General features: G+C 35.5%; 1 long non-coding RNA gene across 1 annotated transcript; it reads left to right on the forward strand.

Moving 5' to 3' along the window:
- The first annotated feature begins 115,919 nt into the window (after positions 1-115,919).
- On the forward strand, positions 115,920-133,163 carry LOC119703117. The gene is made up of 3 exons (XR_005257558.1): positions 115,920-116,119; positions 119,330-119,416; positions 132,377-133,163. It is a non-coding gene; the product is annotated as an uncharacterized LOC119703117 (long non-coding RNA).
- Positions 133,164-288,358: the final 155,195 nt, after the last annotated feature.

Here is a 288,358-nt window from a genome sequence, read left to right on the forward strand (position 1 = left end):
TTGTATTATGTTTCAAGATTTAATAAAGATCAATCTCCTTAGAAATTTAAAGACAGCTGATGAAATTTGGTAGTTTTCTCTTTTCATGACTTCCCTCAAGTTGGTTGTTTGATTATATATATATATATATATATATATATATATATATCATATCTGCCAATAAATCTAGCTATCTTTAAAAAAAAAAAAAAAACTTCCAAATAACTCCTTAAAGTTATTCTTTCATGTCTTTGAGAATGTGTTCTTGTATCTCAACAAAAGTGTCTTCCTGAAGAGATGTAATCCTGTCATTTGTATGTCTTGTGCCATATCCTGGGATTAGAGAAGGACATAGACCCACAGAAGTTTGGAAATTATTATTTCCTACCAGATTCTTTGAAGTACACTTTATCAGAAATTTCTTCTTTTAACTGTCCATGTTTAAAAAAGTTAATTTACGATAAATTGTTTAGAAGTATATTAAAGACATTTCAATTCCACATTTTCCTACTAATATGTTGCCTTAAGGAATACCCTCTCCAGTGGACTGAATACTTTTTAGTCCCTGCACAGGACAACCCCAAAAATCAGACCTTGTGCCTGAGAGAATAAGTATAAAAAAACCTGCTGTGATACTGTTTGGTAGGATTTGTTTGTTTATTTGGGATTTTTTTTGGTTGTTTGGTTGCTTTCCTCCCAATTAAAGGAGTTGAGAGAAATGACTTATTTCTAGTCATACATAAGTGCAGGGAAAAATCTTTTATTAACTGGAGGTTCTTCCTGGGTGCGAGAAAAGCTGGCATGCAGACACTATTAAGGACATTTTGTTAGATATGGTCTTGCTATAGTATCCCCAAGATTTAAACTCCCAGTATGTTTTCTCACAAAGTCTATCAGATTATCATAAATTGGTGGAATCTGCTGATTTGAAAAGTTGTATTATATGGTTTAATATGTCTAATACTTTCATATGAAACCACTGAGACATGTCATTGCCTTTAGATGTCCTTGAGTTCTCTTAGTTTTCTTTAAAAAAACCAAAACAAACCAAACCAAAACCAAAAACAAACAAACAACAAAAAAAACCCCAAATTAACAATTTGTTTTGTACTGAAGTGAAGGAAATGTGAAACTGTGAAAGTTCTAACAGAGTCCTTTATTAAGAGTTCATGAGGAAGAATGGAAACAACACTGCTTTACTTTCAAATGTTTCATATTAAAACAGAGGCTAAGCAGCTGGGATCACACTTCAATGTAATCTTGCCTTATTTTAAGACTTGTTCTTTTAAAAATGTGTGGAAATTATTTCCATTCTTTTTTTACTCAGTCTTCAGTCTACCTGAGGATTTTGTTCTGTCTTAGATGTTGTTTTCCAGCCTGAATCTTACCCTGGAAATGTATATGTAGCTTCACTAACCTTTTCTTGATTCAGTCTTCCTTCTATATCATCCTCCCTCTCACAGATTAAAATTAATCTTGCCTAGATCAACTCACTCTAAAAGGTTATAGCTTCACATAAGGTCTGACATATGTGTCATGTTTTGCATGAGTTTTTTCTGACTTTATGATGCAGTATCAATCATATTTTAGTGGAGGAAGTTTGAAGTTAAAACAGACGCAAACACACCTTTGTCTTTAAATTTCTAATTTACTGAAATCACTTATAAGGTAAAAAAATGTACTTTGCATATTGTCAATTCTGTAATAAAGGAAATGAAAATTTGGCTTGGCTATTTGGTTTAGTAGTAGCAAAGCTGGTCAGGAATAACATTGATGACTGGAATAAAAATATAGGTTCTTGTTATCTTCTTTTTTATATATGGGATATATTACTCATCTCACCCCAAAATTCAGAGTTGGGAGTGCACGGACATAGATCTGTAGAGAAAGCTTGTGTTGATGCTTTGACTTCCTGTAGTTTAATAATTTTAAGATTATGTTTTGAAAATATTTCCTAATTTTTTAAATTTATTCTTTCCTTAAACACATATGCCATGGATTTTAATACTAATTAATTCAGCTTGGCTCCCTTTTGCTTGATCTCAGCAGTTGTCAAAGGAACTGAAATTATTCTGATGGTTCACTAAGAGCTAAGATCAAATGGTCGAAGTGATAGCCAAACAAACAAACAAACAAACAAAAAAGTTTAAAAAAAAAAAAAAGGAGTACCATAATTTAAATTGGACTGATGTGATTGCTTTGTAATTTCCAAAAAATATAGTTTTGGTTTTTTTTTTTGGTTTTGGTTTTTTTTTTTTTTTTTTGGTTTTTTTTTTTGTTTTGTTTTGTTTTGGTTTGTTTTTTTTTTTTTTTTTTTTTTTTTTGTTTAAATGCAATTTGTGCATCTTGCATTCAAAATGTGGCATTTTCTGGAAGTCATTCCTAAAAGAAGTACTAAAACGTGTAGAATGCATTCCGCACAGCTTACTCCACCTTAATGCTAGAAAATAAATACACGTGTAGATGAGCTTTTCAGACCCCATAATGTAGCTTGTTCAGACAGTGTGAGTGCCCAGAGTGGTTCATTTTTAAGTTAATGAACATACATATAGCTATAGAAAAAGCACTGGAGCTTTAAAATTCCACCTGCCTGAAAGTAAATGTTACTTTGCTTTGAGAAAACAGTGTTATTCAATAGAACTAATTTTCTCCATCAGGAAACTTTAACACTTCATTATTACATTTAGTGAAATCAGTGGTGTATTTACATATTAATGTCAATAGTATAACTAAATATTCCTAGCAAATGCTCAGCATTTAAAACACTTGTTTACTTTGCATTTGGCTCTTATTTTTTAACTCCTAGAGTTTGTGATGTCATTAAAATTGACATTTTCCTTATATTTAAAAAAGGACCTGAAAATTGCAACTTGGAAAGATCCTTAAACTGAATCCTAAAGTATGAAAGAAACATTTTGAATTATTAAAACAAAACAACAATTTTAGGAAGTAGCTTGTTTATAAACAGAAGGTGACAGGAGTATCTTATTTAAGTGTAGATTCAAAATGATGGACCTTAACTAGAGTTTTGGAAAGAACTGCAAGAAAAAATTATAGGATATAATTCAACAGAGTGGTGAAGCTTTTATTGTATGTCTTGGAACCAGCAAAGGGGTAATATTAGTCACTGCTCCCAAATGTGGCCTTGAAGTAAGCAGTGGAAAGCACCATAAACCTTGAATCAGAGTGTCTCCTTGAGGAATTTAAGCCAGAAGTGTGAGGAATATGCCAGAGTTATTGCTGAAAAACAGGGTGAAAAAGAATTTCTTTTTCACAAACTTCTTTTTTCAGTCATAAAATAGATAACAAACTTCATCAGCCACAGTAAGACCAGTAAGAATATATGAAAAGTAATGGGAATCTCCTTATAGAAATTCATATTTACAATTACCTAACTTTCATACTTATGGATAATTATTAAAATACTCATGAAATACTACAGAAAAATACTTAGAGACTGTAGTTCAGGCTTATAATTGACAGCCTGTGTTCTAATTTTTTCACCTCATGACTCATAACATTCAGCAGCCAAAGCAGTTGCATTAAGCCTGAAAATTGTGGTCCTTGCACTTGGATATCATGTAAATATCCAGGGATCAGTAGAGCACCCATGAGTGCACTGCACTGGCTCCTGCATGCTCATTGTGTAGAGCAAACTGGAATTGCTCCAGAAAAGTAGGAGAAACCAAACACAAATACTCACAAGTTTGGCCTGAGAGGAGGAGGATACCATGATTCAGAGTACTGATTGTATTTAAAGAAACTGAAGTCCATGCACTTGTACATGTCAGGGGATTATAAAAGCCAGCCACCCACTCAGGGATGGGGAACCAGAAACCACAACTGGGGCTCTCCATGTGGGGTGGCAGAGTAGGGTCTGACATCCAGGGCCCATCCACCACTCCAACCAGGAGAGGCACCAGGTCAGCCCCAAGGTGCATTGGGCACCTCCCCAGGGACAAGCCAAGGCTAGGTGGAGTTGTGGATCCATCCCAGCCAAGTCCACGGCCAGGCAGGGCAGTGGGGAGCCAGAGACCAGCCTTGCTGCAGCATCACTGCAGGGACTGATGAGTCATGGGGCTGACACTGGATCCTGGGTCATGGGCAGGGTGGGAAGGTTTGGTGGGGGGCAGAAATGAGGTCCTTAGCCATGGTCAGGTGGGGGAACCATAGGGGAGTGGACAGGGACAGTCAGGGCTAATGGTCTCCTCAAGGTCCTGACAATAAGCCTGCAAGTACTGCTGCATTTGATCCATAACAATCAAATCTCTACTCAAAGAAGATGGAACTGGTTTTTTATACATAAATTTGGGCAATTGGGCACTTGAAGCTTAACCTAACATTTAAGTGCTACTGTATTTTGAAATACAGTGTTATTGAGGGAAATGCATGTGGATTTTTTTCTACCAACTCACTCTTCAACAAGCAATCTGGAACTACTCAAGTCTCCCATTGCTGAATCCTACCATAAAGCAGCAGCAATGATGCATGCCAGAGCCAAGTAATTCTGCTACTTGTCTGAAGAGCTGTTTATAAAGCAGTTTGCCTCTCCAATATATCTGCTTGTAGACATGATATTTTTATACATGCTGTTATCAATCACTTAATCAAGAACAATATTTGTACTTGACAGAATTTCATATATATTGGGTAGTGTAAGGAGTAATACACATGAGTTAGATTCAAAGATCTTCTTTTTTTAACGGTACTCCATGGAGAGAGAGCACTCCAAAATATAGAAGAAAGCAAATATTGTAGGCCAGGGCTTTGGATGGAACAAACTGGCAGAGGGTAATTCTATACCCAGCTGTCTCTAGCCCTCATGGGCCACCTTGGCATCTGGGTGGAGCACTGAGATTCTCCTATTTTTCACTGCTAACCAGAGAAGATGAAGAAAGAAATGAAAGAAATTATTGGACTCTGGAAGCATTTTCTTTTTTTTGCAAATGTTCTATCAGATTTCATGAATATTTGGCTATAGGAGGCTTTCTTTCAGCTAATTTTGTTGGTTGTTGGGGGACTTTTGTGGTTTGGTTTATTTGTTTGTGAATGAGGGTTTTTTGTTTGGTTTTGGGGTTTTTTTGCCTTTTTTTGGTGGTTTTTGTTTGTTTGTTTGTTTAGGATTTGTGTGTGTGTGCATGTATTTTTTTTTAGTTTGGTAGAAAATCTAAAATATGCACACAATGTACTGAGACAAAAACTGCTATGTTGGTGTTGGGTCTTTTTCTGTGAAAGCTAAAAAGGACATGATCAGGACATGGTCAAAGGAAGTGACTAACTGAGAACCAGATGCTACTACTACAAATTTACTTTTAGAACTGTCTGGACAACATAATTTGTAAAAATAAAGCTGGTACGGGAAGAAACAGCAATTTAAAAGCAGGAGAAGAGTAACCAAATAGGATTATACACTGCAACTACTGAAATTCACTCCAAATGAACTGATTTGCTCTACACTGTCTTTCAGGGTGACTTTGGCTAGATAGGGAAAATGTGTTTGGGGACTAGAGAGCATTAATATCCTGCTTTGGGTTTTGTTATTGTACAAAATTAAATATGTGCTTTAACCCAAATTGATTCTCTGAGGGCTCTTTTCCAAAATATTTTCATAATCACTGTTGTGGGATTTTTTAAATCTTCGCTATACTTTATCCCCTATATAATACTTCTCAAGCAATGATTCCTTCATTAGCCCTATTTAACAAATCCTGAAGTATCAAACCCTTTGTACCACTTTGTATTGGCAACACTAATTCTTTAATAGGTGCTGCTCTGAGGATTCTAATGGAATAATATTCATTAGGTATTTTGTTATCCTAGAAGTTTCTTCCAAGTATTTATTTGTTGGTGCTTGTGTTGCTGTCTGTAAAATTCTGAAGTCAGTGAAGTTTTAAATAATCAGAGCAAGTTAATATTTTGATTTTTAATTTTAATGAGAAAAGGTAAAAAATATGAGAGGTCACTTGCTAAACATTCCTAAGTAGCTGTTTTTCAAAAAAGTATTCTGTTTTAATTTATATATTATCTTGCTGTGAGGTGAAGATGTTTGCATTGAACTTGGGCATCTTATTTTTTCTTTTTATTAAGTTAATTTATTTTCTACTTTTTTTGCAAAGTTTGCATTTAATTTTCTTAAAATTTAGACTAGATTAGTAAAATCACATTTTTTATATGACTTTCTGCTTTTTTTTTTTATCCCACTTTTCTCTCCATTTATGTCTTTTTTGTCACATGCATTTCCTTGAAAGGAAACCTCAATTTTTACACTGAAAAGTTATTTGTGAGTTGTCTATGATGATTACCTGTACACTAATATAATTTCTTGAAATTGAAACTTGAAAATTATATTGTGAGGCTGAAACAAAGAATATGGAATGAAAGATCAAAATATTTATTATTGTCCATAGAATCTGGATTTTCCTCCCTCCTCGTACATAAGCTCTAAGCTATTGAGAAGGTTATCAACAAAACCGCTTGTCTCATTCCCTGCAGCAGCTGTGACAGAACAAACCAAAGGAACTTTTTTTTTATACCTTTAAATAGGGATATGATCTCAAAAACAATGCTTGTCTTGCATCCAAGAACAAAAAAAAGCAAGAGAATTCCTAATTCAATACAAACAAGTCCATTTTGAAATACTTCTATGTGTCTTTCCTTGCCTTGGATTCTGACTGTTCATCTTCATGCAAACTCTTCAAGGAAGAGAAATTCTACTTCCCCATCTCTGCACATATAGGCCAGAAGACTTACATTCTCAAAGGAAATAAACAGTTTCTAAAAATAATGTAGTCCTCAGTAAAAGAGAGTGCCTTGGCTCCTCAGATGTTCAGTGTGTTATTAGAAACTGAGGTATTGCAGGGTTTTGTGGCTTCTTGCCTATTTTTTAACCCCAGAATCCTGGGCTTTTTTTCCTTTCAGTCAGGACACCAGGGTTACATCTCTGACTTAGCTGAGTATGGAGTAGGAAAATTGCTGAATTCCCTAATGAGAGATAAAGACTAAATTCTCCCTTAGAAATTCTTCAGTATATTTTCAATTCAATTACATTGGTTGTGCTCTATTGATGCATTAAGGTACTTCATCTATACTAAAATATCAAGGGGCAAGAGTTAAAAGTAATTAAAAATATCTAAGCAGGAAGATACAATGAGATTTTTCATGGGATTGTCAGATATGTCTTCTCAACTAACTTATTATCAATCAACAATAATTTTAAAAAACTCGGTGATGTTGGTTACTGAAGGACCCTGGCTAAGCTTTGCAATTTTCATTTAAGAAAATGCTGGAGTTGTCTTCTACCAAAGAATTGCATTTCTCCCAGTAGCAGGAGATGCAGAGGACACGAAGAGGATACTGTTTATTCATTTAGTCATCCCTTGAACCATTCCTTCATTTAACTTTAAAAGGTTCTTTTCACTAGTGTTAAAAATGTGCTGACAACGAGGGCAAATCTCAAAACAAAAAAAAAAACAAGAAGGAGGTTCTGTACCCAAAATTATCAGGTTGTATTAATTTTCTTGATATGTTAGTAGTGGCAAATTACAGTAAAAAAAAAAAAAACAAAACAACAAGACTTTCATTAAAAGACATAGAGGTTGAAAAAGGGAGTTTCTCAATGCGCAAAAGACTTTGAAGGGCCTTTAACATGAGTCAAACTTCTGAACGGCAGATAATCAAAATGATTACTCTTTAATGTCACTTTTACTACTTTGCTGTCAGAATGTCTAAATTTAAAAACAGCAAGAAATTTTCCTTTCTTTTCTTTGACTTCAAAACAATCAACAGTTCAAAAGGTTCTAAATCTCCTGTCAGATCTCTCTAACTGTGGGAAAAGTAATATTTATTTTCTCCAATGAAGAAGTAATAAAAATAAAAATCCAAACCTGATTTCCAGCTGAGCCTTTCAACAAATACTGTTTTTCCTCATTAACAGAGGCTAATAGAACTCCATTAACATTACCAGTATTATTCAGACATCAGTGCTCCACTGAGGTTTTGACAGACTGCTGTATTTCTTTATCATATTCCAAGGTATTTCTCAGTTGGAAAAAGATAATCTGAAATTTTCAGAAGTTTTCATTGGACTTGAAAGCTATAATTCATAGGAAGACTATTTTAATCATATAAATAATTTCATCATATGGACAATTTTAGGATATGAATCATATGAAGAATTCTGTAAGGGGGTGTGGTTTCAGTATGTGAGAACTTGTGATTGCTATGAAAAGACATAGCTGAGCACACACCTCTATCTCAAACATTGTGATAGAAACCAAAAAATAAAAATTATTAAGTACAAATCTAATGCCTCCAGAAAATCTATTTAAATTATCATGGAAGGTGATTCCGATGTGATAAAAAAGGCAAAATGTAGCATATGATAAGAAGCAAGAACCAAGCAAAAATTTCGATATTTTCTGGGGCTGTATAAATAATTCATGCTTTCTGACCAATTGGTTGGAGACTGTGATTTGCAAAATATCTATTTGTGCACCTTCAGCTTAAAAGCTTGGCTGATAACTAGGTGTGTGATACTAGTTTTCAATAAAACATAAAAATGGAAGAAGGATATTAGTATTTCAGGATTTTTGGGCCAAGCAGACAGCACAAAAGATAATTTTTGAAAGATTTGTTTCATCTTTATTGAAATCAGTTCCTTTTTAATTCCAATAGTTCATAAATTTGAATATTTTCTCTCAGAACTTTGCAGCATCCTGAGCAGCAGTGACAGCCCCAGAAGAAATACAAAATTTTTCTGACATCATCTTGTTTGTACTTACTGAGGGAGTTTGGGCTATATTCTTGACATCTATCCATATGTCATAAATGTCTATTTTTGTATTTTTGTTAACATTTTTAAACTTTCTGTATAGTCTCTGCCCCTAGTTATATCCAATTAAAAAAAATCAAAATTTGAAACTTACAATCAAAGTGAATGAAGTAAAAAAAAGATAATGGATATAAGTTAACCCATTTTAAATAGCTCATGAATGCAAGGATAGAGGTGTCTACGTTTGCAACTCTATTCTGAAGGAAGAAAGTAGGCTCCTTTCTTTTTCCTGGAGTAATGAATAAAAAATAGACAAACCCCAGCAAAAGACTTGTGACATTAACAAAAACAAAACCATGAAAACAGCTGAATGTGCTTGATGGATTGCTCCGTTCTCAAAGCAGGAACAGTAGCTGGGTTTACACAGTGTTTCATGGATGTTCTTTCAATTAAGTGCTTCCATTTACCATAAAACAGTTTGGTTCTAACACTGGATCTTCTCTATACTTAAGATGAGATTCTGTTTAGAATGATTGGTTTACTCATTCCTAATAAAAATTTAATTGATCTCCTTCGGAATCGTTTCACATGCATAAGTATGTTTTCTTGTAATTGAAATTACAATTTTCCAAGAGTTAAAATTGTGTTCTGCACAGTAAATAGGTTATAAAGATCTCATTTGTAATTTAGATGTTATCTCTAGGGTTACTAGACCTGCGTTGGGCAAGTAATTTTGCAGTTGAAAAGAGATCTCTAGGGAAGGCTAAAACTAAAAGAGGCTTAGCAAATCATTTTGCATTCCCTTGGAATTTTTTAGGATCTCAAATTGTCTTGTTCTTCAGGGTGAAATGATGAAAATGCACCCCCAAAAACTGTGTCTGAATGAAGATTGAGAAAGACTCAAAAGACAAGACAATCCCTCCTTGGAGAAGCCAGTCAGGCAGTCAGCAGGGCTGAGAAAGGGGTTTGAATTCTGCTACTGAATGCCTTGGTTTCCCCTTTTTGCAATTGCACACATGACTATGAGAATTCCCTAGTTAGATCCCTTTTCCTGGCTGAAAAGAAACTCTCATATTCCAAACTAGGCAGTTTTGGCATCAGATTTCCTCAAAAACTTCTTTCTTTACCAAATGTTGCAATATATTTTATGAAAATTTTCCTGACTAGAAGTTTAATTGAAATATGTATTTCTCCACAGAAAACAAACAAACAAAAAAAACCAAAAAAAACCAACAACAACAACAAAAAAAAGTAAATCTGCCACTCTAAGGGCAAGAAATAAAAGTCTGAACTGAGTTCCTACCAGTAACTATCATTAGATTCAAATTTCTAAACTTCTGTTAACAAATACCCTTTTGTAAAGGCTTATTCCAATTAATGCTTTGAATAACCATTTGCTTTACTGTGTCTTGGATAATCTCCAGACTATGCCGAAAAAAGAAAAAAGTTTTGATATTATTTATTTATTTGAAGTTATAGGCACATTTTGAAAACAGAATGGGATTGATTATCAATATTCTTCAAGAAGAAAAAAATCCACAGGGTAAAAAAAACCCAACATTGGTAGATGTGTGTGGGTTTTAAAATTTTTCTTCTTTTTCCTGCTCCATCCTTTCTGCGTGTCTGCCCAATGCTTAAAAAGACAAATTTAGTTTTGAAGACATGGGTCAGATATGGCCTTCAATAAAATGATTAAGTTATTCTAATTTTCAAATACATTAAATATGTTTATTTTAAAAACTCCTGTTAATCAAATTTACAATTTTCATTCACATTCCATCCATATGCAATTGTTGTTTTTCTTACATCTGGTAATATAAACAGTGGCAAAATAAAATAGAAATGCTACTTCTGATGACTGTATTACCCTTCCTCCATTTTAGGAAGTTTTTGTGTCATTAACTTCCATCGATTCTCAGGGCATTCTTCAAACTGAGCTTTGCATATAGAGCTCTAGGTTAGCAGAAAGATGCACTCATGTGGCTTTCAGCCTTTCTCTTCATAAAAAGCCACGGGCATTTCAAAAGACATAATTGGCTTGTGCTGAGTGGACTTCAAGTTCTTCTGGTTTCATAGAATCATAGAATGGTTTGAGTTGGAAGGGACCCTACAGATCATCTTGTTCCAATCCCCTGCTCCTACTTCCCCCTGAAATGAAATGGAAATATTAAAAAGATGAATTCTTCTATCTTCATGTTAAATCTATTTTAATCCCATTAGATAGGGGTTCTGCATACATCAAACTTACATTGCTGCTGTGTTCTAGTGCAAGAATGTGAAATTTGCAGAATTAAAGAAGCCTTGCTGCCACAATATGAAGAGTACACATACATCACCACAAGGAGATAGAAATGCTGTCCTAAATTAAGTGATTAAAGCTAAGTAAATTGGTTAAGGCGGACTTCCTGCATTTTTTCTTTAAAGAAAGCTCTTTCTGGGGAAAAGAAGCAAACAAAAGATCAGAAAATTAAGAAAATTTTTGGGGTTTTTTTTACCTTCTAAGTTGTACCTTTGTTTTCCCTCGAGAGTCTAGTAGGTCAGGAACCTGCCAATTTTCAGAGATAAAACGTAATGCTTGGCAGGGAAGTGGTTTGTCAAGGGATGCAAACAGGATACTTACCAATTTAAAGCTGTTAAAATATTACTCAAAAAATGTGCTTCTAACCTTCTGTCTCTTCTTGGCATCATTTCCCCCTGCATAATTGCACATACGCTAAAAGAACAATATGCTCATTTATCTTGGATCTTGTTAGTATTATTCCTGTGTGGTTTGATGTCTTTAAGCCAACCAGATGATTGCTCCATTTGGGTGGAACTTCTGTTGAATTCCTAATTTTCGTCTCAGACATACATGTACTCTATCAACAACAAGTAATTTTTTGAATCAGTATTCCCTTAATCTGTGTGTCTGTCACTTAACAGTGCTCCCATATTTCTGGTTTACTTAAAGATTATTGAATAACCTTATTAGAAAAGGGTAATTCTTTCCAGATATTTGTCTGCTACTCCTTTAAATCATACTGTCTTGTTACTTTCTTTAAACTTGTCCGTGGCAATTTTCTTATAAAATACCTCTACTCTTTTTTGCACAAGATCTCCCAAAGAATCTCATATAATTCCTTTACATACAAGGGCTTAAAATAACACAGTGTAGAGGCTTAAGCATTCAAAACAGACAATCTTTGGATTTAGAATATTGAAAATAATGTCACACTGAAAGGACTCAGTTCGTCTCACATCCTTGTGAATTACTTGGCTTCTTCTGCCAGCAAATGTGTGGTTTCGTGGTAGGAAAAGATGGAACGGTTACCATAGAAACTGTCATACAATCCAGTGTGGTGCTTATGTTACTGCACCTCTGAGACAATACAAAGCTGCCTTCTTAATCCCTTTAGTGCTGCGGGTTGAATGTTGTATGCCCAGTAAAGTGGCACTTGTAGATCCCTTGCCTGTACACTCTATTTTCCATCTTCCTCTCAGTAAAGTAATGGGCCTCCTACAAATGGTATGAAATAAAACCCCAAGCCCAACATTCAAAGGCAGAAACTTAGTGCTCTGCTTGAAAAACCCACAACTTCCCCCCAGACTGTAATGACTGGGATTTTATGAGGTTATTTTACATCCTCCTAAAATTCTTTAAACACTAACTGATGTCAATAGAGATATAATGAACTTTGTTCAAAGCATAGGAGATGCCTCAGTGCAATTTAATTTTTCCTGAGATAATTTTATGTATTTAGTTCATTGCTTACTAGAATCAGTGAATTTGGGGGACAAAGTAAGACAAACGACATAAAATTAAGGCTTAGTTGATTGTTTTGTTGTGGAGCTTGAAACATTTAACATCTGCTAAATTTCATTTAACACTGTGGAACAATTGAAAGTTGTGGCCCCAGTGGAGTGGACAACTTCAAATTAATACAGTATTTTGCAGCAGCTCTCTCATTAGATTTTTATGCCAATGCTATTTCATCAGTGTTTTGTATATAGCCATTAGAATTCCCTCTAGAGAGAAGACAGGCATCTATATTATAGGAAAATGCTCCAATAATTTAGGTGTAGGAAATCTGGGGAAAAGCTAAGTGACTTTTATTATTGCATATTGGTAACATACCCAAATATTCATTCATAAAAAAGGATAGATTAAAAATTAATTAAGCTTGGCAATTATGATCTTGCCTGAAATGTGGGGTAAGGGAATATTTGCACTGCTGAAAATTTCAGAAATTTTCATTTTCCTCTTGTGTCTGAATCATGACATGTATTCAAATCTCTCCACTACCTTTTATCTCAGGATTTTCCGTTTGCTTTGCTTCCATCTTAATTTGGGAAAGTACTGTAGCACAAACACAAATTCTCTCAAATGCTTTGAATTACAGCTCGATCCTGAAAAGTTTCATTTCCAGCAGTCTAAACTAAGAATTTTTGTTCTTTTGTCATTTTGTCCAACCCTTGCACCTATATTGATTGAATTGTTGTAGGTCACATGTAGGTAGTTATGAAAATGCTTCTGTGGGACGTAGGCTAATGCATCTCTGAGCAGAGGCACAAGTGAAATGATACTGGCAGTATTACAATGTTAGATTGTAAGTTATAAATAATCTTTACAATTCTAGGTCCTATAAAGTATAATGATTTAAAATGTTGAACTTTTCTATTTGCATACACAATGTGCATTTTAAAGGGAAAAAGTGGTACTTGTGCACCACCACCAACATCTCAAAAACAGGTCCAAAAAATGCTTGCTTTGTCCTTGTACATCTTTCAGCATCTATTTTTGTTTATGACTTTTGATCATTGCTTTGACTTATGGAGAATGTCCCCCCCTCATTTGAAGAAGTCAGTGAAATTCTAATAGAATCTACAAATATCTTTCAAAGTTAATGGGGAAAAAAACATTAAAATGGTAGATTTGATTTGTTTTGTTTTGTTCAATTCCATTGTTTTCATGACTACTATTTATAAGTTTATTCTGAAAATTTGGAGAAATGCCTTGCTCCAGACCAGAATCATGGTTCCACCAGAAAGCAGAGCAGTCTACAGGAAAACTGCTGTTCCTGGTCTGAAACATGTCCTGGGTCAAAGACAGAGTGGGGGGGGGTGGGGGGGGGGGGTGAGGTTTTGGTGTTGGGCAGGCAAAACAGCTGATTATTACCTTTAGGAAATTAATGCTTATGTCCATTTAGGTTGCAGATACAAAGAATATTGTTCATTACACGCTTCTCTTTTCTTTGGTATTTTACCACGGTTAGTTAATGATGTAAGCCTGACATTTTAAATAAGCAGCTTTGAGAGCTTTCATTATAAATTTGAGATGTTGTATTCACAGATACTTCATGGACACCAAAATGTAAGTTTTTATATGTCTTTAAATCTCTTTTTTAATACATTGTAAAGTTATAATAAATCACATATCTATGTCTGAGTCCTTGTAATACCTTAATTATAATTTTGACAATGTAAGTCCTGAGCAAAAGGTTTTATCAGAATATCTGAAGTGAATTTACTTTGAGGATACCTGCAATGTTTAGCAAAAATAATAGATGCTTTCAATGCGTAAGGATATCTTAGTTTTTATTAACGAGTGCAACCAGCTTGCAGGTATGCTTTTCCAATCAGGTAACACAACTAAAAACATATTATACATCCCACAACTTAGTTCCAAACTTTTGTTATCAAAGATGATCTGTTCATCTATCTGGGTTAATAAAAGTCAAGAAGGAATCTAGGGTGTTGCTTTATTTCTTACTTCCTCGGAGTTGGCTGACTGTAGAAGTGATGGATTTATCCATGCAGGGGCACAGGCATAGGGCAATTATTGTACTATATCATTGTAAAATGCTCTGTGTGCCACTGTACTATGAAATGATTGTAGCTTCTTCAGCTATGGCAAAGTTTTTGACATACCTAAGACTTTAAAAAGTAATATAAAAGGAGTAAGAGGAATTGTGTGCGAGCAAAAATCTGGAATTCTCCACTACCATAATACAGCGTCATTAAGATGACAAACATTCTGTGTGCTGTGTTAACAGCACACAGAACACTACAAAGGTCTTTTGGCCAGGAAGGTTATCTTCTTTTATAATCAGGAGATTTATAATGAATAATATGAAAGCAGAATGGATTTGCATTGAAAGAATTTTTTTTAATCACTTAAAAAAATTAAACTGTTATAGCAGTGAGATTTATATTTTAGGTGTCACCTGAAAGAGTTTATCTGCAGGAGTATGATGTCATTAACGTCATGTAGGTTTTCCTGAGCTCCAGCCCAGTAGAAAGAATTACAACTTTTTTATAACCATGCAATTTACTGCAACAGCTGGTATTTCTCTGGAAGTATTTCATATGGATGTGACCTGACCACCCACTATCAGCATTTCAGAAGGCCAATTATTATATTGTTAGACAAAATATGATGATTCACTTTCATTTAGTGCACTACTACTGAAATGTTATAACCCTGAAATAAAATGTGATTGAATTTGTATAGAGCTAATTGTGGAAACTATTAGTAACTTCACAGATGAATGATCTCAAATATTTCTATTTTATCCAAGAAAATGGATTTATTTGAACAGTTGTTGATAGAATTATCCTGATGACTACTTTGGTTTACATATAATATAGAATATTGGAAATGAAGTTATGGTAATGTAACTAATATTTTGCTAAAAATATTTTGCTAAAATATTTTTTGAAACAGCAGCAAATAATATGATATATATTGCTATTTTATCCCTCTTGTACCATGGCTTACATGAGAGTATCATGTTCTTTTAACTCTCTTTAGAGCTTTTATGCTTTTTCTTTCAGGGGGATATTTGTGCCCAATTGTCAAAATTTCCATTTTTGATAAATTGTATAAGAATGTCCAAATATATTTTTTCTGCATAATAAGGGGAAAATGAATGTTATCTAAACCTGGAGTTATTTCAAATGAGGTATCTGAAAATTTACTTTTCATATAAAATTATGTGCTCACCAATTATCTGTAAATTATTTAACTCAGTAGAAAAGAAAAGATTGGAAAATAAAAGTCTTTAAATATTGCAAATATTGAAAATAAATAAACTATTTGATTTTCAATGAGATTTGAAAGTTTTTAACAATTCTCAATTTCTTTGTCTTAAAAAGTGATTTTCATGGTGTAATGCCTTTCTAAAAGTTATTACATGTTAGTATTCTGATTGGAGTGTAGTTACTAATAATTCTTATACTTAACAGCTTTTGTTGATGATGTTACCCATAAATAATAGTATTATGGTAGTAAAATCTATAACAAACCATTAACAAGTGATTAGATAGTAAATTTATTAAAACTGATAAAGTTGCATTAATTTAGAAATTGTATGAAATTATAAAAAGTTTTCTTACCATGTCCTTAGTTGGTTCAGTTTGCAATATTCCGTAAAGCTGTTTGTTCTGATTGTGTTTTATTCTGTCTTCAAGCTGATGCAATTCTTAGGAAATGTCTTTATATCTCTCTTGATAAAAATTACATTTATAATAAATTAAAATTGTAATCATCATTTCTGTTGCAATAAAGGAAAGATGTAATCTTTCCGAAGCAGAGGTGAAAAAGATAGATTACCTTTTAAAAGGATGTCTTCTAAAGTAACATAATTATAAAACATATTCAATTTTTAAAATTTTTTTTATAAAATAAATTGAAAACATTAAAAGGCCATTATTTTGTTGGGTTTTTTTCACAATGAAACAAGCTGATATTTTGACTTTTTTGCCAACAATATTCTGTTATGAGATTCTATGTAAATTAGAAAAAACTATTCAGTCCTCCAGCACTTTTCTCAATAGTCACAGCTGTAACAAGAAGCAACCACTTTCCCTAATTCTTCTTAGTTAATAAGCTTAAAAAAATAAGTGAGTGCAGATTTGGAAAAAGAAAGCTACCTGTGCCTATTTTTCAAAATCTTCTGGGTTCAACACTCTCAAGTATTTATTTATCTAACAAGCAAAGGAGTGGTGTAGCAGGACAGCAAACGACAGGTCTCTAAACTTTTCAAAGAACCACTGGGATTATTTGTCAGCATTAGCAGCAGTTTGCAGCCAGAGCAGTTTGTAAACAGTCTTAGAGCTCTCCGAAGACAATGGCGACTTCTGAGAGAGGCTGCAAACAGAGCAGCCTTTATTTAACCTTAGTGTACATGGCTTAGAAGGAGAAATCAAACCCTCAGGCTAATTGCTGTGGGCAGCAGGATCCCAAACCCAAAGAAACCCAACAACTCAAATCTCTGCTCTCTTGGGAAGTTTCTTGTACAGTTAGTTAGATCAATTTGGAACACACTTGTCTTACTATTTACAGTCTTTTACAAATAATTAACCCCCAAGAGAACAAAGTGATTTTTTCCCAAGACAAGTAACAGTAAGAAAAATATTGCTAAAGAATAAAACATTATTTTCATTCCCAGTAGAATGTGGAAAGTTACCTTGTATTAGGAAAGAGAAGAAATGGGAAAATAATTCACACAGGAAAGATAAAACTATAAATAATCCATGTTGCCATGAAGAATTTGGGAAAAATAAAAGCTGTGAACCCCTGTATGGAAAATTACAGTCATGGAACTAACATCAATCAGACCAGTTCATCTCTACAGATGTATATTACAAGGAAAATTGCCTGCTAAAGAATCCCCAAAGTCCGTTTTCTCTTAAATTTGAAACTTGCATAATTTGAATTGGAAAATGCTAAAAAGATACTGCTTTCAAATAACGTGGTTTTTAAATATTAAAATGTGTTATTTGTTTTTACCCATATAATTATTTGCAGTGCGATGAAATGTTAACATATTCACCCCAGTTTTGGCTACCTGTGTTAAAGGCCAGCTCTGACACTGTGCAGCCATAAAACATTCTATCAAACTTCTGTACAAACAGTTAAATTGTAAGAGTTTGTTTTGTGCCCATCCTGCACCTTCAGCCAGTGCTTGGGCAGCCCTATTTATGCTCATGCTCAGCCTCAGGACCAGCCATGTCCATTCCCAGCCTGGTAGACCTGGCATCCTGGGCTCTCATTTAAATCCAGCCGTTTTTTTGTCATTTATCTTCATGGCAAAGGATGTAAATTATTAGTAAATGTAGTTCTTCAAAGACTTTTTTTTCAGTACCCTTGCATATCTATCTACTTAGAAAGGTCTCCCATCCTTCTGTGGACACAATCAATGTCTGTAATCAGCATCTCTGACTATTAGTCTGTTTGGAATATGAGGATCCCTGTAGGTGCTCCTACCTCTACTTTTTAAGATTTCAAAGAAGCAATCCCTGGGTTGCCCTTCAATTCCCATGGCTTAATAGAGCACTCATTTGTTCTATCCCTAGTATTTAGTAGAAACTAAAAACTTTCCCCTAGTTCAACGTCCCATGGCATTAAACCAACTTTCCAACTTAAGTTGAGAAGTGTAGTCTCCAATTTGTGAGAATCTGGCAAACCAAGGATCTTTTATACTGCTGGGCTTTGGGGAAAACACAGGTTGAAGTTACCGAGTAGTTTGATTGATATTCATGTAAATAGAAATATAATTCTACTAGGAACTTGGAGATCCATCTTGTCCATCAAAAAGAATTGAATCCATTTTTCAAACCCAAGATAAGTACAGGATTCAAACTCAGTATTTTCAAAGTACTTGTAAAATAGTTTTGATGGAACCATCACATCTCAATACATTTTTAATTATATACAGAGTAAACATTATTATAGCTGATTCTAATTTCTGCAAAAATATTTTAAACAGTGCACAGATGTAAACATTTAAAGACATATCTTCTAGGGTTTTATGTAAATAGTTTAGCACATATCTTTCATTTCTACCTTTTATGCAAGTAAATAATAAAATTCTTTCAGGAGACCACATTCATGTATTGAATTTAGTGTATGAAATTCTGTGTACAAAGTGTTATTTCACATGTGCATCATTATTTCATGGACATTACCAGAGAAGAGGGACAGCTTGATATTTACAATTAAAAGGCTATATGTTCTTAATCAAAATGTTTCAAACCATTTTATTTCCAATAATTTTAATAGATTAATTTTGTTCAGTAAACAGTAGCAGTAATGGTTATAGTCTCTCAGTAGAGCAACAGGCACCCTGTACATTCTCTGTTTGGCTATTTATTTTTTCTTACTTGCATAGAGGACAGCATTGTATATAGGCCTAAATTAGTAACAGCAATCCAGTGGCTGAGTACAAGAAACTTAATACCATCATCTGCCAGCTAATTTAAAGAATTCAGTATTTAGGCATTAAACAAATGAGGATAACCGTAATGGTTTTGTGTGGCTAAAACTTACCCTATTATCCTGTCTCCCATGAAGATGGATGAACATTGATGAATACTTGTATTAGAACATGACAAGCATACATAACAGACCTTCTTACATTCTTGAATTTTCCAGGTATTTTGAACTCTTTTAGGTCCTCTTGAGGTTTGTATGTTTCTAAAATCCTTGAATCTCTCTGCCAACAATTCATCAAAGTGGCCCATGAAAGCACATAAGATTTTTGTGCCAGAATAAGTCCTTTAGTGGTGACTCCTGTAGGAATACTTCCTGTTGAGATAATAGCCTTTTAAAAAAATTATTTTTGTTCTGAACATAGTATTTAGGTGCTTTGGCTGAGAGTTTGTTAAAAAATGTTCAGCTCCCCTTTAGCAAATACCTAATTGCTTCCATCATTTGGGTTTTAGGATTCAATTTTCTGTCACTGAAAACCAGGGACTTTATAGTAAAATGAGTAATAGTGGTATAGTAAATTGAGTAGATAAGCATCTGAGGTGTTACGATACAATTAAAGGAAAAGCTAAGTGTGATCTGAAATATATGCCAGTACAATTAGAGTTCCTATTGAACATTGTAATCATTTAGGTTGGAAAAGTGCCTTAAGATCATCAAATCCAGCTATTTACCCAGCACTGCCAAGTCCACCAGTAAACCATATCCCTAAAGGTTTGTTGGTTTGCTTGTTTCCTGAATTTGAACTAACCAAAAGGAAAAAAATGGTCTGTATAATCTGAAGACAAAATGATGTCTCAGTGTTTTCCTACTGAAAAAAGTTTCATTATCATTGATAAGCATAGCCTACTTCAATAGGAGATTTTTAACGGTAAAAAAAATAAAACTATTGCTGTCAGTTCTGTGTCAGTCCCAATGATTGGCTCAAAATACAGCTATTCAAAAAAATTGGTATCTAATAAATATGCATAGGGGTTTTCATCACCATTATTTTCTTCCTCAGTGATTAATGAATGAAAAGATGATACTATTTGCCTATTGCCCTTGAGTTAAGCTATAGAAATACAACTTAATTAAAAAGACTTTTGGCAGTAGGACTGATTTACATAAGGGTTAGATAGGTTGGAAAGTCAGAAATAACAGTTGTTAACTAAGAGAAAATGAGTTGGCTTATAAAGAAAATGGACTCCATTATAAAATATGCTCGTGTTACAGGGTGTGAGAGGAAAATTAAAATACCGGTCCATACACTGAACAGAGAAAATGTATTTCCTAAATAAGTAGGAGGGATGTTCAATGAAACAGGCATTAAAGACAGGAGCGAATGAGCAGATAAATGCCTCATACAACAATGACTCAAATTATTTTATTACCAGAAAATTATAGGAAAAATTAAAAGACAGCTGTATATTTATTCTTTTCACAACCAGCAATTTTAGAAACCATTGGAGGTTTTAAAAGTAATACTTTCTTTCTTACTTTCTTTTTTCCTGCTAAGTACAGGATAAAGATATTTGCTAAAATTATGATGAAAGCTGTCTGTGTCAAAATAAATTAACAGCAATTGTCCTGGTGATGCACATTTTCTTTCATGTTAGCAGAAGATAAAAACAGGAAAGTTTTAGAGACATCAAAAAACCTTACACTTTCTTAGTAACACTAAAGTGGCTAATACTGTCAAATAATCTAAACATATCAACAGCAGAGATATCAGTGAGCTTTATAAACAACTAAAAAATTAAGACAGTGTTTCCAGGCTATATTCCTACTCATTCCATAATCCTACAAGTTATTAGGTTTACAGGTATTTGTCTGATGTCTGAAAGCCTCTTGGATAACATATTTCGTTTATAAATCCTACCAGTACTCTTGCATAAGTCTCAGAATCAAAAAAAAAAAACCAACCCAGGAAATAAGTAATATTACTTCAATTTTGTCTCAAGGTATATGTTTAATAGTGTGTTCTCAAAGCTCTGTGAAACGTAAAGGAAGAAATGCTTAAAGGAAGAAATGTGGCCTGTATCGTGCTACTGTTGAATGACTTTGAGCTGCATACAGAGGATATAAAAATTTTCCGAGTATTTAGTGGTTGCTCTCTTAGACTTAAATGTGCAGTTTAGGAAGAATGAGGAAATCCTACCATAAATTTGTAAGGAACATTTTAAACATCAGTTTCTAAACTTGCCTGTCAGAACCCAGAGAGTACTGAATAGGTTCGTTAATTCCTAGTATCAGAGAATCATGGAATAGTTTGGGTTGGAAGGCACCATAAAGTTCCTCTAGTTACAACCTCCTTCCATGGGCAGGAACACTTTCCACTAGACCAGCTTCCTCAGAGATCCCTCCAACCTGGCGTTGAACATTTCCAGGGATGGGGCATCCACAGCTTCTCTGGGCAACCTGGGCTGCCAGCGCCTCACTACCCTCACAAGGAAGAATTTCTTCCTAATATCTAATCTAAACCTACTCTCTATCAGTTTGAAGCTATTCCCACTTGTCCAGGAGTATCACTACATGTCTCTGTCAAAAGCTGCTCTCCAGCTCTCATAGTCTCTTCAGGTACTGGAAGGCCTCTATAAGGTCTCTGCAGAGCCTCCTCTTCTCAAGGCTGGACAGCCCCAGTTCTCTCAGCCTTTCCTCAAAGGAGAGGTGTTCCTGCCCTCTGATCATTTATGCGGCTTTCCTCTGGACTCATTCCAGCAGGAACTCATATCAACTTATTTTTTGTGTTGGGAGATGCAGGACTGGATGAATCACTGCAAGGATGGTGTCACAATAGCAGAGTCACCTCCCTTGGCCTCCTGGTCATGCTCATTTTCATTCAGCTCAGGACACAGTTGGTCTTCTGGGCTGCAAGAGCACACTGATGATTCATACTGATCTTTTCCTCCAAAAACACCCCAAAGATCTTTCCTCCACAGCTGCCCTCAATCCCTTCTCTACCCAGCCTGCATTTGTGCTTGGCTTTGCCCCAACACACTTTGCACTTGGCCTTGTTGAACTTCATGAGGTTCACACAGACCCACATCTCCAGGCTGTCCAGGTCCCTCTGGATCCACCCCTTCCTTCTGGTGTGTGACCGCACCACACCATTTGGAGTTATTACCAAATTTTCTGAAGGTGCCTCATTTATACTGTTGACGTCACCAAAAAAATGTGAAAACTTGCTGGCCTCAATACCAAACTCTGAGCAACATCACTTGTCACTGGTCTCCACTTGGACATTCTAAAGATCCTAGACCAGAAGTGATAGTAAAAGACTTTTATTTCTCAGAAAATATACCCAAATCACAGAAAATTTATCATAGATAAAAGCCAAATGCATAAGCAAAAAAACCCACAAAACCTACACAATTAAAAAATTCAAGTGCATAAGTTTGAATAGAGTAAAAAAATAATGAAACAGCGAGTCAGCAGATGAGAGTCAGACAGAGAGAAATGCTAAAATGACTGTTTATTTGGAAGCAAATTGGCCGTACAGTGAGACAGAAGAGTCACAAACAGCAAAATGTACATGCACAGTTATAATTGGAAATTTTAATAAAGCCTTCTGAAATGGGAAAATGACCCCTCATTGTTGTAATTTTTAGATAGGACACCTCAATACTATCAAGTTCTTGAGCGTTTATTTACAGTGATTGCAAGCTTAAATCTCAAAGTCGGTCTGTTTTGCTACAGTGTTTGGAACTTCTTCCTTTCATAGAGGTTTTGATAAACGGAACACATAGCCTGAAAGAGACAATTAAAAATGTTTATCTTATTATAGAGATGAAAACCCACAGAAGTGATGTAAATAGCAAGAATGAATAATTGCTTTCATTCTTTTCATCTGAAGAGATTTCCAAGGCAACTTACAGCCAGAGCTGAATACTGTGCTGAAGTGGCTGAGTGATTCCCAAGTGAGTCTTGCAAAGCAAGCTCTGATATATCTGCAATTGTCTGCATGGAGATAGTGATAATAGAGACCTCTGACACTGTGTCTAGAAGGCTCATTATATCACACAAAAGCCTGAACAACTTCATTGCCATAGTGATGTATATGGATAGCACTAGACCCAGCAAAAACAACTATAAATATAATAAGCAACTTCTTATAAAAGTAGATGTGATTAAGGATCACACTTAAATCCCTTCCTTTTTAATAATTCTGATTATCAATAAAACTCAGAGTTTGAATAAAGAAGAACCTTGATTTTCCTGAAATGTTATATTGTGCTGCCAAGACAATCTGGAGTGAATTTTATAGCCAGAACTCCAATATGGAGGAGCACTGTCTCCTAATGTTGCCATTCACATAAAAACCATCTAGGAAGATAAACTAGTCCAGTGTAATTAATGACCTACATTTCTCCTTGCCTTTTCATCTTCATGGGTTCATGACTATTTCTGGCCCTTTTCCCCTTGGCAATTAGTTCTTCTTTAGCAGCTAATGCAAAGCACACATTAAAATGCAGCAGTCATGTCACGTACACAAACATTTTTTCCTATGGCTAAACATGTAAGATTTGAGATGGTAAATAGATTGCTATTGTTTTCTGTCACTGAGGTGCTGGGTAAATCTACTTATGATGCCCATAAAAACTGTATTTACAAAACCCTCAGAGTACTTGTTTGTTTAATACACTCTCTGCTATCTGTGTATCAGTAGTGATTACTGCCCACACAAAAGAAATCTAATACACATAGTGCCAAGACACAGTTTATGAAAATTTAATCAGAAAGTACTCATAATTATTTAAATGGATGTGAAATCCAGCAGCATACAGTAATCATAGAGATCTTGTCTTTCTACCCAGCAGAGACAGCAGTGATTGGTTATGTGTAGCATAACACAGGAAATGTCAATGAGATACAGAATTACTACTAGCATTAAAAAATTATCTAACCTACAGACAGCCTCAGTAAAATAAGTTTTAAGATATAGATGTGAATTTAAGCATTTTCTATGCAGAAGTGCATATGTGCAGTTAAGAGTGAGTTGTGAGATCAAGTACTGCGCATTTGCACAAGGATCTTCAGATGATAGGTGGCAATACAGTTTATCTCTCTGTTTCCAGGGTATTTTCTATCCCTGTGGTAGGTTTTCAATAAGTATTCTCCATGGCCTATACTAGTTAATGTATACAATATTTAGAAAAATAAAAATCTTTCCTGCAGCTATTCATAGTAATGTTGCAAAAAGAGTTGTTATGGAAGTGTGGTATTTTTTTAACACTTCCTCCTTGAAGACTATGAAGAGTGAAAATGAAATATTACAGAGAAAAATCAAAGAGTTCTGGAAATTTAAAAAGCTAATAAATAGTACACCAATGGCAGTCCACTTCTAGTTGACCTTTTGATGGACATGTCTCGTCTGCGTAATCAGTGTATCGTCAACACTTCAAACCTCTTGTGCTTTGTGTTACCTCATGACTTATTTTCTGTGACACAAATAATTAATAGTAGGTTAAAAGAGCTTGTAAACCAGAGAGGAAAGGACAAAGGAACTGATTTAAAAGCAAGCTCTGCTTTAGAAGCAATTCTTTAGAAGTTTTGATGAAAACATAGGCTCAGAATAGTTAGAACATTCTTGTATCATTATGAGTGAAAACAGAAGAACTTCTGTGCAATCATATGGGTTAAACCAACTTATTAAGTGGCCTTTGTGACTTCATATGGAACTGAATTTAAATTGCTTTAGAAAGTGACTCCAAAGTTGTCTCCAAAGTTGTGTGGGTTAGTTTTTTGTTTGTTTGTTTGTTTTTCTTTTCTTCTGTTTCAACCCCTGTTAATCAAAAGGCAATATTTCAGATTCAGAGTTGGGTAACCAAAGCACTGATATGAGCAAGAGTGGGAAAAGGTTAGAAAGAGCTGTAAAAGTATTTGAAATGAGGAAATTAGCAAAAAGTCCTGAGGTAAAAACTCATAGGTAATAATTTTTTTAAAATAATACTTTAAAAAATATTCAATCATGATTAGGCAGCTTAACCATACACCTCATACTGGTTCAAACATATTTTGTGGCTGTAGTTTAAGACAATTATGTTTGGAGATGTTTTCTTTTGATAATGGCTTTTTTTTTAGGTGTTATGAATCCCTATTTTATTCCAATGCTTTTTTAAAAATAATAAAAATAGTAAGAAGCTGAGAAAACAAGCATTTTGAAATGTGTTTTCCTTGTCATACTTTGTCTGAGAACTACCATCAAACTTTAATATTCCTGTAAAATATTAAAAGAAAAAAGTTGAAAAGTTCTGCCTGCATCTAAATATTGTTTTCTTTATATTAAAGTTTTTCAGGTTTTATTTGACTTGCACCAAACTTAAATAAAGCTAGACATCCAATTTTGGAGGGGTGAATCTGCTGCATGAAAATATCTGCTCTCATTATAGTTTGAATCTTGAGTTTCATTGCCTGCATTTATTGTCTTTTTAGACCATATATACTGTTTTGCTTCTCACATTTTAAAGAGAAGTACAGTGTGCTGAATAAATCTTCTCAAGTGCCTTTTAGGTATTCAAAGACAAAATTCCTTGGATTTCTGGAGTCATGGGGAAGGTTTAGAAACTGGTCAGACATTGCAAGATGTACAACTTTTCTTTGCATCATTCTTCAGACCTTGTCACCCCATGTGCCATTTTAGACAACTTACAGCCAGATAAAAAGAGAGACTAGATTGCATTTTGAGGCTCGCTTTCTTTTTATTTTTATTTTTCATTATTTTATTTTGTTTCAATGTCTGTAAGAATAGACTTTGAATGATCAGTAAGTTGTTCTATGCACACAAGTAAACACAATTTCCTTTGAATAAAGACTTTTCAACAAAGCCTTAAAATTCAGTAATGTAGCAACGGAGTGCTTGTGCTGTCTGGCTTTGTGCTTGATTCTCTAAACTAGTGATTTCTTACATGTATTATTTAGTGAGGATACACACTCACAAGCTGAATCTGCAATTAGAGAGACACATTGTGAATTATCCCTGAGGTTATATTCCACCTGCTGATGTAAATTCCTCTCCTTCACACTGAGATGTAGAGATGAGATGTCCCTGTGATTTTATTCTAGTGCAACTGCCCCATCCCAAGGCCACGTTAATGGAGCTTTGACCAACATGGCCAAGTGGAAGGTGTGTCCATGCCCGTGCCAGGGGGATTGGAACTAAATGATCTGTAAGGTCTTTTCCAACCCAACCATTCTGTGAATCTGTGAATATGAAGATCTTCTACATGACAAAAGCACACTAATGTTATTGGGCACTTTTGCACTTAATGACTACTTTGTATCATTAGCCCAAGTAAAAGGGAAGGAAATCACCCCTTAAAATGCTTCCTGTTTAAAAAATTAGAGGAAATTATTTTTAAAATAGCTTTGAGACTTCTGTTCTTCCATAATGTAAAAATTCCAAGTTTGTCATTTGACTAATCCTTGACTGACTTTAAAAGGAAAAGAGGAAGACGATATAAATATGGTTTAGCAGTAAGAACTGAGCTTCTGAAATGCTTTCTCTTTTCTTCACCATTGACCATAGAAATCCCACAGTGCTGACAAAATATTAGAAGGAACTTCTTTATCATGAGCAAATTCTATTGAGGTTGACTTCTTTTTCAAGCCTGCTGCACAAAATTGCCAAAAGGACAAAAGAAGTATCTGTGAAACCATTGTTTATGATTTGCAGATCACATTGCTAGCTTCGCTGGGTTTTTATTGGAAATTGAAGATGTCTGAGGACTTTGTTATGGTATCACCAAGTCTTTATAGGTAAGTTTGATTTTTTTTTAATGTTAAACACTATACTAAGTGAAGATCATGTCTTCATCTGACCTCACAACTCAATCCTTTTTTAGCATTTCATTGGGTCTTCTTCTAGGGATTATCTAACTTATGATAACTAGGGATATCATAAGAAAAAAAAGTTTTGGAGAAGTAATGATGTATTTGAATCTATCTGTCTGCCTGCTAATATGTCTCTCAGAGATTGTTGTGGTGGGATGCTTTAAAGACTGACAAGACAGAACAGTTTAAACTATAAAACTCAACTTTACTACTTACTTATTAAAGGCATTCTTCTTGCTAAGGCTTGATCCTTACATGTCATCATTACTACCTATACAAAGCTATTGGTATTTCATAACCATTTTCTCCATTACTTGTGAGTCTGCTGGCAATGATGCTGCACAGTCAGCACTGATGGCTCCTGTCCTTACTCACCAAGGTCAGGGTGATCTGCCTTGAGAGCTCTTCAATGAGACAAGCCAAGCAAAATGGGTTTGTCTTCCAATTTTCTGCAGTCATGTCTGACGATTCTATCCTTTTCCCCTGTTTCCACCCCCAAAAGAGGGATTTCTTCTGCTCTCCACACTGCTTATTTTGTTGTTGGGCTACAAAGATGATGAGGGGACTGGAGGATCCCATAAGGGAGCTGTGTTGGTTTCAGCCTCAAAAAGACATGGCTGAGAGGGGACCTCATTCCTGTCTGTCAGTGTCTGCAGGGAAGGGTCAGAGGATGGACCAGGCTCTGCTCGGTGGGGGCCAGCAATAGGACAACAGGCACAAATAGGTGCCCAGCAAGTTCAATGTGAACATGAGGAAGTACTTCTTGACTGTGCAGTGACCGAGCCCTGGAACAAATCCCCCAGAGAGGGTGTGCAGTCTCCCTCACTGAAGATATTCCAGAACCGTATGGATGCCACCCCAGGTCATGTGCTCTGGGATGAACCTGCTTGAGCAGGTTTCATCCTGACCCATTCTGTGCTTCTGTTTTCCTCCATCTTGCCAAACATCCTTGTAGTGCTTTTTAGCAGGATGTCCTGCCTATTTTCACCCTTTTCTCCTACGTGGTGACTTTGTTGCTCAGTTGCCTTGGAGGTGTAATTATCCCTCTCCCTCCTGTGCTTCTCACATTGCTCATACACTAATGTATACCTTTATGTGGCTATGCCATCCCAACACATTAAAATGCTCACATATTTCTGTTGGCTGCAACACTTCAGCATGCTTACTTTCAAGTTCAAGGCAAGTCGATATATTAATTCTAACCAAAATAGTACATTTATAATTGATATGCATCATTGACCTTTTCATTGGCTACAATGACAAGATCTGCCAATATTTATAGATTAAACCCATTGTTTGCATTTAGAGTGTCAATGTAAACTAACTTCTTGGCCAGGAGACAGTTCAGTTTGGAAAAGTTTATGGAGGCCTCCTATGTCAATATCCATGATGAGATATGAATTAGAATTAACTGTTGACTTTGGCAGCTGCTTGTCTTTCCTTCTTCCCTGATTGACGGACTAGTTCCTGGTATTTTCTGTTCGGGTAAATATTTCTCTCAAGAACAGCTGTTTCCTTTTCCTTCTGCCTTGGTGATGTAACTTGCTTTTGCCTCTTCAGTCTTTTGTTAGGACACTGACTTACTTTTCTTATGAATTCTAGCATTTCTTTCACTCTGTGCATAAATGCTAAGGTATTTCCAAGAGGAAATTCAGAATATTTTGCTAAATTCATTCTTCTGTCATTGATTTCCTAAACCTTCCGGCTGACTAGTCATCCATTTCCCTAGTCAGCAGCTTCTCTTGCAGAAAATTTCTCAAGGGAAGGATTTTATAACCTTTTACAACCTTCCACACAAAATTCCTTACATGAAAATTTTAAAGGACCTCCTACTACAACCCCTTATTTTTCAAAGTCCTCCAATTAGAAAATGAAAAAACAAATAGCACAAATAAAATAGAGAAGGACTCTTTTTAAAAGATAGTCATGGTATGAATCACATCTTTTTTAACCTTTGAAGAATTTATAAAGGGCCTTCCAGTTTCTAAGAAACTACCCAGTCTGTGCTCCAAGTAGGAAGATGTTAATGGAATGCCATTTCTTCTCCTAATACATTAATATTAATAAAAGGCAAGGAATTAAAAAACAAAATCATATTTTCTGAATGCTAAAATAAAAGTAACTTTTAATATAAATATGGTATGTTTTTTAACATAAATTACTAAAATTCTTTCAAAATAATTTTATGTGCCTATGGAAAAAATCTCTTTTGGATGCAGAAAATGGTCAGTAAACAGGCATAGGCAACACTGGTGATAATTAAAATAGATTTTAAAGTGCAATTTATTGAGACTAATTATTTGCAGAATGGCCAGTATGTAATCAATATTTCAATTTACAGGCTAGAAAAACTATAAAAAAGATTCAAATTCTATTAAGAACTTCACCGAATGTCAGACTCATGATATGCTTTATTCAGCCTCTATACAAGGATGACTCATGACTGAGCTTTATCCCTTACTAGCCAACACAAATCCTGGGGTAAAGCAGCAAGACTTCTAGCAAGTCAGGGGGGTAATCCTGCCCCTCTACTCACTACCCTATGAGGCTCATCTGGAGTGCTGTGTCCAGTCCTGGGCTCCTCAGGACAGGAGGGACATGGAGCTCTTGGAGCAGCTCCTGTGGAGGTTGCAAAGATGATGAAGGGATGAAGCATCTCTCTTGTGAGGGAAGGCTGGGGCTGGGGGGGAAGCTGGGGCTGTTCAGATGCACGAAGAGCCTGATAGGGGACCTCATCAGTGTCTGTCAGTGCCTGCAGGGAGGGGCCAGAGCAGGGACCAGGCTCTGCTCAGTGGTGCCCAGCAATGGGACAAGAGGCAATTGGCAGAAATGGATGCACAGGAAGTTTCACCTGAACATGACGAAGAACTTCTTCACTGTGCAGTGATCAAACACTGGAACACATCACCCAGAGAGGGTGTGGAGTCTTCCCCTCCGGAGATATTCCAAAACCATCTGGACACAAGCCTGTGCCATGTGCTCTGGGATGACCCCGCTTGAGCAGGAGGTGGGAACAGATGACTCATGGTAGTCCTTTCTTACCTGGCCCATTCTGGGATTATGTGATTCTCTGATGCAAACAGACTTGAAATTAGACCAGGAGTTTCTTTAGTCAAACTGAATTTTAGCCATTTTGCGACGCTGTTAAGAAGGTGTAAATTATTGGTGGTACTGGAGACAGGTTTTGTTAAGTTATTATATGAATTAATATTTGGTGATTCAGGAAGACAAGCAGTATGACTAGGTAGAGGCTAATGTGGCAAAAGGATGTTAAAATATTACTATACTGACCTTACTCTTTGTTCAAGTAAAGACGAATGCCGTCCTTGCAGTCCATATTCCCTTTAGCCCTAGTCTAGCACAGAAACAAACAGGTCTGACACTGAGTTTTACAGCATCCCATAAGTCATACTCAATTCTATTCTTATATTTCTTTCACCTTCCTATACCTGACCCACACAGCCAATTCTGGAAAGCAGCTGATGTGAGAATTTACTTGGGGAAGTGTGAAGCCTTGCCCAGGCTGCTACAGCAGGAATAATACATAAAACATACATAAATCTTTCTAAAAATAAATGCTTCTCTTGCTCAGAAAAGGACAAGAGATTTCTGACAGAATACAGCAAAGGAGGAATTGTTCCTTCTGAGGATCGACTTGCAAATTGTTCCCAGTTTTCTGCAAGTATAGATCTTCCACTCTATTCTGTTACTGTAAAAGAAGTGTCATTTGCTACAGGATCAAGGACAAGATTTGTGTTGCAGTTCTCAATATTTCTACAGTAAGAGTAATTTGGTATATTTCTTATGGTTTATATTCCAAAAGTTGATACTCAAGCAAATGCTGGGCTGTTTCAGATTTCAAGTAATTTACTTTCCTACAAGTAAAACAGCCCAATAAATAAAGTAGTTGAACCTCACATTAATTTAGTCAATGATTTTTGAAAGTACCATTTGTTGCCTGGGAAGAACTCTCCTGGCAATATGTCTCTTCATGAGCACTGGTAAGGAACTAGTATCTAAAAGAAATTTGTATTTCAGTGCATAGACATAGTTAATTCAGATTTATCAGACTTTATTATAGTGTCTGTGATTCATATGTAGCCATACTCAGTAACCAAATTTATTTCAGGCCCATCATTGTTTTTTTCTTTAGGTTTAGAGTTTTCTTCAGGAAAGAAACCCATATTAAATGAATCCTGAGCCTTTGAATTTAAATGTAGAACATTTCATTTGCTAGAGTATTTCACTTCAATAACCACTGTTAGTTTGTACTAAATAATAGTATATGAATATTTTTATACATTTGAATATTTTCTATCCACAGACTTCAGATGTTAAAGCAACAAGAGCAAAGGAGAAATACTCAGAAGCAAACACTCAATAAGAACTATTTTACAAAAGATATTTAGCCTCAGCATTCCAGCAGAAGGACAGCTTACTTCAAAATATTTCTGAAAGCTGAGGAACGGCATCACTAGCAATTTACTAGACAAACCTGCTTATTCTGAAGGTGAGTATTCAGGGGCTTTTTTCATGGACAGTGGGTGCTTTTAAATTGAAGTTTTCCCTCATCCTCTCCTTTTAAAAAGCTATCTGGCTTTCTTCTGGCTTAGACCAACAATGCCACTAATATTTGGTTTTCTTATGGGATTCACAGTTACAGATTTTGTTTTGCTTTAGATGTTCACATAATTCTATCTTTCAAAACTAATGTATATGGAACTGTTACTGGTTAAATGACCTCCTAAGAAAATTTACTGAAGTATGTTAAATTTTTTTAAAAGTTCTTAAAGTTCTTGAGCAATGTGGTGTCAAGATATGCTTAAAATCTTTTAGACCTGCAGACACAAGGTGGTAGTATCAGCCTTTAGTAATAATTGTATAGGATGACATTGCTTTTAGTTAATAGCCTTTGTTCCCTCTACTTTCTGAACAAGGGCTAGAGCAAATCTTTTGATTTTGGTCCTGCTAACATTCTGTCTATATCTCGAACTACTGATGCATCAATCCAGTACTAAGCTGGTAAATTACAGATATGCAAATGAAATCAAAGTAAGGATCTTCATCTCTCCCTGCAAGCTAGAGAAATTGTGTATTTTTCTGGTTTGTCACATTTCTTCATAAATTCTTAGAATATTGAAGAAAAGAGTGAAAAATAAGGCATTTCAGACAAACAGATTACCTTTAAAAGACTGTGTTTGCCATGAAATATGAATCCCCTATTTCTAGCATTCTGACAAATGATCAAGTCATGGATAATTTTTTAGGAAACTGCAGGCATTTTCTTCTGTAGAAATCTCACAAAGAACAAGAATCCCGATTAATATGTGGTTTTGACCCCCATCTTTTGCTGACCGTCTTCTTAAGGGAATAAAAAAATCATTCTTTATGAATTCAGTAAGAAAAATACTAAGTAAGAATCTACTACTTAGCACTTGTCCTTTTCTCAGGAAGCATGTTAGAATGCTTTTAAAATCATTCTCCGATATTCTATGCCATTATACCTTAATTTTAAGTAAGATTTAAGATCAAGGCATAGACTTGACATTTAACTTGTTGTTCTGAGGGATTGTCTGTAGTATGGTATTATATTCATACAGGCACACCAAACTGAAGCAGCTTATCTCAGGGATCACTTAATACTTTTTTACTACCTCTAAGAAACATCAAGATTGCAGAATAGTGATGGTTTCTTTTTTCCACTTGTTTGTTGTGGTGGCTGCCCTTTCAGCTCCAGTCACCAATATACCAAAATACCAATGTACTACAGAAAGTTCCATTAATTCCTTTTCAGTTGAAACCCAAAAAGGAGGAAATGGTCAAGTCTTTGTTAAAATAGTAGGATGGTAGAAAATTTAGCTGGATCACATTGTTTAGGACTGTATGAAGTCAGGTGTTGGGCATTTCTAAGAATGGACACTCCACAACTTCTGTGGGCAGAACTTGGTCCCATGTTTGACCACTTTTTCAGGGAAAAGAAAATTCCTTATTTTAAAAGATATTTCCAGTTTTTCAATTTTGTGCTCATTGCTTATTGTCCTGCCACCAGTGAAAGGAGTCTGACTCCCTTTTCTTTACTTACACCATCAGGTATTTATACACATGGATATGATTTCAGAAGATCTTTTCTGGTCCGTGCTGAAGAGTTCCAGCTCTTCCAGCCTCTCTTCATGAGACGGATAGTCCAAGCCTATAACCTGCTTGGTGCAGGCTTGGACTTCCCTGATTTGCTGCAGCGCAAGTCCCTTTCCTTTACTGGAGAACCCAGCATCCAGATGTGTTTCTTCAGGGCTAAGGAGAGGAAGATCACCTCACTTTGCCTGATGGTGGAATTCTGCCTAATGCAGCCCAAGATGCTGTCAGCTCTTTGCCACAAGGGCACATTGCTGGCTCATGGTGAGCCTTCTGGGAGTTGCGCAAGTACTTTCCTGCAAACCAGCCTTCCAGTCAGTCAAATCCCAGTCTGTATGGGTATCTGGGGTTGTTCTTCCCCAAATGCAAGTCTTTGCATTTTGAATTTCTGAAGGTACTTTTGCATCAGTTTCTCAAGTTCTGACAATGACTGTCTGATTGTCAGCACAACCATCTGATCTACTAAACACTCCTTTTCACCTTATACAGGGCTCCTCAGGGCTCCTGCTACCTTTTTTTTTTTTTTTTTTTTTTTTTTTTGATTTCCTGAGATCAGCCATTCTGGAGCTTAGAGAAAGTGATCTTTGAAAATCAAAGAGATATTTTTTTTTTTTTTCCCCCAGGGTCTTATCCCATGCATTTCTTCCAAGCAGCTTCCTAAACAGACCAGCTTTCCTAAACTCCAGAACTGAAGTACTCTTATTTGCCTCACTGACCCATATTCAGACATCAACACTGCAGCCAAAGCAGCTCCCAAACTCTGTATCTTCAGCCAGTTTTTCTTTGTTGATACAGTTTTTGCTTGTCACACTTGAAATACCAGGACTGGCAATAGAAATTAATCTTCCGTTATAGTGAAGACCTTTTATGCTAGATTTATCTTTCAGCATTAAAATGCTTCTAGTAATTTGACTTTATATGAAGGTACATAGTCTAATAAATAATATCCAAAAGAAGGTTGACTTGTTTGTATTTAAAATATTTTTCCATTATTTCTTTATGCATATAATGTTTAATCAGCCACTCCCCCTGTGCATGTGTGTGTGTGTGTAGCATGTGATACTATGGCATGATTGCTTTTCAGGAGTTTATGATTTCTTCATTACTCATATGGCACGGTATGTTGGTTTTGGCTGGGGTAGAGTTAATTTTCTTCCCAGTGGCTGGTTGGGGCTGTGCTTTGGATTTGTGCTCAGCACAGGGTTGACAGAGATGTTTTTGTTGTTGCTGAGCAAAGCTTACAGAGCCAAGGCCTTTTCTGCCTTTCATACTGTCAGGCTGGCAAGGAGATTGGGAGTGCTTGGGAGATTGAGAGAAGACACAGGTTACTGCAACTGACCAAAGGGATATTCTAGACTACATGGTATCAGACTCAGTATAGGAAAGTGGGAAAAGAAAGGAGAAGTGAGGGCTGTTCAGAGTGATTATATTTGTCTTCCCAAGTCACCATTACACATCATGTGCTCTCCTGGGGATGCTGAACACCTTTCTGCCTACAGGAAGCAGTTAATTAATTAATTTTTAGTTTGCTTTGACCCATGGCTTTTGCTTTTCCTGTTAAATTGCTTTTGTCTCTAACCATGAGCTTTCTAGCTTTTTTAACCTCCTGGTTTTATCCCCAATCACACTGATGGGGGAGTGGGATATGTGGTGCTTGGCTGTTGGCTGAGTTGAACAATGACAGAAGGCTAAAAATGAGAAGTGTCAGGTTCTCTTAAATGAATGTTATGAGTTTCAAGGATGGATTACCTGTGACAGGATGACTGAGGAATAGTCAGAGAATGGCTGAATAAGAATAGCTCCTGGAAAATCAGCCCATCAGTTTGATGACTGAGTTTTCATTGGGAATCATGAGTGTTTTCTCTAGAACTTTATTTGAACTATTTATAACTTGTATGAATTAATTCAATTAGGTGAGAATTAGGAAAAATTCTTATTTATCGCTAGGTTAATTTTGGTTTAATTAGAGATGAATGATGAGTATTGGAATGGTAAATATTATTAAATCTAGGTTGTCCTCTGACATAGGGTATGAAAAAGACTTGAATTTGAATGTTATAGTATTTCAGTAGTTATGGTGGAACCTCATTTCTTAAGCAGGGAAATTCTGCTATTGCGGAGGTTTTTTTGCATTCCCATTGCATAGGCTAAAACCAAATTCTCCCAAAAGCATACTGGAATCCTGATAAATGTGAGAGCTAGACATTCTAAAACAAGGGCTAGGAACTCTAGAACACTGTGGAGATTTGGAGATCTAGGTGTCCTTGAGTTCCACATCCAAGCCTTTTGATTTGAAATATTTGTGAGCAAAAATCAAAGCAAAGCTATAACAGCTCCAGCTTGCAGCACTAACACGGTGAGATGAAAGACATGCTAAGATTATACACAGACATTATTTCTCACCATTCAGACTTAAATGAATCAATACTTTGTTCTTAAATTGTATTTTCACTATAAGACAGACACTGCCAAATTTCATCAGTTGCATTAATACTAAGTGCTCCCAAATTTCAGAATGAAATAATTATGTTAGACTAATGTGTGATTGAAAATAGTTTCAGTTATATTGATTTATACTGTAGATCTGAGAATGGAATTTGCAAGCTTGGCAGGTTTGTAAAAGAGAACCTTTCAATAAATCTAAAAATATTAGTTATACTGTAAAGTTCAGCATTTAACTATTCCATATGGCATTTAGCTATTAAAGAAACAGGAGCACTGGCAGTTTAAAAATTATCTGATTTTATCAAGATACATTTTTCTAAATGCAGGAGTATATTTCTAGGATAAAATTAGAAACAGTGAAATGATTTACATTAAATCTGAATGTAGCAAGTATATAGAATGTGAAAAGAAAAACTAAATCGTGAATCCTGTAGTATGTGTGCCTGCATGAGTAGGTTGGATGGGGGCATAGTAGTGTGGGACCACATCTGGATTGCACTTTCCATTACCAATCATTATTATGTCATGTAAGAACATGCTTTTGACATAAAACACTTGGCCCAAAGAAGTGGTTTTTTCTTCACCTTTCCTAATCCTCTTCCTTTCTTACAGCATGGTATGAAAAGGCATATAGTCTGGAGTTTCAGGGGGTTTTGTAGTTGTGTTTTCGCTTTATTTCACACTAAAATTTACTGTGGATCTCAGGGTACAGTTGCTCCACTTCTGTTTCATTATTTGGCTATCCCATGCTCTGAGTAGCATAAATCTAAGATCAAGATTTTCCAGCATTGACATTTCAGATGTTTAGCAAGATAATGAATCTGTATTAAATTTAACCTATGCCTGTTGCATTATAAATTTATTATGCTCACCCATAAGAGGAATGGTGCACTTTAGTTCTTGTTCTCATAAATGCTATTTATTATTCAGTTTTACATATAACCATAGCTTCACATGTAACATCCTTTGTGCAGTCATTGAAAGGGAGATTTGCTTAAAGAAAGATTTCTCATGATAATGCCACAGGGCCTGGCCTGGTGGTTTCAGATTCAGCAGAGAGAGTGTTCTAAGACTGAGATTCAGAGATCAGAGAAGTAAATATATGAATTGTAAATGAACTGCATAGCTATTTAAGGACACTGTTGGGGTTTTAAGCACAAAAAAAACAGTATTTCTTTGTTCAAAATAAGTAACTTCATATAAGATATCATGCCATTTTTAAAGGGGAATAGTCAAATATATCTTTGCGATAGATATTTTATGATGTTACTGATTTTCCATACTTACTAAGCAAGAGGAACTGTAGAATATATATTTTTTTACTACTGTAGTACATGTACAATGGACAGATTATTTCTCTTACATTGATAAGGCAAGAAGGGTTCCAATCATCAAGAAATAGAGGCTAGTTATTTTAAAGAGATGAAATCTTGATTATGTACAACTTTTCTAAAACTCCAATCTTCTCTTCCTTACCACTACAGAAACGTAGCAAGAGGTTAGCTTCTGTTACGGTTTTATTCACAGATATATTGCATGTTCCTTCACTATAAAAAGTATAGTTCGATTGAAGTTTAAATGAAGGAATATTTCTGCATCTAATTTGCTATTGTCTCATTATTTCATAGAATCATAGAATGGCCTGAGTTGGAAGGGACCTAAAGATGGTCATCCCAAACTCCTTGCATGGGGAAGGACACCTTCCACTAGACTAGGTTCCTCAGAGCTCCATGCAACCTGGCCTAGAACACTTCCAGGGATGGAACATGCACAACCTCCCTCAGAAACAAGTTCCAGGGCCTCACCAGTCTCACCGCACAGAACTTCTTCCTAACATCTAACCTAAACCTACTCTCTTTCAGTTTGAAGCCACTCCCCCTTGTCCAGGAATGTCCCAGGCATCACTGTCGCTCCTGATCCTTCTAAATAGCTCCTCTGCATTCTTCCTGTGGGCTCCCTTCAGGTACTGGAAGGCCACAATTAGGCCACCCCAAAGGCTTTTCTTCTCCAAGCTGAACAATCCCAGTTCTCTCAGCCTTTCCTCACAGCAGAGCTGCTCCATCCCTCTGATCACTTTGGTGCCTCCTCTGGCCTGGATCCAGCAGGTTCTTGTCTGACACGGGTTGACCTCTTGGAGATGACAATGGTTAGCCCAATCTCCTGGCCCATGCCAAGAGCAGTTGCTTACCTGCCCCTTGGGCCAGTCTGGGTGGCAGCAGAGCAGGGCTGCCCTACTCTTAGAGGCAGCAGAGCTGCTCTGTGTGGCTGCTGTTAGAAATCCTGAGCTGAGGAATCCAGATTGAAGGAAAGAGAGGGATCACTTGTAGAGGTTCTCAATAGATCTTAATCTCTGAGAGGGTCCAGGCACAAGTGACAGCAAATACAGAGTTACAACAGCTTAAATACAGGGGAGGGAACATGGGGAGGATACAAACTTGGACCAATGACAAGAAACCTGGGGAGGAGCACAAGGCAGGGTACACATTATGGCAACCAATGGGGAGCAACAGGGGAGGAGAGTAGACTTAGCATACCAATGGGTGTTTGAAGGATACAAGATGGACACAGAAGTTTCTAGAGATAAAGATGAGGTTTCTAAAATGGACAAGGGGGGAGAGCAGGGTTTCCTTGAGTGGCAGGGAAGAATCTGGAATAAGGGGTAGATCTTTGAGTAGATAGACAGGGGAATGGGAAAGTACATCTCCGGGGCAAACCAATGTGCCTGGGGGACAACCGGAACAAGCCTCTTTTGAACTTATAACACCACAATTTCACTACCACACCTATCATTCCTGTTCTGGGACCCCAGAGCTGGATGCAACCCTGTAGGTGGGGTCTCAGCAGAGGGGGCAGAGGGGCAGAATCCCCTCCCTGCCCTGCTGCCCATGGGGCTTTGGATGAGCCGAGCACACATGGGGGGCTCTGGGCTCCCAGCGCACAGTGCAAGTTTTAAAATACTTCTAATAGTTATAGTAAATACTGAGAAATCAGAACTGTGTTGGATATATAACTAAATATATATCTGGGTTCCCTTTTGACAATAGACAAGTTGTTTGAAAAAAATGCCAGTCATATTCCTGATTTCCCATAATGCCAAGTCATAGTAGAGTACCTCCTTGAAATGCATAAGATAGAAAAGAAAATTAACTAAGCATCCCTCTTTAGCTGCCTTATATTAAAAATAGTGGGAAAGCACAAAAAAAATTAGATGGCTTTTCCATTTGTTTTTTTCTATTAATCTCTACTGTCTTGTAGCTAAGGAAAAATCAAATCCTGTGCATATCAACAGAGATGTTAAGAGGTTGGTATCATTCTGTCCAAGAGGTATGAACAGGAGGTAAATATGATCCATTACGTATGATTATTTTACACACAGACAAATACTGAACAACTTCACAATTTAGTCTTAATGTGGAAAAAAATTCCTATCTGGTAATGTAAGAATAGTATCTATTGTGCCGTCAAGTAGTACTTTAAGTATTAGAATAGTAAATGTGCAGACCTTGGAATAGTGCAGAACAGAAAAAATAGACAGCATGAATTTTTCTGGCAAAGTGAGACTTGAGTGGAGAGCTCCAGGATACCTGTGACCATATAAGCCTAATTCCTGTGCATCTTTTATAATAGCAGACTCAAGAAATTCTTACATGTATTTATTTCCCTACAGAGGCAACCTAAATACTAGTTCTCTGTCAAAAAATTGGCAGAATAGCAGTCTTTACTGCATGGTCTTTTTCATCCAAACAAGAAACTTTGAGTTCTAAAAATACCCTTGTAACCCTGTCAGCCCTGTTTAACCTCCATTAGAGACTTGAATTTGGCTGTCTGTCTTCTCTGAAGTCTAAAAGCTGTTGCTTGGCTGTCATAAACTGAGATGGCTGATGGTCATGGCTATTTCAGTGGATAAAGGCTGGAGCTGAGAGGTGAGGGGAATTAGAAAAACCATGCCATTTGCTCTTTGTGTGCTGTTCTCTACAGTGAAGATGGAGTCTGAGATTTTCCATATGTTGCCAATCTGTCAATTTTCATATGTATGTCCTCAAAACGATTAAGAAAGGATAATTGAAGAAAAAAATCAGTTGCAGTTCTTCAAAACATCAGGGTATTATTGAAAATATACAGTTATAATTCCCCTCTATTTTTTAGAATAGCATGTTCAAATTATCTACTGTTTTTGAAGGAAAAGAATGTCACGAAAACCAAATAGTAACTTACTGAAAAGTGCAACAGCAATAAAGAATTTAAGTGATTTTGGTGAATTCAGGTAAAAGGGTTCTATTTACATGCATTCTGTTTGAAATTTAAATGTGAAAAACCACAGGAAATTAGGGGTACATTTTGGGACGTATTTGGTACACTACAGAAGAGAGAATAAAGTCCTCTCTGAGGTAAATGATTGCTAAAATATTAACCAGAGAGAAAAGTATAAAGCTTTCAGGCAAATAAACCCTCCCTTTGACTACTCTTCCTCTTGAGATCTTTTATTTTTTTAAAGGCATTATATTATAAATTATATGGGTAAAAGAAATAACTCTCAACATTTTAAATTTGGTTCGTAGTTCTAACATAAAGGTACAAGGTACAAAAGGTACAAAAGGTACAAAAACATTGCTTGAATGCATGATTTTAGGAAATTTTAGAAATTACACTGAAAAATAATGGGAAAACAACCTTCCTCTTGGTGTACAAGAAGAAATTTCTTGTTTCATTCCCCCCTTTTGTATGAGCAATAGTGTGGCAGCAGGACCAGGGCATTGATTTTCCCCCTGTGCTGGTTACTGGTGAGGTCACACCTCAAATCCTGTGTTCACTTTGGGGCCCTTCACCACAGAAAGGACATTGAGGTGCTGGAGAATGTCTAAAGAAGGGCAACGGAGCTGGGGAAGGGTCTGGAACACAAGTCTGATGAGGAGCAGCTGAGGGAGCTGGTGGGACTCAGCCTGAGGAAAAAGAGGCTCATGGGAACCTTTATCTCTCTGTACAACTCCCTGGGAGGAGGGTGGAACCATATGGGGAGCAATTTCTTCTCCCAAGGACAACTAGGTAGGACAAGATAGGACTAGAGGAAAAGGTCTTAAGATGCACCAGGGGAAATTTAGATTGGAAATAAGGAATAATTTATTCAGGCAAATGGTTTTCAAGTACTGGAACAAGTTGCCCAGAAAAGAGGTTGAGTCAGTCTTCCTGGAGGTAATTCAATGGAGTGTAGATGTGGCACTGGGACATTTAGTGGTGGGCGTGGCAGTGCTAGGTTAACAGGTCGACACAATGATCTTAAAGGTCTTTTACAACCGAAACTATTCTATGATTCTTTGACTTCAAAGTCCTGTTTACATCTCTTCATTTGGGAGAGAAGAGGGACATTAAACTTGTTTTATTTTCCAGGTGGAATATCCCAGCTTTCACTTTCTCAAAAGCAAATGAAATGCAGTGTTCTACCCTGTTATGTATCTCAGTGTTTTTTCTATTTAAGCCAAGCACTCTGGTTTGTTAATTTCCTGTCTATCCTGAAACAAGGAAGCTGAGATCACAATCATTCCTCTTGTGTGCACACTCGTTTTCTCTTTTAATGGTGCACACAAGTTTTTTTGCAATGCCATAGGAAAATGTGGTGCTTTAAAAGTTTTTAAAGTGAATGTTGTTCTTTCTGGTAAGTTCTTCAAACTGCATCATCACAACTTGAGGCATATTACCATGTACAATCCTACAGCTCTAGTAGTACTTATTCACCTAACTGAAGTATTCACCAGGTGCCCCCCAGCTTTCCAAGTAGACTGTGGAATCACATACTTCAAGATAAATCAGGACAGTCAGTGGTCAGAAGACTTTCAAAGGAACTATTTCTCAGGCATTTCTTAGCTTTCAGATCTTTCTAATGCTGGAAAAAGAGATGGAGGAGGAAAGATTTTAAGCCAGTTTTGACAGTATTCTAGTCTCATGTAGCTATGAGGAAAAAAAGTGTTTGTCTTCCATTGTGGGATTAGGACAAATCTGGTACCTGAAAACTCCATTGTGCAGCTATAGCTCTGATCCAGTCCCCTGAGGAGCAGATAGAACAAAAAAAAATGCAACATCTGCCTTTGTTTTTAAAGCACATCTTATTTTGAAAGAAATAAATGAATTCTCATGGCCATTTCAGGTTTAGGAGCCAGAAAGAGTTATAGTCTAAGTAAAACCTAAATTAACAGTTCACCAGCAGCATCCAGGCTCCCATTTCAGATGTGGCTGCTTTCTTTTGCTATTATTTACATTGTCTGAAGCAACTTTAAAGCTGGGTAGTTGATGAGAGCTGTATTAATCACTTTTACTTTTTTGAAGCTGCTCTCTGGACAATAAGAAATAAAAAAATCTTCCAGGGTTATAGTAAGGGAAATATAACCTCTGTATTAAATGGCTATTCTGTTTTTGTTGTTCCCTCTTCTCCCAGCACATTAAAGTTGTGCTCTAAAAGCTTAGCAAAGCAAGTACTTATCTTCTAACAAAGAAATATTAAATGTATTGAAATAGGGAACAGTGGCAGTTTGTCCTTGACACAGCTTTATATAAGATCTTTCTTAAATTATAAGCAGGAAAAGCAGTGCTTTTATTGCACAGAATATAACATGGCATTCTATTTTGTCTCAAGAACAAATTCTTTCCTTTTATGAGACAGAACATATGCCACATTATGTATATTATTTTAATAAATCACTAATCATTAATTGTTCAAATTTACCTTTCATATCTTGGTTTAAATGTAACTTAAAATCAAAGTAATGTAAAGAAGCTATTCTTAAGCTAACATATACTTATTATTGCAATTAACTACTTGCTTCTTCTCAACAGTGCTGAAAACTTCCTTTTACTGTTAGTTTAAAAGTTCTTTTGTGGAGCATCTTGTCTTTCTACATACCTGTGCTATTTATATAAAAATGTTCATTCTGAGACAGCCTTTTTTGTCTTGGTCTGTCTCAAGAATTCCACTTATGAGATGTTGTATTAAGATACAGAATTCCAATTCCACATATGGCATTAATCCAAATTAAATAATGCAGCTGAGTGAAGCAGCTGGATAAATATAGTAATCTATATAATTGGAGATACTTTTAATAAAGATAATTTTTAAATGCGGCTATTGGAATTTGGAAATGGAGTTAATGTACCTTAAGCATTGTAAATAGATAGAAAAATTCAGGAAGGTTATGTAAAGCTGGTCTTCATTTAAGAGTTTTTTCGAAGACATTTTGCTGCTTCAAACATTACCATAAATATTATAATAAATTTTCTCTTTTGACTTTGTATGACATTGTAGAAGTTTTGCATATAGTCACATGTTAAGAAAAAAACAAACCAAAACCAGCCAGCCAAGAAACCCCAGCTTTTAGCTGTACTCATAAATGCCAGCCCATTAGATTAGATTGTTTTAATTATTTTTCTTTGTGTTTACTCACCACTCATGGTTGCTGTGCTGTGGCTCCGTGCAAACCAGGTATGATGCTTATGCTCAGAATCTCAGGTCACACTTTATTTAGGAACTAATTCTCAGATGGGGGAAATAAACTGAAACCATGACAAAATAGAAAATTTCAAAACAATTTTGGAATGAGAATTTTGGACGTGGATTTCTGCTGTGAGGATGTTTTCTTGGATCATTTGAAGGACAGTGAGTGGCTGTCATAGCAGACTGCTGCAATCTACTGACCTAGACCTAAAATTAATCTACTTTATTCACTGGAGATTCTAATTAAAATATTGCCAAATATCATTTGTTTAAAGTTTCATTAAACATAAAATTTGATAGCACACACATTATTAGTAATAAAGACAAATACATGTGTGGGAGGAAGAAGATCAGAACACGTGTGCTGTCTGTGTGTGATATGTGCTGGCAGCTGCTCTAAGTGAAGTAAGCTTAAATTTAATTTTAACTGCAGTACTTGTTTGAAGACAGCTAAAGGCATAACTCAAGAATAGCAATAAGGAACTTTATTATTATTATAATCGCCATTGTTATTATTGTTATTATTAATTTATTGTTAATTATACTTCAATACAGAAAAAGAACCAGAATGTGAGGTCTACATCTCGGTCAGGTTTAAGATCATAGATTCCATCACTAATACTTTAATTAATGAAATTATGTTGATTTTCCTTTTCTTTCCTCCTAGTCATAGGAAAATATTTTAAATATTTTGAAGAGGATTTTTGATAGTTTGTTGAGCTTCAAGGTGATTTAGAGCATGATTGCACCAACATGTGCAATCAGTGTGTATTCACTGCTTGTTTTCATTGTTTTTTAGGAAAAATTCCATAAATTGATGCTATGATGCTATTTTCTAGTTCTTGTGACACTGAATGCACTGTGTGGATGCATCTATTTGCAGGTGCAGGATTTTTTACCAGTTGCAAAATGATGTTACCTCTCCCTGATTCCAGTTATACACCCATTTCTTGAAAAATTTAATATTAGGTATTGATCTCCTTATAGCACTGAATATAAAAAAAATCATTAAATATAAGGAATTAAAAATGTCAAGTTAACATAAAATATAGAGAAGTTAAATTTAATAGACATAGTTTGGCTAAGAGAGTGATGGTGATCAATATCTTCTAGTAGAAATTCTATTACTGCTGTTTGCAAATAATTAATTGGTTAATTATTAACCATGGATCCGACACAACTTAAAATTTTATGTAATTAGGGGCTGGCTCAATGAACTTGTGCTGGAATGCTCATTGAAAGTTAATTGAACCATGTAAAGATTTAGATTGTCCGAGAATCTTGACTTGTTATCAGAGGCTTTCTATACTGGACGCTCATGGCCTGCAGGGACATAGAGCAGACAAGAAGTATTGAATTTATAGCCCAGGGAAGAGTTTAACCTCAGGCATCAGGTTTAAGTCTACTGATCTTGTTAAGAGTAATACAGCAGTTATTTGTTACCAAAAAAGAAAAAAAAAATACAAGAAGCAAACATATTTTTCTGTTTCTGGCACTTAGGTCTGATAGAATTTGGTGGGTGCCTATTCCACCTGTATTTCATAGTTACCACCGGTTACAGTGCAGCTCCTAAAACCAAAAAGTGCATGGCATGACTCATCTGTGGAAATTTCATTTGATATCTGAGATCAATGGTGTATTTAATACATCTAGAACCAGAGATAATATCATTTTAATTAAAAATGCTAGCAGAATAATTACTTTTTTAAGCATATGGCCACAGATAAGGAAATTGAGTGACACTTAAATTGGGTTTGTAGGAAAATAAATTTGCATTAAAAAGTAGCTATTAGCCTTTTCAGTGTCATTGTGGGAGATCAAGGTTACAGATCTTTGCTCTGTAGGTTGAGAAATCTGGTTTACAGGCGCTGATATATTTGGGCTTTAAGGAAAATGAGGTCTCAGTGATTTTTCTCATCTCAGTTTCAGTTTAATTAGTGTCATCACTCAGAGAAACACTTGTTCCTTTCAGGGAATAGTGGACAAATGGCCCTTTCAAAAATCAAGGGAAAATATCATGGCTTTATAATTAAAGCAAGTGGACAGTCAAGACTGGGGGTGAAGGGACTATTTAGTTTGATTTCAGCAATTTTTTTTTAAATTGTGAAATATTAATCCAGTTAAAGTTTCAGTATAGTAAGGTTTGAAGGGATATAAACTGAGGAAGAAGGCACAGAAAACTCTTACTGTTATTTCATTACCACCTTTTTGATTCAAGATATCTTTTTTCAAAGTGAGAGTTGGCATCTTAGTAGCCTTAAAAGTTACTTTGGTTAAGTTTTGCTATATCAAAAAAAAAGTTTATTTTATTAATTTATCTCTCAGTTTATGTCTAATACTTCAAATAAAGATTATAAAGATAAATTCTTATGAGGGCACCAGACAAAAAATGGATGTTACTTTTCAAAACTCACAACTTTTATTAATTTTGACTTTCAGCAATTCCTTTTTTATATTTAACCTGCCAAAAATAATAAGGAAATGGGAACTAAAGGTATTTGCTCTCTACCCAAAATGCTTTTCTTGATAGATTGCCTTAGCAGGGAATTATTTAAAAGCCTGAATTATCCTGAATATCACACTCTTTTCTGGGCTCGCTTTAGTTCACGTCTTCACGTTGTATATTGAGCTGTATTTTGTACTCTTTGGCAAGTAGAAATAGTGCTGTCATTGTTCATTCTCAAAAAAATCCCCAAAATAGCCCCAGACAAAACAATAGTGACAACAAACAAACAAACAAAATAATAACTGCAAGCCTCCCCCCCAAAAATAACACCCCTCTCAAAAAAGGCCCTGAAACAAAAACAATTCTATGACAAAGCCATCTTTTAAAAGGAAGGAAAATACCCAAGTTCTATGTATGGGTGAAGAGTACTTTCACGAAGGATTTTTTTGGACATTATCCAGCCTCTGACCTGCTCATTTCATTGGACTTTATTGAAAAACATTTCCACTTGCAAGTTTCTTCAAATCTTGTATGACAGCTGAACATCCCAGCTGGAAGACAAAATTTCAAGAGACAAACACTAATATTATAATATTCCAACTTTTTTTCTTTTCTTTTTTTTTTTTTTGGGTGGGAATTGTAGCAGGGACACGTTAAGTTCCAAGTTCTTTAGCTACAAGGCTCTTCTTGGAGAATTGTGAATGGTATGCTCAAATTAAAACCAAAATAATACCAAACAAAGAGGATCCTTCTCATTGCAGAAGGGAAGTAACTGAGCTGAGATGCTGAACAAAAGTATGCAATATTCCATTTTAAAACTACATGTCTTGTGACAATTTGACCTACCTAGAATGTTACCATAAACCTGTGTTACCCAAAAGATGCTCCTAAAATGCTGTTTGATTGGCTCATTTTATGAATGTATCTGAGTAGAGCTAATAATTTTATTGGCGAGTTTAAATTCCTGCACCTGTAGTTTCTCCTGTCTACCACATAGAAAGAACAAGAAAACACATATTATGCTTGTATTTAATTGCATATGGCTTCTTAGAATTATTAGAAACAAGTTAATCTATAAATTTATGGGGGGGTTTATGAATAAAATTATGAAGAAAATTTTGAATAAAATGTTATGAATAAAATTTTATTTAATTTTATTAAGTGTTTCCCTAAGGTAACTGGTGACAATTACCATAAATATTTTAAATTTCTTGAAAATTTTTACCTATCTTTTAGATTCTTACATTTTGCTCAGATTGGCTTTACATATTCCTCCATAGATATCCCTAAATGTTTGTTTTTGTGGAGCTGACTTTCTCTAATGGCTAATAACACTGCTGGGTTCTATCCTAATAAGCCTGTGTATTTTTCTACTTCTTAACAGCAAATTTACATTTTGTTTCCTAACAAACAGAAAGTTAATTATGTGGAGTGTTAGTCAATAAAATTTGTGATATGTTGCTAGTCCATGAGAGTTCTGCATTTCTTCTTGGCTATGTTCTTGCCTTGTCTCTGCAAGGTTTCCTTCTATCCAGCTGACACCCAGCCTACATGGTGCCACAGCATTATTCCATTACAGATGCAGAATTTACCATTGCCTTACTTCACTGAACTTGTTGGGGTTCCTGTCAAACCTTTGCTTCAGTCTGTCAAGGTCCCAAAATCTAACAACCCTGGCCTTCTACACCCTGCTTTCGTGCTGTCACCTGGAGAATGTGCTCTGGGTATCTCTAGCAACTGACTGCGATTGGTAGGGCTTTTTTTTCCTGTTGATTCAAGTCTATAAGAATGGCAGGCCAGATTAATTCATATAGTGTCTACACACCCTGTTCATATCAGTCTACTTGGATTAAAATGGTTCACTGTTCTTTTCTGCCCATGCCAAATAATTAATCTACTAGAAAATCATCAGACTGCTAAAACATGCTTTGCGTCTTAAATTGGATGCTTTGTTTTCTTTTAGTGCAAGAACTTGAAAATTCTTTTACCTAATTGGTATAATTGTAATGAGAAACTACAGAAAAAAAATCCCAGACATGTAATGAGACTTCTCATTAGAAGATCTCCCTTGAAATGTTTCCCTTTGGGAAAGAGGGTTTCCTTTGCAAAACACACATGGGAGTTTATCTCAGGTTATTGAAGTGATCAAACACTTCAGATATTCCTCCTCCTCCAAGCTCAGACTTTGTACTTATGGCAAAATATCTCAACTGAGCACAAAAGTATTAAAACAAGTTTAAAATCATGGTCACCACGCATCACAGACCATGACATGAATGTTTGGAGCGGCTGCTGTAGTAGGTGTCTGAAGCATCCTTCTGAACTGACAAAGACAAAATGAGCCCAGCATTGCAGTAAACACAGGTTCAGTCACTTAGGATAGAAATGATGATAAGTCTAGCAGCTTACCAAAAAACATGCGATGAACATTCATTTTTTGCCCGGACAAAACAGCATTTGATGACAAGTGGAAGGTTTTAAATTTCCCTTTAGAAAAGATTTCACTTCTCTTTTGATTGGATTATTCACTCACATTTCACAGAGTGCAAGTTCAGCACTCTTCTGCACAATCATGCTCTATAACGCTTTTTACTTAAATGGAAAAATATAATAGATGGTCTAAGCCCTAAGTGTTGTTTTTTGTTAACATTGTCCTCCTTTTACATATTTTTCTCATAGAGGGAAGAATGCAGTTGTAGTAGAAAGCGCTATTTAAGCATCCCTTTGTTCTTAATGGTGCTAACCAGTCCAAATTTGTGGGTTTACATGGTGATCCCGGTATGAGCCATTCACTTAAGAGGCAGAGCAGGTAATCCTTGTGGGTGCCTTCCAATCCAGAATATACAGTGATTCTTACATTTGTCTGTCACCGTGCTCACCCATTTTCTTTTTCTTCCTTTCCAGTTTCAAAAACATTCTACCCTTCAGAGTCCAGTGTTATGCCATGAAATTATGGTTGAATGCTACCAAACACCCCAAAATAACCAATTCACAATTGAATTAGTCAGTATTGCAAATTGCTTGTGTACAAGAAAAGAGAATTGACGTTTAACATGTATAGAAAATTTGGGGTTTTTTTTTTGGAGGAAGGAGGTATAACTGTGTAATAAACTTCTTGTTATAACAGTGTTCCTTCTTTTTGGACCTCTTTCATGTAAGAAGATCCTTCTATGTTAATTTTTCTTAGCTGAAAGTGCACCTTTGTCAATAGAAATGTGGTTTTTGAATCACATCACTATAGAAATGGCTGTAAAACATCATTGAGTAAGCAATTTTTTTTCTAATTTTTCTACTTAGAAATAATTTTAGCAGAGTAAATTAGAAGTTTTGATATTGATTTTTATATTTGCTGGTCATATTTTTAAGTCTAAAAGACCATAAGAGTTTAAGGTATAAAGCAGCTTAAAAATGAATAAACAAAGTATTGCCACTTCATTTCCATAGCAAATGCAGTGACAATTACAAAAAACATTTTTTAGACAAAAAACAGAGTTCTAAACTATGATGGTGTCTTTTTTTAAAATTAGTTTTATAGCTCAAGCATCAGGCCAAATATTGGAAATCTATTTAGAACTATTTTTTTTCTGAAAGCTGTGAATTTGACTTTATTGTTCAAATTAAAGTTTTCTAAGCCTGAAATAAATAAGGACATAGCAACTATCAGTTACGACAGACTTTCTAAAGCCTAAAATAAGGCTTTCTCAGTGCAGATGGTTTACTGACTAGAAAGTAGACAAGCTTCCCAAAGTCTGATTCTTAAACGCTTATATTTTGCTGATTGAAACCTTTAAGCTGAAGCTCAAATTGTCTTCTTCTGTAACAGATGCCAAACCTGGTAGGTGTTTGTAGCAGCAGTAGGCTTCCAAGACAGAGTGTACATCAGGCACAGGGTAGATAACAAATTCTCAAGCAGTTCTTTTCGTGGTATGTTCCAAACAGTTTTGCTTCCTTTCCTTCAAGATGAAAAAAATTAAGAGAATTTTCAGCAGAAAGTAAATTGACTGTAGTATGTTTCTTTTCAATGGAAACAACAAATTGAAACATGTAAGAAGGTGGTTTTTTTGGGTTTGTTTTTTTGGTTTTTTTGGTAAATTGAAACAGGAATTAGGGGACTGGCTGATAAAGTTTCCAGGAATAAAGATCAGCCATCCTAATCTTATTTTTCAAAGTGATATTAACCCATCGACTGCTCTGTCCTCAGCAAAGGCCTGGCCTCTTATGATTGATGATTACTTCTGTGGAAAGATGGATTTCTTTTTAGCCTGAAAAGTAAAATTCCATGTGGTTCAGCGACTATTGATGCTGTATTTCCTATCAGAACTTATGCACAGTTTTGCCCAGGCATGGACTCTCTGAGACAGATGTCAGGTTTTAAAGGCAGAAGCAAGAAGAAGAGACACATCACATCCATCAGATATCTTTCAAGCTTCTCTTAACCTCAGGCTATAAGTGGAGTAATTCTGGAGTTATAGAGTAAAAGGGGGGGGGGGGGGGGGGGGGGGTGGGGAGGGGAGGGGGGCAGAAATAGGGCACTTTTTCATACAACAAAAGGTATGGTGGGAATAGTCCTCTCACTTCCCTTAAAATTTTTTGTGGGAAAAGTTTTTGTGACTTACCCCTCTTTTTAACTTTTTTCAGCAGTAAATTGGCATAATTTTAACACCATGTCTTCTCTAATCCACCCCAAACTATGCTTTGTTCTGTAGAAAGAGAGAGTCTGTTACGTGTGAAATTTACTTTAGCAGTATTATCATATATTTATTTAATACTCAGCAGCTGTATTTTCTGGTCAATAATACATATATTCTTGGATTTCCAAAAAAAGAAATCTAATGGAACATTAAATTAATAGAATTTTTAACAGTGCTTTTGTAATATTTACAAAACTCTATCAAAATAATTACTTCTGATCTTCTCTTTTGAATTTTCTGTCCTTCAAACAGTAACTATAGTCTTTAAACTTCTTACAAATTCTCTCTGACAAGCTTCACACAATTTATTTGGTGATTCTAATAAAGAAAAAATAGATCAATGCAATACTTGGAATTTCATTAATGTGCAATCATATTCATAGCCCAGAGCAACCATTTTGTAGTTCTTTACACTGGGGAAAATATCTAATCATTAGTTTCTTTAGCTAATTCAGAGACATCCAGCATTTCCTAAAATATAACTATTAAGTAGGTTAAAAATTCTCTCATAAAAATATCCGCTGTTTCTTTCATACAATATACTTTACCTTTAAAGCAAAGATGCTAGCTTTAAATATCCAGGGCTTTTTTCAGCCACTGTCACCTTTTTTCTTTTTAACAGTTCTCATCTGACCAATGCTCTTTGTGATTTAGTTGGCTTTTGAGTCAGAGGTTATAGCTGAACTTAATGACCTTGGTATTAAATACCATGTTTAAAGATTCAGATGTCTTATTTTTTCAATAAAAACCTCGGTAGATATTCTCCCTTTTCTGTATTCCAGCAGACACATTCACCAGATGTCACCAAAAGTGAGCAAAGAGATTAACAGTTCTAAAAGAACTTGGTGTGGAAGGCTGTGAAATCCAGGGAATTTATCATTAGACATTGGTGCATAATGGCAGCTGTGCAACCTGGTGCCTTCACCAAGGTTTCTTACATTGCAGAAAATTGTGCAAAGTTCTCATTTTATTGATTTGTTCTGCAATTAAGTAGGGAGATTAGGTTGAAGGCAAGCCTTCAACGTGTTTTTGGTTTTTTTGGAGTTTTTTTTCCCATGATTCTTTAACTTCTCTTCAAAGTATTATTTTGCTCTACTGGATTTTTTTTCTTCATCTTTCTTTTGGTCCTCAGTGTAGCATTTTTGCCTGGTCTGGAAAATATCAAAAACTGTTATCAATAATAGCAGGGGTCAAAGGTCTTTGTGGGCTCATGTAAGTGTTTTTCTTACAATTTTATTACTGAAATAGTTAACACTTTCCATCTCTAGGAATTGTGTTTCACTGTTAGTGATGACAGAAATGAAATACTTCTCTTGCTGACGGAATGTGGCTTTATGTATTTTGCCTGTGGCCCATGGAATTAGAGTTTTCCTTTTTTTGACTTGTAGTCAAACATGACTAATTTTTATCATCTCTCACAGTGCAGGTGGACAGTATAAATTACAGGCAACAGTCAGCCTTCTGGCTTTGTTTTGTGTCTCTCAGACACAGTGACTAACTAAGATTTTCAGTGATTATGTGAATTTCTAAAGGGTCAGTTTTACTGTGTTACTTATCATATTCATAAAATGCAGCTATTCCTATCTTTTGGCTTCACTTGACTGCTGAATCTGTAGGTTTTACTAGAATAGTTTGGGTTGGAAGGTTTGTGTGCTTACAGGAGATGAGAACACTTAGTCCAGTCCAGCTACCCCTGAAATGGGCAGGGACAATGAGATCAGGTTGATCAAAACCCCATCTAACATGACCATGAAAGTTTCTAAAGGACTGGACATCTACCAGCTCTTAGGGCAACCCATTCTAGTGTTTTGCTAACCTCATTAGAAAAAAATTTCTTCTTATATCTAATTTCAGTCTACCCTCTTTTACTTTAAAACCCTTACCCTTTGTCCTGTCACTAGAGTCCTTCTGTTTGCTTGTTTTGTTCATTCAATTGTGGTTTTTTTTTTAATACAATGTAATTTGACTATATCTTTTATTCTATTTTATTTTCTTTTCCAAGAGAGTCTGCAATTTGAACAGATAATGTGAACCTCACTTACTATATTACTACTGAGAGTTAATGTAGTTTTATTGTTTTGGGAAAATGGAGAAGCTGCATAGGTGTGGCTGATCATATATCTTGGTAGTTCACATATCAATCATAAACAGATGGAACAGCCTTTTGTACAAACATATTTTAAAAAAGGTAGTGGAGCATCAGAGAGGAATATTGGAAGCACCATTCACTTAGTGAGACTGCTTGTTGTGCCTGTTTAGGGATCTTGGAGTTGCCTGGAGATTTAGGATGTCAATGTGCTAAAAGGGCCCAATACAAACTCCATTAATGTCAGTAGAACAATCTCCACAGAATTACATGAACTTTAAATCAGGACAAGCAAGTGCTCCTGTCAGTACTTTATCTGAGTCATGTGCAGGCTCACAAAGGTGAGGAGAGGTTTGCAAGCTGGAATAAAACACTTCCAGGTCCCAGCAGTAAATCTCAGCAGGTATGATGTGATGGCCCTAAAACACACTGGGCTTTGTTTTGTATGGGCTTTACTTAACAATTTGAACTGATAACTTCTAGCAGATATGCAGAAGTTATGTGGACAGAAACACCCCTGTTTATCAAAGTAAAGTAATTTGCTGTTACTTTAACTTTGGAGTTCCAAAAACTGCTTCCTCTCTAGCAGCTTTATCATTTTTCTACATTTACAAACTTTCCTATATGAGAATTTAGTCCTGTTCTATGGCTGAGGCAGATTTTAATAATTCTTTTTCACGGTGCAAATTTGAAGGGTGCAGTGACCTCTTGCCTGCCAGCAAACCCCACATTTTTCTGCGAAGGAGATAAAAATACACTTGAACAGAGGATGCAAACTGCAGCTTGACGGGTTGCCATTAGTAATGCAGAAAGGACATGTATCTACTCTGACTTGGTACCAACCTTTCCTCTAGTCCTTTTGTTATCTAGATATTGTTAGCATAGCCTTTGGAATCTCTGAATATAGAACTTAGATACAGCTGGGAAACTTTGCTTTCACAGCAACTGTCAAGCAGTAGGACCTAATCAATGTCTATAAACATCTAAAGGGTGAGTGTCAAGAGGATGGACCAGGCTCTTTCCCATGGTGCCCAGCAATACAACAAGGGGAAATGGGAGGAAACTGAGGCATGGGAAGTTCTACCTGAACATGAGGAAGACCTACTTTCCTGTGCAGTAACAGAGCACTGGAACAGATCACCCAGAGGGGGTGTGGAGGCTCCCCCACTGGAGACATTCCAAAACCATCTGGATGCAACCCTGTGCCATGTTCCCTGGGATGACCCTGCTTGAGCAGGCAGGTGGGACCAGATGATCCACTGTGGTTTCTTCTAAGCTGATCAATTCTGTGAATCTGGAATTCTGCAACAGGAGCTGCAGTCAGAAAGCAAGTCCCATCAAATGTGTTCTTCAGTACAGGGTATAAGGTAAGAGGAGGAAGGGTCATGTGAAACAGTGCATATATTTGATTTATTGATATATTTAGTGTTAAAATTATTTTGTTGTATTGAAGACTGAAAGCTTATTGGTGGTTTAGCCTACAATCTCTCATTATTTCCAAACAACTTTTGAAAATTGAAATCTTGAACAGATGAGATAAATGTCCTTAGCAGAATCTCAGTGACTGTATAAAATACAATTTTAAGATGCTCACAAACCAGAATACTATTGTCTTACAGAAGATCTCTGAAACTGAGTTAATACTTAGGATATAATCTAATACAAGAAAGGAACATAACTGGCTTAGTTTTAAGACTAATTGCACATCACATTGTATTGTCAGATCTGCCAGTGTCCGACATGTTTGTGCATTATTACAGACAAAAAATGTACTGCCAAAGAATGAATAATGTGCCTTGTAATGGCATACGTAATTAGGTTTGTGTGCTTACAGGAGATCAGAACACTTTTCAACATCAAAAAGATTAATTCAAGAGCTATAATGTACAGTGAGATCAAGAACAACTAGAATAAATTTCCTCCTCTTATTTAGAGTGAGATGTGAAATTGAAGAATGACTGCTGGGTAATAATGGCTGATATATTCTGTGTCCCTGGTGAACTCTACTGTCCCCAGGGGAAGTGAAGATTCATTCTCTTTTGTTGCAAATGTTGCATTTTGGAGAGGTCCTTCTTTATACAGTGGGCTGAAGGAGAAGTACATTTACAGTGAAACAAATCCCAAAGCGATCTGATTATGACTGGTCAATGTGCTTCCAATAAACATATCCAGTCTTAAGATATGTAGAAAAATCCCACAAACAAACCAATCAAACCAAACCAATCAAAAATAAATTCCTAAAAACAAGCCCAATCCCATCACAAACCAACTAACAAAAAGCCCAAACCCATAGCTAAAAAAGGGAAAAGAAAAAGAACAAGAAGGATTTTCCTTAACTGCCAAGTTAAATTATCTGCTTCTGTTGGTTACTCATGATCTAATCTTGTTCATATACTCATATTTCCCTTCATTAGAGCTACTCTGTGTCTGCAGGGGTTTTTAGTCCTGCTTTTAGGAGCTGCTTCACACCTTCATTTTCTCATGGTTAGAAATAATCTTCTAATTTACAGTGCAATTTTCAGACCAAATTACATACCTTTCTTCTAGCACTGATATTGTCTTTTAGCTATAATAGCTTGTCCCTCTCCTTTGTGTTTGTTCCCAGAGGTACTTAGAGAGAACAATCATCTACCCTCTTATCTTATGTTTTGCTAGGCTAAACAAGACAAGCTCTTTCAGTCCGCTCATGTAAGATAGGCTTTGCTGTCTCTGCACTAATTGTCTTTCAAAAAAAATTATCAGAAGGCACACTTACTGGAAAGAAAAGTTTCAGTGTAAGTTGCAGAGCATACAGAAAGTCTTCCACATCTGCTTCAGATCTAAGCCTGAAAGTTTTCATAAGAAGGTGGTTTAAAACTACAACTAATTAAATCTGTAAATTGAAATTACAGGCAATCTAAATTCAGTAATTATGATGCTACCTTATATAAAGAAATTTCTAGAAAATTATACTAGTCCAATTTACTGTGGAGCACAAATTCCATACCAGAGTGATGATTCCCCTAAACAGAGAGCCATAGAGGAGCCCACACTGTCCCAGGGTTACTTTTGAGGGACCATGCTCTATGGAGGGGCTTGTGCTGGTGCACTGAGAATAAAACAGTGAAGGAAAAAGCATGAAGCAGGGAGTCACAGAAGTAAAACCTTGACATGAGCAGGGCCAGAAGTAGAAACCTACGCCTTAAAAGTCTACTTCTGAAGTATGCTAAGGATACAAACCAGTGTATACAACCACATTCTTATCTCAGTCTCCTGTACCACCACAAGACTAACCAAAGGGATTAGGAGAAACTCTGTGTAATCCTCATCAAAAAGAAGAGAATCTGAGTCCAGAAAGGAGGAAGACCAGGTATTGAACAGAAGTTGTGTTCAAAATGGAAAGGAAATGTGTTTCCGCAAGTGTTGGTTTAATTATTTTTTGTCTTTTTTTTTCTTCCTACATAAAAGCTGTATAAATAATTAAAAATTTATTTTAATTTGTCAATAAGGAAATAACTTTAAATTCTCTGTGTTGAGGCTTCTTTCTCTCTCTAGGAATATAACAACTATTGAAGATGGTACTTGGGTTAAAATTCTCAATTTAAACAAAAAAGTATTCTTTTTAGAACCTTGTTATCTAAGTTTACCCATCATCCTTCAATGACCTTAAACCAGTTGCCATCCAAGTTTCCTGCAGTGTTTAAACTCCTGGCTTCTGAAAGGCATGTCTATGAGGACCTGGATTCAGACAGGTCCACCTCTGTGTATGAGACTCAGCAGCTTCAGCAGTCAAAAAGATTATAAAATCAGAATTCCGTTCTCTCCTCTGAGTGAAGTTCAAAGAAAATCTGAACTGGTCTCATTAATTTGGTAATTAATCTCCTTAACTTTAATGCTCTGCCCCTCCATGTCTTATCTTAGTTCAGCCAATGAAGAGAAATAGTTGTTTCTGGATTACAGACCGTCCAGCCTATTGAAACTCTTTCTATAAAAAGGCTCTTTGCTTTTATTTGCTCATATGTGATGTAGGCAGAACCAGAGGTAGAAAACTGCATCTTAAATGTCTTCTGAAGTACGCTAAGGATACAAACTGGTGTAATACAACCACGTGATTAAGCTTTTGCATAACTTTGTGATAGCCTGACTAGTAGTCCTGGTTTTTTGAAGAGTTTTGCTGCTTGAAAGAGAGTAGATTTAGGTCAGATTTTAGAAAGAAATTCTTTACTCTGGGGGTGGTGAGGCCCTGGCACAGGCTGCTCAAAGAAGCTGTGGCTGCCCCATCCCTGGGAGTGTTCAAGGCCAGGTCAGATGGAGCTCTGAGCAACCTGGTCCAGTGGAAGGTGTCCCCGCTCATGGCAGGGGGGTTGGAATTAAATGATTTTTAAGGCCCCTTTTCCACCAAAACCACTCTGTGATTTGGTGATTTCAAGGATATCATACTCTTAAATCGGTTCTTGGTGACATTTTAAATCCATCAGTATCCATATATACTCAATTTTTACAATTTTTACATATACTACTGTTCTACCAACTCTCCAAATTTTACCATTTCCCACACTATTCGATGATATGTTTTCATTTAGTGCAAAAAAACCAGCAGAGATGAAACAAGCAGTCATGATAATTTATTGTAACTGAGGATCGTAAAGCCCACCTTATTGAGCCATGTGGTTATTATGGAAGAATATTTTTTTATTGCTATCATACTTTTGTAGCTATCAGTTATGTTGCTTATACAGAAAACCTTTTTTCTTTATTTTTCTTTTTCTTTGAATTCTAATGAAATCAGCTTACTAACAAAATGTAATCAAGGGTCCAAATTATGTATCTGATTTTAGAAAGTGCTTATACCATTTCTAAAGTATGAAAGGGGTTTAGTCACATCCCAGCTAAATCATAGTTTTGCTACAGCGTTTATAATTTGTTATGCTAATGCATATTTACACTTACACACACACACACACACACATATATATATATAGCTTTTACCAAAAATAGATAGGTAGAAAGTAACATAACATTTTCTTCTAATAGTACTTTTCTGTTGGATGTCACTCATTTTGTGTAGCTAAATGGGAGAACTTTTGGACTAATGAAGAAATTTTCCTTACTTTGATAAAATACTTGTGGATGCCTCTAAACTTTTAATTGATTTCATATTCCACAATGTATTTTATTAAAGGCCTGGAGATATTATGCCTTTTTAATGACATATTTATCTCAAAAAATTGAACAATGGAATATATCTGTACAAATGTTTGGTTCCATTTCCAATACCTATCAGCTCTTAGAGCAGGTTAGGCTCCTTAATTGTCTGCAGACTTGTATTTCTTCTTATCATTAAACACAAAGACAGAGATGGAACAAGGCAACAAATGAAAGAGCAATCAATGTAAAGGAGATAAGGAAAAAAAATCTTTAAAATTCTCAAAACCCCTTAAACAGTCATGATTTCATTTAAAAATAATCAAGTCTAGGCACCTGTCATCTGAATACTATCTGTAAGAAACAGAAAGCCAGCCAAAAAACAGTTACTATAATGTTCTAGGCAAAATGGTGGGCTAAATATTGATTATAACCTTCTATTTAAGCTATTGAAATCTACCTTGTGTCGTCAGTATCTATTTGTTCAGAGGCTGTTCAGAGAGCAGTCTCTGTGCTATGGTTAAAGCATCATTCTACTCTGATAATGAACTGGAAAAGTAAAGTTCTTGAGGAAAAGGTAAAAAGGCAAGAGATAAATTTTATTCTTTTCATATAATAACTTATTCTGATACTCCCTAAAGAATTAATTTCTTGGAATTAGAGAATCATAGAATGGTTGATGGGAAGTTCAGCATGACCTGGTAATGTGAGCTGGGAGCCTAGAACTCCCCATGTGCTGGACTGAATCCAAAGCCGCGTGGGCAGCAGGGCAGGGAGGGGATTCTGCCCCTCTGCCCCCTCTGCTGAGACCTCACCTGCAGGGCTGCATCCAGCTCTGGGGTTTCCCAATACATGAAGGACAAGAACCTGCGGGAACAAGCCCGAAGGAGGCCATGACGATTATCAGATGGCTGGAGAACTTCTCCTGTGAGGAAAGGCTGAGACGCCAGGGACTGTTCAGCGTGGAGAAGAGAAGACTCTAGGAAGTCCTTACAGTAGCCTTCTGTCAGACAATACTTTTTTCTTGATTCAGAAATGGGGCAACTGAGACGTGTTTTAAAAACTTTTATTTTATTTTTAGTCTCATGAGAAGGGTGAGATAATACGGTGTTATAATTCACCCTATCACAATCAGAAGCCAATTATCTCCTAATTACAATACATTATAAGTGTTTCTTGGCCTATCGGCTTTGTAGCCACACCATGCTGTAGATGCCTTAAAGCCAATGATCTAAAACTACCCCTCATGGGTCCTACTACAATCCATCTTTCATAGTTCTATTTCTCCAAAGTATCTACTCTTATTTGCAAGGCCGCCCTTTGAAACTTGTTTCTAGCTCCATTTCTTTCTCAAAAATATCTGTCCTATTCCATGGCATTTCTAAGTCAGCACTTCTTATCTCAAGGTTTGCATACAGATGCATACTGTGTGGGCCTTCTGTCAGGCCCTGAGAACTCTCTACAAATCCATTTCCCCCATTTTCCCCTCTCTCTTGGATAGAAAAATCTTTCACAAGAGAGCTAGAGCGGGACTTTTTACGAGTACATGGAATGACAGGACAAGGGGACATGTCTTCAAACTGAAATAGAGTAAATTTAGATTTAATATTTGGAATAAATTATTTACTGTAAGGGTAATGAGGCACTGGAACAGGTTGCCCAGAGAAGCTGTGGGTGTCCCATCCCTAGAAGTGTTCAAGGCCAGGAATTCTGGGGTTCTGTGGCTGGGAACAAAAGAGTTCTCAAAGATCAAGTCACTAGTGCCTGCCAAAGTGATCAATGGCCAATATCACTTGATTTTTTGGTTTATTTGCTTCTAGTCCAGTACCCAGTTGAATTTAAGTCACTTGAAGTTATAGATCACTTGTCTATTTCAATAGTAAATGTAATACAGATTTCTCTTGATCCCAGAGAAACAAGGCATGTCACCACATAATTTTTTTCTCTTTTCCTTTGTGATGCTGTCAACAGTTAGTACATGAGGCAATTAGGTTATCTCTCTCAACACCATAGCCTTCTTTCTCAATGCTGAGACAAAGAGGAGGAGACAATATTGACTTTTGAACAGTTCAGCACCTTCTTTTGTCCCTGAATATGGAGGGTTTCCAGTCTGAAAAGCAGCCAGTGTATTACCTTCTATGATGTTAAAGCTATATAAATATGCATACAATAATTTATTTTGACTTTATTCTTTGGACATAGGAAGTAGAACAAGAATCAGAATGGAAAAAGAGCTTTTCTAAATGAAAAGCTGAAAGACCAGTGAGGCTGCAACTGATTCATGCTCTCTTTCGACTTCAGCCATACTGATGTCCCCTACCATGACAAAATGAAATTTAAGGTCTGCTTGCCTTACTAGAGTTACTTATATTTTATCATTATTGATGATGACTGCTTGGTACTAAAGTTTCAGAGATCATATCTCGAGAAAATTCTCATTCCTGTGCTTACTTCAGCTTGGTTGTACCAGGCCTAGTCATTCAGCCATCAATCTCCTTAACTAGGCTATCCTTATGGATAAAAAAATGAGGAGGACCAAGATATTATTTTAATCTTGAATAGACACTTGACGTTATTGATAAAATCCACTGGAAAATACAAAGGAAAATATTTTTGTAGAAAATATGGATTTTTTTAAAAATGCAAATATGCTTAAAAATTGCTTTTAACTGGCTCAGATATCTAGATACCTCCTTATAAACAAGAATTAATGAGACTGGAAACCATGTACAGTCTTATACCTTGCATGAGTCAGTATCACTCGTGGGCACATTGTAGGATATAGAATGTGCAGGAGACATCTGGATTGATCATCCTGTTACTTTCTTCATGAACAGAAGAAATATCAGCGTAAAACAGTTTAAAAAAATTCAAAATATCTAAAAATTCTTCTACTGATTATCTATGTAGGCATAATATGAGGACTTGAACCTTCCTGCTAAGCAGACTGTAGAACTGTTTAGGATTTTCTGGTAAAATGTTTATTCCTCTGTTAAAGATGTCAAGATTTTGACAAAATTAGCTTTATTAATTAAAAACTATAAGGATATTCCACCTAAATTTTAAGACATGTTGAACAAAACAGAGGTTTCTTTCTTTCTTTCTTTCTTTCTTTCTTTCTTTCTTTCTTTCTTTCTTTCTTTCTTTCTTATTTTTTATTTTGATTGCTCAAATTTCAATCCAAAGATACTTTATAAACATGTTATAGCAAAAGAAAGATATTATAGAGACAGAAATTTGTTTTATATTTATGCAATTTATAGTTCCAGCAATTTATGATGGAAAAAATGAAATTCTATTAAAAATTTTAAGTTAAGCAAACTGAATCTTACAGGGTGGACCTGAAATGAGAGTTGAGATCATTCAATAAGGTTGAAAGTGGAGAAGTGTGTGATAATTAATCTTACATGATGCCATCAAAAATTAAATTGCAATACAGCTTCAATGATAAATTGTAGTGAGAGATGCAAAATTAAATTCTTCTTACACAGGATTTGACAAACCAGGTTTGCTTTGCTTGATAGTCAAAAGCATTCATGAGATTGGATACAATTTGGAAATGTCTAAAGGAGTCTAAAGGAGCACCAGAAATAGCTTTGCTGATGTAAAAACATTGTTGTATGAAATAGTGAGCAAGGACTACTAGGAGAAGCAAGTATTAATGGCAAAACATGTATTGCTCTTGAGGGGACTAAATGCATGCAAGTGAAAAGATAAACAATAAAAATAATATAAATAAAGAAAAAAAGAAACATAATGGGAAACAACAAAAAACCACACTCAAAGTCCCACAAGAGCTAGATGTAGCAGGACATCTTTTATTTCTTTAAGTTTAATGCTATTCAGGAAATCTGTGAAAGCAAACCATGAGGAATTTTGATCAGTGTCAATAAATGGGAACGGAAAAAGCTCCTTTTGAAGATTTTCAGCAAATCTAAACCAACAGCCAGGCCTTTTTCTAATGAAGCAGTCTTGGATGATGTACAGGTTAGCTGGAAGTAGCAAACAGAACAAGTTTGCACTATAAAATGTACTTATGTAGTTGTAGACTGAAAGATAATGATAATGGAACAAGTTAGATTAAATGTTAATATATATTAGATAAAAACAACCTAGTCATCACAGTAAAAATTTATGAAAATTTAAAAGACAGTTTAATGCTCCCATATATCATCAAAGAAATATGGATTATAGGAACCTAACTTTTCTCACCTTGTGCAAAGTAAGATTTTAGTTGATGTATTAAAGAGAGAGCAATAAAATGTTCTTGTTAATTACAAAGTAATTGCAATACTCATTTCAGCTCTTTTAAAATTTTCAATAAAATCCTCAATATCAGTCATACCTTATTTTTTGAAGAAAACCAAATGATTAAACCCTCAAGGATAAAAGAGGAAGAATTACTTAAAAATCAGAAGAATTGAGATCTGAAATAGAAACAAGATGGTACAACTGTTTTTAAAAAAAGAAAAACAAAACCAAAACCATTGTTTCTCTTATGTGACATAGAAGTTCAGTTTTGCTGTGGTGCAGAAGGTGTAGGAGGTGTTGCATCAAGTCCAAGAGTGAGTCAGGATGGGCTCTAGCACTTTTTCCAAAAATACTACCATCAGTAGATTCAGAATCATGTTGCAAAGATAAAGAAAAAAGAAAAAAAAAAAAAGGCAGTCTGATGAATCACCCTTGTCAAAGATACGGAAAATGCCTTTAACAGACATCAGAAGGGTGCAGAGGCAGCAACAATGCAAACAAAATAAAGATGTTCGTGTCTCTGAAAGTGGTGTTCCACCATTTTCCCAAATGTGTCTGTTAGGTGTCAATTAAATAAACTGTGTCTTCTCTACTGTGCTTTGCACATGCCTATGAGTGTATGTATAAATAAATAAATAAAGAATATCTCTGAAACTTTTAGTTGTTCTATCTTTTCAACCAAGTACTAAATACAGCTGGTTGTGTGGCTTTTTTTTTTTTCTGGTCTTGTTCTGTTAATGTGTTAATTTAACTGTGCTTTAAAAAGATGGCAACTGAACAGCAAGAGAAGATGGAGGGTGAGGGAGAGAAAAATGCAGATTTTCTGGAAAATCTCTGGTGTAACTGATCCTTTTCCTTGCCCTCCAGTCACCTGTTTGTCTGCTCCATCGCCTTTTATGTAGCGGTAGCACTCTGGTGGTGGCTATGTTGTGCCAGATAGCAAGGCTTTTTCCAGCATTTGTGGGATAAGAGTCTAATGACTGCAGTGCCTGCAGGACAGCTAGCAAGCTCGTTAGACATATATATATTCAACTCCCAATGAATAGGAAGGCACTGAAAATTAAATTCATCTGCAAAGCTGTTTCTCATTTTAAAAGTAAACCAATACCGTTTGTACACTGAAAGTTGAGATACATTTTTTTGTAGTACCAGGGAAGTGCTGCTATTCAAAAAACACATTAGAAGAAAAGTAATCCTGTTTGGCAAAAACTGGGTTTTATGCAGTGAAAGTCAAATTATATTAAAAGCATTCAGACACCGTTGAAGTTATCCCTTTATTTGAACAATGTGATAATGCCTGTGTGTTTTTATCTACTCAGTCAGAAATTACAGAGTTTAAGCTCCAGCAAAGAATGAAATAATGCACCCTAAGGTTTAGAAAAATCGGTCAATTGAAATAAAAAAAGGATAATTCTTACTTATTTGGTTGTTTATTTAATACCAAAGACTTGGTGTCTGAAACATAGCACATTAAGGAAATTTGATCTTGATAAAAATGTCTACATGAAAGCAGTTAAATGAGCAAATCTTAATGCAATTCCAGATTCATTCAAAATTCTTTGCCACGTGTAGTCTGGAAATTAGAATCCCTACCACGTCCATGTACTACTACTTACTTTTCTAAATACAAACTAGATGCATGAGTAGGGTCTGTAATAATTTGGGATTAATGTATTTGGACTGACAGACAACTAAAACCTATTAGTTTTTTAATGGATAGACTTGTGCTTTGATTTGCAACATATATGTTTTTGATGTCAATTTAGCAGAAGTTCTCAGTAATGAAAGCTTGGATATGCATAGAATAAGGATCATATAAAAGAAATAAAATCTTGTACTCTTTGTGTATTTGAGTAAGACTCTGTACACAGCAGTTATTTGATGGGATGAAAAGCTTTCTTTTTCTGAGCTTGCTTTGCATCTGTCCTCTCTGAACATGTAGAAAGGTTGGCCCAAAATTTCTTAGGCTGCATACAGAAAAGGTGAATATGTTGTTTACTATTCCCTTGCACACTGACACCAGATGACAGCTCAATTGTTGTTGCTTTTGGCCATTTTTTGTAACTAATTAACCATGCACTTTTTTTTTTTTTCCAGATGGTATTGACAATTAGTGGAGAAAAAAATATATGGTCGTATTTTTGATAGATGGAGATTTGGTATTTAATTAAACAGATTGCCAGGAGATTGCTTGGTCCTGTAGCATTAAAAATAGATAGCAAAATTAATTTGGGGTGCTTAAAAGTAGTGTTCTGTAACTTCAATAATACAGAATTTGTGAAATTTCCCAAAAGTAACAAGAAGTCTATTTGTAAAGTAGATTTGTAAAAGAACTACAGTGCTGTGAGAGACACATGTCCAATAAACAGCATAAGAGAGGAGTTTGGTATAAAATGGATTAGCTGGCTTAAAAACATTTCTGAATTTTTCTTTTTGTGTTCAAATGTGTGGTCTTCAAACTATGCCAGACCTCCCTGGGGATTCAATTTGTAGGGATTTCCAAGTCAACATAAAATGTCTTAACAATTTTTCACACTTTACTAATTTTTCAAGCATCTTTGCATTGATACATCATGCTTTCTTTTAGAATTGGAATAGTATATTTAAGCTTTTTGGAGGATGTTTTTAAGTGAGAGAGGGCAAGTCTGAATAGGAGTACTGGAATATGCATCTAGAAATCCAACTGAAGGAAGCATTGCTTATTCTTAACAGATGTTTCTTTAATCTGTTCTCAAAAGACCTCCAGATGCAGAGGCTTTATCTGTTCTCTCACAAATAGACTCAATATTTCCCCTGTCTCTCTAATGGCTGAATCTTCTTTGCTTCACTTGAAAACTCTTACCAGTCAGGGTGAGGAAACAGTGTTTCTTCAATTTACAGATGACAACAAGGTAAGAAAGGTTGAGAATACACTGAAGTAGCTCAGAATTCAAAACAGGTGGTGAAATGGCTTGGGAAAAATATGAAGTATTGTAAGGAGAAAATATACTGGCACAATGAGCTACTTACTGTGGTACTATTCAACATTTTGCAGCCATTGTATTTTTGTCATGAGTTTGTTTCCTGCCTTGTTCCTGAGGATATTATACAAGTCTTCCTCTTCTTCTAGGAATATTCAGAATCTGCAGTTGCCTTCTGTGAAAGGCAGGTACCTATGCACAGAATCAGAAGTGATGGTGTCGAGTACAAAGTCTGAGGTGCCCCAAAAGAGGTGGATATTGTGCTCCAGGTTCCAAGGAGCTGAGCACGTCATCATTTCTGAAGGTAAAAATATCTCAACACTGAATAAATGTCCACTGAATCTCAGTACATTGCTCAATATAAGAGTAATTTGCTTTGAGTGCATCAAGAGAGAATTATCCTCAAAGACAACACAAAATTTAAGGGGCAGTTATATGGAATTGTGGTCCTGAAGTAACAATAAAATTTGTTTTCCATTGCACCGAATGAAAAATTCACTCATTCTGTGGATCTGTGCATTCTAACACAGACAGCCCCACATGTTTCTGGGTGTCTGAAATGCCAACTGCTGTGTTAGAGAATACTATCTCCTGTGCTTACATTCCTTTGTACTCGTAAATGTCCTCTTAAACAAAGTTCACTTTTTTTTTTTTTTTATTTTGTGGATTAATATTGTGTGCATCCAAATGTTGCACTATGGCAAGCAATGAGGTTTGATTTTTTCATCTGAAGCCAATGAGTCCACTGAGATCATTACAATTTTTAAAACAATCTGTGATTATACACACATTGAGTTTATAATATAAAAATGTCCCAGGCTTGATCTGACATCATATTCTAATCAATTAATGACTGAATGTGTTTAACTGTTATTTCTGTGTTTCATGTGGACAAAATGGAGAAAAGAGACCAGTTGTCACTGTTCAAATTTCTCTTTTCCTAGATCTGTGGACTTCAGATTTCACTTTTTACAGCTCCTAAGAATTTTAAAGGTAATTCCCAAAGTATTGGCCTTTAAAATGTTTGTATGATAGAAAAAACAAGGAAATGCAAATTCATTTTGAATTATGTATTAATCTTTTTAAAGGGAAAACTGTCAAGTATATTAATCTAATGATATAATAAATTAATTACGTATGCTAATATATCAGTTAATGATATGTGAAATTTTACATTATCTTACATACCTTGTAGCAGTCACTCATATTTACCCTAAATTTCTCAGAGTTTCATTGGAAAATTGTGGATGTAATTATCTCCCTATCAAGAGGAATAAACAGAATTTTTGCCTAGTTAGAATCTGTAGGTTAATTAATAGGCTAAGAAATGGAAATTATATTTACTAAAAATAACAAGGGAATATCTTCATATTGGCAAGACTTTGAACATCATTCTATTATTTGTTGCCATCACAACAACAAAAAAATTTACTTAGTTACAAAGAGATAAAATCCTCAAAAGAAAGGAAAATAGCTATGTAGGACATTATACTTTTGAATACATGTTAAAACAAAATGTAAAATTTTAACTCAGCTTGACTTATTCAAATATATTAATAAATTAGAGGTCATCTTAGATATTATGCAATGAAGAAGACCAGCAACTGGTGTTCAAATGCAGCTGGTTTTCTGAGAGTTTTATCATTACTGTGCCAAAAGTTTTCTTACAGAATACAGTGTAACATAGAAAGGCTTATTTATAAAAACATTGAAGGTCAAAAATTAAGGGATTTGTTGTATTTGAAATGACAAATTTTTTACTCTAAGTAATTGTAACAAATAAAGACTCAGATCAAGACTTCAAAACTTGCCCCTTATGATCTGATGGAAAACCACATTAAAATCTATACATTCTCTGTTTTCTTCCCACAAAAGATACTTCAAATATTACATGTATATCGAATGGAAATAGCCACAATAATTGTAGCCTTTTGGGAAAAAAAAATCTTCTTTAATATTTTCCAACTCATCTCCTCTGATGGCCTTTTTTTGGTAGTTCAGACTTTTCTGAAGTCATTGAATGAAATGTCAGCCAAAAGAAAAGTCTATCAGTAATAATTCTCTCTGATATTTACCCTTGTTTGTATTTTATTTTTGCCCCACACAACACAAAAGTATTTAATTTTCAAAACCTAAGGTGAAAATGTGAAATTCTAGCATCAAAGAAGGAATTGTGTGTGCAAAGTGAATACATGGTTAAGTAGAAGGTATTTATGCTGTAATCTAGAATGGCTATTTCAAGTTTCAAAATAAATAGGATCACAGAGACAATCTTCAAATAATTTCAGAATCTTTAGGGAGTTTTTGATGAAAATTACAGTTTTTTTAATGCTAGTGATTATCATATTATGAGAGATTGTTGAAACAATTAATTTTTATTTTCCCCATCTAAACAAGCACCAAGAAAAGTATTAAAGTTTTTAAATCACATGTATGACCTATATAGAAGAATGACTTTAAAAAATGAAATCCTGTTAGAAAAGCCAAACTAGGGTTACATGGGTATAGATAGCTGAGAAATTCTTGGGGAAAAACTGTCAGAACATTTACAACCAAAGACAGCACAAATATACAAAAAGGGGTCTCAGGGAGTGTAGTTTGGAACAATAATATTCACAATGCTCATCTGTAGAAAATGGCTTTTGTTTTAACACATTTATTTAATTAATTAAAATATATTTCAAAATTAGCAGAAGAATCTTTTTTTGCTCATATTTCAAATACTGACTAGTTTCTTTGATTTTTTTAATATTTTTTGTTGATTTCTTATTGTGCAAAGGACACTTTAATATTCCAGTGAAGTCAAATTATAGAGATAACTGCAAAATCAGCTCTGTGCTTATCTTTACTGATGTGACTGGTCTGGCTAGTTTCTGTTAATCATAAGATTAAAAGAGAAGAAACTTTCTTTTAAAAATATGACCATAAAAATATCATATTTTCTGCATGAAATAGGCATTAACTCTTATTATTGTACCAAAACAAATGCATAAAACATTTTCATATAAATCCACTCTGGTTTGAGATGTGCCTGTTGATTTATGAGGTATGGCTGGACCTGGGAGTCCCTCAGCCAGGGCACAAGGAATGTGTCTTTCCATGGACTGTTTGTGGAGCAAGTCTGTTTGCGTGACATTGCCATTTTGGGCTGCAAAGGCCACTCATTTCCTCAGGGGTGCTTCAGTCACGATTCACACAATTTTGAAGCCAAAGATGTGTATGCCCTTCTGTTTTTCCAGGAAATTTTCAATCTGGGTAATGGAGTGAAGTCTAAAATATTCCCTAGACAACTCTTTACTCTGACACCCACATATATCTATTGTTTTCCAAGTTATTTTAATTTGAGAAGTCTAAGTTGTGGGTTTTGGGTTTTAGCTTCGATGCATAAATTTAATTCAGCTTGATTATTATTTGATATCCCTTAATGTATCCGCAATACCATGTGGTTGTCCACCAAAATAGGTATGAATCTTCTTGCTAAAAAAAAAAAAAATAATGTTTTTCTAACTAACACTGGTTATGTATAGAAGCAATAGAATGGGCTCAAGGCTGACAGGATGGTCATGTTGGCTTGGAGAGAGCTCTTAGGAGAGATTTTTTCCTCTGGCTCAAATTATTCTTCACCTTTGGAATGGCACAGATTACTCTCAAATCATATTAAATCCACCAACAACTAAAAAATTAGTGTAGGTTCAATTTCAAGCTAATTTTGTAGCATCTCAATCATGACTTTTTCACTGAAAAAACAGTGGGGCAAAAAACATAAATGTATAAATATAAATCCATAAAAATAAAATTCATGCAAGCAATTATACCCATGTTTTATTGTGATATCTGTCATTGTTAAAATCCTTTAACTTTAGGAAAGGTTAAAAAATTAAAGGAAAGTATTCATTATTTATATGAAATTTTTAGCACTCTACTATGAAACTCCTAGGAAGTAGGATATTAATGTATGAGAACACACACCTTCAGAGATTTTGATCTGGAACATGTCAGGTGACCCAGAGCAACAAGAAGATTTTGATTCCATGCATTTCATTTTTTGGCAGCACAGTCTCATGTGGTTCTTTACAGTATTAATATAATTGACAGTTAATAGAAAATAAGTCCTAAACTTATTGAATCTTTGGGGAAAAGTACATATAATGCAGAATCCTTTTTAAATGTTGGAGACAATATTTCTGTGATCTCCTGAGCTCTATCTCATTGTGACATTTTCTCAGGTTGTTAAAGTCACATTTCACTATCCTCTCTAATGCTTCTTGGCAGACTACAAGGAATACAGCTTGATTTGAGTTGTCACAGTGCAACGTGTCCTCAAGACAATTTTGAAAACAAAAGAACAAAGTGCCATAAAACAGACTGTGGCTTTTCAGTGGGAAATAGGAAGATTTGTGGTGTGCTTAATAAGCAGTGAAAGCATAAATTGAAATAACTTCTCCTCACTCCCTTGCTTGTAAATTTTTTTACATTTAACAGTGGCATATCCCTTCAGCTTCAATGAAACAGTAACAGTGCAGTCTAAAGAGTATATGCAGTTCAGAATAGTCTTGGGCAATCTCTTGAAATGGAAGAATAAAAGAAATCTCTGCATGCAAATTTACTGTTGCTTATTGTTATACTACTATGCTGAGTAGCGAGTGTATGGAGGTTTTGAAAGCTCAATGCTGTTGACAGTCAGTTGCAGCTGGATGACATATTCTCTACATGCTTTTTGAAATTCTAATTTCTAATGGTTATGAATGTTGTGAAACAGAGAAACCTTGAGGGTGAAGTCTCTCATTATCTCACAGGAGAGGTACAGCAGAGGTCCTGGCTGTTCAAATCTGCCCTTTCTGCCTTTGGTGCTTTGTAACTGACACAAAAATCTTTCTCCACAGGTCAGAGCCTATTTTCTCCATTTGCACTCAAGTTTTTAGCATCTTCGCTAAGTTATTTTCCTTTTTAGTTGCAACACAAGGATTTGGCTGTTCATCTTCAATGATTTGTACCTTGCAATACTTAGGCAATTAGGACATGAAATATTTACTCCTTTAAAAAGTTTATGGGAGTTTTTTGGGGAGTTTTTTGAGTTTTTCTTATCTGTAAATTTTTCTGTACAAGATGGTGTGAAATACAGTGAGAAAAAAGAGCCAATTGACAAATGTGATAAAATCTTTAGTTTCCTTTTCCTGTGTTTTTGTAAAAAATCCAGTATTTTTAAGGAAAAAAGAAGTCCTGATTAATATTTATGATTCCTACTTCCTTATGACATATACTTCAACTTCCTTTCCAATTTGTTATTCCTTAAGTAATGTCATTTTCAACCATAAACACATCAAAATCATAATGAAATACAATTTTTCATCTTTGTACTTCTTTCAGATGATATGCTATTGTTGATAACTTTGTCAAAGAACATGTGTTGGTTGTCCAAGAAATATTTCATGAAGCAATGATTTCTGAGTACAAACAACTATCAAAGACAACTTACCTCAAATAAAAGAATACATTGTAGTCATTGTGCAGTGATGGAAAATATCAATTTATATCTGGCCAGAGACTCGGAAGTTCAGAACAGATTTATATTGGAATAAAGTAATAAAAATTGCTTCAGGACTAATATAAACCTAAGCATTAGGGTGGAACTAGCTGCATTTTTTGGGTTTCTTGATAGAATAATACCAGAAGAGATCTAGTTAACCTCTGTAGATATACAGTGACTACTTCTTGATATCTGCATCAGCCTAGGAGAAAGTATATTTCTTCTGGGAAAAGAAAATGTAGTTTTGGAGCACTTCTTGCCTCTCCAGCACAAGTAAGGATATCTTACAGAAAAATGCTACTTGCAGAGCCACAGTACTATCCCCTGCTCTGTCTCCAACCTCTCTATGGCAGAATGAAGCCTGAAATGTTTCCTATTCCCTTTCTCTTAGGGGACCCCTGTGATCTTGCAATCCTGACTTTCCATTTACAGGGAGAAAAATGGAGAAAAGAGTCACAGCATCCCTATTACACCATGTATTTTCTTTACTATTTATATATATGACTTCCTGACCATCTTAAAATCATGCAAGAGTACTCTCAGAGTCCTGTTGAAAATTGACTTATTCTTCACTGTTAATTATTACAGCTGTTATTTTAACTATAATTATTATAGCCAATTTTAAATATTTTTTCCTGCTGTATAATTACTAATATGTGAAATATGCTACCTGCTATAACTGCATTGAGGAGAAAAAAACACAACTTGTAAATGCTTGTTTTCTTTATTTAAATCTCAGACACTAATTAGTCTAAGGAACAAAATGTCCAGTGCTAGTCAATAGCACCAAAGAAAAGTTTAAAATTAAAATTGGAAAATGGATAAATAAAAGGTCTTTGTACAGAAGGAAGAAGGAGAAATTCTTTGAGAGATAAAACAAAAGAATCTGATAATCTAAAAGACTTAGATGTCAGGTTCAGACAATAAATTTTCACTGCTTTTTTAGAGCTTAATATTTGAATCTACCACTCTTTTGGTGAAGAAAATGCAGTCTTTCAAGATCAAGGAGGATGGATTGTTACATAATTGAGACAATTCCATCACTAGTAGTTCTGCTATGGGTCTGTGAAGGTACTTCAAGCTGCAGACTCGCTGGTCTAATACTTTCTGTTTCCATTGAATTTACTATATTTTTTATTAAAAAAATCAGTTTTGTAGCTCAAATTCAAATCTCTCTTCATAATGGAAATTGTATTGTCTACTTTTAAAGATCCCTTTTCCTTTCAAGTGAGACAATTTTTTTTATTCCCTGTCACATGTCATGCTATATTTTCTTCTTCTTCTTAAATCACTTTGACTCCTAAGGAATCACAAGTAGGCTTAGTGTTGGGAAAAAGCCTTTCAGCCCAAAAGAGAACTGTATGACTATCAGACAATAAAAAATGTTAGTATTCTTCTGTGTTTTCTCTGTCTTTATCACATGCTGCAAATACCTTGGTTCCTTTAGGTTACTCATTAAGTAGGCTATGTGGTCACTCTCTGATGGTTGACGGTACAAGCCTTGGCTTGAGTAACAATAAAATTTATTCAGGGATACTCATGTTTCATGAAAGAAAGGGGTCACGTTCATATAGGAGAGACTTATGGTTACTTATTTTCCTATGGGCAAATTGCTTTGAAAGCATAAGTTTGAAGTGTGCAAAATTTTTGTTGTAATACAGTAACTATGTACAATGATAAAAATTATTTAGAAGAGAAAATAGGAAATGCCAAAAAAAAAAGCTAAAATTAACCTTTTTCTCTTTTGGGTTAGGACAGCCACTAGAAGTTTTTTGTACTGAGAAATGAAAATTTGATTTCAAGAAGAGAGATTGATACCTTGAGTCACCATCCTAAAATCTTTCCAAAACTGAGCAAATGGTTTCTTTTTAATTATCTGAGCTACAAAGTGTCTATTTCATTCTTATCACGGAAATACAGTCCCTATTATTCACAGTTTGATCAAGAGTTTCTTTATTGATTTTGGAATGAGATATCAGGAGCAGGTACAAGAGGTGATAAAATATGGTGTATAAGGAAAACAAATATTTCCTGAAAGAGAAGGAAGTGCCTCCTATGTCTGATTTACACGAAACAACAATAGAAAAAGTTCTTAGAGGTTGGGGTTTTGGTTTTTTTTAGTTTTTTTTTTTTTTAATTATGTGCAACTATATTTTGTATCCCATAGAACAAAAAAAAAAGGTCAAAATATAAAAATATATTTTATGAACATGTTAATGCATGTATGGGAGAATCATGAAAACAAGGAAACTTTACAGCCTTGACATTTTAAGTAGAGCAGAAGAAACATATTTACAGGACTAAATCTGCGACAGGCTCTCTTTCCTCATTTGTATAAAAAAATTTTTAATGATTCATTTGATGTCATGATCAAGTAGGAATCACATTATTTGTCAGAACCCTCTACACTCTTCTCTCCATCAGTTTACTCAACTGAAAAGGAACAAAAAGATCCTATTTTAAACAATTTTTAACTAGTTTTCACCAAACCAAAACATTTTTGAGAACCAAAATATTCAGAAATTTTCTCAGGTTTTATTCGATGATGTCATGGTTTGGCGCTGGCTCAATGCCAGTGCCCCCATGGAAACATATTCTCCCTGGTGTCTGCTGTGAGATGCGATCAGAGACAGAGCAAAGCAGGCCTCCACTTGTGAACAAAGAGGGGAAAAAAAAACTTTATTGTCTTACAATTATAATAAAATGAACACACAGAGCAAAAATGGAAACCTCTCAAACATTTCTCCTCCCCCCACTCAATTTCCCACAGCATAAAACAAAACCTTAGATCTTTATCCAGTCCATCACCCTTCAAATAATCAACTCAGTCCATCTCCACTCTTCCGACAATCACCTCTCATTTCATCAAGGAGAGAAGAGTCCCTCTTGCGCCACAGGCTCCCCCTGGAAACACAGCCGAATCCAGTTGTGTTTCCCCGTCACTCAGCAACCACTTTCGTGACTTCTTCCTTCCATGTTCAGTGCTCTCACCACTGCACATGGACCAGAGCTGCTTTTAGGATTTCCCTTTTCAAGGATGCTTTGCCCAGTTCCAGGAGAAAACGACAGTCTCTCACCTTTTCGGGACACTAGTCCCCCCCAGTATTTCACCCCCTGGGGCCGAGGGGTCTCGAGAGCACCATCACCTCATCACCTGTCGTCTCCGCTCACATCCCTCCTTTGGCACCAAGCCACCGCCTCCCCCTAAAATGCAGTTTTTGTATTACAGGAAAGGTTCTGTCCATGGCCATACAAGAAAAGTCCAGCCAAAAGCCACTCCATCATCTCCTCCCACCTAAAATTCTTCCCAACTTCTCTCAGTCCTTTTTCACTTGCACAGCTTACACCACACTTGCGCATTTCCTCTTACTTTATCCCTGTCTCTCTTCTCCTTCAACTCCCGGAGGATCAGCATTTGCAAGGTTTCCATCATCCCACAGAAGGGTTAAAATCACAGTCTCTACTCGTCCCGAACTCCCACGCTGGCTCTGCCGGGCACTCTTCTCACCGCTCCCCCTTCTCCTTCTCGGCCAGGCCAGTGCTATCAAATTTCAAGGTAGCACTGGCAGCTCTCTCTCTCTCTCTCCCTCCTGGGAAAGGGGGGCTGCCCGATGCCTCCCAGAGTTCTTCCACCCTTCCACCTCCGTGGGGAACTCACTCTTATCCTACAGGAGCCTTCACCTCCCGTCTCTGCCCAAGGCTCCGGCCTACCTCCCTCCGGCCTCGTGGCTTCTCCTCCCCCGCCCAGCCCGCAGCTGGGCAGGGGAGGTCTGACCTCTCCATCCACCGCAACCAAGAGAGAGTTCTCCTGGGAGTTCCTTGCTTTTAACCCCTGTGTTCTCAGAGGCGTGTCCATATCCTCAATGGTCAAACCAGGTGCCAATATTCACATCTGAGCACCTATTGGTTTGACCATCACCACCTCCCAAAAACTCACTTCCTCTCAAACCACGACAGATGGTCACTTTTAGGTAACCTTGGATTTTTTTGAAGTTCCTTTACAGAAGAACCATGATTTTGGGTTTGGTATTGTTTGTTTACTTGGTTTTTGCTTCTTTTTGTTTGAGTTTTAAAACAAGCCCATGCTTATCCACTTAAGAATAATAAATTCATTGGCTTAAGCACAGTCCATTTTCCCATTAATGTGATATTTTTATTTCTATCCAAATAATGGAGTTAGAATCATGAAGAAAAAAATAGAATTTTATTATGTTTACTTTCTTTAGGCAAATGATTATTAATAGTAATTTTTGTGACTAACTCTTCCAAAGATCTAATTGAAAATTAAATATGCAGAGACACTATAAAATGAAACTGGACTGGGAGAGTCCAATATTCTATGCAACCACAATTTAGGAAGCAACTGAAAATATAGTGGTGTTTTGCCTCAGAAACATATTTAACACATGTAACATATTTCTGTTCAAGCATGTATAGCACATTTATTGGAAATTTACAAGTAAATGAGCTTATTGTGAAATTATTTAGTTGTTCTCATTTGATTGTTGGATTCCTGGCCTTGTTGGCAATGAGTAATCTTCTTATCAGACAAGAGTTTAATCTTGTGAACTTCACTGCCCTTCACTGCCTTCAAATAATATCTCAGACTTGGAAAAATTATAAAGTGCATAAAATAATTTTTAAAATTAGTTTTTTCCAACCCCATTGCTCTTAAAACTGGCAGCCTCCTCATTCTTTAAAATAGCTATTATCATACCGTGTCTGGAAGAATGAGTAAGGATCATATTTGTTACTAGTAAACATTATTAAGAGTGCTCTCTTTTTTATTGACAGCATTCCCTAAATGGAATTTAATCTGAGTTAAAATTGACAAGAAAAAGAAAGAAGAAAAAGGTAGCCTCCAAATGACTGATCTTGACAACTGCATCTCAGGAATGTGTTCCTATTGAGGGAGCAGAGTGAAGCCTTTGTAATTTAAATATTGGCTAAGAGTTGAGCAGTTGCTAAAGTGTTTTTTCTCTACTAGAAAGCCATATCCAAAAATTTGATAAAAAGAATATTGCTATCCAGCTGAGTCTTTCAAAGGGTTCAAAAGCTTGTTTCAAAGCCTGCGGTCAAAGCTTTCCAGCTGCTGCTCAGGTACCTGTACATTACTTTAAAAAATTTAAAGGCCTAAGGATCCAAAATGATTGTAGCTACATTATTATTTCATGAGCATAGGCTGAAATGATCCACCCCTTTATCCATTCAAAAAATCAGACTCCTAAAGGTATTTGATTTAGAGATGAATTGTCCCTTGAAAAATGTCTGTGACAAAACATGGTGGGCTACAATTACTTCAGAGACATTTTGCTAGAAAAACCAATTTTGTCTGTTACCTCTAAAATTCTTTGGAATTTTAATGAGAGACAGCCAGTGAATCATATATGGATAACCAGGATAACCAACCTCTTTTCTCACTTTTTTTTTAAGGAGAGAATAAAAGCTATGAAATAGGGCCCTCCCATTTCCTCACAGATTGTTGAAATTAGAGTAGTTAATTGACAGTCTGATGACAGTTATCTGTAGTATTACTATTATTTTTTAATAATAATAATAGTATAATGATGATTATAATAATAATAATAATTAATATTCAGTAGGGCCAATTATAATTTTTCAGAATGTGTTAAGAACAAAAAATAATTCAAAAATACATTAAAAAACCTGTGAGTTTCAGCTTTACTCTACTATTACTGAGAGTATAACTATGACTTTCATAATTTTTAAGATAAAAATATGTCGAAAATTGTTTTCAGGCTATGACTCAATAATGGAAATAGAAGCAGTACCCAATTCAGAGATGCTTGACACAAAACTAAAAACAGTAGGGTTGAAGCAACAATACAGTTCACCCATATATAACTTCTGTGGTTTTAAGGTCTGTGGGAGAAAATAACTTTAATTATGGTGAGGAGTAATCAAGGTATGCAAGTACCAGTGATTATTTTAGACCTCTGTTAATCTTTGATTACAGACTAAACCAAAGAATATTGCATTTGTTAAAGTGGTCCGTTGTGATTTTTTTTCAGAGTCTATTTGCCTATAGTAGTTACTATACTATAAATAAAATCTAAATAATCCATTCATATAATTCAAAATAATTACATAAAATTTTTTAAATAACTGCACTGTCTTAATTTTGTTTCCAATGATAATGTGTGAGGGTTTGTTTATTTTTTTTCACCCAGTGAATTTAATGGGAGCATGTAGTAAACATTTTTGAGAATTGCATCCTTTAAATGACAAGTCAAGGACATTTTCAAGTAAAATATGCAAAGTTTTAAGTAGTCCTTTTACATATATAAACACAAGCAAAATTAAAACTAGTATCTGCTTTAAAGAAGGAACTTTGACTACTTTAATCATTGCCTCAAGCAACACATTCAGGTAATTTTCTTCTGTGATTTTTTGTGTTTTGTTTATTTTTTTTCCTCTGTGTGTTTATTTCCTATATCCTAAATTATTTAGCAGGTAATGTGTATTCTGTATTGATTCTCAAAAAGAAGCAATTAAATAGAACCATGTCAAAGAGATTTCACAAATAGCAGCATTTTTCTGAGTAAGAATTTTTCAATAAAAGTAGGGTTTAGTTCCTAAGCTTTCTCTTGGAATAATCTGATGGTATATTAAATAAGTTGAAAAAAGAAAGTCCTTAAACTGAATATTATTTCACAAGGTTTTATATTGTGTTTGAAAATCTCATCAAAAACTACAAACTGACATTGAAAAATCTCAGGAAGAGTGCTCGGATAATATCTTTTTAGAGGTAACATACCTTTTGTATGGTTTTGGGTTTCCTAGCCTCCTAAGGCATATAAACATGAATAAAAGAAGTAATGATTTCACTCAATATAAGTTAGAAATCAATCTTTCTAAGCCTTAAGTAGAAGGTAGAAAATAATTTATAGTTTCACTGTAATTTTGTTAATTTCTAGCAACTCCATTTCAATTACTGAGGGATTTTTGAGCTTGATTGAGACCTTGATAATTGAGATCTTACTGTCTCTGACCTTTATCTTTACCTGCAAGGCTTGAGAAGCGCTGGCAGAGTGCATAGAGTTGCTCACTTTGTTAAGCTGTAGTGTCTGGAAGAGATTTGAAGTGCACTAGTAAGACATGATGATGCATTCAAACTTTTCTTCTTTCTCTTGACATTTGAAATATCAAGAGTGATACATAACCATTTCTGACTCCTTTTCCTTTGGATTCTTGACATATCTCAAAAGTAGGAAGGGTTCATGCAGTTCAAAACTGAAACCAAAACCACCCCATCCCAGTCCACGCCAGGTGAGTAAAAGATGGCTGCAGTTTGAACCCGTCTTTTGCAATATAGCATTTTAGCTTGTTCAGAAATGTTTTGATTTTCCAGCAAAACAAAGCAGTACAGAATTCCTTTTGCTTGAGTTACAAAAAATAGAAGAATAGAGGGGGAATTTCTGTCTCTGACATGGTACCTGTTGTTACTGAATAAAAATCTACATACCTGCACTGGCAAGGTTGTCCAGAGAATGGGCCATCACTGGATCGCCCCATCCCTGGAAGTGTTCAAGGATAGGCTGGATGGGGCTCTGACCAGCCTGGTTTACTGGAAGGTGTCCCTGTTCATGGCAAGGCACTTGTAACTAAATGATCTTTTAGGTCACTTCCAACCCAACCCATTCTGTGATTTTACACATGCGCAACTAAATATTTAATGGCATGATTTGCTTGTTAAAATTTGTGATTTCAATGATGGGCAAAATCCTGGCTTGCCTGATCTCTAGCTTAAGACTTTTTATGTTTAAAGATAATTGAATTCTCAAATGCTATCTTGAAAGAAACCTATGAAAGCAGAAACTGTTTTTCAATTCTGTTCTGGGTTAAAATAAGTGCTCTGGAGCAGTGCTTGTGTTTTCCTTTTCGACTCTTGTTTAAACTTTCTCTCTCTTTGCCTGTGTTGGTGATGAAATTCACAAAACCTTTGTGATCAGTATGTGGGAGGAAGTGTTCCAGATGGTAACATCAACTTGATTAAGACAAAAATAAGCTGAAAAATTTTTAGGAGTGTCTGGAGAAGCTTAGAAGACTACTCTGAGTCAACTGCAAAGTGATTTCAGGGTAGAGCATAAAAATTCCTTCTGTTTGGAAACAGATAAGGAGCAGGAATGAGGATTCCAGTACATATGCCTTGGAAACAAACTGGGTTTATCTCAAAAGAGTTGTGCATTTTGTTTTAAAATGTTAAAGCAGCAAATGTGACACAATTCTGCTGATGACAATGGGGTTTTTCAACTATTTTCTGTACTTTTTGAACTATCAAGCATATGGAATTTTCAACTGAAATGTTTTGAGCATCTGCAGAATTTGCTATGGTTGTCTGAACTTGTTAGATGTGCTCTGTAAACATAAAATATTTTTCTCTATTTTCTTGAAAGCCTTCACCAATTTTTTTTTAAATCACCTTACACTTCTATGCACTTCTGAAATTGTTATGTCACTCTTGTACAACTTTAAATGAATACTGAATGGTGTAAGTGAGAAGAAATCCTAAATCCCTTCCAAATGCAACTACTCTTTTCTCTAGTTTATATATCCATGCCTATAATCTAGTCTGTATATCCACAAATATTGATACTTAATACTTACAAACTGTTCATTTAAAAGTAAAACAAAGCACTATGGATGATCTGTGTCATGACTTTCATTCTATTGGCTGCAATTCTAATGGGTGTAAGAGGGTCATAAAGTCATAGAATCACATAATCACAGGCTGGTTTGTATTGGAAGGGATCTCCAAGATCATCTTGTTCCAACCTCCTACCACTCCTAAAATGTAGATATTTTTGTCAACTGCAAGAAATCACAGAACAATATCTATCAACATTAGACATCTAAAGAAATAGAGAAAAACATGAAAGAGGCAATATATCAGGGGTGAGTAAGACAAGACTCTTCAGCATGCTACACTAACACAAATGGGCAAAACTACCTACCTTACTGACTCTTTACTTTTTAACATGGTGAGAAAACAAACAGGATGTTGGGAAATTACATTTTTACATCGTACTGCTTCTGCTAACAGTGTTCAGGGTTCTTTTATAATTTTTATGGTAACTCATTTGAGTTTGTTTATTTGCTTTATTTTCTTCTTTTGGTGAGGAGGATCAACTGAATTAAGATAGCAACTAATGTGACTAAAAGTCTTCCCAAAATTCATGGGCAAAGTTTTTCACAATAGTTATTAGTATTCTAATGTGAATCTGCCAAATCTAATACATTTCTCTTACTTCTTCTGTAGATCAGTTTACTGTGACATGTAAGCAGTTAATAACTTCATTAAAGTATTGGTTTTCCATTGTCATGATCAGTCTGTCCTCTTTTTCAGAGCAGCATAACTTCAGCAAGCCTTGCCTTCCTGGTCTACCTAGGGATAACATTTTAGTAGGGAATCTAAGAACAGTGAAGGAAAATTACTCTAATTTGAATACTATTTCTTTTGTGTAGCAGAGCAACTACAGGAAATTATGAGTTTAAAATAGCAACAAGCTACCTTGAGGAATTCATGTAGCATGGGAGAAAAGACAGACATGAGTAAAGTGGATACTTTCCTTTCTTTTGAAACTGAATTTCTGGGACTAAATTTGAAACTCTAATTAATGTTCCAGGCTTTTGTTACTGCTCTTTGATTGGCTTTCTACACATTCTCAGCTAAAGTGTAACAAAATGTCAGCAGATGAGTACTTGTAAAATTGAAATTGCATTCATTTTATGATTCTTCTAGTGATTATGTGGCAAATATGTTTGATGTAATATTTAATTTTCTTTGTTTTTTGAAAATTAAATTAGTGCGTATAGGTATCAATTTACTACACATTCATTATGAAACTGTTGTAAAAAAGTTAAGAAGAATTTAATGAGAAGTTGAATGGTACCTCTGTATCTTGATTTTTATGGTAACATTGATGTTCCCTGCTGAAGTCATATATTTGAGTCTAGGTTTTGGCTGTTTTAGTCATATAGTATTCATGTCTGCATTCATAGCATGTATCCTGGATTCCTCAGTGAATAAACCTATCTAGCAGTTAAGCCTTTAGGTCCTTGTTCCTCTAACCAACTACTTCTTATGAAGAGGACCTGTTTTTTTGCTTCAACTGTCTTTTAGTTTGGTCTAATTAAAATGTATATTTTAGAATTACTATGAATATTTGTTACAAATTATATATTTCTACATGTCTAATTATGGCTTAAAATTGATGCTGCAGCTCCCACAGAACAGAATGTGAGGGGAGTTATTCTCCACACTCTGTACAGCTCTGGTGGGGCTGCATTGCGGATGCTGCAGCTGGGAACATCTTCAAAATGATACAGTGAAAGGCTATAGGATGATCAGGGGCCTAGAACACACCAGCCTTGAGAAGAAATGAAGAGATTTGTTTACTCATTGTTTCCTCTGAAACACAGCCTTAAATTCCTTTGAAGGGACATTTCAAAGGTGGTGGAGCCAAGCTCTTCTCAGTAGTAACAAACTCAGGTGTAGTATAAGATGTGGCTTGGGAACTCAAACACAGAAAGTCTTGTCATCAGAAGTGCAGTAAAGTGGGGAACAGGTCTCTCCAAAGAAGTCATGGCTTTTCCACTCCTGAAGGTTTTCAGTACTTGGCAGCTAAAATGCCAACATGACCCATCTAGTAGAGGTCACTCTCCCACCTGGCCTGTGGAGTTGACCTACATTCACACAGAGATTGCCAGTGTTCTAAACAACATTTTATGGTGCTATGATTCACTAATAAAAAATACTGACTGGTGGAAACAATCCTGAAAAGTGTTGGTGACTAAAATAAATTTTAAACAGGTGTCAAAGTATTTTCTCTTCCCAAATTTGTATAATATATGTATGCAACTTTCAGTTGCAGTTGGTTTGTTTTGGGATGTTGTTCCTAAACAAAACTGAAACCAATTAAAACAATTGTAGATAACTGTGAACTGATATTGAAATTAAAATCTCCCAAATCATGGAAAAAAAAACGCATGCAGCAGCTTTTTGGAAATATGCTTATTGAGTATTAAAAATCCTAATGCTGTTTCCAGGACCAGCATGTTATATACTGTTCAGTGACTTGTAACAATATTTTTAAGTACAGGAAGGGCCAGAAGAGAGGAAAGGGACAACTCTCCCCTTGGATGTATCTGGTTGTACATGCTGCATTGGCAGATGCAAAATAAAGGAAGACTGACTAGTCCTTGATGTTCCCAGAAGTGGTGAGTGACTAATGCAAAGCTGAATTTTGGAAAATAGGATATCTGTCTTCCTTGTCATGTGGGATTTCCATGACACTGTCTACAAGTCAGTGAAATAATGTAAAATCTTAGCACAGAAATAAGCTGTCTTTAACTTTACGCTAAATGAGTGTAAATATTAAATAGACATTGGACAGATACTCTAGTTTAAGACATAATTCTCATTCTTTTAACTTTTAATCTGATATCTTTTTTACATTTTCTGACCTTGGGGAAATCAGCTAACCTTAAACCTTGCGAAACAACAAGTGTTCTGAAATCTTTTGCGCAGGAAGTTCTTTTGATTTTCCATTGACATTTTTCATCAAAATGAACTGCAATTACTCTCTTCACAACTGCTGGTCATTGCCCCAAACTGGCTGTTTTGATTTAAAATGGACTTGAGGAGGTGGTTTCATCCTTATGACTCAACATTCTCTTCAAAATTAATACTTGTTTGAATTGTAGTTCCAGACTAGCACATACAGTTTGCGATTTCCGGAGCCCTTAAATCTTCATAGAAAATTACTTCCTTACTTCTGTTTCTTCAGAGAACCCTCCAAGCTAGCTTGAAATCGCTACATCTGGCATGTAAAAAAGATTTTAGAAACCATCTTATAGAAATAAAAAGCACTTTTCTCAACAAAATTGTGTCAAATGAACACAATGAAATATGCAACAATATTGACTAGAATTCAATATTCACAGAATAAAACATCACAGAGAACAGAAGAAAAATCCTCTCACTAATAAATAGGGAAATTTCTTTCTTACACTATACATTTGCACTGATTGCCAAGATGATGGTCTAAAATTACATTTTCAATCATCAGGAGCCTCAGGTAAGCTGAATAAACTAAATAAGTATGGAGACAAGATATCTAAGGCTAACTTTACATGAAAAGGGGAGCTTAGGTGAAATTGCCTTGCATCCTGTTCAGTCACATCTTGAAAACCTCCAGAGATGGGCATTTTGCCACATCTTTAGGGAGGTTGTTCCAGTGATCAACCCTTCTTACTGCATAAAAAATCTTCTATCAGGATGAAAGCTCTCATGATGCAATCTGGACTGATTTTCCCTTATTTTCTTTCATTTAATTCCTTGTGAAGAGAGAGCCTTTGCCCTGTTTGAAACCACTCTTGAAGTACTGGAATGCTGTGATGAAGTCCCTCCTGAGAAAAGGAGGAAATGCCTAATGCTTTAAGTCTTTACACATAGATGAGTTCACCAACTCTTTGACTATCTTCCTGGCTCTCCTTTGGATCAACTCCAGCCTGTTCTTGCCTGCTTTGAGTTGCAGGGACAGGAAGTGGACACAGTGCTCCAGGTGTGGCCTGAAAAGTGCTGAGTGGGGTGGGATGATCCCATCTCTGGCTCTGCTGGCAGAGCTGCCCCTGCAGATGCTGCCCAGGATGTGTTTCACCCCTGTTGCTGCAGTGGTGCACTGCTGACTCATCTGCAGCTTTTTTGTCCACCAGGACCCCCAGGGAGCCCTTCCCTCACTTGTTAAACTTCGTTCTGTTCTTGCTAGCTCACTCTTCCAACGTGCTGGATCTCCCAGTAAGATATCTCTCCCTTCTGAAATGCCCACCTCATCTCTCAGTTCAATGTCACCAGCCAACTCGGTGAGAATATTTTCAGTCCCATCATGCAAATGATTTATGAAGATGTTTAATGTTATGGAGCTCAGACTTGATTCCTGATCCCACATTTGTGGCAGGTTGCCAGCCTGAGCAAACCCCCTGATCATCACTCTCTGAGTACAATATTTCCCAGCTTCCTACTCAGCCCCCAAATTATCAATCCAGTCTTTATCTTGTGAGTTTCAATAAGACATGGTTGGGAAACAGTACCAAATGCTTTGCTAAGGTAGCTCTAACTTCTATAAAACGCTACTAATGCTTCTGCTACTGTCTGCTGATTTATGGGATAGCATTAAATTTTCACTTCTAAAGTAACTATACTTATTTTATTTCCAGACATAATAAATTATGCTTCTGCTCCTATACTCAGTCATTAAATAGCTACAGCAGCTAAACTTGATTCAGGCTAAAATTAAGTAGAACTGATGAGTGTTTTCTGCAGATCTTTTGATCTGTCCATCAAAGAAATGCTCATCTGTCCTCAAGATTTAAACAAATAAATATTTTAATTCTTTAGGCCTTCAAATCACTGGTGATGAAAGTGGCCAAAGTGAGGAGCATATCTTAGAAGGTATTCTAAGGAGATAGAAATCCTGCAGCCCTTGTCTCAACAAGAAGGAGTGTGTTTTCATTCATGAGCTGACTGAAGTAATTAGGAAGGAATACTCTGCTCACTGAAGCATGCTGCTTGGAGTTAATGGTCTACAGAAAGAGAAGCAGTGATCTAGGAGGCAATGAGTTCCTGCTGCAGAGCTGTGGGGAGGGCACAGATGGGTGAGTGACACTAAATCATCAATAAGCCCTGATGGAAAAGGCACAGGAATGTTAGCTGTTAGTGCATCCCTCGAAAGAAACCTAGCATTGAAGGTTAAGTGCCTTTAATTTCCCAAAAATCACCCCCAGCTCACTATTACATGTCCTGAATCATTTGTATTTTATAAATGGTGAATTGGTTTTAAATTCCATGTGAAACCCCATCTTTCCAAACAGTTTTATGATAACTTTAATTCTATAGAATAGTTGGAGTTGGAAGGGACATTTAAATGACACCTGGGACAACCTATTCAAATGGTTGACCACCGTCACTGCAAAAAATTCTTCATTATAGCTAGTGTGGATCTACCACCTTTTAGTTTATAACCATTACCCCTTGTTCTATAACTACAGATATTTGTCCCCATCTTTCATATAAGTCCCCTTTAAGTATTGAAAGGCTGTGATAAAGTGCCCCTGGAGTCCTGTCTTCTGCAGGCTGAACAATCCCTGTTTTCTCAGATTTTTTCAGAGGAGAGACTGTCCTCATAGGAGATAGTGTCTTTCACTGTCATAGCTTCTCTTATTAATGTCATAAAGGCAGTATGGAGGGGGTAAAAATACTATTCTTTGATCTTCGAGTACAGTCATTTTCTTAACTACCCCACTTGCTAAGATACTATTAGCATAGAAGAATAAGTATTCATTCTCTTCAATTTTAAGAATCTATCTACATTTTCAAGTATAAGCACTTCATGTGACTTTGTAAAAAAAAATGAAACCCTCTAATTCATCACTTAACTTGTAATCAGCAATGACATCAAAAGCATGAAAGAGACAAAGGTTATAACTGTGGGGAGAATTTGACACTGTTTTTTTTTCCCCTCACTTAAGATCTAATATTTTTTCTGTCATTCAGCTAGAAATTACGTTTTATTAAGTAATATGTGGGAATCTTGCTTTTAATAGGATTGTCTGTACTATAAAAACAAAAGTAAGAAAGGGCAGAAGTTTCTCTTCATTACAACATATTTAAAAAGATGTTTCCTTTGATCTGTCAGTCCTCAATCCTTCCCTTGGGAGGAAGATGGCTGAGGGGTGCTACCTCTTGCTCTGCAAACATGAGTCTTCTATTTTATTCAACATTATCAGAGAATGACAGCTAAAATCTCCATTTACTTTTGATAGAAAAGAGACTTTTAGCCAGATTTTAGGAGGAGGGACCAATTATGTGATCAGAGTCGATTCTGGTAATGTCCCCATGGGAAAAAAAAAAAAGAGCTCAAGAATTAGAATACTCTGAAGGGGTTTCACTCTTGTCATTTGCTGAACACATCTGAATTATTTACATATTTCCTAAACCAAAGAGGGATTGACAGTCCAGGCTTGTGTTTGAGACACTCTCAGATAGTCTGAATGTTTAATCACAGATGCAAAGCTGACAGACAGTCTAGGTGAGAACCTGATGTGCCTAGGTTAGAACCTAAATATGCCCTTTAAAATAAGTTGAGAGTCTATACCATTCTACATTTGATTAACACTTCTCTTGCAAGGTGTACTGCTGATTTTTCTTTTTCCTGTGCAAGGTGATAAGAATTGCTAAAGTTTACTTGATCTAAAATGTTTTCTTTTTCTCTGATTTGGATCAAATGTATTTACATCTTCTCTGAGCAATGTTTAGTTTTAGAATGTTTGGACCATAGTAGTCTGAACCCTGAAAAATTTTCCTAGAATATCTTATACTCATTTACATAGGTAAGAAAAGACATTTTATAGTGTCTTAATCTGAGGAATAATGTAAACTGAGTTTTGAACTATTGATTAAATAAAGATAATAGCAGCACCATCTTTAACAGAAAGTGTTGTTGGCCTGAGGAGGGTGTTTTTATACCTAGATGTTCTTCCTCTGCAAACTTTACTTCCTGAAATTTCTCAGTGGTTTTTAACTCAGCTGATAGTTTGGATTCTACATCCTTAACCAGAAAAATTTTTCAACTTCTGGTGAACCTGTAACTAAAAGAGAAGCTTTGCATAGAGGAATCTAAGTGTTATTCAGTATAAATGTTGTTCAATAAAACTGTTAGTAATCACTCAGTGTTTTGTTCTTTTGAGAAGCATCAGGTGGTAATTAAATAATCTTCTGAAATTTCCTGAGAAGATAGTAAACTTTTATGTCACTTAACCGACTGAAAGATTAAAAATTTTCTTGAACCTGAATTGTTTTGGAATTTCACATTATAAGCATTTGTTGGTTTCATGCTAATATTTTTAAAAGTTTACTACAGAGATACTGTAAATGCACCTCAGTATGATAATACTTGATTGTAGAAAACTGTATCTTGAACACTTCCTTGTATTTAGGAGCAGAAAAAAAGATACATTCTTGTGCAGAATTAATTGAGCCTAGAGAACAGCAGAGTGAGAATCTGTGAGAGCAACAGCCCTGCAGAGACCAAGGTCAGTGAAGAAGGAGGAAGAGGAGGTGCTGAGGCAGAGATTCCCTGGCAGCCTGTGGTGCAGCCCATGGAGAGGCAGCTGTGCCTCTGCAGACCATGGAGGTCCATGGGGGTCGAGAGATCCACCTGTGGCCTCAGGAGGTGACCCACGATGGAGCAGGCGGATGCTTGAAGGAGGTTAGACCAGATGATCCACTGTGATCACTCCCAACCTGACCCATTCTGTGATTCTGTAATTTATTGAGCATCCATTAGGTGTAGGAATGAAAGGAAGACCAAACACAAATGTAAATTAAAACCCATGTAAAAATTACATGGCTCTGGCTTTGCTGGGAACAGTTTACCTTCACAGTGCTAGTCTGAGGCTGACATCAGGTACACAATGGATACAATTCATAACCAAATCAGATTTCACTATTCATAAAGTTATTTACATGTTGGTTATTTCTATGTTGCTCCTTTTTCTTATCTTCTAGTGTTCTTATTTGAATTATGATGAAAACAGATGTTTTTATGGCTATTTGAGATGACAGCTATTTATTAAGAATAATTAGAATAAATGACATTGAAAGTTTATGTGATTGCAATACAGAATGCCACAACCAAAAAATAGATGTAGCTAGAAAGCCTCAAGGCTTAGCTTTTACACTGAAGTAAAGATAAGGTATAAGTGTCCAGCTTTGTAATAATAAGTAAAATTAAAAAATATATATACTTTATCATCATTTCAGAAGGGATATTTGACTTCTTATCAATGCCATGAAATGAGCTCTGTATTTATACCATCTGATAGCCTGTCCAAATGCAATGAACCAGTTTTCTCTGTTTACTTTAAGACATGTGAATAAGACACAGTGTATAAGCCCAGTACAAACAGTGAAAGGGTTCTGTGAGAGTTCAAGGTTATAGTAAATATTAGAAACTTTATTGTTCTTTTTCCAATTCATTTTTCACACCTCTTAATTTAACCTCTTCATTATCTGATCTATTTGTCATGAAATTCAGTATTAGCAGTTAGAATTCACTAGAAGGGAATCACACTAATAACCAATTACCTGCAAATGAATAGGGTGGCTTAATATCATGTAGAGCACTGATTTTTTTTTGTTTGTTTTGTTTTGTGTGTTACTTTAGTTCAATAAAATCCATTACAAATGTTTTGACTTTTTAAAGCATCCAATTTGAGTGGAAAAGGGTTGAGTTAAAAGAACAATAGGACTGTATGACTTCATGTCTTAGTGAGTGTCTGATGCAAAAACTAATTAGAACATCATTTGTAAATGAAGGCTAGAATTTGCAGAATACAGAAAAGATGCTTTAAAAAGAGAAATATTCACTGCTTTTACTTTTATTCAACCAGGTGACACTAAACTGAAAACAGTTCTTTGTTGAAAAATCCACATTGCAAAACAAACAATTTTTGTAGGATTCAGTGTTGGGTTGGTTTTTACTACCTTCAAGAGACTTTGAAAGTAAAGGGTATTTACAGAATACTCTAAAATAGTGTAAACTATTTTAGGAATTTGAATAATTATTGAATCATACAGTTGTTGAGGTTGGGAAGGACCTCTAACATTAAGTCCGTCCCTACAGCCAGCACTGCCACAATCACCACTGAACCATATCCCTCAGTGCCACATCCTCGTGTCTTGAACACTTCCAGGGATGGTGATGCCCCTGCTTCCCTGGGTAGACTGTTCCAATGCCTGACCACTCTTTCAGTGATGTTTTTTTTCTTAATATCTAATTTAAACCTCTCTTGATGCACTAATACCTTTATTTTCCTGTAAGCTTAGCTGGTCTTATTTCCAAGAATTTTTTTTTTTAAAAAACAATGGAAATGGCTGTTCTTCAGTGTTGTTCACCTGCAAAAATTGTCTGGGATCTGCTCTTCACAAGCTATCAAGAGTATTCTTCAGTGCCTTTATATGTGGCCTAAAAAGAGGATTTCATACTGAAATAATTGTTCTGTTTTCTGCACTGAGAAGAGCAACCTGAGAATTTAATTTTCTTCTTATTTTTATATCAGCTGACTTCAAGAAATGAAAAGATTTGATGTTCTGACACTGAAAATTGTAATGTTAAGGGAGTCTGGAGACTGAACATAAATGAAAAGGCACTTTAAAAGGGATGTAAACATCAGCTCTAAGAGTATTTTTCGCTTTTTAAAGATAAATATATATATGGTTTAGATATAGTAACAGTTATAGAAAATCAGCTTTAGCCACTTTATAATCCAATCATAAAAAAATCTTAGGCATCTTAACATGCCAGCATAAAGAGGCACTCTATTTTGAATTATGAAAAAAAAAAATAAATTCCTCTACACTGACTTCATTTTCATGTAGTTATATTAAATCTTCATGTAAATGTAGCTATCATTGGCAATTATACTATAGAGGTCACATAGAATTTTTAAAGTTTGAAGCCCACACCAGTGAATGATATTGCTGCTCTGGGGTCTGAAGAACCTGTGTAGACACCAGTGATGTCAGACATTGATAAGCTGTAAATAAACTCTCATGACTGTAAAAGGCAATAGGTTTTATATAAGTAAGTGAAGCTACTTCAAAATATTCAGGTAACTTTTCATGCATTAAGTGTTGTCTGAATCTGTCTCATGTAGATTTTACACATATAGGTGTCCTTAAGTATGTTTTCTTTTTCCTTGGGATTTTTGTAAATCTGAATTTTAAGAAATAGATACCTTAAGTCAGCAATATTAAAGTTACAGTTCTCCACCTGTCAGTTTTGCTCATCTTACCCAAAACACAAATCATAATAATTTTTATACTCCTTATTGCTAGGGACTATTTCAACCTGTATATCATTAATAAATTACAATTTCAAGGATTTGGGGTTTTTTTAAAGCCTCATATTCTCAACAGCCACTGTTTTGCATTTCTTACAAATCTGATGCAAAAACCACCATGTTCATGGCTAGAATGAAAAATAAATGAATCAAGTTTCTCTCTGGCCTTTGTGATAAAGTAGAAACAAAAGTAAAAATATAGAAAATAGTATTTTAACTAGAAATATTGATAATTAATATTATTAAGACTTTTCTTTTAAAATTTTGTTACAGTTCCCACCATCATGGTCTCCTGTAGACACATCCTTAAGGACTCTTTCTGTAGTGGTATTATTCACTGAAGTTTTATGAAGGCCTTCAAAATTGAATCTGGAACCAAGGTCTCCTTTCTAGCTGATTAGATTGATTTCATTTGTAATCTGTTTGTCCTTTCTGGTTCAGTGAGCCATTAACTCCTTTATGCAAAGGGAATTAGGACAGGAGTAATGATACCTTGCTATAAAAGTCTGTAATCTGCTGGCCAGGGCATCCACACACAGGCACTTTTCAATAATATTCTCAGGTGATAGAAGCAGTAAAGAGGAAGGAATAAAACTCCTCAGTGTGTATTCAGCAGTTGATTTATCAAATGAGATGGGATTGAGGAGGTTATAAAGCATGAGAAGTGAAGAAGTGAAGAACTTCTTTTCTTAGTGCTGCTCTTTAGGGGAAGGTGTCGCTTGTGTTACTCTTTGATGGCTTTTTTTAAAATTTTTTTTGTTGAGGTTAAACATAGAAATATGTATATTATATATGTATATTTTAATTGCATGTGTTGTTGATTACTAACAACAAATTTGACAATTTTAAACGTTTCAACAATTGTGTTTTCAACATTGCATTGCAAATATGGAGGGAAATTTGATACAAGGGGAGAAAAAGAAGTAAAAAGACTGGAAGGAAGGGAAATGTTCTATAATCTGGCTCACTCTGCTTGCTCATGACACAGTTCCATTAAAAATTAGTCTATCCCAGAGATCCCAGGGTGCTGCAGTTTGCACAAGACCCTCAAAAAATTGGAAATGTTTATTTCAGAGGAGGATTCTTGGATTTTTATATGAACAAAAGAAAGGATGCTCAGGTGAACATGACTAATAGAAAAATAAATATTTTCCTGTCCTTTGAAATAAAAGTACACTGTTCTCTTTATTGTGCAGGAAGATTTAAAATATGTGGAAGTACTGAAAGTTTGCTTCTGGTGCCATATTTCCCTTCTTTTCCCTCCCTTTGATAGCCCCAGCATTTGAGCTGAGGTTCACAGATAATCATCATTTTAAATCAGTGCTGCTGCAGAAAGAATCCACATTTGTCCTATTCCTGAGCTGGCCTGGGCTGAAGAAGATTTCAGGTTTGTTTGGGTTTTTTTCTTCTTTCTTTCTTTTTCTTTCTTTTTCTTTCTTTCTTTCTTTCTTTCTTTCTTTCTTTCTTTCTTTCTTTCTTTCTTTCTTTCTTTCTTTCTTTCTTTCTTTCTTTCTTTCTTTCTTTCTTTCTTTCTTTCTTTCTTTCTTTCTTTCTTCCGTCCTTCCTCCCTCCCTCCCTCCCTTCCTTCCTTCCTCCTTCCTTCCTTCCTCCCTTCCTTCTTGTTAAAGTATCAGTCAAGATGCCAAACCTTGGGGAAAAAAACCAAATCAGACACTTGCAATATAAGTAAGCATTTGATTTGCTTTAATATGCTTTAATACGAAAATAGGCAGAGGAGAGGAAACCTGACTCTAACAGCTGAGGTATAATGTCAAGCTTCATCAGCTTCTGATTCCTTCTTTGGAGTAAAATTGATATGTTGTTGTTGTTGTTTTGGTGGTGGTGTTTTTGTTTTGGTTTGGTTTTTTTTGTTGTTGGTTTTGGGTGGTTTTTCTTTGGTTGGTTGGTTTGTTGGTTGGTTTTTTAGGAACTGCTGAATGGAATAGCAAGGAAATTAGCACCATCAGGCTTTATGCAATTCTGAAGACATATTTTTCCTCTCTTTATATATATATATATATATATATATATATATATATTTTTTTTTTTTTTTTTTTTTTTTTTTTTTTCCAGAAAGGGGAATTGTTTTTATTAGCCGAGTCAGGAACATAATTTAAAATAAACGTTCAATGTTTTTATTCAGGCCTGTACTTCGGACTTTTCAGATAACTTATTTGTTATCTAATGTACAAATCCTGTTTCCTGGTCTACTTCCAAAATAAGGAATTAATTATCTATCATTATTACAAAGCTTTTTGTTCCTTTATTCATGTGATCTTTAAAACAATCTTCAAAATTTCTTTGCAATAGAGACCTTAACCTTATTTCTTATCCTTAATCTTATTCCACATTTTCTTAGCTGTTTTGTTTTGGGCTTTTTTTTTTTTTTTGAGTGGGTGTTGTTTGTTTTGGGTTTTTGGTTTTTTTTTTAATTCATGAAGTTTGGTACAAAATGACAATTAAATGAAAAAATAATTGTTTCAACATATAGTTTGCTGATAGTTAAATTCTGAAATTTTGAATTGATGAAAATGAATGCAACTCTTATTTTACATTCTCTGAATTTCATTATCTCTCTACCTATTTCCTACCAAAATATGTTTTTCCATAAGGAGCAGACATATAATATTTTTAGGTCAAAATAACAGCAATCTTTTTTTATTTTTTTTTTTTTTATGCATAAGCCCAGGGGAAATAAAAAACCTCTCTTTTTGACGGAATCTACAGAAGTTATTTGAAAATATCATCTCTGGAAAGTAGTGAACATATTTTTAAATAAAACAACAAAGCCTAAATTTCTTCACATGTATTTGGTGTGTGAATGTACAATTCTACTGTACTAGAGAATTTCTCCTGTACATTAGACAAATTAAAAAAAAAAAAAGTAATGACTGTTTTTCCCTAGAGTCAATGTTATCATCATGTATTTTATTCTGTTTTTATATATTGTTTTGGTTATTTTTTCTTTAGGATTATAATCTTCTCTGTCCAACAAATAAATTTGAAATACTATTGAAATATTGATGCATAAACCCTTTTTTTATTATTCTACACACTGAAATATTCTCAGCACCTTTGGGTTTTTATTGTGCCTCAAATCGATATGCACGTATGGCAAGCTTTTTATTATGCTCTTCCTTCTAGTGCATCTTCTCTGGGTGTTATCAGACATATTTTTCAGTCAGATTGATCAAAGTACATTCAGAATATAAGCATATTTCATTACAAATTGAAGATCTTCTTTTTATAAAAAAGATGGAACAACATTATTCTCTTTTTTTTCTAAGTTCATGCCCTTTCTTCCCAGCTTCATTTTCGCATAATTCATCCTGATGACTGAAAGAAAGCAGTACAATCTTGGTGGTTTTTTTTTTTTTGGACAAATCTTTTTCTTTGGGTAACTCTTTTTCTTCTTTCATCCTTCAGAATTATTTGGGTAGGGTATTTCAGGTTACTAGAAAACTGGAGCTTTGCCCATCACACAAAGAGTTAGAACTAAATGATCTTTAAGGTCCCTTCCAACACAAATAAGTGTTATTAAGTCTATAGTCAAATGGAACTTAATCAAAGTTGACCTGGAAAATAGGCACTAAAATGCAGACATCTTAGTTCTGTAAGTCAGTAGTTGAAACCTTGTACATCACAAAAACCTCTAAATATATATATTGAAAAGACTCACAGCTAATTTCACAAATTACCAGTATAATAAAAAATTATTAAAACTTTCATTTATAATTATTTAATTCATAAAGTATAAAATACAGGAATAAGTAGATTCATATAAGAAAAATAATTAATGCAAGAAAAAGAATTATTATTTTGAAAACAGTAATGGTGTCTCCAACTAACAGATGGTGGAGCTATGTTGAATTATTTCCTGCTTAAAGAAAGATTTTCATATATCGGGATGGTTTTCACTTTTCAAATGCATGCTGTAATGGAAGCTGATTTTTCTTCATAGCTAATAAGCATAGCAAAGCCTCTGGTAAAACATCCATGACTTACTGGCAATATGCCATAAGTGAAACTATCATCAGATAGAATTAATAGAAATGGATTAAATTATGGAATTACACACCAGCTGTTCCACAAACTGAATTACCTGGACATAATGGTGTAGCTTTCTATCCTAAAGTTCAAGAAACTTAATTTTTATTAAATCATTGTGTTCATTCACAGAACTATGCGTGTCAAAGACTAATGGGCAGAAAACACACAGACACCAAAAAAAAAACCAAAAACCAGAAGTCAAAAAATAACCTGTCCTGAAGGGGATTTCTTCAGCTCACCCCTTCATGAAGGGAAACACATATATAAGAAAAGCTTGAAAAAACCCAAAAAACCAACAACAAACAAAGCATCAAAACAAAAAAAAGCAGTATAGAATGTATAGACACATAAAATGGTGCTTTAAGTTTCTGAAACATAGATTGCCAAAAATTCTCCAAAATACTTTCCATTTTCTAATATATTCACTCAACAAAAGATATGAGTATTTATAGCTCTAGTGGTATTTTTTTTTCTTTCTTTCCTTGATTGCTTATCTGCTGGGAACTGGACTTTCTACTTAGCTCATTTATGAAAGGTCACAGCTCACCCTGAAAATTAGTTTGTCCTATTTAAGTGACATCATTTTGGTGGTAATTTCTCTGTGAAATTTGATGTGAATTTCAGGGATTTGAGCTCCAGTGTAAAATTTGATATTAATTGTAAAATATTACATCCTTCAGAAATCTATTGGCATTGGGGTCACAGTTTCAAGGTAGAAATTCTGTTTGCATTTTTTGTCTTTTCTTTTTTCTTCTGTAGACACTTCTTGTTGGAAAGGCTATCCTTAAAGACACATGATGAAATTATGCTTACACTGACTTCTCATTTCACTTTAAATGTTTGTTGCTTTTTTTCATAGTTTTTTGATATGTGATTAGGGATATGTAGATTAGGGCATAAGGTAAAAATTCAGTAGTAAATTCATTTTGAATATTTGCAATATGTAGATTTGGAGGTGGAAAGACAGGATTAACAGTATGCTAATGTTTTTGAAAAATCTAAGTTTTCCGACTATTCAACCCTTCTATGGACTAAAAATAATGCTTTTACTAAAAAAATAATTTAAATAAAATGTTAGTAATATATTTTTTTTCCTGAATTTCATGGCAGTTTCATTATCTCTGTTTATATTTGTTCATCCAGCTTTTTGCAATCACTGTTTCTGAAACTAAGTAAATTTTAACAATAACACAATAATTTCTAATCTAAGAACTCAAATCCCTTAAGGTTCTTTAGGAGACCTGGAATGCCTCAACCACAAATAGATACTTCAGTCAATCCCATTGATATTGAACATAGTATAAAACAGAAGTACTAAGGGCAGCAAGGTCAAAATGACTCGATAAATGAAAGAATATTCAATTATAATCTCCATGTGCTTGTCTCTCTTCAGTTATTTTTTAAGGAAAAAAAAGGATAAAAAACCATGTCATATAAATGGAAAATAGGTTTATAGGTTTGTTGTTAAAAAGGAAGGAGTAATGTAAAAAAACTCCAGTTTGTACAGGATTATTTATTGTACATTAAAATGCTAATTATACTAACTGTGTTAATGATGATACTAGGAGGGCATGAGTTTGAATTAAACTAATTAAATATATCCTAAAGGAAAGAAGAAAAAAAGAAATTGTGCTCCTCTAAAACTGAATATATATAATTAAAATGAGAAGTAGTGGTAGAATGTAAATAGAATATTATACAGATCTATAATGGGAAGATAGCACTGTAAGACATTTAAGGTATTAGATTTATATTTTAGTCATTTAATAATCTTTTGTCTAATGCTCAAAGCATGTAATTGTACATAATTTCATACCCATGTGTAAAACAGTCAATAAACATTGCTAATATAGAAAGTAAATATGAGTAACACTCCACAAAATTTTAGAAAAACAGTCCAGTTGCACCCTGTTGTGAGACCTTCAGCAAGAATCCTTTGGCTTCTTATTGTGCACAGAGAAAATTTGGTCTCTGTATGGCCAAAGCTCCCTATTAGATCAAATAAACTGTACTTTTTAAGAGGAACTTCGACAGTTTCCCTATGATAAATGTCGATAGACAATAGATTCATCTCCTATTTCGTACAGTTTCCATAAACTTAGAATGACTGCAATTTAGATATTAGAAGTTAGCTGGAATGGAGAAATAGTGCAGAACATGAAACAAAGCTAAGATTCAGACTGGAAAAAGATATGAGCTATTTTGCAAAGAAGGTGTGTTATTTTTATTCCAAACAAATTCACAGCTAGATCCTTCAAGTGCTTATAAATCTGAAAATTCACCATGAAGGAATATTCTGTTGTAATAATGTTTTGCATTTAAGGTAAAATTTTCATGGTTAGACTAATTTCTTTGGGGGAAAAAATAAAAAAAAAAAAATCAGAACATGTAGAAAATATAGAATTACTTTTTAGACAAAGTTGCAAAATCACTGAATTTTGCATGCCATTGTACGTAACTTGTTTAAAAATTCCACACTATGTTTCAAAATCATGTCATTAGGACAGACCAGTAGAATTTGCTGTCCTTCCTATGCATATTTAATTGTCATTACCTGGCTTGTGATAGTCATGATGATACATTATCTGCAAAGAGAAACATTTGTCTTATTACTGAAAATTTAAGTGTTTCCACTTGCTTAACATCTGTGAAACTTTTTATGTACAGGAATCAGCTGCAGGGTGGATTTAATTTTCCTCAAGAAGAAAGAGGGAGTGGAAAACAAGATGTGTTGGCAGCAACCTCAAGTCTGCCAGCAGGACCCAGAGGCTCGTGGTGGGAATTTCTATTCATTGCCACATGGAGCAGGATATTGCTGTTATATACATGGAGTCCATTTAAAATTCTTTTTTACATGTTTTCCAGTTGCTGCCTGATTCTTTTCCTCTCCCCAGGGAAGGGGTGAAAACTGCTTCACAGCCCTGATGTGCCCTGATATGGCAGGACTGGTGATCAAACAGGCTGGACCCGTCCAGGGGGTGCCTGTGGGCACCAGCTCAGCCCTGGGACCCACCACAGCCCCACACCTCTGCCCAGGGATGGAAAATACACCCACTGCTGCCAGCCTGCAGGACAGCAAGGTATGTACATTGCTGTTTGGATCATGCCATGAATTAGCTAATTTTTCCAGTTCAGGAAGGGAAGTTCCTTGTGCTTTTTCAAGGTTGCCACGACACAGGTGAAGTAATTTTTTTTTGTCACAGAGTATGTCGTGCAGGTCAGGCAAGAACCTGCTTGGCCTCTAGCAGGGAAGATGAGGCAGCAGACTCCTGTTGTGTACACTGCATCCTTAGAGAGGCATTCCAGGATTATTGCCCCGGGACCTGCAGTGTGGATACAGATGGCATTGTCAAGGTTTTAGTAATAGTATGGAGTTTCTCCAGTGAGAGGGTAAGTGCTCAGTAGTTGTGAACACAGCCATTAATCCCTATATTTATAAATGTTCAGAATAAAGATATTGGATATAATAAGACCCCAAGGGCATAAGGATGGAACAGTGCTGGACATTATTGTCCCATCTATATGGAAGTACTATTTATAATTACCCTCTCCTGAGTTAGACAGACAGCTTTTGATTCATTTAATTGTATTCCTCTTCAAACCAATTTGACTTAATTTCCCCATAGGATATGCTGTGACACAGCATCCAATACATTCTGAGAATCCAGGCAAATCTTCTGCATGTCTTCCTTGTAGTTCTGCTTTTGTATAAACACCAGAAGAGTGATTGGAGTGGCTTGGGATGTTCGGTTTCTATGGATACATTATTATTCTAGGTTGCAAATTATTTCACTCTTTTCCAAGTAGCAGCTTTTAACATTATACATCATTAACAAATACAGTTATGTGAATGATATTAGGTGCTAACATCACATTTTTATATTTTAAGACTGCAGTTTACCATCACTTAAGGCTCTAAAGTTATTCCACGCTCTGAGGTTTGGTTTCTGTGGCTCCTTCACTGTTCACATTCATCATCTAAATAAGTCTTGAACAAAGGCAACCTTTGTGGAAGGTTTTTTTAATTGCTTGTTTTTAACCTAAACTGTACTTTGCTCCCTTCTGGTTTAGCTTCACAGCTAATATTTTAGCCTTCGGTTTTGAAATACTTCAGTTATCTCCTTTAGGTCTGATCTTCCTGCTTATAAATTTCTGTAACTGCAAGATGTGCTTCATAATTATCTTGCCCTCGAATATCTGATATTTTATTCTTTTATTACTTTGTTGGCTTCAGACATGTAATCCAGCAATCCAGCTGGAATCCTCTTTATTTTTTCCCTTTTTTATGTTTTCTCCATCCTTTAAAAAACTTTAATGTCTATCTGTAACACCAAGAACATAAACTATGGCTCCTACATTAGATCAGACTAGAGAATCATCTTGCCTGATCTCTCTCTGATAGAAGTCAATATCTAAAACTTCTCAGAAAAATGCAAAATGATGAGATAAATTCTATTTCCAGGAAATCAAACTTTGAAGGATTACAAAACCACTTATAAAATTAGAAGGAAGAAATAATCCTTCATAAAATACTTCAGCTATTTTTCTCTCTTAATAAAAAAAAAATTATGGCATTCTCTTATGATTTAGAATAATTAATTTTTAAGTGCTGTTTCTTTCTAATAAGATTGTGCCTGTTAGAAGCACCCTTGGATTTTTAAATGACCTTTACAAGAAATTCAGCTGTTAGTATCTGGAGACAAATGCTTTAAGAGGCACATAATTTATCTTCTGAAAAAGATATGAGCCTCGATGTATTCAACATATCACAGAAGCTTCGAGTTTAGGAATAAAAGTATTTAAACTTATAAAGGGGAAAAAAAGTTGTATTTTCTTAAAGTTTCTGGTATCTTAACAGATTTTGAAACTGTTAAATGCTTTTTGTATCCTCTGTATGCTTATTAAAACTGCTTTTACTGTAAAGAATGGGGCCTAGTTTTTAATATTTGGGTTTTTTTAGATATTGAGGAAGTTCAGAGCACTTAAAGTTTTTGCTGTGTTTAGCAAAATTCTGGAAATGCTTAAATGGTTATGTATTGAAGATTAACATTTCATGCAACAGACATCATCAAATTTTTTTATCACCTCATATTTTGCTAAAATAGTATTCCTTATGGCTTATATTATTATTATCTACTACAGAGATAAAATGTCCTCTTTAATTTAAAAATTTTAAGATTTATAATTGCTTCATTAATATAAAAATGAAATTATGACTACTCTATTTTCTATTTCTCAGCTATGTATTGTTTTACAGCTCTTCATTTAACAGTTAGAGACAAAGTAATTTTGGTTAATAAAACACAGTTTATAGCAACCTCTAATGAATGTTATGTTGGCAGCAGAATAGTGTTGCCTGTCAGCAATATCTTGTGTTTTACCATTAAGAAAGAGCATCTAAATTTTCATCTTTATTTTATAAATTTTTGCTTCCTAAATCCAGAAATCTAATGTTGGACAAGACTCTACTTTATGATTAAGGCTTTTAATCAATGTGTGTAGTCATGGAGAATTGTTCTTGTTAATTTTTCAAGGTTTTCTTATTTAGATCAATCAGGAACTCACATGAACACACAGATCTTGATAAAAGAAAATGTCAAAAATTATGCCATGGTAAATAAAAATATTTCACTTGGCAAACATTTCTACTTGCAGACACTTGCTGAGACAGGAACAAAACGTTTGAGTGAAGATAGAGCTTCTAACTTTGAGGAGTTTAATATACAGTCTAGTGCTATTTTGGATACCAAATATGTTTGGTCTTTTGACCAAAAAGACTAGAACATGGAATATTTACAAATTCAAGTGACCCCCTTAAGGCTGTTTTACACCATTTCCCAAGGAGTTTTGGTTATTTTTGAAAACGTCTATGTAAAATTCTCATGAATAATTCCACTTTTCAGTAATGAAGTTCTAAGAAGTTTAATAAGCTGTCATGATTTACATCTTGCATATTTTAAATAATAAACCTTGAGGAGGAAGCTACATGTACATCCAAGTAATACTATCTGGACAACATCTTACAGGTGTATGAAAATAGAAAAAAAACTAATGGAAGTTCATTTCAGGACTGAAGAGCAGTTCTGGATGTCTAATAGTAATTGTTATGTTTTCAGCTCAAAAGATAAGGGTGACTTCACAACTCTTTTTTTTTGTATTATTTCTAAAAGTATGTGTTTAATTTCCCAGGGGAAGATGAAGAAAGATGACCTTTTCTCCTCCTTAAACTGAACAGTTTTTTCTAGGAGAACAGTAATTGAATTCATACCATATGTTTACTATTACTGCATGGAAAGTGCATTTAAAAAAATTAAAAATCAAATGCATGATAAAGCTGTGTTTTTGGAGGAGGGGAGAGATATTTTTGTGAAGCATAGGGGAGATAATGTCCTAAATCAAAGACACAAACTTATATGCCTGTGTACATATAAGGAATATGTGAGAATTGGAAAAGAAGTGCTAAACCATTATCACATTCTTAGTTCGAAGAATAGAAATGCAAATTTGGGGATACTTTTAATGAAAGCTACGGAGGTAATTGTATGTAAAAATATTTAAAGACTTAGCTCTAAATGGAATTCTTGGAGTTCAGCTACAAGAAAAAAATACTAATGGCATATTAAAAGCAGATTCATAATCATGGCATTACATGGTCATAAATTGAATGAGCCATGATCTGCATCCTGAAGGTGGTTGGTATTTCCTGTCATTTACATTTATGTGCAAATATGCTCTTTTTCTAGTTTATGGGGTTAGTGACATTGCTTGCTTGCTTGTTTTCTAGTTTTTCAATGTGTCCGCCTTTGTACTTTTGCTTACTTTGGATTTTTTTTAATTTAAATTTTCCATTATTTTAGGCTGTTACCTAAACTGGTCCATAAATAGCAAAACAGAAATTTTTCGCCTTACAAAGCTGCCATTGCCAGGATGGAACTTACTGTAAATTGAAGGAAACAAACAAAAAGTAGAAGCAAAGGCGCCTGGAGAAGGATTAGAAATTGGCAGAGAGATGTGACTCACTGAGGCAGATGCTGAATACAAAAAAAAGACTCAAAAAATCTAGGTGAGATCCTAACACATAAGAGAGCTCATGTCAACTAGTTTTGTAATCCTCTTAAATAATACAACTCAGTATCAGGGTAAAGTACAAACTCTTTTGTAAGGACACCAGAAAAGTTTGACTTTGGGAATAGCAATGCCATTTTATGTTAATGGATTTGGAAGCTGAAGTTAATATCTGGGAATAGCAATTATTTTTCTGAAACAACTTGAGTTATTTAAATATAGTTGGTGACAGCAGGGAGATAATGTTTAAGTCCCAAGATTAGACTGCAATAATTCTTGTGTATCCAAAGCATTACCTGGTGAAAAATAAGAATGGTAAATATTTACCATTTGTTTAATGGAATAAGGACATAAACAAATATCTATTTCAAATGACCCAGGTGTAACTTGTTACTTAGGAAATGAATAAAGGAAATTAATCTACAAAAAAATTAAAAATCAATAAATAAATATGAAGCTGGTTTTTTTTCAAATAAGATAATTCATAAATATAATCTCCCATTTGGGTTTACAATCCACACTTGTCAAGTCCCCTACAGGGAAGTGTTTGGTAACAATTCTGCAAAATGACCTAGAGCTTTAGTTAACAAACAAATGTTATTGCTGTAAGGGACTTCGTAATTTTTTTAGACAATTTACAAATTATGTGCAAAATAGAATTTGAGCATATTATTGCCCCATATTATTGCTTGACTTCAGCTGAATATCTTCATTCCATTAATTGATTTCACCTGAGCTGTTGCCCTTTTTAGTTGTCTCAAAATTACAGATGGAAAAGTTTTTCCAGTTTTAGACTGTGATTTAGATTTATAAACAAGGAGAATTTATTGAGTTTTTGGAGTTGTCTTTATTCCAAGATTTTTACACAAATGAAGCTAAAATGTTCTTGCATAAATTAAGCTGATTTGCGTGACTCAGAAAAATCACTTTTGCATCATGCTTCCAGCAAAATCAATAATACTTATGGATACCTTGAGAACATTCATGAAAAACAATTACATTTTCATGCATTACATGAAAAATTTGCATAGGATTGGTCCTATTAAATCATGATAGGCTACTCCATAAAGGCATAATAGATTAGAGGTTTTCATTCATTTAGTTCTGACATTAATATGCTTGACCTTACTCTAGTCAGCCACCATTGGAAATAGTTTTAAGATCATAGCAGTGGTTTTAAGGCAGCATTGTATATTCCAGTATATTAGACACAGGACTATATTTTTCTTTTTCTTTAATAGCTGTTTGAAGACATCCAACAACCTAGCTACAGAGTATATTTAGAAAGGAATCTTATACAAGATTAAAACACTTTCTTTTTAATATATGGATTTTTCCTTATGGCACTTATACCCACAGCAAAATAATGCCCAGTTCTGAAAACTGTTAAGATTGTATAAAGTAACTTTATTGCAAAATAAAAAATTCTCTTGTAAAGGTTCACTAATGAACTTTGTACCAGTTGAAAACACAGGTGAAATTCTGGAAGTCATCCTTTCCATGACTGAAGGTTTTGAAACAAATTTATGTTTATTAATCTCATATTTCAGATAAACTACTGTTTATTTGCAGGGGCCAGAAAAGAAATTGAATTTAAGAGCAAAATAACTTGGCTGATGCACTTCTGAATAGAAATTAGCCATGTCTGGAGATAAGAGGTAGAGAAGAGTGCAATTTTTTATTGCTACTTAAAAAAGAGAAAAATCAAGCTAGTGATTTTTGTTCTACTTCTGATAGTGTTTGAAGATGAGACTTGAGACAGGTGTAAATTGACTCCCTGTAAAAAGTAACTTGTGTTGATTTATTTTTCTTTCTCTGTAATGTAGAGAGATGTCTGTTTTGCCAGCTCTTTGGTCAACATACGTATCAAAGCACAGGAAAAAGTATTTTGCAGAAACTGTGAAAATTCATTCCTCTTATTTTCTTCAATTTTCAGAGTGTGTATTTCTTGAGAGGGTATTGATATTTCCTATAGAATTTTGGTTTCTCCATAGGGTATTTAAAAACATTTTTACTTTACATGGGAATGGAACAGACATTTAAGCAGATGTTTTAGAAACCTTTCAAAGCTGGACATCTTTGGAACTGTCAGACATGCTCAGAGTCTATATTTGATTCCTCAAGGTTACTAAAGCTAGACTTGAATTTTTTTTTTTTTTTTTTTTTTTTTTTGGCCTGAAGAAGAGAAGGCTTAGGGGGAACTTATTTTGCATCCTTTCAGTATCTAATATTTGGATAGAGAAGATGATATCAGACTCTTCTTAGAGGTGAACTGTCAGAACTCAGAATGTCCCACAGACATTCTTGGACGTTCCAGACCCAGGTCAAAAGCATCTGAGACCCTGGCATGCAGCCAGAGACCCCTGTGGCTTTGAATCTGACCCATGGAACAGTTTACCAACTTTGCAGGAAGAACAAGAAGTCACAAAAGTTTAGATATTGTAGTAGAAGTAGTCACGAAGTAAAGGGTAGGATTTCTGAGTGCTATACAGGGGGGTTTTAAGCCTTGTACGCAGGGGTCCAAGTTTTGTACATGGGGGTCAGGAGATCTAAGATGGAGGGACTTGGGTGTGCACTGTCCTCTTTCTTTCTCCTTCCTAACCTCCATGTCCTTGGTGATGTTGGCACTCACAGATTGGTTTAGAGTAGAAAGTCACCATTCAATATAGATAGTAGGTATTGGGGAAAAAGTATAAACATGTAGTACGTAATATATGATATAAAAGATAGCACCAGCCCCCTGGAAGGGCAGTGTGCCTTTGTCTGAGCTGCTGAACGGGCCACAGCAGTTCAGGGAGAAGAATCTTTTAGATAACCAACAATAAACAATCTTGAGAACAGACAACAGAAGACTACTGAGTCTTTCTTTGAAGGCACGGGTTGGAGGAGGGACTTTTCCATCTTTCGGGGTCATCCCAATCCGGGGGTGAAACCCCACAGTGAACAATGAGAGAATATAATGCAACTATCACAAGCGGCTGCACAGAAACTCTCTAAACTTTCGGTTTAGAGAGTTTTGCGGTGTATCCATTCTTGGAGATTTCCAAATTTATTAGTCCTGATCAAGACAATCCAAGTTTTGGTTAGTTTTGAGGAGGAGGATCCATAAAGGGACTTACAGAAATCTCTTTCAAAACTACAAAACTAATTATTCTTTGAATTTATGTTTAAAAAAATTACTTAGTGAGATATACAGGGTTCTTTGACTTTTGTTTGATTATTTTGTGCAAATACTTTACTCCTATGAAATGCATTGTCTGTGTATTATTCAAATGCTGATCGTTTTCTTGGTATGGTCACACAAAATTACTGTGTAATTTTAATCACATTGGATTCCATTAGAAATATCTGGTTTGGCTCTTGCTTCCTTATTGCTTCCCGCTGATGACTAGCTGCAGTTACTGTGTTAGCAAATGAGTGAAAAAACTTTGTCATGTAGGTTGTGCTTCTTTTGTTGTCACCACTGCAGTTGATGTTTTGTGTTCATGTGGTGTGTCAGCATCAGGCTGAGCAATTTCATCAGCATTCAGATCACAAAATCCCTTTTTTTGCAAGGCCTGTGGAAAGCATCCCTTGATCACAGAATCATTTGGGTTGAGACTTAAGACCTCTGAGGTCAAGTCCAACCTTTGACTGATCACCACCATTTCAACTAAACCATAGCATTAAGTACCAGATCCAGTCATTTACTGGACGCTTCCAGGTATGCTGGCTTCACCACCTCCCTGGGTAATCTGTTCCAATGCCTTACAACCCTTTACGAAGAAATTCCTCCTGATGTCCAATGGGAATCTCTGTGGGAGCAAACTGAGGCTGTGACCTCTCGTCCTATCATCTGCTGCCTGTGAGCAGAGCCTGACTCCCACCTGGATCCACTCTCAGGTTGTTAGTGACAAGACCTCCCCTGAGACTTCTTTTCTCCAGGCTGAATACCCTCAGATCCCTCAGCTGCTCCTCATAGGACTTCACCAGACCTGTTGTCTTTCTCTGCAGTGATTCCAACACCTCAATGTCTTTCTTGAAAGGAAGGGTCCAGAACTGGAAACAGTTGCTGAATCTATTTCCTACAAAGATTCTTATTCCTCTGCAGACAGAAGGTGTGTAATTTCAAATGTAAATATTTCTGTATGTGTGCCTGATGTTAACAAGCTTCCAATGTCAGCATCAATTGTGAACTGAGTCTGTTAAATACTATATATTTTGTAATTTGTTAGATACCTTTCACACATACCTTTATCTAGAGTCTTAATATAACTACTGCTGATGGAAAATGAAAAGAACACCACTCTAACCACATATAAAATGTGATTAAAGTGTCTTCTTTTCATTGTCATCAGCAGTAGTGGCCAGGTATATGAGAATTCTGACAATTAAAAGCACATTCTGGAAGTGTGGTGTTGAGTGAGATGAAAAAGGAATTCAGCAGCAATGAGCTTAAATTGACTCATTCCGTGTAGTCATTACCTCGCAAGTCTTGTAGCACTGGTTCATTGAAATTCCCATTTATTGCCATCAGTAGCTGGGGAAACTCTTATACAATACATACATACATACATACATACATATTGGTACAATACATACTTTTGTATTGTACCAATTCTTTCCAGCTTTTACCAGGATTGCATTTTGACAGCCAGATTTAAATGTAGGAACTTGTCAAAACCAAGATGATATGCAAAGAATCCTCATTTTAGCCTGATTTTATAGCTTTAAAGTGCCGCCTCTGTTTTCTGTTTTCAAAGCAGTGGAGAAAGTAAAAGCTATTGGTTTAAGATAAAATTAATATGTGGGGTTAATGAAGGGTTAAAATCCTTGGCAAATTGGCAAATTTTAGACACCCTTTTTGTATGCTGTCATAAAAGTATTTGGAATATTGTTCTACAGTGGAGTTTTAGATTCAATTATCTTGGATAATTTTTTTATATTATTTTTAGAAATAAGTTGCAAGCTTACACATTTTTTGGGTTTTTGTTAGTTTTGTTTTGATGTTGTTGTGGATTTGGTAGTTTTGGTTTGGTTTGGATTTGCTGGGGTTTTTTGAAAATGTGATCCGCGCATGCCAAGCCAAGAAAGCACTCAATTTTAGTATTTTATTTGCTATGTTCCAGCTATCAGGCATCAACCTGTCAGGAGTAATCTTATTATCTCTGGGCTTTTGTCTGAACACTGAGCTTCATATTTCGCCAGCTAAGTTTTCCTCAAATTTATTCTTCTGCTGTTCTCACTCCTAACTCAGCTACTGAGAGAAATCTTCTGTGGTTACTTTCGAATGTCATGTTTTCATTAATTCTCTCTTGCATTCTTGCAAGCAGGCTGACAAGAATGCATAGATCAGAAGCCTGCTAGTATACTGTCTCAGTTATCAAATCTCACAGTCTCATTCCTTTATGGATTTTCCAATTGCAGCAAAATTAAAAAAAAGAAAAAATTATCCAGTTATTAACTTACTCAATTTTTAAACTGGTATTAAAAGAGAATAGGTAACAACATTCTGTTTAAATGTTTTATGCATATGCAGTTTCTAGAATCACTGAAGAGAAATGAATGGTTTGTCTGGCACTACACAAAACAGGAACAGAGGAAAAGAGGTGTTAAAAGAAATTTTCTTTTTCTTTGCCTATAATAATTGGTCAGAGTAGCTTAAATTTATGCCACTTGTAGTCTTTTAAATAAACTTGGATAGCACTCAATGTCAATTGTTTGTGAATTTTGCATGACACATTTTGATGGAAGTATTCTTTCCCTATGCCTTCAAAATTTGTGGGTTGGTGATCTCAGACAATTACCATTATCAGACAAATCACACACTTAGTGCAGTCACTCCGTTCCATTGCTGCTTGATGTCAGACAGAGCTCACTCAAATCTTCCCAATAGAGAAGGTAAAATTCAGTTTCATATTCAGTGGATTTGGGGGAGATAAGAGGAAAATTGCTCAGGGGATGGAAGCTGTAATTTTGAAAGGCCAGAAGGCAGGAGTAGGTGCAGCCTCAACTTTGAACAGGAAAGGAGGGTTGTGTGCCTCAGCAGGGCATAGGGAGTCTGCTTAACACTCTCTTCTCTAACTGGATTAGGATCAAAAAATGTTTGATTTTACTTTCAGTTTCCTAGGGATTTTAATTACCAATGGAGCCCAACATTTATTAATTTATTTCTTTGTTGGGGATATCCATATAATAAAGATACTGAAATAGGAGTTTAGCTAGTCTGCAAATCTCTATGCAGCATCTACTTCCCTTTTCCAATGTAGCAATTATGGGGAGCTAACAATTTTTGTATCCCAAACTCTTTTTGCTGTTTCCTTTTCTGAACCCTTATTTACCATTCTGCTATCCTAACACATTTCTCCCCACTCTTTAATTTCCTATTTTGCCCATCCTCCTAACCTGTCTCTTATGCTATAAATCACTGATGACAGAAACAAGCCCTGTAAAGTGTGAGGTCCTGGAAATGCTTGATTTTCTGCAGAAATCACTAAGGGAGAAATGTTGAACAGACAGAGACATGTGTCAGCTGGAAAGCTTCCTCCTGTGCAAGGCAAACATTTTTGTACAGATTTGTTTTTATGTGCATGTTCCTTGCTGTTGAACTTGGAACAGGATTGGTTTAGGCCTCAATCTACATATCTGATTAGTCATGTGAACTATCTGTGAATTGCAGCTTGGTTGCCTCTGCACAGGAAACTTTCAGGGAAATCTTCCAACATTTCCATGATTACCTGAAACAAACACTTTTGTCTCTTTGCCATCATTTGTGTAGCTCTTCCTACCAGCTGAGCAGCCCTCCTCAGATTAAACTGGAGTAATCAGGACTTTTTCCTCCTTTTCCTTTCTTTTTTTTTAATTTTTGCTTTCAGAGCATTTATTTTGTCATTAAAGAGGCCTTTTTTTTTTTTTATTTTCTTTCCCAGATATCTTTAGGCTGTTTTCTGAGTGGTTTATTGGCCACCTGAGGTATTAAGGCTTTAAGCAACAGGGATAGTGAGAATGGAACAGGGAAATTTAATTTATTTATTTAAAAATTGCAGATTTCATTATTCTTCAGACACACTTTATCAGGAAGAATTTTATCATGGAATATTTTGGTAAGTACCCCAGCTGCCTAGGGAAGTGGAGTCACCATCCCTGGAGGTGTTCAAGAAGGAAATATGGCACTTGGTGCCTCAGATGGTGATCAGTCAAGAGTTGGGCTCGATTATCTTGGAGGTAAATTCCAACCCTAATGAGTCTATGATTCTGTGATTAACAGAGTTGCTTTAGGTGAATGGCAGTGTGTATGTTAGAAATAAATTTTTATTTATGTGCAAAATTTTTGAATTCATAATTCAAATTAATTGTGGAGAAAAAGAAACCTTGTGGAACCTTTTATTACTTCATGGCAGCAGCTGAGTTGCACATTTGCAGATGCAATTATATCTTCAAAGGTTCCTGCTTCATAACCTTTTCAACAGACCGGGAGCTAATTAATTCTTAAGGAATAGTTCTCTGATCATGGTTTGAAGGTGATCTGTCTTTTTTTGTACTTCAGACTGACTTGTGGTATTATGAAACACTGTATCTGGTTCTTAATAGTCATGTCATAATGCATTAAGTCATATCCTGGAAAGATTGATGCGGTGATTTATCCCATGTCATATTTTTATGTGTCAGACAAGGAAGTAGAGCATATACAGATGGATCTTATCTGTAAAAATGGCTTGAATGTGTGGAGTTATAGGAAAAAAAAAAGTCATGAAAACCACAGAACTTGAGAAAAACTGCTTTTATACTAAGTATAATATTTAGAATTATCTGTTAGACTGCCATGTCTTTGATAAGATATGATAAATTTTTTTAAATCCTTATAGTTGGATATATATGACAAATAAAGAATCCTTGCTGTAGAAAGAACTGTTAGAGATTAATTTTGAGCAATGTACAATAGAAATCTTCATAGTAATCTTTGAGGACCTATTGGAGTCTAACATCTTAAAATTTAAGAATTATAAACAGTTTGTGGGGAATATTCTAGCCAAAACTGTATTTTGATATATTTCTTCTTTATTGGTACTGCTGGTGTCAGTACCAAAACAGATTTACAAAGAAATTGCGAGCAAAACCTGAAATCTTTCTTTTGAAATTTCCTCTATAAGATAAGCAGTATGTCGGAATCCAGAACATCCCTCTGGGTGTCCTGGATGGCCAGAGCTGCTGGCAGGGGGTTTTGAGACCCTGGCATGCAGCCAAAGACACATGTGGGGTTTTGATCTTAGCCCGTGGAGCAAATTACCAACTCTGTATGAAGAATTACAAGCCACACACACAAGTTTAGATAGCATAGTAGAGATAATCACGAAGTGAAAGGAAGGATTTTTGAGTGCTGTACAGGGGGGTTTTAAGCCTTGTACGCAGGGGTCCAAGTTTTGTACATGGGGGTAAAGAGTTCTAAGATGGAGGGATTTGGGTGTGCACTGTCCTCTTTCTTTCTCCTTCCTAACCTCCATGTCCTTGGTGATGTTGGCACTCACAGATTGGTCTAGAGTAGAAAGTCACCATTCAATATAGATAGTAGGTATTGGGGAAAAGGTATAAACATGTAGTACGTAATATATGAAATAAAAGATGGCACCAGCCTCCTGGGAGGGCAGTGTGCCTTTGTCTGAGCTGCTGAACGGGCCACAGCAGTTCAGGGAGAAGAATCTTTTAGATAACCAACAATAAACAACCTTGAGAACAGACAACAGAGGACTACTGAGTCTTTCTTTGAAGGCACGGGTTGGAGGAAAGACTTTTCCATCTTTCGGGGTCACCCACAATCCGGGACGTGAAACCCCACATCTGGCGTCCCTGGGTGGGCAGGAAACCCCACAGCAGTAGACAAAGTTATCTGAGCACAGAACAATTAGGAACTGCCTGTTAGGTCCTAGCTACTTTAAATGTATAACACTTCATTTTCTGTTGGTAAATAATAAATTTTAGGCCCATTTTCATGGCTAATAAACTATTTCTTCAATGTGCCTAAGTATGTGAGCAATTAACACCGAAGGCATTTTTGGTAAGGACAGTTGGCATCTATGGATTTGTCTTTGGCTCCTAAGCTGAAAGATTTTATGCCAAATATTCAGTCATATGGGTTCTGTGCAGTGTTTGATGGTGTCCATGACTTCCAGGTCCATTAAGACATTTTGAGCTCTCAAGAAGCTACAACTGCTTAATGCAAATATGCAAAACTGGATTTTATACAAAAATGGCTGTAAGACACTAAAGATAAAATTAGCTACTAACTTTAATGCCATGTCCTAGATTTTTGAAAGACATTGCTCAGGATGATGTCTTATTTCCATAGTCTTATGCCATTTCGTCTAGTTTTATTTTATTTTTTCTGTCATTGCAGCATTTCTTAGGGAACAGTAACAGCTGCTTCTGTTCAAGGTAAACAGGTTTTCAATTTTTAAATTTTTTAGCAGATATTCTGAAGACAATAATGGCTGAAGGCTTTAATGTCAATGGACATTATTTATGTGCAAAATTGTTTAATGTGCTAATCTACTAATTAATTTAACTACTTCACAGCAATTTACAAGGAGCTGGTTATAAATGACTTATATTGCAGATAAAAATCCTGGAATTAATAACAAGAGATTCTTCCCAAGATTTTAGTCCTTTGTATGAAAACAAACTATCATTTATAATAAAGGGGGAATTTTCACACTAGAGGTTGTTAATTTTTATGTACTTCTATAAAAGTAATGTAACAATAGCACATTTTTCATATTTTCTGTCCCAGTTATTTTCCTGCCCTGGATTTTATGGATATCTCATAATTAGAAGGTCACCCCTGTTTCCATGTTCTATTTTTACATCAAATGTTCATCAATTTCTTTTGCTGCAAAAAACATTAGAAACAATGTTTTAGAACATCTCAGCTACAATAAGAAATGTGTTTTTAAAATACTGCAAGCTTTTTTTTTTTTGATTTATAAACAAAAGTAAAAGTCACAGTGGTTGATTTCTTGAAGAAAAACCACATATCATTCTCCCGTTCTTTTACATCTGGAGATTTTAATTTTCTCTGTCTACTATGGCCAGAAAATATTCAACAGTTAAATACTGTTTAATATGGAAATCACCTTTTTTTTTTTTTCTTTTTTTTTCTTTTTTTTTATGAATAGTTGAATTTATATATCCCTGTGGCAGTTACAGAGCTAGATCTACATTTGTCCCATATTAAGACTTTGGAATGACCAGTGGATAGAGATTTTTTTAATGTCACAAAATCAAGATGCCTTCCAGAAACACAGGGATAAGTAGATAATAATGAGATCAAAGGCCTGACAAAGTAATAAATATTAAATTAAACTAACACAGAACCAAATAAATAAGTGGAAGTATTGTCCATACTCAGTTCTTCAGAAATCAATAGTAGGTGGGCAGCAATATGAAAACTTCTCTGTGAGGCATAGGTCGGTTGGGGCTTCTGTTCAACATTAGAATGAGGATATTAGAAGTAACTTCTAAAATTGCCATAAAAGCATTATTACTTTGTTCTGGCTGTCTTATAATGGGCCTTTATTTTTTCACAGAATAAACATACAAGTCTTAATAACTTTTTTACCACATACTGTGACACATCAAGTTTGTAATGGCAAAAACTAAAAGTGATTATCTTTATGTGATTTAATATTTCTCTTTGTTTATTTGGTATGACTTTGAAAATGGAGTTTATAAACTACATTGTCTCCTGAGATTCCTACTAGGAAAATCTTATTGTCAGAAAACTAAATCTTACATTCTACCTTAAAAGCTGTTATATGATCTGTGTTGTTTGTTTATTTGGTTTTTTTAAACAAAGATCACAAAAAAAACCCCAGATTTTGTGATTCTATTAACATTTAGTTGTGCTTTCTTGGAATTTACCTCAAGAGATGCAATGTTTCATAGCTCCCTCAGTTTACCTTTTTTGACTTTGTACTCAAATAACAATGTGTCACAGAAGCAAATAATAACATCCATCCAGGTATTTTAAACTTGGTTTTGTTTGGGTTGAGTTGGGTTGTGTGGTTTATTTTTAATACTTCTGTAGCAGATTTATCTCCATTTCAGTCTTCATTTTGATGACAGAAAAGCCAATGCAGTGTATGGAAAGCTGATGTTTCATAGCTTCAGGAAAATTGCTCTACTATCTTTGTACTCCTCCTTGCAAGGGCTTTTGGAAAATTTGGGAACAATGATATAATATGCAACTCTTAATCTATAAAGAGGAATAGCATACAAAACCAAGAGGTGTCACAGTCTGGTCATGAAGGCCCAAGAATCTTGTTGCCTCCAGTTATGCCAGTAGAACTTAGGGCTCTGTTGCCTAACTAATAAAAAATGTTTAAACATCAGAGAATTTTGTGTTTTGTGGGTAAGCGAAAAAAATTAAGTTGCATGGTTATGGGAGCAAAGGTGAAATAGTTGGAAAATTAGGAATAATGCCTTAACCCTTGCAGTATGTCCATGGCAAGAGACAGACCTTATAGCTGATTAATGCCAATTAGTCTTCAGTTTAATATATGATCATTTAAGTGGAAGGCAAGTTCTAATTGTAATTGTAATTTGCAAATCTGTAATTTGTAATTTACCATTTGTAACTGTAAACTGTAATTTGCTTGACTATGAAGGAAATATCTTGGAACAAAGAGACTACCATGATATATTTGACCACTTACTATTATAAACTTGTTTCAGTGTTTCAACCACAGTTGAAATTTAAAGTAGGATTTGCCATTTGTGTCTGGCACTAAAATATTCTTTGAATCTGTACAGTTTAGAGCTTCTAATCTCTGGACTTCAGAGGGTGACAATGATTTTATTGTCTTGCAGACCAATTTATCCTATTCAAAGTCAAGTACATTAGAATATTAAGCTTCCTCAGCTCTCTGACATCAACAATTGCATTAGCTAGTTGTTCCTTTGAAGCTGCTGTGAGAGTCTTTGCAAAAAAAAAAAAGGACAGTAAGATATCTGCTGTTTTCAATTTCAAACTACATATCATTCTAGTATGTGGAATATTAGCTTTTATCTGCTAGTGTGGAAAAAAAAAAGTATTAAAAGAATCTATATACATACTGTAACATTTGCAATAACTCCATTTTGAAATCACTTTGGATGATTTTTTTTATACTACTCTGAATTAGAAAGAACTAATTCAGTCTCTTTCTCTCTAAAGGAAAAACTATTCTCCCTATGGACAATTCAAACTTCACCAGTAACTAAAATGTGATTGTAAAGCAGGAGTGTTTGGCCCTTTTTGCTTTTAAAATTTCATTACCAAAAAGTCTGTCTCTATCTTAAATAACCTATTTGTACATCAGTCTATTGGATTTTTCTTTGTAAATTTGGAACCTGCTTGCATTTTCAAACTCAAAGATTTGTAAAATGTCACTTATTAAAAGTTGTAGAGGATTTGAAGTGGCAAAATACATAATTTCTTAAGAAGTGTCTTTCTTTTTTTCCTTTTTTTGTCCTTTCCTCTAATCTTAACTTCTATTTCACACTTAGACATAGAACCCCATTAGGATTTTTATGTAATGTTGGTGTTAGATTAAGTAAATAGACAATTGCATGGTAGGTCTGAATGCTCACAACCCTTTTTTGAGGAAACCTACTCAGTGAGTGGAATAACGAGACAACAAGTAGCTGAAGATACACAAGAATTGCCTGAAGGCTTCCAATATGTTTTTAGGTGATATTCTTACATTTTTAATGTGATCTGACTAAAATACTGGCAAGTTTGTCTCCTGTGTTGTGTTAAATTTAGCCTGAAACCTTTCTACTAAGATCTGGAAGCCATATGGTCTTGTTAGTATTTAAATAAGAGACTTCCCAAGAAAACTCTGATGTGGCAGCATAAGGCTGTTAGCTTCATTCCCTTCTGTTTTTCTCAAATTAATCCTTGTTTTGAACAAAGGTACTGGCAGTACTTCTTTCAATAACATTTCAATTGAGTTTCAAATAATTTGAGATTTAGACCTGTTGTAGAGTTATTTGTAACCTCAGAGGTATTTCTTTCTCTTACTGAGAAGTGACTGATTTTAATGGAATGGTGGTGTTTTCTTGATCTTGTGAATTTTTTTTGTTTGCTATTGACCTCAAATCCATGTTGATGATTGCAATAAGTAGATGTTGATGGAGTGTTTTTTCTTTTAGTCAGTGTTCTTTGGCAAAATGTTTGTCTGAACATCAAGAAGGGGAGACAATAGATGGAAGAAAAACTTGCATGAATTAGTTAGAAATTATTTTAATCATTTTCTATACATTTAGGTTAAATATGTTTATATGTTATACACATTTTGCAGTCATCTTTGGTAAAATATTAATAATTTCCTATAAATATTTAAAAGATAAAATCTGACCTCAAAATCCTGATTGTCAAAAGATTCTGTATCTCCTAATCCAGTTTGCAGTACTTTTCAAAAAAGATGATAAAATGGACAAACCAAATCAAAAAGACCATAAATTATGGGAAGGGGCAGTGGAAAATGAGGCAGTTGTACATGGAAAATCTGTACCAGTTTTAATCTTCTTTTGTTCAACTAATGACCCTACTAATGACAGACCGATTCAGATGACACTTGTCTTTGAGAATTTGAAATTTGGCTTCAGGTGCACTTTTTGGTCCGAGCATCATTGGTGATACCAAAAAAGAAGCTGGGCACATGTTTAGAATAAAACTGCCAAGTACCTTAGCTCCTATAGGTTCAAGACTCCTTTGAACTGCAGCGGACAATTTTGCTTTGTCAATAAATACAGATATATTCAAAGAACGGGGTTTGTTTTTTTTTTAATTTTTAAGACTGGCAAAAATTATCTCTTAGTGGGAAAAAACTAGAAATTGTTGAAGAAATATTAGGATTACATAAGGTTTTAATATTTTGCATTTTAGAAGCCATCAGTTATTTCAATCAAACATTAATGATTTCAGGGCATGAAAAGAAAGCTGAAGGAGGTGTTTTGATCCACCAGTTTAAAGATTTTAGATTACTGTATGCTGATGACATTAAATGTCTTAATCCTGTCTTAAAATAGAAATGTATTTTTCAACCATATTATGATTAGATTAACTGTGATTGTTTCGTTTTCTCTGCCAATTTCCAATGAAAATAGAAGGTATTAACTGTGATCTCTAAGATTGATACAAAATATTTGCACACTGTACAACACATTGAAAAATCACTGGATTTCTGAGAGATGCATTTAGATGAGTAAGTGATTCAGCTTCTGAATTAGGTAGGAAGATGGATCTATTTTCCCAAAGGTCAACCTTTGAAACATCTGCCTCAGCTTTAATGCCTCTAAGAGGTTGGATTCTTCTACATTCTATGAACAAACAGAAGTCTGCAAACCATGAAAGCATTTTATCTCCTTTTACAGTTGCTATTTTCTACCTATTAACTAGTAGCCCCCATTATTTAATTTATTGAAGGTATTTTTAAAGCAAGCTGAAAGGGAAGGGGGTCATGTTGTTAGGATGCATTCAGAGGGGTAAAAAAACGGAAGAAAAGGAAAGTAGCTGGAGGCAGTACCAACACAAGGAAAAGAGGAAAGCAATAACAGAAGTAGGAACTGTGTTCTGCCTGTGAGCTATGTTTTGGGTGATGATGGTGGTGAAGGATCAGGATGAAAAGCCATATGAGGAGCAGCTGAGGTCATTTGGTCTTGCTCAGCCTGGAGCAGAGGAGACTGAGGGAAGTTCACTCGCTGCAGTTACAGCTTCCTCATGAGGGGAACAGGAGGGGCTGCCCACCCAGCTGCTTGCTTATTGCCTGTGATTAGCAGAGCAGGAGAAGAGATTAAGATGGAAAAGCTTGTGGGCAGAGATAGAGGAGATCACTGACCAGTTCTCATTGTGAGTAAAACAGACTCATTTTGGGAAAAATTAATTTAATTTATTGCCAATTAAATTAGATTTTCACGGTGAGAAATAAAGACAAAAATCTAAACCAACTTTCAATGAGGGAACTTTAGTCCCTCATTCCCAAGTCTTCTACCTCCTTCCCTTTAGCAGTGCAGGGGGACGGGGAATGAGGAGGTTGTGGTCAGGTTATTTGAGGTTTTTCTTGCCCTTCCTTCCTCTTTAGACTTTTCTCCTGCTCCAGCATAAGTCCTTCCCATAGGATGCAGTTTCCCTTTGGACATATCCACCTACACCAGTGTAGTACCTGCACAGGCTCCATCATTGATCTCTCCATGGGTCACACTGCAATACCTGCTCCTCCTTGGTCTCTCCAGGGGCTGTGGAGGGAACTCTGCTCTTGTAACTGGGACACCTCTTCTCCTTCTCTTTCTTGCACCTCGTTTTTGGTTTTGTTTTGTTTTTTTTCCTTCACAATAAGCAAATAATTTCATTAGTTTCTTTCAATGATTTCATTATAAGGACCAAAAAGGACCAAAAGTTACAATACAAAATTCATCTTTCCATATAGGAAACCAGAAATTCTGTAATCTTCCCCAGTGATATAGCTTTGGAAACTGCAAATACATAAAATCATAAAAAATATAGTAAGACAATAAGGTGAAAAGTAATTTACAATTTTTACAATTTATTTAGATTAGTCATTTATTTAAGGATTAAGACATTTTTGGCACCACGGTTGGCCCTTTGAAGAGATATGAAGAAATTATTTTGCTCACAGAGCTCTGTCAGGTGAAAGAGTGAAGCCTTGTCTGTCAAATTTGACATTTCATGCAATTAATCTTTTAAATACCATCGTTCCATAAAAAGCATTTCCCAATTTCTGTTTGTGCTGCATCTACATTGTTTTTAAAAGACATTTTCTGATCTTGTCTAATTTTTGCAAGGTGATTGGCAGGGAGGCCAGGGTATGCCCCCAGTGGTCACTGACGTCCATGTGACTGATAAGGACTGGCAAGTCAGCAGCTGCCAGCAGAGTTGTCTTGGAAAGATTTGGAACACAAGCATCAACTTAGCTTCAGTGTTTTCTTTTTCTAGGGCGTCCTCTTCTGCCCTCCTTTGGCCCCTCCCAGGGGAAAGATGTTGGGTACTGTCTCTCCAGCTGACTCTTTCCAAGTGAAGCACGCAGTTCTGAAGTCTCTACAGTTTTCTGAGATGAATATTCTATCTCCTCTATTCTTTCTCAAATCAGCCATGTAAGTAAGAAGCCTAACCCAGTATTTAATTAAATCATGTGTATGAGGTTCATTTTCTATTTGATTAGTATTTTTTCCCCAGTTTTTCAGAGTCTGAATTGTAAGTCTGTATATGCAACAAGATTTGTCAAATGCTTTCTTTTACCTTCTCACCAATCACTACTAGAATCAAAATAAAGCAAAAAAACCCCTCAAATAACCCTTAAAAGGGTGAGTAAATAAGATACCCTAATTTACTGGTGTTTACTCAATTACTGCCTTCAATATTTAAACTTGGAACTCCTTTATGTATCTAAAAATTTATAAAATTCTTGTGTGCCTGCCATTAATTTATATGTTTCTAAATAACTGAGTGGTCTAAAGATTTGAATTAATAATTTATTTTTATTTGGTGGTGTATTATAAGTTTTATGTATTTAATCTTGAAACAACTTAATTATATTTCTCTTTAAATATTAAGTTGAATATGAATGAACAATAGTAAACAGTGAAAAATCATTATAGGGGTGAAAGGAAGGAAGTAAAAAGAATAATAATCTCTCAGTATATGTTTGAAAAATAGACAAGACACAGTAGAACTTTAAAAGAAAACAAAAGTACAAAAAGGACTTGAGATAATTTTAAGATTCAGGCTGAGAATTTTAGCAGCCATAGGTCCTCTGTCCACATTAATTACTTTGCTAATGTCAGCTCCTGTGACTGCCTTTGGATCTCCGAGTGATATTCCACAAGGCATTTCTCTTTTTCCTCTATGTCAGCAAGTGGCAATAGTACTCTTTAGGACACTACATCACATCCTCACAATCAAAAAAGATCTTTGGCTGCCTTTATAGATTTCCCATTTGCAGTATCAGAGACATTAAAATTGTGGTGAGTTGGGAGATCCTTTTCAAAACAAAATACTTACCTGTCAGAATATGAATACAGAGGAAAACTGATGAAACAACATCAATCAAAAGAGTGTGTGTACTTTTCACATTTTACTTTTACTAGAGTTCCAGCAAGAGTGAATTTTTTTTGTATTTAAACTTAATGCTTTTGCTCTTCTTTATAACTAACTAACTAGCATGTTTTAAGTCTCCTCACTTATAAAAGACTGTTCTTACTGGCTTTAATATCAGGGCTATTGGACCTACTTATTCTGCTTCTATGCCCTCTGCCATGATTGTATTTTGGAATACCTGGTGTGAGAATAGGAAAACATTTCCCAAAATGTGCTAATAAAAACTGTGGAACAAATCACATATTTTGTTACATGTGCCTAATGTGATTCAAATCTATGGATAATTCAAATCACTGAAATGTTAAAATGGCATCCTTGATGATAGAAGAATTTTCAATAATGTACCCATGGGAAACTAGTAGGAAGTAATAAAGCTTTGAAAATATCTGGTCACATTGTCGCTTTATTCACATGATTGTATTGTGCATTGCATGGGAAAAGGACAGAGCAATTTATGTTCTTATGTTTAACCACATACCATTACTATAGACAAAAAAAGACTTATTCAACCTTAAATACAGGAGCTTCTTTTAATATTTTTTTTAAAACAGGTTTCTAATTTTGGTAAATATTACAGTGAAATTGTAGGGTAAGGTACTTCTTTGCTTGTATTGGAAAATGGAAATTATTCTTATCCTAAACAGAAACAAACCATAATTCTGGGGGGAAAACCATGTGTAATATGTCAACATTCCAAACAAATGTGCAGAGCTTCCAAATATGTAGTGCTGTTTGGCAAACACTTTTCGAATATTAGCTTCCAACTTCCCACAGTCTGATTCATTGCCTTAATTTCAGCTTTAAACTCAGTGCTGGAAGTGTTCAGATTCTTTTCTCACATGAGTTTTCAAAAGTATTAATTAAAATATAATAAAATAAAGTGAGCGGTTGAATGGTTATCGGAACTACTTTGAATTTTACTACAGAGAGGAGCCTGGCAGGGTGCACACGGCACATTCCAGGGAAACAGCAGCAATGTAGGGCAGCTCTGCTAATTCATTTAGCTCCAGGAAGCCATACATCAGAAGTTGTGTCGCTGGAGAAATTTGCCAAAATGATGATTGCTTCTTCTGAGGCAAGGGAGTCCAAATCACTTCAGAAACTTTTCAGAAAAAAACGCAACACTGGGGAGTTTAAACCCAGAAGGCCACATTTTGCACTATGATATTTAGTCTCCGGTGATGGGGAAACATTTGAAAAAGTGACAGCTGTCTCCTCTGGAATCATGAATTTAGGATGTCCAAAACTGTATAACTTCTTAAAAAAGTTATATACCCCTGGTTTATATTTGCAAATTTCTGTGTAAAGCAGGAAAATTACGATTTACTTAACCCAAACAAGGGTTTGGCCTGCTATGCAGGCCTCATTCAAGCAACTAGATTTATTAAAAGTTATAGTAACAAAGAGTTACATTCCTCTGATCAAAAGCCGAAATACCTTAGATGACTGTTTAAAATATCATATGGAAAGGTGCACCTCATGGATATAAGGATCAAGCTAACTCATTATCCTGTTTCTGGGTATGCATTGGCTTAGGAAGTAAATCAATATATACTGTGAGGTTTAAAGTACTTTTTTCTTTGCAAATAATTCCACGTTCTGACAATATTCATAGTGAAAATTATATCAACGAACATCTCAGAAAAATCAAAATAAAAATATCAGAAATTAGTATTTCCTGGTTTCCTGATTTTAAAGAGAATACAAAAGGGAAAAGATGGTCAAAAACGTGTAGGGAAACTTTTCTAACAGGCCTCAATAAATCTGTATTGTTCTTTTTTAAACATATTTATGCTTCTAATTTTTACAACTTATGATTGTAGGTCCAATGTTTACCTATTTGGTGCCTGGGGAAACATTTTCTTCTGGCTGGTAGTTTAGAATTACTGCCTGATTGTCCAACTGGGTGTTGCTTGCTCCTTGCCTTGGAACCCAGTTCATCAGAAACAATTACTTACAGTTCTTCATAGCAAGTGTAACTTTCTCTGCAGAGGAACTATTTTGGACATGTACTGGATTTCTTTCTGTAAGATTTTGGAATTTTTTCCCCTGGATGCTCTATTCAATTCCCACTGCTATGAGAATTGTCCCTAAACTATTTTTAGGAAGAACAGGTAAAATGTGATTTTTTTTTTTTTTCCCTGAGAATTCCAAATGCCTGTCCCTTTTTTCCAACTGGTTTGAATTCTGTTATTTTTCCTTTTCAGCTGAGATGTGTCTGTCTCCATTATTGCCCAGAAAATCTCACAAATGGCATGCATTAGAGTGCTCACTTAACTTGAAAAATATTACATGTGAGTATGTGATACATTGATGAGGATTCTCTTATCCTATATGCTTAATTTTGTCCTTTTATTCTCTGTGGAGCAATCTAGTAATTTCTCCCTCAAGATGTTACAACACAAGATTTTTTGTTATAGTTTTGTTATATTTTGGATAAAGCTCTGAAGAAAAACAAGAGGTCCTTCAGCAAGGCTATCTCAGGTGACAAAGAGGTGCTAAAATCATTACATATGTATACAGATATATTTAAGCACAGAATTGCATGTTTGATAAGTTTTTGTTGTAATTTTTTTTTGTTTTCTTTTTGAAGATACTGGGTTTCACCTCAACTCAAGAATAGATCCTGAATACAAAAATAGCACTTTTCATCTAGGAAGTAAGGTGCCCATAAAAGCTAAGACAGCCAGAGACTAGTGTTAGATCTCTTCTTTTTTTTTTTTTTCTTATTTTTTTGCATAGAAAACTTACTGTAATCTGAGCCAATTATGTATCTTTCCTTTTTTCTATTACCTTTAACAAAGAAACATATTTGTAACCCAGTTGCTTTTCAGCTCTATCTTCAACAGTAGGTATTCTTAAAAAAAATATTTTAATTCATATAACTTTAGAATTAATTCTGGTTTCCTCTTAATACTTCTATTTTTTTTTTCTAGAAGCTTAGATTTACTTTAGATAAACTAAATCTTCTAACACTGGAGCAAGAAAGACCAACCTAAAAATATATCTGACATTTTGCCTTGATTTTTTTCTAACAGTTTCAAAAAGAAACAATATATAACCTGGGGAAGTTATCCATGTGCTGAATTGCTTTAGGAGATTCTCTTTTATCACTTAAAGTGCTCAGTGAATTTTACTTCATGTTGCAGTTAAGGACTGTAGCACAGGGATCTGATTCATTTTTGAAGATATTTTCCCATTTTCCATCTCATGAAGGGAGAAATTACTCTTTCTTTGACCCTTACTTGGTATGTTTAAGGCTCAGTCATAAAAGAGTTTGCAGAGGGTGTTTTGTTTTGTTTTTTGAAGTGGGCAAGTAACAATGTTATTAGTGATATCCCAAAAAACAGGTGCTTTCGTAGCATCCACTGTGTTGCAGTAAGTCAAACACAAATTAGCATAATGGAAGAAACCACACATCTAACAATGGAATGACTTTTTTTTGCTTGCCCTACCTATCTTTGGCCTGACAGTATTGATAGGTACCTTTAACATCCTACTTCTTTAATGGTTTAGGATAATTCACATATGACTTTCCTTTTAATGAACTGAGATAAATCATTCACTCTTTCATCTTCTTGATACTGTTTTCTGCACTGCCCCTCCCCTTCCTTCCCCACTCTGATCTTCCTATTCTCAGATAAAAAAAAAAAAAAGTCTCTCGGCAATAAAGTACATAATGAATTTTTTCTAACACTTCAACAGAAGTTGTTTTTCTGACATGAGCTTTTCCTAGCCAGTGGCATCCTTAACTGCCCCTTTGTCATGGTTTCAGCTGGGATAGTGTATGTTTTTGGGAGGGGATCTTATAAATGCCTACAAATATCCTTAGGGAAGGTGTCAGGTGGATGGGGCCACAGTTTTTCCAGTGATGCCCAGTGACTGGACAAGGGGCAGCAGGCGCAAGCTTTAGCAGGAGAAAATCCATCCAAATATGAGGAAAACTTCTTTACTTAGAGGCACTAAAACAGGCTGCCCAGAACCTTCTCTGGGGGTGTTCCAAACCTGACTGTTCACAGTCCTGTGCTGCCTGCTTTAGATCAACCTTCTTCAGTAGGAGGATTGGGCTAGGCGGTCTCCAGAGGTGCCTTCCAAACCCAAATATTCTGTGATAATATGTAGATTTATTTATTTTTCTACTTACATATTTAAATTATTAAATTTAAATTGTTTTATTTCAACTCACAAAGTTTTGTCACTTTTACCCTTCCAATTCCCTTTTCCCCCTCTGCTGAGGGGAAGAGTGAGCAAGTGGCTGTATGGGGCTTAGTTGGTGTATGGGGTTAAACCACAGCAGAAACCATAGATCATGAAGAACTTTTCTTTGGAAAGGGAAGATTTAGTTGCAAGAATAGAAAAAAAAAACCTTGTGGGTAGAAGATGAGAATGCAAGTGATAGATGAGGTGATAAAGCAGGGTGCTGGAGAGATTAGCAGGTTTAGTTCTCTTCAAGAGAGAGAAATTCTTAAAGCATCTCCATTTCTTGTCAAAACAAACCCTAAACTCCTCACTGTCTTTTTCAGTTGGCGGCACTAAGTCTTTTCATCAATGTGGTTAAAGAAATTGAAATAAAGAAAATAAAGAAGATTAAAAAGATTCAGTCACCCAAAATTTTCTATTTTATGTGTCATCATAATTTAACCATTGTTTCTTCTGTTTATTTCTTGGTCTCACACTCACAAAAATGTACCTGTTTTTGACAGTTATTAGTTAATCTCGATGTAAGAATACTACACATTTCCAATATTTTATTTTTCTCATTTTGGTCACAAAGATTTGGCATTTACAGCTGCTCTTACACTTCCCCAGAGGATTCTGAAGAAAAACCTGACTCAGGAACAGAGTGGCACAGGGCAAAGTCCTTACATTTAGGCTATCCATTTGCATCAGTATCTCCGATTTTATAGTGTAGTCACTATGTCTCATAGCTTCTTCAAAAGCAATTATTTTGACAATTATTAGGAGATGTTATAAATAATTCAGGACACAATAATGCAAAATAAATCCATTAAAAAAAAAAGCCCTGGAGCAAAAAAGCCTGGCTCTGGAGAAGTCATGAACAAAACACTTGAAGACCAAGTTTGCTACCATATATCTGTGTCTAAGAGCAGCCAAAACAAGTCACAAAATATGTAACGTTATCATTCTGACATTGTAACTCCCATGCTCAAGATTTACCTAATGCAAATAAGGGAGATTCCTTTAATAATAGTAATAAAAAAAAAAAAGCAGAAATGTTGTCTTTAAAAATGCCAGTGTTACCTTATCAGTGTTATCAAGTTTGTTACCTTATCAGTGTTATCAAGTTTGACAGTGTTACCTTATCAAGACTGAAGACTCAGCAGAGATGGGATGAAGGGCTGGAGGAGGCCTGGGTTACCCTCAGAACAGAGATGTTCAGTGTGCTGGAAGCAGAGACCTCAGTCTGTTCTGCAATATGTAGCAGAGAGTGACAGTTTTCTGGATAAATGTGGAGAGATCATTTAAATATTTGTTCCAGTTGCTTTAGGCTGTTGATTTTTAAATCTTCAAATATAGATAATGAAGCTCAGGGGGATAAGCAGCACCTGCAAAGCAACCCCCAGTATACTGCATTGTTTTCTTTCAAAGCATTTTATGTGGTGATCGTGTCAAGCTGTATTTAGTTCATAATTTGTAAGGATTCTGGGTAAAACACTATAGTTGTGTATGATACATCACACAAGAAAACTATTCTAGGTGGAATCTGCTAGTAATAGAGAGCATGACTGTTTATATGTTTTAGGAAGCTTTATTTGGTACAATAAGGTTGAGTAACACATTCAAAATATGTTTTAATTGTTTGAAAAATTGTCTGATTAATGTAATAGCCTAGGCTTAATGATATGTATAAGATGCACAGTTGTTTCCATTATGCCTGCAAAATCCTTGTAGCCAAAATATTATTATATGCTTTTCTTTCCATTCTTATTTTTATGAATAAGCTTGTGCTGTTGCAATCCATCTGTGCCTCTTGGATCCTATCCAAAGGCTTTCCATGCTCCATTGCCAATACCTATATATCCTATCATAGAATTAAGTAAGTGAACACATACAGATATCTATAAATATGTGGCATTCTTCCATTAAAATTATATATTGAAGAGATAAATCATCAAAGACTGGCAAGGCATGACTTCTAAAAGAAACATAAACCAACCCACTAAAACAATTTATCCTACTTTAAGGTACAAAAAACCCCTGGTACAGCACTTTCTAGAGAGATATTAAAAAGGCTGACTTTACTACAATTTGTCAATTTTGCATTGTCAAAAGGAGATGAGAAGTTCTGAGTAATTCTGATCAAGAATGATTAATCTAGTAGTATTTAATTGTACATTTAGAATGGAGTTGCTAATTGGATTATTTGACTTTCTGAGCCTCAGTACCCATCATCAATTTTGCATGCTGAATGTTAAATATTGGATAAATCATTTGATTCTCTCTACCACAAAAAAAAAAAGGTGAAAATTATTATTTTTAAATTGCATGTCATCAACAGTGTAAAAGAGATGTGTATCTTTGCTCATAACTGCTAGTACTTAACACCTCATAGCTGGCCAGATTTTTTTCAGCATATCTCCAGACATATCTCTTGTACAGGAAGTACAAGAAGGTGTCTGAGTCCTGCCGGGGGGGATTTTTCAAAAGTTAATTGTGTCTGGACAATCCAGTTGCCTGTTTCAGTGAGATGACTGGTTTTTTGGACAAGAACACAGCGCAGGATATAACATGTTGCAGTGGGTTGACCCTGGCTGGATGCTAGGCACCCACCAAAGCTGCTCTAACACTCACTTCTGCAGATGGACATAGGAGAGAAAAATAAGATAAAAGATTCAGGAGCTAAGGACAGAGAAAGATCACTGACCAATTACTCTCACGTGCAAAATAGACTCAACTTGAGGATATTGATTGACTTTATTACTAAAAAAATCAGAGCAGGATAATAAGAAATAAATCTTAAAACCACCTTCTCCTCTCCTCTATCTCCTTTCTGGGCTCTGCTTCCTCCCCCCAGCAGTGCAGGGAGATAGGAATGGGGGTTATGGATTGTTCATCACCCATGGTTTCTGATGCTGCACGGACAGCAGTCCTTCCTCTGCTCCACCTTGGGGTCCCTCCCATGAGAGACAGTTCTCCATGAACTTCTCCAGTGTGAGTCCATGCCACAGGCTGCAGTTCTTCATGAACTGCTGCAGTGTGGGTCACTTCAGGCACAGGCTGGTCAGAGTCCCTCATGGGGTCACATGTCCTGCCAACAAAGCTACTCTAAAGTGGGCTCCTCTCTCCATGGCCTGCAGGTCCCTGCCAGGGATCTGTTCCAGCATGGGCTTCACAGCGGGTCACAAGACTCCTCTCAGGCACTCACCTGTGCACACCTTTTCCACAGGCTGCAGGGCAATCTCAGCTCCAGCACCTGGAGCAGTTCCTGACCCTCCTTCTACTCTGGGTGTCTGAACAAAATATGTTCCTCTCACATATTTTCACTCCTCTCTTCTCTGGCCACAATTACATTTTTTATTCCCTTAAATATGTTATCACAGATTTGATACTACCATTTCTGATTTGCTCAGTGGTGGGTCCATTCTGGAAACATGTGATGTAGGCCCTGCTGGACACGGGGAAAACCTCTGGCAGCTTCCACCCCTGTATCCCCCTAGCTACCAAAACACAGCCGCACAAACCAAACACATATGTCTTGGCTTAGTCCGGACCATCAGCAAGGTCTCCTACAGCATTGTTATAGCCAAATTGGAGTAGCTGCATAAGTGGGCAGTACGGTGTAAGAAAAAGGGACTGGACCATCAGGGTTAAAGAGTCAAGTCACTGGCACGCCATCCAACTGGCTGTTTGTGACAAGAGGTGTCCCTCAGATATTAACTAGCATGCAGAATGCCCACTTAGCCAGTCTGTGAGCATTGCCAAAGAGAGGTGGAGAACTTTCCTCTCAGAGAGTACCCAGGAGACTGGAGAAATGGGCTGAAGAAAACCTGTGAAGCTGAACAAAGCAAAGGGGAGCTCTTTCAGCTGGGACGAACTAAGGTCATATAACATTAGGATCAGGGTGCCAACACAGCACTGTGTCCAGTTTTGGATTTCTCATTTCGAGAAAGAAGTGGACATACAGGAACTAGTCTTTTGGAAGACCTCTGGGATTGTTATAGGGCTGGAATACATGGCATATATGAAGACACTAAAATATTTGAGCTTTTCCATTCTCAAGTAAAGACAAAGGACGAACTAATTGCTGTATTCATGCTGGTTAATGGAAAGAGAGAAAACTAATTCAGAATTTTACTAGAAATTTCAACTAAATACAAGTAAAAACTTGGTCACCTTGGGTGTTTGTATTGTATTTTCCAGAGAGATTATGAGATCTCTGTACTTTTAGGTTTTCAAAATATGACTTGTAATTGGGCCAGATAACCTCAGGAAGCCCATTTTAGTTTTCACAGTTTTCACAGTTTTCAAAGCACATTCTGAGTTCTTCAGGCCCCTTTAGGCCCATTATTTAGGCTCCCTTAATCCCGTTGTTCTGTTGTTGTACCATTCTAGAAGGCAGAATCCAGAAATGTATGAAAACTCTTTTCCCCTAAGCTTCATTAGCAATGTGAAATAGATATGACTCCAAAAAATTCTTAATGTCAAACTTAATGCCTGTGCTCATCATGCTGCTGACCTCAAAAATTTTTGCTTTCTTGGAAGGCAGCTAAGAGGTCTGGCTTATTTAGTCTATTGCAATAGTTGCAACTAAATGACAAGAAACTGTACTTTACAAATGATAGATTGCATATGGTTTATAATTTAAATTTTTTTAACATATTTATCAAACTCTTTCTCAAGATTCCAGTAGATGTTGTTCATTGATTTTCATATCTGGCATCACCTACACACAATAGTTCTGAAACCTATATTCTTTATTCCTTTGTTTTATCCAATCAGGAATTTTATGCCGGCAAAGTTAAGAATTTTGGATGCCGCAATAATTAACACTTAGCAGTTTGGCAAGAAGAGTTTGTTCCATGTGCTGCTATTAAGTGTTTAATGATAATTCAAAATCATGATTTAAGTTGCTCTATACAGCCTAAACCTCTGTAAAGTCTACATATAAAAATTTGTGTTTTGTTTACCACTATGTAAGTAGTATAGCAGTCTAAATTAAATATTTTAAGAAAGATTTGTTCCAACTTTGAAGAACAAAACACTGGAAGAGAAACAAAGTAATCTTGTGCTGTTTAAAAATCCCTATATTCTAGCAAATATCTGGATCAGTGGTCAAAGATCTATTAAAATTAACAGGATTCATCTAATGGTCTATTTGTAATTATTCCAAGTGAAACTTGATTCTGGAGAGATTTTAAAAGGAAATAAAGTATCTTATGTCTCATTTAATCATAAGAGTGTATGAGTTATGCACACTTCACTGTCAGTGTGAAGGCAAATAGGCATGTGCTACTAAATTTAAGGGACCTCAGCTTTTATTTCTCTGGACTTAAATATTCTATTTTGGTAGTAAAAAAAGAGTGTTACAACTGTCCAGCAGGTCTCAGAGGGTTTGTTTAGAAACATCAAAACCTGCTTTCATTTAAATTCATGATCTAGGCTTATTCAACCTATGCTTGCACACTTTTTCATCTTTAGCCTCATAAGAATTTCTTGTAGGAACATTTTCTCAGCTGGTAGGCTTTAGCAAATGAAAAATATATTTATAACTTCAGGGAACACCAGTTCATGGACTATGGAGGAACAATCTAAGAAGAAGGGATATTTTTAAAGCAAATGAAAAAAAGTTTAAGAAAAATTTTATTTTTTTTTTTTACTTTAGTAATAATTGGAAAAGTTAAATTCCATATTCTTTCCATATCAATTTTTTTTCTCCCTTATGAATGGATGTCATAATGAATTTGGGACCTTTCTCTCAAATAAAGAGAGCTGAAAACTGACTAGGGTTACATTTTCAAATGTCTTCACAGCAAACCTCCGAACTAAAGAAATTTCTTAGATGGCTTTAAGTGTGAGGGTGTGCACAGTTGTCACACAAGATTTTACAGCTGCATGTTACTCTTATGCTGAGATGGATTTCTGCATGTGCAGTAAAATCATGAACAACAAGTGAGCTTGGTTGTCCTTATGTGGAAATGATGTTTGCTCTTAATTCTGCTGTGAAGGTGGTAAATCACTTGATTTCCACAGGTATACAATGATGAACATGACCTCAGCAATTAATGTTTTTCTTAACTAGATATTAATTATATCGAGAGATTTTTCCATTAACACAAATAGGTGCTTGACTTTGGGCCCTGAAGAAAGCTTTGTATTTGATATAGGATTTTTACCCTTATAAATCTGGAAAACAGAAAGGGAATGTATATCATATGCATTCAAACAATAACTTCAAATAAAGCTTGAAGCATTACTTTATTTACTGCTGCTGATAAAGTGTTTCTGCAAGAAACTGGCATTTATTTGCATTTTTCTTAGCAGCATGAGCAGGTTCCAAAATTGTGAATTAAAATTCATGTCAACCTGTATTCATGCATTGCAAAAGATTAACGGGAAAACATATTCAAATTTGGCTAGTCTAGGTCAAGTACTGATTTGAGAGTGTGTAATGTCATTTGCAATGCAAGTGATAAATAGGAATTGGACACTAAAAGAACTCTTCAGTCAGTTATGGTTGCAAAATTTGCATTTCTGTTATAAAATTGTCCATATTTGTTGGTATCTAAAATCAGAGAAAAATTGAACATTAGCCAGAAATAATCTTGTCAACACCTAGTTTGAATTTTCATGAATTTAATCCGAAGGCATATTTGATTTCTGTGATAAAACCTCTGATAAGAGCATTAACTTCTCAGTAATTACAATGAGGAATTCAGGCTTCTGGGTTTCCTGGAGTTTCTGCCCATGTCCATGCTGGGACATTTCTCAGACAATGTGATGCCCACTCCATTTTCCCAACTTGCAGCTCGGAGCTTGGTGAAGACATTGCATGATAAATGTGGCTTCCCACAGGAGCTGGTGCTGAACATCAAATACAAGAATGTTCTTCCTGAGCACTACTTCCATGACCCCTTACTTGCAGAGAAGGGAATCTCCATTGTTCTCTTGAGCTTTGCTGTCTCTGACTTTCTGTAGGCTATGGGCAACTGGTTTTGGGTCTTCAAGTCCATGGTAAAAAGACAGGGGTAGCAGCCAGAGAAGTGACAGCAGGATTATTGATCCACAGTGAGTGTCAGAAATATTTATTACCCTCTAGCTGTCTTTTATTTTGTATTTATAGTTGACTATTTATTGCAGTCTCCGAAAGTGTGTCGGAGCATTTGCTGCAATTTGAATACTTTCAGATCGTCTGTGAGAGCAGCATCACTATCAGCAGCAGCAGCAGCTTTCATTGCTTGCCATGAAACACCACAGACCCAGCACACCAGCTGTGTGACTGTAGGCATTGAGAGTGTCTGTCCTTCCTGAGAAACCCAGAAGATCATCCTGTTCCTGCCCATGGGTGTCCATGTGCACCTCCCTTGTGAAAGTGCCACTTCCCAGCTGCAACCCTGATTAATATCAGGAGCATCATGTTCCCTTCTGTTGGGCCCTTCAGGACCTCATTGAAAATTTGATTTAGCAGTGTGTCAGTAATCATGTCACCCCTCCTCAGGAGGCAATCTTGGAGTGTGATCTCCTGCAGTGCCATAAATCCTTGTTCAAGGATATTGGTGAGAAATTTCAAAATTATGTACTTTTGACTTCACACCAAATTTGACTTTTCAGCTCTCTTTTTATTTGTCAGACTTATGCCCATCCAAACAATCTTTTATTTAAAATGGTCCTAAACTTTTCCTATCATTTTACACATTTTCAGTGATTTCTAAGGTTAAACCTTAAAGAGTGGGAATTTGGCCAAGATCTACATATGTAAACATGCAAAACACTGAGGAACTTGGAAATTTAAATAATCAGGCCTGTTCTGGCTGGGTTATGAGACCAGAAAAGCAGAGAAATACCTCATCCTTTGTCATTACTTTATATATTATGAATCACTTTTAGGAAATTATCACCTTTAATCACTTTACTTTTAAGTTGTCCTTCCTTATGTGCTTATAAAAAGTACACCTTTTTAAAGTGTATTTTAAATTGCCAACTGCAATTTAAAATAAGTATTAGAAACTTATAAGAAAGTGATAACAATGAGAAGGAATAAAACATTTAAAAGCTTTAAAAATAATGCAATTTCACATGGAGCACTTCATAAAAAAGCTACTCTTGTGGCAGCAAAACTATTCAATCAAACAAAAAAATCTAATTGATATACCTCAGAACTTACATTCTTCTAGAAATTTTCAGTAAAATTACTGGGAAAAGAAAATTTCAAATGTTGGTTTAAAATAACTGTTAAGAATAAGAGACAGGACTGCAAAGAAAGCAGAAACTTAACAGTTATTCCCAGTTAATAAAATTTTTGGTCTGTGATCCTCTATAGTTCAACAACAGTGAATTTTATACCAATCATACATGTTTCACTCTTAAAAATCCCAGAAAATGACATCTTGATATGAAGCTGACAATTTCAATTGGCAGCTGCTAAATTCAGAACATAATTTGTTAAGTAGCTTTTTCCTTTGCTTTTATCTAATATTTCTTATGTGTATTTACAAACCAATAAGTTACAACACATAAAAATAAATCAAAGCAGATATTTATGGGTTACTGGAAGATGAAAAGCTCCACAATAAGTCTATACAGGAGGACTTCAACTTCTGACACTGTAGTAAAGAATATTTTAAAATGCAGCCTAGATAATTAAATTTTGAAAAATTAAAGCAGATGTAGGAATCTCTGTTTCCTAAAGTAATAAAAATAAATTTTAAAAAAGCAAATATCATTCTATATTGTTATTATAATTCTATATAACATCCCACAATGATGGGGTTTTATTTCAGTGTTTTCTTTGTTTCTCTGTTTTTCTTTTCTTGCATTATGATCTCTTTGTTGCACATCTAACTAAATTTAGTTCTAGATAGGTTTCCTTCATTTTTTAAGTCAACTTCAGTGCATACCATATTAGGCCAATAAGGAATTCTCATAAAAAAGTGGGAATAAGAATTCTACAAAGAAAAAAGGGTATATTATAATGAAAATTTTAATGAGTAGTACCTGTTGTCTTCAGAAAATATCTTATTGTGGGCATTACAAGGAAGAAGACTTCAAACCAAAATAGATTTTCAAATAAATAATTGTAAATTGTATAGACTTCCATAGGAATTGTAATTCTGTTGCCTTTATATATCTTTTTTTTTTAAATCAGGTTAATTTCCCTGCCGGAACAACACTTCCTACCATGTATCATTCTGATAATTCATGACAACCTTCTTTCCAGAAGAAAATATGGGAACACCCTTTGGGAAATAGAATAAAATTTGAGAGTTTGGCCTGAAGAGGAATGTGAAAACAAAGCTAATCATACTGCAATCCTCATAAGGCAGAGTAGAATCTTTCACTCTTTTTTATTGTTATTAAAATAATTTCCTACATTGCCTTTAGCCAAAATAAACAGGGTTTCTTAGGCAAAATTAGAAAAAAATATGATTTACTTTTCTTAAATATATATATATATATATATATATATATATATATATATATATATCTACTTCTCTGTAGACATTTTCTCAAAGAAACAAACTATATTAATTTAAACAACACAGGGAATCCTAAATCACTGCTTTGTAAAGCTTAGAGAAAAGGCAGAAATGTATCCTTTTATTTCAGATGTGCACAAAAAAAAGAGAGGAAAATGGAATTATTTCTGTTGTCTACCTATTTTTTCCCTTGGTGCATGATGCACAGAGGACTTATGTCTATTACAGACATTCCCAGAGGATGACGTGAGTCTAGACAGCAAAAATCTTTCCCTGGGATTTTCTGTGCTAATAAATATTAGATGCCTCCCAGATTTTCTAATGCAGTAGACTATCAGGTATTCAACTTAATTAAATAATTATTTTTATGGCATTTTGGGGGTTTATTTGTTTTCTTGATGAAATATTTTCTCCCATTGAAGGATAGAAAGAAACTTAAACCTTTTGTTTGTTTGTTTGTTTACTTGGTTTTACTTTGTTTTGGTTTGATTTTGTTTACTTTGTTTTGGTTTGCGTTTTTTTGGGGTTTTTTGGGTTTGTTTTTTTTTTTGATGGGGTGGTAACAATTTTCTTCAAATTGAATTTTGATGTCAGTTTACATAAAAATATATTTAAAAGGTGAATTTTAATTATCAGAATGGTTTGAATTTACAGAGTAAATTCATCTTTCCATGAAGTTCAGAATACCATGTTATAAAATTCTGCAAGTGTATGGGGATTAGATTTAGTCATCCACCTTCACTGGGTTGCTAGTGGTGACAAAGGAGAAGGAAAGACTACAGCTGGATGCAGGCTGAGTTGAGTTTAAATTTCCTAAACATTTTCTTTCATTAAGGCAGTAAATACTGTTAGTATTCAACTCTACAAAAATATTAAAAAGAAAATCTACAAACAGAAACACACCATATTTGTATAATTACCCTTGGATAAATGTATTTGTAAACTCAGGTCATATTTTATTAGCCTTTAAATGGTATTCCATTTTAAATAAGGATGAAAACTTTGTTTGAGGTAGCCTACCGTGCCAATGCTGTCTCATACCTTACTGATTTTTATAAAGAAATAAAAAGTGTGCTAAGATCTGATGAGTCGCTGTCTGGGTTACTGTGTTTGATGTTCCATTGGCTTAGATTTAATGGGAGAATGGGGAAATAAGGTAAACACAATGATTGATATTTCAGTGATAAAATATATCTACTTACAGATATTTTCAATTACTTTTCAGAAGTGAGGCTCTATTCTGTATAAACATAAGTGTTCTGAAGTATATATGGAGTATTTAATTATGTGTCTAAATAACTTTCTCAAAAGCATATTTCACAGAGCCTTTAGCAGTGCTTCACCTTTTTTTTTTTTTCCAGATTGCTTTTGAGCATTGATATTTTATCCCAGTTTGTACCATACCACATTCTTTTCCTCTGCACTCCGACTGGACTGGCAAACTCTTCAAATGATCCAAATGAGTGCAGAAAACACCAGTAAACAAATTATTGAATGGGGTTTTGACATAGGATCAAACAAAATTTCAGGAAATGTATGTTTTTAAAAGGTGTGTTCTGTTGTCTAAAAGCAATGATTTTTTGTTTTGTTTTGTTTTAGGGCAATTGAGAAAACTTGCAAATATCCTTTTTTTCAGTGAAAACAAAGATTAACATCTTTCAGAAAGAGAAATACTCAAGGCATCAGAAGAAAATGACTCATGAATATATGAAGTATGCATTGTGCAGTGTTGGTCAACGGGGCTCCTGATGTTTACTAAAACAAGTGCATGTTACAAAACCTTTCACAGTTCATTCACTAAATTTATAGCAATAATGAAAAATTCAAACAAAGCAATAAGCTTTAGAGAACACACTGTCTTCAAGATGGTTATTTATTTTGTGACCTCCCCCAAGCCAGCCTCAATAATAAATATTGTTGGATTTTCTCATTAAAAGTGTGGGGGGGGGTAAGGGTTGTTAACCTTTTTTCATTGCTTTTGGATTTGTCATTTGTCATTTTAATTTTGCTATTTATACAATTTCATATCTGAATCCAGGCATTTAAACTCTGTGGAATTAGAACAGCCATGTTATTAATTTGTTTGTTTTCCTGTAAAGTCACTTACTGGAGCTGCTGGGCTTGCAGGAAACATAAGATGTCTTTGAAGTTATATTTGTATGGTTATAAGAAATTTTTTGTTTCTACCATATAATGCAAATTTAATAATATAATGATAATAGTAATAATTTTGTATGATTTGTTTTACTTTATGACTCTTGCAAGTAAAGTATGTCATGAAGTCATAGTAATAAAATAATTTGGAACCTAATGTGACCTGAGGGTGGCAAAAACTTCGATTTTTTTTCTTTAAGATCATTATGATACTCCTATTCTCCTAGACTCCTTAATCTCCTGTTCTTTATCTTATTAACATAATTTACATATGTGACTGAGACAATTGAGAAAATGTGTCCTATAAAAAAGAACTTTCCCATGGCTGCCTTAGAAATACCAATATATGTTTTCTGTTACTACTGGAAAAAAATGTTAAGTATTATTTTGGAGGAGGGATGTTCATAAAAACACCCCAGTTCTTATGACACTTTATTGACAAAACCCCAAAACGATTTCATACTTCAAAGTTCAACATTGCACTTTCCAAGACAAAAATAGTATTTCCACTTTTACAAGTTTGCTTTACATGGGGAATACCTCGATATAAAATTTATTTCTGATCTGATAGATGGTAAATTTCAAGTTTAAAAATGTTGATTTTTTTTTTTCTAAAAATAAGTTTTAATGAGATTTTATTGCTTAAAAAACCTTGGTTCTTATCATACTTCTTAAAAAAAAAGTCAGCATTTCCTAAAAATTATTATTACACAGGTGTTGCAGAGAAATTGTAGAGAGCTTATAAGAAATAGATATATTTCCTTTAAGACCTTATAATCTTTTAATGACTCTGTCCAGAAATCTTTCTGAGTTTATAAAGAAAAAAATCCTAAACTGGAAGACAAAAATGTGAAAATGTTTTCCAGGAGAAAATGCTTTGAAACCCTCAAGTGTTCTCAATTTTTTTTATTCTTTATATACACTTTCAAATTAAAAAATATCTGCAAGGCGAAGATTAGATTGTTTCCTAATCTTTCTCTAACTTAAAACTTTTTGGAACTATTATATATTCATTTCACAAAGTTTAGAAAATATTTATCTGTGGAAAGTTTTCTTTATTAATTTTTCAGCTGGTTATGACCATTTTCACACTTCCCCTACAAGTAATTTTTAATTTACTTAACTAAATTTTTAACTAACTTAACTAAACTAATTAGGCTTAAATTCTTTTTCTATTACTATATTAAGAAAAAAACAAGAAACAACAAAACAATAAGAAACCTTTTTTACTCTTTTACTGTTTTGATTATTCTTTTACTTCTCAGCCCTATACTTTATGTCCTTTTTGTCCAAAGATATACTACTTTTTTTTTTTTATTTCATTGACACTATTAAAAGCCTAATGAGGAGGTGATAGAGTATTTGACTGTTGACATATGATAGATGATGGTTTGTGAGCTGATCTAATGCCTGACACCCTCAACTCAATCTAAACACACATTAAAAACCATAAAACTTATTTATTCTGTCTCTTTTCATAGAGAGAATGGGATAATAATTAGAGCACTAGTCATGAGTTTATTAAAATAGAATTCAATTAAATACATTGTCATTTGTATATGACCTTAGATAAATTACTTGGGTTAGATTTTCAACAGTATTTGGTAGTCAATGTGGAATTCATCTCGCTTGAATTTAATTGCCAAAAATGGAAGTGTTTAACCTAAGTAGTTGTACCAGGTCTCTGTTGCTACATTTCTCCTCATGGAGAAAAGCAGGGCACAAGTTTTTCCCAAGAATTTCTGGGATTCACATTCTCTGAACATCAGAGAAAGAAAACACAGTTCTTATCACTTGCTGTGCCTGTGTTGTGCCAAAGTAGAATGGAATGTGGAGATTGTTTACCCAAAGTGAGGATGTTTTGTTCCCTTGGCCAATCAAGGCCAAGAGTGTATCTGTGTCCGGACTGTCTGCTGAGAGTCAGGGAGCAGTCAGCGAGAGTCATAGAAGAATGAGAATGAGTGCAGTTGTGAGCATGTGAGTACATGGCAGATTCAATTTTAGATTTATAGAATAAAGCACTTCCTCAGCCTTCTGAAGATGGAGTCAGATGCCTCGTCATTTTTCTCTCCCCTCATCCGGGGTTGCTGTGATTTTTGCAATAGGTTTCTTTGCAAGCAATGAAGGAGGAAGATATGTCCCTCTAGAGCAACTATCATCCCACTTCTCTTTTTCTGCCTCAGAGAGAACCTATATAATTAGCTTCAACTAAATGCTTTGCTCTTTTAACTGTCCAAAAGGAGCGGATGATTTCTGTGACTAAATGGTACTTTCCCAGCACCAGCAACAACCTGAGGAAAACTATTATGGGAGATGGGTCAATGCATTTGAAAGAATGACATGGTTGTCCTGAAAGAAAACTGTATTCTTGACCTTCAAGTGTGTGAGACACCTCCAACATTCTGAAACTGGGCAAGCGATCGATCTCTGCAAGTGCATAAAGTCCCCTCTAGGGACAGGTGGTTTCACATCTAATATGTATTTATGGAAATGATGAGCCCACGTACGTATTTACACACAAGAATGTGAATTAATGCAATACCTATGAACTCATTTTCATCTTGAACACCTGCTGCATTGCCTTCAGCTTTGCCATTGCAGGAGAAAGTCATCACAGGATGTTTTTCCATAAGGGTTTAGCAATACACTCTCAAAGGTCAGTCTAAATGTGAGTTTTAATGCAAACCTTTTAGACATTCAGTATGGGCACAAAAGAACTAACAGCTATGTCAGGAGAGGAGGAAGAATAGGGATTTTAGAGCCTTATATAACATAATTTGGCACTTGACAAATTATATGTTAAGGATTTAATTATGCAAATAAAAATTCTGGAAGAAAAGAATCACAAGACTCCCCAGAGTGCACATTAGAAAATGAAGAAAAGTACAATTAGAAATGCAATATATACACTGCTTACTATCAGATATGGATCTTTCTTTTTGTCATTGAATCTTATTTTTTTTACTCTCATTGAAATGATGTCAGTGTTATTTCTTTATTTATCTGCAAGTCCTACTACTATATTGCCATTGCAACTTTCCCTTTGTATTCTGGGGGGTTTGTGCTGATTTTTTTTTTTGTTTATTTGGTTCAGAATTAATTTTTATTCACTCTCTTCATACTAGTTAAATATGATGGGAAAATTTAAAGAATAACAGAAAAATAAATTGGTCTGATTTTTAATACAAAATTTTTATGTTATTAAAAGTTGGTATTTTGAGCTCCACTTGATTTTGGCAAGTAGCCTCTTTTCATCTTTAGTTGAACATGCAAATATGTAAAATGTGTGGTTTTCAAAAAATATCTTGTATTTACCATGTAGTAGAAAATATGCTCAGCTCTTAATTTCCCTGGGTATGGAATAATTACATCTAAAAGTTCCTTACTGAAAGTCTGAAAACATATCTCTGGGAGACAATTTCTTTATTTCCTTCATTTGTTCATTTATTCAGTGGAGAAAATATCATTCAAATTGTGGCAAGGATCTCTGCCTCTTTTTTTTTTAGCCATTTTGAGATTCTCTAATTGCTCTATAGAATTGAACACTTGGTCTGAAGCCTTGTTAAACCAGTTGCAGCAGTGCAACTTTTAGCACAGGCAGATGAAAAACCAGAGGGTATTTGATCCAATGAAACAGCGGCATGAGATACAGATTATAGAAGTCCCAGTTATTAAGGCTCAACTCTAAGTTTCAGCAGGTGAAAGTGGACAAAAAGAGGAAATCAAGAAGGCACAAGACTTAAGCCACTTCCAGATGTGTAGGAAATTAGTAAATATGGTTTTCCAGTAGCTCTTGGCAGGCTGTGTTGGGTCCCAGGGGTCGCCCTTGCCCTGAGCTGGGCTTCCCTTTGCCCAGCCTTTCTGAGCTCCAGCCCTGGTACTGATGCCAGGGAAAGGGATGGAAGACCCTGGCAGCTCCAGCCAGGCAAACAGCCTCTGGAAGTACTGGGGGGATGAGGACAGCTGTCACCTCTTTTCCGAGAGCAGGAGGACAGGAGCAGTCTGGGGAAAAACAGCTGTGTAAAAACATTTCCAGGCAGACCCATGAGTGAGAAAGAATACTCTCCTTCCTCCATGAATATCACAATCCTCTTGGCAAAGACAGGGTGCTGAATGCCAGTGTCCCTTTTTCCCAAAAAAACACTACAACAGCCAACTGAAAGTGCTCAAGATGTGTTCTGGAAGACTGAGTGTAAAACTAGTACATAATAGGTATATAATACCATGGGGTTTTAAATGTAAAAAATGTATAATGATTTATAACTCTACTGTCAATGAAGGCTTTTTTCTGATGTAATTAGAATCAGATTTAATCTGATTTGGACTGTAAAACCATTAAGACATTAGTTGAATTGCCAGTAAATTCATGAGTCTGTGGCTTTTGTGGTTTAACCTCAGGTGGCAACTAAGTAATGAGGAGGCACTTGCTTCCTCCCCACTATTTTCCACCTCTCACATGAGGAGGAGAATTGGAAAGAAAAGATAAAACTCATGGTTTGAGATAAGAACATCTAATAATTGAAATTATTAGTATTAATAATAATAAATAATAAAAATAACAATAAAAGCATAAATATATTAGTAATATTAATGATCCTAAATATTCTGATAACCATATTAATAATGATAATAATTTTTATGATAAGAATAGAGAGAGAGAATAGCTGAACCCAACATAATTGCTCAAGAGCACTGAGTGATGCACAGCCTGTCCGTGAACAGACATAGCCCCCTTACAGGTAACTCTCCCCAGTTTATCTATGGGGGAACATTATAGCATGTGGAACATTCCTTTGGCCAGTTCAGATCATCCATCCTGCCTGTGCTTCTTCCCAGCTTTTTGTGCACCCCCTTACTGGCACAGATGGGAAACCAAAAAGTCTTTAGGGGAAGAACAATTTAGCAGCAGCCAAGTAATCCATGTGGTATCAACCTCTTCCTCATGTTGAATCCAAAATACAGCACTCTACCAGCTCCTACTAATAAAATTAATTCTGTCCTGGCCAAAGCCAGGACAGCCACATAATCTCATATGTTTTTTTCCACAACAAGACCTCAAGCAACATTTAATTACAAATTCAGTAGTAAGTATATGTATTGAAACATTCTTGCACTGATTACATCTCTTTCTGCTTTTTTTCAGCACTCCACTGCTGGCAGAAAACAAATATAGTTTTAATAAAATCTAAATTAAGCATCTTAGTGCCACAAATTCAAGACATAACTTTATAGAGCATAAATGCAACAGCAGGGTTTTCCTGTGTTGGTGCTCAGCTCACAAAAAAAAAAAAAAATTAAAAGAATGTAAACCTACATCACATGTCAAAATGCGCACTTCCTTCAAATACTGCATTCAGACACCATTGCAATGTGGGTGGATATTACTCCTCTGCTGCTAACATTTTCCTAATGTAAAATAGTACATTGACTATGAACAAGATATTTATATTTACCCTAACATAAAATTTTATTCAAATTCCAAATTCAAAATTTCACCAAAAAATTTAGATTTTCATTGCTGAGTTCTGCAGGTCCCAGAATCAAAATAAGTTTGCTTTTAGCATCTTTGAATTCAAAATGTGTTAAAATTACTATAAAATGTGTCCTGTAAATGCAGTACATTGTATGGGTTTCACTGCAAAATATTCAGTCACTGTTTAACTGAAGACAGATTTGCCTGTTCCCTTTTCTTAATAGCCACAGACATAAACGTTCTTGCTTTGGTTTTAGTTAAACAATGCAAAGGGGTCTGGAGCAGAAGTCTGGTGAGGAGCATCTGAGGGGCTGGGTGGGCTCAGGTTGGAGAAAAGGAAGCTCAAGGAGGAACTTTCTGGTGCTCTACAACTCCCTAAAGGAGGATGCAGCCACGTGGGGGGTCAGGCTCTTCTCCCAGTCAACAAGTGATAGAAGAGGAAACAGTTCGAGTTGCTCCGGGAGAGGTTTAGATTGGATTTTAAAAAAAAAAATTCTTCATGGAAATGTTTGTCAAGCATTGAAACATATTGCCCAGAGAAGTGGTAGAGTCATCATATCTGTAGGTATTTAAAAGAGGTGTCGATGTAGCAACTAGGGATGTGGTTTAGTGCTTGGCAGTGCCAGATAAGCGGTTGGATTACTTGATCTCAAAGGTCTTTTCCAACCTACTTCTATGATTCAGTGTGTTGCAGTTTGTGATGGTTTTTTTGTGGGGTTTGTTGTTGTTTTTTTTTTTTTTTGAGGGCATGGGGAGGGAGATTGGTTTGGTTTGGTTTGGTTTCCCTCTGGTGTTTCAAGTATCGGATATTTTGAAATGTAAGAAAAGAACATTCAAAGATGGCAAAACTTCAGGTACTACTTTCAAAGAAATAATCAAGGATTTCAAAAAAGTTCAGTACAATGCTTGCTGGCATAAGCCCTTTTCCAAGTTCACCTCTAATACTTATGGCTCTTATTTATTACTCCTTCTTTTAAGGATCTGAGCCCTTATTAACTTTGTGATCAAAGCAGTGAAGTCTTATGATACGACATAAAAACTTAAAAAAAAATCTGCATTTTTGACACATGCTGTTTCAGTGGATAGAACTGAAAATTTTTTATCAGTATTAGCTAAAATTCACTTATTAAACAACAGGCTTTGGCTCAGTAATGAAAACAGTCTCTTTTTTATCTTTTACTTGTTAGTGTGTCTATTATTATAACTCATGCTGTGTAACTGAGTGTCACATCAATAGGCTCAAGATGATGTAGTGAAAAACTTTGAGGTTGCTTTGAATTTAAATCCGTAGGAGAAATAGAAAAGATTTATAGTTTCATTTTTTGCAGAGATCGAAACCAGGCTTTTATGGTGTTATTATTTAGGTAGGAGTGTATATATAGACAGCACGTTACCTCTTGTCAGTGTGACTGACCAGTGCACTCCCCACAACAGGAAAAGGCTCAGAGAAGGGCTCAAGTGATGTTCTGGTGAAGTTTCTCATTTTGGAATGTTCTTTAAATTCCTGAGTCAGCTGATGCAACACAATTTTGTCTCAGACATTTGATTTATCTGCCATTCATTTGAAGTGAACAGAGGTGCAATTTGTGTCAGAGAGAGCTGTAATGCCTTTCTGTGGGTGGTGCTGTGTGACCCTGTAGAGAGGAAAGGAGAATATCCTCCTGCCCTTCTTGTCCTCCCCAAATTAATTTCTGTGTTTTATTTCATGTCTCACTTGAAATGTATACTCTTCATCCTAGACAAGGAGCTGTCACTTGGTTCAAGTATTTATTTTTCTTTAGCAGGAAAGAGTCCCAGTCCCTAAAAAGTCTTTGGGCAATGCTGTAATCAAAATAATAGAGCTATTTAATGTGTTCAGTATTCTTAATAATTAATTTCAAGATGCACAGTTCTTAGACACCATCAAGGGGGTTTTAAAGTGGCAACTTTGCATATACATAAATGATTAAATTGGCCATTATACATTAATGTGTCTAAGTTCCTTTCTTTTACATGACTCTACCTTCAGTCTTCCATTCTCTGTCATGTTGGCTTTTTAAACACTCGGTTTCTTGCAAGAATTGCAGAAAAGAAATTTACTTTATGCCCTATTAACAGCAGGCAGAAGAATACATGTGGATAGTTATTTGAAAGCTTCTGAGCTCATTTGAGCAACTCTGAGAGCCCACCTGCCTCTCCTGCCTTCACCTTTTAGAAAGTAGGACAGAACTTTTGAAAGCACTTGCTCTCTTAACTAGAGGAGCAGTCTCAGCCAGTCAGGGGATTCATGTTGTTTGGATCATTGAATTATTTGAGCTGTTTGAACTTCATTTTTGCTTATGTGTGTCTACTAATACTGTTAGAATCATACCTAATAAATTTGTTTAATGATTTTAAGCTTTCTATACACGTACAGACTTTCATAACAGATGGAGAGATGAACATCAGCAACAGGACAGAAAAGCTGATAACATTGAGAAGAGAACTTTTTTCTTTAAGTTTGCAATTACTTTGTGATGGCTGAGCACAGATGACCTTAAATCAACTATTTTTCCATTACCTTGCAATCTGTTTTCATATTTAGATTATTTCTCTTCAATTGTTTTTTAGCTAGTAAAAGAACAATTTCCTCCTCCATTAAGGAAATACAATCATAACTAGACAGCATATTGAGATTTATTAAAGAATATTTTTTTTTTACATATTTAGCCTTGACAATTTACATACGTAGCCTTGACAACTTAGTGTATTGTGGGGGAAGGGGAAGTAAGCGTGGTGTACTTTGGGGAAATAAAACTGTTCTCCTATACTGAAAAAAATCAATGGATAGAGGATGATTTGAAGGTTGCTGTCATATAATCTTGGATTTTTTTATACAGATATACATTTTTCCTTAAAGAATGTCTTTACAAGTCTTTCTAAAGTTCCACACATCATGTAGATTCACTTAATCTGTGAACAAACAGTACCTGGGATTTTCAGATGGAGTAGAGATAATTCTTCACTTTTTCTGCAAAATGAAATGTTTTTTTCTTCCTTTTGCAGTGTGATCAGATCACAGAATCATTAAGGTTGGAAAGAACCTCCAAAATCGTCATGTCCAACCAATCATCTATTCAACCTGTGTGATTTGAAATTTTTTTCTAAATGTGTGAGTGTACAAAAATAAAAAAAATAAAAACAAAGAAAATTAATCTTAAGTGATGCTGCTGCATTAACTGAAAAAAAAAATTAAAGAAAATTAAATATTTTAAGGTAAAACAACAGGAACTTCCCCATCTTAGAATTATTACAAACTTTTAGCTCTTCAGTCATGTTTATGTGCCTTCTCTTAATCAAGTTTTATACAATTAATCATTAATATATTTTAAAATTCTTTCACCTTCACATAAAGGAGAGGCCAAACATTTTTGGTGATAATAAACTGTTCTGATTAGTTATGTCTGAGTTTAAATTTAGAGTATTACCTGATTGCTGTTGTTATATTTTATGCTTGGGAAAACTGGGTTTCTTTTTAGAATGTATCTTTCTAGAGAGAAGCAGCACAGCCTTTAAATGCAATGTCATGCAGAAATTTTAATATATGTGGAACAAGATCTGTTAATAGCATGATGCATACTGATAAAAGCCATGAGCATTTCTCATTTTATAATCTCTTACTTTTTCCTTCTTACTTTTATATTTTTTAATTAAATGAAGTTTTTCTTGCTTCAATTAGGATAATCAAATATTGCTTAATAGAATCCTGCAGAAAGCAAATCAAGCACATGGTATATAACCACTCTCCTATCCTTTAGGAAGAGTAGGAAATGAATTTCTGTTTGTAATTCTCCTAATCAGATCAAGATTAGTGGTTTTATTATTGCAAGGATGTATTGATGGAAACATTAAGGAAAACTTACAGACCTCTTTTGGTGTGATTGCCTGGAAGAACTACCCATGGAGTATGTTTCATCTGTTCTTTAAATGTTATTAATTAAAGTGCTTGCAGTAAAAAAAAAAAACAAAACAATTTGTGTTGTGCCTTGGCATAGTAAAGAACTGCTCAAGTCTTTAACAACCAATCTTTTCAGACATACGCATACTTGGGAAAACATACAGATTATGTGGAAGAAAACAGGAGAGAAAAATTATCCAGGTGTTTTCAACAGAGATTCTCCTTCTGTCTTTTCTGAATATGCTCACAGCTGGCAGCCTATAGGATTTTAAAAGTGTCAAAGTAATTAGAAACAGATTTAACAAGTTTGTTGTGAAAATTACTTTCAGTATTTGGAGTCCTTATGTACATTTTACATCACTGATGATGAAAAAGAAGAAGAGGAAAAGACAAAGCATGAAATGTAGAATATTTAAGTCACCTGATACTAATAAGTAAATATAAAACTAGTTGAAATAAAACTAAACTAGTTTTAAAAAAACTTTTTTTTTAGAAAATGTTGAAATTTTGGCTCTGAAAAGATCCTAACTTAAATGTTTTGCTAGAGGATAAAGCATTTCTCAGAATAACAAATCTGCTTTACAGATATGGATTGGTTTCTTTCTAATGAAAATCTGGCTTTTCCAAGAGTGTAAAAAAATCCACTCTCATTCCTCAACAGATCTATATTCTGCATACAAAACTAAACTTTGTGACAGCTATTGGTAATGTAACTTAATCACATAATAAGAGAAATCTCAAAAAGGACAATGCATTTGAATCTGTTCTTTGGTCTGGGTTTGGTTTTTTGTTCTTATATTCAGTGTTCCTTGCAAAACAATAATTGAAATACATTTATTTCATATATATATATATATATATATATATATATATATATATATGTATATCACACACACATATGCAAACATATACTTTCTTGGATTGTGTGGGAATTGTTTTTTAATGCCTGCTTGTGGACAGCTTTTAAAAGTTGCTGTTTTCAGCATCTTTCAGAAGTACCAGAGAGCAGCAGCCTCCTTGCTCCCTCCTCTTCAACGTTCGTTTACTTCCTCTCTCAACAGAGACTCAGCTCATCTGTCATACTCAGCAATAGCTAAAATTATTTTCAGCTCTATCAGTTGGGGACTCACAAGGCAAGAAGACAAGTCCAGAGTTTCTTTCAAAAATTATTTTTAAATGAGGTGTGTATTTTATGCTTCCTGACCTATTTTTGCAAATGCTTGCTTCTGAGTCAATGTTCAAATGCTATTTTTTATACCCTTTGAATTTATATTATTGATAATACTTTATGAAGCAATTCCTTTAGTTCACATATTTTCTCCATTAATGTCTACGTCAATGTGACCATCTAGCCCTAACAGTAGTAGCAGTAGTTGGGATGATCCAAATATATAAATTATTTTTGAAAGATCAGTTTGTACATGATTATTTTAAATGGTTTTCTAGACTACATAGATAGAGAGCTCTCATTCATGACTTTTATTTCTGATTTCTCTACTTACAGAGGATAAAATGTTTGGGAAATGCTCCATTTCATCAGGAAGAGATGCTTGTTTGGGGAATATATTTGTCAGTGGAAACTCTAGTGGAGACTTAAAAGATCTCCTTATTGGTATGATTTAGAGTCTTGACAACTGTGAAGGAACAAGATACAAGAGATATCACCAATGTTTTCTCAGCTATGGAAAACAAGAAAGGAAAAAAATACTCTGACTGAGACATTTATTGCTCAGGCGGAAGAAACATGAAAAATAAAGGATTTTTTTTTTCCTGTTGCTTAGTGGCACAATATACTGATATTTTATGTATCCGTAGCTTTTAAATATTAGATGAATGATTTTTCTTACCAAAAAAATATGATTTTATTAAGAGTAAATAAGGAGTTTTTTGTTTGGTTGGTTTTTGTTTGTTAGGTTTTGTTTTATTTGTTTTTTTTTTTATTTTGTTGTTTAAAATTTTTTGTTTTTAAAATTTTTTTCTTATAAAGTATATGTCATTTTGCTACCAATTCTTCTGTGGGGGAGCAGGAACAAGTCTAGGAGAAGATCAGGGTGAAAGAAAATGATAGTTCTTCTCTGCACAATATCTTCTGCAGTTTAAGTTGGCAAATTTTGCTGCCACTGCAAACAGCAATAACAGATTCAATACACTGCACCACTAAATTAAATCAAATACTGCATTTTTTCAACCAGTCCTGTGAGGTAGTGATAGTGAGATGCAGAGTCATGACTTACTCTACATCTTTTACTATTGCAGTTTCCTCTGTCCTTCAGAAATAGCAAATAAAAAGCACTCTGAATATTTGATCAGGTATTCTGCACAGATAAAAATCTCAAAAGGTTGAAATGGAGAAAATCATTGTTGAATCGTCATGTAAAACAGATTTTTTCTTCTTTCTCCCAAGAGATTTGATAGTGCTTAAAAGACTGGTGTTGGAATAGCCATCTTTGTTTCCCTAACGGTGTTTATAGCCTACATTCCAAGACCATTAAAAATTTATTCAGTATATGTTTAAAAATATTTTAAATTCAATTACAAACAACATGAATAATTATAATGCGCACACTGTACTAATTACTAAAGTTCGGATGGGGGTAAATAAATTGACTCTCTGTTTCAACATAATTCAAAGATACATTGTTTACTAAATGAGCACTAGCAGGGGATGTTGCCTACAATAATTGTTGTCACTGCATCTGGCTGGTTAGAGAGTTAGGTGTAAGGTTGTGAACTTTGCGGCTGATTTCTTCCTTGCAGTTCACTTTATAAAAATTTTGGAAGAAAAAGTGATAAAAAGTATTCTCTCCACTCTAATATCCACTGGTATTAAATTTTGAACCCACTATGAGGAAGTAATACAAGTCAATAGATTCTCAAGCAAGGTACAAAAATTACTCCCTGAAGTTTTCCTCAAAACTGCTCTATCAGCATTAGTATTGTTATTGCATGATATCAATTTTAAAATCAAACAAAAAAATCACAGAGACAAAAAAAAAAGACATAAAGGCAAGGAAGAAGATAACAAAATGTCAGTGTTCTCTTCCTTCTGCTGTATTTTCATGTTTCTTGTAAACTGACAGTACAGACAAATATGTCTTTCTGTTTTCAGACCATCACCAGTTCAGCAAAAGGTAGATATATCAAATCCTGTGAATATACAAAGTGTATGAATAATCATAAATCCCATAACACACATACTCACTGTGCAACAATGCACTTTAACAAATTATTGCCTTGAAGGAAGACACAGTAGTAGGATGAGGATTGAAGGCAGATTAGATATCTTTGCTCTCATATCTGATCATGAGTGCTTGTTAATGCTAAACATCTACTCAATTTTCTTTCCCATGAAAAGATAGTTTAATTGCAGTAAAGCATTGTTTTAAATTAACAAATGGTGTAAGGTAAATATCCACCTCAGCATTCAGTAACAGTATCTGCAGACAGAAATATAAGTAATTTTCAGGGCAGTCTGAAACTGTTTTATTTTTAAAATATTATAGGATAGGAAACAACAACAAATCCAAACCACAACAGTCTTAATTTTCAGAACGTGAATATTTTCCTTAGGGTTTTAAAAAATAATTTTTAGAAACATTTTTTTATTCTCTAAGTGAAGCTTTATGTGATAGACCAACATGTTTGTCTTTTGTAAGAAGAGAGAGGAATGCATTAATTCCATGCACTGAATTGAAGATGTCTTCAATATTTTTACAGCCAGCACAAACCCAAACCCATTTTATAGATACTGCCAAGAACACCTGATGCTATCTAACAAGTGGGCTCCCTCTCACTGCTTGTTAGGATTATTTGATATACTTCTCTCCAAACCCATCCCAGTGTAGGAAGAGACCTTACCTGCCTCATAGGAGGCATATGTGCATTAAGAAAGCCTTAAATGTCACCTGTTTATTTTTCTGATTTTTGTTATTTTCAGGTTATTGTTCTGAAACAGGTTCAAAAATAAATAGAAAGCCTGCTTCTATTTGTCTTTTTGACAGAGTCTGTAGATTTTGGAGAGGAGTAAAATAACTACATCCAGGCAGACACTAGTAGAAATGTGTTTAAAGACATACTTTTCTGCTCTTTTGTTTCCCTATTTACTTATTCATTTACTTTCCTGACCTTTTCTCTTGAGAAGCTGGATGAACTGCAGCTGTTGCTTACTTACACATGGAGTCAGACTTCCACATCTGTCATGAATAGTTAATACTGCACAATTTAAAATGCTCTTCTAGGCTGTCATGCATTGCACATAGGTTTAAGTGGGTCAAGTTGAATTTTGCCAAAAAGCAGAAAAGTAATAGTACTGTTGTCATACCAGAGTTGGCAGGCTTGATTTGCTTCTGGGTCAAAACATTCACAGCCCGGTCAGGAATATATCCAGGGGTACTTGAAAGCAGAAGAAGAAAAATAATCAAGACAGGGATGTATGCACACAGATGAACTTAGTTGTCCTCATTATCCTAAAACTGAAAAAACCTCAGACATTACCAGATTACCAGAACCACAGTTCTGGTTTTGGTTTGGATTTTTCTTTTTTTTTTTTTTTTTTTCTGAAGGTGGCCTTCAATAGCAGCTTAGGGAACAATGAAAAGAACAAAGAAGCTACAGCATGATCTCCCCTCCCTGACAGTTTTCTGATTCTGATAATTTTCAGCATATCATTGCTTCTGATGGAACTTTTATTCACAGATTTCCTCATTGAATTTTTATTCATTTTTAATCAATATGTAGGTTCCATATACTCAAAGTGCCTTCTTTCAAGTATAAATTTATTATACACTGTCTGGCCAAAACCAAACTCCCTTTGAGTGTCACCTAATTGTGCATAACATGATATCACTTTTCTATTATAAATAATAATAAATACTATTTTCTTTTTAATATTGTCCTGCAACTCAACATCTGTCATGAAGCAGTGGAGTTACCTTGATTTTAAACTGAAAGGCCCTGGTCTCTAACATATCACTGTAAGGAATAGAAGTACTAATTATTAATTATTAATTATTTCATACTCTTATTTGTCTTTTTTTGTCCCACAATACTTTTTTGAGATGGTAGATACACTGTGTCGTTTTCATGACAATACAATTTTTAGGATGATTATGCTTTTAATGTTGTTTTATATTCCTCACTTTCAAGCAGTTCTAATTGCCTTTTTCATGATATGAACAAACTGAGAAAGAGTCATCCTCAGTGACTTCTTTGAGTATTATTTAACTAATGTTAGTTTGAATGTAACATGTAACTTATTTTAGGCTGAATTCAATTCAATTTCAAGGGAAAAGCTTGAAAATAGGATCTAAGCACATCTGAAAAAACTTTAAAGGAAAAAATAGCAGCAAATAGAAAAAAGACAAGCCAAAGCTTGTCAAAACCTGTTTACAAGATGAAATCTCATAAATTATTTGGCTGTTCTTATAATTATTTTTAGCCTAGTGTTGACTGTGTTAAATTTTCCTTTCCTTTTTCTTTTTACATCACACATTATCAGCTCTCCACCATGTTTTCCTTGAGTTTTCAAGTATCTTTATTGAAAAAGAAAATTTAATAAAGTTCCATGATTTTTATTGGAAAATTTTAAATAAGAGACCTCTCTTTAAAAAAGAGAGATTCATTGAAATGCTGTGAATAAACTACAAGCAATTAAAATATCTTTTGGGAGGTATTTGATTATCATACATAATTTCCAGTGTTTGATACCTGATTTTTCCTGCCAGCCAATGCCAAAGATTTATTTTTAATTTGTGAGTAAAGCAAGGAAAATAGATAGAGTCTGTGGATGACTTTGCAAAGAACTGAAAGAATGAAAATATTTATCTAGTTTTGGAAAGCCCCATTCATTGAAGTTAGAAATCATCACAAAATCAGTCTCGCTATCACATATGCACACACACAAAACACAATAGATTGTATTAAAAATGAACCTTTGGGGCTTTATTTCCAAATCAATTCCTCAATAATTAGATTACTTTCCTAATTAACAGTGGCTGATTGTCCATCCGTTCAGTGAAGAGCAGGTTAATTTGGTTTTCCTGTGGAAATATTTCAGAATCTTTGAACTCTGCGGAAAACAGAGTATAATATAAATATATAATATTTATATTATAAATATTATAATATAATAAAACAGAGTATAATGTCAGGTATTTTTATTTAATTTTGAAGATATTATGTTTTGATTGATTAAATCTTGACAACGAATGTCAAGATTTCAAAGGAGCAAGAAAAACAATCGAGTCCCAATGGCGGTAGAGTATAAAGGATTCTTTAAGTAGAATGTTAGGCTGATATATTATTTCATCATTCTTACCTTCTTAGATTTAATAAAAATTACAGTTATATTTAAGCTTTTCTTTTTCTTAAAAACTATTTTTTATTCTGGCTCTACAAGTTCTCTTGAAGGAAATTTCATGAATAAAATATTTCATCACCAAAACTTTCTCAACAGAAAATTAGGATATACTTGAGAGCACCCAGTGTTTAGATGTTCATCCTTTATTTATTCACTCCCATTGAAGAAACTGAAAGAAGATTTATATTTATCCAGCATTGACTTTTTTTTCAAATGTTTCTGTGTAGTCCACATAAACTGCGATAACAAAAACCCTTCATGATCATTTACTTTTATGCTTACATAGAAGCCTCTTTTAGTATCCTGTAATAGAAGTTTATTGTGCTAGAGAAGACACTTGATCATGGTCTTCAGGGTAGTGATTTAGGCCTATGAACACCTCCAAACCTCATACTTACTGCTCAGACCCCAGGATGTCTGTATGAATCTCTTTTTCTATGCATAGTCATTTTGACAAGAATGTGATTTGCTAAAGGTGGCCAAGTGAAGGTTTTGATAACCTTTTCACATTTTCTCTGATCTCAGAGAGAACATTTTGTCCATTATAATCAGAGAATGCTGTGGGAACAGAAGGCAGATCATGAAAAGTGAGGCTATAGCAATGGTATTAAATAACTATTAATGTCAAAGTGCTTTACCAGAAGTCTCTACAAGCTGCTGGTGTTTCATTTCTAATGACATAATGAGACACAGGAATTCTAATTATTTGTAAAAAAAAAAAAAAAAAAAAAAAAAAAAAAAAAAAAAAAAAAAAAAAAGCCATGACAGATAAAGAATTCATTTTTCCCTTTCCTATGGCTTATATTATTTAACGATCATTTGTGGAGAGAGAATTAGGCTTTGTACCCAATGTCATCTGTATCCATGTCATAGAACTAAAGAGGAGAGAATTTAAAGACTTAGTAGAGGATACGACTGCTCTTCTACTTCACAATTAGGGAGGCCAGAGTGAGAATGAGCAGGAAAATGATGGCTGCACATCATGATTATTAGAATGTCCTTCCAATGATGCTTAATTTTATAAAGGGTGGAATTTACTCTGTCAAATACAATGATACTGCAGAGAACATCTTTCACACTGAAAAATCAGAAAGTTCTGTACAATGATAAAACAATGCCAAGCAAACAAGGTAAAACCTACGTTTTCTACATGTGTTCCATTTTCCATAAAGTTTAAGAATGAATTTCTAAGTATTGAGAAGTTCCTGAACTGCTTACCAAGGACTTCCTATTTTATGTGCTAAAGGACTAGGAGACTTGAAATGGCTTTGAATGTATGAAATATTGTTTCTAGCATATTTCTTTTTTACTGTCTTCAAACTTTGAAGTCCGTTGATGACAAAAGAAAGCCTCTAAAAGACTGGGATATGCTTTGGATAAAATGTGTAGAAATCTTCTTTCACTTATCACCCTTTTATTCTGAATATCTAGTTCAGGTGGATTAGCCTGGATAGATGTGTGGATCAAAACAATGAAACTTGTCCCGCGGCAACTGATCAACTTCCTCTCCAGCAACGTAGACCATACTGACATACAAACTCTCAGCCACTGCAGTGTGGCTTGCACCTTGGGAAAAATAGCATAAAAACTGGACAAGTATGCATTTTTGTTCAGATTTCTGACAGTCATCATATTGAGAACTCTCTAGGTCATTCTGCTTACTCTGTGTTTTTTCCTTATATTTTGAACACATGTATTCAGAAAGTTATCTGAAATGTTTTAATAGTGCAGGCAAAACACAATTGTCTTTCCTGATTCTAAACTTTTTATGCTCCAAAGTGTTAGGGACATTATGCAAAATAAATAATTCCCTACTTCTGTATTGTCCCTGTGACCTCCTCCCTCCTCACTGTGTCTTAAATGAATTACACATAAAGATTGTAAAAAAGCTAGTAAATATAAATGATGGAGCTGTTAAAAAGCTCAACAGTCACTACAGTGATTGTCAGGTGGAGTTTTTTATATCCATTATTGTGAAAAAGTGTCCAAGAACTGTGGGAGTCCACCTGCAGTGGGGTTTCAGCTCCTGGACCCTGACATAAGGATCTGGACTTGTTGAAGTAAATCCAGAGGAGGGTAATGAAGATGATTAAAGGGCTGAAGCACCACTGCTATAGAGATGGATAAGACAAAGCTGGGATTCCTTAGCCCAGAGGAGAGAAGGCTCTTGGGACAGCCTTTCAGTTCCTAAAGGATGGCACAAGAAAGATGGAGAGGGAATTTTAACAAGGGCATGTAGTGATAGTACAAGGGGGAATGGCTTCAAACTACAGGGATAAGCTTAACTTAGATATTAGTAAGAAACTCTTCCCTGTGAGGGTAGTGAGGCATTGGAACAGGTCACGCAGAGAAGTTGTCCACACCCCACCTGTGCAACAGTTCAAGAACAGGCTGGATGGGCTGTGAGCAACCTGGTCTCATGGAAGGTATCCCTGCCTACAGCAGGGGTGTGCAACTGTATGATCTTTTAGGTCCTTTCCAACCCAAACCATTTTGTGATTCTATGTGTCAAATTGAAATGTGTTCATTATTTTAGTGGATAAGGAAATTTTCCTGAGCACTTTGTCATTGATAGGTCTGAGATTTTCTTCTCTCTTTTCCACATTTGACTTTCCAAGAGGAGTCAGAATTTCTCCTGCCTGTGACCTCTGTTATCACGGGTCCTCAATGCACAGGTCACTGGATACATTATGATGCTCTGCAAAAAAAATATTCAATATTTTGTGTGTCTTATCCATTTCTACAGTCACAATAGGTCTTTCTGTCTGGGATCCAACTAAACAGTTTTCCTAATCAGACTATAAAAAAATCTTTTATTATCCACACCTTGAAGCAGTTTTTTTTACCATTCTGTAAAGAGGTCATTGCATTTTGGGAAGGTGGAAACATTCCCTCATCGGCAGAGTGACTCTCTCTGGGTGCAATCTTTTCTACTTCATGATGATTTCTATTGCAGATTTATTAAATTAATTTTGACTCAGACTTTTAAAATCCCATAAATTTCCAACCCGTAGATTGGCATGAAAAAAAAATAAAATTCTTTGTCCTCAAATTATCAGCCAGATAATCATATGATTAATGGAGAAAATAGGGAAAGGAGAAATATTAATTATGGTCTCATCCAAATTGTCAGTAGCTTGACTGGGCCTTAATGAATTGCATTGGCAACATAGTTTATTTACGACACCTGTCAAAAGTTCCCAGAGCACTGCAAAAGGTTTTAAGTATCAGAATGAAACATTAATATTCAGGTGCTATATCAATGTATTGGAAACATCTCCTTGCATCACAGATGTAATCAATAACCTAATTTTGGTCAAGTGAATGTGACAAGCAATGAGGATGAATGGAATGAAAGATTATCAGCCTTTATTTTCAATCACTGAAGAAGCATTATGTGTGAGGAAAAATGATAGTGCCATGACAGAGCATTGGGTGCAATTTCCTTTCTAAAAATCCCTGAGAATTTCAATTAAAAAAAAAACTAAATAAAATCTGGGTTTAGTTACTACTGTTATCTCCACAGACACTTGCTTATCATTGCAAAATAATTTCCTAAATTAGAAATTCCAGCTTAGAAACTTCACAGGGCCAGGGACCTATCTATCCCTAAAAGGACACAGTATTACAAATGTTAAATTTTATTCTTTCATCAGTCTACAAGAATTCTATTGAAGTTCATGGAAACCAATGATAAACAAAGTTGATTTTCTGGAATGTTTTTCTCTGAATGGCCTGCACGCTTATTATTCCACTGGCAAATGCGACATAATGCAATATCCTTAGCTAGAAAGCAATTCTGCTTAAAAAACCCAAATCCAAACCACACTTCTCATACCAGCTACTGAGTGTTTTTACCTCCTGGCCAAACTATTTCTAAATCTAGGCCAGTTGCTTAATTGAACTTTGGTGTCATGCCTATCATGTAGACAACAGCATTAATTTTTTGGTTATGTCAGCCAGAGACGCTATTTCATGTATGAGATTATTCTACTTTCATAACCACAGTACCTTTTCTAATTTTGTGGCTGTCTTTATCTGAACTTCACTGGTATTTTGAATGGCAAAACCTGATAAGTTAATCCAATTCCTACTCTACCTAGCTATTTTGATTTCTCTTTAGTAAATCTATTGCAGTAAAGGTGGCTGGATTTTTACATAAAATAAGCAATCCCCAAAGCATTTACATGTAAAGATATTTTACTGCTCCTGTGACATAGCACAGAAAGTTGTAATATATATGATTCAGGTCCCATTTCTACACCTTCCATGTATATCTGCATTTAGTCAAGCACTAAACCTCTTTCCCTTAAAATGAAGACCAATTTAAAATGACATGCTGCAAAGATGTCCTGCCCTGCCTATTAAGATCTTATTGCAGCAATACAATCTTATTATTGCTTCCAGCCATTTCCACTGCTTATCATTTCAGAGTTAAAGTGCTTTTCTTCTCCAAATTCTTTCCTTGCCAAAGAAAGTCCCCAAGGCATTCAGTCTCCTATTCCTTACTGTAGCTAAATGACGATGGAAGGTTTTCAGTCTGAGAATTAAAGGGGAAAATTTTTCAGAATATTCCTTGTTATTTCCTTTTGAGGAAGAGATCAGATGGCAGAATGATTTGAAAAAATAAGAAAAAAAAAGGAAAAAGGTAAAAAACTCAAAGAATAATAAAGTGAAGAGAGAGGAGAGGAGTGGAAAGTGGAAAGAAAAATAAAAGAAGAAAGAGAAAAAAGAAAAAGAAGAAGAAAAAGAAAAAGAAGAAGAAAAAGAAAAAGAAAAAGAAAAAGAAAAAGAAAAAAAAAGAAAAAGAAAAAGAAAAAGAAAAAGAAAAAGAAAAAGAAAAAGAAAAAGAAAAAGAAAAAGAAAAAGAAAAAGAAAAAAAAAGAAAAAGAAAAAGAAAAAGAAAAAAGAAAAAAGAGAAGGAAAAGAAAAGAAAAGAAAAGAAAAGAAAAGAAAAGAAAAGAAAAGAAAAGAAAAGAAAAGAAAAGAAAAGAAAAGAAAAGAAAAGAAAAGAAAAGAAAAGAAAAGAAAAAAGAGAGAAAAAAGAAATAAAAACATCACATAATCTTTATTAATCAATTTTTATGTAAGACATGGGCCACTTTTATTGCCAGTCACATTATGTAACGTAGTAAGTGGCAGATTTGATGTGTATTATGTGCCTGGCCAAAAGAGCAAGGAAAGAAGTTTTTTGTGTTCTTGGGATGTTAAAAAACTTCTGAATCCCCACTGGTAATTGCATTACCATGCGCAAGTGAGAAGTTGCCTCGTAAGAAGAAGAACATTTGGGGGTCTTTTTTTCTCACAGCTACTTTACAAGACACACAAAGAATCACGTGTAATGAGTAGCAGTAATAAAACACAGCTATAAAGGAAATTAAGAATTTGACAAAATGACAGTATTGATGAGGAACTACCACTGTTCATTGGTACTATGTGTCATAACACCCACAATCAGAGCTAAGTTTCTATTTTTTTAAAAAATTAGATCATGTCGTAAATTCATATTTCACATCAGAGATTATGGTACAGGCAATGAGGTTTGCATTTGTGATTGAAAGGAAACATAAGCAGCAAATGAACTGAAGAATATTTGGTCACACAGATTGCCTCATCTTGCTCTCACCAGGGGTCACCACAATGCCCCAAGCCCAGCGTGAAAGGTTGCTGATGGCAGCAAGTGACAAATGCTATTGCATTTCATCCCTGGTTCTGTAGATCCCTGCAGGGAAAGTTACCATGGCCTGGTCAAGTCCTCAGACATATTTTCTTAGTTTCTGTCATTAACAAAGTCCTCGTCAGTTTCATTAAGAAAACAGGCAAAATTATATGCGATGAGTGTTATTAAAAGCATGGTTATTTCTTTTATTTAATTAATATTTATGCAGACTAATGTATTAGATCTTTGTATCATGCATTTATCTCGTAATAGCTCATGTTGTTATACTTCAGTACATACAATGTGCGTTTATGTGAAATGAATAGGTAGCCTTTGTATGACAGTCAAATAAGAGTATGTATGAGTGAGGAGTTATTATGACTTGTAGAAGTAAAATAAGTAGTAGTCTGATGTAAGAGAAGAAAGCAGTATTTAATTTTTCATTGTAATTTCAATGGTCATTTATTAGATTTATTTGAATGAGTTTCTCCTACTTTTCTGAATTTCCTACCAATTTTTCTTTCAATGAGAAGGTGCATTTAACCTGAAATGTCATCTTTTATACCAGCATCAGGGGCTGGCTGACTGAAATTTCAAATATTTATTGTTAACAGAAAATCAAAAAATAGTGACTAAATAAAATATTTTTAAAAGAGAAGCATGCTTATTTTATGTAACTCTGTTGTAAAAATTTTGATGAGTTTGAAGAAATCTGTCAGATTTCATATTTCAATCTGTTTTTCATAGTTAATAGCAGTAACTTTTTTGAAATTTATCTTTGTTTCTTAAGATTGACTTGAACCCAAGTAGTCAATATCAGATACATTTATGTGGGGTTTTTTGTTATGTATTGATAATACTAGCTTAAAAGGAAAAAGAAAATAAAAATAAATAGAATTTTCAAAAAGATAAGAAACAAAGAATACATACACAATTCTGTTAAATTAAGAACAATATTCTGGAAATAAAGAAGACTGAGAAAAAATATATACTCAGCTTAGATCACAACTGATTAACTGGATGTTTTACAAGATAGGTACAATGGAATGGTAACTAACTGATTTTCTAGCTCAAAACCATAAACCAAAATAAACTCTTCCAGTCTAATTATGTTTATTTAATTTAGGGTTTAAAAAGTAATGGAGGGATCAAGAGGTGAAGTTGGAAGGGAAGAGTACACATTCAGAAGAATATTTTGCTTAAACTTCATGAAGAATCTCTATAAAAGTTGCCTGTGTTGGATAAATAAAAAAGATATGCTCAAGAATATAAGAAATGTAATGATCTTGAGGTGCCTGTTGCAATGCCAAGTCATTTACAGTCCAGAATTTTAATACTGAGGTTGATTAAAGATATTTTAACCAAACAGGAAAAAAAATAGATACCTACTGAATATGACTAAATAAAGAAAAAGCTTAGTGAAAATGTGCTAATCTGTTTCCTAGAGGGATTCACCAAGATACATGGAACAGATAGCAAAATTTCTGTTCAAAATTTCACTTTGCTGCAGCATTTGTTTTTCAATGACTTTGAACTAAAATTATCAATTTTGAAGTTAAAACTGAACACAGTGCTACCAAGTCTATTTCCTTACTTTGACAGAATTACCCATGTCACTTGTGATCAGACAGCAACCAGAAAAGTCAGCAATATTATTATGCATAAACCCCCCTAAATTTCCAATAATTAGTAGTACCTTTTAGTGAAGACACTGCCTACAGTGCCTTCACATGGAGTACTGTCAGATCATCTTATTCACCTTATTTAGGAAATCTCAGCACACCACACGAGAATAAAAGCAAATAAAGATCTAAAAGGGCTTGGAAATCAGGGAAATCACTTTAATAAAGTAATTAGCTGCCCAAGAATTTAAACTGTCCATATCTTTTTTCCTCTCTATAAATCTCTTTTCTTCTATGATAGGAAAACAATGGAAAAATCAATAAAATTAAAAAAATATTAAATTAATTATTTAGAAATGAACAGGTAGATTCAGGAACAGAATATGTTAATGAGGCTAAAGAACATCAGATTAAAAAACAAAAAGTCAAAATCTTTGTGGCCAGAAACAGAATTTGCAACTAAGGATGGTGGCTTAACTTCAAGTAAATGTTTCTACATTTTTTTAATAGGAATTAACCTTGACAAAGTTTCAGAGGAACCTTCTGATATGGAAGCCATACGAGTTCTTTTTGTGTTCTTCTGAAGCAGCTGTTACTTGTCATTTTGGGAGTCTGAACACCCGACAAATTTTTGGCAGCTCTGAACAAGTCTGGCAATTTCTATTAGTTTACATTACTGTCAAAAATATTTCAAAAGCCCACAGCTTAGTTATCACAAGAGGGCACTGCAGGAATGCCTGCTAAAAAGTACCCAAAGATTCATCTGAAGCATATTGGTTATTGTTTCCTTTTTCATTTTCTCCTTGCATTAAAGTAGAATAAAGGCAAAAATGCTAAAATAATTACCAAGATCTCACAGCTTGTTAATGAAAAATATTCATTTGGTGAAGACATTCAAGAATTTATATAATATAGTGTCAAAACATTATGTTATCAAATTTTTAATGTTTGCTATTCTTTATGGGGCTCTAAAACATTTCTTCCACCTCTATCTTGCCCTCATCATCTTTTTCATCACCAAATGTTCTCAATATATGTTTAATAGTATGATCAACAGCACATTTGAGGTGCCTCCATAAAAATACACACAGCATAGGGAACAAGCAGGAGGAGCTGAAAGCTGCAGTGCAGCTAGCAAATCTGTGATCTAATTCCTATTGCTGAAACATGATGGGACAAATCACTCAACTGGAATGTTTGTCAGCAACAGGAGACTCCTGCTCCAAGGACACCCTCCTTGCGTAGAGAATTATTTCTTATTTCAGGTAATATCCCAAAAAGAGGACAAGTGTTACCAGACCAGCTCCTTCCTAACATGGCTGAGCTAATTAGGGATATAAGTATGGACTACAGTGATCACACCTTGATGGAATTCACAACGATGAGGAGAGTCAGAACACTGATTTTAGGAAAACAAACCTTCAGTTATTTCACTAATTGGTGGATGGGACTCTCCAGGAAACTGTCCTCAGGAAAAAAAGAATTGAACAGAAATGACAGCTCTTTAGGCAAATTTAGAGTAAAAGAGATCTTGATCCCCACACCTAAAAAATCCAGACAAGGATGGCATGAAACCATCGTGGCTCAGTAAGGACCTTCTGACCTAATTAAAGTATAAGAATGAAATGCACAGGCACTGGAACCAGGAACATGTCTCCTGAGAAGAATACAGTGATTCCATCTAGATGTGTAGTGATCAAATTGAGAAAGCTATGACACAGTTGGAGCTGAATTTGGCAAGAGATGCAAAGCATAAATAGGAGCTTTAAAAGGATGTTGTCCAGAAAAGAAAGATGAAAGAAAATTGACTCAGTCTTATAAAAATAGTGTCCAGCAACATGGAGAAGACCTGAGGCACTCAAATTTTTGCCTCATTTTCCCATGGCAATTTCTCTTCTCACCTCTCTCAAGTCCTTGAACCTCACGGACTAGTGAACTAAGTCCCTCCTATCATACAAGAGGATCATGTTCAAGGCCACATGAGGAACATAAAAAAGTCCATAGGACATAATAGAATACATCCCAGTACTCTGAAGGAATTTTTTTGATGTAGTTGCCAATTTGCCACTCTCCCTGACATTTGAAAAGTCATGGCAAGTCAAGTGAAGCCCTCAGTGACTGTAGAAAGTGAAACTATAGAGTAGTTTTTAAAAAGAGTGGAAAGGAAGATCCTGGGAACTACCAAACAGTCAGCCTAATGTCTGTTCCTGGGAAGATTATGGAGCAGATCCTTCTGAAAGGTGTGTTGAGAGTAAGGAACACAAGGAAATGGTCAGAGACAGCCAGCATGGGCAAATCATGTCTGACTAAACTAGAAACCTTCTATAGGGGAATAACTCTGCCAGGGGACAAGAGAAAACTATGGGTATCATCTACCTGGCCTTTGATAGAATACCTGACACCATTCTTACCTTTAAACTTGAGAAATTTGGAGTTGATTGGTGGGCTGTTAAGTATATAAGGAATTGGTTGGATGACCACAAGCTACAGTTGACTCAGTGTTCAAGTAGAAACCAGTAAAGGATGCTGTCTCTCAATGATCTCAGGACTATTTTAAGTCTTAACCCACACCATCAGTGGGATTGAGTATACCCTTAGCAAGTTTGCAGATGACACGAAATTGAGCGATGCAGTTAGTTTGCTAGAGGGAGGGGACATCATCCCCTCCAGAGTGACCCTGAAAGGCGTGAGGACTGGGTCAATACAAATCTCATGGAATTCAACAAGGTCAAGTGGAAGATCCTGAAGCTGTGTTGAGGCAATTCCCAATATCAGTACAGACTGGGGGATAAATGAATTGAGAGCAGCCTTGGGCAGAAGGGTGGATGCTATTGGTTAATGGGAAATTTGATATGAACTGACATTGTGTGTTTGCAGCCCAGAACCCCCCCGTGTGCTGGGCTCATCCAAAGCCCCATGGGCAGCAGGGAAGGGAGGGGATTCTGCCCCTCTGCCCCCTCTGCTGTAACCCCACCTCCAGGGCTGCATCCAGCTCTGGGGTACACAGAAAGACACAGACATATCAGAATGGGTGCAAAAAGGGTTAGAAAATATTGTCAGGTGTCTGGTACACCTCTTCTACATGTCACCTCTCCATCTGAGGCCAAGCTGAGATAGTTGGGATTGCTTAGACTGGAGAAGAGAAGGTTCAAGAGACACCTTATTGTGTTTTTTGGATATAGAAAGAGTTTTTATAAGAAAGATGGAGAGAAATGTTTTGCCAAGGCATGTAGTGACAGGACAAGAGACAATGGTTTTAAACTGAGAGTAGATTTCAACTAGACATATAAAATATTTTTTGTGATGAGGATGGCAAGACACTGGAACAGGTTATCTAGAGAAGCTGGGGATGCCCTGTCATTTGAAATATTCAAGGTAAGATTGGGTGAGGCTTTGAAAAACCTGATCTAATGAAAAATGTCCCTGGCCATGTCAGGGAGCAGGACTACATGAACTTTAAAGCAACCACAGCACTCCATATTAGAAAAACCATGTGACACCATGCAACCCCGTGATCTTTAGAAAATAAATTTTAACCAACTTATCTCTCTTTCATTTTGTGCTTATGGAGATTCTTGTTACCAAAGACTCCACTTTGCCTGGGAAAACCTGGTGCTTTTTCTTTTGAAGGTAGGCTTTGCAGGAGGTAAGGTATTCATGTGAATAATTATACCATGTGCATACCTGTGTTTCAAATGGCTCTTTTATTCCTAAAACAGTCTAGTGCAAGTATATGACATGCTTTAATGCACCAATAAGGTTATGCTTTGGTTCTAAAGTTGGTTGGCTGTTTGATTTTATTAAGAGCGTAGAGACATTATTTTTTATCCTGTTAAATATACTCAATATTTCTCAAAATAAGCTATGAAATGTATCTTGAAGATTTTATATATATATATTTATATAGATATATATGGCATAAAACTGTATATGTGTATATATATATAAATATATATATATATATATGGGTTTATGTCAATATTCACACACAAGAATCCTTGCTAAAGCAGACAAAAAGTTAGAAGACTTTTTTTTTCAAACATAAATTAAAGCTCATTACAAATTATGTTCTCATGAGGTATCATGTCACTCTTAATTTTTCATAAATCCTAAAAATCTGGCATTTTTTACTTCATTTTACTGTTCTAATATTTTTGTTAAAATAGTATTCTTAGTATTGCTAAAACAATAAAATGAAAATAAAAAATTCTTCTCTCGTAGATGCATTTAAAAAAAAATCATGTATTTTGATTCCACTAAACTGACATTTTAAAGTAAAAGGATATTGCATCAGAATTATTTTGACTAATTTTACTTACTAACACACCCTAACTAAAATAATTTAAAACATCCTGAACCCTGTGAAATAGAGGTTTTATTCTGGATTTACTTTAGTCACCTTCCCTTTGGCATGCCCTAACTGTACAGGGTGTATGTACATGAGTGAGAACAACTTTTGTTTTCTGTGGGGGAGCTGACGGCTTCGGGCTACTTTATGTTGCACAAAAAATGCAATCTATATCCCTGTGTTCTGGATTTCACGAAAATTCAGCTGTCTTACCAATATGAGCTTGCTAGAAAAGACAGAATTGCCCTTCTGTGAGTATGAAATAAAATTTAATCTGCCTTCATACTTACAAGTCCTTTTTTATATTTTTTCAGTTTGTAACTACAGGGCATCTTCAAAGCTCTGGAAAACCAAGGTTTTGTAACTGGTTGACAGTATTTTCTTAAAAACTTAATGTAAAGTAAGTCTGTGTATCTCTTTGATTTCAAGCCAGGAACCATGTTTCCGGTTAAGCATATCAGTGCATTATTTTAAGATGAATTTGCTGGTTTTCCAAATAAGTGAAGATGGGTCATAAAATGCAGTTCAGTTCTACTAAGCGTCTTTAAAATGTTAAGGTTAAGCTAGATTTAAGAAGCTGCTGGAAATTCACATCATAAAATAATCTCTGGAAGGCAAGGAATCAGCAAGCCTGTGATTTCAAAATAGAATAAAAATCAAATTTCCCAGTAGTACATATTCATGAACTATCTTTTTGTTTCTCTGTCAGCTGCAGCAGATGCGTAACATGCATTGTCTATCCACATACTATTTTGCTAGAGCAGTGGTTAAAAAATGACTTTCATTGTATTTAGATTCATCATATTTCAAATGCCCATTTGTCTTCCAACGATGAAGGGACATATTATACACTCTTTGAAAAAAATTGTGGGTTCAGCACATTTAGTTTCTTCCCCGGGTCCTTTGATGGCTAAAGGTCTTCCTGTGACAAATTTACTGAGCTGCGTTACGATTTTGGAATGTGTGTTCTTCTCAATTCACAGTCAATTTTGCAAGTGGGTGTATGCAATTTTATAGTTTGTATTACTACTGGGGAAATCTTAATCAGCTGTAGTGGGTAAAACTCTAATTTGGCAAATATGCTGAGTCTTTCACCAAAGTGGACTTGACATGAAAATTGGGCACTATCCTTTCAATTCTTTACAAATGTTCACAGAAAAATGTTTGATATCCTGAGAGCTGGTATCGATTTCCTCCTTTTCAATCCATTTAAGAGGATTTGCTACCTAAGTACTAACTGAATAGTAGACTGGTGCTGCTGCAGCATCTCTCTGCCTGTCTGAATTCTGGTATTCAAGTACTGTTCCAGCCACTGAGGTCTTTTCACTGATGGTCCAGATCTCAACAGCTTCCTAACTGCACTCTGGCAGAGAAATTATTTTTTTTAACTTGATGCCAATGTTACTTAAAAAAGAAGATAATCTCTTCTGAATTTAGAGCTAGGAAAAAAGCATCATAACATCTGATAGACTCCTGTAAAATATACTTGATAATCTTCTACATGGAAAGCCAGCTGCTTTTCCCACCATCACAGAAGGAAATACTCTGTAGTTCCTCAAACATGTAAAGGTGTTTCAAGTGAGAGTGTTCAAGTTGAAAATTCCTCCTGAGTACTAATAGAAATTCTTTAATTAAGAAAAACGGAGAAAGCAAACAGTTCAGAAGACTGTGGAGGAAAATTCTGGTCATTATGTTGTATGCACTCATGTGGACTATTTTAACAAAAAAAAATAGCAATTAAAAAAAAATGTAGGTCATGCAGAAATTGATGATAAGACACAAAAATCAAGGTGGTTATGGAGATGAGCTCAGTTGGCCAGCGCATGGTGCTAACAATGCCGTGGTTGCTGGTTTGATCCCTGTACTGGGCCATTCTCTTCAGAGCTGAACTTGCTGATCCTTGTGTGAGTCCCTCCCAGCTCAGAATATTCTGTGATTCTGTAAATAAAATACATCCCTTAATAGGTTGCTGCTTTTCCTTGTAAATATTTTACTCACTAAGCTATGATAATGTTTGAAATGCTACCACACCTACCAGAAATACAACAGCCTAGTAATCCCAGAAAATGTTAGAACTCAGAGCTGAGTGACAAGTTTAGTTGCACATTGGTTTTTGTGAATTTTATTGTAGAGGCAGAAAAAATATGTAAAGGATATTAAGCAGAGTTGAATTCCTAACCTCTGGATCTCATTCTGTGGCAATAATGAAGAAGACAAATATGACAATAAATATTAAAAACTTATAGTTGATAGCCTTACAGTGACAGTATCAGAACATATGCATATATTATTAGAATTTTTCAAATATAATGTAATTACCTTAAAAAATCATTAAAATTTGGAATAGCCAAGACATATAATATTACATACTTGAAGAAACTGTCAGGCTGCCCTGACAAGGTTTTCTGCAAGATTAAAGGCAGTGAGAAACCTGCCAATACTGGCACTACACTGCACTAATAAATAACATGGGATATTTATATAAATCAACAGTTGGCACAGAGCTTACTTTTCTTCCTGCAAAGAAGTTTGACATCTTTCTCCTATGGTGAAAAGAAAAAAAAGTATAAAAAGGAAAAAAAAAAAGTTAAAAAAAAGCTTTGCTATATGTTATTTCAACAGGTATTTGAGGTTGGACTAGTATAGAACTTGTAACAGAAACTGTAATGCTTGAGCATTATATTACTGTTACATGCTGGTCTTACAATTGCTTCTGACTTTCCCAAACTTTGACCATATGGGATTGATTTTTTTATCATATGTTTTAGTACAAACTACTATTTTTAAAAAGTCTGTCCTGACCCTCCAACCCACCACCCCAAATCTTGAAATAATTTCAAGCAGCCTTGTGTTCTTGTAAGTAAAGCTTTAACATTTTGATTTTGTCCCTTGCAGATGTTTGGTAGCAATTCTTTAGAGCTCTGTTGCTTAATCCTTCAAAGATTTTCTTTGCCTTGGCCACTCTCTAAGAACATTCTCCTTGCAATTACTGATCTCTTTTTGTCAAAGCAGTCTTAGTCTGAGGTCCAAAGCTGGCCAGTGGTCTGCTCTATTCCCTGCTCTATTTTTTCCACACTTCTCATTAAAGCAAGAATCAAGAGACTGAATAAACATTTTGTCTACCAAATACAGATGCTATAATGGAGCCTGAGTGCAGGAAGACAGGTTAAAATAGGGAACAGGAACATGGACTTACAGCAGCTGCAAAGACTGAAGTTGTATGGGAAAATAGATTCACTTGACAGAGCTGGCAAGGCAAAAGGACTAGGAATACATGGTGAGGTATGGATGGCATGCTTGTACACCGTAAACAAGTGAAGCAAAATAAACCAAAAGGCTTGTACAGTATTGCCAGCAAAATTTTCTCAATTCAGGTAATTTTATTTAACTTTACTATTTGCCGGTGGACAAAAATTTCTGCCCCCAATTCAGACAGTAAGAAAAAGAATATAAAACAAAGAAGTACTTATGTACCATTTATCGTCTTCCCTCCATAACCTCTATTTTCAATGTGTTCACTGTTGGGTGTACTCTCATCATCAAAATTATTTCAGGAAGGTATTGGGTTGCTGAGGAGGGAGAGGAGATCTGCATAATTATGTATGGATTTGTGGTTTTTTTGTGGTTTTTTTGGGGGGTTTTTTTGTTGTTGTTGTCGGTTTTTTTTTTTTTTTTTGTTGGTTTTTTGTTTGTTTTTTTTGTTGTTGTTGTTTTTTTGTTTTTTTATCATGATATGATGTTTGGCCATCCTGGGCATAATGACTCCTTTCAGCCACTCTACACTTACGGGTTTCCTGAAAGCTTGTTCTCCTGTCTGTGCACTGGTCCAGATTGGTCCCAGGCCAATCCCCTGGTGCCTCCAGTCTGTTCCCTCTCAGGCAGAGGTTTCAGTTTTTCAGGGGGGTCCCTACTGCTTGAACAGCGTTGCCAGCGAAATATTCTCAAGTATGGTGATTTTATTTGACTTTACTGCTTGCCAGTGGACAAAAATTTCTGATCCATGATTCAGACAGTAAGAAAAAGAATAAAAAAAAGCTATTAAAGAAATGGTGAAACCACAGGTCAATGCAACACAGGGGCATCCCTGTCCTGGTGTGAGTCCCCCATGGACTGCAGTTCATCCCAGCTGGCACAGATGAGGCACAGCCACAGTCTCTTGCCCATGTCCCTACTCTAGCCTGTATCACCACCATATGTCAGCTCATGACCTTCAAAGGGTACCACCATACCCACCTCCTACTTACACCTTGTCACTTCTGACCAATACATGGACTTGTCTGGTCACCTGACTGAGACCAGGGGATTGAGCACTGAGATGGAATTAGGATTGACAAGGTAAGACTGAAGCCTGGGACTGAGTCAGGATGCCACAATAAGAGGGGAAGTGCATCAGAAAAATTTCTGTGGTGTCAGTGGGGCGTCAGTGGGTGCAAATTAAAGTCATTGGTAAAAAGTCTGCTATGGACAGGATGAAGGAGGATGACATGGTAGAGGGTTCAAAGTCATTAAAATAAAAATTGTCAGGAAAGCAATATTTGATCAACACATAGCATATGTTTCAGCAAACTTTTTTATGCGCTCTGCTCCACCTTTCCCAGGCACTGGAATTCTCTGCATCAGTCATATTTTCCTAGCATGTTATGAAGAATATTTTCTTTTTACCAGACTGACACACAAGCACTGTGATGTGTCTGCACAAATATAAAAGCATGTGCCAAGATGTTTCCCTGATCTTGCAGATGAATAAGGCACACTATCCCTGGAATATCCCTAAAGAAACAGGAAGAATCTTCACATGGTGAATTCCTGTTGTGAGTTGGATGCAGAGAATAATAAGTACTCAGGCTACTGAGAGAGATTCAGATGTCATGAGGATATTTCAGGATGGATATTTCTTACTCTGTTGGGTTTCTACTTCCTTTCATCATTTCTCAGCAGCAGCAGCAATAGGAAAAAAGAAGAAGGAAAAAAAGAAAGCAACTGTCTGGAGATATTTGTCCGTATGTGGTACTGACTTTTGTTTTCACTTTACTGTATTCCACATTGTAAAAAACAATAGTAAGGCTTAGTCTGCTCTTTGTGCTTCTTTGAACCTTCAGGAGAAGTTCTCATTTGTATACAAATTCTACCTGTTCATTCTCACAGATCTAAGCCTCATTCTGCTGTAATTAAATCAGACAAAAAACCCAGCCAAACAAGAACTAACAGATGGTGTGCATCATATGACAATCTTTAGGAGTCACTTTGAAGTAGTGTTCTTTGTAATAAGCCCTGTCACAGCATGGTGTATTAACAGCTCCCTATTTTCAGGTTTAAAAAAGTGTTGTATGGTGTGTTGAAGAAACAAATATTTGTCTGCATTTATTGCTTAATCTTCATCTATACTGAGTATTGATCAGGGGCCCACCATTCACATCAAGAACTGAATGCACAGTGCAAGCTAAACATCATGATAAGAATATTGCTAAGTTCAGACCACACAGAAATATTCAGAAATGTATTTTGAAATAGTTTCCAGAGAACAAGACCTTAGAAAATTAAATTCAGAAAGAATCAGAGAGTAGTAATTTTTTCATCAAAAAGGAAATTATTGATGCATTTAACTACACTCTGATTAATAACACATTAATTTAATGCAGTAAAAGTTTTTCAGAGTAATAGTATGGTTTTCTGCTAACAAAGAGGAAGTGAGATTGTAGGAGATTCCCTTCTGGGCTTGTTTATGTCTTGCCATCCCCATTCCTTGTTTCTGACAGCTAACACCCACTTCTCATGTAAATCTTGCCATGAACTTTTTGCTCCAAGGAAAATCTTACTTTTCTAAGACCACATTGTAATTATATTTGTCATTCTTGTCATAGTGCTTAAATGTCTCTCTGGAGAAAATAATACAGTAATTAGCAGTGATTTTTGAAGAATGTTTGCTCTGGGTCTAGCTCTTCAGAGCAGCAATCCTCTAACTTTTGTATTGGGGGATTACACTCCTTGCTTCCTGTAGGCTTCCTGATTTTTCTCTTCACCACAGAGGTGGTGCAGATTTGTCTGTGTGCCCACACTCCCGGGCACATCTCTATGCATTCACAATCGCTATTCTGCAGTGCTGCAAACTCTCACCTGACCACTTCCAGTACAGCACCTAGTGTGACAAAAAAAAAAAAAAAAAAGAAAAAATATTCTTGCAGTCAAACTGCTTTGTCTTGTCTACTCAGGGTACTGCAGGGATTTTCTACACTGTCTTAAATTTAAATAACACTAGTCATGTTCTCTATCCAAAATCCTAACAATATAGAGGTCACTGTGAGCCATCACATTCCCTTTTGCTTAAGAATGCCTTCTCCAGCAATAAACTCTATTCTGTAGAATATTTTAAAATGCCTTACTCTAAACAGGAACTGACTCTTGTGGGGGTTGACTTTAACAAAGCCAAATATTCTGATTTCAGGAATGAATTTTAAGCAGAAATGTGACCTCAGTAAAGATATTCACCCCTTAAGAATGGTGACAATAAAATAGAATGGATGTAGCTGCATCTTGTTATCAGATAAGAATTGCAGCAGATAATTTACACATTGAAGATTTTAAAAAAATTATCCTGAATTTCTAGATGTGACTGAAATACAGATTATTTAAAAAACAAATATCCCACATCACGGACAAAAAAAAAATTTTCTCCATCCAATAAATTATGTCATCTTTTTTTAATTTTTATATAATTAGATATGAAGTCATGATATAACAACTTATAATACATTCTATTTCTGATTAATTTTTATACTTAATTTTCAAATACAACTCATAAATACATGATCTTTTAATACAGATTTCAAAAAAATTGAAGCTGTAAACCTGTAAGACATAATGGTTGGTGTTGGAATGAATCGTATTTCTGTCATTTGAAGTTGTCACCTCAAAAGTATTAGCAAAGAACTTTTTTGAAGTCTTTTGGTGGTTTGTCATATTTTACAGTTTCAAAAGTAGGCCAAAATCTGGGTTTACTGGCATTTTAAGGATTAAAACCACATTTTGTAGAATATGAAATAAAAAACACCTTTAACAGGAAGCAATACAATTCATTCTAGATGATAGTCCTGTCAAATTGCTCTTCTCAGCACAAGTGAATACATCTTGTTGCATTTTCAAATTACACATTTCTTGTGTTTTCTTACATGGTATGGAACCATTTATAAGAACTCTATTGCTAATTATTATTTTTCCAGGGACCCATTTCTGAAGTGAAACTTTTGATATTAATAGCTGACTGGAGGACTGGACGTTCTTCCTCTTTTTTCCTTACACATCAAAACATGGTTCTTGTCTTTCATTTTTCTAATCCACTTTTGAAGCTCACTTTTCTTGCTTTCAAGAATGTTCATTGAGAGTTCCATGATAACCCCATGGCACCACATTGTACCAGACACTTTTGCATTGTAAACATCTGACTAGGGAAGAAAGTTAGGAAATAAAATCTATTTCCTAAAAGTGCATTTTGCTGCTATGCTAAGGACATTTAGTTCCACATTTCTTTAAAATCCCTTGATAGTGTTATGTTTATAATAATTTCTCATCTACACTAGGATCTCTTTCGGGGGTTCAGTGTTCCCCTGTTTGGAAAAGGTACTTGGCTCCTCTGAGGTACTGCATGTGATGTGCCATGAGAGAGGTGGTGAAGGGATTTCCATGAGATATGCCATGAAATATAAAATGGCAGCATTACAGTGGGCAGGATGGCCTGTTGATGGTGGTGATAAGTTATCAGGCAGAGGCCAGATGACCCTTACTGTTGCAATTGGCCACGTAGAAGAGGGACTGATACTGAAATGTCACAGTTCTGTTCTGCCCTCACATAACACCCACAGACTTTGCAACCTCTCTCTTTATAACACTTTACATGCCTCTTTTACTTATAAAATTGGTGGCCCCCTGTATGCACCTTATATGACAGCAGCAGGATATTTTAACCACAATCCAACCCCTACTTCTCCCAAAAATACAAATTAGCATTTTAAGTCCTACATGTCAGAGGATCAGGATACAACCATCTTACAGACAAATGCAGGTCTGCTCACTTCTCCTTCCCAAAGCAGGTCAGATTTTTGTCTCCAGCTGTGTTGGAGTGTACCCAGGAACATTTAACATAGTGCTAGACACTGATATTTTGCAGATCTAGTGAATTGATCACTGGTAATCTAACAGGAACCCATAATCTGTTGCTTTAATAAACTATACTAATTGTGAATCTGTGAAAGTCCCTGTTAAATTCAGCTAGAGTTACAGTGTAACAGTGGTAAATTCTGTTATTGGTGAGGCTGTGATCATAAATGAGACCAGACTTACAGTGTAACCCACACTGTTTTTACTTCTGGAATCTTATTGAATGCAACCAAACTTATAGTGCCAAATTTTTAACACAGAAATTAAGCCCAGCTGCACCCAACCTCTTTGATCTCTGAGAAAAAATTGGAAAGCAAGGAGTTCATATTTTACCAAATTTCTATACTCTTAACATGACAGCACTAACAGCTTCATATTCCTGCACAGTTTCTTAAGGCTATTTTTGATGTTTTCCTTTCATTTTTATACTTCACAGAGAATTCCTATGAAATTTCTTCACAGTATATTTCTGTTCTTCATTGAGCCATTGCAATATTAAAACTGTTCGAGTCTCGTGCCTTGCTCGTGCTACTAAACTTCTGCTTTAAAAAAACTTGCTTGACTCAAATAGGTTGAGAAATCACAAAGTTCTGAGTTTTCCCGCACAACTACTTCAGAAGACACAGCTTGTATTCTGAGGCTTTAATATGTTTCCTCATAAATATGTGACTCCTCTCAAGTAGTGTCAGATTACAGCACATGGCCCAGGACTGCGCCCAAATTTTTCTGAAATATCTCTTGGGAATGAGACATCACAGCTTCCTTGGTCAGCTAGTTTCAGTTTACCTGCACTGTGCACTTACACCCGCACTGCACAGGTGTTTTCAACACCTGCACAGTAAAGAAGTTCTTCCTCATATTCAGGTGGAACTTGCATCTGTTTCTGCCTGTTGCCTTTTGTCCTACTTCTTGTTAGTGTTTGGTATGTCCATAAAGTTCACCAGAAAGCCATAGCATCAGTGTGACCTTTTGCCAAAAAAATGTTTCCTGAATGAAAAAAATACTAATTGTTTGGTTGAGGTATTCTGGAGTATACTCAGACCCTAAAATGGTATAATCAAATTCTTTCAGCTGCTCTTTATGCTCATATTCCTAACATTAAACTGGTAAAGCAATGAGGTGGGGGTTTTTGTTTGGGTTTTTTTTGGTTTTTTTTTTTAGTTCAATGATAGAAACAAAAGCTGTGGAAAGGAAATTTTTTGTCACTTCAACCTAATTTTGCAGATGGCTTTGCTTTCTCTATTTCCTATTCAAATATTCCTATATTTGTTTATAAGTTAATTTCCCATTTGTAAAAAAAAAGAGGGTGAAGAAGAAGGAAAAAGAAGTACACAACCCAGGATCTTAACTACATCTGACAGCAGAATCTTAGGCTTTTTACAGCCTGAAGTCCAGACTCAAGGCATACAGTCTTCAGCTTTTTCTCTGTGCAGATTACTGTGCACATCATCAGTGCATTGCAGCATAGCAGCAAGTCAGATTTTTTTTTTTTTTCTGAGGGAAGCTGAAAGGATGAGAAAGAGGTTATGCTACTTTCTCACAGAGGCTGAAATTTGGAAGATTTTTGGAAGTGAAGTTTTCTTAAATGACATTGCTGCCATTCCTAGATCTTCAAGGCAAATAATGCATCCTTCTATTTTACTAATCCAAATATTATATTTAGGCTGAAGGAATGCAATTAGCATTGGCTTATAATCAGTTGTTGACAATACTAAGCTTTAAAACAATTTCTTATTCAAATAATTATTCATGTTAATTTAAAACATTTTAATCCACCATCAGTATAACAATTTTCGTACAGAGGGAAGGGCATGTTAGTGCATAAGCTTTTAATCCTGTACATCTTTACCACACCTGATGGCCAAAGTTTTCACAGGCAACAGCTAACACTGTTTTGTAATACTTTTAAGTACTTAGACTTCAGTACAATTCAAAGATCTTGGTCATTCTCTTGTCCTATCAAAGTAATTCAACATCCAGGTTTGGTTTCTAGGTCTGAATGATACGTGTGCATTTTCTCTAACACAACACTTCAAACAAAGTTCACAAGCCAGGACCAGTTGTCTAAGGCATTAGATAAATAGAATATGAATAATAATGATTCTCTATACATACCCAGTGCAAGTTAATATGCATACTTTTATGAAAAAATAGTATAAATTCATCCACTGATCTATTTGCATCATTGCAAAACTAATACATGTTGTGATGAGCACACATTCTTCTCATATGCATTTATGCTCATATGCTTAAATATGATTCTTTATTAAAAGCTTACACTCTATGTTGTAGTTGGCAGAGATAACTGTGAGATGCTGACTGGACTCTTTTCTCCTTTCCTTCTTCCTCTGCATGCTGTGCTGGAAGAGAGAAGTTGAAACCCAGATTTTCTGATTACTTTTAGGATGCTGTTACTCAGATTCTGTTAGGAAGGAATATATATGGTTGAGACAGTCTTGGCTTCTGAGGTTAGCTCATCTTGGTTGTTGTAAGCCATTTCTGCTGCATTTTGAAGAGATGGCTTACAGGGGACCTCATCAGTGTCTGCCGGGAGGGGTCAGAGCAGGGACCAGGCTCTGCTCAGCGGTGCCCAGTAATGGGACAAGAAGCAGGAACTGATTCACAGGAAGTTCCATGTGAACATGAGGAAGAACTTCTTCACTGTGCAGTGACCAAACACTGGAACAGATGCCCCAGAGAGGGCGTGGAATCTCCCTCACTGGAGATATTTCAAAATCATATGGGTGCCATCCTGTGCCATGTGCTCTGGAATGGCTGGACCAGACCTGACCCATTGTGTGATTCTGTGCTCTTACAGTGCTCAGTGTTCACTATGACAATACTTTGTGTTAATCAGTACAGTCAAATATTGCCTTGTCCGAAGGCAGCATGTGTTCCTTCCATGGAAGAATTTAAATGTTTATTTTATAAATAATTTGATATAAAGGTCAGTTTTCCTTAACTGGAGGAGATAAGAAGCAATACTATCTTTCTGTTAGGCACCATCAGAAGGAAATGACATTTTGACCTGTGGAAATTTGTTGTACCTATGCATAAATGTATGTTCGAAGTCCAGCTGTTCTAAAATGGGTATTTATTCCTTCTTTTCTAAAATTCTTTAGACAGGCAAAATGTGACATTTCATGGTCATATAGACTGTTCAAAAATATTACAGAACTGAGAAATAGAATCTGGCATTTGATCGCTATAGAAGAGTCTCCTGGACACAAGAAAAAGACAAATAAGAAATCAGAAAGTGAGGATGAAGGACTCCTTGATGTAGGACCTTATGCTACCATGACTGAAATAACGTCACTGAATTTCACAATTCATGGTATATCTTATTAGGACCCAGCTCTTCTGTTTTTGTTTTTTTTTACCCTTTTCCTTATGTTCTGGAAATCTATTCTATTTTTTTTGACGGGTTTACATCAGGCTCGCAGCCTGTCATTTAATGGGTTTCCCCAGGCATCAATTTTAGAGCCAGCAGTGAAGCTTGTAGGAGTTCAAGGAATGTCTGGACAATGCTCTTAGTCAGAGGGTTTAGTTGTGGGTAGTCCTGCAAGGAACAGGGACCTGGATTCAATAATCCTTGAAGGTCTCTTCCAACTCAATATATTCCATAATTCTGCAATTAAAAATAGGATGGATGGTACACAAACTCACATTTTTTGATGAATTTGATATGCAAATACATCTGAAACACTGGCTAAAGAGTTTTTATTAATGAATTCTCTCACAAAACACTTTTATGCTGAAACTAGGGGAAAAATTCAAACTGAATAATAATGGAGATTACTTGGATAAGGTAAAGACAAGAGGTTTACTATTCAGTTACTTATCATAAACAATCAAAAAGTTCAGTGTCTGCACACTGCAGTTAAGTTTGCCAAAATTTATTTGTTTTAAATAGATAATATTATCATTTATTCATAATAGATTATATAACATAGTTGTACTAGCAATATTGTACTAGACTTTTCTGTGCTAGAACAATCAAATATTCACTATTTATTGAAAAATGTCAATAACCCTCTGTTATTTTCTAAGTATATTTAATTAATTGTCTATTAGACATGTCACAGGGTAGAAATAGAAAGTAAAACAATGTGTAAATATTTCATTATTTTCTCACACATCAATATTCACTATAAGCCCATTTCTCTTGACTCAATTTAATAGATTTAAATTAATCTAGGAAAAATTATTATTAACTTCAGAATTTTGAGTTCCCTTTCCCCTTCTGTGAATCTATTGATTTAAGACATAGATATTTTCCTTCTTTAAAGTACAATTAGCAAAAGTATTTCTGTTTCTAGTTAAGATTTCTAGCCCATTTTCAAGATTAAAAATATTTTACATTGTTTTTATTTTGGTTTTATTACATGATTGTTGTTCTGTAAAGTTTCCAAATTCAATTTGGCTCATTTTTTAAATATTATTTTATTTGCTTTGATTGTGGTTATGATAATTCTGCTGTATATCAGAAACATCCTAGGATAAACATCTTTTTACATTTATTGGAATAGTCTTATCATGTGGCAATGTTGCAAACTGCCCATTTTACTGCAGAAAACTGAATATGATGGAGAACAAAAGAGGCAAGCCTTTGCCTCCAGGAAAGGAGGTGCAATTTTATCATCTTTTAAAATATCCATACTTACGTATGTTTCCACAGACCCTTGCTATTAAACAGGTAAACTTCTGCCTGTTTCACATTTGTTCCACCCTGCCAGAAATCCTGTGTATCATGACTGCAGGGATACCTGCACATCATCCTCAGAGCAAAACAGCTCTAATTCTTTCCCTAAACTGAAGAGATTAAGTAGAGTTTGCATGTGATAAAGCATTCCAGCTTCCAGTGTAGGAGCAGTAGGACCAAAGTCCAAAAAGCTTTTGACACCCATATTTTTCGAACTTTACACAGGTAGACATAGTTTTATCACACTTTAACTCTTGAATAGCAGTCCCTTGTGTGTTTCCTAGCTTCCTTTTTAATAAAACAATTTTAAAAGGAATTAAAACCTTACTCATTTTCTCTAGGGTGTTGGACATATTTTGATTAAATTTAGCTGATGAAGAAAGAACTAAGTCGTATGTCATAGGATCACAGAATCAGAGAATCATGGAATGGTTTGGATTGAAAGGGACCTTCAAAATTATCCAGTTCCAACTGCCTGTGGTGGGGAGGGACACTTTTCACTAGACCAGGTGGCTCAGAGCCCCATCCAACCTGGGCACTTCCAGGGGTAGGACAGCTTCTGTGGGCAACCTGACCCAGTGCCTCAGCACTCACAATAATAGATTTCTTCTTCAAATCCAATCTAAATCTACCTTCTTCTACTTTTAAAACCCTTACCCCTTGTCCTGTCACAACAGACCCTGCTTAACAACTTATTCCCATCTTTCTTTCAATTTCTTTTATGTGTTAAAAAACTGTTGTAAGGTCACCTTAAATCTTTCCCTTCTCCAGGCTGAACAACTGTAATTCTGTCAACCTTTTTTCACAGAAGGGGTGTTCCATCCCTATAATCTTTTTTGTGATCCACCTCTGGACCTGCTAGAACAGGTCCCTGCCTTTCCCATGCTGAAGATTCCAGAGCTGCAGGCAGCCCTCACTGCATAGGACAGATCTAACTAATTTATATGTATTTTCACTCAGTTCCTTATAAAGCTAAAGATCTGATAAGTGGCAAGAGCCTGCAATGCCAATATCCCTTTGCTCATGTGTACAGAAAGGATTTAGTATGGAAGTCTAATAATACACTTTTGCTTGCAGTACCACATTAATATTATTGTAAATTAATACTTTCCTGTATTTGTATATGCACACAACATTCATGCATATATATATAACAATCCTGTTTGTGTTTGTTTAGCATACTACTTCACCAATTAATAATTTTCTCAAATCCAGTTATTCTTTATAGAGAAAATATTTGCAGGGGAATAAAAATAAAATCCCCTCAAATAATTTAACTTCATTCTACCTTTGGGGAAAGGAACAGCAGATGATGCCAAAACCTACACATCAGTGCACAGATGCATGAAGGTTGCAAGGGCTGAATTCTGTTATTGAGGGAAAGGTATCTTGTTCAAATGGAATTAAGCTGATTACAGAAGGAATATCCTGATTACAAATAGCTGTCCCAGCAAATGTAGGCTTTTCATGAGGCAGCTGTGATTCAAAATCCAATGTGATCAAATAGGTTAAATAACAAGTAATCCCTAGAGGTACTAAAGAATCTCACAAAATTTGTCATTAGCTTTTTATCTCCTATCTGCTAATTTATCTGACATATTGACATGACTAAAAAGAAAGAAGTGCAAGTTTTGTTTCACATTTAATATAAATGACTGGACTCTTAATCTTTTGCATAATTGTGATACAACCACATAAAAGCCAAATCTCTGCTTATCTGTGGTTTTCCTATCAAAAATTATTACTTTGGTTTGAAGGGCTCTAAGTGTCTTGTTCTCTGGAAGGATAAAGAGATACTCTGGAATCTCCTTCTCAGCTAGTGACCTAATAACTGTGCTTGATGTACTTGGTCACAGTTGTTACCCCAGAGACTTCTGCTGATCATATTAGAGTTTCATCATTTCAGATTTCTGAGATTTGGCAAACATTTCTGCCTTTAGCACTAAAGAGAATATCCCTCTTAAATTGCTAAGAAGTCTCATGTGAGAGGTGAAAATCCTATCTATCATTTATATTGAGTTAAAACCTTAAATCATCTGAATTTACTTCCTCTGTAAGTGCTTGTTCTTTCTTGAAATTAGATGTTCTGGAAATGTAATTAAGATAGTATTTTTTCCCCTTCAATAAAAAGTACTAATAGAAGAGAGAAACATCAGTTTTCAAGCAATGCAGCAATCTGGAATCTGCATCTTAATTGAACACAAGCTTTTCTATTGTTCTTGCTTATTCAGTTTTACAACTCTAGCTTTGATGTGCATCTTTCACAATAAGACTAAAGGAACAATTTAAAAGAAAGCTGCATATGACAGACTACAGTGGAATCTGAAAAAAAAAAAAAGGTAGTTTATATAGCAGGAAGAGCATCCAAGGTGACAGAAAAGACTACATAAAAATGTGTGGACTCCTGTGGGATGAAAATGTTTCATCTGAGCGCATACAAGGTAAAATTTTTGTATATTTGTTATTTGTTTCTTTCCCCGGGATAAGAAAGCATCCAGGTATACTGTAGCTTAATCTTCTGTATACTCAAATATTCAGTGAGAACACAAAACTGTCATGGGTTTATACTGCTGCAAATTGGACTGGAAAGCCCAATCTAATGCCTGACATCTGTCTTACAAGAGCCCAGTGAAGTCTTACTGAAATACAGTATATCACTGTGAAGCTGTAACTACTGTCTTGGGTATTTCTTCCCTTTCTCTGTCACTTCCACGCTACATCACTATTTTAATTTATTTTGCACAAATACCTCCAATTCTCCTTCAAAAGTTTCACTGCTGCCTTTTGCTCACTCCTTGCTATACAGAACCAGAGAACACTCATTTCCTTGAGCTAAATGAAAAGCAGAAAGACAATTTCCTTAATTCTCTTTTTACTAAAAAGGAGAGGGTTTTTTTGGTTGGGCTGGTTCTCTTTGTTTGGGTTTTTTTTTTTTTTGTTTGTTTGTTTTTTTTGGGGGGGGGGTTGGGTTTTTTTTTGTTTGTTTGCTTTTGGTTGGTTGGTTGGTTGGTTTGTTTTTTCTCTTTTTAAATTCCCGGTTTTCTGTCATGGTTTAAGCCCAGCTGGCAACTAAGCACTACACAGCCACTCGCCTCACTCACTCACTCACTCACTCACTCACTCACTCACTCACTCACTCACTCACTCACCCTTCCCTAGTGGCATAGAGAAGAGTAAATGTAAGAAAAGTTGCGGGTCAAGAGAGATGGTTTAACAGGCAAAGTAAGGTCATGTACGCAAGCAGAACAAGGAATTAATTCCCCAATTCCTATGGGCAGAGCAGGGCCCCATCACACTTAACAATGACTTGGGAAGACAAACAACATCTTTCCAAACATCCCCCTTTCTTCTTCTTCTCCCAGCTTTAAAAATTGAGCACAACACCATATAGTATAGGCCATCCCTTTGGTCAGTTGGGATCAGCTGTCCCTCCTAACTCCTTGTGCACCCCATGTTCCCTTGCTGGTGAAGGGGAATGAGGGGCAGAAAAGGCCTTGACTCTGGAACAGCAATAACAAAAACCTCCCTGTTATCAGCACTGTACAAGCACTGCTCAGTGATAGTCACAACATCCCTGTGTTATCCATGCTGTTTCCATCACAAATCCAAAACACAACCCCATTCCAGCTCATGTGAGGAAAATTAACTCTGCCCCAGCCAGAACCAGCATGGCCTCCTAGATCCCAGGAGCTTCTGCTGCTTTTCACCAAAGTCTTTCCCTTCCTGAGATACACATCTTCCACTCATCACCTGGCATCAAACTTTGTCTCTCAGGCCCAGGACACAAAATGCATTGCACCAATGCTGTAGTGTGTTTAACTTTATAAATATGATTATTGTCTGATTTGTAATTTCCTTATGCTGCCCTTTGGTCTCAGCCCTTTCCCAGAACTTCCTTTACTACCTCTGTCAGGAAACACCATTCTCTCCCTAAAAACTGCCTTCTCTCAAGAAACTTCTCTGTCAGTTTAGCATTTCTCTAAACTTCATTAGTTCACAGAAACTGTCCTTTTCCCTTGGGATTCTTCATTGGGTGATATTTGGATGCCCACCTTGTTTGTTATCTTAAGTCCTCCTGATTTGTTGAATTCTGTATCCTCCCCTGTGACCCTCCCCTGGTATATTAGCTATTGTCTGCCCTGAGATCGGGGTCCTGGAGAAGCCAAGGGGAATGGTAACATCAAATAAAATTACCCCGGGATCCGTGACTGCTGCATTTGTTTTTGTGCTGTGCCTTCCCTGGCAGCTGGGAGATCAGCGGAGCAGGGAGGGGACTGTAGCCCATTACCATCTAGCCGGGACAAGCTACACCCCAACACCAATCTGATGCTGGTTTGATGCAATATTTCTCTGGCTGCATATTACTCTCAAAGTTGCCTAGTCCCCAGAAAAGTGCTCCCCTGGACCCCTCCTTGTTCCTTCAATTTTCATTATATGCCCCTGCTGTGAAAATCAGTTTATGAATATCATGTGCTTTTGCTTATAGCCACTTCAAAAGATGCTTTTCTGAGAATTTGGCTTATTCTAACCACGAGTGATTTATTATCATTCTGGAAAGAATACTTAGAATATTGACTCTGGACATCTCCATTCGATTGTCTAAAAGCACGCACACAGAAAAATGAGTTTTCTCTACTTCTTATATCATGAATACTTTTTTGCAGTAAAATATTTCTCAGTTAATTGTGTCCAATTCAATAAACCTCTTGAAAAGAAAATATAAATTTTTAAAGGAAATAATTTTAACAATAGTTATTAAACAAAACAGTTTGGACATATATCTGTCTTCTTGACCAATAGACAACCAACTGTAGAAACAAGTAGAGTATCTCAGAGGAATAATTCCTTTAGATTCCTCATGATTCCTAAACATTTCTGAGGATTTGGACATCATTAAAGACCTATGAATTGTCTCAGTGAAAACTGATTGAACCCTGCAAAGTAGCTCTTATTTGTCTCATGTGAGAAAATCTCTACTTCAAAGAAGAAGAATAGACAAAATGAAAATTAATTCTATGACAAGACATTAAGCCTTCCTCTTTATTTAAGACTTTCCTTCAGGGATCTTGAGAGAGACACACCAGCATCCTGTCCCTGGACTGTTCAACAGTACAGGGAATAACTATGCCAGGTTATTGCACACCTCTTAATAAGCTCAAAGGGAGAATATATTTTTTACTTTGGCTTTAGGAATTACAGTAGCCCATTAAAGGAGGTACCATTGTAGACACTATGGTCTAGGACTGAACATGAATGATGAATGAATGGATATAAAGTAAGAACACGTACAAACTTCATTGGTAAATTGAGACACAAAGGAAAAAAGAAAAGGAAACAAAAATTTTATTAAGAATTTGCTAATGGGATGTTTCCGTAATACATTTTCAATTATTATCTACATTTCTGTTCCTTATTTGGTTTGTTTTTTTATTGTTTTATTTCCAGAACTTCCTCTGCTGTTTTCTGCAGTCCAAATAAGTTACTTTACCCCAAGCTTTGACTTTAATTTTTTTTTTCCCAGAGAATTTGAGTTTGAATTTGCCTAACTCCTACCAGCCTTCTATCTATAAGTTTATTACTCCAAGCCAGTTTCTGCTCAAGCAGTGACAAACCACCTGTGGGAATAGATCAGACAAATATGAATCCCAGCCAGCTGTAACTACAGCAGACAAATTGCTGGTTTATTGGAGTAGTCTACTTTTATTTATTTGTCCCTAATTATAGGACAAGGATTTTAAAAAATAAAATTACAGCTGTTTTCTGCAAGGCCAATCTCTCCCAGAAGAACATGTTCGAACAGCATGGAAAAAGTTTATCTAAAATTATACTGTATCTTTCAAAATTAGCCTTCCTCTGTGTAGACTGGCAATCAAATGTTACTTAGCATTGTAATCCAAGTAGTATAAAAGGGAGAAAAAAAATACTTGGAGAAGAAAGTGTTCAGTCTTCTTCCTTTAAAACAAATGATCTGTAATAAAGAATGTTTTGAATGGGAGATTAATGTACATTTTATTAAATGAATACTTGCCATATACAATCTCACAGATGAAAGGTTTCTTTGAATAGTTTTATTCAATTTGAAATAGGCCATTGTAACAATTTAACATTGTAAAAATGGGCTTTTACAGTGTTTGACACATGTAAAATGAGTTGGTGCTTCAACATCTGTTCTGAAATATTTACAAAATTCCCCTATTAAATTTTAAAATTGTTCTCTGGAGTATTCTGCACAATGTAGTCAGAAATTCAGGTATATTTGTTTCATTCAAATATTAGATCTCCATGGAGAGCTTTGGGATGAAAAGCTCTTACAGGTCTTCCTCTTGAAGACAGAAAATATTGTACTGATCTTTATAAAAATTATACTGAAAACATCTAGTCAGATATAAATGAAGGCTTCTTAATTAGTTTTGACAGATATTTAAGTTTCAGGCAGATTATAAAGCAAGAAATATAAAAGCATTACTACTATCTTACAGAAAAAAAATTGAAAACACTGGGGAGCAGATTTTGTTTCTTCAGAGTTTTGCATTGCAAGGCACCAGGGGAAAAGCCCTGGAGGAGAGAGGGGCCCAAGAAAACTGGTTAATATTCTAGGATAGCTTCTAATAGCTCTGAAGAGATGGATTCCAGCAAAGAAGAAAAGACTAAGACCGGTTTTGATGAACAAGAAGCTCCTGGATGAGCTCAAACACAACGAAGACTGCAAAGAGTGAAGGCAAGGACAGGTAGCCTGCATAGAATACACTGAGATTGTCCAAGCAGCCAGGGATCAGGTTAGGAAAGAAAAGCCAAATTAAAGATCAAAGTAAACATGAACAGGGACATCAAGGGCAAAAAGAAAAGTTTTTTGGTACATTGGTAATAAAGGAAGAATAGGGAAAACAAGGGCCCTCTCTAGAAGGAAAGAAGTTTGGTTAAGTGGGACACAGAGAATGCTGAAGTACCCTCAGTTCTGTCATATTTTACAATGATTTTTACTCAAAATCACTAATCAGTCTCTATCTCATTTTTTTTCACCTCTGGGGCTGTGATGATACCATCACTTTTTGTTTACCTGTTCAATGAAATAATTTTCCATTTAAAAAAGGGCAGCTGAAACTGCAGCTTCTTTGTCAAGAAAATCTTGGTTGCAAGGAAAAACACTACTATCATGGCTCAAGAGAGAACTCGACACTAGAACAGTTAGAAAGATTATGTGTAGAGTTGATATTTTTCTTGTCCTTTTCATACCTCCTGAAGAGCTGAATGATACTGAGAAACAAAGAAAATCTACAGTCACTCCAAGAGTAAAAGCAAAAAGTGAGATGATCTAGATTCTTTGTATTGACTGTAAAGGTACTTGTATCAGAAAACAAGGTTGAACAGCAGAATCTTATAGTTTTATTAATTGTTATTGGTTTGCCTTCAAGAGTTCTGAGAGTTCTTTTCTGGTCATTGTTATAAATCCTATTTCATTGAACAGAGTTTATTTAGCTGATATTGTTTTAACTCTACTGCAGCACAAATTAAGAACATGAAATACTTTTTCATTTTGGTTGGTTTGTTGGTTGGTAGGTTGGGTTTTTTTGTGGTTTTTTGTGTTTGGGTTTTTTTTCTGTTGTTTGGTTTTTTGTTTGTTTTTTTGTTTTAATTTACAAGACTTTTATGAAAATTGGAAAAGGAGGAAAAAATTACTACTTTAAGACAATGAAGCACATTGAATTCTTAAATGATTGTGTCTATATATTCTGTAAATCAGTAGCAGTTCCACTGTCATGAACATTGGCTTAACATCCAATTAGTACTTACCAGTACTAATGACTTTTTATGCTGAAGAAGTTATATTTCTGCACTTTTGTGATGATTAGAAACTGTGCTTTAACAATGAACAAATGAACAAAAGAAATTTTAATCTCCATAGACTGGAAACTGTTACTTAACTATCATATTTTAAATAGCAAATTTTCTGACTTAGGGATTTGTTTTATTGATTTGATTAGCTGCTTCTACAATGAATTCAGTCTGTTCACTGATGAAAAACAAACAAACAAACCAACCAGCACTGACACATAGACTGAACATAATTTCTGATGCAAATTCAATTTAGCTTATTTTTCAGTTTAAAGACAACATTCTCACAAACAGTTAATTTGAACCCCTTGGCATTACATCAACACATAAGAAGTTTTCTGATAATAGACCTGGAAAGTGTAAAAGATAAAGATAAAACCAACACAATTCTCCTTATTTAGAGGAGCTTGTAAATAATTTTTCAGACTAAAAAATATTTGGGTTGTTAATTGTTAAATATTCGGACTGAACTTCTGTAAAACGTTTATATAGACTTTTCAGAAATATTATAAAAGAAATGCCAGAAAAGGTATATTAATGGCCATGGTCAACAAGGTCTATGTGTGCTTTGGTAATAAATTCCAAATATTCCATAATTTGCTGCACAGAAATAGCTGTTCTATGACAGAAGATATTTTAAAAGTTCTATGATCTGTTCTTGAAGTCATTTAGTGCTGAAAAACTTTGTTTCATTTTTCCTGGTATAAGTAATAGAGAAATTTTGTACTTTGTGATTTTGTTTCAAGGGACTCCTGAAATACTGAATATTGGGAAGGTATTAAAAGTGTAAGTGTACGTTTTCCCTCTTCCTGCACAGAAACCTCTGATTTGGTTATTACATCTTGCATGCTACTTGTAGCCTGATTATAATCTAACTGGGAAGGTTAAGGCAAGGGCAAGAAGGATGGACCGGTAAGGAATGTGTGCTTCACAATGAGCAAATGAGAAGGAGTCTTAAGTGCAGTAAAATAAAAAATCAGGGGGGAGATAGTGGAATAAAGTGATTTCAAAAGATCTATAATATCATTACGTTATTAAAGCAGATAAATAAGAATACATTTCTCAGTGTGTGTGGCTACATTGCTGGTGTTGATTCAAATAAGAGAGTATTTGAATTTAAGAGTATGCTCCCTTAAATCTTTGTTTTCAGTCACAGCACATTTCCTACTCTGGGCAACTATGGTAGATGTTATATTGAAAAAAAAAATTAAGATCTGACCCAAGAAAAAAAAAGATAAAAGGAGGAGAAAATGGACTCCTGCATTACTTGATTTAGCCTTGTATGGAGCAAAGATTTTGTGTCGGAAGACCCACAGAAGTCAAGAGTTTACACGTTGGTATTCCTGACAGCAAGAATCTTATTGGGGATTATTTGCAGAATCAAGTAGTATAAGGTAGTCTGAACTTAAGTGAAGCATTAAGTCCTAATGGAAGATGACAGTGTAGATACTTACCCAGAAGCACGTAATTGTTTAAGAGGAGCCTGGAAACTGCGATACTAGAACAGAAGCATCAGCAAGTGAAGAGAAAGGAGACAAATATTATCACCTCCCGTATTGATCTCTCTGTAGATATATACTAATTCAGCTGACACCTCAGCACAGCCTTTCCAAATTATTTCAGTCCCAATCAGCCTACCTGTCATGTAGAGTCACAGACGATCTTTGGAAAAAAAAAGTCTATGCCTGTCTTCTAGCACTGAAAGAACTAGTTCTCCATTTCAAACATCAAAATGCAAGTGACCAACTCAGCTATTAGAAGCAAATTTCAGAACTTTGTGTTGAGTCCAAAAGAATACCATGTCTAAAATGAAGATAAAATCTATCATAACATTTACACTGATGGCTTAATTTCAAAGTCCAGCACAAATTAATATGGCAGAGGTGATTAATGATTTTGGAGGTAAATTATATTAATGTTTTTCTCATCATATTAAAAAACAAAAATCTATTGAAAGTGTTTTCTTTTGGTCGTTTGATAACTTGGATTTTATTGGCTTTATATATATATATATGTATATATATACACACACTCATGCATACACACAGTTTTATTACAGCTGCTATTTATGTGTTTATTTTGGTTCCACAAGGAACTATTACCTAATTATTATATTTAGATACCTCATTTAGAGACATCTGACGTACTTTTCCAAATGCTTTGAAAATGTACTGTAGCTTTTTGATGGATTATTTCTTTAGATGGATTTTAACGTGTTTTGTTGCTTCTACATCTCTGTCACTGAGTGTTTAATGTCAAACCTCCTGTTAACTCCAACACTGTGCAATCTGCTGTTCCTTTGTTCTCAATATTTTGTAATTGGAAATGTGCTGAATAGCAGGGGCATAATTCTCCATGGGAGCTCTTATGCAGAGTAGGTATCTGAAGATAAGAAAAATTGACGTGAAAATTTCTAACCGTGTGTATGCAGTAAATAATGCTATTGATTGTTTTGGGTTATGTTGCCCTTGTGCGTATTTTAATCATAGCTGACTCAGATTTCAGTTCTTGAAAAATTTAGGTCCGGTTGTGGTCACAGGAAAAAAAAGAACTTATTGTTTTGTAATTGCAAGAAGTAACTCAAAATCGATTTTTCATGGGCTAATTAGACCACAGTAATAAACTTAAAAGACCAGAATAAACATTTGTGGCTTTCTACTCATTTTTAACTAAACAAACAAACAATAATAACATTAACAATATATGTCCTTGTACCTGCAATTTTTAGGTTGATTGCCAGTTTAGAATTTATGTTGAGGATTATTTCTTTATGAGAAAATTCTTCTGCACCAATTCATTCCAACAGGTGCTATAAACAGGAATAATATAATTGACATTTATAAGACCAATAAAAATATACCCAAAGTTGTCATGGTAAAATTTCATGGGGAGAAATCTCTGGATCCACAATGTAGTAATGATTCTACTTATATAGAAATTATCTTCATCTTTAGAGGGGCAAAATATCCAACAATTTTAAGGTACCTTTAAGAAAGAACAGTTCTGTCTATATTCCACATATCCATAAAAGCTATAGTTTGTTTTAAATATTTCCTGGTTTCTGTTTGCTTATTTACATACTCGAGAATTCTTCTGAGCCAATCCCTTTGATCTTTTCTAGTTATCCTTGTCTCACTTTAATATCATTTTGAAAGTAGTTTCCTTTTTCCTTGGATATAAACCAATATATTCTTCATTAATTTCTCTTTTTACCATATTTATACCTAATTTTTTTACCATTTTCTGGAAATCATAAAAAATTTTCCTTTAAGCAAGTTTCTCATCATTCCATTTTTTTTCATTATTTTTCACTTTAAATGAGATTGATTTATTTAAGTTTTTTTCACAGTTCTGCTCTTTCAGTTGTTCTTTTAAGAGGATTAAACTTCTAGTCTTAAATCTAATTCCATCAATAGAGTGGACTATTCTACAGGTTTTTTTATTATCTGGCTAAAATATTTTTTTTCCTAATATTTACAGTAATAATTGTTTCAGACATATTTCAAATTTTATAGATTAAATGTAAAATAAACAGAAGAATTAATAAATTTTTAACAAATTCAATTAAGAATCACAATATTATATAGCAAAAGATCCTTGCTAAAAAATTATGAATGCACTAAAAATCCCTAAGCAAATCCAAATCATATGTATCATATGTATGATCAGGTGTCAGGCTATGATGGCATAAGATTAGTATCAGTCCATTCCTTCATGAAAACCACTAAAGAAATATTTATCCTGTTTGTGTAGGTAAGGAAGGTGTTGGGTTTTTTTTCCTTCTACCCAAAGCTGATCAAGTCTTAAGTGTTGACAAGCGCCCAGAAACCCATGTAATTTTTCTCTACCTACACACAAAATGAAATGAACCTTGGACACATTGTTTTCTCTAAACGTGAGAGAGTGACTAAAATAGAGAACACAAATCCTGTGTCCCTCTATTAAATAAGGTATTAAAAATGCAATATTTAAAGGGTGACAAGCATTTACCAGCAGTAAATGTTTCATGCTCAACTGAGTTTTCCTTAAGAAGTTGTGCAGCTATAGAATTTTATCACATTCTTCTACACTGTGGTACATTGACTTAAAGAGTGAGAATATAACAAGGCAGTGATGCAGGTGTTAAGTTTGCCAAAGTGTCAATAAAAAGACAAACAAAACTAGGAGTTTGGTGGATGAGAAGCTGGACGTGCCCCAGCTGTGTGCTCTGGGAGCCCAGAGCCTCCTGTGTGCTGGGCTCATCCAAAGCCCCGTGGGCAGCAGGGCAGGGAGGGGATTCTGCCCCTCTGCCCCCTCTGCTGAGACCCCACCTGCAGGGCTGCATCCAGCTCTGGGGTCCCAGCTCAGGAAGGACAGGGACCTGCTGGAGCCAGGCCAGAGGAGGCACCAAGGTGATCAGAGGGATGGAGCAGCTCTGCTGTGAGGAAAGGCTGAGAGAATTGGGACTGTTCAGCCTGGAAAAGAGAAGGCTTTGGGGTGACCTAATTGAGCCTTCCAATAGCTGAAGAGAGCACACAGGAGATGGAGAAAAACTATTACAAGGGCCCGGAGCGACAGACAAGGGGGAATGGCTACAAATTGAAAGATAGTAGCATTAGATTAGATGCTACTAATGATTAGATGCTACTGGAAGAAAATCTTATCTGCGAGGATGGTGGGGCACTGTCACAGGTTGCCCAGAGCAGCTGTGGCTGCCTCATCCATGGAAGTGTTCAATGCCAGGGTGGATGACTCACTCAGCAACCTAGTCTTCTGGAACGTGTCCTTGTCCATGGCAGAGGGGTTGGAACAAGATGGTCACAGAGGTCCCTTCGATTCTATGAACTTATGGAAACTTTTCTTTTATCTCTGTGTGTTCGTACATGTACAGGAATACTTATGTGCAACCGGGAATTTAAAACGAAAATATGTATATTACAATGGAATTATTTTCTGCAGCTTTCAGTTAAAGGGGCCTTTGACATCTATGGTTTGAGGCTTGAATTTCATATCCATATCTTCCAGGATGTCCTTAGTATTTTTAGGTATTTTCATACTGGTGGTGTGCTTGCAGTCACCACTTGCTGGTGTAGTGGGAGGTTTAAACACACAGAATCATAAACCCACCTTGCTCATGAAGTGTGAGAGCCTAACTAAAAGGTTACAATCAGATTGAATATGCTCAACAGTACCTGGAATTTTAATATTAATCTACCTGAACATTACCTGATAACCTCTGTAGATTTTTTTTTATTTTTCTATAGCTCTTTAGGAATAAGTGGCTGGTCAGATAAATTGTTGTGATATTTACATTATTCTCACATCCACTGCCTTTTTTCAGGGCCTGGAGCCTTCCCTTTTTTGTCCTATAGTAGTAGGCTTTGTAACATCGCTGAACACACTATAGTCCAATTCTTCTGCCTCCCCCAGGTGTCTGAGACAATGTTCATAGTTAATATAGTTAATATTTGCATGCAGAGTAAATCTACTCTTTCAAAACACTACTGTTTCTGTGTGAAAAATACACAAACACAGGACATTAGACCCAGGACCCAACTTCTTTTCATGTCATTGACAAAAAGATCCTTTGAATAAGCTGCTTTCTCCTACCCTCCTCTCCATCAGAAGAAGTTTCATCTGCTGAATGCCATTTTTCAAGTTGTTTTCTCTTCCCTTAGAGAAAGTTTAGGGAACAATGTGCAATACCTATTAATAATACAATTTAAAAACCATAATATGTCATATATTTAAACATAGCTAGTAGCATTACGTTTTCCATTAAAACTTCACACTGCTTTTTAAACACTACTACTCAGTGATAATACTTTTCTATAAAACTCTTAAAAGAGAAAAATTCTCTGGAACCAAAATTAGCAGTTGCCCAATTAAATCTACAGGAAAAAAACCCAACACAATGCATCTAGGTACCTAAGTCCAGAGGTCTTTATGAAACAGTAATTGCTTAATCCTCATAAAGAGTTCTGAGTCTAGTGATGTACCTCTATATTTCTTCAGACACATAAAATGTTATTTTAAATCTGTCACTGACTTATTAAACGTATATTAATACTTTTAATACTTGAGAAACAAATACAAAATGGAAAATTTAGTGTATTGTGACATTTGGGAAAAAAATTCAATTTTAAAAGACTATCAAAATTCTATTTGAATTACAGAAGACAGATCATAATTTTCTTTAAAATCAGTTACAGATTCCGGTCATTCTTGCAAATCAAGTACATAGTTTCTTATAAATACATCATTAAAATGTTTCCTGTTGCTTACAAGTGAGCATTCTGGAAGAAAAAAACATGCCTGCATAGACTAATAAATAAAAGACTGGTCTTATATGAGGGGCAATTATCAAAGCTCTAACTTATTGAAGCAGTGAGACATGGAAGAAGTATCTTGAGTCTGAAAGAACACCTGTTGAACTACTGATCTATTAAAAGTTTCCTGAAAAGCACCAGCAGAAGAAATAATGTGTTTCAAATTTGACTGAATTGAAGTGATTAAAGTATATATTCTGTTGAGAAAAATCCTAATAATGGGAAGAAATCGTTTGCATTTCAAAAGAAAAATCAGCTATTAGAAAGCCAATATATTTTCCAGAAAATTTCTCCACTTTAGTGTAAGAGAGGATTTACATACAAATTTGAAACACTAGTTGTAATAAAAAAAAATTTTAAAAATGTTGCAGAAAGCTTGTAACCAGAGAAATGCTCTGTGTTTGATTGCTTCTTTTTTCCCTTAGAAACCAAAACACAGCAAGTAAAGGGGATGAAAGAACACAGTTTTTGTCAGGTACTGTTGCAGTAGCATTTTCTACAACAATGGGGGAGGGAGTGATGATGTTATCATTACTGTTATTATTCAGGTACTTTTAATATGTTTACCAGATCACCTGTATAAATATTTTGTTCAGCTTCAACCTTCAAAAATTTCAATAAAAATTTTATTGTTATGCCTTTTTTAAAGATGAGCACTGAGAATAATTGAAATTCACACATTTTGTTTCTGGCTGATATCAGAATATTAATCCAGCCTTTTTTCTTACATAAGTCTTGATGTTCATCCTCTTCACCTTCAAATCTTAAGTATAGAATGTGTATTTTAATGAAAAAAATAAGAATATTTGTTTTAATTCTAAGATAACCCCAAGGGGTTTATAAGATAGGGAACTCAGTTATGTTAAATATCAAGATATATCACATATTTAAGAAACATTTGCTGTTTCACTTTGGCTGCAATCTTTAGAAAAGAAGAATCTTAAACAATGGAATGTTATATACATTCACTGAGTTTTAATCTTAAAACCAGTTAGAGCTTCTGTTCTACCTTACTCATGAGGTAGTCAGAATGATTTTATAGCAGAAAAATGTACTTCAACATATTTTCCCAAAGATGAGTTCTTCGTGAGCCTTCAGAAGACATGGCCTGGCCTTGCTCTTTTATAAAGGGTATTTTCAAGTAGAGGACCTATGGGACGCTCCCTTTGCAAAGCTCCTAGTCCTTCCCCTAGTGGAAAATCAGGCCTCTAAAAGGGAGAAGTCTTTGAAAGCTCAAGTGAGTTTGGGTCTGTTTGGACCAATGTTTTAAAAAAGGTGGAATTGGCATGGTGGGAGGAGGACATTAAATAATTCAGCTTACCAACATGAGGTGGCACCTCATTTTTTTCCAGCTTTAATATCAACATCCCTTATGTAAACCTACCTCAATGCATTCAATGCTAATTTTTCCTCATTATCCTGTCACACGTGATTTTGCCTGGAAAACACCATTTGCTGCGACTCCTCTGTGAAGCTCATCACTCATTTTACAAATGCAACAGAACAAGCCAAAAATTTTTTTGCATATTACACCAATTTGCTGATTAAACAGTTATATATTTTTTTTTACCAAAAAATAACTGTTGCCCATTCTATTGAACAGATAAGACTTAGAGGAAATCAGAAAAAAAATTAAAAGCAATCTGCTGACTATTCATAGTAAATCATAGGGTTGAAAGCAGAAAGGCAAAAATGTGATTTTTTTAGGTGATTTTGGATAATAGAGAACAATTATTTTAGTGTTTCCCACTTTAACATTTCATTAAGTATTATCAGATATTTTATATATGTATAAATGCATACATATTGAATGACTTCTATTATTTCTATTTGATCATTGAATTTTTTATTCTTCTTTTCTTCCCCTTACCCTTCAATTACCCATCTGACTGGCATATACCACAGTCTATCCTTGATAAAATAATTTTGAGGTAGTAGCTTACAATTCTTTCCTGATGATCATTAAGCTTTTTGAATCAGCAGGACCCCTTGAGTCATACTTACAGCACCCTCAAACAAATGAAGATCTCATGTTATAAAATTACAAATGATCTTAGAAATCATAGATAATGGTATATCTGACTTATACTGGCCTGGATATTTCTTTAAGCATTTATATCCTTGAAATCCCTGAGATCTTCCTGAGTTTTAAAGCAGAGTATGCTATCCATAATGATTGAGAGGGCAATAATGATAACATTTACAGGAATTTGACATCGCTCACAGGAATTGTCATTACCATGAGTAAGAAGAACAATAAGTTATCCTCCCATCCAAGTAATTTAAGATTCTTTCTTTGATTTTGTATAATATTCAAGTGAGGGTATTGCTACTTACGACTAAAGAAATTGACTGGGTGAGACTCTCTGGTGTCCAAGAAAGGTAGACCGTGAAGGAATATCTCTGTTTAGACCAAACCCAAAAATGGTCATAGAATCATAGAATAGAATATGCTATTGCAATTCTTATTGCATGGATCATCGAGTCCAACTCCTGGCCCTGCAGAGGACAACCCAACAACCCCACCATGTGGCTGACTGCATTGTTCAAATGCTTCTTGAGCTTTGTGTGGCTTGGTGATATGACAATGTCCTTGGGGAGCCTGGTCCAGTGCACAACCACCCTCTGGGTGAAGAACCTGTCCCTGATATCCAACACAAACATCTCCTGACTCAGCCTCAGGCCATTCCCTCCAGTTCTGTCATTGTGAAGAGATCAGTGCCTGTCCTTCCATTTCTCCTCATGAAGATGTTGAAGAAAACCATGAGTTCTCCCCTCAATCTCCTCCAAGCTGAAGAATAGTTGCAAGTAGCTTTCCCTGCTCTTTTACACAAATTTCCAACGGTAAAATCTATGAAAATTAAGGCAGAGGTATGACATTCAAATTTGTCTTAAGTTATAATTTTGGTGCAGTTGAATACATCGTATTCATCTGTGCCTGTTTTCATGCCCATAGAAATAGTAAATAAATAATTTCCTGGGAGGTCAAGGCAGTCCCCATCAAAGCTCTCACAGATGAGACAATGGGCTCATTTGAGACAACAAATGATTGTCAGGTAAGGTGAATCATGGTGACCTGACAAGGTCTGGCAGGAGTTCTCCAGGCGAGAATTTTGGACAGTCCAGGAGATTCCTCCATTGGGGTGCTGCTGTGCCTAGACCAACCAGTAGTCACTATCTATACCTTCTGATGGATTAATAGATGCTGGCTTGACATTCTGGGCAAAGAATCTGGCTATGCAAGGGACTTGCTGAGGTAAATACTGCTGCGGGTGAAGAACATAGGTAATTTTTAAAAGTCTAAGCAAACTCTTCTGACAGATGACAAAATGGTCATGAAAGATAGTTTTTTTCCATGTAGTTAAGATAGGTAAAAGGTTTAAGATAATAGCAATGGTCATGTAGATGCTAGAAGGGATTATGTGCAACCATACTCCATCTGGACTATAAAAATGTGGCAGAACAGTTTGGGTAATCTCACATCATGTGAGTATTTTTGTGTAGTTGCAAAGACATTCAGTAGAGACTCATGTCAGCATCTGGACAGCAGCTGACAATGCTGCTGGAGAGATTCAATTCCCAACATATTACACTTTGCAAAAGATTCCACTATTTATTTATTTTAAATGCTTTAAGTACAAATTAACAAACACACCAACATGAAGGTAATAAGTCTCTCCTGTGAAATCTTGATGGCTGTTCAGAATCATGCTATTTTTTTCTCTGCTGCTCAGATCTAGCAGTTCATACTGGTGATATATTATTATTATAAAAGATGTTTAATCTTGTTAAATGTCAGAGAATATTACATAGAACCAAGATATTTAATTCAAGTCACATTGGAGACAGCATATTTTCCTATCTTCTCTTACAAAACATTTTCTGGTATGTGTTTGCTAACTCCTTAAATCTTAAGACCAAGTTACAGAAGACTCAAAAGAGAAATGGATTTTCCTCCATTTCCCTTCTGAGAGGTGAATCAAAATTTTGTCTTTTTGGAAGCTTGCATTTAAAGGAAAACATTCCCCTTTTATTTTTTTTTCTTGATTTTATTTGGTTATGGCTTGATTTTTTTTTTCTTGAGATCACTTAAATGTCTAATTGGTTAGTTCATTGATTTATAAGGTTTTGACAGCGTTTTGTGCCCAGATGTTATAGAAACATGTTATGTTTTTAAATAGCTTCTTGATTTATTCCTTAGATAGCAATTTCCTCAAAGAATAAAAGGCAGTGGCATAGAAACTGAGCTGAGAAACAGTGGATGTAGATGTTACCATGTATTGATATCTCATTTTATGAAATACTTGATTAAAAACAGCAGGTTATAGATTTTCTTCAATTTTTGTTGGAAGAGTAATAGTGGAATAAAAGTCAAATACACTGAGTAGAAATTATATTTGAATTAGTAATAATATTCAGAGTTATGTCTCATTCTTTAAACAAACCTGAATTTCAGGAAAAAAAATAAAGAAAAAAAGGGGAAAAAAAAGATGAAAACCCAGAAAGAGGATGAAAAACTTTTGGAGAATCCTGAAACTCTAATTCATAATATAATATAGAAATTTTTAAGAATATTAGCAAGTTTGCTATCTTAGGGGACTCAACAGATACATAGTATTTAATTCAATAATGTAATTCCTTACTAAAATGTATATTTTATGAAAACATTATATGTACTTTGACTAGGCAGGATTATTAAAAAATAAAATTCCTTTGGGATGTCAGATTTTGGTGGCCCTCCAGAGAGCATGAGACAGAGACATCATTGTAACCAGTGTTGCTATTCTAGGTTCTGTTTAGTGTTGGTTTAGGATACTGTTTGTTTTCTTTATGAAGTAATTTGTAAAAATTCTTACATTTTAAACTAAAATCTAGATCAGGTTTTAAGCCTCACCCCTGATTCAGTTAGACTTCTGTGAGAAATCAGGCAAGATAATCTTCTCAAGCAGAAACTCTCAGTACTGGGAGCTATAAAGCCAAACAGAAGCAAAAAAGGTAACATTCTCTTTTGCAAATGCAAAAATGAAAATTTATATCTGTCTGTATTTGTATGACACATTACTGCAGACCAATATATAATACAGATGCTGGCATTTGTAAAATCTTTTTCTATGAAAAGTGAATCTTACAGAAAATCAGGATTAGTTTTTTTCCTTTTTTTGTGGAAAACTGATATATTTACAGCTCTCTGGGTGAGTGAATTGGTTCAACATTCCACTGTTTCTCTTTTAAACCATGGTTCTGTTAAGAATTTTGTATTACTAATACATTCAAAATATTTTTGATTTCAACAGTGCTCTACTGTTGATTGAAAAATGATTGCTGAAGTCTCTGGATGGAGAAGAAAAAAAAAGTGATCAAATATATTTGGGTTCAGGCTGAAAGACATTTGGCAGTTCTCAGCTCTTCAGTTCCCAAAACAGTGAATAAAAACATATTCAATATTTGATATCCCAAGCATTGTTAGTCATGTCAGCATTTCTAATAAGAACATGGTTCTGTAGAAGAAGATTTTTTTTTAATTTGTTTTTGTTTCTGTTTTTGTTAGATTTTAGGTTTGGTTTTGTTTGTTTATGTTTTTGGTTTTTGATTTTGGTTTTTGTTTTTGGTTTTTTGGGGTTATTTGTTTCATTTTGGTTTTGGTTTTGGTTTTGGTTTTGGTTTTGGTTTTGGTTTTTTAACAGGGAATAATTCTTAATGAAGTTTTATTGTCTTGGGATAAAATATATTTATAGACCTAAAGATAATAATCATTATAGACCTAAAGATAATAATCAGTCTTCTTTTATTTAACCCTCATGAAATATTTTCTTTGTGGGCAATTTCAGAATATTCTACCTTCATAACAAACATTATAAAAGAGGGCATTTAGGTGTAAAAGAAGATGCCAGGTGTAAGTATGGATACTTTTCAGAGAAAGTTTTTCTGAGCATGAATACATAAGTTATTTAAAGAATTTTTCTATTCCTAATGAGAGGCAGTCAGAGAAAACTTTTACAATTTATAAATTGATGACAGAGTTCAGCGGCATTTCAAATGAAGGTTTTCAAAACTGAACAGAACTGAAGATTGAATCTTCTGCTGGGTGAAAAAGCAGTTAGAGTCTTCTGAGGAAACAGCAGTTCAAATTTTGCCTTATCCATTTCCACTTCTGATGCCCAGAGAATTTAGGGTACACTTTCCTCTCTGAGGTGAAAACAACAAGAATTTATTCTAATTTGTTGATATTTCATGGCATGAACTCCTAGTGAGCCCAGCTGCACACGTGCTAGACCTGCCATTGTTTCTGCTGCTCTGTGCATTTTTGAATTATCCTTCTCTCTTTAGGTACATCAGGGACTTTCTGGCTCATCCTTCCTACTGCGCCACAGCAGCAGGTGAAATTCAGAGACAAAAGCAGCTCTTGATTCCTCTGCTACCACTAACTCTCATGACAAATTTGAGAGTTATGCCAAAATTGCCACAAATTTTTACTATTTCCATTAAGAGCCTTCAACATCACCTCTTAATTAGGTCTGAATATGTGAATGGTGCATCTCCCATTTAAATCTGTGTATTACTGTATTCACAGTATTCACATGTGCTTAGGCGATTTTGCAAAGTTATATATTAAAACCTGTGTTTTTCTGAATATTTCTGTGCAAGTCAGTTCTGCCTTTTGTTTTCTTTTAAGCCAATAATTCTAATACAATTTATAGAATCAGATAACTACTTTACAATGCAGTAAAACACACAGATGATTTATGTACAAGAAAAATTTTGTGCAGGGCATGATGATACTGTTTTGCTACTTTAAATACATAAGAAACTAAAACACAACAAAAAAGGATCCTCATGTAGCTTTGACACAAAAATGAGTTTAGCTTGGTAACACAACTAATTTAAATCATGCAAATTTAATGATGTGCCCTTTTGGATTTGTTTTTACTTTTCATGAAACACATTTTGATCATTTTACTTTGAAAACTGCCTCTTTTAAAACTTTTAACTCCATCTCCCAGTAGTTAGCTTTTCTGCTAAAAAAATCTCATTAAATATGTGCCTTTAACTAGGTGTTTGGAAGATCTTAACATACACAGTTTTTGACTGTAAAAACAGTTTTCATATGAAAAAGTCCCATTCATTTGGAATGAGATTTAAGCTGAATAATTGGCATTTGGCAGGGCTGGCTATACTTTTGAATAAGAACAAAGTTCCCTAATAATAAATAGTTTTGGTGCATGTTAATATTTTTGGATTTCCAACATTTAATTGCTCCTTAGAGGGACAATTTTTATGGAAAGCTCAAATCATTTTTCAGACACACATGATAAGTCAGAAATAGAAGCACCTTGTAGCAAACCCCCACAAGTCTGCAAATCTATCAGCCAACAATGCACAGCCCTAACACATGAATTAGACCTCTTGTGCAGAACAAAATAAAAACCATATAAATGTTGTGCATGTACACAGATAGATGGACAATGCAAGGCTTGCAGGTTCTGCACCAATCCTCTGCTTTGTCAGTTGTCTCCTGTAGAATTGACTTCCTCAGAGAAGCTGAAAAAAGGAATTTTTTGGGGAACTTATTTTTTATTAATAATACATACGTGGTCTTCATTTAATGGAGACCAGTATGCTCCCAGTAGCTCCCAGTAGAATATGGGATACAGAAATATTGAAATAATGTATTAGAGAAGGTTTGAGATAAGCTAATGAGTGTTTCAAGAAGGACTCAATGGGTTAATAGACATTTGCCATGAGTGGAAATATAAGGAATGTATATTTTATATAACAAAAATTCCCAGTAAAAGCGCACAGATCCCCCTTATATTGTGTTTAATAGTACAGAACCATGCCACTTTGCCCCTTTTTCAGGCTAGGCTTTTGGTGCATACCTATGAAATTTAACACAAGTAATTATGCTATAAGTATTCTTATTTTATGCCTCTGCATATTCAAAAAGTAGAACTATCTAGAATAGATTATATATTATTTTATTTTACCACAACCACTTGTAACTGTTAATTGCTATTGTAAGGTATCAGTCAAGACAGGTTTTGCATACATGGGTGTAATGAAATAAAACTAAACTATGTGAGAAGAATCATACATATATATTTAAAGACTACATAGCTGAGTATTGGGAAAGCTTGTACAGAACCTGCAAAAAAGATCTCTAAGCATCAGTTTATATGTTATATAAACTTGCAATGGAAATCCTATTTGCAAGAAAAGAGATTTTGTAAACTTTACCCATTGTGTCCTGAGAGCTGTGGGCTCATTGACTATTCATAGGTGATTGTATCAATAATGTTATTAGTATTTATAGTTCCCTGAGTCATTCAATGTATTTTCTGGGGAATCATTATATACAAAAGATAAATAACTCTCATTCCTGATCCTCTCGTTCAGATTGTATCCCTGAGGAAATAGAATTGACTTTTATTTGTTTGGAGGACATGGTGAAGTAAATACCTTGCCTATCACAGTACTGCAAAGCCCCTTAAATGGTGTAGAAGAATTTCTGATAAGGGACATGTTTGCATCCATTTGAATCCTATTCTCAAACAGAAGAGGATAATAGAGGAGGAAGGTGAAGGAAATTGAAGGAATATAAAGCTCTTCTACCAGCTTTCCCAACTCTTTCTGCTTTTTCCTCTCATCTGGCCCTTATCCTCTTGCTCCTTCCAGTCCTTTATTACACTTGCACATATGTAAATACACATTGTGGTTTTGAGAGTATTAACTATTAAACCTTAACTATTTTTGCCCTTCATTATTACTGGAATTTATGAAAACATGTTAGCTATGTTAGTAAATCTGTAATCCTATAAATATTATATATTCTTCATAATTAATGCTCTGCTTATTGTGTCCTTCTGGAAAGGGAGTAACTCTTCGTTCAGCAGGGATGGCTTTGCTGAAGTGCAAAGGGTCTGAAGCCCCAAAAAAACTGATGTTAATGAAAAACTGTGTAACCTTCCAGCCCAGGGACAATACCTCTTAGAAATTCAAATGTTGTGCCATAAGGGAAAACGTGAACATGACTGAGCTACAAAGCACTCCTCCAGAAGTATTCCTAGGCCCCTTTCTTCCTAAGCTGGCTGAACACTGATCAGGAACTGCTTACTGTTTCATTTTTTCTACTTAATATCAGATTGCCTTGGTGACAGATGCTGCTGAGTGAGGACTGTCACATTCACATTCTAATTACTCAGGAAATCAGCAAGTTTCTTTTCCCCACCAAAACATTTATCTTCCCTCTTCTTCCCGAGGAACTCTGCCAAATCAATCTGTGTACAGATATTACAATTTAGCAACAGCTTCCTCAGAGTTTTTGTATCATCATGTTGTGAAGATGGCATACGAGAAACTTTTGATAGTGTTTTCTCACTCTAATATATACTTCTAATATAAATGTGGAAAATCTGTATTGTTTTCTGTGTTCCTAGTAAATAATGTGGTAATTTAAACCATTTGCATAATAAATATTTTCTTTCCTGGCTTGAGCACCTTAGAAAACTACTTATAATTGTGTAAGTCATGCTCAGATCTTGTACAGATAGAGAAGAAAAATAGCTGTATTTTATTTAAAGATGAATCTGATAAACGTGAATGTTAAAATATATGTATGTTTTTATGTATGTATACATACACATATAAATACATATTCACCAAGACTTTCTTAGGGTAACACTTCAAAATATATTCAAATAAGGATTTTTTAATTCAGTTATAGTAATTCCAAAATTTATATTCTAGATCAATGCAGACAAGTGTCAATAAAAATACCCTTAATTTTGTATAAAATAAACTTATGAATACCTATCCTCTTGTCTTCTAGTGCTACTCTCACCCTTCTGAATCCCTGCTGGCTCTGATTTTGGACAGTTTTACCCATCCCCAAGCAGAGAGTTGGGAATGTTGGAGTGAGCACTAGCATCTGCAGATCTCTCTGGGAGGAGTGTGGTGCTGCCAGCTGGATCGATTCCTTCTCAGTCCTGGAGTTCCCTTGGCTTTGTTTTCATACTTTTCTCATTCATGCCTGCCTTGATTCCAGGAAAGGGGTGAAAGATGCAGTCTAAGCTTTAGGGGCTGTTTGCAATGCACATAAATAATTTCAAATGAGTACACTTCCTCACCCTAAAGTTCTCATTGCCTTATAATTTTATGAGTTTGGGTTTTTTTTGTATCAGGTTTTCCTATCCTGAATCTCAATAAAAACAATACTTTCTAGCAAAGGGGCCAAATTGTCTCACTTACTATTATTTCTTAGAAGAAACTCTGTCTTGTGTTTTGTTCTGTGACTATTGATTACTAACCAAAAGTCTGGACAGACTCATTTGGTTATCAGTTACTGTCTGTATAACAGAAATCCCAGAAGTGTTTTCCAGAAGTCCTCAGAATATTAGATTTAAATGTGAAACTCTATCAAATTTTGGAAGAAAAGTCCATGTACTATTCGTGTCATAGAATACATTGTTTGGTGACTACAGTAAAAATACCTTCAAATCACTCCAATAATTTAATGAGGCATACTGGTTTCACTTGAAATCAAAATAGCTATTGTTTCCTCAACTAGACCTCTAATTTCCAGAATACATTCCTCTTTTAAGTATTCTGAAGATATGTTCTGCAAAACTATGACATCCTTGCCATCATATAAAAATCAATTGTCCATTGCTCAAAAAGGACATTTTTTCCTAACCCATAATTATATCCATCTAGATGACTCTTCCCCAAAATAAATCTTTCTGCTTTTAAAAGAATCTGACCTGCCTGCATAGGCAAGACTTTAAATAAAAATAAAGGACTACATGAATTTTTGAGAGATATCCTTTCTCTATTTCCCCCACAACTTTGCCATGAACCAGTCCACACAACCATAGGCTTTCTCTTGTTTCAAATTTGCACAAGATAGAGGAGCACTGATAAAGAGGCAGAAATTTTGAAAGGCTTTTTCAGAAACTAAGTCTTTCTAAATTGTCAAATATTTGATCAGAAACATTAAATTTGTTACACATGTAATAAAAACTTTGATCTCTATCAAGAATCTTGAGTTGAAATGCAAAAAGACCTTCACATGTAGTTCTGGTAGGTAATGTTAGCTCCCAGTGCCTGCTTAGATTTTAACCTTATCACTCTTTTTTTTCCCTAAACCCAGGTTCCTAAGTAGTACATAAATGTGAACATCTTGAAAAACAGATTTTGCAAGGAGATTTAAATATAATTAGTGCAACATTTTGTATGTTGGACAAAGTAAAATGGTTATTCTAATGAAATACAACCTTTCCTCAAAAACCGTATCCTTAAGACTATCACTCCTGCAATAATAATGCTGATGGGATAAAACTAATGTTGCAGACAACAGAAATATTGTACTGAATAGTGAGTTAATTGAAAATAAAAGAAGAAAACAAGAATTCTTTCTCAAGAAGAGCCGTACATTTTTCTGCTCATGGGCCAGTAAAATGAATGATATCAAAGAATGCAATGCTCAATTTGAAACAGCAAGTGAAGACATTATTTTTATTTTTAAAAAGCATATTAAAGAACCATGGGACTTTTATTTCAAAATATCTATGATGTTAAGCATCACCTTAGCTGATGATAGGTTCATCAATTCTGACTTTCTGCATACACATTTTGGAGGAAGACTCTTCAGCTCAATTTGTTGCCATTGTTTGGTTTTTACATGAGCTCTCAGAGTCTCGGCCCACTTTGAAGGATTCTTTGTACCTGGTTATCAGTCAATTTCTTCTCATTTTATTATTTTAATTACTATTGTCATTATATCACTTTAGAGCCTTTTGTTTTAATTATGGTTTCAAAGTCTTATTTCAAAGTCTGTGTATGAAAAGATTGCATTCAGTAATTTAAGACAGACTTTGTTTCTCCTTTAAGAAATTGGCCATACTAGCTACTTACTGTACATCATTCTAACTTGTCTTTTTCATGGGTAAGGCATACCTAAAAAAGGACTATGTGGCCCAGGTTTATGTTAAATACCAAATACAAAGTAACTTTTAAAATTGTATACTAAGAATACTTCACCTTCCCACAGCTATCCTTTATTTTTTTTCAAAAGTTATGTAGATTCTAGTTTTATTGAATTGTCAGGTTTTTACAAGCCTTTAATCTTTTAAAAATCAATTTTAAAGTTGACTTCTGGCTTCCTAATTCATAACTTTTGTCTCTTGTCATTTGAACCCTGAATGATGTAGATATCATTCTTTTCATCTGAATAAATAGCTGAACAGGAAAGTGTAGTATTATTGCTATTTCATTTTCTCCTTTCTGTAAATTCAGATAGATTTCCTAGGAGGGATGCTCTTTCTCTTCCTTTTGACATTTGTCTATTCTGTTCGCACGTACATGCTTTCTCTATTTTTCTTTTATGCTTCATATTTTTGATGCTTTTCATTTTCACTTTAATCTCAAGAGGACAGCACTGTGTTGAGGCACATGCTGTAGCTATAGCACTTGTTAAAGCTTTCATGTAGTATTTCTCAAGCTGAGGTTCACAAAAGCGAGTAAAAAAGGAAATAAAATTGGATGGCAGAAGTCAGCAGCCATTCAGAGCCACCTGAGTCAGCAGCCACTTAAGAGAGGGAAGCAAAGAGCAGAACTTTTGACAGCAAATGGTTACATGAACAGCCTACTACTACCCGTCAGCAGCAGAAGAGTTTCACCAGTAAGTTGGAGGGAGCATAAACAGTGTATTTCCACTTCAGCTCCTTTAGAAGGAAATCCATAACATTCCTCCAGAAAATGTAATCTGCTGTCAGATAAGGATTACATGGTGAGGATGAGAGTGTCAACATTTTCAAAAACCAGATTTACAAATAGCACTGAGATCATCAGATTATGACAGAAAAAAATAGAAGAAATGGCCCACAAATCTGAAGACTGAAGAAGCATCAAGGACAGAAGTGTATTTGCCCAACACATCACATAGGAAATGTATTTTTTGCAGATGAAGACAGTATTTGCACAGAATTCGGATGAAGACTAGTGGTAGTCTCTTCTGCAAGGACAAGGTGGCAATAAGACGTCACCATCCCGTGTCTTTGTGAGTCAAAGGGTTTGGCGTGAACTGGGTTTGGAAGAAAGGGTCATGATCCAGTGATGCTATTGACAGTACACATATATGTAAACTAATCTTGATTTACAGTTTAGATCAAGATCATGGAGATCCAAATCTTCCTTAGAGCAAACCTTCAGGTAGCCTCTCTTCACTACTCATGACCTGCAGGCCCAGCTGAAGCAACGAAGCAGAGGGATAGCAGCTGTCACTAAATTAATCTCACCTGAATTAGACTTTGATGCTTACTTCAGCCTTCAGAAAATTAATCTGGCCATTTTTAATCATTCTTTCCCAAACATTTCTTTCTTTCATGAAAGAAGTGGGTATGTTGCTAAGAAAATACAGGAACCACAGATGCACTGAAAACAGATAACCAGTGATATAATGTGACATCTTACTCCTGCTGGAATGGATTTCCAGTAGAACTTTTTAATTAAACTAAGGTACCATAATGTGTAAGAAGAAATTTTATATTTAAGAATATTGAATCCCTATAACATGGAAAAAATACTGTGAGGAAAGTAATGGAAGGGACATTCCAGAGAGAAAATGAAGTTCTAAAGATTGCCATCTCTTACAGTTACAAAACCAGGGAGTGGAGCCTAGGAACACCATATTTGCTCTTTGGTTATTGAAACCAGCTCATCATTTACAGGTTTTTTTCCTTTTGTCTAATTCAAACAAAGAAACAAGTGACTGTTTTAAGCCACGGTCCCTTTAAGATAAACAGACTACAGGAATAAACAAATAAAGCTGTTCCCTGTTCTCAGAGGAAGAAGAATTCAGGTCAGATACAGCAGAAGGAAAGTAATTTATTTCAATTGTGGTAAACAAAAGCAAGTACACAAGTTAAATACAAACCCAATCTTGTCATATATGCTTACAGATGAGTTTATTCTCATTTCCCCACTTGGCAATGCAACTTTAAAAGAGAATACATTGAAATTTCTCCCTTTGGAAATATTCCATTATTCTGTTTCCCCAGCTTATATTCTAATTAACCCACTGGGAGGATAATGTTCTAATTAAGTAGCCTATATGTAGGCCTGCTTTATTCCTTTATGGACATACAAAATCCCTGAGCAAATTTTCTAGCTTTTGACAACCCTTTCATGCAGAAATCATTCCTAATATCCAATCTAAACCTCCCCAGGGCAACTTGAGGCTGTTTCCTTTTGTTATGTTTGTAACTTGGAAGAAGCAACCAATGCAACCACAATAACGAAAGGTTATTTGTAACTATTGGCTCAGTTCAGATGATATATTGCAAGGTGTGAATGATTATGCTATTTACTGAATATTCTGCGTGATGGAAGAATAATTCTAATTAGTATTACTTTCATTTACTCATGAATATCTTATTACATTGGTTTTCAGTTGTGTTTTGTTGCTTTTCCTTTGAGACTCTGATGGTTTTAATGATACCTCCATGTATCTCATAGAATGGATTCTAAAATCCAAAAAATTCCACCACAACTAAATTGTTCCATTATCATTTCTCCTTGATCTTGCAAATAAAGGCAGTGGAGATTTTTTTTTCCACATTAAGAGCCATAACTTGTATCCAAAAATGTATACTATGTTCAGAATGTCAGAATATAGGAACAAATGGACACTCATCTGTACTCTGATGCCTTGTTAGACTTGATCAATAGACTGCAGCTATGTCTCAGAGAATCAGGATGGCTTGGGTTGAAAGAGACTTTGAAGATCATCCAGTTCCAAGCCCCCTGCCATGGACTTTTCACTAGACCAGGTTGCTCAGGGCCCCATCCAAAATGGCCTTGAATGATTTTGGGGATGGGGCATCCTCATCTTCTCTGGGCAACCTGTGCCAGTGCCTCACCACTCTGAGTGTTTGCCATTAAAAAGCTCTTAATAGGAATATAGGTTATGGTTTACAGTTTTTACTACTCATATTTTAGTAAAATCTTGTTTTTTCCTTATCCTGTGGAATCCAGTTCTAAGTATAACATATTTGAAAGTCAGGACAGGACTGAAATTAATACATATAAATGGCTTTATTAAAAATAAAAACAAAATGTGAAATTCTGGGCCCTGTAAAAACGCCCATATTGTCTTCACCATTGGCTCAAACAGAGCCGGAAATTCACTCCACGTGTAAAAGATTTAACTGTATTATATATATATATGGGGCTATTTTTCCCATGGAATTTTGGGGCCAGATCCAGTAACTGAATTTTTCTTTGTTTTCCTCTTCCTTTTACTAGAAAACTACCACAAAACATTCCTGTGTTTTTTCCTTATTGTGGTTAATAGTATAAAGGAATATCAGTAAAACCTGAGCCATGACAGAATTATGTCAAAATAAAGCCCAAAACTGAGTGGATTTTAGCGAAATTGCTAAATACATTTCCAGATCACTGGCCACTGGAAAGCATCAGCAGTGATCAAAGAATTTCTAAACAGGGAAATTAAATCACAATGCTTCTACTGGAAACACTACCAAAGAGATAATTACAATGCCTTGTTCTGAACTTCTGCTTATTCACAACTACAGCACAGGAAACCACTGATTTTGGAAACAGAAATCCAAATTATTTTATGGTTTATGCTTTTGACCCACATTTTCTCTGATGATAGAACATCTCAAAACAAAACTTTTCTGGATTCCTGGAGAAGAATTCTATTGCTTGAACCATGCATAGACAACATTATGTAAATCAATTTATAGTTGTAAGTCAACCTATTCTAGAGACATTTTTCAGTTTCCTATGATAAAAAAACTTGGATTAATTCTACTCATTTAATTTTTCATTACAGTGACTTATTTTGATTAGAAAAGTCACACATGCAATGTAAAGGACCAGACAAATTTTGATTCTCAATTGAAATTGTGAACTGGCTCTACATTTATTTACTTTTACAAGACTGGAGGATGGGAGTTTCCTCTCACTGTGCTTCCCTTAGCTTTGCTGAGTAATAGCAAGATTTCAATATAACTGTAACACCATGACCAAACACTTCTGAAACATAAGAGGATTGAACTGTGCTCTCAGTGCAGTTATAAATTATAAAACTTTAAAAGACAACTGTATTTCACATATTGAAAATGAGAGTTCAAGGTAGAAAATCTCCCTTCTCTGCTTTTGTGTTTCTAGCTATTTCAGTTTTCCTTAGATCTAGCTTACTCCACGCTCACTGAAGATTTTAGGAGTTTTGCTTATGTGAATACCTAAGACTCCTGTGGTGTGTTGTATGAGATTTTGAATTGCTTGGAAAACTCTTCTAAAGGCCTATGAAAATATAAATCAACAATTCAAAACCACCTATAACTTTACTCCCTAAAACCTAAAATGAATTAAAAATAAGTCTGATATTTACTACTTCAGATTCATTAGGTTAATCCATGTGGAAATTCTGTAAACTCACACTATTTTCCTCTGTGGAGCTTTTACAATTTTGTAAATCAATATTGAGGTATGCTTTTACCCACCTGACAGAACATTTTTGAACCTCTTGCAATCTCTTCCACCAATGAGTATCAACGGGGTCTTAAAGCTCTTGGTTATAAATCTCCTGAGAATACTCACTATGGCAAAGAGTTTGGAATTTTCAATAAATGTTTGCTGAAAAACAGTGCAGGTTTATTTGCAAGACTTTCCTAAATGAAATTAGTAAAATTTATGAGTCTTTGTCTCTCACAAGTATGTATAAGCATTTAGCCATAGGGCAAACCATGCATTCTGCAATTCAGCTCCATCCAGCTATGCCAACAGTTTCCTGGAGAAAACTTGTGTTAAAAGAACAGAATCAGGTTGCAGTGCAGAGCTGATGCTTTACTGTGCTCTGTTTTCTAGCAATTTCTCAGTGGAATATAACTCTTAGAATTGTAGTTTCTTTTTTTTGGCTTAGTGGATTCTTCTTCGTCTGAAGAATCTTTTTGTCTTTATTTAACATAAAACTCAAAAGAAAAAGAACAGAAGTAAAAGATAATCTACACTATGTCCTACTGCAATTTGTTGCAGCTGTTCTACTACATTTGCATAATATCTTTTTTATCATGGAAATTTTCATAAATACCTATTTCTTGTTCGCTGTAGAAAATTACAAATGTGCAGAAGTACAATGTGCATTTGGAATAACTGAATCTGACCCCTGTTAAATACTTACAGGAAAAGAATTTCATTTGGACTACCAGGGTTAATTTATTTTCCCCATAACTTAAAACATAGCTATTTTATCTCATGCTCCACAAAGAAAAAAAAAATATATCATCAGTTGGAGTTCTATTTTTATTTGTAAATTTACACATTAATACTTTTTTTCTTTTTACACAAATACTTATTTAATTTATATTCCTAAGAAGATATCTCTGAATCAGAATCTTGTAGGTATCAAATTAATGTTGAAGACACACCATTTTCACTATTAACCTGTTGCTGTTATTCTGCTATGAGCCCATTTCTGTTCAGACAATCTGAGGTACAACATCAGAATGGAAAACTGTCTTTATGTAGATCTGAAGACATCCATTTCTGAAACGAGAAAACCTGCTTTTCCCAATAAAACTGTCTTTGCCTCAGATTAATAATATTTAAATATAAAAAGCAAGGGTAGTTAACTCAATGCATCACATTTATTTTCAATATTACATTGTAACAGAACACAATGGATAACAGTCAGTTGTATTTCATAATTCTTCTACTATAACTACTTAAAGACATTACATTTTAACATATGAGTTGATTGCTCTTGTTAAATAACATAAAAATGTTTAATTTCCTATATTTTGATCTGCAACCTTAGAAGTTTTTAGTACTTTTATTGAAGTAGCATAAGGTAAATAACATAGAAACCTATTATTTCTGTGACCCAACAACTGTCCAGTTTTGACTGCAAATTGTCACTGTTTGTTACAATGCTTCTTTCATCCAGATTAAAAATACTTTAACACTCTTTGTTTATTTTACATCAAAGTTTTTAAGTCTGTAATCAAGTCAGTAGTCAATATTACATCTCCTGAATATACTGAATATATTCAACACAAATGTATTTAAATCATGGAATGGCATGGATTGAAAGGGACCATAAAGGTCACCTCCTTCCAACTGCCCTGCCATGAGCAAGGACACCTTTCACTAGACAAGGTTGCTCAGAGCCTGGGCTCAGAGCCTGGGCTTGAACACTTCCAGGGATGGGACATCATATCTGTTGCCTTGAAACATCTTTGCAAGGCAACTATGTGCAGTTTTTACATTATCTCTCATTATTAGAACTTTCCTCTTTTCAACAGGAAAGATAAAATGGCATCAGTTCTAGTCTTGTCACCTTTGCATAGAGATAAACTGATTTCCTTGGCTTGTTTACTCCAAAAAAATTCTTAAATATTAAAAAAATCAAGGGCTAAAATGAAGTGGCCATACAATTTTTAAAAAGCTATATATTAAATTGTAATTCTTCAGGGATAACTTAAAGTAATTTTATTAATTCAATGGAGCCTGTGAGAAATTAACTAGAGAATTTCAAGACAGAGAATGAATGTTTTACCAGTGTTGTGAGTAAAGGATACCTTCTGATTGGCATCATTAATATGTGGCAGCTACACAATACCTGTTTGCATTTCTTCAGAGAAGGAACTGTCTTATTCAAGGTCTAAATAAAGGTACCTGTATATCTGTGAGAAGACTAGAATCACACACAAGAGCACATTCTCTTTAATGACAGTTTGGTAAAATTAGGTTTCTTATTACAAAAATAACAATTAAATTATTCTGAATCTCATACATACATGATTCTGAAGGGGGAATATGAATCTTCCAAACATTATTTTGATGTCACTCTTTATAAAATTGCTGTAAAGACTACAAGTTTTAAAATGAGGATGGAACTTATGAAAAAATATGTCATAAATGCTCAGTGAGGACGGCACAGTAAATGAGTTTGTGTTTTCAGGCGTAGACTATATAATTTAGTCGAGGTGTTTGTACAGAATGCCCAGAATCTCTAAAACTTTGCAGGTGCTTTTCTCTGATATCTTAGGTTGCACCTCATATATTTGATTACAGATTTAATATTCTGAGTTTTGCTAGAGAGCTAGGAAATATACATAACCTCCATTTGAAAGATTATTTATTATCTAGAACTGAGTGCATGTTGGAAACTTTGTAAACAGACTACATTATCTAACAGGAATACCAATGCAAAGTTTTTTTTCTCAAGATTATTGTTTCTTTTCCACTAATATTATATGTGAATGCAAAATCAATTATGTGGTATTGAACATGCTCATGAAAGCAGATTTAGAATTACATTAAACAGAGATTGGTTTCTCCATGGTCTCTTATACCAAAATAAACAGAGGATTTGGCTAACTTTCCTCATAATATTCTTAAGCTTATTTTTTGCATCCACAACATAGAATCATAGAATCATCAAGGTTAGAAAAGATGTCCAGGATCACCAAGTACCACCTTTGACTGAACACCACCTCTTCAACCAGACCAGAGCACTGAGTGCCACTTCCATGTTGTTTATTTCATACCTCCAGGGATGGTGACCCCAGCACCTCCCTGGACAGCCCCTTCCAATGTTTGAAAGCCCTTTCCATCCCTCCTGATGTCCAGGCTGAACATCCCTTGGCACAACTTGAGGCTATGTCCTCTTGTCCTGTCAAAAAACATAAGCTTACATGTCTTAGTTTCAGATTTTCATTCATGGGTTATTATTAGAGAGTTTGGAGCAGGCCTGAATTTATATAGGGAATAATAATACCAAATGTGCATTTAAAAAAAACCAAGGTTATGGAATTAAAAAATACTCAGCAACTAAACAAGGGAAATTAAACTCAAGGAAATGTGACTTACTCATGCAGTGTCTTTTTTGTCAAGTACCTGATCACACAGTTCCTTACTTCATAATCATTTCTTGTCAAATTTAGTGCAGTATACGGGGAGCACTGTATCGTAGTGCACAGAGACAGGGACATATTGCATCTGGAAATGAGGCTGACAAGATGCCAGAGTATATAGGTGTTAGTTCTTTATATATACGTACAGGCATGCGTATCGATATATAGGTACACATATTTCAAGGAGCTACTGAGTTTTTGCATTTAATGTAGGCCTCAGCTAAATCTGTTTTCAAGATAAACAAATCTGAGACAGAAGAAGCACAGAGAATGCTAAAGGGAATGCAAAAATCTGTTTATGGGAAATGATTGAAAATGCTTGATTTGCTTATCTCTGCAATTTTGCAAAAGAAATTGTTTTTTCTCTATAAATATATGGGATAAGAGATGAAAATAGAAAAAAGGAAAATTGTTCTGGGATTGACAGGTGTTTTAGGTACAAAAGCAAATCAGTGTAAAATCGTGCTCAATAAAGGATTCAAAATTGCGGCCCTTTATGATTCTATCTTGTAGGGACAGTGCTTGATAAATTAAGTATGCTGCCAACCTTATGGATTTCAGACTTTTAATTAAAAAACACAAAGTATAGGAATAAATTTTCCTAAGTTTTTTGTTTGTTTGTTTATTTTTCATAGCTATTGTCTTCTCTTTTAAACAATAGTTTGCCTCACTTCTTTCTCATTTTGAGCCATATCCCCTTTGCCTTTGCTTTTTGTCTCTTCTCCACTCTTCATTTATCAAATGCTCATGTAAGGTTCTGGTCTTTCATCCATCCACCAGGGCTTCCTATTGATTCCCCAATACCCCTCTCTTCCCTCCCACCCATTTCCTCTCTTGTTTTCTTGCATTACCTGGCTTGTGTCACTGTGTCACTGTTCTCTTCACAGTCCCACTGTTCAACTTTCAGCTTTCTGTATTGCCAAGTTTCTGTTTAGTCCTTCTGTTCCCTAATTCCTTTAGAACTGGCCACCAGACGTGGGTGAAGGATAGTTGCTGGGAGCACAAAGACAATAGCTTTCTGCTCTTCCCTGTGCCAAATGTTGTAACCAGTGGGAAGAACAAATCTCATCCACCCTTTCCAGCTCTGAAGAGCCCAGTCCTGAAGAGTTCTCGTGATGATTTAGCTGCAAAACTTCAAAAGATGATGAACTCCTATGCAGGTCCCTTTCTTTCTTTCTGAGTTTTATTTTGAGGCTTAGGCTTAGGGTAGCATTAATGAAGAGTTTCACTGGTATAAAGAAAATTATATCCTTAATGCAAAATTGCCCTTGGAAGTGGAAAACATGTCTGAGCAATCTGTTAAATGAGTTGGTGTTCTTCATGTAGAACACAATATCACCAAGGAACATAAAGTTTCAGGTAATCTGAAGCACAAGCATTGTTAGCAGCAATTTATAAACCCACAGCAGAAATTATAACAGTGATATCACATATAGCATGCTTAAAGTGATGAATATATTTCAAATGTTTCTTAGAACTATGAAGCTACATGAAATGTCAGCAGTGCTCATAAGGGTTTTGATTTTGGGGTTTTTTCTTAGTGGATGTCACTAAAACCCTCTCTGTCTAATGTTTAACAGTTTAGACTGAGAGTTGCCTTTCAGAACATGTAGGAGGGAAAAATATGTGAAGTATATCAAGCATTACCAAAAGTCAGTGTCTGGAGGGAACACAGTGTATGTGAACACTAAAGATACATATTGTATGGTTCCAAAATGTGAGTAACATTATTATATAATGGCACTTCAATTGATCAATTTTTATAGTCAAGGAAAATATAAATTTACATAATATTTTAATGGAAGAAAATAAGTTAAATCAACACTCAATATATTTTTGAAGCAATGCTAAGATTAATTGAATAAAAAAATACTCAAATAATTGGGCAAAATCATGCATATACTGTTACAGTATGAGCTGCAAGAAAATAACAGTTCTTTAAGTTAGAGACACTTAAACCATTCCAACAGACACAAACCCCTGCCTTAAAATGAAAATTCTAGTCTTGACCTCATCAGGAAGATACAAAACACATTGATTATGTAGAAACCTATAGGAAGCAAGAGTAATTAGACTGATTTGCATACCTAAATTAACATAATTGTTTTTAAATACCAATGGTTTAAAACCCCAAGTGGGTTTTGGACTGTAATTGCAATGAATGTGATTTACAGGAATAAGCAACAGTTCAACTTCACCATTGATCCATCTTACTAAGGATATAATTTTAATTTTGCATTTAATTACTGTTTAAGAGATATGCTGCATAACTATCATTGCACATCTCTAGTTCTCTGAGGACTAAAGAGATTTTATTTAATTGGAAAGACTTTGTAAATTTTTTGCTTGCCTTAATCTAGCTACCTGAAATGTAACATTTCAGTTTATGTTTGTAAGGAGTACACAGTGCGTTTGAACGCCTCCTCAAATGGTTGGGAGATTTTGTCAAGAAGAGTTTAGAAGCAGGGTGATGCTATTGGTTGGCATTACCTCATCTTACTTCAAACCTATGGAACTGACCAAGCTTCCTTCAGCTTCCTGGGCAGTGAGAACAGAGAGAGAGGGCTGGAGATTTGAAGGAATCTGGCAGAAAAAAAATATTTTGAAGTTCTTTATTAAAACTCCTTTGCAAAGAAACTCAGAAGTTAATTCTGCACTTGCTAAAATAGGTGGGAATTTTGGCATAGGCTTCAGTAGTATAGAAAAACTCCCCAGTTCTTAATTATTTATATAGTATTGAAACAGAGAAAGCGTAAATATTGCTGAAACCTTTTTTTTAAAGCTAAGCCTTCATGTTTTGAAAAGTGCCTTGATTTCTTAGTTATGGTCTTCCTGATAATAGGAATTATAAGAAAACTGCAAAATGCTTCAAAGTTATAACTGCAAAGAAAGAGGCTATGCCTGTTTTTTTCTAAGTCCTGTGACAAATGTTTTTAATGTTTCTGTCAAATTTCTTGGGAAAATAAAAAGATCATTTAACGGATAAACAAAATGAGTAAGTTGCTATTTGCTTTCCCTGACCACAGTGGTAGTTTTGAAACAAAGAAGGAAAAAAAGCAATTCACTACACCTAAATTATAAAGCCCTAACAGAATGATTTAATATAAATCTTGAACAAATTCTCTTACACTTAAATTTCTGTAACATGATAGACTAGCAGATAAATTACAAGACTGCAGTATACTTTCTTCAGTTCTAAACCCTACTTTAAACCAAGTAAGCATCTTTGAATTTAGTTATCTGCATATTTCAAACACATACTTAATTTGAAAGATGTTACAATTGAGCAGAACAATGAACTGCTAATTATGGCTTTTTCTTTTTTTTTTTTCCCTTTTGTCTTTTGTTCAATCATCTATGCTCTTTCTATGGACTGCAGTAGATTGTATCAAATTGTATCCTGCTAGTGACAACAGACAAATCATTTTAATTCCTCTCTTTGGCTAATAGGCCCTTGATTTGTAGACATCTGCTAAATTTTATTCTCTATTCCTTCTTTCTCCAGAAGACTTTTTGTATTCTATAGCTGGAGAGATTTCTCTATCCAGTTTGTTCTGAGTTTCAATTTCATGTCATGTCTGTCGCAGAGTAAATGTTGTGGATGACAGCTGAGCAAAACTTTATGGATTCTTTTAATGTATCTTTTTTTCCTTCTATTTTTGCCATATTCCATTCTTTTTTATTTTAAAAAGAATTTTGTAGATTTTTGGTCAAAATCCAACTGCAGCAGCCAGTGCAAAGGAAAGGATTTTAATTGCTGACACTGATATTTATCACTTTTGTAACAAAAGAAAATGAGAATGATTCAGACAGGTCTTATATTCTTAGTATATATGAATTTGTAAAAGAAATCAGGAAATGCACAACTGACTAATGCTTTCACATCCCAATATCCTAATGTAAAAATAAATGCAAAGTTCAATGAAAAAAAATAAAGTTTTCAGGCTCACTTGAACAGATACGGATAATTTTTTATAACAATGAACCCATGTAGTAGATGGAACTGTGACATCTAGGAAAAATGTGCACAAGACCTATTTTATTGCATACTGTCAACTGGAAGCCCCTTGAGTCAATTTCACAAGACTTTTTCTTTTAAAATCCTAATCATAATAATCTAAAAAATTACAGAAGCATGCATGGCCTGGTCGCTGCAAAATGTATTTTTGAAAAAAATGATCTGTTAGCTGTATTTTGAAAAAGTGTATATGATGCTAGGATTTTTTTTTCCTCAAGCATTGAAAACTTTATCTTTAACTAATTTCATTAGAAGGAAAATGAAACTTGGGCTCCTAATATTTTAGATTGCCAATGTATTTTTCTAAATTTGGCAGGTGAAAATGAGTAAGACACAGATTTTTGCTGGGGAGAAAAAATAATCAAGTAGGTGATTGAAATGTAGGGGTGATATTGTTTAGCATTTGCATCAAAAGAAGGCAAAACACAGCAAATAGTTTCAAGTACTCTTTAGATTATCATAGTGTGTTCTCCTTAATCTTTAACTTGAAAGAATGGATGTGATTGTTTGTTCTGTTGTGAACAAACAATCACATCCATTGCAACACAAAAAGTGCTATGATTACAACATAAAAAGATGCTGCATTGATGCTGTGAATCCTTTTTCTTCTAACATTTAACTTGATTTAAAAAAGAAATTCCAAAGTAGAAGAGTGAAAGCAGACACCCCTCATTGGCACTAAGAAAAATGACTGTACCCACCAGCAGGAAGTGAGAGAGGGCCTGCAAGGCAGGGAAGTCTCAAGGTTACTTTCTCTCCAGAGTCCTAATTTACAAGGCAGACATGCACAGCTTCTCCAGACCACCAGGTAGGAAAAACAGCTTGATGTTTTAATGAAAGTGCAACAGTGGGTCTCTAACTGTCAAAGTCACTGTCAGCAAGATAAATGCTCGCAGAAATATTGCTAATGTGATGAAAGTGCAAAATCCATCAATATACAGTCCACACTAGCATTACCTATGACAGTTTTCCCACTGGAACTCCAAAGTGATATAAATTTTAACATAGTGCTCATAAGCCAGAAAGTATTCAGTAATGGAAATCATATTCAGTCACTCGAAATCAGAACTCTGTAATACAAGTGGCCAACTCTCAGGTTTCTGTGCAATATATCCCCACCTTTTGCTTATAAATCTGAACAAGTGGCAAGTAAGCAAAAAGAATTACCAGAAAGTTGGGAAATTTTCTCTACTTTTGGGCCAGATGTTGAAGTATTTTCAGTGGAGCATTGTTGGTTTGCAACATCTAAGTAGCAGAGTCATTAAGAGGGAATTTATAAAGATTATCTAACTTCCTTATCTATTATGAAAAATTGTTATAGGGACGTGGGGAAGGTAGATTTTTTTTTCCCCTTAACTTATTTTTAGCATATATCTTTGCTAAATTTATTAGATCTCCTCCTTCTCTAATACAATAGTCTCTGGACAAATTAATTTTGTAAACGGCCAATTCTTTTCTACTTGTTTTGAAAAAATTAACAATTTATATATGTACACATATATATAAATGTATCTATTTATTATTTTGGGTTGACAGAAAAACTATCAAATTATAATATTTGTAATTAATAAAACCTAGACTGAAATTTCTAATATCGAAAACTATTTGACATTCATATGTAGCCTAGGAGTTTAGAATAGAGGTATACCAGCATAATAGGAATTATTTCAATTTGATTTTAAAATATCATAGCTATAATTTGGAGCTGATTTTAGTTACGGCGTAAAAAAATATCAGAATACAGAAAATTGGAAGCAATCAAATAAGAATATATCTTCCTTTTAAAGAAGAAATTTCTGATTGTTTTATTTCTTTTCCTATTGTTTTTTTCCCTGCTTGAAGATAAGATTAAAATTTTGCTCAGTTCAATTTTTTTACATTATACAGAATATTTCTCTAAGAGCAATGTAAATAAATGGTAGAAATCTGTAGTCTGCTCAGAATTTCATTTTGCTTCCACTACATTTTCCAGAACCCCTGTGTTTTGCTCATGTAGACAGAGAACTGCAAATGACAAAACTGTCATAATGCTTGATTTCACTTGGAAGAAGAGCCCTTTTCTTTCTGAAATGTAACTTTATCATCTCTCCTCCTGAGCTATAGCTTTGCAGTCTGCTGCTATGCTTTTTCTAACTGTTGCAAAATATAGTGCAACTTAACACTCCTTCCTTCCCATTAACCTCTCAGAAAAGTCTGTTTAATAACAAATTTTAGTGTTTTGTTATGAAAACAAATTAATTTGTAACCATTTATAAAGATATTAAACAGTAACTTAATGATGAAATTAAAGTGCCCCCATCTTGGTCTGAAACAATTTATAAAACCAGCCCAAACACTCTGTGGCACAGATTGCATCTATAGATAAGTTTAAAATCATTGGAAATACTCCAACTGTGCAGAAGAAGTTAATCCTCATATTTCAAAATAAATGCAAGATGATTTAAGCAATATTTAAGCTAGTTAGCATGACACAAATTCTGGACAAAGTTGATAAGGAATATAATTGGTAAAGTATTAAAAGACTGTAACTTAATTAATGGTAATGAAAGTAGCTTTATGGAAATTAGATATTTAAGACAAAACTCATACATTATTTTAGGAGATTATAACTTGATTACCATGGAAACCTAGTAAACTGAAGGCTTCTCAAAGACAATTTGCTCAATGCTGTATGATGTGATGGGAATTTAGACTTCACAAAACCAAAGTGTTTTGTGTTGAGAGGTGGTCAACTAATCACAGACAGAAAGGTGACAGAACAACATCCTCACTAGTGAAATTGTTACTGTTTTGTGTCATTTCCATTCAAAATTACAATTGTCTCCTTGATTACAATGGGATAGGTGAAATAGTTTGACAGCCACCATTTTTACTCTGATTAGCAGGACATCAAGGTTAACAATGGTCCCCTGGCTCCCACTCATACCATTTAACGTTGAAAACTTTGGTCTAGCACAGATATTTCATTGGATGAGATCCAAATGACTACAGGGTAGGACAAAATTAATTCAAACCCCATATTTCCAGCTAGACAAGCAATTATTTGATGGAGCAACTCAGCTGTGGCAATCACACCATTTTAGTCTGTTCTAAAAGCTTTAAAATCAGCTATTTCATGCAAGGATTACTGGTGAGCATTATGTTGTTTTACCTACCTATCACAGAATATAAAAATTACTGATATGGGGTACCATATATATGAAACATCATGGAGTCTTAAAAGCTGTGTCTTTTTCCATCTTTTTTTCCTTCTTAAGAAAGGAAAAAAAAAAGGGTTTTTTTTTTGTTTTAGATTTTCTTTAATCCCACTCTGTTGCTACCTCTTGATTTATCACATCTTAGAAAGTAAAAAAAAAAAAAAAGATGTTTTTTTAATGTGCTAGTTTTGGCTGGGATACAGTTAATTTTAATCATAGTAGCTAGTTTGTGGCTGCCTTTTGGATTTGTGCTGAAAGCAGTGCTGACAACCAGAGGCTGTTTTTGTTATAACTTGTAGAGAGCCAGCATCTTTTCCTCCCCTCATCCCACCCCACCAGTGAGTAGGCTGGGGGTGCAAAGGGAGCTGGGAAGGGACACAGCTGGGACAGCAGAGCCCAGCTGACAATGGCTACCAAGGGATGTGCTAGCTAATGAACCCTTTATAAGGCAGCCTGATTTTTTTCTTTTGGTTAAGAAGCAGTATTTTCCTTCAAAAAAAAAAAAATCAGATTATTTATCTGCCTGTGTTTTCATTCTGTAACATAGACACAGAACCCCATGTATTTAAGCAAAATTGTCTAATTCACACTCTTAAGGATTTAAACTAGAAAATTATCTTCTGATGCATTATAAGATTAAACTCACCCATGTGTTATGGCAATACATTGATATTTTATAATAATTTTGGGATGAAGCAGCATATTAAATCTCCATCATCTGTCATTTTTACATGATGAGTGTTCATCACAGATCAGAAATTCTTGTTAGTTTCAGTGCATAAATACACACCCTGGTAGTTTACACACTACTGCATTGCTGTTACTCCAGTACTCAATGTCCTGAAATATAAGTTTGTCCTTTGATCCTGCAGGGTATTTATGGTGCTTCCTATTGGCACATTTTCCCCCTGTATAGGAGATGGGAGAGACCAAATAGACAAACAACACACTTGTGTGTGTTTGTACACATATTCTGCTAGCATTTTTTTTTTTTGCCAAAGACACTAAATAAAGTGTCAAATAGATCAGGGAAGCTTCTTGGGAAAGCACTAATAATCTCCATCTTTTATCAGAGCTCTCTGGTCAATTTGCTGGCATTTTTTTGCTGGCATCTTCTCCAAATTCTTACCAATTCCTGTTTTCTCCTGTTTGTCTAATAATATATTATGTGGTATATTACTACATGAATCATTGACATTTAGATTGGTTCTATAAACAAAATTTTATGTTTCTAGAAAAAGAGGGTGATTAAAAATCCATTTGTAATGGTTGAGCATAGCAGCACTTCTAAAATTTTGTTGTACTTTTTTTATATTTTTCTGTATTTTCCTTTATTTTCCCTGGTCTTGTTTTCCTGTCTGTAATTGTTCAAAAATCTCACACACATGTAAAGCAAAGATAATGTGACTTTAATTTCTTTGGCATCTTCAGCTCTATGCACTTTTCTTTCCCCCACTCCCCATCCCAAAAAACCCCCAAAACAACAACAACAACAACAACAACAACAAAATAACATTGAAATATTATGTCTAGGTTCTCTTTCTGCTGCATTCTGTTTGCTCAGCATGCCAAAATCCAGTTATTTGAGTCTTGCTTCCAATTCAAAGGTGCTAACTCCAGACTGCCATTTAGTATCTGCACCAAGGCTTGTTATCTTTAACACTTTCCAAACCTATATGTAGAAGGTCTGCAAGAAATCTTTTACAATTTTTTATCTGGAAATAAATTATTTGCATTTTTTGCATTAATTTTAACTCATATATATATATTTCTGTGAGAGATTTTTAAACTAAGTCAAAGACCTGGAACATGATCCTCACAATTTCTGATATTTTTTATTAAAGAATGCAGAAAAATGCATATTATCCATGGTGTCCCAAATGACAGAAATCAATATTTAAAGACATTTTCTTTGTAAGTTAACTTTCTATACTGCATATGCAAAATGAATTTACAAGAGCATATAGTGACAGGACAAGGAGGAATGACTTCAAACTGACACAGACAAAGTTTACATCAGATATGAGGAAAAAAGTTCTTCTCTGTGAGGGTGGTGGGGCCCTGGCACATGCTGCCCAGAGAAGCTGTGCATGCCCCATCCCTGGAAGTGTTCAAGGCCAGGTTGGATGGGGCTTGGAACAACCTGGTCTAGAGGAAGTTGTCACTGCCTGTGGTAGGGAGCTGGAACAAGACAATCTTTGAGGTCCCTTCCAGCCCAGGTAATTCTATCATTCTATGATCTAGCATATTGTTCATAAGAAGTCATTCTCCTGGGGGTTCATCTGAAGATATTTAACCAACATATTTACCCACCAAATGTTATTTAAAATTAAATTAATTTTTAAGAAGCTGCTTGGTGTTAATACATGCAAAAAGCTAATATGCCATTCTGAAAGAGGACATAACTGCACAATGCCAAGGCTGGCACAGCATGCTGTTTGCCACCTGAATTCCAAATCCAGCTATGGATTAGCAGGAATGACTAAACTAGTATGTATAAATCTAAATTTATGAATGGCTAATTATGAGTTAGGCTTACATCTGCAATGAATAGCTCAAAGTCTATGTACCGATCAAGTCCTATTCAGTAACTTAACTACAGTCTTCTAAAAAAAGACATGTTTGAAGGTCTTGTTGGGTTTTTTTTGGGGTTTTTTTTTGTTTCTTTGTGGCAGATGTTCTTGTAATTTCAATCATGCCAGAACTATTTCCTTTTATCACTTGCAAAATTGCACTGAAGTCATGAACACAATAACTTGCCTGTCAAGTACGGTTTATGTTCAGCCTCTCTATTTTCCACAGCTCATCATTTATCCCTCCTCTAATTTTGGTAAGTGTTCTGACTTATTGTTCAAAGTCTCTGGCCCTTACCAAAAATATGCTTTTGTCCTTATAACCATTAGCTCGATTAACACAAAGTGGGAGTAAGCTCAGCACAGGTGGAAGGCTGATGTGACTACTAAATCCCAGCAATCTTTTCTGTACTTTTAAATGTTTTGTTTGGATGTATATTTTTTCTTTTTGTTCTAACATTTGAGAAGATTGGTAATAGAAGTGATTTTAACCCAGGCTGAAAGTTGCCATGAAACTGGTTTATGCCAGAAGCCTGTTCTGTTTTACCTGCCATGCGCAGATGTTTCAAAATGTATTGAAGGTCAGGCATAAAGATGAAACAGTGAAGAGAAGAGAGAACATAATCTCCCAAAAACAGTACCTTTGATTTACTGAGTTCGACAAGATTAGGATAAAATTCCTTTTTTTTTTTTCCACATTAGAAAGTAACCTACAATCTTAGTAAAAGCAGTGTTTAGATGGATGGAATTACACAGAGCTACATTAGAAAAAATATCTGCCATTTTTAAAAAAACTCTGTGGTATAGTTGTGACTTTGTGAAATTTATAGTTTTCTAAATGTCTTATGTCATCCTTCAGGAAAGAGAGAAAGTTGACAATGGCAGCAACAATTGGCATCACATCTATATCGTGAAGCATCCAGAGGATCCATGGTGGAAATATACATAAATATGGACGTGGAGGAAAGCCCTTCAATTTTCTCTGTGTGATTTTGGTTTTTGGCAATCAGGTTAAAAATAGAAACCCATTAATTTTTTGTATGATGAAGAATTATATGTATTTATTTTACTGTTTATTTTAGTCTGCCTCCTGTTCTCTCTGTCCTGCTTCTTCACCCTGCTACTTATTGTCACATAGATACCATTCACAATGCCTGGGATGGGCCATGGGTGAAATGTAGAAGAAAAAGGATTCTTTAGATTTCTTCAAAATTAAATATACTGCTTCCACTATCACTTCTATCAAGTTTCAGTAGTAGAATAAGGGGGTATTGCTGCTGCTCTAAGTCTGCTACCACCCAAATTGCTTTAAGAGTCAGTATCCTTTTGTTTATGGCACCATAACAGTTGCAATGGAATTTAAAGTCTAAAAAGTGACCTATTATGTTCAAAAAAGTCCAAACAAAATTCCAATTTTGGAAGCACATTTATTTGTTTGCACAATTATTTTGTTACTGACAATAATATTCAAGAAAAAAATAGTTTTCAGTTCCAGTCAATGACAATTTATACTAGAAACTTTAATGCAAAACCTTGGGTTTTTTTGTCACTGTATAAACAGGCTACCATTGCATTTTCATGGGATGGGTGAGATAAAGCAGTCATTAAGATAGAGATAAGTTAGAAAGGATGGAAACTGTGTTTTAATGTGTCTACAACAAACAATTGCAAGTTTAGTTTTTGTCTTCCCAAAATACAGTAATAGGATATATATGGATCCTACTTATTCTTTACGCTTGCAAGGGGTTAAAATCATTATAATTTATAATTATATAATTCTAGTGGCTTAATTTACCAAGAGAAATAATATAATTTCAGTCTATCAATTTAAAAGTTAATGATGCTATTGTTATTAGAAATATGGAAAAGTGATTGAGAAGGGATTTTAAAACTTGTGTTTTTTTCTGATGTAAACAGTGAAATTTAATCAAGGACATTTTTAATCAACTGATTTATAAGGATAGTTCACTTGTAATTTCCTTGCAAATACCTGAACTGTGCTTATTGCCATACTGTCAATATGTATACATTTTTATTGTTCTGTATTATGAATTATTGACCACTTCCTATCACCTATGAAAAGAGAAGCACTTCTTTGGTTGAAATTGAAGAATCAGGTTTAAACCAAAAAAGAGGTTCCAGTCTGCTCCAAAAATGAAATTGAAACATCAATAAATAACAAGCAAAAAGCTTGCAGAACAACTAATTTTTAAGCTGGTATTTTATGTGAAAAGCATTATGTGATAAAATATTAATATTTAGTAGGATCTAGCTCTCAGGGATTGGGGAATGTATATCCTGTCTTAGTTTCTGGCAACCATCTGACTGCTGTCACATTGGAAAATAGTCCATATTGAATTTGGTTTATCAGCGTCTGAATTCTGCTCATGATTTGGAAAAACCTCTGGTGGAACTTACGTACTAAAAAAAAACCAAAAAAACCCACAGTGCTCTTCTGGGTTAGTAAGTTTATGGAAAATATGGTGTAAAATATATGACTTCTTTCTGTAATTTGCTTTGGATCACAATGGATATTTTTTGTAACATTTTAATTTTTCAATTATAATAAATATAAAGTAACTGTGATGTTAATGATGACCCCTGTTTCTCAAAAGCCGAAACCAGAAAACCCCTTGATAAGCACATTACCTGCACAAAAACCCTTTAAAGCAATGTCCTTCACACCTAAAGGCCTTGCTGCCTCTATGAGAAGGCCTTCTGTTGGTTAGGTTTTTTTCTTTCCAAATAAAATAAAAAATGAAAATAAGAAGGAAGAACATATGGCAATGTATTTGCTATTATTCCTTTTCTCATTCAGTAATGGAGAGCTATACTGTAGAAAGTGTGATCTGGCCACAAGAGTGGGAGGAGACATGCAAGGGGTGAGAGCAGAAAAGAGAGAGATGAAAGAGTGAGAACCTGTCCATGAAGTAAGCAGACAATGTGAGCTCTGAAAGATCTGCAGGGAAAAATAGTTTAAGGAAAAAGATACATCTTAAAGTTCCAGAGTAGCTGGAAATCTTTGTCTGCAGAGTCTGCAAATCTTTGTCGCACTCCAGTTTAACTTCAGTAGTATTTGTGGCATCATCTGCTCATGAAATAATATACGCTGAATCAGGAGAAATCACTTAAACCAGCTGTCACAAACATTTGTACCTTGATCATGTCTGATGAAGTTTTATGCAATTTGTTTCATTACTTTGACATGCAGCATTTGTAGATATAAAAATATGTGTATTGATTTAAAACACTTAAGGATTTAAGTATGTCTTGAGATAAATTTTATTTATTTACGATAAATTTTATTTATTTACTTAAAGACTTCAAACAGGCTCAAAATCCTGATCCTCATCAAAAAGGCACATGTAACCCAGACCCAACATATTTAAAATATGGGGATACTTTAATAAAGATGGATATTCCCTATTATTGGTCCTAAGGAGCTCTCAGTTCAATGGTAAAAGTAATCTTACCAGGGCTCAAAGTCCTTTTTCACATCCCGCAATGGACCTGAAGAGGAAATGAAAATTCTCAGAGCATCACTTCCTGCAGAGCTTCTATCTTCCAACTCACTTTGTGTAACCAAGTTTTCAAGACCAAATTAAAGAAACTTTTAAATTATTAAAGTACTAAGCTAGTACTTTAGCTGGTACTAATAGTTTAGTACCAACTAAACTATTAAACTATTAAATACTAAGAAACTATTAAAACAAAATAAAGAAACTCCATAGTTCTTTCCCACTAAAATTTACAAAACAGAAAGAAAAGAGAGCAAACGTTCTTCTCCAAACTGTAACACAATATGTGCTACATGTGTTTTCATTCAATCAGATATTAACAAGAAAGCTTCTTATTGAAGCCACCACCATTCTCCAAAAAGGTGATTTATGTTATATAGACTGAGGCTCCCTTCCTGCCAGCACTGTCAATGCAAGTGCTACTCTCAGCTCTGAGCCATGGCAAATTAAATAGGATATAAGTATTCAGACTGCCATGAAATGTCCTTGAAGAGCTGTAAAGAGCTATCTCTCTGAAAAGCTCTGCAGTGAATGCAGCACCAGGACATTAACTTTTATTGATCAGCAACCACAGAGGTGAGAAGAGTTGTTTGGTTTTTTTTTTTTCTAGCACAGAATTCACACAATCTCACAAGGTTTACTGCCTGTTGGTCCTGTTATTCCTGCTGATATTAACAGTGTCTTTTAATATTGATCAAATTAATATAAGAACTCTGAATGCTGCAAATTAGTTCTGGATTAGTCTGCTAACCCAATTAATAGCTGGAGTTTTTAGCTGGAAATTCTTTAGATAAGCTTCTTGATTTTCTAATTTATTGCTTTAAAATGAAGTCTCTTTCTGTATGGAGTCAAATTATGTTAGATTCACCTGTGGGTTAGAAAATAAAAAATTACATCCCTCCAAGTCTTGGAAGTAGAAATGCCACCAAATTTGCCTGTAGAAAATGTCTTACAATAAATTAAACACATATTCAATGATGTGGAATGGTGTCTTTAGCAAAACCTGTAAGATTTAAACTAGCGTTAATCCAGTATCTGTACATATAATATTGATGGAATAACACTGCATCCTTACGGAATGATCTCCAGAAGATGTAGTGACCTGTACCAATGAATAGTCACAGTATCATTTATTTTCTTGAGTGTGCTTTATTCTGTAACACTATTATATCTTAAAAGCAAAAGTCAAACAAAACCAAAGCATTCTAATAAAATTTTTCTTTAATTAGATACAGGCTGAGACTGTAATAAAAAAATTTGAGTCTAAAATCTCAAGTACTTTATGTTAGAAAATAAAATTTCCTAGGGGTCTATATTTTATTATACATGGTTTTCCTTTTATTTTCTTAAAATTACACTTATTATATTTTAAAATGAGCACATAGACCATATGTGTAAAATATCAGCAGAAAGTTTTGTATAAATATTCTCTGTGTGTAGAAATAAATCTTATCTACATACCCACATAGTTGTTGTTGACCAGTTTAATTTTTGTTTTGTTTCCTAATGGATATCACCAAACAAGTAATAAAATATGTTCAAAGTGAAATGGCAACTCCATTTGAAATCAATATAAGTTTTGTAGAGCAAAGAATAGAATTTAACACTTGAAATTTTTATCCAGGATTTTACTTAAAATCTTGACAGTTATAGCAAGAATTTTCTTGAAAATACACAACTAATGAGGATATGGCTTCAAATGGCTTCAAACCATTCTTTAAAGATTTTTTTTAGCTCTGTCACATGTGTGTAATTGTGACAGCAAGAATATATTATTCAAGTTATTCATATTATTATTTTACTTTTGGATGATATTGGTTCTTAATGAAAATTTATCATATTTTGGAATTACTCATATCTGTAGATTAACAAATAATTATAATTTAATGGCTTACTCTTACCTACAGGCTTAAATTTCTGTTGAAATCTATATTATAGGGACATCTGAATGTTGTCTTTTAAAAATTCCCAACACACCTATTGCACGGGACAAGATTCCTAAAGCTTTTGCAAAAATTGTCATTGAATTTCATGTGAGTTTGGAAGGAGCATACAGATTCTGAGGGAAAAAATATATTCTCATAGTACTGAGAAAGAAAAATGTCTACCCAAGGAAACGGAGAGCAACTGATAAATTTACCAGTCATAAAAAGTGAACACAGTTACAGGATCTGACAAGAAATACAGATATTAACATACTTAACCAAAGAAGTAAAAAAATGAGACTTTTGTCTTTCTGTTCAACAGCAAGTAGTCTGCTTTAAAAGGTATTTTCGCCCTAGAGCTATAAATACCTGGTTTTAAAATTTTATAGATCATGAACTTCTGAAATTTTCACTATAATTTCTACATCCAAGGTTTGACCATTTACCATATGGAAAACTTAAATACAAATACAGAAAATGTTTATAATTTTCTTTTTTTTTCTTTACTATCAAATGCTTGGTTCTCCCAAAAGACTGAATAATGTCAAATTTATTTTGTTGCATTGAGAAGAAAAGTATACTTTAGGATAAGTTTACAAACTATATTCATTTCTACATCCCATGACTCCTCAGTTACTTCTTAAATATTTTTTCTAATTGCATTTTTTCTAAGAGTGGAAGATTCTTCAGCAGCACTGAAAATGCTACCTGGGAAGAAGAAGAAAAAAGTAAATTCATTATCCACAATACACTGAATGCAGTTTCATTTGCTGATTTTGATTCAAATGTCATAGGATCATCATCATGTCATTGTAATATTAGTTGTTATATCTGTTAAAAACTTTAACTTTTCAATAGATAATTATCAAGACTTCTTTACTTGCAAAATATTTTTGATGGAAAAATAAATTTTGTTTTAAAACAATTTTTAAAAAATTAGAAAAATATATTACTGTGTCACACACAGCTTTATTGTGTTCCAGTGAAGATTCAATAAATAGTGCTTATAACAATTTCTTACTTTCTGATGTTCATAACACCAGAAAGAATCACTAACAGTATTAGACTGAATTTAGAAAGAAAACCAAACAAAGTGATTAATGAACTTGATGAAACTGACCATGCCAAATTTAAAAAGTTCATTTTGAAAAGCTTGGGTAAGTATTTACTGTGTACAGGAAACAGTTTTTCAGATACTTTTGATGTGTGAACACTGAGTCAATTGGAAATTCTACTTTTGCTACCAGGAAAATGTCTCTTCTATTGATGTTAAATGCAGCCCATAATGAAGGAAAAATAATGTCCCACTGCTTCTTTCATTTTAAAGTAAACATAATGGAGACATATAAATGTGATCTGGACAATATTAGAACAGTACTTTCTCTCTGTATAAAATTTAGAGTTTTTTAAATTTATTTTTGTATTACTTTTGCCCTGGAAAATATTTCCTAAAATAAACATAAATATCCTGTAAGAGATGTAAGAAATTATTTGAGGTTTACAGCTCCTTTTGCCCAGATGACCAGCATTATCTCAGCCCAGTTTCCAGAGAGGGAGTATTTGTTTGTTGTTTCTGCTAAGTTTATCATCACAGATGTAGCAACAGAAAATCTAGAAAAAAATTAAGGATTTTAAATATCCAAAATAAAATACTGTCAAGAGAAACACTTTATGTTTTATAAGATTTAGGTTGTCTAATAGGAAGAAGTTCTTTACTGTGAGAGTGGTGAGGAAGTGAAGAGTTTGCCCAGAGAAGCTGTGGCTGCCCTATATCCAGGAGTGTTCAAGGACAAGTTGGATGGGGCTCTGAGCCATCTGGTCTAGTGGAAGGTGTCCCTGCCCATGGCAGGGGGCTAAAATGAGATGTTCTTTGAGGTTCTTCCAATCAAAATAGATCAATTTTATGCTTGTTCTTTTGAACTCATACTACTCAGGTGCTGAACTTTGTGGAAATTCTCAGAGACAGAAATTAGATTACAGACTCTGAAATATTTTGGCTTTTGGCATTTGACATATTCCATGTTTCTATGCTAAATTTGGAATATAGGAAATTATACAGATAAGCTTGTTTGCTTTTTCATTAGATCTGAGTTTTCTTTGTGAATGTGACTGAAAAGGTCAACATTAGCACATGAAATGAACATTGATCAATTGGTAAACTGGGGAAAAATCCAACCTCTTTAGTTGTCATGGTGTCTTTGAAAGAAAGTAATTTTTTTTTTTCGTGGAATAGCATGATATATTAAATATTTGTTCCACTTTCAGAGCTGTAAAGGGATCCTAATGCTTTTGCAATGTTATCTGACTATCGTATGACTAATAAAAATTGTAGACTCTCCTTCTATTCTATGCCATCTGTGTAAACTTTATTTCTCTAGATTATTTCTAGATCTCTATATATTATCTACTTCTCTCTAATTCACGTACTGGTTTACATAGTTTAATTTTGACTTCAGTCTTGCATCATAGAACATCCCACAGTATGTCTTCCTCAAATTTTAATTAAGCATGTTGAAGATGATAGGAATCGTCAAAACTTCATTTTTTCCCATGTTTCCTTTGAGATGCTCGGAAGTGAGTTTAAGTAGCTAACTACTGGCAGTTAGCCAGAAAATATACTGACTGTAGGTTAGTGTGTTTTTTTCAGATCTGCTTTTAGAAAATTGCCTTGTGATACTCTTTGCCCTTCAACTTGAAGACTACTCTGACTTTTCTATCTTACTCCCAGGAAGAAGCAAGATGTGCTCTCTCACATTATATTAACATGCCCACATCCACAGCCACAAAGGAACCCTAAGGAACTCTAGTGACTAGGACTGCTGCAAACAGGGTGGATAAACAGTGCACTTTGTGCTGTCCAGGGTGTGGGGTGACATTCCCCTGGTACTTTGGGTGGGAAGGCAACAAGTTGGAAAATGTCCTGTTTGCAAAGCTGTCAGTGATGGGCTGAAAAGAGACACCACATGCAGGTTTTGGTGTTGAATTATGCTGAAACTCAGTCTGGCTCAGCAATCCCAAGTCAACATGCTGGTAGTGAGGCAAAGACTTGGCAGGTAAGGTGCTAAGCTGAAATGGAGACAGGTTGATGGGCAGTCAACCACTTTACAGTATTTAAGTCCAGTCGACTTCATGTGGGGAGGTTCTTAGAACATATTCCTTCTTGAAATGTGTGAAGATTGGTCACTTGAGTAAGGAGACACCCAATAAGGTTACTCCTCGAGGCTGAGAGAAAGAGACCTGCCCACAAGAGTTGGTGTGGATGAGTTACATCAATTGCTACTTAAAAATTGTTTCTTCTTGTTAGCTTTAACATAATTGCTTTAACATAATTACTTAGTTATACTGCACTGTCCTATCCTATCCTGGACTAGTAGTAGTTTTGGCTTTTAGACTGTAAAAAACAATTCTGATTAAGACTTTTGTCTAATCACAACATGTGTTGCTCACCAGGAACTAAAAGCAAGGAAGCCACTGAGAGGCTAACAAAGCCTCATACAGTCATACAGTGAAGCTTTTACTATAATATAGAATTTAATTTCTTTTATCAGTTTACTGTATATTTATATGATTTGCTTACAAATAAAAGTACTTATGAAGTATATTTTCTGTTCAAACCAGAATACAAAAGTGCACACAAACCCACATATAACAGAGTGATCTCAACTCACTTAACTGCTTTACTTTATATTCTCCTGTAACTCCATGAGCATCAGCACAAAACTGGCTACAGAATAAATAAAAATTATTTTAGAAAAAAGGAAAAAAGCTTTGATAGCATTTTCATTTGCTTTTAGTCTTGAAAAATCCATAGATGCAAGGTAAACTGCTGGCTGTAATATTTATAAAATTGATGTTACAGCAAAATGCAACACAAAGAGGATTACTGCTCTAACACAGTTTTGTAGCTGATAGGGCTTCAGCTGCCTCAGGCTTCCACTGAACCATCCAGTGTGTTATAAGTGGTAGGATCATCCTTATGTGTTTTTCAGCAAACAATAATCCAATAAAAAAAAAAAATCCAAAGTCATGTATCAATATTACCCATGAAATCTGATGGAAATCATGTGGACAATCATGGTCATTGTAGTCACTCAGTGACACTTGACACTACTATTGATTTTCTTTTCATAAGCCCATAGCTGGAGAGTCTCAATATTGTTCACCTTTCTAACTTAGCACATGAAACAACAAAATGCTGGTGCATCATTTTCTGTTTGCAGACCATCCCTTTTTACTGTGTGCCAATAAAAACAAAAAACAACTAGAGGACAGACTGGGATGCATGCATGCATGCTTTTTTAGTTGTTTTTTTGTTTTTTTTTTTTTATTTCACTTTTTATATTTGAGGTTTAGAGTTGTGAGAAGTCAAGAAATATTCCAAGTGAGTATGAATAGATGAGATGACTAGAAAATGTGGATGAAGTACTAAGATGTGAGGAGGGCAGAACACATCATCCTTCCTTCATGATAGATTATAAATCAAGAATCAATCACTGGTGATTGTGCCAGGTAATATTCTATATATTACTGACCACAACTGTTCATGATTTCTCACTATGTAAAATTAACTTCTGTTTAAAGCCTATGAGGGATAAGGAACCTATCCAACTCCAAGCTTTCAGATTAATTGCCATGATGGTAATGAGGACCCAACTATTAGAACTACTATTCTCCTTTCCTTTTCCTTTTCCTTTTCCTTTTCCTTTTCCTTTTCCTTTTCCTTTTCCTTTTCCTTTTCCTTTTCCTTTTTTCCATTTCCTTTTCCTTCCCTTTCCTGTTTTTGAAATGAACATTAATATTAGATATTTACTCATGTAATTATTTTTCAATTAAGTGTTTTGTATCTTGTGCGTGTGTGTGTGTATGGGTGTGTGTTTTGGTACCCCTGTAAGCACCTTTCTTTGTTCCCAAAAATCTGTGTAATTCTATATGTGTCTAGTTTCAGAGTATCATAAGAGTTGCTTCACTACATACTATTGCAGAAATAAAATTGACTATTCTATCTTAATTTTTCACAGTAGGTAGATTTTTCAGACCTCGGACCTCTCATGCAGTCATATTTATGAACCAATTTAATATTTGAATATGTTTTAGGGTGTGTGAATACCATGCTTCTACTTGAATTATTTCTTCATAGTCTTACACAAGCATACAGTCCAGAGGGGATAACTTTATGAGAAGAGATTATATTATGTATTCTATTGTTATCAAAATAAGGTTTATGTTGTTTTCCCTAATGATTTTTTTAAGTCTCTTTTTGTGCATATGTGTGTGTGTGTGCTATTAATCCAGTTGAGAAATGGAAGGGATAGTTTTATTGTCATCTCAAAAAATTTAAAGCTTTGCAGGCCATTTAAAATTTCCAATGGTTTGGTGTATGAAAATTCAATATAAATATGTTAAATATTGGAAAATTAATGTTTTGGTTCAGAAGCTGTTTTGCACCCAGTATGGGACTCCAGAGGTGTTATGACAAGAGGGGGCTGGCCAAAGGATGCAGCCAGCTCTGCCTTTCCCTCACAGCACCGCTGACTCTTCCCGCCCAGGATCCAGGAGCTGCACCACAGCTCTGGGCTCATCAGCAGCCTTTGCCCTGATCTGGCCCTGGCCCCAGCCCTTGTCCAACCCCTTCTTAGTCCTGTGGCCACTGAGGGCTGTTGCTACCCTTGGGTCTGCTGCAGGAGCTTTAATAAAGACCAAGATTATCCAAGTGGTGGTTTGAAAGTAACAAAATGGAGGTACAATTGATGCAAAATGAGGTTCAGAGGGCCCCTTATTTATTTGGCATAAGGCAAAATCTGAGAAAACAAGGCATCAAGGTGGGTAGAGTAAGAACAACAAAATAATGGAGAAAATGGGGGACAGAAAGGGACAGTGGCAAATGCACAAGCTGTTGGTGTACATCTCTTTGGCTGAGTCCTGTGTCTGATCATCTCTGTTTATCTCATCTGGTTAAACTCTATTTACTAAATCACAGGATCACAAAATGCCCTGGATTGGAAAGGATCTTAAAGATCATCTGGTTCTGACTCCTCTGCCATGGGGAGGGTTGCCTTACACTAGACCATGTTACTGAGAGAGCTACATCCAACCTGGCCTTGAACACTTTCAGGGATGGGGCAGCCACAGCTTCTCTGGGAAACCTGTGCCAGTGCCTCACCACTCTCACATGAAAGAAATTCTTTCTAAGCAAAACCTATTCTGAGTTTGAAATTGCTCCTCTTTCTCCTGTCACTCTAGGCCCTTGTAAATAATCTCTCTCCACCTTTCCTGTGAGCTCCTTTCAGGCACTGGAAGGCCACAATTAGGTCACTCCAAGGCCTTCTCTTTTCCAGGCTGAACAATCCCAATTCTCTCAGCCCACTGATCACCTTGGTGCCTCCTCTGGCCTGGCTCCAGCAGGTCCCTGTCCTTCCTGAGCTGGGACCCCAGAGCTGGATGCAGCCCTACAGGTGGCGTCTCAGCAGAGGGGGCAGAGGGGCAGAATCCCCTCCCTGCCCTGCTGCCCACGGGGCTTTGGATGAGCCCAAGATACATTTCAGTGTCATCTTGGTCTGTATTCAGGATATGTGGGGAGAGTTATGCGTGTTTTCATTAGCTTTGAAGTAGACTAGCTGGTGAGTAGGAGATCTGCTCCTCAACATAGTAGAGTTCTGATCTGGTGACTTGATAAGAGTCCTGCAATCTGCACACAGGTTATTAGGTAGCTATAAAGACAATGCTAATATTTAGGGGAATGTGTGGGATTTTATGGGTCTAGAGGGCGATGGTGTTTACATACCAGCAGTAAATTTTCAGTCTCATCAGTTGGAAATGAAATAAAGGGCTGAAACACCTCTTTTATTTCCATATTTATGTAAGTGATATGTATGTTTATCTGGATGTCACTAAAGGCTCAGTACTCTGTGTTGATCTGTGCAGCTGACTGTGTCTGTTCTGGGAGTGTCTTCCCTGCAAATTTGAAAAAAAGCATCAGCATTTATTGCATGAGAATGATAGGAGTCACCTGGGATCCTAAAGCCACCAAATTTGGCTTTTGTCAGGTATCATTCCTTCCTGGCAAACCCCATTGTGTTTTGCATCTGCATTATTCTGTCTGCTTCCCAGACTGTATACAGCAGAAGGAGTGACATGGGGACCATGATGCTGAGCAGCAGAGGAGACAGAAATAAGAGAAATAACAGAAATAACAAATCCACAGTCTAAACTATGGGGTCTCTTTTCCTCCTCAATCCCTTTATCCTGGCAAAAGGAGTTCCAGACTGAAGAATGCTCCTTCAGCTGTCAACAAAACCACATATCCCTTACCTATCTTGCCTTTAGAAGCTTCTTTTCAGCATCTGGACTGAAAAACCTAAAGTAATAAGCTCTAGATAAACATCTGAGAACTTAATTGCTCTGAAGTATTACTTCCCTATTGAAAATCATGGAAGTGAGGAATTACTTTGTTTCCTAGGTTTTTGTAAGATCATATTAAGTTTTATATCTTTTGTTCTGAAATTAGTTTTCATATTTTGCTGGCTCTGCTGGATGTTATGTAATTATGTAAAGAGTTCCTGTGGTTCTCATTATTCTTTCTTGCTTGCTGTTGGTGCATTTGAATAAATTTCAGTCTTCCCTTGTGGCCTACCCTGTTTGCACTCAGTACAGTCTTGGCAGCCCTATATTAGGGAGGATAGAAAGAGTCCTGTTCCAGTGAGGACATGTAGAAGACAGTTGTATTCTACTGGAATTTTTGAAGGGCTGATGAAAGGTGTGCAGGTCTCCACTGTTCCTTCAGCAAGGCTATGGGTGTCCATGGCATAAGTATGGCTTTCTGTTGCTAGGATGCCAGGGTGGGTTTTGGTCAAGATGACAACCAAAAGCATTGTAAAAGTTGTGTATTAAAAGGATTCCTGTGGGCACAAGGTGCTTCTCATGATCTTGGCGACATTAGGATTACTAATCATTGTGTCTCAATGCTTGCTCAATGCTTGCACAGATCAACACAAGATTTTTCTCTTCACTAAACACTCTACCATACACCACTTAACAGTTTGTAGCTATGAACAGCAAGAAGGAAATATATCTACTTTAAATCCTAATACAACTAACTATACAGAATGGAGGGTTTGGTTTTGTGTCTCAAAATATGAAGAGGGATTGTATTTTTTGCTTACTATTATTCTTTCTCATACATTAGAAATTGAAACAAAAAAAAAGAGCACATTGGAATGGCTTAATTTTTTTTTTTTAATGAACCGAAAGAGTTGCACTTGACAGTAAATGGATTTCTTGAAGACACATCTCAAGCGGAACATTTTATGGGTTTTTGTTCGGGGTTTTTTTGCATGATAGCAAAGCTAAGTGAGCAATGTGAAGAGCAGAAGAAAAAGAGGAGTAACAAATATGCAAGTGAACAGAAGAAAAAGAGGAGACAAATGCCCTTTAAGAAATTTAAATGACTGTGCCCTTACTTAGAAATCCACAGCTCAGTGGCAAGACTTTGGGGATGTGTATAAAAAAGATTGTGTCACTTATTTCTACCATGTTAACATTACACATAAAATAGAGAGAAGATGAAATAAAAGAAAGAAAGATCTGTGATAAAAATTAATGCATTGAACCAGGAGAATGTTGTGCTAGTTTGTATTACATATTAAATCTGACAATATTTTTATGGTATGAGAGTGTTACAGAACTAATTTTGGAACATTTTGTTGCTCTTATATGGCTCAGTATGCAAATAACCATTGCTCTAAGTAGCTTAGTACAAGGCACAGTCATTATATGGGTGATTATTCATGTTTGTAATGATAACATCAAGGTTATAATCATGGATATAATGAAAGAAATAGCACTTTACTTACTATGAAATCTTTCTCTGGCTTGGACTGAGGTAGAGTTAATTTTCTTCATAGTAGCTTTCACAGAGCTGTGTTTTGGATTTGTGTGGAAATCACTTTTGATAACACAAGAATGTTTTAGTCATCACTGAGCAGTGCTTGAACATCACTCAGGCATCCTCTGTTTCTCACACTGAGGGTACACAAGAACTTGTAAGGGGACACAGCCAGGACAGCTAACCCCATCTAACCAAAAGGATGTCCCAGACCATGTGGCATCATGCTCAGCATACAGAGCTGGGAGAAAGGGTAGAAGTGGGGGAACACTGTAAGTTACAGCATTTGTCTTCCAAGTGACTGCTGAGTGTGACAAAGTCTTGCTTTCCTGCACATGGCTGAACACCCCCCCTGACAACAGGAAAGAGCAAATTATTTTCTTATTTTGCTCTGTTTGCATGGGCAACTTGTGCTTTACCTATAACTGTCTTTATCTCAACCCACAAGTCTTTTATGTTTTCAATTTTCTCCTCTGTCCTGTGAGTGTTTGTGTAGGGCTTAGCTACTTACCAGGATGAAATCACAACAATTCTAACAGCAACAAGTTTACAGTAGCTTTATCTTATCTATCTATCTATCTATCTATTTCTTTATTTATTTATAACAAGAGATATTCTTCTACAATTCTAGGACTCTGGAGGAGAATTCATTTACAAGCATAAAGTCACCATTTATTTTTCCAAATTATATTCATTTTTACCTTTAAAGAGCCACAGACAACTTTTATGAATGTTTTATGTTTGCTTAAGGAATTTACTTCTTAATAATTAAAATTTAATATGCATGTTTCTCTTTAATTACTATTTTAACAAATTTCTAATATGAAACTGAAGTTACTGCTAAAGATAATGCAAGTAAAAATCTTTATCAATAAAGTATCAGGGTTGATTTTCCTATTGCTGAGACTTCTTGCTGTTCTTCCTTGTCCAAAATTGCTTGTTCTTGCCAAGTTTCTTGGCAAAGATTACTCTTTTTCACCATTCTCCGTATGACTGGGCTTTTAATTTTGTTATTAATAGCCCCCTCCATAAATCAACAAACCAAACACAAAATGAAGAACATAGCAATTAAAATATAAACTCAGAAGTGCAATAGCTTTTTCTATTGTTGGTAGTCCTTTTATTAAGTGGTAATGAACAGATTCAGAAATTAATTGCTGAAGTTGTGAAATTAGCCCAGATTACATAAAACTGATGCAACAATTGTCAATTTTTGAGTTTGTTTTTCAGCCCAACCAGAACTATGAAATTTCATGAGGAAAATGTCTTCATAGCATTGCAAGTCTACTGCCAAAAACTTAAAGAGAGCGCTTACATCCAGTAAATTTCCTAAGCTAAGAGGCTGATATAATTTGTTTAATGTCTTTCTCCACTATGATAGATTATTCCACCCAAATAAATTTCTGCATTTTCCCATCATTTCCTTTAGAATTTGAAGATAACTTCAGATAGATATTCATGCAGGGAAAAGATAAAATAACAAGAAATATATTTCAGACCTGTTTAGGATCAAGACTAGAAAGTTAAATTCATATTTTTTATAATTATATTTCATGTTTTGGGGCTGGAATTAGAAATTATCAATCAGAGATTTAATATTTTAATACTTTGGCATGTATAGTATTTTTCTGTTTTCTTAAAGGTAGCATTTGTTTTTCTATGTTTTGATATAAAATTCAGCTTGAGGATGAGTTTTGTATTTGGTGGCTAAAGATGTTGTTTCACAAAGCTGTCAGACATATCTTTAGCTCATAAATACAAAATTATGAGGGAAGTGATCAAGTTTAGACCCGAGGATAGGCAGGTTTCTCACCCCAGACTGTTCTGGTGTCAGAAAATCAAACCACAGAAATCTTTCCTTCCATTTCTCCATCAGAGCACCCTTATGATACTGTAAAAATTTAGATGTTTCCTGATTAGGGTCCTATTCTTAAAGATGTTCGAGGAAGGGTACAGTTTTAATTTGTCCCAAACTCACATCGTGAATGTCACAATTCAGAAACTAATATATCACAGATATTTCTACAAGCAACGTTGAAGTTTTAAGGGGATCTTAACTATTTCATTGGATCATGCTGTTCATTTATATCTTGTTTGTGTCCTTTCATTTCTCATCCATATTTTGTTTGTGATGAATCAGATACAGAAAAAGGCAGTTTTATGGTTTTCCTCGCCTGTTTTTGAAGTCCATGTTTGCCCCCGAGAAGAAAAATATGTTCAAAATGTCGAAGCAGAACTATACAGGAAGAAAATTAGTAGAAAAACATTTTTTTTCTTTAAATCATAATCCCTTTAGAACTAGTTTGGTTTAAAATATACTTTAATGGCCATTCCCTGTAAATTCTTGTCTCTGTACTTCTAGTTCCATCCACTAATGACAGAATAATCTAATCATTTAAAAAAATCATAGCATATTGTTTTACAATTCCAATATGCAGCTGTTGTTTTCCAGAAATATAGCAAAAGATAAAAGAGCAATAGCTTATTAACTGAGAAAAAAAGCTAATATTTTTAAACCTGTAAAATATCAGGCTGTGCCTTGTATCTATAAACTTGTATTTCATGCCATGCTCCTCTTCCTTCACATTTACCTCCTTCAATAGATAAAATCAACCCAAAACTTAACCTGCTTTTCTTTTCTCCCTGACCTTTTCTTTCCTTGCACATATTGTTTTAACAAAACTGGAGACATGTTTCCAGATCTTTTTTTCTGAAATAGAAATGCTACTTAAGAATAGTTCTCAAGGGAAAACACCCTTGAAATGAAACTCATTGTAGCCTCCACAGAAGTTCTATTTCCTAACATCAACTTTCTCACTAGACCAAGGATTTTCTGATTCATCTATTTCCATTGCAATTCCAAGGCCTTGCAAATATAGAATTCCATCTAGAAACACTAAATTCAAATGAGAGTCACAGGTGTAAATTTAATAATACTCCAAAACCAGTCATGTTTAAAGCCAAACATCAATGTAACAGGAATCTGCTAGTGCTCAATTTCATTTGCACATCTGAAAATTTATAAGTGTAAATTAATTATTACTCAGTTATGATTAAAAATGTTATCTATGCAATCAAAACAAAAATACAAAATGCTAATCATGATTAAAGTACAATTGAAATCTAATGAGCTTATGTAAAAAGTTAAAGGTAAAGTGATTCATTTAAATACAAGTGAATAAATTATTTTGCTAATTATTAATTTATTGTAAAATGCTTTGTATTTTGAAAAATGTCATAGCTTGAGAATGTTAATATGTTCCTAATCTTCTGGGTATATATTATAATTTGAAAAGGAAAACTCTTTTACTCTTTTACTCTTGGGGAGGCCTATGTTTTTTGTTTCTCTAGAAATGAGGAACTTTCTTCCTAAAAAATCCTTCCACTGTAGTGCCAAGAGAGTGTGTTTTCCTAAAATATTAATTTTAAAAAGAAAAAGTTACACAACTGTGAGATTTCTAACTACGCATGTGTGCTGACCCAGTAACAGATAGGAAGCCTGTCAATGCACCTACTTTTCAATTCTACTGGGCCCTCCAAGCTGCCATTGCCAAAAGCATAGAATCAGAATAGTTTGTGTTGGAAGGAAACTTTGAAGATTATTCAGTGCATCTCCCTCTGCAATGACCAGGGACATCTTCAGCTCAAAGCCCCATCAAACCTGACTTTGAATGTTTCCAGGAACAGGGCTCTACCACCTCTCCAGCTGACCTACTCTAGTGCCTCATCATCCTCACTGGAAAAAACCTTCATCCTTGTGTCCAATCTAAGTCAGACCCCTTTTAGTTAAAACCATTTACCCCTTATTTTATTACCACAGGCCCCGCTAAAAAGTTTTTCTCCATCTTTATTACAGCTCCCCTTCATGTATATGTTTGAAATTTTCACAACTTTCCAAACACCCTGTTTGACTGACCTAATATCCTTTTATGTTTTGTTTTCTATACAAGTGTAAGTGTAAAATGACACTTGTAAAATTCTTGTAGAAAACAAAAACTAATGCAGATATTTTATTATTAATTGCAATATATTTTATGGTTGATTCATAATTTTATCAGAGCAATGATTTTTCTGAACTCGTGTTAGTTATTTTCAAAAGTATTTCTTTTTTTAATATCTTTTTCGGACTGAAGGAAACATAGGGACACATTCTTTAAATAACATTTTTCTCCAGCTTTTTAGGATATTATTTCTGGTACCTGTCTGACCACCTGAATTTCTTGATTATTATGGGGCTATGCTTAATTGAGCAACTTCAATGATATTTGAAAGAGACTGGGAAAAAAATAAAAGTAGGAACCTATTAGGAACAGAAAATCATATTTCTTCTTGTAAATATTTCATTTTGGAGATTAATAACTGTGTCCTTTACTATCTAAAAATATCAGATTCTTTCATATGGCAAAACCAAATAATAATTATTATATTATTTTCATTTCTCTGGAACTATACACATATATAATATGTAAATATATAAATATATATATAAACATAATAGATAATTTTAACTGCTTTTTAAAAAATAATTTTCAATAAAACTCATATTCACTGATACTTAAACCAGGCTTTAACTTTGTAAATCTGGATTTAGGATGCTTTTCCTCTATTCGCAGGGAACTGAGTTTGGTTTTTAGCATTTTTGTCCCAAATGCAAACTCTATTATTTAAATTATTATTATAAAAACAAATAAAGTCCCACCTTTTTGCTGGTCACTTTTACCTCATTTATATTACCTGTGTATGTTCAAATAATCTGAAAATATTGAACTGGATTCTTAGCCAGCATGGAACTTGAAAAAGTCTGTCTAATAATTAATTGTTCTCATAACTACATATATATATATATATATATATATATATATATATATATTAAATTGAGACAATATGTAAAATAAAAGACTAAAGGTGTTTTGACACTACACTTGAGTAGAAAACCAGCACTAACCAGTCTTTATTTCTAAAATTTCTTGTAATTGAAACTACTTGAAGAAACCCTAGACTGAGACCAGCACCAGCTATATTTAAACCAGGATGGAAACCAGCAGGGTTTATTGTTGAGCTCTCTCTAACACATGTTCAGCTTGCAGGCACATGAAGGATACATGAAGGATAATGTGAGATGGTTTGAGTATTTTGGGCTAGAGCTAGAGGCATGCAGGAGATCATAAATGAAAAAATAAGGAAGGTAAGAGAACTTTTTGATCGTGGGATTCACAGGTACTGAGGAGAAGGGATTATTGTAGTTTCAACCACGTAGAGGATGTTGTCTCATCTTGGCTACTTTCAATGCCACTGTATTTTTTTCACTTTATGTTTACAGTTTTAGTGTTCACCTTTCCTTAGGTTTATTGTTTAAAAAACCAAATAATTAGATTTTGTTTTTCTTTGCTTTATGAAAGCCACTTTTTAATTGCTTTTAAAATGACTGACAGCTGCTGTAGCCCTCCGAAAGAAATAATTTTGTCATTATTCTTTCCCATAGTTTTTTGCAGCCCAGCACCTGTACCTTTACTTTTTGAACCAAGTGTAGTGTTTACCAGATACACAATTTCACATCAGAAAGCTGCCATGAGTTTAGTTTTTCTTCATATCTTCAGTGGTATATTCTTTCATTGAGACTTGAAAAGGGTAAAACTCATACATCCTTCATCAGAGATAATGCTTTATAAAGAGTCATATTGTTTAGGAGAAGACAGTAAGAGGAAACCACTCCTCTTCAGTCATGTAGCCTACAAGTGTCCACAACTCACACTGACTTCAATTACTTCTTGATATTCGACTTTATTTTTTTCTACAGTTGATAAAATATTGCGTTCATCCTTTTGTAGTCATATAACACTGACTGTTGAAGCAGGCCTAAGTATGACAAAAATATGGAATAAAAAAGTTTCTTCTGGGTGTAGGAGAGAAAAAAAAAACTTTATTGTGCATGTCTGGAATGAAAGCAATCACATACTTTCATAATTTATTGGTGCTTCGTTTCTGTCATGCCACCATATTTTCATCTCCCATTTGTCAAGAATTTGAATGGGGAAAACTGTGGCTCTGCTTTTATAGAACTTCAGCTGGAGCATCAGGAATCTGTACTCTTCCTTTACAGGCTCATGGTCTTGCAAAAATCTCATTAAGATCTGTCATTCAGCTTTGTGCATGAAAGTATGAGCTTTCTTGTCATCTACAAATGCAATATCTTAAATGAACTGTACATAAAAAGGGCACTAGATTTTTCATCAACTGCTCTCAGAAGACAGTTTTAGAGAAGCTGCTTTCAATATGGTGCTACAATACATCACACAGCTGTTAAACCCACTTAATCTAAGTTGTGCTAAGAGATGGCTCCCACTAATACAACTGAATCCTCTAAGTCTGGGCATCTGCAGCTAACTCTGACACTAAGGAACATGGGCTATTTTTGGATACCTTTGAACATCACTGAGTTTTCAAAATGACCTCTTCCTTTTTGATGGCATAATCTAGGTAACGTTGCAAAATGCTTTTGAATGTCTGTTTTTATTTAAAAGTTAAGATTTTTTTTTATTAAAAGCCATGATAATTTTGGACCTGTGCTCTCTAACTGCAGTGTTGATTTTGAAAATTTGATTCTCATATAGTCATTAGAAATTTGTTTTCTTTTCTTTTTTTTTTTTTTTTTTTTTTTTGGTTGATAGTATTTTTACATGTTCTTCTTATTTTCCAGGCATTAAATTAATACATTTTATTCTATCCTTAGTTTCCTGAAAATGCTCTGGAGCCTGGAAGTTCTCTCCAAATGATTCAGTCTGATTAACCACCATCAGAATGATTTCCATGCTGAGCAGAGCACAACTTTGCTTGTTCTTTAACCACATCAGATGTATCTAAAAGGCAAATTATAGTTCCTGAAAACTCCATAGTTAGCAAAGGATCATTAAGTCAATGAATCTAATGTCAAACCCATCTAAATTTTTTAATTAAAATGGATATTTTATAAAGAGATCTTTACATATACACACATACATAATATAGGGTTATCAAACTCCTAGTTAGCTAACAACAGAAAAATAAAGCTCTCAATGCCAGGAGGCAGAAAGCACAAGAAAAAGGACAAGTAACAGATTTTTTTCTCTTTAAAAAAGACAATTACTTGCTGTGCCCATGGAAACAAATTCATGTAATTCATATTATGAAAAACACAGCTAAGTGGCAAGAATAAGTGCCTATTTTGGGTTGCAGATTTATTTCTCAGAGACTTTTTCTGTCCTATAGAGGAAGCCTTCAGAAATATGAATGCTGTTTATTCAGACATGCACCCTGCTTTGGCCTTTGCCCTGTTGGTTTTGCAGTGGTTCTGCTTTACTTGACAAGTTTGATGTGGAATTCATATAGTTCACAATTCAAAGGGTGGAACAGAATCAAGTGAGACAACACTGTCAAAAAGTTCAAATGATCACTTAGAGCTTAAAAACCCCAAAATCTGTAAGTCTTTCAGATTCTTTTAGAACTCTTAGGAAACTAAGAGTATGGTTTTGCAAATGTTTATCAAGTTATCCCTATTGTACAGTGCTAAAATCTCAGACACAATAAAAAATATTATCTCCTATAATTCCTGCTATTTTCCTAGAAGTTTCCTATATGTTTGCCTTTTAACAATAAGTTGAAAATTTTACAGGTAAGAGATGCATGATTTATTGTCTAAAAATAGTTACTTAATAGTTAATTAAGCTATTTAAGATTTTTCTTAGAGGTTTTTATCGGAAAAAAATGAAGGATAAGAAATAAAAGAAATTAAATAAGAAAAGACAAAGAAAAATTGAGAAAAAGTAAAAGGAAGGGAAAAAGGGAGAGGAGAGGAGAGGAGAGGAGAGGAGAGGAGAGGAGAGGAGAGGAGAGGAGAGGAGGAGAGAGAGGAGAGGAGAGGAGAGGAGAGGAGAAGAGAAGAGAAGAGAAGAGAAGAGAAGAGAAGAGAAGAGAAGAGAAGAGAAGAGAAGAGAAGAGAAGAGAAGAGAAGAGAAGAGAAGAGAAGAGAAGAGAAGAGAAGAGAAGAGAAGAGAAGAGAAGAGAAGAGAAGAGAAGAGAAGAGAAGAGAAGAGAAGAGAAGAGAAGAGAGAAGAGAGAAGAGAGAAGAGGAGGTGTATTTTTAAAGGATATTGTCCATGACACTAAAATTTAGTGCAAAATAAAAATCAACTGAATAAGAGCCCTAAAATAAGTTTTACATGTTAACAATAGAAAGAGATTAAATGTATCTTATTAAGATACACATAACGTCTTATTAAGTCATTTTGAGAATAGAGTGTTCAGCTGTCGTGGTTTGAGAGGAAATGAGTTTTTGGGAGGTGGTAGTGGTCAAACCAATAGGTGCCCAGATGTGGATATTGGCACCTGGTTTGACCATTGAGGATATGGATCCGCCTCTGAGAACACAGGGGTTAAAAGCGAGAGCTCCCAGGGGATTGCCTTCTTGGTTCCGGTGGATGGGAGGAGTCAGACCTCCCCTGCCCAGCTTCGGGCTGGGCGGGGGAGGGGAAAGCCATGCGGCCGAGGGAGGTGGGCCGGAGCCTTGGGCAGAGGACGGGAGGCGATGGTTCAGTCAAGAGTGAGTTCCCCACAGAGATGGAAGGGTGGAAGAACTCAGAGAGACAGCGGGCAGCCCCCTTTCTCAGGAGAGAGAGAGAAGGAGAGAGGTGCCAGTGCTATCTTGAAATTTGATAAGCACTGGCCTGGCCGAGGAAGAGAAGGGGAGGCCGACAAGGGAAGAGTGCGGAGCGGTGTGGGAGTTCGAGATGAGCAGAAACTGTAATTTTAACCCTTCTGTGGGATGATGGAAACCTTGCAAATGCTGATCCTCCGGGAGTTGAGGGAGGAGAGAAACGGATAAGAAGAAATGCGCAAGTGTGATGCAGAGTTGTGCAAGTGAAGAAGGACTGGGAGAAGTTGAGAAAATCCTAGGCGGAGGAGATGATGGAGTGGCTTTTGGCTGGACTTTTCTTGTATAGCCATGGACAGAACCTTTTCCTGTAATACAGAGACTGCATTTTAGGGGGAGGCGGTGCCAAAAGAGTGATGTGAGCGGAGACGACAGGTGATGAGTGATGGTGAGACCCCTCGGCCCCAGGGGGTGAAATATTGTCGGAACTCAGAATGTCCCACAGACATTCTCGGGCGTTCCAGACCCAGGTCAAAAGCATCTGAGACCCTGGCATGCAGCCAGAAACCCCTGTGACTTTGAATCTGACCCATGGAACAGTTTACCAACTTTGCAGGAAGAACAAGAAGTCACAAAAGTTTAGATATTGTAGTAGAAGTAGTCACGAAGTAAAGGGTAGGATTTCTGAGTGCTGTACAGGGGGGTTTTAAGCCTTGTACGCAGGGGTCCAAGTTTTGTACATGGGGGTCAGGAGTTCTAAGATGCAGGGACTTGGGTGTGCCCTGTCCTCTTTCTTTCTCCTTCCTAACCTCCATGTCTTTGGTGGTGTTGGCACTTACAGATTGGTTTAGAGTAGAAAGTCACCATTCAATATAGATAGTAGGTATTGGAGAGAAAGTATAAACATGTAGTACGTAATATATGATATAAAAGATGGCACCAGCCCCCTGGGAGGGCAGAGTGCCTTTGTCTGAGCTGCTGAACGGGCCACAGCAGTTCAGGAGAAGAATCTTGTAGATAACCAACAATAAACAACCTTGAGAACAGACAACAGAAGGCTACTGAGTCTTTCTTCGAAGGCACGGGTTGGAGGAGGGACTTTTCCATCTTTCGGGGTCATCCCAATCCGGGGGTGAAACCCCACAAAATATTGGGGGGGACTGGTGTCCCGAAAAAGGTGAGAGACTGTCGTTCTCTTCTGGAACTGGGCAAGGCATCCTTGAAAGGGGAAACCCTAAAAGCAGCTCTGGTCCATGTGCAGTGGTGAGAGCACTGAACATGGAAGGAAGAAGTCACGACGTGTGGTGCTGAGTAATGGGGGATTGGCCTGTGGCACAAGGAGGGCTCCTCTCTCCTTGATGAAATGAGAGGTGATTGTCGGAAGGGTGGAGATGGACTGAGTTGATTATCTGAAGGGTGATGGACTGGGAAGAGATCTAAGGTTTTGTGTCATTCTGTGAGAATTGAGTGGGGGGAGGAGAAATGTTTAAAAGGTTTTCCATTCTGCTCTGTGTGTTCATTTTATTGTAATTGTGTGATAATAAAGTTTTTTCTTGTTTACAAGTGGAGGCCTGCTTTGCTCTGTCTCTGATCACATCTCACAGCGGACACCAGGGGAAGATGGGTTTTCATGGGGGCACTGGCATTGGGCCAGCGTCAAACCATGACATCAGCAAAGCACAAAGCAGTGGCTATATTAGTTAATAAAAAGGAAGTGTTCAGTTTAGGAGTATTAAAATGAAATATATTAGTTTCAAACACAATGGTCATGGGGTGATATAGTGAGAAACAATATATCATTTGAAACATGCAAAATGTTTTAAAGAGCACCTTCAGTAGCTTGCTTTATGTAATTAATACATTAAAAAAACAGAACCACATTTGAATATAAGGTACATGCTCTGAAGACTACCTACTTTTCTGTTCATTTCATGAAATTCCTCTCAGCAAACAGTTCAGTCCAGCTTTGATTCAGACAGCTGGTGGAGAGCGCCAAAGGTTTCAGTCAAGCCATACGCAGTGCCAGCCCATCACTGTACAGGACCAGGCACAATATTCTCAAAGCCTGTGCTCAGCAAAAGTGAGAGATAAGTCAGTAAAAGACATTATTGGTACTATCTGTGTGGGGAAGAAAAATCAACAGAGTGTTTCAAATAATCTGGGCAAAACTCAGTTTTGTGTGAAGTGTGTTTATTGACCAAATTTTGAGTGAGTTATTGAAAACTGGATAAGCCTCTTAAAAAAGACAGTTGGGTGCCTTTGTACCAGCTCTTCACAGTATCATCAGTTCTCTCACCTAAGCCCTCTTTGCTCTAAAGAAAAGAGCAGAGCACACAAAATAATAACCTTTTGAGTAAAGGGGGACTATTGCTGATATGAAGCACGTTCCTAGAGGTCTGGCTGGCAAAGGTTCAAAATTCCCAGGGCTGGTAACATAGCTGAGTAGGAAACCTATAGGTTGTATAGTCCTGCTTAGAACTTCCTGGTCAAGGCTATATCATGATGTGTTCTACTGGTTAGTTATTTCATATCTGCCTCATAAACCAGGCTTGAACCATTTTCTAATGAAATGAATGCTTTATCCATAGATTTTTACAGTTAGTTTTATTGAACTAGTTTAATAATCAACCACATACTCCAGCAACTGGCTTAAAATATTATTTTAACGACCAATAAAATCAAGGTGAAGTGCCTCATTAATACTGATAGATTTAGAATCAAGCCTGTGGAGACGTCTTCTCCAGATACCATTATAAACTAGTGTTTATGAATGATCATGGGGTCACAGAATAATTCGAGTTGGAAGGGACCTTGAGAAATCTCCAGTCTAAAGTCCTGCAGGATCAGCTTTGGGACCAGACCAGGTTGCTTAGGTCTTTTCAAGTCCCTGCTTGGTCTTGAAAAATCTTCAAGAATAGATATTGCACAGCCTCACCGGGCAGCCTGCTCTGCCACTTGCCTGTCCTCACAGGGAAAAAAGGTTTTCCTTCTGTACAGCCTGAACCTCTCTTGCTTCAACTTACACAAATTTGGCAAGCAAGCACTCTGTCACCTCTTCCAGATAATGATCATTAACAAGACAGATAATAAATTAGACTTTTCAATACTACATTTTTACTGGCTTCCAGAAGAGTACGACTCACTATCCATTAGTTGTCCAAGTTGTTTCTTTACCCATCTAGTTTATGTGTGCATCAGGTTCATAAGGTGTTAACTTGATACAAGGATATACCAAGAGATAGGGTCAAAAGTTTTGTAAAAATCACAGTAAATTATATCCATTGAATTCCCCCTCATCCACAAATCCAGTCATTATATCCCAGAAAGCAGTTATGTTGGTCAGGAATGATTTTTCCTGGGTCCACCCTTGTTGATTGTTGCCACTCTGTGCCTTCTACATGTCGTAAAAAATATTCCTCAAGGAGATTCCCTCAGTGTTTTTCTTGGGGATGGATGTGAAACTGACCAGGTTGCATTTGTCTGGGTCATCATTTTAGACTTTTCTGGAAAATGTACAAGATATGCCTTGTTTCAGTCCTTAGCTCTTTTCCTGTCATCTCCAGTTTCTCTGACCTGTCAAAGGTGACAAGAGTGGCAAGGCCAATGGCTCTTTGGCTGTAGTGCATTCTGGTCACCTCTATGGACTTCTATGGATTGAATCTGAGTTCCAAGGCCAGGCTGGATGGGGCTGTGAGCAACCTGGTCTAGTGGAAGATGTTCCTGCCCATGGCAGAAGGATTGGAACTGAACTCTTCCAACTCAAACCCTTCTATGATTCTGAGCTCACAAAAGCAGTTCTTGGCATAACCCTCATCCACCCCAGGTTGCTCTCCTCCTACTCCAACCTTCCTTCTAGGCAGAGAGGACCCTGTTGGTGAAGACTAAGGCAGCCTTATATCGTTCCTAAATTCCTTGTTTTTACTTATTTCTGCTTCTGCCCTTTCTGCATTGGAGCTCTGACTTGAGCTATGTGTTTTGCCAAGCCTGATATATTTCTCTATATTACTGCCTAGTAAGATAAACTGCTGTTGTAACTGGAGCATACAGTCTTTAAAAAGCTGCCAGTTTTCCTGAATATTTTCTCACTTCTGAGCTACTTTCCTCACCTACCAGTTTCCTGGTGAAAATTGCAATTACGATTGGCTAATATCAGAAAAATAAGTTGTGAAACAGATGCTTAGATGTCAAGACAGATAGAACCCTGTTGTACTGTTCTTATTTCTGAAGTTTTAGAAATATCTGGTGTTCTTTCCTGTATTATAAACTTAAATTTTCCAATGTAATTTTGTCTTTTACAATATTAATTATATTTTTTAAAGAGTGCTTCTTCTCCTAATAAAATAAATTCATATTCAACCCAGCTTCCGTTGCTGAATGAATAATGTGGAGACACATTTTTTTTCATGTAGTTGCTGATACCTGAACTCTTTCTGTTAAAACACACACCGACATACACCATATTAGCATAGCTTGCCATATCTGGGTCATCTAGCTCGGGCTCTGATTTGTCTTCCAGTGAATGTGCATGTTTTGCTGTGTACACATGTCTTAAATCTTGAACCATCAACCACCAACAGGTTTTCAAAGACTGTCTGCCAGCAAATGGTCTGCATTGAAAGAGGAGCAGTCAGAAAATCCAAGGAGGTGATGCTTCACCTCTGCCCTGCTCACATGAAGCCCCTCTCCACTGCAGAGCTGCATCCATCTCTGGCCTCCCAGAGGAGGCCACCAAGGTGAACAGAGGGATGGAGCAGCTCTGCTATGAGGAAAGGCTGAGATCTGGGGTTGCTCAGCCTAGAAAACAGAAGGCTTTGGGGAGACCTTATTGCAGGTTTGAAGTACTTTAAGGGAGTTATAAAAAAGAGAGAAAATTACTTTTTACACAGGTGGAACCTGACCTAGAAATAACCTGACCCAGACATTTTGCACAGGTAAAATATATTAACAGATATAGCAGGTAAAATAAATTAACAGGTGTAACAGGTAAAATATAGCTGTAAAATCCTTCAATATCAGCAGAAGTGCTCCCTTGTAGAGGTTAAGTGTTGATTTTACTCATATAAAGACCGGTGTCAGCCTTTATTTGTAAAAAATTTGAAGACAAAAATCTCAATCCAGAGAAAAATTGTTTTTAGAGCAATGGAAAAGGATGATACAGTTTGTTTGTTCAGTACTTGTTGTGGAGTGTAAAATTCTACCTGTCCTAAAAAGATTTCTTCAAGGCAAGCCCTCATTTATTTCACTGGAGTAAAAAAACACCACCATCTTAAATTTAAAAAAAAAAAAGAAAAAAAAGAAAAAGAAAAGTAAGGATTTTAAAACTTTGGAGGGTTATATATTCAAAACATAAGTAAATGCACAAATGGAGACCTCTGTTATCTCATACTGAAGTTTTTCAAATGATGCCCTGTATATGTATTACTGACACAAGCAGGAGGGATTGGGGACATTTCTTTGTTCTGTCCTTTAAATTATAATTTTTTGATTTTCATAAAGAGGAAATAATTATACATTTGACAAATAAACATATTAAATCCTAATAACTGGAAATATTTTTGACTGTTAATTCACATGTGCACACAAATACAGAGAAAATTAAAGATGACCAGAAGACCACAACTCTTTTCTGCAGCAACTTCTAAGATTTTTCATCAGTTCTCCATGGAATAGGTAACAATGTACTCTTGACTCTATCATGAAAATATTTTGATAAACAGTTTCCCAAAAAATGTTTCAAAACATCAATTTCAGATCTAAAGATAAGATCTACAGCTACTTCTGTAGGTATTTGAGGGACTTAAATATACCTGTCAAAGCAGAAGTACTAACCTTTAAGTACCTTAGCATGGTGATGAACATGCTGAGATGGATATTCAGAAACTATGGTGAACCATGAGAAGCCCAAACAAAGCAAAATTGCTTCACTAACTGAAGGACACTCCTTAGGAACGGCAATCAAATCTCTTGACATTCATCTTCTGTAATATAAATTATGCAGATCCGTTGTCTTAATTCATTTCCCCTCTGTTTCCATACCGGAATGTGAGTTACCCTTCCCTAGATAAAATATTCCAGTTTCATTTCATTGCTGGTTCTGCTCACCTGCTTAATATTAAACATGTAATTAAAGGATATGCTAATAGGGACCTTGTCACATTTGGAAAGAAAATTAAAAATGTACAAATGTATAATTTATATATTTGTCCCAAAGGATGTATCACCTTACCGAGCAGTACTTGTGACACTCACAGGGTGAAATCTATTCTGACTCTGTAGACTGAGTAAATTCAGTTCCATTTAAATTGTTGCTATTTTTAGAATTCGATCTATTTTTAGAATTCTGTGAACAAGAGACATACAGATAGTATTACAGGTAGGTTACCATCCAACAAAATTGACCAGACTTCAGTCTCTGCAGGACTTGTTTCTGTTGGTGCTCCTGAAGTAATCATCACATTGGTGATATTTTCAGATTCCTTCATTGCTAGTTTCTCACCACTCCCTAACCTCGCCCCCCCCCCCCCCCCCCTTCCCTTCCCCCCTTTTTTTTTTTCCTAATTTTCTCCAAGGAGCTCTTGTTCTGACTGGCGGGTAACCTTTTTTTTTCTTTTTTTTTTTTTTTATTTCTGCACCATCACTTTTTTTCTGTCTTAACTCTTCTTCTTATGGCAACCACACCACCACATGTGTGAACTCATCACGTTTCCCTAGGAATAAGCTGAGATTTGAGACTGAAATGACAGTCACCATTTTAAGCTAGAGTGAAATGGAGGTGGATGAGGAAGTCATCAAACACCACATCTCACACATCAAACTGGCAAATACACCCATGATATTAACTCATGACATTACAAATACATACATCTAGAACTCTGTAATGCATAATATCACAGCAGAAAAAATCACAGATAAAGTAAATCAAGCATCTCAGAGAAACAGGAAAAAATTACTAAGGCTGGATGAACTTGGGGTTAAACTGTTTCATAATGATCACTGAATTGAACATCATTAATAGTACTTTTGAAAATCAAGCTCTGAACTTGGCACAGAATCAATCATTACAACTCCTCACCTATCTCACATGTTAACTATGTCCAGATGACAGGCAAGATGTCCTGTCTTCCTGTCTCCATAACCAACTGCTGATATGTCTTCTTCATGGCCTTTTAAAGCAAAATAAATAAAATACTTCGTTCAGCTTTCTTACAGTTTGTGACAACTGAACATCAAAATTATCTGCAGTGCAGATAGCTTTGTATCCTTTTTCTGAAGAGTAAAGTTATTCTCATTGTTTTCTGAAGAAACAGTCTTCTGTAAGCACTTAATGTGTAAATTAAAAATATCAGTAGTTATTTTGCTGGCTTTTGGATGACCATATTTCAGTACAACACAGTCCAGTTCAAGACAGTTTTCACTTAGATTTCAACATGTACATTACCAAAATTTTGCTGCTGATCATTTTTACCAGCATTTTGGCTTGGAGGGTCCAAGCTCTAATGCTGTCTTCAGAATGAAGAAAACTAGAGAGCTTTATTATACAAAACTTTCATAATTTTCAGGAACTTGAGAGTGTAAATGAGTTGTGTAGATACAGGTTATTTGAAAAAACTAACCAGGAGGAAGTCATTTATATCCTTGCAACCTTATGGAGTCCTTTGTGAATTCCTTTGTGAATAAGAAAAAATAATTGACCTGTAATGCTCAAAGTACCATTTCTTTTAGTGACCAGCATTTTTACACGTTGCTGAAACTTTAGGTTAGCCCTGGCTTACAAGTCTGCTAGTACATCTCCTTGCCCATTAGACAGATGTGTCCAGGGAAAGCTTCACTTTTAGGTGAAAGAAGAAAAAATGTGTCCGAAAGCTGAAAGTGATGCAGATAAAAGATATTAGAAGAAATAAATCCATCCATGTAATTTGAGCATTACATATTTGAAGATACTTAAATATAAGGCAAAAAACCACAATTTTGCCCAAATTGTGTTAACATTCATGAAAGTTATTTAAAGCTCTTAGGTTGTGAGGGCCCTCTATTTTATTAATGTCACAAAACAACTCATTTTTGTGACCTAAGAATCACCACGTTTAATGGCACTTCGTACCACAGTGATGAGTTCAGCTGATAGTTCCAAGTAAGAGAATCGGACTTAGCTCTTTGCAAGCAGCTTGATATGAAGTGTCACTGATACAAATAAAGGACAAATCACTGAAAAGGAGCGTAATTTAAAACTAACTGATGTAGTCCTTTTTTTTATAAAGCCACTGAGTTTTAAACATTTCCAAATTATAGACTGTTTGTCACAATTGGAGGAACATGGCCATATAAAGTTCAACTTTGCATATTTATATCTGAGCCTTATCAAATTGTTAAATTGCTCTTATTTATAAATAAACTTATACATCTGATTCAAAACTAATACAATAGTACACACTATAAAGCAGGGCAAGCTCAAGTGGATGAACCATTAAAGATGAAATTTATGTTTCTGTCTATTTTCACTGGATTTTATACGGGTAAGTCTTCAGGCTCCTGTCTGCATTAAAGTCCAGCCAAATCCATAAAACAAAAACAACATTAAACAACTTCCCAAAAGACAGAAACAGCCTTTTAAAGATTCACAGGAGTACCTTTTCTGTGTCTAATCCAAGCGGCCAGCAGGGTGAGATTGATGGGCACTGGCAGAGATGCATTTCATGAGGCTGGATGGCATTAGAATGGAGCTATCTGTCTTCATTGTGCTCCATTAACATGCCCCTCAGATCTATCAGGAAAATGTCTACAGTCCTGGCTTATAAATTATTACCTCTGACAGTTAAATATTTTAGACCATATTTAGGAATATTGCTCACTGATAGTTCTTCACTCACCTACATATTTTTACAGTTAAATTTCCATATATGCTTCAAAAACCCAAAAGAGATGTTTTGGATTTTTTTTCCTAGTGTAAGGGGATTTCTAGTCTGTGTGTGGTAAAAATGATTACCCAATTACTTGGCTTCAACAGTGCAATCTATAGAAATGTGTTCCATGTCAGAAAAAGATAAGGGTTCACTAACCAGGATATATCTTCTTTAAAGTATTAGATTTGCCTGCAACAATTCATTGAAAGGTGAACAATTAGTATATGAAAATTATTATCATGATCATTTTCAGTGTTAAACATAAACCAGTCAGTTTGTTTCCATTTGTTCAGCTTTGTGAAGTCTTGAATTCTGTTTTTCATTTTGTTCCCACTGATTATATTCTATTAATAAAGTTTGAGAAATATGAGTATGAAACAGTCTTTACACAAAATAAAGATTTTTAAAGAAACCACAGTATTTTGCCCTGTTATCTTGGACCTGAAGACCAGATAGTCTTTAATAAAATAAAATTTTATTCAATTTCTGTTTTATTTGATATCGTCCTAAGCTGCATAGCCAGCAGCTTGCAGTAGATTTTTGAAGAGAGAAAAGAGAGATAGAAGAGAGTGCTCAGTGTTTGATAATGACCGTTCAAATAATTTTTTTTTGCTATCCAAGCCAAGTAGGTTTTAAACTGAAATGTTTTAGTCTGCTTTAATAAATACATAAATGCTCAGTTAATTTTTTTTTCTTCTGCTAAAGCCCCCCTGGGGAAAGCTTTCCTGTATGGAATAAAAAAGAATTTTGTCCAAGAGCACAACAGTAGTTTCTTTCATGAGTAAAAATGAACAAGTATGTATCAATTTTTGGTAAAGCAGTGGAGAAATTCAATTTGTCAGAAGCTTTTCTGAAAGAGAACATTAACACTGTCACCACACTGCCCCTTCTGCATGGCAGTGTCAGTGGTCCAGATGGGATTTCAAGAGTACTTAGGTGTTTCCAAAAAGTTTTACTTAGATAGTCTAACTGGTGTGTTGGGGGTTTTTTTGTTGTTGATTTTTTGGGGTTTTTTTGTTGTTGATTTTTTGGGGGTTTTTTGTTGTTTTGTTGTTTTGTTTTGTTTTCAGGTTTTTGTTTGTTTGTTTGCTTGCTTGCTTGTTTTTTGTGTTTTGTTTTGGTTTTTTTTTTTTTTTTTTTGGCTTTCTAGCCCATTTCATGAAGCATGAAAACAATTAGGAAATAATTAAGTGGTAAGATATAGATGAGTTCCAAACCAGAGGGGTTACCAGGTTGACGGCACTGGGCGCAGTAGCTAGGAAGAATACATCTAATAAGATAAAGTGTTGTGGTGTGCGTTCAGTTTCATTTGTATTGTTCCCTCCATTTGTATTACTTCTCCCCAGTTTATCATGTTTTCCCCAGTTTGTAATCCCAAGCCTATGTTGATGGTTCAGCCCTGGTTTCCCCCTCTTCCTGAATTGGTTCCCTCCAGTTCTGGGCAAGCTGCCAAGCCCTTGTCCCCACCCCGGTTCCCTTGACAACTGACCCACTTGTTACATTTTTCTCTCCTCCCGGGCCCTGTCCATCTCCCGAAACCCCGCCCACTCTTCCAGAAACTTCTCCCTTTCCTTGAGGGTGATTGGACGGGAGCCCCGGGCCCCTCCCTAGTCTGTGTCTCATTGGTTTCAGTCTATGTCAGTCAAGTGTCACCCCACTCCTTAGTTCTCCCCCATTGGTTAGTGTAATGTATCAATGTCTGTGTGCCACCCCCTTTATATACTGGTGTTCTTCGTTCCTCTTGGTCTTCCTTCGCGGATCTCCCTGGAGACAATAAAACCTCTGGACTGCACCACCTCGGTTAAGATCCTCTTTTCTTTTGGCTTCTCCATCTCTTCGCCGCTCCCTACGAGGCTGCTTCAGCCTGTTGAAGACGCTGCCCAGACGCCCCCAGCGCATCAGGGTAGTGCCCCCCGCTGCTAGCTGCTGCCAGTGCTCACAGCTAGCCGGCGCCGCCTCCTCCCCACTGCTAGGGGAGTAGAGTGCACTCGACGCAGCAGTGCGGCAATAAAGGGTTTAAAAAAATCAGAAGTATACATGGAAAAATTATAACTTGATAACTTAGGAATCCATAACTAAAGAACTGAGTTTCAATGCAACTGAAGAAAAAAAAGATTAAGACAACCACAAAGCTATTAGAAACTATGAGCAGATTTCTGTGAGATATGCTTACACCAGAAAACTTAGCCTAAGTTAACATGAAGGACTGAGTTTAAAACATCCAGTGATTATCTGGTTCTCCTCCAAGCTATAGACCACATCAAAGACATCCTAGGGAAGATAAAAGGGGGGAAAAGGGAAAATAATGTGGAACTTGAATGAGGAAGTGTGCTGAAATCTTGCATTTATAGCACCAATATATCTCACTAGTCACTTTTTTTGGTCCTGCATAAGAAGGATATAAATTGAAGAAACTTTACTCACCTCAAATTTTAAGCTTTGAAGCCATGATCAATTTACCTCTTGTCTGGTCAGACCCCACCTGGAGTCCACTGGTCAGGTCTGAAGTCCACAGTACTTGAAAGATATGAGGAGGCTACAAAAATGACTCTAGGTCTGCTGCACAGTCCAGAGAAGGCTATAAATATGACCCGAGGTCTCCAGCACCTCTGCTATAAGGAGAGGCTGAGAGAGATGGGATTGTTTAGCCTGGAGAGGAGAAGACTTCAGGGTGATCCTCCAGCATCCTTCCTGTGCAAACCTTCTGGAAGGGCGTCTTGTGCCCTTCAGTGTTGTTACCTCAAGATAGAACACTGAACTTTTCTTGCAGTGAGCATGTAAAATAATGTAACAGATTGCTCAGAGATGTTGTAGATGCCCCATCTCTGGAAACATTTGAGATAAGATTGGACAGGCTCTGAGTAGCCCTGCTCATTGCACTAGGATTGGACAGGAAGACCTTTAAGGTGCCCTTCCAACCCAAACTATTCTAGGATTCTATGAATGCATAAAATTCATCAGAACACAGTTTAGATGGGTGCTGAGGCACTTCGCTCTAAGTTTTTATTGTACGATGCCAGCTTTTAAAGCCATTGTAACACTGAAGTAAAAAACTATTTTTTCTCCTTCCAGATATATATCTGGTAAGTTACATTCAAATTTAGTTCCTTAATAAGAAAAAGTTTGGGTTTTTGTTTTTGTTTTGTTTTGTTTTGTTTTGTTTTCTGGAATAGCACCACTTGTAACATTAAACATATATAGCATTTAGAAAAGGTCTCACAGAATTAGGTGCCTTCATATTACCAATCATGATTATGGAAACACACCTACACCGATAGAGATGATGGTAAAATGCAGAACATAAGCTTGCCTAATTTGAGAATATAGCTGGTAAAAATAATTGGAAAATGACCTTTTTAACTTTTCACAGAAAAACCTTTTGCTTTTATTTTTAATTTTTTTTTTTCAGGCTAAATTCACCCCCCACCCCTCCACCTCCCCATCATATTTAGTTAGCCACTTGACACAAAAGATCTAACTCAAATCCATTCTGGCAAAAGAACAGGATATTTAACTATGAACAATGTTGATTGTGAATGAAGTGTCTGACATGTGAAAATCAGTAAGTTAGGAGTCTAAAAAAAGTGTAGGTGCCTGAATACTTTAAACTGTCACTAAATAATCAACTGTAAGCAACTGTTCACATTTAGTGCATTCTGTCCTATAAGGTCTAGAAGTCTTTAATAAATTGAGGAAAATTTAATGACATGTTTACTTAAACAGATGAGCGCATGAAACAACCATGAGAAGACACTTTGGTGCTTCAACAAGGCAGTGAAATTAATAAATTCCTAGAATTTGTCCTCATTTCAAACTCAACACCAGAAAACTCCCAAGTGCTTTGAAATGCTGTTTCCTGTTCAAAAGGTATAGGAAGGAATTTATTTTTTCCTGTGATGACACAAAAGTACAGCAAGCAGGTTTAGAGGCATGTAAAACCAAGGATTGTTCAAACAGACAAAGAAAAAATAAAAACCAACTTCACCTCAGGTGGCTTATAATGTGGATTGTAGGGAATATACAATGAGACACAACACAAATACAGAGAAATTAACGTAATAATTTAAGCTACATGAAGATAACATCCAGCTTGGGGAAGCTGAGTAACTAATAAAGCCGAGGTGACCTCTATCTGTGTAAGTGTAAATATTGCTAACTCATATCCTCTGAAGAAGTAGGGGAGATAGTTTTAAGGTTTAGGTTTTCATAATTTCTGATTCTACATATTATGGTCATGAAAATCACTAATACCTAAGGTGTCAGAAAATCCTTCCTTGAACAAAGTTATGTACTCTGAAATATCAGAGACATAACCACAATTTTTTTGAGGATGTAGGTAAAACAAGGCATTAAGCTGTCAAGTGACGAGACTAATTGGAAAATCAAGAGAAGGTAATGATAGGCAAATGTTGCAGTTTAGATGTTCAGAGAAGCAGGCAGCAGTCACAGGAGTTCTTTGCAGTTACATGATGAGGAGATGCAGAAAAAATGAAAGCAGGGTAAATATCATTAGAAAAACTGTTTTAATTGCAAATGCAGTTACAGGCATTTCTAGCTGTTATAGGTGCATTTATTTTTAGACTCCTATCGGTATATTCGAGCAAGGTATGTTAAGCATTTAGATAGGAAATTTCTGAGACAGTCTAAATGACAACAAGACCCCATGGATCACTGCCAACCAAACTTCACTCTAGCATGGAAATTTGAAATGCTTGTTTGCCTGCTCAGCCAGCCCAGTCAAGAGTTTTTCATTCTGCTCTTAACGCTTAAGAAAATCTGACCATAGTTTATTGAATCTGAGTTTTAATTCATATTTTATTGAATGCAAATACAAGTGTTTCCCAATTGAGTAATTAATTGAAAACTCTCAGTTACTGATAGGATTCTTCAGAACTGCTGTATGAACAAATGCAGAACAGTCTTTCAGAGGCAGGATTCCTCTCTCTGGATTATGGCATGCATTACTTTTCAGGGAGCAAAAAGAGCAAATAAAAACTTGTGATAACTTGTGCAGGACAATTGTGTGTTAATGGTTCATAAAGCTGATGCTGCAGGCTTGAGCACTTAAATTCAAATCTAAAAGGAAAATGAAAAGGTAGAAAAAGTCTTTTTAAATTAAGAAAAAAAATAAAAGGGGGAACATTTTTTTCCACTTTGAATTGTTGTAACTTTATATTTTCTGCCTGAAGACTGAGGGAAGGGATGATTACTATTTTCTAGTGGCAGCGTGTGCTGCCATATATTTTTAGTTGATCGGGTATTTGCACACATCCATACTGAATATACCACATATAGAAACTTACTAAAATGCAAACATATACATTCATAGTTTTTTTGATGCTAAAAAGACTCTCTACCAGTGAAAAGGTTATGTTATTGCTGACTTCCCAGAATATAAATGCTGCCTGCAGTTTTGATATTAACTGAGGTCCGGTTCTTGGAGCTTTGGCGGTTCACCTCATTCTAAACAAGTATTATTGAGGCACCATATCCTTAATGTCTGTGTGCCTGTGTAATTAGGCATAAGGGAACTGGAAGAGAGTGGTGTCATGTGAACTGTGATAGTACAAAGGTGGAATGAAGAGGGAGAGGAGGTGTCCCAGGTGTTGGAGCAGAGATTCCCTTCTAGCCCCATTGGAGCAGATATAAAGCCCATTCGCATGGCAAATAGTCTTCTTTCTTAAGATAAGAATGCTTCCCTGGTAGTATTGTAAAGGAGAAATATTCCCAGTAAATGACAAATCTTTGGGCATATGGAGGGAGAAAAAAATTCTGAAGACATTAACTTCATATTTATTTTAATTTATTCTATTTATTTTTTCCATATCAGAACAAACAGGAAAGTGACAAAAGCAGGTAGCTATGCAATCTGTCTGCTCCAAAGAATGGCAAAATAAAATTTCACATTTATACATCCAAAGAGGAATCAGGAAAAGAAAGAACAAGTTTTCACTCGGTTCCTTTCATTTGAGAATATTTACAGTGTTTTTATTACAGTTGCATTGCAGTTACATCTCTACCAAAGAATGGTAATATTTAGAATTAAATCTTACCTTTATGTCAGTCCTGGCTGTATTAGATGTATTCCCCATTTATATTTTTCTGAATAAATATTTTCAAAACTGAAATAGCTCATTTCTGAAAGGAAAGATCTTGGTTTGTTCACATAAAAGCAGTTGAGGAAAACTTTTATCTTTTTTATGTCATAAAAGATAGAAGATTGAAGCATTTAGTTACATTCTCAGTAATAAATTTCAGAAAACATAATAAGCAGACAGTTAAAGTCCTATTTACTATAAATTTACATATTTAGTAACAGGGTTTTTTGGAAGTTTTATACATTGCAGCTAGTCTTAGGAGAAGTAGATTACTGGATAAATACTTTTTTTGTTGTTTTAAATAAAGAGTGTTCATATATTAAATAAAGTCTAGGCAGGGAAAATAAAGTATGAAAAAGGGAATTGGTCCAAAAGATTTAATTTTCTCCAGCTGTGGAAATGATCTGCTAGAATACCTAGAAATCAATACTTCAATTGATGGATAGTCAACCTTTTTAAATAGACTTCTTGCTTTATATCACTTCTAGTTTTATAGACTTGTGGTTTATAACACGCATGAAAGATACAAGCTTTGTTTAATTTGGAATTTTCATCATTATTTGAAAGCCTTCACACTTAATTCATATTTAAATAATGGCAATTAGTATCTGAATTTCCATGACATGATTTGAGGATAAAAACATTACAAAAAACCTTCAGTGTCAGCTTAATTACTGCGGCATTAATTATGATTACTATCTTGAGGACTATTCTTTCTCTCAGAAAAACTGGAGTGCTAAACTTCAAAGGTGAAAGTTCTAGTGATTCAAAAAGATTGATATCTGTCAGTTCTCAATTCTAGTATTTTCTATTTTATTTAAGGAACACACTTATACAATGGAAGTTGGACAGAAGTTTCTTGAAAGTAGCAATTATTTTAGAAGCAATGTTTTTGGAATTGTCTACTACTTAATTAAATGGGGGGGTTGTTTGATTTTTCTTGTTGTTGTTGCTCTTGTTTGCTTTTACTGACCTCCAAGCTTCCTATGCTGCCAAATCATGTTCTTACCACAATAGAACAGAACAATGCAAAGTGGTGTGGGTAGTTTCCAGTGCTTTATGTTTGCACACAGTTTTCCAGAGATACAACTATGATGAAAACTAATTGAAAATTCCTTGGAGTTCCTTAGGTACCCCTGAGTACTTGAATTTCCATGCAGAAATTTCTCTCTGTCAGTCCCCTTGGAAAAACATTGACATATTGCAAACTATTCATCCTAGCAAGCAGACAACCTTTAAGGCTAGTCAGTACTGACTATGATCTTTTTTTCATGTCCATCTTCTTGAATATTCCATGGCAGTTCCTTAGGTAATCATAAAAATGTCTGATGAGCTTACAAGCATCGTTATTTAAACATTCTTCTTATACATATTCCTAAAGGAAAAGAAATGCTGCCAGCAAAACACAGCAGTTATAAAATTTTATACTTCATAGAATCACAGAAAGGTTTCTGTTGGAAGGGGTTTTAAAGACCATTTTGTTACAACTCTGCTGCCATGAGCAGGGACACCTTCCACTATCCCAGCTTTCTCAGCCCCCCATCCAACCTGGCCTTGAACACTTCCAGGAATGGGTCAGACACAGCTGCTTCTAGGAAGCCTGTGCCATGGCCTCACCACCCTCACAGGCAAGAATTCCTTTCTAATCTCTAATTAAACCCTACCTACTCTCTGTCAATTTGAAGCTGTTGGCCTTTGTCACTCCAGACTCTTGCAAAAAGTCTCTTTCAATCTTTCCCTTTGGCTCCCTTCAGGCACTGTAAGGCCACAATCAGGTCACCCCAGAGCCTTCTCTTTTCCAGGCTGAACAATCCCAGTTCTCTCAGCCTTCCCTCACAGCAGAGCTGCTCCATCCCTCTGATCACCTTGGTGGCCTCCTCTGGCCTGGCTCCAACAGATCCATGTGCTTCCTGTGCTGAACGCAATATTGCAGGTGGGGTCTCATAAAAGTATTAAATATACAAGGTTCAAAAGTGTACATATGGGAAAAATCTTTACAACAGTCATGGGTTTTTCTTTTCTCAACCTGTTCCTGAGAACAGGAATGGATAGCACTGCATCAGATAAAGATAACAGAAGAATAGCCTGATTGCAGTTTGTGTTGATGATATACTCCCTCCCTTCACTTTCTTCCTCTTGCTGTCTGAATGTTTGTTACAGGCAATTAAACAGGTGATGGATGAATCCTCAGCTCTTGGATTTTACTGCAAACTATACAAAGTTTGAAAACACTGCTATGAGATATGAATTATGAGCCCCTACTGACTAGTTTGCATTTCAACTGGCCTTGAAGGGTTTTACATGTGTGAGAAATAACAACCCACAATAAGGGTAGATCATAAAGAAAATAAAAATTCTTTATCAACTGGTGAAAAGTAGTAGCAACCTTTACCATGTTTTTCATTTGGAATAACCAAATCCTGTGCTGTGTTTGCTGTACATCTCCCTGCGAGGGAGAATGGTAAGACACATTTACATGTTTCTCAGTTCAAAATTGTTGCTACTGTGTTCAGGAGGAGAACTCGATCCCATAAGATATAAAATTCTACAGATGAGTTTGCCATTCAAAATATTTCCAAATTATGAGGTGCACAGCCATAAGAGCATGTGTGCATTGCAATATGTGCACTGCCTTGATCCACACCTGCAATAAGAACAGCTCTTACCTCACTTCTTGAAATCATTGTACCATTTGCTGATGACAGTCATGGAAACAGGCATGGACTTCTTTTATCCTATTTGCTGCTTTTTATATTACCACAAAAATACAGAAAAAAATCCCCATAAATAGGAGAGAAGTTGAGTTTTATTTGATCCTTTTTAATTTCATGCTTTAGGGAAGTAAAATAAACTAAACTAAAAGCACCATAAAATTTGATGGGCAGTTGTTTTTCTTGCCTAAACTAAGAAGAGTAAAACTCTGCCTTCAGATTGCTCAGGGAACACCTCTACAGACCCTTAGCTTGTAATCCAAATCCCATCAAGAAACAATGTTGGTTTTCTGGATAAGTACTGCTTCTGTAAAGGATTTAAAGTTTCAGGGATAATTTTTCACTAAGACACACAGGTCCCAAGGTCCTCTGTTCTGTGTCTGGGATTTGTAAACTCACAGTATAACTGGCCTGTTATTTGAATTTTAATTGTTTGGGCTTTGAATCTAATTGATTTTAATTAATTTCAATCCTAATATATTGAAGTTTTCCTTATTTTCCTGTATTCTTAAAGGTACTTAACAATAAGTTGAAGTTGCAAAATGAAATCTTTCAAAAGCATTAGAAAAATAAAAGCATTTCATTGTTCTTTACCAGTCATGAGTTATGCTCATGACTTGCAATTAAATCTGTTCAGGAAGAAAAATATTTCTTTACTACTAAGTTCTTGCTAACAACTGTGTTATGTGAATGTTTTTGTAATATTTGTCAGTTTTTTCTAGTAAAGCATAGCAGGGGGATATAACGTAATGCTTTAATATACTTCCGGATGTCAACTGATATTCTTTAAAAACTTAATTCCTGGTATTTTTTATATTCATTTATTTTAAATGCCTCGCAAAAACAAATTGCTACTAGGATCTATAACAGAGCACAGAATAATTTTAGTTATTTTATGTAAATATGTCCAAAGAGTAATTCTTCCAAGCACTCTAGTTGCTTTAGAGATTCTGTAATAAACTCATTATTTTCTGTAATGAATGAAACAATTAATTAGCAGTTTAAATGAGTCTCCTAATAAATTTGAAATCTGAACACAATCAAAATATGTACTAAAATCTTAATATTATTGGAATTAAACATTTTTAGAAGAAAACATGATTAAACATTGTACAGAAAAAAAAAGATTAAACATCGTACAGAAAAAATGTATCATCATTGTGAACATACAGATTTTTTAAAAAAATGTAAGTTTTTCCTTTGTTATGAAAAAAAAACACTGGGCCTCATAAGAGGCAGAGAAGCTTCCCTGATTGTCCTCAGTGGAATCATGGCTTAAGATTCCAAGACTCCCATATAACATATAAGGAAATTCTGCCTCACAGTCAAAGTGCAACTCATTACTCAGTGTGAAGTGTGATCCTAGCATGGTCTCCTTTCTGTGCAGAAGTATTAATCATGCTCATCTTTGCTGTAATAAGATGTTAAACACTGTCATTTAGCACTGCAGAGGTATAAAATTAAACCTCTCTATACACTGCTATGGAAAGGCTACATTTCATAATAGCAGAAGGCAGGGCCCACTCACTCTCTTTGATGAAAAACTTTTTCCCATGATGCTAATAATTTCGTTTTTATGGATATAGCCCTTTGTGTAATCAAATATAGAGCTTGATCTTTTGTTTATTGCAAGATCAAAGCCAAAGAAAATAGATGTCTATTATTGGATTTCATTCTGGCATAATTAAAATTGGTTAAGGATACAATTTCCTACACAAACTGTACATTTTCCAGTAAAACCAGTAATATGAAATTAAGTGTAGAATTTGTCACATAGCAGTGCCTAAAGGAACATCTCCGTTGGCTTAAATGTATAACAGAACAGCTGTGCCAATTTCAAATAACTGTAGTGTGTTAACTATATCCTTGTAATTATATTGGTATTATTTTTGTATGAAAATAAGTCTTAGAAGAGCTAACAGTTTGGTACAGGGAAAGTTTAATCAAGCTTCAGAAGAACAAGCTAATGGAGTGTGCCTGAAATGCACAAAGAGAAAAATTAGCAGGAGATCAATTACAATGCTAGTGATGACAGAAAGCTTGAAGAGCATTTTTAGAATGGTAAAAAAAAAAAAAAACAAAAAAAAAAACAACACACAAACCACCCCCCAAAAGACAACCCAGACAAAACAGACCTTGAAACCTGAGTTTTCATTTTCTTTGAAAGGATTTGTAACCCAGGTCTATGAACAGAGCCATTACCATGAGTAAGACTTGCAGAGAAGTCAGAGGTACAGAACTAAAAACTACATTTGGAAGAATATAATTGCTTTGTAAGATTAATAGTATTCAAAATGAGTTCAAAAGGAAGTCATTGACTTTTTCATTGTAATGTTGTAGATGTCAGATCATGTACCTCTATTCATCCTTCACATGTCAGATCAATTTGGTCATAAGCTATACTTTCTTTCCAGTAAAATTGAGTAAGACTTTACATGAAAATCTTACATGTACATATATATATATACACGTATGTATATATGCATATATATGTGTATAATGGTGACATATGTGGCATATGTTCAGCTACATCTCCAACAATGCTGACTTATCAGGCTGTTTTTGAAATGTGATGTAGAGTAATCTGAAAGGAACTATATCTTATTAGAGAAAAGGACTGCTGCAGGAAAAAGTCAATAAAGTCAAGCAAATAAGTCAATATTAAGCTTGTTGAAGCAGTGTGACAGATTTTTAAGCAATTGAAAGCATAGTAGAACTAGTAGAACCCTTTTTTTTTTTTTTTTTTTTTTTTTCCCAGTTAAGAAATGCATAGATGTATGTGAGTAGACACACTAAAGGAACCCATCCCAACCTGCAGCCTCATCCAGCTCTGCGGTCCCAGCACAGGAAGGACAGGGAAAGATGCAGCCAGGCTAGAGGAGGCCACCAAGATAATCAGAGGGATGGAGCAGCTCTGCTGTGAGGAAAGGCTGAGAGAACTGGGATTGTTCAGCCTGGAGAAGAAACGCCTTTGGGGTGACCTAATTGTGGCCTTCCAGCACCTGAAGGGAACCCACAGAAAAGATGGAGAGAAATTATTTACAAGGACCTGGAATGACAAGAAGGAATCAGAATAAGTTTTGATTAGATATTAAGAAGAAATTCTTCCCTGTGAGAGTGGTGAGGCATTGGCACAGGTTGCCCAGAGCAGCTGTGGCTGCCCCATTTCTGGAAGAGTTCAAAGGCCAGGCTGGATGGGGCTCTGAGCAACCTGGTCTAGTGGAAAGTATCCCTGACCAGAGCAGAAGGGTTGGAATTGTATCCACAAGGTCTCTTCCAACCTAGGTTTTTTATTCTAAGATCTATTATCGTTAGAAGAAGAATGAATAGTTGCTTGCATTCAGGTTGGCTTAGTGTATTAAAATTAATAGCATTCCCACATATACAGGACAAGAAAGAAAGTTTTGGAACTGCATGCCAGGAATGCAGCAGAGAATAAGCAAAACTCACTCAAAATGCACTTTGTGGATATACCTGGTGTGACAGATATAACATAGGTGTGTAACAGGTATGACATACATACAGGGGAATAGATGAGGGGCAAGGTCATGATCAATGGTGTGTTACATTTAACACATAAAGCTTCATGTCTTACTAAAACTGAATTAAATTTGTTAGTATAAGATAAATCAGTATAATCTTTCCAATTGTACAATAGAAAAGTCTTTAGGAAAATTTTGACAAGAAGAAGAAGAAAATTTTCATAAGACAAAAATTGCACTAAAAATCTTATAAACAAAAAAGATGACACATTCTACATGTTGTCTGGAATTGGGTTTCAGTGTGATGTTTTTACAGAACAATCAAAACAGAAAACAGTTTTTATTGCTACTATAGGTATAAGGATGCTAACATTGGATGCTCAAAGCCCGAATCTTCTCATCATCTCTCTTACTGAAAAGCTTCATTACACCCTTGAAATCCCCATAACACTCTTAATGCTGTTATTCATTAACTTTATAGTATCTTTTGGGTGCTATGTTCATTCTTCCAATGTTAGTCCAGATCCTAAGACTCACATAGCTAGCTTTCTTCAATGAACTGGAAAAGACTTGGAAGGAGTTTACAAAGAGTCATCAAGCATCTCAGTATTTTACTAGAAATATAATGATAATGGTCCAAGGTTGACATGGCTCAATCTTTGCTTGACTCCTTATGTACATCAGAATTTGCTTAGACATATAATTTTCTTAAATTTGTGGTTTACTTTTTTTACTAATTTCCTAATCTATTGTTTGTTTTTATCCTTTTTTTCTAATCTCTAAAGCTGTTTTCACCTGATCCATGGTTTGATAACCAGCAACCATGTTGAGTTTTCTCAGTCTGAGGCTTCTGTTGACATATTTTATCTGTATTTTTATACCACAGAATCATGAAACTATCTGCTGAACCTCAACCAAGTTCAACCATTGTAAACACAGGTGCTACATCCTTTTATTGTCATGACCTAAATATATTTGGATTGAACAACATTGACTCTAACAGTCAAAACAAAGACGTCTTGTTCTGAGTAGAAGAACTATCCTAACAATTGTGCTTCTACTATGACATATTTCACTATTTGAAATTGCTATAACTAAAGTAAAAAAAAAAAAAAAAAAAAAAAAAAACAAATTCCATGAAGAAAGATAATAAAATTTATGCATAAGTATTAGCAAGGTCAGATTATCTCAAAGTTTCAACTACAGTGTTGTTATTTATAATAATTAACAAGAACAAAAAACGTGAGAAAAACCCCAAGCTCCCTAACAAAACAGAGAAAAAAATGCTATTTATTCAGAAGTTGAACCCATATGAAATAAATGCTGGCTTGGCTGCCTCAAGATGTTGGTTTTACTGGAGTTACCAAGAAAGACACACAATTACTTGTTCTTCTATTTCCAGTGTACAATTTATCTCTGTGACCCTGGAGAATTCCACTATTGGCATTCAACTATAACTCAAACTATCTGACAGAGAATATTTTGTAGAAATCAATAATGCTGAATGTATTAAAGATGCATTGAAATTGTTTTATGAGTAAACTGGGCAGCTTCAAAGTACTCTAAAAACCCACTAAAGCTCTCATTTTGCAAGTGAAAACACATGTTTTAAATATTTTTATGGAAATACTTTATGAGGAGCTAAGAAGAAAAGAATATTAATTTTCTTTCTTTATACATTCCTTTTTAAAAAAAGAAAATCTTCTCCAAAGACTGTACACCTTTTTTTCACCTAATAGTTTAGAGTCTTGTCACTTTGGTGCTATTAAAAGCAAGGCTGGGTTTTAATCCAACAAATGAATGGACACAGTGGCTCTAAACCAGACCAGATGTTATTTACATATTAAAATTGTGTATATATATATATATATATATATATATATATATATATATAAATTCGTATATTTTGCATATAGACTCAAATGCTTTGATGACCTAGGAAAATAAAAAATTAAATAGAGTCAGAAGAACTTCTAGCACTCTCAGCTTGACAGTCTAGCAGAGCTCCAAGCAGGCTCCAAGCGCAGAGCAATAAACATGATTTTTGGTTTGATTTTATTTTTGCTCTTTTAAGGTCAACTTTACATTCCCTTCTTTCTTGATAGTGTTACTGGTGTTGAATTTTTATCTCTTTTATACCATTATAATTATCTGTTTAAATTTTACTCCTAAACAGAGACACCAGAATTGTTTTTCTTTGTGTGCCTGGCTGCAGATTAGTCCTTCTCATATTCATAGACAGCACTTAAATGTGTCTCCTATCAGAACTGGCATTAAAATATCATTTTACAAATCAATGGATATGAAGGAGTACTCAATATTTTGTCATAGTAATTTGACTTTCCTTTCCTAATGTTTCATATATATTAAACTAAGGTTTTAAAAGGCACATGGTTGTTTCCTGGTAGCCAGTCAAGAAGGTTGTCCTAGAAGTATTTACAATTCTGTTTTTGATTGCAACTGGGAATAATCCCAGACACTGCTTGTTTTCAGGTGTCTGCAGAAAGGCTCAAAACTGTCTGACAGAAGGAGATTAGAAATGCATTTTCATTTCACTCTGCCTCTTCCATAAAACTTTATACTCAGTTGTCTTATCACAGAACTTAATAGTTATGGTGATGTATTTTTAGGAATATGAATCTTTTCAGCTTCAATTAAGTTACCTCCCCTAAATCCAGCATACTTTTTAAAATTCGTGTAAGATTTTGGAAACAAATCACTGGAAAACAGTATTTCCTGTTACACTTAAGAAAAAAACCTCAAGAAGAGAAAAGCTTAATGACCTCGTTTAGAGGTTCAATTTTTGATTGTGCCTCATACAAAGGCAGGTGTTAATTTTACTTCTGCGCATGAGTACAGTGAATGATGCACTAATTTCTTCATCAGGGTGGATGATCAGTCTGGAACAGCAGAAGCCTGTCTTCTTTAGATATCAGGTGATATGTAATGTCCTGATACCTGGCAACTATACAGCTATTCCTTCAGACAACTTTTGGATAAATATCTCAGGACTTTCAATTCTATTTGCAATAGTACGCTTGAATACCTGGGTCCTTGTAAAGCTTGATTTAATTTGTACTTAACCGGTATGTTTCTTAAAAATGCCAGAGAAAGTAATGACTGTGGACTTATCTCTCTTTAAAATGTTGTCCTTTTTAAAAATTTTTCCTTCAGAATTACTAAATTATGTGTTATTGTAAATAACATTAGCAAACATTTCACATTTTCATAAGTAAAAACTTCAAATAGTAATAAGGTGACCAAACCCATAGGAGAGATACCATGAATTTCCACTGTCCAAATGAATTACTCTAAAGACTTTGATGTGGTAACGTCACTTTCCTTCACTTTCATTACAAGTTTATACCTTGTCATCCAAGCTTCTGTGCTTAGGAGGGTATATGCAGAGTATCTGCAGAGGATATTTTTCTCCACCTACAATGGGCTGCTACTCTAGAAAGTTAGCCTGATGACTAGTTGTGACCACAAGTCCAGCTCTTAAACAGAAAAGAAAAAAAAAAAAAAAGAGATAATCTCACTTCTACCTCTTGTTTACATTAAAAATAGATTGCTTTTCTATAACATTCCATTCTCATTTCAGACATGGAGTGTTTTTCTGCTCTTAGTATTGTTATTTCTGAAAGAAATTAGATGACAGAAATGTTTTTCTCTGTGAGTTCTTAAAAGTCTTGTTATAAGACCTGAATAATAAGCAGTTTTTCTATTCTTATCATATATTTCCTCATAATTCTGGCAATATATTGGAGGAAAAAAACACACAAGGCACAGAAAACTTTAAATATTCTCTTTGATGGAAAGAAGTTGAATATTGGGACAGATGAAGAAATTATGAAGCCAAGCTAATATGACATCTTTTATAGATTTCAAGATATTGGAATAAACTTAGAAGTCTATCACATAGCAAAAATTGTTTTGCTGAAAGTAACTAGACATCTTAATTGATTTCCAATAGTACTTTATTGTCTGTGTTTGATGAAACATTGTTTTGCACTTGTTTGTAGGTTGTTTTCCTCATCTGAGAACAGAAGAAATAAAACCCCCACACTTTAAAACCAAACAGAGAGCAATTTGCACTGCATCTGGGTCCCTGAATTAATTTATTGGTGCAGTTATTTTCTTACCTCTTAATTTTTAATAGCTATCACTATTTTAATATGAATTTTATGAAAGCAAAGAATTCACAGTTAAAGAAAAGCTCTTCTGGATTTATGGTCAAATTCCTTGGATATATATTTACTTTGTAATTCACTTCAGATGGTATAATGAAGTCAGACAAAAATCAGAGTTTTTTAGAGTGAGAGGACATGAGGACACAACAAACCCAACAAAATGACAGCCAAAATCCTAAACCTTTAGATACAGGAATTATTTTCATCTGCAAGTGGTTCTTTGTGCTTTTGGAAATTAATTTGCCTGGGACAGAGGTGCAGGGTATTTAATTTGAAATCTTTGCTTGTGTGTTTCCTGTTTGAAATGATCCAGGTCTTCAAAAGTCACATCCAATTTCAGCAACTGCAGTCAATATGTGAAGAGATGAAGCAATTTTCCTTTGTGACAAGAAATATTTTCTAAAAAAATTTTGTCAGGGTTTTTGTTGGTTTGGTGGGTAGGTTTGGGGGTTTTTTTTCTTTGTTTTATTTTGGTTTTTTGTTTTTGTTTGCTTACTTGTTTTGTTTGCTGGTCCCCCCCCCCCCCCCTTTTTTAAATTTTATTTAAAGAGATATCTGGATATTTAAACACTTACAGAACTAAATCATAATTATCATTGTGCCTGATTTAAGAGACACGTAATAATTTTTCCTGCTGAAAGGAGATAGTCACTTTTCTTTGAATATAAAATAAATCTATGATTTATTATAATTTATCTTGTGAATTATGTTATATATGCCTGATAGTTTTGTCTACAGTTTTAAGGCTGCATTCTAGGGATAAAGAAAGGCACTGGTTCCCTGATGGGGATAATAAGAACATTCAGGAGTATGAAAAAGAGTATGAAAATAGGAGTGAGCTGCCTTTAAGGAAAAAAGAGTGGGTTTGGGTTTTTGGGTTTTTTGGGTTTTTTACAATGGGCAATAAACCTTGAAATGCGTGTATTTGGAAGATTGGAATATATTTAGACGCATGGTAGTGAGTATATTTTGGCTTTGTGTAATAAGGACACCTTGAAATGATACCTGTGAGAATGCACAATTTTAACCAGAAAGGTTTTGATGTGCTATGAATATGTTACTACTTTGGATGTTATTCTGCATGTTACTCATTTTTCTTTCTGACAGAACGTGAATAATGCAGATATATAAAGTGCTAAAAATTCATAGTAATTTTTCATTCATTGATTAACACCCCTATAATTAATATTTTATTGTCTTCAAGATAAAAAGCAATTAATGTTAAATCTTACAAATTATTTAAGTATTACTTACCCTGTCTTTAATTTCAGTTTCATCTGATTTATTGTGTTTTAAAGCTCTTAATCACTGTACATATTGTTATAGCAGGAGAATACACAATGATTACAAAGTTTCATGCCAGTAGTAATTTTGATTTTCTTGCTTTAATAAATGTATTACTTTCTATCAAGGATGGTGTGATGTAAGAGCTCCTATAAGAATCCTTTAAATTTTTCACCCCAAAATACATGACCAAGATCTTTCTGCATATTAGTTTATTGAAACCAGAAGTGTATTGCAAGAAAAATACACAATTACTGTGCTTCTAAAAACAACCCTTGTTCAATACTTTTTCATCTAGAAATCAACTTCATATATCATTATGTGAGAAAAATTTCTATATTTCAATGTGGTTGAGAATACATTTTTATATTTAATTTTTAATAATACAAATTTTAGGATAGTTCAATTTCTGTGTTTAAATTAGGATAGTTCAATTTCTGTGTTTAAATCTTCTAAGCATGTGAATTTGTTGATGCAGTGTACAAATGATAAATTTGTCACAAGCTTAGATTTGTGAGTATTAACATGTACATAATGTCTTTTATAGATCCATTAAAGTACATATTTCAGCCTATCCAATCAGGTAATTACAGGGTGGGGTTCTTGCTTTTTTTTAATTTTTATTTTATAAGTATTACTGATAGATAGTGTCCAGACATTTCAAATACTGTCTAGACTTTAGAAAACATGTATGTAAACTTTATAGTCATATAGCATGACAATTTCTTTTTCTTTCATCCCACTCCTAAGCATTTCTCTAAGCATGTGCTTTGTACAGTTATTGACAGTAATGATATCAAGTGAAATCCTCACCTCCAAAACCAGGAAGGCTTGAAATTCTTGAAATACATAAAAATAGGTGACGCGTGGGGGAGGGTGGGGGTGTAATACCTATAAACAAAAATATGTCTGGTTAAAACACTGAAAGACAAAAAATGGTTATTCATACTTTGTTAGCATATCTTGTATTTTCTTATGCAAAGTTGATATGTATAAACTGAAAGAGAGTAGGTTTAGATTAGATGTTAGAAATAAATTCTTCCCTGCAACAGCTCTGAGGGACTGGCACAGGTTTCCAGGGAAGCTGTGGATGTCCCATCCCTGGAAGTGTTCGAGGCCAGATTAGATGGGGCTCAGGGCACCCTGGGATAGTGGAAGGTGTCCCTACCCATGGGATGAGATGGTGTTTAAGGCCCCTTTCAAACCAAATCTCTATGATTACATGATGTTCAAGTATTTTGAATTTCAGTTCAATGTTTTTATGTGTCACTAGTTCTACAATTTCACTTAATAAGGAAATATTAATACCTTTTAGAAATAATTTCCTAGACATCGCTTTCTATTTTTGGTGTAGATTATTTTTTAAAGTATTATAACTCCATCTTCATAAAAGTCATTGTCTTAGAGGTCATGATTTATGCCTTTACCTCACTGAAGTACAGGAAAGTTTGCCCCAGTGAATCTTATCCAGAAAGTTAAAATCACCTTCCTGTACCTTTTCTGGCCACAGAAGTAAATGAACTGGTTTTGAATCAGAATCAAAGAATAGCTTAATATTTTGTAAATCTGATTAAACAATTAATTTTTTTTTAAATCACTTTGTCTGCAGGTTTAATTTAGCTATAAGTTACCATCCCTAACCTCAGCAAGCCTTGCTTCTGAAGACATCATCACTAATTTTTCTTCTCTGTCTGCTTTTAAAAACTTATATCTTTATTTTTCCAATGTTTCTTTTGATAGTTGACAGAGTGCTTTATATTACCACATAGCACTTTTTTTTATTGCCATATTATTTTTTCTGATCAAAAATTCTATTTTTAATAGACATATCATTACCTTTTCTTCCCAATTTTTAAATTTTTTTTCTTTTTACTTTATTTCTCTAATAATAAAGTGATGACTAATAAAGTAACACAGTTACAGAGTTTAAGCAGCTCCAGATTTGACAGTACACATTCAATCCTCCCAATAATTTGGTGGTTCCTGCTCAGATAAACTGCTTAATTTTAAGTTCTTTTTAATCTCCTTGAGTTTTTGTATTTTAGACTGGAGGCTGTACAACTTACAGAATAATAATGCTTCCACCTGTAAATAACGAGAGAACCTCCACATGTTGATGGTCTTGTTGAATAACCAGAAAATATTTGCAATCAGACAAACTGCACAGCAACAGTATTGGACTCTGTCTTTTCTCAATGAACAGATGAATGTTCTGTCCTAAGCACATTTCTGTTTATGAGCATTAATTTTTCGAATCATAGAGTGGTTTGAGTTGGAAGGGACATCAAAGAGCATCTGCAAACCCCCTGCCATGGGCAGGGACACCTTCCACTAGACTAAGTTGCTCAAAGCCCCATTCAGCCTGGTCTTGAACACTGCCAGGGACAAGTCACCTTTGCTCTTGGATGGTATCTTCTATTTCTATCATAAACAATTTCAGTCTTTGAGCAATATTGTTTTGGCATACTGCAGCCCAGGACTCAATATCCAAATGCTTTTTTATGCAGTCTGGGAAAGCCTCTCCAGCTTCTGGATCACCTGTACCAGAAAAAATCCCAGGAAATTCTTACAGAGGCTCAGTCAGCTTTAATTCATGCTATAGAAATAGTTGGGCTTTAAGTCTTAACGTTTTAAATTAGTAGAAACTTGACAAAAAAGTTTAAGCATGTCATCTCTCCCCTCTTCTTAGAAATCTCCTTCAAGCTAAAGGAAACTGTAAAAATGGACTGTAGAGCCTGCTGGACAATCCATGTTCCATGCCATTGGAAGAAAATAGTGCTTATACTTTCTCATTAGTGCTCAGGAATTGCAGCAGTAATAGGTGTTTCTTGAGAAAGATTTCTACTCTTTTTCCAAGTGAGCTGACAAGTCTATTCTGGCGATAAAAGCAAGTTTAGAAAAAGTAAATATGGATGTCACCTGCCATGGCTTACTTTCCAAAGGAAGGATGACATTGTTGGCAATGTAATGCTAGCTGTACAATTTCACAGTTACTTTGTGAATATCTGTTAAATGCATCGTGTGTAAAATTATCACATCTTGAAAAACTAGCGTGGAAGCCTTTGCTGGCATATTTGGGTCACCTCATGCATTTCTTCAGTATTTGATATTTGCAGTGCCTTATTTCCTTTTGTCAGATATTGTGATGCTTCTTGTACCTTGTATCTTGATTATCATTTAGAATTCCTCAAAATTTCTGCAGAGTTGAGACAGCAATCCTTGTCAGACTAAAATAAATCTGAAACAACTCCCTGTTATTTTTCTTTTGTAGTAGAAGGTAATCACAGAGTCTTCTGAAGGAATATTTAAGCATGAGATACAAAAGTTATTAAATTAGCATCCTCCACAGTCTCTTTTTGACCACAGTAAAAAATATTGTGCATTTTTGGTTGCTTTTTGTTTGTTTGTTTGTTTTTGTTTTTTGTTTTTTTTTTTGTTTGTTACTGATTTTGCTTTCAAAATACACTGGGCTGCCTTTCTTGTCAAAACTGGAATACTGGTCAAGGCTACTATGGAACAGCCAATGAGAGAAATTGCTTCTATTTCACAAAAGTGTACCTAAACCCAGAACTTGAGCCACATCTTGTAAACAAGAAATTAAATATTTTCTTTAAATTTACTGCTTTAAATAATTTTGAGAACTAGCATACTAAAATTATTCCATGTACTACTGTACTCCCTCAGTGTCTACAAGCCAGACAAGAGAGGACTGAAGTCCAGTAGTGTTTGACTCTTTTGTAAAATCACAATTTCTGGCTTTCTTGCACTAGGAACCTACCAGTAGAAAACTATGAAAGGAAAAAAAATTCCTTTGAAAATGATGATTTCTAAAAACATACAACAGGGTGGATTTGATGAATTTCCAAATATTTTTCAAACTTCTGAAATTTTGTCAGAATTTTTCATTTAAATGTTCTTCTATAAATGCAAATATTATTTTTCATTTTTCTTGTTTGAAATTCAGGGTTTGGAACAGCTGTGTTTTGTTTTAGTTTGGTTTTGTTTTTTCCCCACAGAATAAATTTCTCACATTAATTTGAGATTTATTCAATAGAATAGGCTAAAGAAAAAGAATCCAAAATTTTTCATTTAAAAAATATGTTTTTATTCAGAATTGTATCAGTCTCCAGAGGAAAAAGAATATTAAAAATAAATTTAATTTTTTGATTTTGACTTCAACAGTATATTCTGATTTGTTTGTGTGTTTTCAGAACCTAAATTAGCCCCTTAGTACTTCAATTTCTCTCTTTCTGATCTCTGGCAAAACATAGCTTTGACTTGCAGTGAAGAGTTTGTGTGTCTCCACTCTTCCTCTGTGTGTTTTTCCATTCCAAATTAGACATTTCTATTTGATTCAGGAAGATGTTTTTGTTAATATGTGCTTTTTGTGCCGTCAGCGTTCAAAGCCAGGTTGGATGGGGTCCTGAACAGCCTGGTCTAGTGGAAAGTTGTCGGAACCCAGGACTCTCCTCTGGGTGTCCTGGATGGCCAGAGCCGCTGGCAGGGGGCTCTGGGACCCTGGCATGCAGCCAAAGACACACGTGGGGTTTTGATCTTAGCCCATGGAGCAAATTACTAACTCTATATGAAGAATTACAAGCCACACACACACAAGTTTAGATAGTGTAGTAGAAGTAGTCACGAAGTAAAGGGTAGGATTTCTGAGTGCTGTACAGGGGGGTTTTAAGCCTTGTACGCAGGGGTCCAAGTTTTGTACATGGGGGTCAGGAGTTCTAAGATGGAGGGATTTGGGTGTGCCCTGTCCTCTTTCTTTCTTCTTCCTAACCTCCATGTCTTTGGTGGTGTTGGCACTCACAGATTGGTTTAGAGTAGAAAGTCACCATTCAATATAGATAGTAGGCATTGGAGAGAAAGTATAAACATGTAGTACGTAATATATGATATAAAAGATGGCACCGGCCTCCTGGGAGGGCAGTGTGCCTTTGTCTGACCTGCTGAACGGGCCACAGCAGTTCAGGAGAAGAATCTGGTAGATAACCAACAATAAACAACCTTGAGACCGGACAACAGAAGACTACTGAGTCTTTCTTCGAAGGCACGGGTTGGAGGAGGGACTTTTCCATCTTTTGGGGTCACCCCAATCCGGGGGTGAAACCCCACATCTGGCGTCCCTGGGTGGGCACGACTGAAGCTAAGAGATAAAACCATCAGATGACCTCCAAACCCAATCTGGGAAAAAGGCACACTCCGAAGTTCCAGAGAGAGAGAGCAGAGAGCCCGAAACAAAAACATCACCGAGACAAAATCGCCTCAAGAGCAGCCCGGAGAGGAAGAAAACCAGAAATGCACGTCTGGAATTCCTCGCCTGAAAAACTGCTGGACAGGGACCAGGACTATCTCCGGACCGACCTTGCGTTGATTCAGCTCTTGGTGAGAACAGTCAAAATTAAGAACATGGGGAAAGCATATTCCCAGGAACAACTCAGGGAGATTAATGGACATCTTTATCATTTAGCAACAGGGAAAGAAAACAAGGCCTTGAAACTTTTGGTTCCAGAGAGAGTAATGCTGGAGGAAATTTCGTGGAGTGCCGCGGGGGTACCTTTTATCAGCAGGCAGTAGAAATGACTCCCACCGGTGGGGGTGGGGGGGGGGATGCCTCCTTGCCATCCGCAAGAGAGGGAATTGTCTAGCCATCCGCAGATGGGGTTTACTGTTATGAAATTAGGAGGAACAGAACTGACTCTCACCAAAAGGTGTGGGGGGGATTGTTATCACCTTCAGGACTTACAGGGTGCCCAGGTGCACCTCTTCCAGTTGCGGGAAAGCGTGGCTTGAAGGACTGGGATTTTGCCTTCTTTGTGGCTTGTTCCCCAGAATTTTAGCCCGTCACAGAGGCGACGGCAGGATGGGGGGCGGAGAGATTGCAGGACGGGAGAAGGAGCTGCTTTTCGGCGGCTGGCACAGAACCCATGCCGAGGTGGCACCGGTCAGCCGGCAGCCCGGGGGGCCCGCACAGGCGGCGGCGGGGGTTGCGGACGCTGGCGGGGGGGCCACAGCGGCAGCGGGGGCGCGGCGGCGGCGGCAGCTGCAGCGGCGGCGGCGGCGGCGCGCACATGCGCAGTGCCGGCGGCAGGAGAGGCAGCGGCGGCGGGAAGCACGAGCGCGGCGGTTGCGCGTTCCCAGGGTGCCGTAACGCGCTCCATGCTGATAGCCCGCGCAGCCGCGGACACGGCCGCCCGACAGGTGGGGGGGCTGCTCCCGCACATTGCAGCAGTGCCGCTGGCAGGACAGCTCACTGGACAGAGCACAGAACCGCGGATGATGCTCGTCTCGGAGCAGCAGCGCCAGTGCGCGCGCGGGTGTCGGTGGAGCGAAACCCTACCTGGTCGGGGAGGGGCAGCTCGCATGTTGTAGACGCGAAACGGGCACAGACGGGACAAGAATCGCGCGCTCGGTTGTGGACGTTGGCACGGAGCCAGGGGAGGCGGATCCCGGTGGACAGCAGAGCAGGGCACAGGCAGAGACGGGACAAGGTCAGGGCAGAGATGTCCTTCAAGGCACCGGTATGTCAGAGTTGCTAGGCAACCACAGTAGCCAAAATTCCAGGCAGGTTTTTGGGGAAAAACAGGTCTGGAAACTTTTCCAAGGGCAGGATGAGAAGCTTCTGAGAATTTTCACAGTGTTTTATCCAGTTTTTCAACAGGGTCAACTCCAGAAAAAAAAAAAGCAGCAAATGTTATATGGGGCAATTGGTTCAGTTCTTCCACAGGCAGGTTCCACAGAAGTGATGGCAACAGCATTTGCCAGAGGACCATGATTCAGATGCAGAAGACATGGACAATGCCATAAGTGCAGAGCTCTATGTTGCAGTCAAACAAAGTTTTTTGAGGGTTGAATTTCCAAATAGGTATTTTCATATTAGTAATTTCTTGGGATTTTATTGTTTTTCTACTGTGAAAAATGCTTCCTAGGGAAACAAAACATCATGTAAAGAGTCTGTGGGGCCATCAGCTGATTTCCCAATGGTTCAGAGTTCTAGGAATTGTTGGTATTGAGTTTGTAACCTTTGTTATTTTTAATTTTTATAAGTAATAATGATAAATAATGATGGTTGTTGATGTTATATGAATGTTTTAAAAAGATTGTCTTGTGATAAGAATTATTGTTAAGGTATTGTTGTATTGTTAAGGTATTGTTAAGGTATTGTATTTACAGCCGGCTTTCATGTCTTTGTGTGATAATCTTTTATCTCTTATTGATCATCTGCAAGACACGTGTCTCTTTAGGATCCTGTCTTTTGATTTCTTAACTACTCACATGTTTTTTGGGTTTTTCTATCCAGATTGCCAGTCTCATGGTTTTCTTCGGTCATTATTACAGAAGTACTTCAGCAGAGAATTCAGTTGTAACATTAATTCTTAGGTTTTTGAGTTTCAATATTGTATTAGGTAATGAGTCTTTCATGCAGCTGCACTTCTTTCACTCTCAGTGTCCAGATCCAGGTTCACAATCCTGACTGTGATGAAGTTCATATCTCTGAAGAAGAGGTTTGTTGTATTTGAAGAATCCCTATCATGTTATCTCATGGTGTGAAAGATTTCTAATCCTAAGGTTTCTTATTCATAACTGTTGTTTTTAAGAGTCTTGTTTTAGAATGTGTTAAGTGATACTCACCAATTAGAGTTCGAGCTGTGGCCAAGCTTTAGCTCTACTTGGTGGAGCGATTGACAATCAACCCAGAAGTTTTCTGCATCAAAAAGTATTCAAGTCCTTTTGACTTGGCAATTTGACCATATATGACAGCTGAGCTGGTTTTGAAAGGAAGCTTGGAGAAACATGAATCCGGACATGATTTCTTCAATCTTCTGTTGTTTTAAGGTTCATCAGCTGTTGCAGACTCTGGGATGACAGTCCAATGTTGTAGTGCTTGATAATTGTGTGATTTCACACGTGTTATTGATAGTCTGTATTATTTGGTTGATTTCTAATTACTGTTGTATTGCATTTCTCTATGCAGTTTTGTAAAACAGAACAGATCAAGGTTTCATTTTCACATCCAGACCTATTCTTCATTTTTGGGATTTTGAGAGGATCCTCCAGTCCCTGCGGGGACGTGGATTTGTTTGTGTTTTAACAGGTACAAAGTACAGGTGGATTTCAGTGAAGAATGTGAGACTGTATCAAATGCAAGAAAATGCTGAGCAAGACAAGAGGAGAAGAAGACACACAGATGTGGACTGCACAGAGATTCCAACCATTGTGTTTCGTCAGTCCACAGAAGATTGCAGACTTTGGGTTTCTGCATGGGTGTGGGAATCAGTGATATTGTAGAAAATTTGTTAGATGATAGTTTTACATTTTGATAAGGCTTGTGATTCTTCTGCTCATTCAGCCATGCATTCTTCAGTGCATGTGGCAGGCCATGAATAAGGCTGCCAAAGACGTGCTTTTGGTGCAAAGAGAAGGGGGAGATGTCGGAACCCAGGACTCTCCTCTGGGTGTCCTGGATGGCCAGAGCCGCTGGCAGGGGGCTCTGGGACCCTGGCATGCAGCCAAAGACACACGTGGGGTTTTGATCTTAGCCCATGGAGCAAATTACTAACTCTATATGAAGAATTACAAGCCACACACACACAAGTTTAGATAGTGTAGTAGAAGTAGTCACGAAGTAAAGGGTAGGATTTCTGAGTGCTGTACAGGGGGGTTTTAAGCCTTGTACGCAGGGGTCCAAGTTTTGTACATGGGGGTCAGGAGTTCTAAGATGGAGGGATTTGGGTGTGCCCTGTCCTCTTTCTTTCTCCTTCCTAACCTCCATGTCTTTGGTGATGTTGGCACTCACAGATTGGTTTAGAGTAGAAAGTCACCATTCAATATAGATAGTAGGCATTGGAGAGAAAGCATAAACATGTAGTACGTAATATATGATATAAAAGATGGCACCGGCCTCCTGGGAGGGCAGTGTGCCTTTGTCTGACCTGCTGAACGGGCCACAGCAGTTCAGGAGAAGAATCTTGTAGATAACCAACAATAAACAACCTTGAGACCGGACAACAGAAGACTACTGAGTCTTTCTTCGAAGGCACGGGTTGGAGGAGGGACTTTTCCATCTTTTGGGGTCACCCCAATCCGGGGGTGAAACCCCACAGAAAGTGTCCTTGCCCATGCAGAGGGTTGGAATAAGGTGATCTTTAAAATCCTATCTAACCCAGACTACCTTATGATCCTATCATTCCAGCTAAAAGTACTAATCTTTCTTTTGAGAAATAATTCTAATCCTGCTTTTTGCATCTATTGTATTTTAAGTAAATAATCATAGATTTGAAAGAAAATTTCATATAGCAGATGCCTACTGATCCTGAATATTTAATATTGTGCTTAAAGCCATAATATTGCTTTTATCTCCTCTTCAATATTTGTTATATTTTTCTGTGTATATTTTCTATTTCTCTGCAGATAAATCTTGATTTAACTTAGTAATAAAATAAATCTCATTGTCTAAAGCTGGAATATATCCAGTGTTTTATTATAGGTCATCTGTCTCTACCTCATGACTTAATTAATTAATTGCTGAGTGATCTCTCCCTGTCCTTATCTTGACCCATGAGTTTTTTGATACACTTTTTTTCTGCCCTGTACAGCTGATGAGGGGACTGATAGATTGAATTTTGTGGGCTCCAGGCATCCAACCAGGGTCAACCCAGCACAGTCAGTCAACAATCTTTAAATAATGTGGTGGAAAATATCTCGGGCAAGAAATATTTATCTACCAGAAAACCACCTAAGATTGTAGTAATAGTTTGCTTAATGTAAAATATATTTAAATCCACATAAACACAGATATAAAATAGCTCTATTCCAAAGATCAAATTCTCCTGCTCTATGTGTTAGCATAGCTCCCATGGGCACCCTTATGACATAATTTACATCTCAACACAGTTAGTCTAACTTAATTGCATCTTTGTGTATAATTAATTATATTATCAATCTGTCTCTTTAATGTTCATTTGGATTTACAGGTTTTTTATGATATTAGAAGAACAAAGAGGAATATAAAAAGCTGTGGATTCTTACCTTGGGTTTTAATCCATCCAGCAGGTTCAGACCCATGAGGAGAACACAAAAACCAAAAAAACAAAAAACCAAAAAAACAAAAAAAACCAAAAAAAACCACAACAACAACAACAAAAAAAAAACCAACCAAACAACCAAAAACAGGGAATACTGCAGCTAAATATCATTAGGAAACATATTTTTATGTATTCCAAAACAATTTTTATCCACTTGGGTATCTTTGTTTTTTTACTTTTGTTAGCTTCTTCTTAATTACTGCGTTCTTTAATAAAAAGCTGCGAGTAGTGGGAATGGATGCAGTGGAGATTGTTTTTGTGAGGAAAAATGAGGATTTTCTGCTCACTGGCTTTTTTACCATGCAGAGAACTTCGTACAAATTATGTACATTCATGTACATCTTGCTCAGTCTTCTACCTTAGCTGCTGTATCTGCAATCTGTGTATTCTCTCAATTCACTCTTACACTAAATTTATACTTTTAGCTTTTAAATAGAGAGGCCTTATCTTTAACTGAAATTATCTAGTTTGTGAAAGACTTAGATAAAAATCTGTCTGACACTCTTGAGTTGTCCTTTACTTGGCTTTAATTCTCAAAACCCCTAAATTATGTTTGAACTACAGTTTCGTGTACCTTCAATCAAGAAAATTTCTGTGAACAAAGAGAGCATTCACACTGATGGGATAAAGCACAACACCCATGCTGAGGGAATTGACCGTAGAAATTGCAGGAATCTATTAGGAAACTATCTACCTTTAAGGTCTGTAGTGAGAAGTAATCACAACAAACAAAAGAAACCTGAAATAGAATATAAAGGGAACCATTGACTGAGATGCAGATAGCTGAAGATATTTGATCTTGAGTGAGATGAATTCCCACTCAAGCTATCTTCGAGTTCATACCAGTTTTATTCTAAAACAGATTTTTAGCATGATCTTACTATTCAGTTGCTTAAAAATTGTTTATGCTGAACAACATACTTCACACTGTAGTCCTAGACTTTCACAAAGCAGAAGGTCTATCTATTTGGGAAGAATTTCTTCACTGAAAGGGTTATCTAGCATTGAATAGGCTGCCCAGGGAAGTGATGGAATTACCACCACTGAAAGTGTTCAAGAAATGACTGGATGTGGCACTCATTGCCATGGTCTGGTTCACAAGGGAGAAACTGGTCAAAGGTTGCACTTTATAATCCTGTAGTTTTTTCCAAACGTAACAATTCCATGATTTTATGATTCTGTTTTTCCAAAGCACAAGAAGACTGTACACCAGAAGACAGCCAAACACAACCACTAATGCACATCATTACTTTCACCTGCTTTTTGTATTTACCCCTCTGGAATTACTGCTGCCATTTTTATGAGTACCTCTTGGGTCTGCAACTGCAGCTGCTCACTCCAAATGAAGGAGTTCTGGCTCAGACACCACTGTGTTTCCTCCTTTTCTTGGAGGCTGATCCTCAAGGACTGGGTGCAGAGAGGGAGCCACAGCACAATCCTCCTGCTCTCAGAGTCCAGGCAAGCTTCCTTCAGGAAGAGATGTTGTGATGGGAAAGGGATCTTTGCATGGTGTAAGCATTACCCAGGAAAAGTACCACAAAGCAGCTGAGCCAAGAGAGGTTCTTGGATGCTGACTCAAGGGTGTTTGGCTGTTCCACTGTGTGGTGTCAGTACATAAGGTATGGAGAGGTGCAGTGGCTGCCTGAGGTCATCCAGGAACAATATGAAGAACTCGATTACAGATCTCATGAGTCAACCTTCAGTCACTTGGTTAATAAGCCATGATGTCTCTCTGAAGCAAAGTTAGTAAACACTCTGACATGACAAGTGCCTTTAAATAAAAATCTAAGCAAATGATCCCTTTTTTCATTGAATTTTGTTTATTAGTGGGATAAGCTTTCACAACTTACCATCATTCCCTCAGAAAGCTTTTGCTAAATATCTCCAGTAATTTCAGCACTTTTCTGTAAACTGAAAAATAAAATATGTGCTCCAGATTAGGTTGTTTATTGTTATACCTTGTCATTTTAAGGAGGATTTTGAAGGTAAATATCCATTTTAGGATATCAGCACCATCCCTATCTATATCATGTAAGGATATACAACACTTGAACTTAATGCAATAATTATGTAGCACTGAAACGCTGAAAAATCTTTTCAAGTGCACTGAAATAAAAGCTAGTACGTTGGTCACCCTAAGATAACTGATTGTTCTTATCAGTAAACTCGTGACTTTAATACCTGCAACACTTTCTCATGTAACTGTGTAAGTATCTATCTGCATATGCATGATTTCATGCACATTTAAAATATCCTGATACCTCTCTCCTCAAAACTTGAGGATACACATTTTAATATTTTCTCACATAATTAGAATGAAAGAGCCATGCTATTTCTATTTTTTTAAATAATACAATTGTTTTCTCAGCAAACCAGATTCAATAGGGACACCACTTATGTTATAAATATATACTATATGTCATACTATATTATACATATGCTGTGCACTTATGTTTAAAACCCTTATTCTGGGCAAAAACCATGTGGTCACTCATTAGTATTTTTAGCAAGTATTCTGACCGTAAGATTTTACAAGGAAGTGGATTTGTAGGCATAAGATTTCTAATTTATCATCACTTTCAGTTATTTAGTGAAGTACTGGTGGAAATGAAATGTGTACATGCTGTGAAAAGCTGATGAATCCATCTGCATGCAGTCATTCTCCAGCCAGTGAAAGGTGGGTAAGGCAAAGTGAAGAGGAATTGTCTCACTTCAGAAGAACACTTGAAAAACAGCCTTGTGTAATTGCAAAAAGTTTAATATTAAAGCATTTTGAAAAGCATCTGCTGAGCACATTACATCTCTCTTTAAAAATATAGAAGATTAAACTCATAACATTTATTGATTAAAAGGCTTACATTTTTCTCTTATTACTCAAAAGTCTGTAGGAATTCAGCAGCAGAATTCATTATTATCTCTCAGGTTTTCTCCTGTAAAATTAGCCAAATTTTCTAATTTGATAGAAGTAAACTCACTTATATCAAACAGGAGTAAATGTCTGTGGACAGAAAAGGAAGAGGAATTTCAGTCTGAAATGCAAGCTCTCTCTCTCTTTTAGGCGTGAAGACTTTGATTATTCTATTCTTATCTAGACTAACATTACAGAGGTCATCCAAGACAGCCAGCATGGCTGTATTAAGGGCAAATAGTTTCTCGACCAGTCTGGCGGCCTTCTGTGAGGAAGTGACTGCAAGGATCAACGAGGGAATGTCACCTCAACGATCAACGACTGATGTCACCTGCATAGAGTTCTGTGACTTCTTCAACATTGTCATACATGACACCTTATCTCCAAATTCAAGAAACATGGCTTAAAAGGGTGGATTGTTTGGATAAAGAATTAGCTGGATGGACACAGACAGAGAGTTTTGTCCAATGGCTCTGTGTGCAGGCGCAGGTGGCCCTTCAATATCTTTATCAATGATAGAGACAGTGGGATTGAGCGCAGCCTCAGCAAGTTTGCAGACAACACAAAGCTGAGAGGTGCAGGCGACACCATAAAAGGATGGGATGCCATCCAGAGGGACCTGGACAAGCTTGAGAAGCTGACCCCTGAGAACCTCATGAAATTCAACAAGTCCAAGTGCCCGGTGCTGGACCTGTGTCAGGGCAGTCCCAGACATGAGTACAGACTGGGAGAGAAGTCACTGAGAGCAGCCTGCAGAGAAGGACTTAGAAGTTCTCATAGAAGAAAAGCTGAACAGTAGACAGCAGTGTGTGCCAGCAGCCCAGAAAGCCAAGTGAATCCTGGGCTGCATCAAAAGAGGTGTGACCAGCAGGTGTGGAAGGAGATTCTCCCTCTCTACCCTGCCTTCCTGAGATCCCAATTGGAGTGCTGCATCCAACTCTGGGGTCTCCAGCACAAAAGAGATGTGGACCATCTTACCTTTATATAACAAGTCCAGAGGGGGGCTATGTAGATGATTGGAGAGCTGGAGCACCTTTCCTATAAAGACAGGCGATGAGATCTGGGCATGAACAACATCTGGGCTACTCACCCTGGAGAAGGTTCTGGGGTGACCTGATTGGAGCGTTTGACCTATTTCAACTTACCGAAAGGGGCTTATAAAAAAGAGGGAGAAAGAATTTTTCACACAAGCAAATAAGGTAGGGGGATAGAGAAGGGAGAAGATTTTTAAATCAAAAAAAGAGAGATGATAGAAAAACATTTTTTACTCTAAAGGTGATGGAGCACTGGAACAGGTTTCCCATCGATGCCATGGATGCCCCATCCCTGGAAATGGTCAGGGCCAGGTTGGCCAGAGCTCTGAGCAGCCTGGTCTAGTGGAAGGTGTCCCTGCCCATGGACAAAACCCCTTATTTTCTAGATTGTTGTATAGAAGAAAAGAGCTTCAGCTATCATACTAACGTTTTAAGTCATGCACAATTCATTACAGACCTTTTGATAATTATAGGTGTCTCTGTATTCAAAGAGTTAAAATTACAATGAAGGACAAAAATTGTGTGCTTTTTAATTAGAAAATTGGTTGTCAATCTATCATTGCCTGCTGCTGTACAATTATCAGGGAAATTGCTTTTTCCCTCCACAGTTTTGGCTTTCTGGGTTTTTTGAAGGAAAAGGAAATCTTTTCTTTGTCCCAGTCAAGCTGTGCAAACATAAAAAATATTTATGCTTCAGTTGCATTCCTAAGGGATAAATAGTAGTTAGGTAGCTAACTCTAACTGAATTTCAATGCAAGTTAGGGACATCTCTGCCTTTGCAAATTTCTCCCCCTATAGAAAGTCAGGTTTTTAGCTATAGCACATGCTTTCCCTTGGTAGCATTAGAGAGCACCCTTATAATTAGAAACTTATAATGAAATCTTAATGAGAAACATGAGACAATATATCATAATCTAATATGATGATACCTATTAGAATGTTAGAGCTCAACTCATCAGTAGTATACTTACGAATACTTATCTTCATTATTAGGAAATTTTTGTAATTTAATGGATGGATATAATCACCACGAAGACTGAAAGGAGTACCTGATTGCAGATTGACCCTGGAGCAAATTGTGATATAATTCATGTTTCAGGAAGGACAAGACTAGTTTACAGAGGGAGAGTAAGACTTTTTCATTTCAACAGTTACAGCTGAATAGTAAGAAAGTACAGCAAGTCTTGCAATCCTCATTATTTTATCATAACAACAGCAGTAAAAATAGGCAGAGTATCTCCTTTATTGGCAGGAATGTGGACAGAATTACTTGATTGGTATTCTCCACCTTCACATTTTTGTGGCTGATAATAATAATGGACAAGTGGTAGCTGAAATTTTCACCACTGATTTGGAAATATATTTTATATATATTATTCAAAGGGCTCTCCTTTTTGAATTATAGATCAGAGACAATAGAATGATAAATAATACAAGAACAAGGTTGCTCCGAAGGAAGTTTCAGAGAAGGGTTCCATAAGCACAGCAGGATGTGCTTTCACATCTGTCTGAAACACATTTTTGTGAAATTCCTGGAGATGAATCTTTTTAGAGTACTCACGTATTTGTATGATTAATATCAAGAGTCATTTGTCAGAATTTATAGGGTCTGTCATTTGCAGATAGCTGTCATGAGGTTTTTACACATTAATAATCTTCTATACTGCAAAATATTCAGACAATGTGATTTTAGTAGCTTACAGAAAGAATAGCAGTATAGCAGCCAACAGCAAAAATATAAAAAGTATTAATTTTCAACAATGTTATTTTTTCTTGTAATATATCCTTTTCTCCTATTGCCTATTTATATTTCTATTTCCCATTTTCTGGTACTACTCCTTATCTCTCTTCCCTTTCATCCTGTTCTTATTTTCCCTTTCTTAATTATTCTTCCTCTTTCTTCTTTACACTCTCATTACATTTATTTTTATAAAGTCTTGTTAGAAGGGAGAGAACGCTATTGGCAGTCCTGAGATTTTCATGCTTATGAATTTCCAGTAATTATTGTCTTTTACATCATGATTTTACATTAGAGAAAATAAGCTGGAACATGAAAGCACAGCTTAGGCCAAAAGAGAATTTCCCTTTTAAAGCTGTGTTAGTTGCATTGGTGGGGTAAAACTTTATTTTTATAAAGATAAAACTTTCTCCCACCTGCACCCAGCACTACCTCAGGTCCCTCTCTACTCCTGTGTTCAGTAACCTTCTTTCCTGCTCTTTCGCTGGTCACTTAGGCCACACAATTTTAAAATATATGTACAGTATGAGAGAGCAGAATGCTTGTGTATACATGCAATAGCAGATATCTTGGATGATGAAGCTCCTAGGCCAAGCATTAAGAGACTCACTGGCCCTGATGGAAGATGTCAGAGTTTGTTGCAAACATTAATCAGCCTCTGTTGCTACTTGCAGATCCCTGATGTTATTGAATCATTCTTCTGATTCTTTGGGGTTTTTTTCCAGATGCCAGCCCAAGGGTTTTATAACTTTTTATGTCAGTATTTTCCCTTTTTAAAGTCTGCACTGCTCCCAGTGCTTCAGCAGTGACACTTTGGAGTTTTCATTTCTATCTTCTCTTGTATCATTTTAGCTCACATGCTTCCTCAAGCATTGAAACCAGGCTCCCAGTAACACAGAGCCAAGGTCCAAATGCAGCCTGGGGACACAGAAAACTGAGTCCTTGAGGGGAAAGTGACTCTCAGTCTCTTTCTCAGCCTGTAAGACCTGCCAGCATCTCCATACCTCTGGCAGTGTCTGTGGAAGGAAGCGCTTCTTTATCACATTCAGCCCCTGTTTCTGTGCTATAAACAGCTGCTGCCCTTCCTCCAGAGCTTCTGAAATCACAGCAGTCACACTTAATTCTTGTACAGTTTGAGCCCCTTAAGCAGGATCATTTCAGCTATTCTTAGATTATATATCTTATTTCTCTAAGCCTATATCATTCTCTTGAGCCTGAAAATTTCTACTGAAGACATCCTTTCTGTAGCACTTCAGCATTTCCCTCTGTCCCTTGATTACATGTGTTGTTTTTGATACTTAATTTGGAAAAAGCCCTAACACAGGAAAAATCTCCTGGTTCAGGAAATGGTAAGATTTAGGAACTTTAGTTATCCTCTATTTTTGGCTTCCTAATCTAAAATGCCTGTGTTAATCCCATATCAGTGGGAAGTAATAGTTGCATGGGTCATATCCTTGAACGTACTTTCAGCAACAGATACTTTCTGTCACATAACTAATTCCAGCAAAGTATCTGTGTCTAAAGAGAATGCAAAATGGAGCAGAATAAAATAAATTCTAGCTAAACTGTTTGAGATTAAAAAAAAAAAAAAGTAAAAGTCATTTTGGGAATTCAAATGTTGTCATGAAGGCAATACTTTTCATTTGCTAGTTTAAAGACAATTGAGGCTTGGGCTACCAAAGTAAGAACAATATATTTTTTTTCTATTTCCAATACTTAAAATGATTTCATTTCCTAAAAAAGAAAAAAAAAAAGGGGACTACAGTAGAGGAAGGACAATGCAAATGCTGAGCTATCAGACTGAATTTTAGGGACCGTGACTCTGCCAGGAGGCTACTGACATGGGACCTAACTATTGCAAGATATGCTATGCCTTGCTATGCCTAAACCCGACTGTGATGCCCAGGGGTATTTTGTAACTTTTTTACTTACATGGGTGAAGATGCTGATGCCCTTGATCCAGTACAGCCAGATCAGAAACTGTGAGGCCATACTAATCCATTCCCAATTAAAAATATTTTAAAAATCAAGGTAATGAACCCAGTTTTTCAGTAGACTTATTTATAGTAATTTATATGCAATGCTGCATAAATTATTTTCTGTAATTTCAGGTCACTTATAAATTCAGGAATTTTGAGTAGCACCATTTGTTTATTTCCACTTACACAGCAATAAAAAGTATATTTTCAGCCAGGGTAGAGGTCCTAGAGGTACCTCTACATATCTGACACAATTATTGATAATTACATAGCCATAGCTGCATGGAATTCAGCATTTAAGATTATATTATTTTCCCCCTCTCCCCTCAGATCTGGGTTTTTTTTCTATAGTTTCACAAATACACTGTTGCTCTGAGGGACACTTCTACTATATGTGGTTTTGTTTAATATACTGGTTTGTAGGACTTAGATTGAAAAGGAAGCCAAATTCTCTTAAGTCATGAGACCCATTAAAAGTGAGTGCTAAATGGACTGGGTAAGGATTCATTTCTATTTCTTCTACTTAATAGCAATTATGTCATTAAATTAATAATGGAAATCCTAAGAATGAAAAAACTATAGCTTATCAGTAAGAATTCTGTGGAAAAAAACCCAGGTTTTGATTGATCCTTATTGCCTTAGATCTTTCTAACTCACTATTGTTGTGAATCCACCCTCTATTTCATCAATCCTCAACAGGACCTTTGTCCCAAACCCTAAATACCTTTGATTCCTTTAGCAAAAGGCACAATCACAGTAAGCTGCCTAAAGGGAGACAAAGGGGTGGTAAATTTTGAAAAAATTAAATAAAATATAGATAGCACTACTCTTATAAAAGTGTGGTTAGGACTGTTGTGTTGATTCACAGCAACACAGTTTCCTCAAGTTTTCTTTGACAAACTAAATCAAAAAAGATCCTATGAAATAATATTAAGAAAGCATTCTTTTCACAAGTAAAAAAAGGTCATGTCATCTTTTAAGAATATATTTCTAACTGGAAAAATAGGTTGACTTTTAAGTGGAATCAAACTGTGATAATCTAGTTTCATCAGAGTGTTGGTTTATCTATAATATAGCTGTCTTGACATAAAGTCAAATTGAGTTAGAAACATTAAGGATTTCATAGCAGTTCCCAAATTCATCAAATGCAGAAAACAGGTAGGAGTTTAGCTGCAAACTCCTATTTTTCCTTGATCATGTAGCAGGCCAAAATTCACAAGCGTTACCAAGGTAAATACTCAAGGGAATATTTGTGCAAATATTTAGCTGCAACTGCTTCTTCTGCAAACAAAACTTTGCAATCTACAAATGTTTGCAGAAATGAAAGAAATAATCCAGTAGTAATCTGACAAATTCTCTTCTCCTATAAAAGCTTTGGGATTTTCAGCATGCTTAGAAATTATATTGTCTTGATTTGAAAACAGAGGCATCTGCTAAGGAAGGCAGGAGCCTCTCTTGAATGTAAACCCCTTCCCTCCAAATTATGATCATTTTGAAATTAAGGGACTCACAGGGAGTAGGAATAACAGTTCTTTATTAGGAAAATTAAAAATAAAAATGCACTAATACAAAACAATACTGACAGACTCCGAATAGGACCTGATACCCTATGAGTCGGGGTGCTGGTAGCAGTCTGATTAAATGGTGGCTGCAGTCCTCCTGGAGTGACAGATGTGGTTCTGTTGAAAACAGTGATCCTGTAGAAGGGTGTAGTTCTCCTCTGAAGGTCCAGTGGTGGTGTAGATGGGCCTGGTCCTCCTCTGGGAATCCAGTGGGAAAAAGCTGACTGTGGTATTCCAAATCTCAGACTACATCCAGGAAGGAATGCTTGGCTCCTCCCCCTGGGCAGAGCATCTCACAGCAGGATGATGCAATTTTATCAGTCATGCAGTGAGACTCAGTGACCCCTTAACAGAAGATACCTCCCTGGAAGGGAGGATGGGTCATGGAAGAGACAAAAAGAACTGTCCCACCTGATTTTAACAGGCAGCCCATTAACAGGAGATAACTGCCCCACCTGGTTCTAACAGATGGCAATAGAATACACATCCCCAGACACATTTTGCATTGCAATGTGAGACATAAATAAAACATAGTTTTCTATCTGTGAAAAAAATTTAAGAGCAGTGTTCAATTGGATGACAGTTATACAGGTAAAAAAAAAAAAAAAAAAAAAAAAAAACCAACAAAAAAACCCTTAAATAATAAAAACCTAATTAAATTAGATCTGTTGCTCATAACTGTTCAAGATTGGTGACAGACTGAGTTTATAAACCTCCCACAACTACCCAGTGGTTGTGAGACCAAATACTAAGCAGTAAATCAGCTGCTTAATGGTTGATACAAAGTCCCTTTCCTTAGGTGAAAATGAGATCCCTAAGGACTCACTACATTCTGAAACTCTGGAATGCATCTTGATCAGTAGTTTTCAGTCTGTGACCTTAGAGATCTAGGGGTTTTTCTATTTCTGTAAAAGGTGACTAACAAAATCCTTTCTTATTTTGATGATTGCTCACATTTTCTCTTCACAGGTCCTAACACCCTCTAAAAATATAAGGTGTCTTCAGATTAAGATTGTTATTTCAAATCAGTAATCATATCCCATATATGCTCATTGTACAGGAACTAATAATTTTCTTAAAAATCAAAAAAAGAGGACACTTCAACCATCATTGTTTAGGATGCTATCACTAGTAAGATAGCTTTAAAATAAACAAAAAGGAAAGGCCAAAAAAAATCTGTGAGGGTGAAAATGGTACACTCAAATTTATCATCTTTGATTGAAGCCTTCCAGTCCCAGGAAATTGAAGCACGTGTCATAGGACTTCTGCTCAGATAATTCCTACTCATTTTGTATGCCTTTTTTGCGTCTTTCTCAAGAATACTACAAGCTCTTAATAACATTATTATCTGCTAACAGCTGCTTCCTACAGCAGGATGTCTTATTTCTGTTAGTCTGTTAGCAACTTTCTTACCCTTAATTCTTCCCACAGCCATGAGCAATCTGCCCCTTCCCAGTCAGGCAAATATGGAGATTTTTTTGAAGTTCTTTAAGTCTTAAGAGAAAGACTGACTACTTTTTTTACCAGTACAGTGTATCTTAACTTTTTTTTTTTTTGTTTCTTTAAAACATTATATACTAATTTTCATAATTTATATTTTCAGTTATTCCTCAGTCAGCCACAGGGAGACCGCTTTTTAAAAGGTTGTGAAGAGCAGAATGCTTTTTCACACAGGCATGTAGTGACAGGACAAGTTGGGATGGTTTAAAACGGAAAGGTTTAAATTGGATTTTAGAAACAAATTCTTTCCTGTGAGGGTGGTGAGGCACAGGAACAGATTGCCCAGCGAAGCTGTGGATTCCCCATATGTGGAAGCATTCAAGGTCAGGCTGGATGTGCTCTGGGCAACCTGGTCTAGTGGAAGGTGCCCAACTCAGAGAGGTCCCTTCCAACCCAAATAATTTTATTATTCTATGTATAATTACATCTGTACAATTTCTAGATGAGAATTTTTTTTTTACAGAAGATTAAAGGTATTGAAAACATTTTCAAATTGAGAAGTGGTTTTGATTGATTGAAATGAGGCTTTTTTTCTGGTTTGCATTTTTTCATTGAAAGATTTCCGTTTTTCAATCCTAAGGCAGGAATTTTACTAGTTTATGCCTTTGTGACTTGAGTATCAACATCTGTGCTTATCTTTAGAAATGTCATTCATCATTCATAGTGTGCACAAATGCTCATTAGAAAAACTGAAGATACAAGAGGAATGTCTAAATAAAGGAAACGGAGTCAAAAACACTCCATTCAAAATAACAAAAATTCAGGAGATTTTCCTTGGCATTTTACTTTTTCTCTAGAAAGTATATTAGAAATTCTTTTATTTTAAATAAAAGTTAGTAATTTCTATTAACTATAAGAAGATATTAATTAATTAGCTTAGCATTGAAACATTTCAGCATTTA

This window comes from Motacilla alba, chromosome 1 (genome assembly GCF_015832195.1).
Source record: "Motacilla alba alba isolate MOTALB_02 chromosome 1, Motacilla_alba_V1.0_pri, whole genome shotgun sequence".
In the NCBI taxonomy this organism is placed as follows: Eukaryota; Metazoa; Chordata; class Aves; order Passeriformes; family Motacillidae; genus Motacilla; species Motacilla alba.